Source organism: Pseudophryne corroboree, chromosome 6, assembly GCF_028390025.1.
Source record: "Pseudophryne corroboree isolate aPseCor3 chromosome 6, aPseCor3.hap2, whole genome shotgun sequence".
Classification (NCBI taxonomy): domain Eukaryota; kingdom Metazoa; phylum Chordata; class Amphibia; order Anura; family Myobatrachidae; genus Pseudophryne; species Pseudophryne corroboree.
Window position 1 is genome coordinate 248409099 of NC_086449.1, and position 288358 is coordinate 248697456.

Genomic DNA, 288358 nt, shown 5'->3' on the forward strand with positions numbered 1-288358 from the left:
GCTGCTTTTCGCCGCCCCCAAATGCCAGCAGCCTGTCAATCATGCTGTGGCTTTTGGGGCACAGCCAGTGACACTGCATCCCCAGATCTGCACAAATATAGTACGGCTCTTTCACATGTGCAGATCCACAACCATTGGTCAGCTACGAAAATAATCCAAATAGCGTCCATCTCTGAATCCGCCCCTGTATGTACAACTAATATGCAGTGATGGATCATGCTAACAGTTGTCTGTTCATAGAACAAATAATAATCTGATCGTTTCAGTTTAAGAAACTCACTATTAAAAAGCATTTGGCTATTATTTATTTTATTATTATTGCTTTATATGATATTGTACTTAGATGTGATTGACCTGCACTAACTCTAAATATTAAATAAACAGTTGGGTCATAGACTGAGATCCGGCAAGCACATAGGCAGCTTCTGCTGTTAGGCAAAAACATCAACATCCCAAAAAATAACAAGTGATATTTATTGAAACTTAATCAACAACATATATTTATTTTAACTTATCTAATCATATGACAGTTCTTGAAAAATTAGACTGAAGACTAGAAGTATCTTAATTTTCAATGAACATACAGAATACAGATAATCATGACAGGCTTGATTCATAGCTGTGTATATCTATCTATCTATCTATCTATCTATCTATCTATCTATCTATATATATATATATATTACCATCGTATGTAATTACCCTTTGTATTTCTCAAAAATAATCCTGATACAGGATGCGTAAAATAAACCTGTTAATATCCTGACATGATGGCGTGGGTAATCTCTGTAATGTGTAATGATGAACTGGGCCATGTATGATGACCATATCAATTATTATTATGAAGAAAAAGAAAGGTCCAACAAAATATTTTACTTTCAGTGTGGAGTGAGATGAACACTTTATGTTTCACTGTATCCTGTAGGTCCATACAGTAAGTCCCAATAAGTAACTGCTAATAAGATGATACGCATGATTCAGTAATGTGTCCTGTTAGCCCTCGGTGCACTAGGTGGGGTGTGCGCACAAGTTGTCGATTCATGTAGCCAGTTTGTGTAGTGACGGTGGTTTACTGCGGCTTGCATTATTTTTCCACTTGGTTCACGGAAGGTTAATGTTGCCAGGAATTAACGGTATCTCTTGCGGATACTGACGAGTGCCTGATGTACGGCGATGAAGTTAGGACGCTTTTTTGCCTCGAATTCCCAACACTGCAGCATCAGGGAGTAAATATCATCTGGGCACATATCTGGGGTAGGCAGGCGGATACCTGAAATTAATTGAAATTAGATATTATCCATCTTTTCTATAATATAGTAATGTAAATTACATTTGAAATGCTTATATGTGACAGAACTATTGATGATGGTCACAGGGGTAAATAATTGATATAGTTATTAACATAGTGAGTGAATGTTTCTAATCCCTTTGTATTCCTGCATTAATTAGACATAATATGCAACCCGACATTCATTTGTTTATACTAATAAAGACAACATTTTTTAATACAAAAACAATTCTTTTGGGGGAATTCAAATGTTTGAAAAGTCGGTTGGGTGTCTGTTTTTTTTCCTGTCTATTAGACAGGAAATAACAGACCCCCAACTGACTTTTCAAACATTTGAATCCCCCCCCTTTGTGTCTTTTATTGGACACTTTCAACACAACCAAAGCATATATTAGACGTAAGTGAACAGATCACAGTGGCAATTAGTGGCAGATCCTTTAGCAACAATGACCAAGGATATGGCTTTGTTTTCTTAACGGCTTCATTTCATTGATACTTGCATAAATGCTTGCTTCAGGCCATGCAGTACAACAACATTTCATTTGGGAAATAGTCCTTCTACTTCAGACATTTTATTTATATTATTATTATTATTATTATTATAATTATTATTATCTTTTCTTATATAGCAGGGTCATAATAATAATCATTAGATGCAGCATAGTGCAAAACTGAATTGCAACCTAAGAGATCCTCTTAGGGGGCAATTGTTATGTGATGTCTTTCTCCTCAATGGTGGAAGGGGGGAGAAGATGATGGGGCATGGGTAACATAGGGGAGTAGTTGTGGGAATCATTAACGGCTAGTGCATAATGACTAACAAAAGTACGAGGGCGCTGAAGAGAGGTGATAAATAACGGGTGCAGGGTGTAAGGCGTAATAAAAGGGAAGGGAGTAATCAATAACACAGGTGGCGGGTGATAATAATTGGAATGGTAGTGAAGGAGGGTGATGATCGAAAAGATTGGAGATGCTGAAGGAACTAATAAATAATTAGTATGGGGTAATGAAGGGACACATTTAAGGGGTACACGCACTGGGAGAAGGTGGGTAATAAAGAGGGATGTTGTGGGTATGATGGTGTGTAGATGCTAAATTAGAAGGAATATGGGGGGATGGAATTACAGGGTAAGGTGGCGGAACTGTTCAGCAAAATCAGCTACAGTGATATATATTTCAAATTCACATTGGTCTCAAAACATCACTACTGACAAATACACACACACACACACACACACACACACACACACACACACACACACACACACACAATTACATTCTGTTTTCCCATGACAATTGCTCATCCACTACAGTCTTTGTATTTTGTACTGTATACTTTGGGATGCTCATTTAGAGTGAACTTTAATTGCAGCGCGGCCCATCTTTTTTTTTTTTGTAATTTATATTCTGATTACTTAGGGATGGGCAGTACCATTTAGAACAGCTGCTGCTCACTCTGTCTGAGACACAAAGCACCATACAAGGGTTTATAGTCTCTACATATCAGACATTGTTCTACATTATGACCTATTTTACTATCTTTAGTTCTGATAATCTCCTGAAAATGTCACAATTGTAAAACCTATTATTAGCTTTTGTATAGAAAAGGGATCTAGCACTTTAGGAGTAGAGGACCTATAATCAATCACTTCATTCCATTAAATAATAAACTGCCATTGCATTTCACATTTTTTAAGTATTCTTTGAGATGACTATTATATACTAGTGGTTAATGACCTAGCATCTGTAGATCCAGCTCAGACAGCTGCCGCCCCCGTTTCCTCCACCCCTTCCCTCACGCTCTCCGCTCTTCTCCCATCCTGTTATAATTACCCGCCTTTGCTCCTGATCCTCTTCTCTCTTGGAGTTAGGTGTGATGTGGACACGCCACAGCCGCAATCAGGTCATCATGAAAATGTGTGTGATGACCTAATATAAATCAGGGTTGACTTATAATAATAGATGAAACAATATAAACCTCTGTTCTATGTTATTTCCTGATGACTTAAGTTTCACTTGCCATATAAGCACACACTTACCCTGTTCTATAGCTTCTCTGGTTTGCTGGTTGTTCATACTGGAATATGGAACTGCCCCAAGCGAGAATGCTTCCCACAGTAAAACTCCAAAGCTCCAGACGTCACTTTCTGAGCTGTACCGACCTAGAATAAAAGCAGAGTACATGTAAGGATTGCAGGATTATACACCAGTACAAAATATGTGAGTAACATAATCCCAAGGCAGGTACTGGTCTGAGGCCTAACTTCTGTGTTTAAGCCTGTTCCCAAATCTTAGATGAATCCCTCTGGGTCATGATCCCAGTGGGAGCACTGCTCTGCTATAGTGGTGAAAATAATATAAGTTGACCAGAACTACAGTATACTACAGATATGGAAGTGTTGTTGGGATGGTGAAATGAAAAAGACCTTTTCACTACTTTATCTATGTCCAGAATAAAATGGGATCCTTCTAGATAACAAGTGACCACTAGATATACATACAAATTTAAGATTGTTTAAATCTCAGGTCCAAGGGAATATTATACATGGACTAAGTTTGAAGGCTGTATAAACATCTCTAGCCAACTTAAATTGCATTAAATGTTTTCTGGATCAACTTCTACACCTAGGTGTTTATGTGAAAAAGTCCCATCTGGTCTCCATATAAAACACACCTTGTAGAGAGACACAGGGGCAGATGTATTAAGCCTGGAGAAGTGATAAAGCAGTGATAGGTGCAATGTGATAACGCACCAGCTAATCAGCTCCAATATGTAAATCGACAGTTAGGAGCTGATTGGCTGGTGCGTTATTACTTGCACTTATCACTGCTTTATCACTTCTCCAGGCTTAATACATCTGCCCCTCAGTCCCAAATGTAAGAGTTTATGACTTGGTGGCACTGAAGCAGTTTTGACAATTTAGTTTTTACTGTAAAGTAGCAAAAATGTAAAAGGCCAAAAAAACCTGGTTGAAGAGATACCGCTAGATCTTTTATATTTCTATTTTAGAGATAATTATTTATTACCAGTTATTTATATAGCGCACACATATTCCGCAGCACTTTGCAGAGAATATTTGGTTACTCATGGCAGTCCTTGTCCCAGTGGAGCTTACAATCTATATTCCCTACAACATGTACAGATGAAGCCGCGCTTATCTAATGTGGCTCCATCGCAAATGTGCACTCCCGGCTAGGCAATCCGGCGCCTAGCTACGCTACGGGAGTGCACAGAGACGCTCCCATTGCAGTAAAAGGGGCTCGTGCGCGTCTCACATGCACGCGCGTCCCAGACGCTGCGATAGGTGGGACTTAGCGGGCGCGCTGCGGTGGAGATGGAGTAACGATTAGTGTGGCTCCATCTGTGCATGCACACACACACTACGGTTAATTTTGTTAGAAACCAATTAACCTACCAGTATATTTTGGATTGTGGGAGGAAACCGGAGTACCCGGAGGAAACACATGCACCTATGTGAAGAATATACAAACTCCACACAGTTAGGGCTGTGGTGGGAATTGAACCCATGACCTCTGTGCTGTGAGGCAGTAATGCTAACCATTATTTATTATCATTAAACTTGCACACTTTGGGGGAGATGTATTAACCAGGCACATATCTTGCTGGTATGGCTCTTCCCGCTTCACCTCTTTACCCAGTCGAAGCGGGAAGCACTAGCGTCTAGATGTATTATCATCTTGGTTGCCGAAGCAAACTCCCCCCTCTGGCGATCTCCGCCAAAGCACACAGCGCATCAGCCTAGTGCTGATTATTATTATTATCTTTTATATAGCGCCACAAGGGATCCGCAGCGGCCAGTTAAAAAGAACATAAACAATTAAGCAAAACAAGAAAACAGTGACTTACAGTTCCAGACAATATAGGACAAGTACAGGGTAAATAATATATCAGCATCAGCAGACGACACTGAAATATTAGTATTAGGGTGGCAGGGATGGAGTATGGAGTAGGATGTGGTTTAATTAAGACAAGGAAAGGCACATGAGGGAAGAGGGCTTACATTCTAAAGGGAATACGCTGTGTGTCTCCCCAAGTCGGCTCCAGTGCACATGTACGAGATCTCGCATGCAGCCCTGAGCCGCAGCCAGGAACAGCGCTGTCCCTTCTGTGGTGTATGAGCAACGCCACCTGCAGCTGTCAAAATCGATAGCTGCAGGTGTTGGGACGGTCAATGCAACTGACCATTCACACATTGCCTGCCACATCAGCGTGCTATCTTTTAGATAACAGTGCAATGATGACTGAACATGCACCACCGCAGTCTTACATGGGGGAGAAGCAGTATCAGTGCATATTATGTGCACAGATATCACTTCTCCTCCATAACGACAGATAATACATCTGCCCCTTGTGATAATGTACGCACCTGAGAAATGCACAATACAATTAGAAATGCCAATTTATGCTACTCGCAGCAAGGTTGCACAAATTGTATACAAAAAGAGAATTGGGAAAAGAGCATGAAAAATGGGGAAACAGTCCAATTGGATTGCAACTTGCTTTCGGGGAGGGGGCGACTTTGCTGTGAAAACGACTTGCACAAGCTAACTCGCACCTAATTGGACTGACCCCTACGTGAATGATTTATGAGGCAAGGTGTAATGTCACGCTAAAACATATATATTTGATTTTTCCGCTTTGACCACAGTCATGCACAGCAATGACACTGGCAACTCAGCTCTGGGATGGAGCTGGAGAAACTGCAGAACAGACATGTCACGTCAGGGGACTCAGCTGCTATTTTCCTTTGTGCCTTTATCCTGATTTGTCAGTTGCTCATGGGAAAGGGGAGGAAGGAATCAAGGACATAGAGAGATGGAGAGCAGACAGAGAGCAGGCTGAGGAAGAAAGAAAAAGGAGAGGAAGAGAGATTAATGAGATGTAAAAGTCTGGAGAGAGACATGGAAAGAAAAGGAAACTGATAGTAAAGAGAAGCAGGTTAGAGACAAAAAAATGATAAAGAAAGAAAGAATTTTAGGCCTGATGCACAGATGGCCACAATTCTACCCCAAATCTCTGACATAACATGTGTTCTCTAAATACAGTGCAACTGCGAACATACAAAATCACAGTGATCGCAGTGATGTCTGCATGTCTGCACCAGCAGCATATTAGAGATGAGCGGGTTCGGTTCCTCTGAATCCGAACCCGCCCGAACTTCAGGTTTTTTACACGGGTCCGAGCAGGCTCGGATCTTCCCGCCTTGCTCGGCTAACCCGAGCGCGCCCGAACGTCATCATCACGCTGTCGGATTCTCGCGAGGCTCGGATTCTATCGCGAGACTCGGATTCTATATAAGGAGCCGCGCGTCGCCGCCATTTTCACACGTGCATTGAGAGTCATAGGGAGAGGACGTGGCTGGCGTCCTCTCCGTTTAGAGAAGAGAGAGACACAGTATTTTGGGGAGCATTATTAGGAGGAGTACTACTATACTGTATACTACTATACTACTTGCTGCTGAAGTGATATTTTATACTAGATTAGATAATAGATAGTGTGACTGTAAGTGTATTATCTGACTTGTGGGGGAGACACTGACAGTGGGGAGCAGTTAGAGTCTGAGAGCAGGACTCAGGAGTACATATAACGTACAGTGCACACTTTTGCTGCCAGAGTCAGTGCCACACTGCCATTGTTGTGACCACACTGACCACCAGTATAATAATATATTTTGTGATTGTCTGCTTAGGCCTCGGAGTACTAGTTGCAAGTTGCAACGTGACCTGAAGTGACCACCAGTTTAATAATCAATCACCACCAGTTTAATATGTATATATATATATATATATATAATTGTATATAATATATATATATATATAATATTGTATACCACCTACCCGTGGTTTTTTTTTTTTTCATTCTTCTTTATACATACTACTATAGTAGCTTACTGTAGCAGTCTGCGGTGCTGTGCTGACCTGACAGTGTCCAGCAGGTCCGTCATCAGTCATTACATAATAAATATATATAGTACCTGTCCGGCTGCAGTACTAGTGATATTATATTGATTTCATCTCATTATCAATAATTTATCATCCAGTCTAGACTCTATATTAGCAGCAGACACAGTACGTTAGTCCACGGCTGTAGTTACCTCTGTGTCGGCACTCGGCAGTCCATCCATAATTGTATACCACCTACCCGTGTTTTTTTTTTTTTTCTTTCTTCTTTGTACATACTACTATAGAGTATAGTAGCTTACTGTAGCAGTCTGCGGTGCTGCTGAGCTGACAGTGTCCAGCAGGTCCGTCATCAGTCATCATTACCTAATAAATATATTATCTACCTGTCCGGCTGCAGTACTAGTGATATTATATATACATACATATATATATTGATTTCATCTCATTATCAATCATCCAGTCTATATTAGCAGCAGACACAGTACGTTAGTCCACGGCTGTAGCTACCTCTGTGTCGGCACTCGGCAGTCCATCCATAATTGTATACCACCTACCCGTGGTTTTTTTTCCTTCTTTCTTCTTTGTACATACTACTATAGTATAGTAGCTTACTGTAGCAGTCTGCGGTGCTGCTGAGCTGACAGTGTCCAGCAGGTCCGTCATCAGTCATCATTACCTAATAAATATATTATCTACCTGTCCGGCTGCAGTACTAGTGATATTATATATACATACATATATATATATATATATATTGATTTCATCTCATTATCAATCATCCAGTCTATATTAGCAGCAGACACAGTACGTTAGTCCACGGCTGTAGCTACCTCTGTGTCGGCACTCGGCAGTCCATCCATAATTGTATACCACCTACCTGTGGTTTTTTTCTTTTCTTTCTTCTTTGTACATACTACTATAGTATAGTAGCTTACTGTAGCAGTCTGCGGTGCTGCTGAGCTGACAGTGTCCAGCAGGTCCGTCATCAGTCATCATTACCTAATAAATATATTATCTACCTGTCCGGCTGCAGTACTAGTGATATTATATATACATACATATATATATATTGATTTCATCTCATTATCATCCAGTCTATATTAGCAGCAGACACAGTACGGTAGTCCACGGCTGTAGCTACCTCTGTGTCGGCACTCGGCAGTCCATCCATAATTGTATACCACCTACCCGTGGTTTTTTTCTTTTCTTTCTTCTTTGTACATACTACTATAGAGTATAGTAGCTTACTGTAGCAGTCTGCGGTGCTGCTGAGCTGACAGTGTCCAGCAGGTCCGTCATCAGTCATCATTACCTAATAAATATATTATCTACCTGTCCGGCTGCAGTACTAGTGATATTATATATACATACATATATATATTGATTTCATCTCATTATCAATCATCCAGTCTATATTAGCAGCAGACACAGTACGTTAGTCCACGGCTGTAGCTACCTCTGTGTCGGCACTCGGCAGTCCATCCATAATTGTATACCACCTACCCGTGTTTTTTTTTTTTTCTTTCTTCTTTGTACATACTACTATAGTATAGTAGCTTACTGTAGCAGTCTGCGGTGCTGCTGAGCTGACAGTGTCCAGCAGGTCCGTCATCAGTCATCATTACCTAATAAATATATTATCTACCTGTCCGGCTGCAGTACTAGTGATATTATATATACATACATATATATATATTGATTTCATCTCATTATCAATCATCCAGTCTATATTAGCAGCAGACACAGTACGGTAGTCCACGGCTGTAGCTACCTCTGTGTCGGCACTCGGCAGTCCATCCATAATTGTATACCACCTACCCGTGGTTTTTTTTTTTCTTTCTTCTTTGTACATACTACTATAGTATAGTAGCTTACTGTAGCAGTCTGCGGTGCTGCTGAGCTGACAGTGTCCAGCAGGTCCGTCATCAGTCATCATTACCTAATAAATATATTATCTACCTGTCCGGCTGCAGTACTAGTGATATTATATATACATACATATATATATATATTGATTTCATCTCATTATCAATCATCCAGTCTATATTAGCAGCAGACACAGTACGTTAGTCCACGGCTGTAGCTACCTCTGTGTCGGCACTCGGCAGTCCATCCATAATTGTATACCACCTACCCGTGGTTTTTTTTTTCTTTCTTCTTTGTACATACTACTATAGTATAGTAGCTTACTGTAGCAGTCTGCGGTGCTGCTGAGCTGACAGTGTCCAGCAGGTCCGTCATCAGTCATCATTACCTAATAAATATATTATCTACCTGTCCGGCTGCAGTACTAGTGATATTATATATACATACATATATATATATTGATTTCATCTCATTATCATCCAGTCTATATTAGCAGCAGACACAGTACGGTAGTCCACGGCTGTAGCTACCTCTGTGTCGGCACTCGGCAGTCCATCCATAATTGTATACCACCTACCCGTGGTTTTTTTTTTCTTTCTTCTTTGTACATACTACTATAGAGTATAGTAGCTTACTGTAGCAGTCTGCGGTGCTGCTGAGCTGACAGTGTCCAGCAGGTCCGTCATCAGTCATCATTACCTAATAAATATATTATCTACCTGTCCGGCTGCAGTACTAGTGATATTATATATACATACATATATATATTGATTTCATATCATTATCATCCAGTCTATATTAGCAGCAGACACAGTACGGTAGTCCACGGCTGTAGCTACCTCTGTGTCGGCACTCGGCAGTCCATCCATAATTGTATACCACCTACCCGTGGTTTTTTTTTTTCTTTCTTCTTTGTACATACTACTATAGTATAGTAGCTTACTGTAGCAGTCTGCGGTGCTGCTGAGCTGACAGTGTCCAGCAGGTCCGTCATCAGTCATCATTACCTAATAAATATATTATCTACCTGTCCGGCTGCAGTACTAGTGATATTATATATACATACATATATATATTGATTTCATATCATTATCATCCAGTCTATATTAGCAGCAGACACAGTACGTTAGTCCACGGCTGTAGCTTCCTCTGTGTCGGCACTCGGCAGTCCATCCATAAGTATACTAGTATCCATCCATCTCCATTGTTTACCTGAGGTGCCTTTTAGTTGTGCCTATTAAAATATGGAGAACAAAAATGTTGAGGTTCCAAAATTAGGGAAAGATCAAGATCCACTTCCACCTCGTGCTGAAGCTGCTGCCACTAGTCATGGCCGAGACGATGAAATGCCAGCAACGTCGTCTGCCAAGGCCGATGCCCAATGTCATAGTACAGAGCATGTCAAATCCAAAACACCAAATATCAGTAAAAAAAGGACTCCAAAACCTAAAATAAAATTGTCGGAGAAGCGTAAACTTGCCAATATGCCATTTACCACACGGAGTGGCAAGGAACGGCTGAGGCCCTGGCCTATGTTCATGGCTAGTGGTTCAGCTTCACATGAGGATGGAAGCACTCAGCCCCTCGCTAGAAAAATGAAAAGACTCAAGCTGGCAAAAGCAGTAGCACCGCAAAGAACTGTGCGTTCTTCGAAATCCCAAATCCACAAGGAGAGTCCGACTCCAATTGTGTCGGTTGCGATGCCTGACCTTCCCAACACTGGACGTGAAGAGCATGCGCCTTCCACCATTTGCACGCCCCCTGCAAGTGCTGGAAGGAGCACCCGCAGTCCAGTTCCTGATAGTCAGATTGAAGATGTCAGTGTTGAAGTACACCAGGATGAGGAGGATATGGGTGTTGCTGGCGCTGGGGAGGAAATTGACCAGGAGGATTCTGATGGTGAGGTGGTTTGTTTAAGTCAGGCACCCGGGGAGACACCTGTTGTCCGTGGGAGGAATATGGCCACTGACATGCCTGGTGAAAATACCAAAAAAAATCAGCTCTTCGGTGTGGAAGTATTTCAACAGAAATGCGGACAACAGATGTCAAGCCGTGTGTTGCCTTTGTCAAGCTGTAATAAGTAGGGGTAAGGACGTTAACCACCTCGGAACATCCTCCCTTATACGTCACCTGCAGCGCATTCATAATAAGTCAGTGACAAGTTCAAAAACTTTGGGTGACAGCGGAAGCAGTCCACTGACCAGTAAATCCCTTCCTCTTGTAACCAAGCTCACGCAAACCACCCCACCAACTCCCTCAGTGTCAATTTCCTCCTTCCCCAGGAATGCCAATAGTCCTGCAGGCCATGTCACTGGCAATTCTGACGATTCCTCTCCTGCCTGGGATTCCTCCGATGCATCCTTGCGTGTAACGCCTACTGCTGCTGGCGCTGCTGTTGTTGCTGCTGGGAGTCGATGGTCATCCCAGAGGGGAAGTCGTAAGACCACTTTTACTACTTCCACCAAGCAATTGACTGTCCAACAGTCCTTTGCGAGGAAGATGAAATATCACAGCAGTCATCCTACTGCAAAGCGGATAACTGAGGCCTTGGCATCCTGGGTGGTGAGAAACGTGGTTCCGGTATCCATCATTACTGCAAAGCCAACTAGAGACTTGTTGGAGGTACTGTGTCCCCGGTACCAAATACCATCTAGGTTCCATTTCTCTAGGCAGGCGATACCGAAAATGTACACAGACCTCAGAAAAAGAGTCACCAGTGTCCTAAAAAATGCAGCTGTACCCAATGTCCACTTAACCACGGACATGTGGACAAGTGGAGCAGGGCAGGGTCAGGACTATATGACTGTGACAGCCCACTGGGTAGATGTATGGACTCCCGCCGCAAGAACAGCAGCGGCGGCACCAGTAGTAGCATCTCGCAAACGCCAACTCTTTCCTAGGCAGGCTACGCTTTGTATCACCGGTTTCCAGAATACGCACACAGCTGAAAACCTCTTACGGCAACTGAGGAAGATCATCGCGGAATGGCTTACCCCAATTGGACTCTCCTGTGGATTTGTGGCATCGGACAACGCCAGCAATATTGTGTGTGCATTAAATATGGGCAAATTCCAGCACGTCCCATGTTTTGCACATACCTTGAATTTGGTGGTGCAGAATTATTTAAAAAACGACAGGGGCGTGCAAGAGATGCTGTCGGTGGCCAGAAGAATTGCGGGACACTTTCGGCGTACAGGCACCACGTACAGAAGACTGGAGCACCACCAAAAACTACTGAACCTGCCCTGCCATCATCTGAAGCAAGAAGTGGTAACGAGGTGGAATTCAACCCTCTATATGCTTCAGAGGTTGGAGGAGCAGCAAAAGGCCATTCAAGCCTATACAATTGAGCACGATATAGGAGGTGGAATGCACCTGTCTCAAGCGCAGTGGAGAATGATTTCAACGTTGTGCAAGGTTCTGATGCCCTTTGAACTTGCCACACGTGAAGTCAGTTCAGACACTGCCAGCCTGAGTCAGGTCATTCCCCTCATCAGGCTTTTGCAGAAGAAGCTGGAGACATTGAAGGAGGAGCTAACACGGAGCGATTCCGCTAGGCATGTGGGACTTGTGGATGGAGCCCTTAATTCGCTTAACAAGGATTCACGGGTGGTCAATCTGTTGAAATCAGAGCACTACATTTTGGCCACCGTGCTCGATCCTAGATTTAAAGCCTACCTTGGATCTCTCTTTCCGGCAGACACAAGTCTGCTGGGGTTGAAAGACCTGCTGGTGAGAAAATTGTCAAGTCAAGCGGAACGCGACCTGTCAACATCTCCTCCTTCACATTCTCCCGCAACTGGGGGTGCGAGGAAAAGGCTCAGAATTCCGAGCCCACCCGCTGGCGGTGATGCAGGGCAGTCTGGAGCGACTGCTGATGCTGACATCTGGTCCGGACTGAAGGACCTGACAACGATTACGGACATGTCGTCTACTGTCACTGCATATGATTCTCTCAACATTGAAAGAATGGTGGAGGATTATATGAGTGACCGCATCCAAGTAGGCACGTCACACAGTCCGTACTTATACTGGCAGGAAAAAGAGGCAATTTGGAGGCCCTTGCACAAACTGGCTTTATTCTACCTAAGTTGTCCTCCCACAAGTGTGTACTCCGAAAGAGTGTTTAGTGCCGCCGCTCACCTTGTCAGCAATCGGCGTACGAGGTTACATCCAGAAAATGTGGAGAAGATGATGTTCATTAAAATGAATTATAATCAATTCCTCCGTGGAGACATTGACCAGCAGCAATTGCCTCCACAAAGTACACAGGGAGCTGAGATGGTGGATTCCAGTGGGGACGAATTGATAATCTGTGAGGAGGGGGATGTACACGGTGATATATCGGAGGATGATGATGAGGTGGACATCTTGCCTCTGTAGAGCCAGTTTGTGCAAGGAGAGATTAATTGCTTCTTTTTTGGTGGGGGTCCAAACCAACCCGTCATTTCAGTCACAGTCGTGTGGCAGACCCTGTCACTGAAATGATGGGTTGGTTAAAGTGTGCATGTCCTGTTTATACAACATAAGGGTGGGTGGGAGGGCCCAAGGACAATTCCATCTTGCACCTCTTTTTTCTTTAATTTTTCTTTGCGTCATGTGCTGTTTGTGGAATGTTTTTTGGAAGGGCCATCCTGCGTGACACTGCAGTGACACTCCTAGATGGGCCCGGTGTTTGTGTCGGCCACTAGGGTCGCTTATCTTACTCACACAGCTACCTCATTGCGCCTCTTTTTTTCTTTGCGTCATGTGCTGTTTGGGGAGGGTTTTTTGGAAGGGACATCCTGCGTGACACTGCAGTGCCACTCCTAGATGGGCCCGGTGTTTGTGTCGGCCACTAGGGTCGCTTATCTTACTCACACAGCTACCTCATTGCGCCTCTTTTTTTCTTTGCGTCATGTGCTGTTTGGGGAGGGTTTTTTGGAAGGGACATCCTGCGTGACACTGCAGTGCCACTCCTAGATGGGCCCGGTGTTTGTGTCGGCCACTAGGGTCGCTTAGCTTAGTCATCCAGCGACCTAGGTGCAAATTTTAGGACTAAAAATAATATTGTGAGGTGTGAGGTATTCAGAATAGACTGAAAATGAGTGTAAATTATGGTTTTTGAGGTTAATAATACTTTGGGATCAAAATGACCCCCAAAATTCTATGATTTAAGCTGTTTTTTAGTGTTTTTTAAAAAAAACACCCGAATCCAAAACACACCCGAATCCGACAAAAAAAATTCGGTGAGGTTTTGCCAAAACGCGGTCGAACCCAAAACACGGCCGCGGAACCGAACCCAAAACCAAAACACAAAACCCGAAAAATTTCCGGCGCTCATCTCTACAGCATATGCGTCTTATTTACCAGTTATACGTTACATATACTGCACATTATAATTTTTTTTTGTTTTTACGCAAAACGTGTTCGCCTTTAGGAATCATTAAAACTTTTTTTTTTAAGTCCTCTTTAAGACAGCAGGTGCAAAAGAAAAAACATGGGGCCTAATTCTGAGTTGATCGCAGCAGCAAATTTGTTAGCAGTTGGGCAAAACCATGTGCACTGCAGGAGGGGCAGATATAACATGTGCAGAGAGAGTTAGATTTGGGTATGGTGTATTCAAACTGAAATCTAAATTGCAGTGTAAAAATAAAGCAGCCAGTATTTACCCTGCACAGAAACAATATAACCCACCCAAATCTAACTCTCTCTGCAAATGTTATATCTGCCCCCCCTGCAGTGCACATGGGGGGGTAATTCCAAGTTGATCGCAGCAGGAAATTTTTTAGCAGTTGGGCAAAACCATGTGCACTGCAGGGGAGACAGATATAACATGTGCAGAGAGAGTTAGATTTGGGTGTGGTGTGTTCAATCTGCAATCTAAATTGCAGTGTAAAAATAAAGCAGACAGTATTTACCCTGCACAGAAACAAAATAACCCACCCAAATCTAACTCTCTCTGCACATGTTATATCTGCCTCCCCTGCAGTGCACATGGTTTTGCCCAATTGCTAACAAACTTGCTGCTGCGATCAACTCAGAATTACCCCCTTGGACAGAAAAAAATAATGATTATGCAATGAAAAAAGTAACTATCCGCGTCAGCAGGGTATTCATATTCAGAAGCTAATTGCAGTCTTGGCGACCATCATCATCTTCTGGTATTTGCACCTGCGCCTAATCACCTGCAAATAATGCAGCTTTCTTGGTAGTAAATGCATCTGTATGGCGGACTGCATCTCTGCCATCTCCCATCCAGAAGCAGACGTGTAACAGAACTACACTGGCCTGAATATGTGTTTGCTGCTGTAGTGGGATTAGTACAGAACCACAGTTTTTTTACTCAAGATGGGCTGTGTGGAGTATAGCTTGGTACAAATTAGGACGCATCAAATAAATCTATTCAAATAAATTCATTACTGGGAGCATCTGTTAGCTGCTAACTGTCAGAGTGTTCCTAGAAGTGTGAGTTCAAAATCAGAGGTGGTTTTCAGGATTTGTGTAAATGTTATACAGTTACAGCCTTTGGGGGTTATTTAGGTTTGTTAGCAAACCAAAAAAGCAAACAACTGGGCAAAACCATGTTGCACTGCAGATGGGGCAGATGCAGAGAGAGTTAGATTTGAGTGGGTGATTTTGTTTCTGTGCATGGTAAATAGCCCTGCCAAATTTTTACACTGCAATTGAGATTTCAGTTTGAATACACCCCACCCAAATCCAACTCTCTCTACACATGTTATATCTGCCCCCCCTCCTGCTGTGCACATGGGTTTGCCCAGCTGCTTGCTTTTTAGGTGCCACAGTTATTGGGGGTGATTCCGAGTTGATCGTAGACCTGCAAAATTTTGCAGGGCTACTATCATGACCATAGACATGCGGGGGGACGCCCAGCACAGGGCTATCCTGCACCGCATGTCAGTGCCCCCCCCGCGCAGAAGTGCAAAAGCATCACACAGCGGCGATGCATTTGTACTTTAGGAGTAGCTCCTGGCCAGCGCAGCTTTAGCGTGCTGGCCGGGAGCTACTCGTCGCTCCCCATCCGCAGTGGCTGCGTGTGACTCCACACAGCTGCTGCGACCCGCCCCCCTGCACGGTCCGGCCACGCCTGCGTTGGCCGGACCACGCCCACGAAACGGTGGCCAAGCGCTGCCATTCCGCCCCCTCCCACTGCAGCACCAGCGCATGTGCAGTTCTGATCCGATTGCACCGCTGCGATAAACTGCAGCGTGCAATCGGGTCAGAATGACCCCCCTTGTTACTCAAATGCTTTCTCTGCAAAGACTTCTCTCTTTACAGTCTCTCTGAATGCAATGTGACTGCAAATGAGCGCCAGGTGCGGTCAGATCCTGTACCTGGAGTAACACACACCACAAGTGGAAACAGTAGCAGAAATTTATACCATAGTTGAGAGCTTCTGGCGCTGTCCACTTGACAGGAATCTGTTTCATTCCTCCAGTGGATGAATACACTCCATCGGCCTCTTCTCTTGACATACCAAAGTCACTAATCTTTAGGGAATTTTTTTCAGTCACAAGACAGTTACGTGCAGCAAGATCCCTGATAATAAAGTAAAAGCATTGTGTTACATTTTATTCCGTCACAGAATGAACATTGGCACATATTTCATTTACCAATGGTTCTACACAAATCTCATCATATGACTAGGGTAGCTTGTACATATGTAATACACTGGGTGCCAGTGACGTGTGGTGAGGTGAGGCAGAGCCTTTCCTGTCATACTAACGTTTGTTCCAGAGTTTTTACTGTATAACGTATATGAAAAATACAAACAATATGTTTAAAATATCTTCTTTGCATTATTCTAATCATTTTTATAGCCAAAACTCTGGAGTAAAAAGTCTATGACAGGTGAGGCAGTGCCTCACCTGCCTAACCTTTCCGCACATCTCTGATCAAAACTCACCAGATTTCCAGGAGTTTATACTGCTGCACCTGTGTATAATGCCCAGATGTACGTTTTGGCTCATATATTGCGTGTAAATCTGGCTTTGGTGCTAGCCAGTGCCTCCTTAGCCATTTAGCTCACCGCACATCCCTGTTGTGCGACAGAACCTCAAGGAAAGGAAAGGGTAGCTAAAATAACTAGACCTGAATATTGTCTTCTTTTATTATTATTATTCCTTATTTATATGACACCATAACGTGTCTGCAGCGCCTTATAATGTACAGTACATAAGCAGAAATAATATATATACAAAATGAAAAAAAAGTGACTTACATTAGAAAACATTGCAGAACAAGGACAAAGTTTAAAAACATTGCTGCAGCAGCACTCGTCATACCCAAATACCCAAATGAGCATCGGGGCGGCCAAACCAAAGGGCTGGTGCTGTTGTTGGGAGTGGGAAGGAGATGATGGTATAAGTAAGGGAAGAAACAGCACAGAAAGAAAGAGGGCCCTTTTCACGAGAGTTTACATTCTAAAGGATTGTCTTCTAACATGAGCAATGATGGACCTGCCTCCCAAGAGGTTCTGTGGTAGGCTGAAGTGTTGAAAAATGGTATAAAGTCAAATAACCATTATTAAAATAATAAATGTTCAATTGTAAACCACACATTGAACATGTACATAAAACCAACAGAAATGCGGAGATAATAAAGAACCAGTGTGCTACTTAATTTTATTTGTTATGAAATACATATACATTGGAGAACTGAGGACTGGCTACATACATAAGTGCTCTGGAAAGGTTAATTCAGGTAAAATTCTTGTAAGGAATTTATGATACACCAACCCGCCTATTCAGAGTGGGCAGATCCTCCAATGAAGTCATATTGCTGTAGGCTCACATATTGTTATTGGTTTAGGCATGCCAAATAATACAGAGCATTTGTGGAAGTTGTTGGGCAATCCTAATTTTACTTATATATCTGTTCACTTAATGTGTACCACCTAGATTTTTATGGAGGCGGTTCCAGATAGTGCTCAGAGACAACTACTATGATCACCTTAGATCAGAGGTTCTCAAACTCGGTCCTCGTGGGCCCACACAGTGCATATTTTGCAGGTAACCCAGCAGGTGCACAGGTGTATTAATTTCTCACTGACACATTTTAAAAGGTCCACAGGTGGAGCTAATTATTTCACTTGCGATTTTGTGAGGAGACCTGCAAAACATGCACTGTGTGTGCCCCCGAGGACCGAGTTTGAGAACCTCTGCCTTAGATGATGCATCATAAACAGAAGTGACAGCTCTGTGATATTTAATTTTCACAACAACTGCTATCTCTTACTTTCTTTGGGGTGCCAAATGCAATAAAACAGATTGAGGTCAACCCCCTCCCCCCCCCCCCCCCCCCCCAACCCTTATAACTCACAAAGAATATAGCTGTGCTCATTAAGATCAACTAGTACAAATAGCAAAGACCAGCAGGTCAGTTATGATTTCTGTGACATCGCTGCCCTTGCTCCTGTGTCTAAATTCACCAGACTTTACAGACATTTCTACTGCCTAGAAAATACTAAACCAATTGGACAATTACACTTTAATTATGTGTTCAGAAAGGATGCGTTCCTAAGCAACTTTTTGAGAGTGGCAAAGGTCCTGAGATATTGGGCAGATTTAAAACATAAACAAACACATGATAAGTTTAAAGAGAAAAGTTAAATGATCACCCCCCCCCCCCCACACACACACACACCCCCATCCCACACGCACGCTTTATAATGATGGCAGAGGCTGAAGGTGGGGGCACGAGGACTACTCACAATTCACAATACTTTGGTGTTGTTCATCCTGCTTATACCCCTCTCCATAGGAAGATAGAAGAACTAGAGGAGTCATGGGAAATGTCAGTATAGAGCCCCTTTCCTAATTAGTAAATTAACTCCAGAGGGGGTATTATTGCACCTGTCCTACTGCTGTCCTTTTTCACTTGCAAGTTGATGCTCAGTAAAATCCATTTGGGACTCTAGGGTATAGGTGTTGATGAGTGGGGCCTAGCACTTTAAAATTTCAATTATTTTGACTAGACTCCTACCCCTCTATGCCACACAATACTCACTTAAATTTAACCAACACCAAGTGGAGACAGAGAACATAAAAAGAACCCCAAACCAGCAAGTCAACAACACAGATGTCACAACAGATGTAACAGAAGGTGTCACAACAGGCAGCACACAACAACAAAAGTAGCAGTACTGGGAGGACATCCAGTGTCCCCCATGGAATCAGATAAAGGGATTTTACTGGTAAGTACAAAAATCCTGTTTTCTCCTACCTCCATTGGAAGTCACAGATTCTGGAGATGTCCCAAAGCAAACAGAACTCACAGGGAGAAGTGAACAATAGCAACACGGATAACCTTTCATCCAAAACTTGATTCCCTAGACAGAAAGGCGTCAAACCGACAAGTGGTTGTTCTGCACAGTTGGTCCACAGAGTAACAGCACAAGGTCACAGAGAAACTGTAGATTTCAAAGCCAGCCAATCCCTCTAGCATGAATCATAGAAGATAAACAAGTCATCTGAATGTCAGATGTGCAGCGAACATACAGTAGATCTGAAGGGCACAGCCCACACCCCCAAGAAGAACAAGCTTCACCCTCAAAAGTAGAGCTATCACTTGACAATACCAGAACCACAATTGGTTAGTTTATGTGGAATTGAAAAACCACCTTCAACAAGATAGACGTCCGCATACAAACCACAGCTCTATCATCGTAACACACTATAAAAGGGGTACGGCAAGACAGAGCATAGATCTCTGAAACCCTTCTAACTGAGACAATGGCAAGAAGAAAGACAGTCTTCCACTTGAAATTGACTGAAGACAGAGGCTCAAAAATTCTGACTAGAAGAAACGGACAACACGAATGAGGCCCCATGGAGCCGTGGAAGGTATAAATGGCTGTTGTATATGAAGGACGCCCTGCATGAATGACTGAAGTTCACGGAGCATGGCAAGGCAAAGTTGAAAACAGAACAGACTAAGCCAACGCCTGTCACTTCAGGGAAACGAAACGCAACCCTGCGTCCAAGCCCTCCTGAAGCAACAACAGGAGATGGGAAAGCCAAAAGGATGAAGATAAATGCTTCTCATAACACCAAACAACATAAGCCAAATCCGGTGATAATGCCGGCTTAAAGGCCTTCAGCATTGTCAGGATAACCACCTCAATATGGTAATGTCAACACTCACTATAAAATGTATCCAATATATGCGAAGTATTTGAAGTGGCATTGTTAAAGAATGTACAGACTATCTGGAAGAAGCCAAGGGTTGTGCACCAGAAGACCTTGGAAGTCTGATTACCCCAACCTTTGAGGCCAACCTGGGGCCATCAGGATGACTGCTTTTTGTTCTCGCTTGATGCATTTTAGAACCAGCGGCAACAGCGCACACAAAGTGAAGAGATACACTAGCATGCAACAGTCTTTGGCCAAAGCTTACATGTTTACTTATACTGCTCTATTTCAATGAATGTCAACTTTAATTGCACCTTAAAATCAGGATTACAAATGAGACTTTAATACTTTAAGTCAAATGTACTATACTTAATTCACCATATTATTTGTAAACTACTGTACTAATACTGCCACACCCAGGACTCAACCCACAACCTACTGCATACCAGCCAAACACCCCACCCACCGACTGAGATTTCTAACTATATGAAGCTACCTGTACCCTGTAAAAAAATAACCAGCACCATAATCGAGCAGATTCACGCAGTGTGTAGCCACACATCCAATCCCTTACAGCCATACACTACATAGATCTGCCCAGCCGTAACGCTGATCACTCCTTCACAAAGTACAAGGTAAGCTTCAAATAGTTAAAACTCTCCAGCTTGGAATTTTCTAGCTTTCTATGCAAGGGACATAAATAAAGGATAGTGTGACTAAATAACAAAGAGCTCACAAATCAAGTCCATGAATGCTGTATAGGTATTAGCAACAAAAGGGGTAGGAGAGTAGGGCGGTCAGGAGATGCTGGGTTTCACAAAGTGGGGCAGCTGCAAGTGTAAATAATTAGAAAAAAATTATAATTGACAAGTGCTGCCAACAGTGCCCCCTACTCTGCAGCGCTATGTGCGTAGAACACTCCGCACACACCTAGTTATGGCCCTGCCCTTGAGTCCCTATATGCCCCAGTGGAAGTAGAAGAAAATTGGATTTTAATTACCTACCGGTAAATCCTTTTCTCGTAGTCCGTAGAGGATGCTGGGGTTCATTTTAGTACCATGGGGTATAGACGGTTCCGCAGGAGCCTTCGGCACTTTAAGACTTTTCAACAGTGTGAACTGGCTCCTCCCTCTATGCCCCTCCTCCAGACCTCAGTATAGGAACTGTGCCCGAGGAGACGGACAACTTCGAGAGAAGAATTTACATTAAACTAGTGGCGAGATTCACACCAGCTCACATACAAAACATGCCGTCTAACATGGCTTTCAACATAACCCATGCTAACGTGCATGCATAACGCCACAGCAACAGCTGTGAACATCTTAACACATGAGAACCTGTGTAAAAAGATAAAATGTAATTCTGCAGGAAAAATTCGCACTGGGCGGGCGCCCAGCATCCTCTACGGACTACGAGAAGAGGATTTACCGGTAGGTAATTAAAATCCTATTTTCTCTTACGTCCTAGAGGATGCTGGGGTCCATTTTAGTACCATGGGGATGTACCAAAGCTCCCAGTACGGGCGGGAAAGTGCTAATGTTCCTGCAGAACTGACTGACCAAACCGAAGGTCGTCAGCAGCCAAGGTGTCAAACCTGTAAAACTTAGCAAACGTGTTTGCCCCTGACCAAGTAGCTGCTCGGCAAATTTGCAACGCCGAGACACCCCGGGCAGCCGCCCAGGAAGAACCCACTTTCCTTGTAGAGTGAGCTTTTACCAAACTCGGTAACGGCAAACCTGCCGTGGAATAAGCGTGCTGAATGTTACCTCTGATCCAGCGCGCAATAGTTTGCTTAGAAGCAGAACCCCCAATCTTGTTGGGGGTCATAGAGGACAAACAAAGATTCTGTTTTCCTTATCCGAGACGTTCTTGCAACATAAGTCCTCAACGCTCTGACGACATCTAAGGGCTTTGAAACGGCTGAGGTGTCAGAAGCCACTGGCACCACCTCAGGTTGGTTGATATGGAAATAAGACACAACCTTTGGAAGAAAATGCTGACGCGTCCGCAGTTCAGCTCTATCTTCATGAAAAATCAAATAAGGACTCTTGTGTGACAGAGCCCCTAATTCAAGGCCAACAGCATGACCAGTTTCCAAGTGAGAAACTTCAACTCTACCTCTTGTAGAGGCTCAAACCAGTCCGATTTAAGGAACTGCAACACCACATTAAGATCCCATGGCGCCGCAGGAGGCACAAAGGGAGGTTGGATGCACAGAACCCCCTTCACGAACGTCTGGACCTCAGGAAGGGAAGCCAACTGTTTATGAAAGAAAATAGACAAGGCCGAAATTTGGACCTTGATAGACCCTAATCTCAAGCCAGCATCCACACCTGCCTGTAGAAATAGGAGAAGACGTCCTAATTTAAACTCCACCGCAGGAGACTTCTTGGATTCACACCAAGATACATATTTTCTCCAAATACGATGGTAATGTTTGGACGTTACCCCTTTCCTGGCCAGAATAAGTGTGGGAATGACCTAATTGGGAATACCCTTACGGGCTAGGATCTGGCGTTCAACAGCCATGCCGTTAAACGCAGCCGCGGCAAGTCCCGATAAACAAACGACCCCTGCTGAAGCAGGTCCTCGCGAAGAGGAAGAGGCTGAGGATCTTCCAGTAATAACTCCTGAAGATCTGGATACCAAGCCCTCCTTGGCCAGTCTGGAGCAATGAGAATTGCTCGAACCCTTGTTCTTCTGATGATCTTGAGAACTTTTGGTATTAGTGGAAGTGGAGGGAAGAGAAACACTCACTGGGTCACCAGTGCATCCACTGCTATTGCTTGTGGGTCTCTTGACCTGGAACAATATTTCTGAAGCTTCTTGTTGAGACGCGATGCCATCATATCTATTTGAGGAACGCCACAACGATCTGCTACATCTGCAAAGACTTCTGGGTGGAGGCCCCATTCTCCTGCATGGAGATCGTGTCTGCTGAGGAAGTCTGCTTCCCAGTTGTCCACTCCTGGAATGAAAATTGCGACAGAGCTTTTGCATGTCTTTCTGCTCAGAGGCGTATCTTTGTCACCTCTGCAATTGCCGCTCTGCTTTTTGTTCCGCCCTGGCGGTTTATGTAAGCTACTGCCATTACATTGTCTGACTGGATCTGTATGGGACGACCCTGAAGAAGGTGTGCCGCTTAATGAAGGCTGTTGTACACAGCTCTCAATTCCAGAATGCTTATGTGAAGGAGTACTTCTTGACTTGACCATCGTCCTTGGAAGCTTTCCCCTTGCGTGACTGCTCCCCAACCACGGAGGCTTGCATCTGTGGTCACCAGGATCCAAGTCTGAATCCCGAACCTGCGTCCTTCTAGGAGGTAAAAACTTTGAAGCCACCACAAGAGTGAAATTCTGGCTTTTGTTGACAGGATTATCCTCCGGTGCATGTATAGGTGCGATCCGGACCACTTGTCCAGTAGGTCCCATTGGAACACCCTGGCGTGGAATCGGCCAAATTGTAGAGCCTCGTAGGCCGCTACCATCTTCCTCAGCAGGCGGATGCACTGATGAATCGATACGAGTTCTGGTTTTAAAACTTGTTTGACCATCCTCTGGATCTCCAGAGCCTTTTCCACCGGTAGGAATACTTTCTGTGCTTCCGTGTCCAATATCATTCCCAGAAATGATAATCTCCTTGTGGGTTCCAATTGTGATTTTGGAAGGTTTATGATCCAACCGTGCTGTTGAAGCATCGTCAGGGAAAGTGCCATGTTCTGCACTAGTTTCTCCCTGGATCTCGCTTTTATGAGGAGATTGTCCAAGTATGGGATGACTTTGACTCCTTTCTTGCGAAGAAGAACCATCATCTCCGCCATCACTTTGGTGAATATTCTCGGAGCCGTCGAGAGCCCGAAAAGCAATGTTTGGAACTGGTAGTGGCAGTTCTGCACCGCAAACCTCAGGTATGCCTGATGCGGCGGGTAGATGGGAACATGTAAATAAGCATCTTCGATTGTCCATCGATACCAGAAATTCCTTTTCCTCCAAGCTGGAGATCACCGCTCTCAGGGATTCCATCTTGAATTTGAACCTTTTCAAATAAAGGTTCAGAGTCTTTAGGTTTAACATCAGTCTGACCGAGGCATCCGGTTTCGGCACTACAAACAGGCTTGAATAAAACCCTTTTTCCTGTTGTGACACAAGAACTAAGGAAATTACGTTGTCTTGACATAATTTCTGTATTGCGTTCAGCACTATTGCTCTGTCCTGAACAGAAGCTGGTCCTGAAATTCCAATTTGTACCCTTGGGATACTATCTGCAATACCCAAGGATCCAGATCTGAGTGAACTCAGACCTGGCTGAAAGACAGTAGACGTGCCCCCACCCGATCGTACTCCTGCAGGGGAGCCCCAACGTCATGCTGAGGTTTTAGCAGAAGTAGCTGTTAACTCCTGCGAGCCTGATGGTGTTGTAGATTTTTTAACCTCTTCCTCGACCTCTTCCTGCGAAGAATGGGGTACCCTTTGCCTTTTTAGGACTTGTTGGGCCGAAAGGATTGCATCGTATGAGAATGAAATCCCTTCCTAAGTGAAGCAGCTGCGGAAGGCAGAAATGCTGATTTGCCTGATATAGTAGTTGAAATCATGGCATACAGCTTATCTCCAAAGAGGGCTTCTCCATTGTAAGGAAGCGCCTCAATATTATTATTTTTTTCTTCTGATTCCGCATCAGCATTCCATTGGCGGATCCACAGCGCCCTGCGGGCTGAAATCGCCATAGCGGAGGATCTTGAACTCAGCAACCCAATATCCTTCATAGCTTCAACTAAGTAACCTGCAGCATTTTTGATATGGCCGAGAGTTAGGACTATTTCATCCCTGTCAACTGTGTCTATGTTAACAAGCAAGTTGTCATACCATTTTTCCACAGCGTTACCTACCCACGCACAAGCAATGGTGGGCCTGAGCACCGTTGTGTTAGCTGTATATATGGATTTTAGAGTTGTTTCTAAATTACGGTCAGCTGGATCTTTTAAAGAGGATGAACCAGGGGCAGGCAAAACTATTTTCTTAGACAGCCGAGAAACTGAGGTGTCTATCATTGGTGGTGTTTCCCATTTGTGCCTGTCTTCCTAAGGGAAAGGGTACGCTACACGTATCCTTCTGGGAAGGGTACATTTCTTCTCTGGGTTAGCCCAGGATTCTTCAAAGAACACATTCAAATCCTTTGAAGGAGGAAAAGTCACAACCTTTATTTAATTTAAAATAATCCTTTTCCTCAGGGACCAGTGTTGTTTCAGGAACTCCAACACTTCCTTTATAGCAACTATCATACATTGTATGCTTTTGGCTAATTTGGGGTCTACCCCTCTCAAATCCCGAGTGTCTACGTCAGAGTCGGAATCTGTGTCTGTGTCCCCTTGCATTATCTGGGCCAGAGACCTTTTCTGGGAACTTGAGGGGTCCTGTGTGGATGACGTGGAGGGATCAGCAAATAGTACATCCTCCACTGACTTTCTCCAGTATTTTGTCTGTTGTTCAGACTCAGAGAATTTTCTAGAAAGCTTTGAAATATTACTTTGTAATTTTCTCACCCACTCTGGCTCCTTTTGTGAGGGAAGGGCCACCACATTACACTCCTGCGTATCTAAAATGGCTTCCTCAGGGGAAGAGCTCTCTCCATTGCCTTCTGACTTCTGGCTCTGTTAGGGGGTGGCGGCAGTGCTGTGGGAGTGAATGCTGGCCAGGCTTGGGCTGTGTTCAGTACCCATCAGGAGCTAATGGTGTCCTGTCAGCGGAAGCAGAGCCATTGAACTAATTGAGAAGTTGGTTCCTACTTCCCCCTCTAAGTCCCACGAAGCAGGAAAGCTGTTGCCAGCAGCTTCCCTGTAAAATAAAAACCTAACAAAGTCTTTTTCTAGCAGAACTCTGTAGAGCTCCACTTGTGTGCATCCAGTCTCCTGGGCACATTTTCTAAACTGAGGTCTGGAGGAGGGGCATAGAGGGAGGAGCCAGTTCACACTGTTGAAATTTCTTAAAGTGCCGAAGGCTCCTGTGGAACCGTTTATACCCCATGGTACTAAAATGGACCCCAGCATCCTCTAGGACGTAAGAGAAAATAGGAAAACAGTGCACTGGTAGTGCAGATTTAAGTTTGGTGCACTGTCCAGTATTACAATACTGACTGCATTCCACAACATTATATTTGAAGACACAAACCCATTTTTATTTTATCTCTTTAAGGGTTGTATAGCTTATACAGTAACTAGTTTCAACTTTTGTTTCTAACCAGGTCCAGAGTAAGGCTAGTGGGGGCCCAGGGGCAACTAAGTTGTGGGGGCCCCCACAAACAAAAAATTACTCTGTCACCCACCGCTGTCACTACTATGCCCCTTAGGGAAGCAGGAAAGAGAGTGAGAGGAGTGAGAGATGGAGAGGGTGTCAGCGAGAGAGGGAGAAAGAGAGATATGGTATCAGGGAGAAAATGAGAGAAAGAAAGAGGATGTCAGAGAGAGAAAGACAGAGAGGGTGTCAAGGAGAGAGAGAGGGTGACAGAGAGTGAGGGAAGGATGGAAATAGAGAGGGTGTCTGAGAGAGAGAGAGAGAGAGAGAGAGAGAGAGGGGGAAAGAGAGGGCAGAGAGAGAGGGTGTCAGGGAGAGAGAGGGGAGCAAGAGAGAGAACGTGCCAGGGAGAGAGCGAGGAGGAGCAAGTAGGAGAGAGTGTCAGAGAGACAGATAGAGGGAGGGGCAGTGAGTGGGAGAGAGAGAAGGTGTCAGGGAGAGAAAGAGAGAGCTTGTCAGGGAGAGAAAGCGGGAGAGACAAAGAGGAATGAGAGAGAGAAAAGCTGTCAGGGAGTGAGAGATGGAGAGAGAGAGAGGGGATCAAGAGAGAGTGTGTCAGAGATAGAGAGAGAGGGAGGAGGAGCGAGTGGGAGAGAATGTCAGTGAAAGAGTGAGCGGGAGAGAGAGAGAAAGGGGATATCTTGGAGAAAGTGAGAAAGAAAGAGGGTGTCAGGGAGAGAGAGAGACAAAGAGAGAGAGGGTGTCACGGAGAGAAAGAGGGAGAAGGAGCAAGTGGGAGAGAGTATCAGTGAGAGAGAAACAGAGAGGATGGGGGAGTTAGTGGGAGAGAGAGAGAGAAAGAGAGAGAGAAGGTGTCAGGGAGGGAAAGAGGGAGAGACAAAGAAGAGAGGGAGACAGAGACAGGGGAGCAAGAGAGAAAGGGTGTCAGGGACGGAGAGAAAGATAGAGGGGAGCAAGAGGGAGAGAGTGTCAGGGAGAGAGAGAAAGAGAGAGACAAAGAGAGGGCAGAGAGTTTCAGTGAGAGTGAGAAATTGAGGGGGAGCGAGTGGGAGAAACACTACCTATCACAGTTTCAGCACCAGGTCTCTGATGGGGACGGGCACTTCCCGGCATTAGGCCCTGCCCCCTTCCCCCATACACTCATGAATCACAGCAATTGGTCCACAAGGGGCGGGGCTTTGACAGTCAGCAACATCTACTCATTGTAGAGACAGAAATGCTGTCTCCGTCTCAATACTATCGATAAAATTCATCCTTAACTAATTGCAGTCAGGAGCCGGCCAGTTAGTGTGCAGAGTGGGCTGGCCAGGAGCAATGTTTGCCTCAGTGTGGGTGCCCCCAATGTGTATAGGCCCCTTGAGGACTGGCCCCATCCACCCCCACCTATAATACAGACTTGTTTCTAACTGTTAAATTAAATATTTGTTTGATTTTATCCAGACACAAAGTCGTTTTATATGGGGGATATAAATCCACTTTCATTTATTTTAAGTAATACCATTTTTGTTTTATAAGAAAAATGTTGTGTACCAATTTCTGAAGGATACAAAGTCTGGATTTAAGAGATAACATTATAATATCTCCCTGTCCAGTACCTGTGAATACAACGTTTACTTTCCAAGTACTCCATTCCTGCAGCTGCATTCTCCGACATCCTGATAAGCTCCTTTGTCTTAATTCTCGGGCCGTCATTACGCAAGAATGTCAAAAAGTCTCCACCTACAGCAGAGCAAAATAATAAATACCTTCGCTTAGTTTGATTTAAGTATGTGCTCAAGAAGTATATAGTATTGTAGTGACATAAGACAACCACCGGGGGGAAGTACAGTGCAGAATATGGGCAGACACAGTGATCCCCAATATTTGCACACATGGATATAAAACTTAGAAAAGCTGTGATTTCTTGTACACTTACCTAATGCACCATAATATTACCTACAATGTGACAAATTCTCTTTAACTACTTGAATGATAATCCATGCTTGTTCATTTAACATACTGTCTTTATTGGAATATTTATTTTGCTGTGGAACTACAAGGGCCCTTTAATGCCCCGCATGCTGGTACTTGTGATTCTCCAAGTACCAGCATGCGGGGGAGGCTTGCTGGGACCTGTAGTTCCACATCAAAAGACAATATTTTTTCTACTTTATACTTAATGGCTATCACCCCACCTTCCACAGCCATGGGACAATTCCTTTCTTACCAGGGACTTTAGTTCCTGGGCTAATTGCGCAGGAGCTATTCAATTAAATTCTGCACTAATTCTCACTAGAATTTACGGGATTAGCCGCGCTGGGAATCTTATCCTGTGCAAAGTGCCGGATGAAATGCAGTTATGACACTAGCAACCAGCCCCGAAACCTACTAAAAGAGGAGTTCTGATCAGGAGGACGCAGAGAGAAATCTGCGATAAGTGCAGCCTCGAGGCTAGTATCAGAAATTACATGAACAGCTCTCGGCAGGGACGTAGCTAGAACTTTGTGGGCCCCATAGTAACTTTTTTAAGGAGCCCTTGTCCCAATATTTTTAGAGCGACACCTCTCCGCAGCAGTTGTTAATTATATACCACATAGTAGTGCCCTAGTTCATTTTCTGAACCATAGTAGCGCCTGAGTTAATGTTATGACCCCCAGTAGTTCCCTAGTTTATTTTATGAACCACAGTAATGCTCTAGCTCACGTTATGTCACATTACAGGACTGTGAGCACACAATATGCAACACAGCACTCCCAATTCACATTATGACACAGTGTCCCCACTTCATATTATGCCATACTACAGTAACCCCAGTTCATATTATGCCACACTATGGTGCACTCCAGTTAATTTTATACCACATTACAATGAGTGGGTCCAGGGGCATAACTAGCTATATTGTAGGCCCCAAGGCAAAAGTTTGTAAGGGCCCCTATGTACCACCCAAAGGTGTAAATTGTATATAACACATGTAACTTTGACAAGGATGGTGCCCTCCTCTCTGCTTTGGCTACCATAGCAGCTGCACTGCCTGCACCTATAGTAACTATGCTCTTGGCTCTAGGGCACTTATCCCATGAGCTAAATTCTGGCATAAAAATTGAATCTTACGCATAAATCTACTTATCCTTAGTTTCTACGGCACAAAACCTAATTTTGGGGGCTATCACTGTCTGTGTAGATGGCAATATGACAATACCTAATTTACTTATTATAGGCAGAGTTCCTATGAGCTCAGCTGTATTTATGTAAATATTTAGTCATCACAGGCTTGTATGAGAGCCGATACTGACAGCTACAGTCACATGATGCACTGCACGTGACAAAACCAGGACAGCATAATACTCACCCTGTACCAGCTCCATGACAATGTAAATTGGATGTTTCTGTGTGCAGACTCCAATTAGTTTGACAATGTTAGGATGACTATATTGCTTCAGAATCCTATATAAAGAGAAAGCAGATTAGATTACAGTTTAAGTTACAGGATACTACCACTATGACATCTACATACAAATTAATATGTTGCAATTAATGGCATTTAAATAGTAAAATATTCTGCTGTCAGCATTCTTTGTAAAAATAGACAATTGCAATTAGCGTCTAAACTCTAAAATAAGGATGTGGAAACTTTGATCCAACACATAGTATTTTATTGCGGCTAAGTTCTGCTGTTTTGTGGTTTTCTTGAACATTAATCACAGGAGTTGAGCACTTTTCCTAACATTTAAAGAAGTCGGGATGTTTTTGTACAGTTAGAGAAATGGATGTAATAAAAGCAGTGGTGTAGCTAGGGAGGAGTAAGAGAAGTGAATGTTTCCCCTAACACAGTCTGTCCTAAATTGCACAGCTGTGTCCTGAGATTGTGTGGGTGGGGTGGCTACAGTATTTAGCGTACATTCTGCCCCGCCCCTAATCCGTCTTCCCTCCATTCTCCTCTTCCTCTGCAGTTTCCCCCCACAGTGCCCATTGCACAACTTCAGTGTACACAGACTCCGTACTCCTTCACTATCCAACCCTGACTCTATTCCCGCCCCATGTTTGTCCCATCCTCTGTCTATGTCTCTGCTTCCTCTCTGTGTCTAACAACATCTTTGTGTCTTTCTGTCACAACCTGTATAAATCTGTCTTCCCATGTGTACCTCCCGTCCCTGGCTCCCCCTTTGTATGCATGTGTCCCACTGTCCCCATCCCATCTGCTCTCCCAGCCCACTGTCCATTGCTCCACACATCCACCCCCTCATCTTCCTCCTCTCTCTTTTCTTTTTTCCTCTTCTGCTCTATGTGACAGGCATAACCAGTGCTTTTGGCTGCCGATTCAAAGTGACTAAGTCAAACATTAGCACAACTGTGTCCACCACGTAACTGACCTGAAGGATTATTATTAATCTTTATTCATAGGGTGCCACAAATAATCTGCATCACCTTACAGAGTAAATATGAGTAGTTATCCTTGCACAAGATGGCTGGTTAGCACAATTTTCTTATTTTAAGAATTTTTACTAAGTATTGCAAAATCATCTTGAGGAGTATCTTCTGCTAAGGAGATGAGCTGATGTTTGTCCGATTTACGGCCTGGTTGGGAAGTACCGTATTTTGCTATAGACAGGCGAGGAAGGTGCCTTCACTGCAAGCAGCACTATGATGCGGTCCCATCCCTGGATGATTTAGCCACACTCCCCACTACTGCGCCTACTTGTATCCTTTGCTCCCCATCACTTTACTGAATGAAAGTCTGAGCTATTACATAAGTATATTTTTAAGATACATTAACTACTGTCAGATCACAGTGAATGACAGTAAAACTGAGGGTTACACAGTTGACGGGTTGGGTATGAGTTACCTGCGGTCGGGATGAGTGCGCTCAGTATACCGACGCCGGCATCCCGATGGGGTGAGCTACCTATGTTCTCCCCTCCCTTTTTGCAGCCTAAACCTAACCCTCCCCCTTAGTGCCTAAACCTAACCTCCCCCTCAGTGGTGCCTAACCCTAACTCCCCCTGCCCGCAGCCTAACCCTAACCTCCCGGGCTGGCGCCTAAACCCCATTACCCCAGCCCTAAATCTAACCCTCCAGCTATACTACCAGTCGGGATGCCGGCTGTTGGGATTCCAGCGTCGGTGTCCTGACCTTTTTTGGATTCCAGTGTCGGTATTCTGACGGGTGTCTTTCAGACTGGTGAGGGATCAATATGGGTCCAACCCAGGTTTTTGAAAATGCGTCCGACCCGTTCACACTGCAGGCTCTCTGTATACTTTTATTGTGACCCGCGTTGGATGTCCTGGGTTGTGCCGTTTACAACGCGGACTACCCAGGCCCGTCCCTGGTAGCTACTTGTGTCATTTTTCAAGGATTTTTTTCCACCAAGACACGACCCAGGTAGACCTGGTAATAACCCTGGTTATTGCGGCAGTGGAAAAGGGGTATTATACAGCTAGACAGGGGTATTATTCCCTGTGGGTGTCATTAGCTGCTGCTGTCTCAGTACTGCCCTCTCCCGCTAGAACAGGGCTTCTTAAACTATATTGCAATGGAACCCCATCTGACAAAAATTATTACAGGATCATAGCAATTTACCGCAGAACAGTGCTCCTATATATTTAATATGTTAAGATAAATAACCCTTTTTTAAGCTAACAACATCAAATACACATGGGACTTTCCATTCTGTTTTATCATGAATAGTAATAAATCTGGACTTACGTGCCTATTTATCAAATAATAACTGTGGGAAACCCGTTTTCCGGGGGTAACCATAAATATTAACTATTTCCTGGATGTACCATGGAGAAGATACGCAGAAGATATTGGAGTTATCTCATACAGTCCCTCCATTTCCGACAGAAGAATCTTTCTATGGGGGATTCTGTCTCTGTGAGAATTAGCAAGCTCCGGAATGGGAAGAGAGTGCACTCTCTACACTCTGGGCCTGATTCGGATTTGTACTTAAACCCAATGGTTTCCGCACAAATCTGATGGTTTGTGATCTGTGCATGTGCAGAACGGGTCTTGCGATATCGCTCACGGTCGCCCCTTAGTCGCAGCACGATTAACATGCTGTGGTGTTTTAGGGGCAGCAACCGGCACAGTTTTTCAAAGCAAGGGTGTGTCACCCCTGTTTTGTAGGCATGCCAAGCCCAGGGTCTGCATCTTCGCACGCAGAATTCCTGGACCCAGCTGTTCGGATCCCATGGCCAGTCTGAGTATGATTCAGCTTACACAGTCTGACCGCGGTCTGCTAAGGTTGCTAGCGGGGAGCCGATGCTGCGTCATGCGGGAGGCGTCCTGCTGTATTTCTATTTTATGTGTATGGAATTGCACAGATGCTTCCCTGCGGCTGTGCAATTCCTTACAAATCAGAATCAGCCCTCTGTCCCATGTCTGCATCTTCTTCATCAATCTCATATGTATTTATTCTATTTTCATGTACACTTCGTATTTTGTATAATTTGTATTGCTGACTTTCATGGTAGCGGAGTGGCGCCTTACAAATCAATGATGATGCAGCGTGCCTACTTTTATAGGTCTGTGTAATTCGAGCGTGACACTGACTATGGTCCATCTGCAGATCTGACAATTGCAAACGTCACATTTACCCACAACCAGCCATAACATTTTGCCTCCTCCTCTCATAAAGTTTAACATGGTAATTTCTCTTCCCAAATATTGATCTGTACCTCATTTATGTGACACATAACCTCTGAAAGAAAGTGAACATTGGGACTGACTTTATTTCCAGATACAAATAATTTTATTTCCTTTTGTTTAATACTTACGGGGTGATTGAAATCTTGGCGGCGTGCGCAAGTTATGGAAGAGTAACATCACAAATTTTACTGCGCAACTCTATGGACTACAAAGGAAATTCGGTGATATTTGCGGCTGCATATTGCTAGGGACATGATCTGAGCACACTGGAAACTTGCTACCATTGTGCACAATTGAATTTCCCTGTTACATGTATGTGTGCAATTCTATGTGCTCTGTGCATTTACTCAGAATTAATTTGGATCTATGTGGAGTTTCATTACCTGAGAGATGATGTATGTAATGTTCATTTTGCATGGTTAAACTACTAAGCAGCACTTTTTTGCAATCAGGTATTACATGAGTAAATAAATATGAATATATCTGCTTGAGTAATGACGCCCTTCCCTGGTTAGAAAAAGAACACCTCCTGCTAGATGGAATCTTGTCTATGTGGACTGAGTACGCCAGAAGGTAATTATTGTGCCTACCCTACTGTGGTTAGTCAGTTCGTTTTTCAGTCAGCGAACTGATGCGCAGATCCATAAAAAGAAGCATACAGCACACATATACTTTTTGTGAGGACACAACAACATATACAGGTCTCCTGGTAAATGTCCATAAACTATAAGTGCAACTCTATGGAAGTAGTGATGGTATAAGCCAAACTTGACCTACGTAGACAAGTAATACTGTACATGACTAGTTACAGTATTTCTGATTCTGCAAGTAGACTAAGGGCAGTATTCAAGTACATGTGGTAAATTACCACAGGTGAAAATGGGAGGTAGTGGCTATTCAATTGCACTCCTGATTTCCACCAATAGCCTTGTTAACGCCCGTTAAAGTAGCTTGTACTCAGTCATTAACACACAGAAGCCATGAAAAGTTCAGATTCGTGCATTAACAACGTTGCAGCACCCGTTAACTCTCGAGATATCAGGGGGGTTATTTCGACCTGCTGAGACAGGTGAAAAAAATCCACAATAACTCCCAGCTTCAGAGCTAATTGAATAAGCTATGGGATCAATAAGCCTGCAGTACTCTATCACAGATAATTAAATTCTGCCCTTGGGAATAATGGACCTCAGTGCTGAATGAAGCCTCCACCACTGTCCAGCCATAATTCCAAAATATGGATCTGTACATTATTGGTATGGAATGCTAAATGAAGAACATGTTCTAGGTGGAATAAAATGTACGTTTTAGGAAACCTAAATTACTAAACCTGAAAACGTCCTAGATTTCTATTCCACATTTCTTCTGGGACAGTTGAGAAGCTCATAATACTGATTAAGTTAGACAGTACATGCACCTGGGGACAGTGACAGATTATTTCCTCATTAAAGATGGTGGAAGATGAGACCGATTTGTCCCTTACACTACAAATGATCAGATCCTTATGAATAAAGAGTCCAATCATCTAATAAGAAAATAATCAGTCACGCTCATTGAAGGAACACTGCTAGAAAAGGTATTGCTGGGCTATTGTCCAAGAAGTAATATTACTGAAAACAACATGTTGCATTACAAATTAAGCAAAGCTACAGTATGGACCTAAAGACATGTTTGTCACTTTACATATTTAGGAGATCGTTTTGTTACAATCCAGGACTTGAACTGATGGCTTCACACACATCGGTCCATCTTCGACATCCTAAACATGGCCATCGGAGGTAAGACGCCAAAGCCATTTTTACTGCGCAAGTTGTAACACGCCACTGAAAAGGTGGCATCATACCTGCGTATGAGAGGCCACCCCCCACCCCGTTACCTCCCGCAAACAGTTATTAGACAGAAGCAGGAGGTCACATACAGCAACACTGGTAATTCTGAGCTAAATGTTTTGTTGTGTAGCTGGGAGAGTGCCTGGTTAGCACAATTACATTGTTTCCCACAGGGCACAATTACTTCCTATGGTTATTACTTGCATAATCTCATAACTAGAAGATGGCAGCAGTTGTGTAATGGCATACACTTTCTTAACATTAAGGGGTCTATTTGCTAAGCCTTGGATGGAGATAAAGTCACTGGAGATAAAGTACCAGCCAATCAGCTCCTAACTGTCATTTTTCAAACGCAGCCTGTGTCATGTCAGTTAGGAGCCGATTGGCTGGTACTTTATCTCCAGTGACTTTATCTCTATCCAAGGCTTAGTAAATAGACCCTTAAGTCTTCTGTTAAATGGCCATGCAGAGAGGAAACACATTGCACTGGAAGAAGAGTGATATTTACTAAATCACACATTTATATTCACACATTCTATTCATCAAAAAAGAATAACAAGTCCACAGTAGCAACGAAGAGAGGAAATCCTTTGTAAAAAATAAATATAAAAATGCCAAAACAAGGTTTGGGGTTGTGTGTGTATATATATATATATATATATATACATACATGATAACAGATATGGGGTATCCAATTACCTGCGATAGTGCCACAGCCTTTTTTTATTACCCCTATCCAATTGAAAATACATGGGTCCGGCGAAAAGCCACGGACCTATGTATTTTCGGGGCACTTATCACGGGTCTAAGGGACACTTATCGCAGATTAAGCTTTGCTTGCCTCCATTGGGGTATATTCAATTGAAGTCGGATCCATTCCGACATGCATTTGTCTGAATGGATCCGACAAGGGCTATTCAATGGGCATCTCAATCCGACTTTAAAAAAAGTCGAATTGAGATGAAGAAGCTGAGACAGGGGAGAGCCGCTGGGAGACGGAGTAGAGCAGCGCTACAGCAGCGGCTCCAGCAAGCGTAGCAAGATGATGTGTTACAGCCACCGCTCACAGCAGCGGCCACCCGGCTCCAGCAAGCGTAGAAGGAGGATGTGTCACAGCCGCCGCTCACAGCAGCGTCCACCCGGCTCCAGCAAGCGTAGCAGGATGATGTGTCACAGCCACAGCTCACAGCAGCGTCCACCCGGCTCCAGCAAGCGTAGCAGGATGATGTGTCACAGCCGCCGCTCACAGCAGCGTCCACCCGGCTCCAGCAAGCGTAGCAGGATGATGTGTCACAGCCGCCGCTCACAGCAGCGTCCACCAGGCTCCAGCAAGCGTAGCAGGATGATGTGTCACAGCCGCCGCTCACAGCAGCGTCCACCAGGCTCCAGCAAGCGTAGCAGGAGGATGTGTGGACGCTGCTGTGAGCGGCGGCTGTGACACATCCTCCTGCTACGCTGCTGTAGCGCTGCTCCCCGCTACTCTCCCCCGTCTCCCTCATCTCAATCCGACTTTTTTTAAAGTCGGATTGAGATGGTTGGAAATGGGGCCAAAACCTGAAGCTATTCCGCCATCCATGTGCTTTCCGACTAGTCGAATTCCCCAACTTGTCGGATAAAAAAGCCGGGGATTGAATAGGTCGGACCCTCTTCCGACCTGAAAAAGTTGAAAAACTGCCGTCTTTCTGACAAGATGGCAGTTTCGACTTCAACTGAATATATCCCATAATCCACGATAAGTGCTGGCATCGGTGATAAACGCCGACTTATCGGGGCTAATTGGATAGCCCCCAGCGATACTATTACCTGCAGAAATTGAGCACGGGTAAATGGATACAGCCCGAAGACTCTTATATACCTTAAACAAAATGGCTAGCATTCATAGCATATGATAAACTAAATGCAGAAAATCTATTTTTTCTTTGTGATACAGAGAAAACTAATGAACACCTTACAGTATTCCAGAAGACTGTATACAAGCGTAGCAGAGGCCAAAAGGTAAGCAGTAATCTGTAGTACAAAAACTTAGATGCTCCTGACTTCTATACCATGCGAGGATCATAGAAGAGGTTGATATAAATGTAGAAGGCGCACAGGATCTCGACGGTTAGAATGCCGACAGCGGCATCCCAATGTTCAAAATCATAACAGATATTCAAAGCAAGTTTAAACCACCATGTCTAGATTTGTTGATGGATGCAACATTTTTGGACATTCATTTTTGCCTTTATCAACAAAAGAATTTTACTGTCATTGTATAGTATTCTAAATGGGAGGTTATAGGGGGATGATTATTATTATCCTTTATTTATATAGCTCCACCATTTACTTAGAATATTTATCATTGAAATAAGTCCCTGCGAGAAGAACTTGCAGTACCTGGGAGAAGCGTAGAAACACACATGGAAAACTCCAACACAAAGGGTTCTGATCAGGAATTGAACTCATTACCCCAATATTTGGCAAATATTGTAAAGCTCCACATATAACACTCAAATACCAAATTAGTTGTGTAACAAACTACTCAACCAAGCTGAAAATCGATTCTGTTGAATAAATGGAGGCCATATCATCAGTGACAGGTAACAATTTTAGCATTCTTGGAGGATCTTAAATGGTCTGACCAACTTCCCCCCTTTACACTTTATAATAGAGAAAAGAGTTGGAAAACAAATATAAGAGAGATAATGGCATACAATTAGTGCATCAATTTGTTTGGCAGGCAGAAATGTTTTAGATGGGTGACTCAAGTGTTCTGTGTCTGGAATGAAATTCTATGCTTCATGTTTCCCATTTCAAAGGAGACAAGTAGACTCAGACTATTTTCCCTATTAAATATGAACGATTGTTTTAACATGTGTCCCATGGTCGATTTGCTATGTGAATTTTCAGATAAATGTACTTATTCCGACTTTGCTACTAGACCACAACTGGTTGAGCTGCCTCATCTTCACTCTAAAAAAGGTGTCTGTCATTCAAATAATTACAAATAATAAGATTTAATTGTTGTGTATCTTCAAATTGTAAATGTGATGGTACATTGTTCATTGTAATATATTTCCCAGGACATATGCTTTAGTAATATGCTAATATAATGTATGTATACTGTATTAATGGAAACAGTAAATACAAAAGAGAAAAACTACTAAAATTCCATGTTGGAGGTATTTTTAATGGCTAAATTGGATTGTTTTTACTAACTGGGAGATACCACGATGTCCCTGGACAGTATTGTACTTCATAGGCTAACAGCCGGTTTTCTCTGTTTCACTTTGCAGAGCTGTATTATAGTATACTGTCAGCTGCAAAGTGGTAACAACCACGTGATGATGTGAGTGACTTAATAAAATGGGCTTTTTAAATATGGTATATTATTACATTATCATTCTACACAGGTAAATCCAATAAGTAACTTCTTGAACAAAGAGAAAATAATATCTACCTATAAAACATTTTACCATTTTATTTCTAAATATTTATAATTAGATCTATGTGATGTATCTAGGCCAGTGTTTCTTCACACTTTCTTGAATTACGGCGCCTTAGACTATCAGCATTTCTTTCATTGCACCCCTAGGATAAAAGTTTTTTATTGATATTTTTATTTTTAAAAATATTAAATTAAGTAAATTGTGCCTATCTGTCAACCTTAGTTTTAGATTTGGTCCTGGACCACCAACCCGAGGCATGCCTGCAAGAGCCTTGTTGCACCCCAGGGGCCTAGGCATGCAATTTGGGAACCACTGGCCTAGGCTCTTCCTGTTTCTTTTGTTCATATTACTGATGCAGAGTAATATTTACACCAGGTGGTGCAGCATTTATTACATCGCTCAGAACATAACCAAAATAACGAAAGCATACAATTGCGCACATGCAGACATACGTGATGCTTGCATGTATGATGCCCACCTGCACTTAGAGTGGTGGGAAGGGGACGGGAAGGAGCGATCTAAGTTAGGCCAATTACAGTTAGGCCATGTTTGTGCAATTGCAATGACGTTCTGTATGGGATACAGATGTTTGAGAGAGCCATGTGAGCTGTCAAGGACAGGTAGAAAAACACTGGTGATGATGATAGTCATCAGGACTAACGATTTGCTGACTGTGAATGCACCACTGATGCTGTTAGCTGCTTTGTTCATTGTTCAGGCATATATTGTGCATATAGGGTTTTGTAGGTTTTTTATGGAGAGGTGTTCCTGTTGTATTAGAGAAGTTTTTAAACTTTTGGAGGCCTAATAGCTAATGCACATCCTGCTAGCAAAAGACATTATTAAAAACATGGGTGTAAATGTATGTGACGTATGCCCGACCTCCCTGTATTGCGTGATAGTAGTAGCTTTGCATATGCATTGCACTGTGCGTTGTTTTAGCTAATGTCATTTACACCTGCGATTTGTGGCACAATTGCCGCCAGCCCTGCATCTGCAACAATAAAGCCAGCTGACTGAAGTGATACATGTAATGCTGATAAGTGAGGAAAACCTTCTCTGGTGTGATTGCTACATTCTATGTTGATCTCTAGTTAATTAATCTTTTTTGGGTGGTAAAAGAACACCTGCTCAGCAAGGCTTTGCTATGTCAAAGATCAGCAATATCCTGCTTTCCAGACTCAGAGCTGACAGCTTGTTCCACTTTACATGACACAGTTGAGAAAGTAATCAATAGTAAAGTGTCCACTGATTGTAATTTGATATACAATCTCAGCGCCTAACGATCCAGCAGGCTGCACTTACAGATGACTCTACATGCTGTTACTGTGTCAGATCAATGAGCGCTGCCTGGATCTGTCAGTTAAGCTATAGCTATTGGATACAATTAATAGAAGGTAAGCAAGGAGAGAGTACATCTTGGCTGGAACACTGCTTTGTATCTATAACGGAAAGGCTAATTAAATTCCATAAGGTTAAACAGACGCATATCAGTGTCCCCACCTGGCCTCTGACAGAAACTTGTCCTTCAAGTCTGGTGGTAAAGTTTCCCGACACGTTTTAACGGCAACAGGAGTGTTATCGGCACGAAGACGTCCACTGAATACTTCACCAAAATTCCCCTGGATGAGGTACAAAAATAAATACTCAATAATGAAAGTACCTGGGGCTCTGCTGTATATGAGATTATGCTGATTATGACAGGAAGGCTAACATCATTTTTCTCAATACACGGTAACAATGCAGTCTTAGAACTCACAGCATTGATTCTTTGCATTCCAGCAGATCCTCGTGGTTCACTAAATTGTCCCCATGAGGTTAGTATGCTCATAGATGTTGCATATATGGTAAAGTTATCTCGAAAACCCAGTGCTGTTCCCTACAACACTACAGACAGCTCATACTCAGATTTGTCCTTGGAAATGCAACTGTTTTTCAGTGTTGTCTTACTGCACAACAGCCTCTTTTTCCGCTATGCAGTTCTTACCATCTATTAGTCTTCTCTAAACATCATAAGTAAACAGTTCGTGAAATACTGTGGTTAAAAAGTACACTACTGTCCCATTCCCCCATCTGGGGGTTGTAGTGCTCCATGGTCCGCTAAGAGAGACCTCCTTTCAATGTGGCTGCCTGCAGCAGAGGAGTGCTCAAGAGCGTGATGGACATATTTAGTGAAATATAAACAAGTAGTATACATGTGACCGGCGGTCGGGAGACCGACGGTCACATGACCTCCACCGACATCCCGCCCCCTCACTATCCCGATGGTCGGCATGCCGACCAACAGGAACTATTTCCACTCGTGGGTGTCCACGACACCCATAGAGTGGGAATAGAACCTGTGTCGACCGCAGGTCGCCACCGAGCCCGCAGCATGGCGAGCGCAGCGAGCACACAAGAGGCTTGCTGCACTCGCCCCTCCCCGCCGGGATCCCGGCGTCGGTATGCTGACCGGCGGTCTCCTGACCGCCGCTCAGACATACTACACCCATATACTACACATAATATTCAGCTAAACAATACGCACAATTTGATTTATATTAACGCCAAACATTGGCTTCACTTGTTCTTTAAGCACAGCATATGGTAAATATCTTGCAACTTGCTCTTGCTTAATAAAGAAATATTATCTTCATGGTAAGTAGATAGATTATTTATCTGAAACATTAAAATACAGCTTGGCGACGCTTCTGAAAATTGCTTTTCAAATAATTACTTTACAATGGTTTAAATATTACTTACACTTGATTTTTTATTTTGATACAGCACTTTTAATTGAATTCCATCTGTTTAATTAGGCATTATTTACTCTTTTCATTCTGGTTTGTTTTATTATGTTATTATCAGTTGCCGTCGATATAATGTATTTCAGTTTACATAAAATACAGCTCACGTACCCGTCCAATCCGTTCTCCAAGGATGACTTCTTCGTGCTCCAATACCCATTTGTCCTATTACAGTGAGAGTAAAGACAATTTTTTCATTATAGCTGACAGCAAAATGACAGAAATACATCTTGGCGTGGTATTAGCATATTTAAATTTGGTTTGGATGATAATTTCCACAAATACAGTATATTTCCCCAAGCTTTACCTCTGTAAGTATGAGCAGGTATGACATACTTACAAGTTCTCAGGGCTTTGCATTGGCCTTCTAATATGTGAACTTATTATACACCAAACTACAGTTATTCACACTCTCTCTAATATCTTTATATATAAATGTGAAAGCCCTCACTCACTCACACTCACTCACTCACTCCCTGACTCACTCTCACTCATTACTAATTCTCTTACTTCAAAAAAATGTTAGGAAGCTGAAATTTAACATAGGTATTCTTCAGGTGGGAAATAGGAAAACTACATAATTAGAATTTTAATAAACCTCCCCTAAAGGGATGAAAAGGGGGCTGACATAATGGCGTCATTGCGTGGCATGAGTTGTGTGAATGTTAACGCCCAAATGGACAATCGGATCAAAATTTGGATTGCACCTCCAGTGTGTAGAACAAAATTGCCCTGTCACTTTTTACTGTATCTGCTAAGAGTGTTCCTTGGGTAACACCAAGAACCATGGATTAATATTTACTTACATTAAGACGTCTTAAATTTACATCTCTAAAGATTTACCAAATTTTGAACACTCATTTATATTTACAAGCGTGAAAATCAGAAACTCCCGTGCGAAGAACGGATAGAATAGCTAGTATACTTATTTACAATAATATTGCTCCAGCACCCTTTTATTATGTCCCTACTTAAATTGGGCCATGGCACCTTTGTGAGGGTGAGTGTGTGCATTTGCACAGTGGTGCATGTGGATCAGTGAGAGTGACAAACATTTATACCCTCTGCAATCCTGGCTTGCAAATTCTTGTGCTTAACCTTAAAAATCATTACACCATCAAACCACCCTTGCACGGTGGTTTCACACTGTTTTGGTTTTCTATGCAAATACTACTGTCTCTGTTAATGATAATGATCTACATTTTTACCTTTACAATGGCTTTGTTCAGGACAACACCACTCTTCTTGGTGACCACTTGCTTGGTCTTCATGAAATGATCAATTAGCATTGGAATAGTTGGATAAGCTTCTCCTTCCAATCTATACAGATTCTTTGAAACAAAAATAATAACTGTAATGAGAGCTCTTTGGAAAGTCCTGGTGCACTAACATACGCTCAGTGTATTAATATGTTTCTATTACTACAATATCATCCCCAGTTCTGTAGTTTAATATTGTGTAAGCGACAAGTGAAACATTGAGTGGAAGACTCTGCATTATTCTACTGATTTTCTTAGTATCTCAGATATACTTTTTATTCTCAAGACTAATATATGTAGAGACACTGGAGCAAGACTTTTTATCCGATTTCCTGCAGCTATAAAGTCCACGTGGCATTGCTATCATCTCCTAAACAACTTCCTTCCTTACGTGCTTGCTTCCATCCTTTATATATATCACAAGGAGTGCCCTCAGTCACTGGGTCTAGAAGTGTTGTGATCCTAAATGATATGCCGGCATGTATCTACCCCTTGGCCAGGATGGCACTCGCCAGGGGAGCCAGCCGAGGGGAAGCACTGCCTAGTCATCCATGACCAGGGGATACAATCACATAGTAATTCTGTCCTGGGCTGTAACTAGCTCCTGCTGCATGCATATGGTGTGTCCAGGTCCTTCTCTGCTGGGTGCACTCCTACTAAAATACATTGCCCTGTGCTCCGCCTCCCCCAGCTCCCACAGTGCCTCCAGGGAGAGACATCATGATGCCATGCTGTCTCCCCAGAGTCCAGACTCCCGCCCACAGTGCCTTGTTGAGGAACCTTTCCGTTGGTCAGACAGGTATTGCATACTGTGTGAAAGTGGTTACTTACATCTATACACTGAATGATGAAGTGCCTCGGCTGTCCATCCCACAGCACAGACAACACATATTCTTGTTTCCCTTGGCTTTCGCGAACAAGGAAATCTCCATTGTTGATTAACAAACCTAGGACCTCAGTCCGCGGAATGGCGCCATGATACCAGTTCTGTTGACCGAGAGGCTTCTGGACATCTAAAATTAGTGGTAAAAGGGGAGGAAGCTGTACAAAATAAAATAAATGATAAGATTATAGTGATTGTAATGTCACCTTCGATAATAAAATCACTAATATATGGGGTTTTTTTTAGTAAAAAAACCCCTTAACATTTCATGCCTGGGAATTCTTATTTTGAAATTGTACAAAAGAAAAAAAATGTTTTAAATGCGCCATCTTTACTAAGATGAATTAGCACTTACAGCTGTAATGCATAACGTAAAGTATTTGTTTAATCATTTACAAACTAATACATTATCTCAATTGTTAATTCAGTCTAACCAGCAAATAGAATGTTAGAAACACCTACAATGACATCCTCTGTTTGGCAATGACTTTGAGAAGTTTCTTGTAATTTGTATAGAGATTACATAATCTGCTACTTCTGTACTGATAGAACTGTGAGAAAAGGAACACGAACTGTGAAGAGATGTCTGTCTGTACATGACAAGGGGGTAAATTTACTAAGATGGGAGTTCTACTTAAGATAGGATGTTGCCCATAGCAACCAATCAGATTCTACTTCTTATTTATCTAACACCTTTTAGAAGATAGTACCTTGGGGTAAATTTACTAAGATGGGAGTTCTATTTAAGATGGGATGTTGCCTATAGCAACCAATCAGATTCTAGGTATTATCTTCTAAAAGGTGCTAGATAAATGAGAAGAAGAAATTGATTGGTTGCTATAGGCAACATCCCATCTTAAATAGATCTCCCATCTTAGTAAATTTACCCCCTGGAGTCTGATTGGTTGCTATGGGCAACATCCCATATTAAATAGAACTCCCATCTTAGTAAATTTACCCCAAGATGTCTGTCTGTGCATGAGAAAAAGTATGCACACAAAGAATTCCCTCAATGACCTTCCACCAGCAAGCCTGCCAGTGTGAAACAGCTGTAGATCCGTTAAGAGGAAAAAAAGATCACTTTCAAAGAAATCAATAGATGTCGCTACCGGTTGTATAGCATGGAGTCAGGGCACTCAGAGCATGCCTACTCTATGGCGCCCCCCTCCGACTGTACTGAGTTTTGCTAAAGTGGGCATGGTCAGCATTCTTACATATATTATAAAGTAGTAATTTAAATTAGTGATGAGCGGGTTCGGTTTCTCGGAAACCGAACCCCCCCGAACTTCACCCTTTTTACACGGGTCCGAGGCATACTCGGATTCTCCCGTATGGCTCGGTTAACCCGAGCGCGCCCGAACGTCATCATCCCGCTGTCGGATTCTCGCGAGATTTGGATTCTATATAAGCAGCCGCGCGTCGCCGCCATTTTCACTCGTGCATTGGAAATGTTAGGGAGAGGACGTGGCTGGCGTCCTCTCCGTGTATTGTTGATGATCTTTGTGCTTGCTTTACTTATTGCTTAATTGTGGGGACTGGGGAGCAGCTGTATATTAATATAGGAGGAGTATAGTGCAGAGTTTTGCTGATCAGTGACCACCAGTTTTATCCGTTCTCTGCATGAAAAAACGCTCCTTATCTGTGCTCAGTGTGCTGCATATATCTGTGCTCACACTGCTTAATTGTGGGGACTGGGGAGCAGCTGTATTATATAGCAGGAGTACAGTGCAGAGTTTTGCTGACAGTGACCACCAGTATACGTTGTCTGCCTGAAAAACACTCCATATCTGTGCTCAGTGTGCTGCTTTATTGTGGGGACTGGGGACCACCAGTATAATATTATATAGTAGGAGTACAGTGCAGAGTTTTGCTGACCAGTGACCACCAGTATACGTTGTCTGCCTGAAAAACACTCCATATCTGTGCTGCATTGTAGACAGTATATAGTAGGAGTACAGTGCATAATTTTCCTGACCACCAGTATATAATATATAGGAGTACGGTACAGAAGGCCACTGCTGTACCTACCTCTGTGTCGTCAAGTATACTATCCATCCATACCTGTGGTGCATTTCAGTTTTGCACAGTTTGCTGACCACCAGTATATAATATATAGCATTACGGTACAGTAGGCCACTGCTGTACCTACCTCTGTGTCGTCAAGTATACTATCCATCTACATTCTATACCAGTGGTGCATTTTAGTTTTGCAGTTTGCTGACACAGTGACCACCAGTATATATAGCAGTACGGTACGGAAGGCCACTGCTGTACCTACCTCTGTGTCGTCAAGTATACTATCCATCTACATTCTATACCTGTGGTGCATTTTAGTTTTGCAGTTTGCTGACACAGTGACCACCAGTATATATAGCAGTACGGTACGGAAGGCCACTGCTGTACCTACCTCTGTGTCATCAAGTATACTATCCATCTACATTCTATACCTGTGGTGCATTTTAGTTTTGCAGTTTGCTGACACAGTGACCACCAGCATATATAGCAGTACGGTACGGAAGGCCACTGCTGTACCTACCTCTGTGTCGTCAAGTATACTATACATCTACATTCTATACCTGTGGTGCATTTTAGTTTTGCAGTTTGCTGACACAGTGACCACCAGTATATATAGCAGTACGGTACGGAAGGCCACTGCTGTACCTACCTCTGTGTCGTCAAGTATACTATCCATCTACATTCTATACCTGTGGTGCATTTTAGTTTTGCAGTTTGCTGACACAGTGACCACCAGCATATATAGCAATACGGTACGGAAGGCCACTGCTGTACCTACCTCTGTGTCGTCAAGTATACTATCCATCTACATTCTATACCTGTGGTGCATTTTAGTTGTGCGCAGTATATATAGTAGTAGGCCATTGCTATTGATACTGGCATATAATTCCACACATTAAAAAATGGAGAACAAAAATGTGGAGGTAAAAATAGGGAAAGATCAAGATCCACTTCCACCTCGTGCTGAAGCTGCTGCCACTAGTCATGGCCGAGACGATGAAATGCCATCAACGTCGTCTGCCAAGGCCGATGCCCAATGTGATTGTAGAGAGCATGTAAAATCCAAAAAACAAAAGTTCAGTAAAATGACCCAAAAATCTAAATTGAAAGCGTCTGATGAGAAACGTAAACTTGTCAATATGCCATTTACGACACGGAGTGGCAAGGAACGGCTGAGGCCCTGGCCTATGTTCATGGCTAGTGGTTCAGATTCACATGAGGATGGAAGCACTCATCCTCTCGCTAGAAAAATGAAAAGACTTAAGCTGGCAAAAGCACAGCAAAGAATTGTGCGTTCTTCTAAATCACAAATCCCCAAGGAGAGTCCAATTGTGTCGGTTGCGATGCCTGACCTTCCCAACACTGGACGGGAAGAGCTTGCGCCTTCCACCATTTGCACGCCCCCTGCAAGTGCTGGAAGGAGCACCCGCAGTCCAGTTCCTGATAGTCAAATTGAAGATGTCACTGTTGAAGTACACCAGGATGAGTTGCTGGCGCTGGGGAGGAAATTGACAAGGAGGATTCTGATGGTGAGGTGGTTTGTTTAAGTCAGGCACCCGGGGAGACACCTGTTGTCCGTGGGACGAATATGGCCATTGACATGCCTGGTCAAAATACAAAAAAAAATCAGCTCTTCGGTGTGGAATTATTTCAACACAAATGCGGACAACAGGTGTCAAGCCGTGTGTTGCCTTTGTCAAGCTGTAATAAGTAGGGGTAAGGACGTAAACCACCTAGGAACATCCTCCCTTATACGTCACCTGGACCGCATTCATCAGAAGTCAGTGACAAGTTCAAAAACTTTGGGTGACAGCGGAAGCAGTCCACTGACCACTAAATCCCTTCCTCTTGTAACCAAGCTCCTGGAAACCACACCACCAACTCCCTCAGTGTCAATTTCCTCCTTACCCAGGAAAGCCAATAGTCCTGCAGGCCATGTCACTGTCAAGTCTGACGAGTCCTCTCCTGCCTGGGATTCCTCCGATGCATCCTTGAGTGTAACGCCTACTGCTGCTGGCGCTGCTGTTGTTGCTGCTGCTGGGAGTCGATCGTCATCCCAGAGGGGAAGTCGGAAGACCACTTGTACTACTTCCAGTAAGCAATTGACTGTCCAACAGTCCTTTGCGAGGAAGATGAAATATCACAGCAGTCATCCTGCTGCAAAGCAGATAACTCAGGCCTTGGCAGCCTGGGCGGTGAGAAACGTGGTTCCGGTATCCACCGTTAATTCAGAGGCAACTAGAGACTTGATTGAGGTACTGTGTCCCCGGTACCAAATACCATCTAGGTTCCATTTCTCTAGGCAGGCGAAACCGAAAATGTACACGGACCTCAGAAAAAGAGTCACCAGTGTCCTAAAAAATGCAGTTGTACCCAATGTCCACTTAACCACGGACATGTGGACAAGTGGAGCAGGGCAGACTCAGGACTATATGACTGTGACAGCCCACTGGGTAGATGTATTGCCTCCCGCAGCAAGAACAGCAGCGGCGGCACCAGTAGCAGCATCTCGCAAACGCCAACTCGTTCCTAGGCAGGCTACGCTTTGTATCACCGCTTTCCAGAAGAGGCACACAGCTGACAACCTCTTACGGAAACTGAGGAAGATCATCGCAGAATGGCTTACCCCAATTGGACTCTCCTGGGGATTTGTGACATCGGACAACGCCACCAATATTGTGCGTGCATTACATCTGGGCAAATTCCAGCACGTCCCATGTTTTGCACATACATTGAATTTGGTGGTGCAGAATTATTTAAAAAATGACAGGGGCGTGCAAGAGATGCTGTCGGTGGCCCGAAGAATTGCGGGCCACTTTCGGCATTCAGCCACCGCGTGCCGAAGACTGGAGCACCACCAAACATTCCTGAACCTGCCCTGCCATCATCTGAAGCAAGAGGTGGTAACGAGGTGGAATTCAACCCTCTATATGCTTCAGAGGATGGAGGAGCAGCAAAAGGCCATTCAAGCCTATACATCTGCCCACGATATAGGCAAAGGAGGGGGAATGCACCTGACTCAAGCGCAGTGGAGAATGATTTCAACGTTGTGCAAGGTTCTGCAACCCTTTGAACTTGCCACACGTGAAGTCAGTTCAGACACTGCCAGCCTGAGTCAGGTCATTCCCCTTATCAGGCTTTTGCAGAAGAAGCTGGAGACATTGAAGGAGGAGCTAAAACAGAGCGATTCCGCTAGGCATGTGGGACTTGTGGATGGAGCCCTTAATTTGCTTAACCAGGATTCACGGGTGGTCAATCTGTTGAAATCAGAGCACTACATTTTGGCCACCGTGCTCGATCCTAGATTTAAAACTTACGTTGTATCTCTCTTTCCAGCAGACACAAGTCTGCAGAGGTTCAAAGACCTGCTGGTGAGAAAACTGTCAAGTCAAGCGGAACGTGATCCGTCAACATCTCCTCCTTCACATTCTCCCGCAACTGGGGGTGCGAGGAAAAGGCTAAGAATTCCGAGCCCACCCGCTGGCGGTGATGCAGGGCAGTCTGGAGCGAGTGCTGACATCTGGTCCGGACTGAAGGACCTGCCAATGATTACCGACATGTCGTCTACTGTCACTGCATATGATTCTCTCACCATTGAAAGAATGGTGGAGGATTATATGAGTGACCGCATCCAAGTAGGCACGTCAGACAGTCCGTACGTATACTGGCAGGAAAAAGAGGCAATTTGGAGGCCCTTGCACAAACTGGCTTTATTCTACCTAAGTTGCCCTCCCTCCAGTGTGTACTCCGAAAGAGTGTTTAGTGCAGCCGCTCACCTTGTCAGCAATCGGCGTACGAGGTTACTTCCAGAAAATGTGGAGAAGATGATGTTCATCAAAATGAATTATAATCAATTCCTCCGTGGAGACATTCACCAGCAGCAATTGCCTCCAGAAAGTACACAGGGACCTGAGATGGTGGATTCCAGTGGGGACGAATTAATAATCTGTGTGGAGGGGGATGTACACAGTGAAAGGGGTGAGGAATCGGAGGATGATGATGAGGTGGACATCTTGCCTCTGTAGAGCCAGTTTGTGCAAGGAGAGATTGATTGCTTCTTTTTTTGGTGGGGGCCCAAACCAACCAGTCATTTCAGTCACAGTCGTGTGGCAGACCCTGTCGCTGAAATGATGGGTTCGTTAAAGTGTGCATGTCCTGTTTATACAACTTAAGGGTGGGTGGGAGGGCCCAAGGACAATTCCATCTTGCACCTCTTTTTTCTTTCATTTTTCTTTGCATCATGTGCTGTTTGGGGACTATTTTTTTGAAGTGCCATCCTGCCTGACACTGCAGTGCCACTCCTAGATGGGCCAGGTGTTTGTGTCGGCCACTTGTGTCGCTTAGCTTAGTCACACAGCGACCTTGGTGCGCCTCTTTTTTTCTTTGCATCATGTGCTGTTTGGGGACAATTTTTTTGAAGTGCCATCCTGCCTGACACTGCAGTGCCACTCCTAGATGGGCCAGGTGTTTGTGTCGGCCACTTGTGTCGCTTAGCTTAGTCACACAGCGACCTTGGTGCGCCTCTTTTTTTCTTTGCATCATGTGCTGTTTGGGGACTATTTTTTTGAAGTGCCATCCTGTCTGACACTGCAATGCCACTCCTAGATGGGCCAGGTGTTTGTGTCGGCCACTTGGGTCGCTTAGCTTAGTCACACAGCTACCTCATTGTGCCTCTTTTTTTCTTTGCATCATGTGCTGTTTGGGGACAATTTTTTTAATCTGCCATCATGTCTGACACTGCAGTGCTACTCCTAGATGGGCCAGGTGTTTGTGTCGGCCACTTGGGTCGCTTAGCTTAGTCACACAGCTACCTCATTGCGCCTCTTTTTTTCTTTGCATCATGTGCTGTTTGGGGACAATTTTTTTGAAGTGCCATCCTGCCTGACACTGCAGTGCCACTCCTAGATGGGCCAGGTGTTTGTGTCGGCCACTTTTGTCGCTTAGCTTAGCCATCCAGCGACCTCGGTGCAAATTTTAGGACTAAAAACAATATTGTGAGGTGTGAGGTGTTCAGAATAGACTGAAAATGAGTGGAAATTATGGTTATTGAGGTTAATAATACTATGGGATCAAAATGACCCCCAAATTCTATGATTTAAGCTGTTTTTTAGGGTTTTTTGTAAAAAAAAAAACTGAATCCAAAACACACCCGAATCTGACAAAAAATTTTCAGGGAGGTTTTGCCAAAACGCGCCCGAATCCAAAACACGGCCGCGGAACCGAATCCAAAACCAAAACACAAAACCCGAAAAATGTCCGGTGCACATCACTAATTTAAATTCAATATATGTTATATGCATATATATATAATGTATTGTACGAGTGTACGAGTGGGAATAGTCCTTTTGCGTTGGGCATCAGTATCCTGAACGCCGGGATCCCCACAGCCGGCATTTTAACTACAGCCCGCTTTTAATAACCTTAGTACAGGGACCCAACAATATATGATGAAGATTCTGAAGTGATGAGGGGCAGGCAGTACCGGTAAGAAATTCCCAGCCGGTATGCCGTACCGCCGGGCCGTCCACCATACCTGCTGTGTGAGGGGAGGAGAGCGCAGCGCCTCTCCTGCCCCTCAATTCTCTGTGATGTCTGGTCTCCGGCGGTGGCGGGGTGAATCTCAATAAATCAGAGATCGTGGACCGGCAGCCGCAGCTCCTGATTGGCTGCCAGTCCGCAAGCTCTGATTGGCTAACGAACCGGTGCCTCATTTGAGATACTCGTCACCGGAGACCGGATTTCACAAGCATTGAGGGGCAGGAGAGGCGCTGCACTCTCCTACCCTCACATAGCAGCAACAGAGGCAGCGGTGAGCAGGGTGGGGGTACTCTGGAGCAATGTATATCTGGCACTGTGGGGCAGTGTATATCTGACACTGGGGCAATGTGTATCTGGCACTCTGGGGCAATGTATATCTGGCACTGGGGCAATGTGTATCTGGCACGCTGGGGCAATGTATATCTGGCACTGTGGGGGCATTTGTGTATCTTGCACTGTGGGGGCATTTGTGTATCTTGCACTGTGGGGGCATTTGTGTATCTGGCACTGTGGGGCAATGTATATCTGACACTGGGGCAATGTATATCTGACACTGGGGCATTTGTGTATCTGGCACTGTGGGGCAATGTGTATCTGGCACTGTGGGGCAATGTGTATCTGGCACTGTGGGGGCATTTGTGTATCTAGCACTGTGGGGCATTTGTGTATCTGGCACTGTGGGGCATTTGTGTATCTGGCACTCTGGGGCAATGTAGATCTGGCACTGTGGAGGCATTTGTGTACCTGGCACTGTGGGGCAATGTATATCTGACACTGGGACAGTGTGTTTCTGACACGGGGGGGGGGGGGGGGCAATGTGTATCTGACACTGGGGCAATGTGTATCTAGCACTGTGGGGGCATTTGTGTATCTGGCACTGTTGGGGCATTTGTGAATCTGGCACTCTGGGGCAATGTATATCTGGCACTGTAGGGCAACGTGTATCTGGCACTATTGGGGTCATATGTGTATCTGCCCCCCATATGTGTCTCACACCCCCATATTCATTGACCACACCCCATGTGGTATTTGGCCACACCCATTGGCACACACAGTACCTATAAGACATTTTTTTTACTTGCACAACTGATCACCTCGGAAGTTATCTCACTAGCTTTTAGTGGGGCTTAAATTGTACCACTGAGACTACAGCCAGAGCCGGTCCTAGGCATAGGCAAACTAGGCAATTGCCTATGGCATCTGGTATGCCTAGGGGCACAAGCAGCTTTTGCTGATTAAAATGATATGCTGCATGCCTATATTCTGTTTGTAGCATTTCGTATGCAGATACAGCCACAGTTGCACACAGTATATAGGCATGCTGCATATCATTTTAATCAGAAGAAGCTGCTTGTGCATCCTAGCCACATAGCAATACAAATAAGAGGCATTTTCATAAAAAATAAGCACCCGATGTTAGCAGAGATGCCAGTTGACTCACGCCAGGAACTATATGTGTCATTACGTGTATAAGGGCATTAATAATGTGTAACATATGTGTAAGGGGCACTATGTGTGTCATTACGTGTATAAGGGCACTAATAATGTGCGGCATATGTGTAAGGGACATTATGTGTGTCATTATGTGTATAAGGGCATTAACAATGTGCGGCATATGTGTACGGGAAATTATGTGTATAAGGGCATTAATAAGGTTGGCATAATGTGTAAGGCGCATTATGTTTATAAGGACATCAATAATGTGTGTCATATGTGTAAGGGGCATTACTGTGTGGTATTATGTGTATAAATACATTACCAATGCGTGGCATTATGTGTATAAGGTGCTCTACTGTGTGCGTAACGTATAGAAAGGGCACTACTGTGTGGTCTAATGTGAATAAAGAGCAATATGGTGTGTTGTAATGTGAATAAGGAGCAATTCAGTGTGATGTTATGTGAATGAGGGGCACTACTGTGAGGAGTAATGTATATAAGGTAAAGTGGTACTACTGTGTGATGTAATGTGAATAAGGGACACTATCGCATGATAAATTGTGAATAAAGTTGCACTACTGTGAGGCATAATTTGAATTGGGGGTACTATTGTGTGGCCACGCCCCTTGCCAGCAAAAACACATACCTTTTTGGGCTGTGCGCCGAATGTGCACACTGTTATTTAAATTACAGGGGGTAGGAAAACAAAAAAAAGGACTGCTATGGGTGGGGGGTGATGGTACTGGGAAAGGAGTGCAGGGTCAAAGGTGGAACTAGCGGTGGTGCTAGGGGGCACCAGCCAAAATCTTGCCTAGGGCATCATATCGGTTAGGGCTGGCTCTGACTACAGCTGCAGATTCACAACCTTATCCAGCCCCCTCCACCCTGTGTAGTCAGCATCCCGCCCCTCTCCACCTTGTGCCGCCTTTACCCCAGCCCTCTCCACTCTCAGTCATTACCCTGCCTGCTCTGCGCAGAACATTACTTATAGTCTAGGTTGCCTGGATCACCGCTGTGCAAGTCACAAGGAGTGAGTGAGCCCACCCGAGAGAATTTAGTGTGCCGCCCGGCCAGGGACTCAGGTAGTGGGCACTGTGTGTATGTGTATAACTCTGTGTGTGTGTGTGTGTGTGTGTGTGTGTGTGTGTGTGTGTGTGTGTGTGTGTAAGCTTGCACACAAGAACCCGATCCATTGATCCCAAATTTTGGGCCTAATTCAGATCTGATTGCTGTGCTGCAAATTTGCAGAGGTCTGCGATCAGATAGTCACCGCCCAGGAAGAGTGAAAACCCGCCCCATGCAAGTGTGCGAATGCATGCGGACGCCGTGCGAAAACTTCAGCAGGCAGCGGACAGCTGCAAATCCGTTCGCAATTCACGCATCTTCTATGGTTTTTTCCAGTATATGCAACCTATGCGTAGCCCAGGACTTACTCCTCCAGTGCGATAGAATCAGGCTGATCGGGTCCGGAGCTGACGTCACTCACCTTCCCTGAAAACGCTTGGGAATGCCTGTTTTTTTCCTGACACTCCCAGAAAACGGGCAGTTACCACCCCCAAACGTCCGCTTCCTGTCAATCACCTTGCGTATGCTGTGCGATGGAAATTTTCGCATCATTCTTTAGCTGTGTGGCATCGCACCTGCACATTGTGGTGCATACACCATTTCGCACAACAGCGATCAGGTCTGAATTAGGCCCTTTACTCTCTAGCTCCCACCAGACTTAAATGCCTTGACTCGGCTCTGGGATAACTGGCAAGAAGTCAATGAAGGCGATAAATATACGAGTAAAACTGTTATACAAAGAATAAGCCAACCTATCTAGCTCAGTTACAATGTGTATCTCTAGAAAATGATAATCCATGCGTTCCACACACACAGATCTTGGTTTATCACAGGTTTCCATTGCTTTCATCTGCTAGTTTGTAGTGGTTTTAGTAGCCCTGATTCTGGTCTTCTGGACATTCAGATTATACCAATAAAGAAAGAGTAACAATAATCGTATGACTTGCCAAACACCACTACAAATTCATTCTTCCACTTCTGCTTTAGAGTCTGTATTTGGTAATAAAAAGCCCATCAGGAAGGATATAGATGTGCATGAGATAAAAAAAAAAAAAAGGGGAAATTGCAATGTGGAGCTTCCTGATTCAGTCACGTGGTTGCCTGGAGATACAAGTATTTAAACTACACACAGAGGTGGATTTCCCGCTAGGCATGTGTGGCACATGCCTAGGAGAGACACTTGCTGAGAGAGGGGGGGGGGGGGGGGGGCACACACCATATCTTGCTTGAGAGTTCTATTAGGCTGATGGCCAGATGAGACCAGGTGATTATTTTGTTTTTGTCATTATGACCTATTTTATTATTTTGTAACTGGTGAGGGAGGAGGCTAAACTGTGGTGGTGGATGGGTGTTGAGGTTGGTGCTGCTTTGGCAGTTGGAATTGAGGGGAGCAGTGACATGATGGAGGGTGGGCCGATAATGTTGTGCCTAGGGGCAGGCTGTCCCCTAAATACGCCCCTGACATTACAATGACTGTTGCATGACGAGCCAGGTGGTGGTGCGAATTCCCAGTGATATAGATGGCATTTTGGTGGTATAGCAACTACGATACTCAACCTTTTATAGTACAGAACTGACCCCAATAAAATGCATGTACAGAACAACGGATCATTACTGTTTGAATTTAAGCCAAATTCAACAGAGATGTCCTTTGGGTGGCAAGACATTTAAATCTGGCATTAATGCTGAGACAGCATACATGCAGGGGTGTTCAGTATGAGCTCTGCTCCCAAACCTTCTATGGGGAGATTTACTAAACTGTGATTTGATAAAGCTGGATGTTTTCCTGCACTTTGATGTGTGTTTTGTATGCTGAGCAACATACTAAAGCCTGATCCACTCTTCACAGAGCATGATTGTATACCTCTTACACCAGGAGGAAGGGGTCATTATGAAGAGTCTCCTCTCCTTGATTAGCAAAGTGTGGAAGAGGGTGCAGTGTCTTTTCCACTGAAACAAGCACTTACTGTATTGTTGACATGTCCTTGGCCTACACTTTCACTGGAAGGCTTTCTACACACATCAGGTGCCCTTCATTACCACACATCTAATTCAGTTTGTGCATTCAGCTTCAAAACCGCATGTGTTGTAAACCACATTCTATATGAGGTGGCTTTAAAAACAAACTTTGATGAATTTACCCTATGGAGTTCAACATTTGCTTCGTGGAATACCATTCAGCACTATTTTTTACATCTGTATTCTGTAGAATGTATAGTCTATATATAGAGCTGGGACAACAATATTGCTAATTGATTCTGTTCTGTAAAGTGAGAAATTCTAAACACAGAACACAAGGTGAAATGTCTGAAATTCTATGTAAAAATGCAGCATGAGGCTTTCATTAACTTTACATTAGTGTTTAGAAATCTTGAAGTGTGAACAAAAATAATCACTACAGTACTTACAGAAAATTTGGGTCGAAAAATCCCAGAAATGTGATTTTTTATATTTTCCAGAGTCTGGTTTATACCACTTTCTCGATCCTACAAGAAATAAATGCTTTTTAATCATAAGCCAGAATGCGTTTCTCCCTTATTCATGTAAGGAATATATAAATATATAGTTCTGATATCTGAAAACCGTTATACCAACTAAAACTGAGGTAAAGGAAGATCCTTGCTTTATATATGTGCCGCCCACACCTCCTATCACACATATATGGCTAATGGGACTCATTTACAAAGTACACTGTAGTGTGCCATGATCAGTGAGGCATGAATGTTCTGAAAACGTGCAAAAGTGTAAAGGTCCTATCAAAGTCTAACCTCCCACTTATGGGACCACCACTTCTATTACAGCTGCATTACCAACAAAAGTGTTAAACATTATTTGTTTACCACTTTAGAACGGAGGTGAGAGTGGACCAATGAAAAGCTGCAAGGTCCGTAATTGTGGTTTATTCATTGTCATTCCAGTTACACCCATATGTCATACAGTCCTGTTGATCAGCTATGGCTGTAGGACTAACCACAGAACATGTGGACAGAACATGTGCAAAGAGCAGCCTCTTGCGTTCAGGGGAAAGGCAGGAGCTATTATGGTCATGCAGCTTTAAATAACCTATTATTTTTTCCTGCTAAAATACTACCCAGTTTGGTCTCATTTTTGGATGGAATGAACTACTGTATGAGAGAGAGTAAAGATACCGGGACTATTTTCAAAACATGCGGTACTTCTGTATGAGCTCTGAAGACACAATGTCTGAGCAGGTGAAAAAAATAAGAATTTACTCACCGGTAATTCTATTTCTCGTAGTCTGTAGTGGATGCTGGGAACTCCGTAAGGACCATGGGGAATAGACGGGCTCCACAGGAGACTGGGCACTCTAAAAGAAAGATTAGGTACTATCTGGTGTGCACTGGCTCCTCCCTCTATGCCCCTCCTCCAGACCTTAGTTAAGGAAACTGTGCCCGGAAGAGCTGACACAACAAGGAAAGGATTTGGAATCCAGGGTAAGACTCATACCAGCCACACCAATCACACTGTACAACTTGTGATAACCATACCCAGTTAACAGTATGAACAACAACTGAGCCTCAGTAACAGATGGCTCATAACAATAACCCTTCAGTTAAGCAATAACTATATACATGTATTGCAGAGAGTCCGCACTTGGGACGGGCGCCCAGCATCCACTACGGACTACGAGAAATAGAATTACCGGTGAGTAAATTCTTATTTTCTCTGACGTCCTAGAGGATGCTGGGAACTCCGTAAGGACCATGGGGATTATACCAAAGCTCCCAAACGGGCGGGAGAGTGCGGATGACTCTGCAGCACCGAATGAGCAAAGGCAAGGTCCTCCTCAGCCAGGGTATCAAACTTGTAGAACTTAGCAAATGTGTTTGAACCCGACCAAGTAGCAGCTCGGCAAAGCTGTAAAGCCGAGACCCCTCGGGCAGCCGCCCAAGAAGAGCCCACCTTCCTTGTGGAATGGGCTTTTACTGATTTAGGATGCGGTAACCCTGCCGCAGAATGAGCTTGCTGAATCGTGTTACAGATCCAGCGCGCAATAGTTTGCTTTGCAGCCGAAGCACCCAGTTTGTTGGGTGCATGCAGGATAAACAGCGAGTCAGTTTTCCTGACTCCAGCCGTCCTGGCTACATAGATTTTCAAAGCCCTGACTACATCAAGTAACCTGGAGTCCTCCAAGTCCCGAGTAGCCGCAGGGACCTAAATAGGCTGGTTCAAATGAAACGCTGATACCACCTTAGGGAGAAATTGGGGACGAGTCCTTAACTCTGCCCTGTCCATATGAAAGATCAGATATGGGCTTTTACATGACAAAGCCACCAATTCTGACACACGCCTAGCTGAAGCTAAGGCCAACAGCATGACCACCTTCCATGTGAGATACTTTAGCTCCACGGTCTTAAGTGGCTCAAACCAGTGTGATTTCAGGAAATCCAACACAACGTTAAGATCCCAAGGTGCCACTGGAGGCACAAAAGGGGGCTGAATATGCAGGACTCCCTTAACAAACGTATGAACTTCAGGCAGTGAAGCCAGTTCTTTTTGAAAGAAAATAGATAAGGCCGAAATCTGGACCTTTATGGATCCCAATTTTAGGCCCATAGTCACTCCTGACTGTAGGAAGTGCAGGAATCGACCCAGCTGGAATTCCTCTGTAGGGGCCTTCCTGGCCTCACACCAAGCAACATATTTTCGCCATATACGGTGATAATGTTTTGCTGTCACGTCTTTCCTAGCCTTTATCAGCGTAGGAATAACTTCATCCGGAATGCCCTTTTCCGCTAGGATCCGGCGTTCAACCGCCATGCCGTCAAACGCAGCCGCGGTAAGTCTTGGAACAGACAGGGCCCCTGCTGTAACAGGTCCTGTCTGAGAGGCAGAGGCCATGGGTCCTCTGAGATAATTTCTTGTAGTTCTGGGTACCAAGTTCTTCTTGGCCAATCCGGAACGATGAGTATAGTTCTTACTCCTCTCTTTCTTACTATCCTCAGTACCTTGGGTATGAGAGGAAGAGGAGGGAACACATAAACCGACTGGTACACCCACGGTGTCACTAGTGCGTCCACAGCTATCGCCTGAGGGTCCCGTGACCTGGCGCAATATTTTTTTAGCTTTATGTTGAGGCGGGACGCCATCATGTCCACCTGTGGCAGTTCCCAACGATTTACAATCTGTGTGAAGACTTCTTGATGAAGTCCCCACTCTCCCGGGTGGAGGTCGTGCCTGCTGAGGAAGTCTGCTTCCCAGTTGTCCACTCCCGGAATGAACAGTGCTGACAGTGCTAGCACGTGATTCTCTGCCCATCGAAGAATCCTTGTGGCTTCTGCCATTGCCATCCTGCTTCTTATGCCGCCCTGGCGGTTTACATGGGCGACCGCCATGACGTTGTCTGACTGAATCAGTACTGATTGGTTTTGAAGCAGGGGCTCTGCTTGAATCAGGGCGTTGTAGATGGCCCTTAGTGCCAGTATATTTATGTGTAGAGAAGTCTCCAGACTTGACCACTGTCCTTGGAAGTTTCTTCCCTGAGTGACTGCCCCCCATCCTCGGAGGCTTGCATCCGTGGTCACCAGAACCCAGTCCTGTATGCCGAACCTGCGTCCTTCGAGAAGATGAGCACTCTGCAGCCACCACAGCAGAGACACCCTGGCCCTTGGGGACAGGGTGATCAACCGATGCATCTGAAGATGCGATCCGGACCATTTGTCCAACAGATCCCACTGAAAGATCCTTGCATGGAACCTGCCGAAGGGAATTGCTTCGTAAGAAGCCACCATCTTTCCCAGGACTCGCGTGCAGTGATGCACCGACACCTGTTTTGGTTTCAGGAGGTCCCTGACCAGAGATGACAATTCCTGGGCCTTCTCCTCCGGGAGAAACACCTTCTTCTGTTCTGTGTCCAGAATCATTCCCAGGAAAAGCAGACGCGTCGTAGGAATCAGCTGCGACTTTGGGATATTCAGAATCCAGCCGTGCTGTTGCAACACTTCCTGAGAGAGTGCTACGCTGACCAACAACTGCTCTTTGGACCTCGCCTTTATGAGGAGATCGTCCAAGTACGGGATAATTATAACTCCCTTTTTTCGAAGGAGTATCATCATTTCGGCCATTACCTTGGTAAATATTCTCGGAGCCGTGGAGAGACCAAACGGCAACGTCTGGAATTGGTAATGACAGTTCTGTACCACAAACCTGAGGTACTCCTGGTGAGGTGGGTAAATGGGGACATGCAAGTAAGCATCCTTGATGTCCAGCGACACCATAAAATCCCCCTCTTCCAGGCTTGCAATAACCGCCCTGAGCGATTCCATTTTGAACTTGAACTTCTTTATATAAGTGTTCAAGGATTTTAAATTTAGAATGGGTCTCACCGAACCGTCCGGTTTCGGTACCACAAACATTGTGGAATAGTAACCCCTTCCCTGTTGAAGGAGGGGGACCTTGATTATCACCTGCTGGAGGTACAGCTTGTGAATTGCCGCCAGTACTATCTCCCTTTCCCTGGGAGGAGCTGGCAAGGCTGATTTGAGGTAACGGCGAGGGGGAGTCGCCTCGAACTCCAGCTTGTATCCCTGAGATACAATTTGTACAGCCCAGAGATCCACTTGTGAGCGAATCCACTGGTTGCTGAAGTTTCGGAGACGTGCCCCCACCGCACCTGGCTCCGCCAGTGGAGCCCCAACGTCATGCGGTGGACTTAGTGGAAGCAGGGGAGGATTTTTGTTCCTGGGAACTGGCTGCCTGGTGCAGCTTCTTTCCTCTACCCCTGCCTCTGGCCAGAAAGGATGCGCCTCTGACCTGCTTGCCTTTCTGAGGCCGAAAGGACTGCATTTGATAATACGGTGCTTTCTTAGGCTGTGAGGGAACCTGAGGTAAAAAAGTCGACTTCCCAGCTGTTGCTGTGGATATGAGGTCCGAGAGACCGTCCCCAAATAATTCCTCACCCTTATAAGGCAAAACCTCCATGTGTTTTTTAGAATCAGCATCACCTGTCCACTGCCGAGTCCATAATACTCTCCTGGCAGAAATGGACATTGCATTAATTCTAGATGCCAGCAGGCAAATGTCCCTCTGTGCATCCCGCATATATAAGACGACGTCTTTTATATGTTCGATGGTTAGCAAAATAGTATTCCTGTCGAGGGAATCAATGTTGTCTGACAGGGTATCAGTCCATGCTGCTGCAGCACTACACATCCAGGCTGAAGCAATAGCAGGTCTCAGTAGAGTACCAGAGTGTGTATACACAGACTTCAGGATAGCTTCCTGCTTTCTATCCGCAGGCTCCTTTAGGGCGGCCGTATCCTAAGACGGCAGTGCCACCCTTTTAGATAAGCGTGTGAGCGCCTTGTCCACCCTAGGGGATGTTTCCCAACGTAACCTATCCGTTGGCGGGAAAGGGTACGCCATCAGTAACCTCTTAGAAATCACTAGTTTCTTATCAGGGGAACTCCACGCTTCTTCACACAAATCATTTAATTCATCAGATGGGGGAAAAGTCACTGGCTGCTTTTTCTCCCCAAACATAATACCCCTTTTGGTGGTAACCGGGTTAACATCAGAAATGTGCAATACATCTTTCATTGCAGTAATCATGCATCGGATGGCTTTTGTAGACTGTACATTTGTCTCATCCTCATCTACACTGGAGTCAGACTCCGTGTCGACATCTGTGTCTACCATCAGAGCTAGCGGGCGTTTATGAGCCCCTGACGGCTTCTGAGTCGCCTGGGCAGGCGCGGGCTGAAACCCCGGCTGTCCCAAGGCTGCTGCGTCATCAAACCTTTTATGTAAGGAGTTGACACTGTCGGTTAAGACCTTCCACATATCTATCCAATCAGGTGTCGGCCCCGTCGGGGGCGACACCACATGTATCTGCCCCTGCTCCGCCTTCACGTAACCCTCCTCATCAAACTTGTCGACACAGCCGTACCGACACACCGCACACACACAGGGAATGCTCAGACTGAGGACAGGACCCCACAAAGTCCTTTGGGGAGACAGAGAGAGAGTATGCCAGCACACACCACAGCGCTATATAACACAGGGATTTACACTGCTAATAAGTGATTTTCCCAATAGCTGCTTGTTTGTATCGATTTGCGCCTAAATTTATGTGCCCCCCCCTCTCTTTTTAACCTGTCTTGTACCTGGATACTGCAGGGGAGAGCCTGGGGAGCGTGCTTCCAGCGGAGCTGTGAAGGGAAAATGGCGCTGGTGTGCTGAGGAAGAAGGCCCCGCCCCCTCAGCGGCGGGCTTCTGTCCCGCGTTTTCAGTAACTTAATGGCGGGGGTTTTTACACATATACAGTTGACTGACTGTATTATGTGTATTTTATGCCAAAAGGTAATATAATTGCTGCCCAGGGCGCCCCCCCCCCCCCCCCCCCAGCGCCCTGCACCCTACAGTGACCGGAGTGTGTGGTGTGCTGTGGGAGCAATGGCGCACAGCTGCAGTGCTGTGCGCTACCTTAATGAAGACAGGAGTCTTCTGCCGCCGATTTCATCGTTCTTCTTCTGTCTTCTGGCTCTGCAAGGGGGACGGCGGCGCGGCTCCGGGAACGGATGATCGAGGTCAGGCCCTGTGTTCGAACCCTCTGGAGCTAATGGTGTCCAGTAGCCTAAGAAGCACAAGCTAGCTGCAAGCAGGTAGGTTTGCTTCTCTCCCCTCAGTCCCACGTAGCAGTGAGTCTGTTGCCAGCAGATCTCACTGAAAATAAAAAACCTAACAAATACTTTCTTTTCTAGCAAGCTCAGGAGAGCCCACTAGGAGCACTCAGCTCTGGCCGGGCACAGATTCTAACTGAGGTCTGGAGGAGGGGCATAGAGGGAGGAGCCAGTGCACACCAGATAGTACCTAATCTTTCTTTTAGAGTGCCCAGTCTCCTGCGGAGCCCGTCTATTCCCCATGGTCCTTACGGAGTTCCCAGCATCCACTAGGACGTCAGAGAAAGATAAAAAATTGTGATAGTTTACTGTACTTAAGTCACAAAAGCGCTATTGTTATTTTGACACTTAACAATCAGTAAACTTACAATCGAGGTGATAGACTGTTTGTCGTCCTGCAGCTGAAGAGCTGGAGGAGGATCTCCTGAGCCAATCTCATTCATCTTCTTGTTTAATATATCTCTCTGACCCTGCAGTTTTGTCTTCTTACACAGAGACATGTTATATTGCAAAATGGCGTCCTGAAGAGACTGATATTTGGCCAAGAGATTAATCCTGTGTGGATAAATAATACACCAACTTAGCTAATGGAACAGTCTCGTTTCACAAAGCATTGATTGTTATCAGTAACTGTTATTAAAACAAATGTGTTTGCTGTTTTGCATAGATTCAAAACAGAAACCAAACCATGGGACAAGGAAAATATGGGAGATACACAGCAGGCTGGACGTATAACCGGGTGACTGTACAAGGTGGATGACATAATAAAACGTGATATTCACAACACAGCAGATATTTCCCATTTTATCTGGATAATGTATCAGTAAGTACTTTTAGGTTATAAATAAGGAAGTCCTGTTGATCCAAACATTCCACATACCTAAATTGTCACAGTTCAACACATTCTGGTAGCTGGCATACCAACCTAGTTACAAATGGAATAATATTGGCTGATGACTACTTGCACTCAGGTCATCCGCTGGCAAGATGTTCAGTCTGATTCATTTAGAAACTTCTTATGATCTAACTGGGTTTGAGTCAGACAGCTGTTCCACACATGTGGTCATTTGTGCCAATGTGGTTTTAACCAATGCTAATGGCGGCATGTTGCAATAAGTAAAACAGTAGTTTATGCAAAGGGCTTTCTCAAATAAAATGGTAATTAATATAATGTATTATATGTATGATATCCACTAAGTGGATCCTAAATGAAATGATACTTCCTGTCTAAGAAAAATTTTTTGAAACCATGTTGCATCTTAAAGTCAATTTTGTTTCTTTGACAGTACAATACTAATAAACATTGCTGTATCTTACTGGTCTTGTTTCTTTTCCTCAATCGCAATCTCAGTTTGGAGCTGTGTCACTGCCTCTTGGTTAACATTAACCGAATCTGTGAATGTGGCAAGTTCTTCTTCCACCGATGTCAATCTATGCATACATCATTAAATGACAGATCAGTAAGGCTAAAAAATCATAATGATACTTATAGTGATTTTCTGTGTTTTTATATGTTTGCAAAAAGTTGGAATAAACACTTTTACCACTCATCTGCAAGTTCAAAAACCCTGTCTCCCATAAATATACATCCTCCACGTACCTGTCCCACATCATTTAACCCATTATTAAGCCTTTTATAAAAGTTCTCCTGAAAACTGTCTGGGCTTTATTGGCCAAATTAAGCTATTTAAACCCCTCTAAGGGGCGTATTCAATTAAGTGCAGTTTCTTCGACTGGTCGAAAAAACAGCACTAATTCGACACAGGGTATTCAATTGCGGGCACTTTTGCCAGTTTTTGAATCCATTTTCGCCTGTGTAGTTTCACTTTTTTTTTTTGGTCGAATCGGCATGGGCGAAAATTGTGCCAAAAACAGACGAAAATGCCCGCAAATTCGCCAAAACACGTATATCAGCGGCAAATTCGCCAATACATGTGGTTTTTGCCAGTGCCGGATTTTTCAACCAGTCAGAAAAAACGACACGGGGAATGAATAGGACTAAAAACTGGTGAAAATTTTAATTAATTGAATACCCCCCTAAGTGTGTAAATATTAATTAGGAGGGGTGTACCAGAGATTCTGCACTGTATCCTGACATCTCTAACTTTACATAAAGATTTCCGTACCTATTCACCTGCTCAGGAGAGTGCACACAAAAAAAAGTGAATTTCATCTAGAAAATCAAAGTGAAAGTGGAATTGGATTGCAAATGCAAATTGCAGTGCGAGTTCGCCATGAAAACGTCTCACAGGACCCAAATCACACCTAACTGGATATACCTTTTAGTTTCTGCCTGTGCTTGTGTTCATCCCAATGATTGGGATATAGTAATTTCGGCAGGTCTTCAGTTTGCCGGCTGTCGGGATCCCGGCGCACAGTATACTGGCGCCAGAATCCCGACAGCCGGCATACCGACACCTTTTCTCCCTCTTGGGGGTCCACGACCCCCCTGGAGGGAGAATAGATAGCGTGGCGAGCACAGCGAGCCTGCAAGGGGCTCATTTGCGCTCGCCCAGCTGTCGGTATGCCACCGCTTGGGATTCCGGCGCCAGTATACTGGTCGCCGGGAACCCGGCCGCCGGCATACCCTACTACAACCGTAATTTCATGCCTTGCAAAACTGGTTACAAGAGTGGAATTTACAAATAAACTTAACTAGTGCCACTTAGCAATTACATGTTGCTTTATGCTTTCACCATTAATATAGTAACAGTTCATCTGAAAACTAAAAGGTACATTTAAATATAAGCATGTGTCTCTTATGACAGATGGTGGGAAAAACAAATAAAATAATTATCTTGTCACACACATTTGTAAAACATGCCATCTGCTATATGTACCAAGTGATACGTGGTATCTCAGAATCTTATGTCATCTTCACAATCTATTCAACTTTTTGAAGATACTCATCATCAACGAAACCTAGATATGATCATCCATACAATACCAACCCAAACATGGTGGTCATTCCGAGTTGTTCGCTCGCTAGCTACTTTTAGCAGCAATGCAAACGCAAAGCCGCCGCCCTCTAAGAGTGTATCTTAGCATAGCAGAATTGCTAACGAAAGATTAGCAATTCTGCTATTAAGTATTTCCTTGCAGTTTCTGAATAGCTCCAGACCTACTCCTAGATTGCGATCACCTCAGTCCGTTTAGTTCCTGGTTTGACGTCACAAACACGCCCAGCATCTGGCCAGCCACTCCTCCATTTCTCCAGCCACTCCTGCGTTTTCTGCTGGCACGCCTGCGTTTTTTAGCACACTCCCGGAAAACGCTCAGTTACCACCCAGAAACACCCACTTCCTGTCAATCATTCTCCGATCAACAGAGCGACTGAAAAGCTTTGTTCGCCCGTGAGTAAAATAGCATAGTTTTGTGTAAAATTGCTTAGCGCGTGCGCCCTGCAGAGCATACGCATGAGCAGAACTGCCGGATTTTAGCCATTAGCAATTCTGCTAAAAATAGCAGCGAACTAACAACTCGGAATGACCACCTATATGTATGCTTTCTCTACTGTCATGTCACCCATACATACGTATGTTGTACATTCTCTATTGTCAAGTCGTTCAGCTGAAGTTCATCTTCCTCCAAATTGTCTGCCTCCTCCAGCAAACTTGTATCAAAGGTTGCCATGTCTGGAATGCTCGCTGTTGACCTATTTAGCAGACAAGCAATTTATAGGCACTTCTTCAAAAAACATTTAAAGCTTAATATAGATACCTAAGTATATTAAACTGTAAGCGTAGTGATAAACAGTCCAGAATATTTCATGCCTAAACTAGAGGGACATTTATAAAATCTTGGAGAGAGATACATTGGAGCAGTTACTCATAGCAACACTAGCAGACTGTAAAATGATAGAAGCTGATTGTCTGGTTCTTTACCTCTCCCCACTTTATCTCTCTCCATGATTTCATAAATCCCCCCCCCCCCCTCAGTGTGGCCTTTATAATCTCAGCGTTCTCATTACTATATATATATATATATATAAAAAGTTGAACTAGATGGACATTTATTCTTTTTTCAACCTCAATAACTATGTTACTATGTTACTATATGCATCTGCATATACATTGCCAAAATATTGATGGGTTCAATATTTGCAGTCTAATGAGAAGCAACCCCAACGTAAAACGTAACCAAATCTTAAACTTGCCCCTACTGTACCTTGGCACTAACCCAGGACCGGCTGCTTGTTCTCTCGGCTAGTGAAAGTTTCAGCCTACCATAAAAATGGAAAGGCCAAAACAGAGCTTTTTGGTCTCACCATTTTTCTGTTTGGTATTGTAAAAGTATAACTTCGTCATACTCTCAATATCCACACAGACCTATATATTTTTTTATAAAGCATGGCGAACGCTAGAAAGCTCCTTGCGGGCTCACTGCGCATGCCATGCTTCTATTCCCGTGAGTGGGAATAGCCGTGGCGCAGCTGTCGGGATCCCGGTGTCAGTATTCTGACCACCGGGATTTTAATTACATCCCGTTTATACAAATATATGCTTTTATATTTTGTCAACTCAAATATATAAACATGTACATATGTACTTATAATGCTATTATCTTTCACAAAAAACTAAACAACTAAGACTTTTTTTTACACTTCCTAAAGAAAACATTTACATAATTTTACTTTTGCTGTGGAACAATTAATCAGATCACGAAGCCCTGCTAAAAACAAATGTTATAGTAAAACTATGCACACCATCCATACAATACAATACTACTGCTGCTTATGTTTTAAATGTTGTCCAAATGCAGGGAAATAGAACACAGTCTAATGCTATTCAAAATGCAGTAACATAAGGAAGGAGAGCAATAAAATGCTGATTAGGTGAACTATTAATGTGTGCCGTGAAAAGACTGGAGTCAGTGTTCCATTTTACTACATTTGGCCATGCTGATTGAAGGGGGTATATCTACTACAGTGCAGGTTTATAGAAAAGGAGAAGTTACCCATAGCAACCAATCAGATTCTTATTTATCTAGCATATACTAGAAAAGAATAACTAGAATCTCCCCTTCTATATACAATGTACTTTAGTAATATACCCCAATACTGCCATGGACCAACACTGCCATAGACGAACACTGAAAGATTTAACTCACCAAGTTCTGTGATATTATGATTATATGTGATGTTATGAAAGAAAGTGGAAAATATGTACCAGCTCCGATCAATAACAGTCCAATCAATAACAGTTTATTGAGAGAAAGTCTAAGGAAATTAGAGGGGCTGGTGCAGAGTTGAAAGTTAATTGGGTGTACTTTGCCCAAAAGTCGAACATCCTTACTTAACTTCGCATTCGCACAACAACTCAGAGTACCATTTCGGTGTAAGTGCAGATGTGACTGAAACGCGTACATCTTTTGTGAACCCATTTCTAGAGAACAAGCAGTGTGAATAGAATCAAGATATGTAAACAGCCATACGTTCCCATCTGCATCAGCCATAAAGGTATCAATCATCTAACACACGGCTGATACTGTCATTCGCAAGGGAGATTTGCGGTTTAGGGCTTGGGACAAATAGACTATGATGGTGTTAATGTGGGCATTTGACAGAAATCACAAACCAAGCTATATTCTGAGGGGATACATACGCTATCCCAGTAGATGGGATGCCGTCTGTCAGTATACCAACAATGGCATCCCGTCTGTCGTAATCCCATCAGCGAGGCAGCTTGCCACGCATTGGACCCAATGGCACGCTGCGCTCACTGTGGATCCACCGACCAAGTGGGAATACTGGGCTGTTGTCGGGATTCCGGCTGTCGGATTAGCGGCAGGTGTCGGGATTCCAGAGTCGGTCTCCAGAACGGCGGGATCCCGACAGCCGGTGAACTGACTGTATCCCATTCTGAGAAGCTTTATACCTGTTCATGTGGATGAAGTAGTCATACTCTCTGGCAGGATGGATGCTTGAAATGGCATTATTTATGTCCTGGTGAACAGCTGCCACTTCTTCTTGCACTAGACTTGTGATTTTGTAGTATTCTTGCATAATGTCTTTGCTGAAGAGGAATAGAGGAAAGCAGAGTGACACATACATATCTACTGTTCTTACATATGTAGCTATGGTAACTTGTTTATAATCTAATTAGCATTTTGTACCTCCAAACTATATATATGTATAGATGACTTTTCTGTTATTACTGAGAAAACACAGATCATTCCGCATACACAAACAAGACTTTCTTATCAGCTGAGGAAAAGTGCTTTGCTAGCCCCCATACCAAAATTTGGGTAAGGGCACAGTGATGACACTGTAGACTCCTATGCTCCCCAATTAAAAATGCAGAACACAGGGGCTCTGTGTGGTCTGGCATTAGTAAAAATAGGTCTTCTGCTCTTTTGAGAGCAGAACAGTGACCTACGATGGAATGCAAGGACCTCAGGCAGTGTGTGGTGGCATCAGACTGGGGGAAGGGGTCTGTAACTGGAGGGCAAACCAACATTGCTGGGAATCGTTCATGGTCCCCATGATAGTGGGTGGGCTCAAAGGTGCCCATGAACGTACAGATCAGACCACTTACCACAGACCTACATCCAAATTGACCCACAAAAGTGAGTCCATAGACAGTGCAATTTACAGCCACTCTGGTCTGAGACAATTGGCTGTAAGACCCACAGTGTGTATAGACATCTTTAGCTTATGCCCATGCAAAAATGTCCTTGTTAAATTATTTCACTAACAAAACACATGTAGTTAATCTGTGGAAGAGATCATATCAGTCAGTGACTGTACATTCCTCAAACATAAGACATAAGCCACAAAAGATACAATCAACATGAAAGAAATGATCTGAATAAGTTAGTTTTGTCTTGGTTTATGCATACAGGATAAGCACCATCTTCTCATGGAGGTTCTGCATGGAGTCATGTAAGCTGGGCAGGCTCAGACTGTAGTGGTGCCCGTGGTGCAGTTTGGCAGCTTTGACGGCCAAGATATACTGGTTGTGGAGTGTGTGTAGCTTCCAGGTGTTCTTAACATATCTCTCCTTAGCTTTGTCACGATCCTTGTCTGTGAAAGACAAATATATATATATATATTTCATGTCCCACAGCAATATAATGAATACAGTATTTTTAAGAATAAAGGGGGTCATTCCGAGTTGATCGTAGCTGTGCTAAATTTAGCACAGCTACGACATGCGGGGGGACGCCCAGCACAGGCTAGTCCGCTCCGCATGTCAGTGCCGCCCCCCGCCCCCCCCCCCCCCCTGCAGAAATGCAAAAGCATCGCAGAGCCAAAATAGAGGTTATAGGCTAATAATGAAAATAATAAAATTCGCGGTGGCCATTAATGTTCTGCTTAAGGCATGACCCCTAAATAATCCACTTATCTGCAGTGCCCTTCAGTAGGTTTAGGGATAAATCAGCTTCAATAGTTCACCTCTTAACAACATCCTAACATCAAATAGGCTCCTGAAACGTATACATCTACATTTATGATTTATAAGTAGCTCTTTGATATAAGCTAAGTGTTTTAGTCTTGGTGGTTTAATAAATAAGAACCCCACTGGCAGCAGAGTTCCCCTGAAAGGAACAGGGCCGGATTAAGGACCACATGTTGGCTGGGGCTGAAAATGATCAAGGTCCTATTGTGAGAAGAGGAGAAGCTGTGCCCTGTACCTTGTGGGTGTGGCCTGTGGCATACAGGTGTGTACATCCCAACACTAATGTCTCTACAGAGGAATAAAAGTAGAAACATTGCATCATTTGTACGGAAAAGAGAAATACCACTTTAATATCATGCTTTATGTCCGACCATGTGGCCAGCTGGTTGCCGGTCATCATCATGCTGTCATGGTGATTGCCCTCTTTTTAAGTGGAGTCCCGAGAGTTGTAGGCCCATCCGTGTTATTGTTAATGTGGCCCTAATAAGGATGCATCCCCTTTAGGACTCATTTCCTTGCCACACAATCACAGCTGTTGTTTAGCAGTTGTGGGTCTCACAAGACGGCAGATCCTGCTGCTGAAGTGGTGATTGTAAAGAAAGAGACCTCATGCAGAGGTCACTAGACTTATAAGTGAGGAACTTTCTTAATGGGGAAATTGGATTTTGACTTCTTTATTAAATAGTATTCCATCAGGCTTCTTGTTACCTGTCACAAAAAAAGGATAATTTCTACATAATTGGTCTGCATATTCTATTGCTCAGGCTGGGCATCTAGAGTGCATCCAGCTCTGCAGCAGCAGCATATGTCCCAGGTTTACGTCAGGTGTTCTTATATCCTGATATACTGATAAACTTACACACAGCCAGGTCATATGCACAGATACAGCTTTTGTGACAGTGAAAAACTAAAATGCCTCTATAATAGAGCAGATATCATCTTCCTTCTAGTGTACAAATGACAGTGACAAAAATGAATTCTAAAATGTGCCCATAAAATTCTATAATATAAGGACAATCAATGAAGAAAGCACCTATCAGCTGCAGCAGCCAATGAAGATTACTGTGTATTTGTATCAGCCACCAGACCCCCACAAGTCATACTGTTACTCATAGGTGTATGTGGGGATCTGCCTCAGTTTGCAATTACACAAACAGGCGCTTAGAGGGCTCACACCCCTTACCTCCCCCATTCTATCTCTCCAACCATAAGGGGGCGTAAGTGTCAGATCTGCATACACCTTTCTTTTGTGTGCATGCACGGCATACATTATTGGATTTTATGCTAAGCAAATAGACATTCACCCAACTCAGAATGAGCCCTTAGGTCCCTGCAATATACTATATTCTATACTGTCCGAAGTGTCATAGAGAGTATCAGTGCTGGTACCCGGTCAGATGGTTGACAGAAGCCATGTCGACGTTTATTATGTCAACACCACAATGTCAAAACGGTTCATCATGTAAACAGTCACCACATCAACATCCTCAGAATATCGATTTGTTCACAAGGTCGATACCTAAAATGTCATCATGCAAAATATCGCCATTCTCGGAATGTCGATGTCGACATGATGTGTGTTGGCATGGTCACTGTCGATATGTTAAGCATTCCTGTGTCGACCTGATGCATGTCAACCTAACATAATAAACCCGTCAGTGCTAGTGTGCCAAGAAGTGCTGCCTGCTATATGAGTTTAATATGAGTCCCGCTTCTGCTAAAAAACGCATGTGAAGAACTGTCCAGAAAGGAAAAAGATGTCCACCCATGTGTGTATGCAGTCTGATAATTACAATGCATACAGAGAAATCGAACACCATCGACAGTTGCGGTTGACCCAGGGCTACTCAGAATAATGGGAATGCAGTCGCATCACCACTGTGTTTTCAGTCGCAATACATTGCAACTAATGTGAAATACACGCCCTGAAAACGGCCTTGATCCGCCTGCGTTTTTGACCTCCCACAAATGGACACTTCCTGGTAATCGCACCTTGCTGGGCCTGCGATCGCAATCGTCCGATTGCGATCGCAGGCCCAGCAAGGTGCGATCACATTGCGATTCTGCAAAACTGAAACTGAAGCTGATAAGGCCCAATATACTTGTACATACATGCATCCATACATATAGACACATTCATACATACATATGTGTTTATTGTAACTGTCAAGATGAAGTGAAAAAATCAACTGAGATTGATAGCAGGAGTCTGCAGTGAAAAGGAGAAAGATAATAAGGGTTGGAATTTGCAGCTTTAGTCACAACACCAATGGTGGGCTAATACAGATGAAAGAGATGGAATTTTACATTATAACTCCAGATGTGTGGAGACAGTGGAGTATTTTAGAAGTATAAGGACCCTTACCCACTATTAAGTTAAATGCCATTGCAACCGCAAATCATAAACATGGGCTTAGGCTAAAGGATCTGTATGAAAAAGTGGTCTGTTCATGAGAGCAGGATACCCCCAAACAAGAACTTTCAGGCCCAGATCTAGAACAAGTAGAATTCTGAGAGAGACCTAAGTGTGCTATAGCGATCAGTTGGAGACAAGAAGGCTATCGAGCAGGATGCAATTGTTTCCCAAATTAATCAGCCTAAACCTTTTCAATCCAGCTACAATGAGATTAGTTTGTCCTTCCTAACTGGAGGAGGTAACCACAAGGTTTGGCCTCTGTAGGCTAAAGTTCCAGAGTGAGAGGCACTTCGTTAGCACCATGCCCTTTTATCTACAACATGCAGCTTTGGCATCTGTATAGAAGGCTAGTCTGATAGCATACCTCCCAACATGACCCTCTCCAGGAGGGACACAATGCTCTGCTCCTGGACTTCCCTCTTAATGTATGATTGCATCACCTGTGGTGAAACACCTTTCTTATCCATTAACCTGTTCAACACAGGTGATGGCAATCATAAATGAAGAGAAAAGTCCAGAAGCAGAGCATTGTGTCCCTCCTGGAGAGGGTCATGTTGGGAGGTATGTGATAGGGATAATTAATGTAATGTGGGTAGGAAAGATAGGCTAATAATTCAGTGGTGGAATGAGGGTGATGGTTAATTATTTAAATGTGGGTGAGAGCTATTAACGTTATCTATGGAATTCTTGAATTCCCTCCTGCATACAAGACCTTCCCCTTGCCCCCAAGCCTTCATTTATACCCTGAAAATGTATCTCTTTAGGCAAGCCTGACAAATTCCTCAGCTATCTTCTTAACTTCTCTAGTCTTTTTTAGCTGATTACCACTATGCTACACAAAATACACAAACTTTAATTTATTCTCCTTCTATAATGAAAAAAGCCCTCCCTGAAAAGATCACATAGCCACTTTATCACTGTTTTCCCATTAGTGGTAACAACATGTAACAAGTGGCTCTTAACCGTATATTTCAAAATGCTAATTCCTAATAGTCCTTAGGACACATTGTCTTTCTGTTAACACTCTGTCTTGTTCTCTTACTATGGTTTATCCTATAACTATATGGTGGGGCTATTTTATGTCATGTTAAGGGCTATTTAATTTAATGTAGAGGCTATTTAATAGCATGGTTATGGTGGAGCCTATTATTTCAAGATGGGGTGTTTGGACTTTTCACTTAATGCTAGAGTGGTTGGGGGCTAGTATTTAAATGTGAGGCTGAGTTGGGTTAGATGAAGGATATTGTTGTGTTGTCAACAGAATGTCAGGTATACAACTTCTGTTGAGGGATTTTTATTAGTTCAAGCTGTGAAAGACTTTGAGGTTGCAAGATGACATGTGAAAAGGCAGACATTCAGTAAACTGGCCAACACAGATGAGATCCAGAGACGATAGGTACATTTGGCTATCATCTAGATGGAGATAATACAGAAATCCAAAGATGTGGATTGGTCTTCTAAAGCAGTGGTTCTCAACACGGTCCTCAAGTATCCCCAACAGTTCATGTTTTCCAGGTCTCCTCACAGGATTGCAAGTGAAATAATTTGCTCCACCTGTGGGTCTTTTACAATGTGTCAGTGAGTAATGAATACACCTGTGCACCTGCTAGGTGACCTGGAAAACGAACTATTGGGGGTACTTGAGGACCGAGGTTGAGAACCACTGTTCTTAAGGAAATGGTGTGGCTAGAGAAAAGCAAAGGGCTTAGGACTGAGCCTTTTTGTTGTACTCCAACTGACAAAGAAAACAACAAGGAGGTGGATCCAGAGAAATGGATTCTGGAAAACAATTTGATTAGTAGGATGAGGACCAGGCTAAGGCAGTATCCCACAATCATTAAGAACGTAGCGGTTGTATGATGAGAATGTAATCAACAGTGTAAATGCAACTAGAGATCAAGGAGAACTAGAAGTCAATAACGGCCTTCAGATTTAACATTGCTCAAATCATTGACCATCTTTATCAGTACAGTCTCTGTGGAATGTTGGGAGAAAAAGGAATTCCAATAGGTTGTGAGAGAAAAGAAAGTGTGTGAGGTAAGTGTATGTAAACCTCTCCACAATCTTGGAGGAACATGGGAGCTAAACTATGGCATAATGTATACTTTGTGTCAGAATGAATAAATAGATGTTTGAATGATGCTGGAAATAATAAGAATTTACTTACCGATAATTCTATTTCTCGTAGTCCGTAGTGGATGCTGGGGACTCCGTAAGGACCATGGGGAATAGCGGCTCCGCAGGAGACTGGGCACATCTAAAGAAAGCTTTAGGACTATCTGGTGTGCACTGGCTCCTCCCCCTATGACCCTCCTCCAAGCCTCAGTTAGGATACTGTGCCCGGACGAGCTTACACAATAAGGAAGGATTTTGAATCCCGGGTAAGACTCATACCAGCCACACCAATCACACTGTACAACTTGTGATCTGAACCCAGTTAACAGCATGATAACAAAGGAGCCTCTAGAAAAGATGGCTCACTACAGCAATAACCCGATTTTTTGGTAACAATAACTATGTACCAGTATTGCAGACAATCCGCACTTGGGATGGGCGCCCAGCATCCACTACGGACTACGAGAAATAGAATTATCGGTAAGTAAATTCTTATTTTCTCTAACGTCCTAAGTGGATGCTGGGGACTCCGTAAGGACCATGGGGATTATACCAAAGCTCCCAAATGGGCGGGAGAGTGCGGATGACTCTGCAGCACCAATTGAGAGAACTCCAGGTCCTCCTCAGCCAGGGTATCAATTTTGTAGAATTTTACAAACGTATTTACTCCTGACCAAGTAGCTGCTCGGCAAAGTTGTAAAGCCGAGACCCCTTGGGCAGCCGCCCAAGATGAGCCCACCTTCCTTGTGGAGTGGGCATTTACAGATTTTTGGCTGTGGCAGGCCTGCCACAGAATGTGCAAGCTGAATTGTACTACAAATCCAACGAGCAATAGTCTGCTTAGAAGCAGGAGCACCCAGCTTGTTGGGTGCATACAGGATAAACAGCGAGTCAGATTTTCTGACTCCAGCCGTCCTGGAAACATATATTTTCAGGGCCCTGACAACGTCTAGCAACTTGGAGTCCTCCAAGTCCCTAGTAGCCGCAGGCACCACAATAGGTTGGTTCAGGTGAAACGCTGAAACCACCTTAGGGAGAAACTGAGGACGAGTCCTCAATTCCGCCCTGTCCGAATGGAAAATCAGATAAGGGCTTTTACAGGATAAAGCCGCCAATTCTGACACGCGCCTGGCCCAGGCCAGGGCCAACAGCATGACCACTTTCCATGTGAGATATTTTAACTCCACAGATTTAAGTGGTTCAAACCAATGTGACTTTTGGAACCCAAAAAACTACATTGAGATCCCAAAGAGCCACTGGAGGCACAAAAGGAGGCTGTATATGCAGTACCCCTTTTACAAACGTCTGAACTTCAGGGACTGAAGCTAGTTCTTTTTGGAAGAAAATTGACAGGGCCGAAATTTGAACCTTAATGGACCCCAATTTCAGGCCCATAGACACTCCTGTTTGCAGGAAATGTAGGAATCGACCCAGTTGAATTTCCTCCGTCGGGCCTTACTGGCCTCGCACCACGCAACATATTTTCGCCAAATGCGGTGATAATGTTTTGCGGTTACATCCTTCCTGGCTTTGATCAGGATAGGGATGACTTCATCCGGAATGCCTTTTTTCCTTCAGGATCCGGCGTTCAACCGCCATGCCATCAAACGCAGCCGCGGTAAGTCTTGGAACAGACAGGGTCCTTGTTGGAGCAGGTCCCTTCTTAGAGGTAGAGGCCACGGATCCTCCGTGAGCATCTCTTGAAGTTCCGGTTACCAAGTCCTTCTTGGCCAATCCGGAGCCACGAATATAGTGCTTACTCCTCTCCATCTTATCAATCTCAGTACCTTGGGTATGAGAGGCAGAGGAGGGAACACATACACTGACTGGTACACCCACGGTGTTACCAGAGCGTCTACAGCTATTGCCTGAGGGTCCCTTGACCTGGCGCAATACCTGTCGAGTTTTTCCCAACGGTTTATAATCATGTGGAAGACTTCTGGGTGAAGTCCCCACTCTCCCGGGTGGAGGTCGTGCTGAGGAAGTCTGCTTCCCAGTTGTCCACTCCCGGAATGAATACTGCTGACAGTGCTATCACATGATTTTCCGCCCAGCGAAGAATCCTTGCAGCTTCTGCCATTGCCCTCCTGCTTCTTGTGCCACCCTGTCTGTTTACGTGGGTGACTGCCGTGATGTTGTCCGACTGGATCAACACCGGCTGACCTTGAAGCAGAGGTCTTGCTAAGCTTAGAGCATTGTAAATGGCCCTTAGCTTCAGGATATTTATGTGAAGTGATGTCTCCAGGCTTGACCATAAGCCCTGGATATTCCTTCCCTGTGTGACTGCTCCCCAGCCTCGCAGGCTGGCATCAGTGGTCACCAGGACCCAGTCCTGAATGCCAAATCTGCGGCCCTCTAGAAGATGAGCACTCTGCAACCACCACAGGAGGGACACCCTTGTCCTTGGTGACAGGGTTATCCGCTGATGCATCTGAAGATGCGACCCGGACCATTTGTCCAGCAGGTCCCACTGGAAAGTTCTTGCGTGGAATCTGCCGAATGGGATTGCTTCGTAGGAAGCCACCATTTTACCCAGAACCCTTGTGCATTGATGCACTGAGACTTGGCTCGGTTTTAGGAGGTTCCTGACTAGCTCGGATAACTCCCTGTCTTTCCCCTCCGGGAGAAACACCTTTTTCTGGACTGTGTCCAGGATCATCCCTAGGAACCGAAGACAAGTCGTCGGAACCAGCTGCGATTTTGGAATATTGAGAATCCAATCGTGCTGCCGCAACACTACCTGAGATAGTGCTACACCGACCTCCAACTGTTCCCTGGATCTTACCCTTATCAGGGAATCGTCCAAGTAAGGGATAACTAAAATTCCCTTCCTTCGAAGGAATATCATCATTTCGACCATTACCTTGGTAAAGACCCGGGGTGCCGTGGACCATCCATACGGCAGCGTCTGAACTGATAGCGACAGTTTTGTACCATAAACCTGAGGTACCCTTGGTGAGAAGGGTAAATTTTGACATGAAGGTAAGCATCCTTGATGTCCCGAGACATCATGTAGTCCCCTTCTTCCAGGTTCGCAATCACTGCTCTGAGTGACTCAATCTTGAATTTGAACCTCTGTATGTAAGTGTTCAAAGATTTTAGATTTAGAATCGGTCTCACCGAGCCGTCCGGCTTCGGTACCACAACAGTGTGGAATAATACCCTGTTCCCTGTTGCAGGAGGGGTACCTTGATTATCACCTGCTGGGAATACAGCTTGTGAATGGCTTCCAAAACTGTCTCCCTGTCAGAAGGAGACATCGGTAAAGCCGACTTTAGGAAAACGGCGAGGGGGAGACGTCTCGAATTCTAATTTGTACCCCTGAGATATCACCTGAAGGATCCAGGGGTCTACTTGCGAGTGAGCCCACTGCGCGCTGAAATTCATTGAGACGGGCCCCCCACCGTGCCTGATTCTGCTTGTAAAGCCCCAGCGTCATACTGAGGGCTTGGCAGAGGCGGGAGAGGGTTTCTGTTCCTGGGAACTGGCTGATTTCTGCAGCCTTTTTCCTCTCCCTCTGTCACGGGGCAGAAATGAGGAACATTTTGCCCGCTTGTCCACGAAAAGACTGCGCCTGATAATACGGCGTCTTCTCATGTTGAGAGGCGACCTGGGGTACAAACGTGGATTTCCCAGCTGTTGCCGTGGCCACCAGGTCTGAAAGACCGACCCCAAATAACTCCTCCCCTTATTAAGGCAATACTTCCAAATGCCGTTTGGAATACGCATCACCTGACCACTGACGTGTCCATAACCCTCTACTGGTAGAAATGGACAACGCACTTAGACTTGATGCCAGTCTGCAAATATTCCGCTGTGCATCACGCATATATAGAAATGCATCTTTTAAATGCTCTATAGGCAAAAATATACTGTCCCTATCTAGGGTATCAATATTTTCAGTCAGGGAATCCGACCACGCCAACCCAGCACTGCACATCCAGGCTGAGGCGATTGCTGGTCGCAGTATAACACCAGTATGTGTGTAAATACATTTTAGGATACCCTCCTGCTTTCTATCAGCAGGATCCTTAAGGGCGGCCATCTCAGGAGAGGGTAGAGCCCTTACAAGCGTGTGAGCGCTTTATCCACCCTAGGGGGTGTTTCCCAACGCACCCTAACCTCTGGCGGGAAAGGATATAATGCCAATAACATTTTAGAAATTATCAGTTGTTATCGGGGGAAAACCACGCATCATCACACACCTCATTTAATTTCTCAGATTCAGGAAAACTACAGGTAGTTTTTCCTCACCGAACATAATACCCCTTTTTGGTGGTACTCGTATTATCAGAAATGTGTAAAACATTTTTCATTGCCTCAATCATGTAACGTGTGGCCCTACTGGAAGTCACATTTGTCTCTTCACCGTCGACACTGGAGTCAGTATCCGTGTCGGCGTCTATATCTGCCATCTGAGGTAACGGGCGCTTTAGAGCCCCTGACGGCCTATGAGACGTCTGGACAGGCACAAGCTGAGTAGCCGGCTGTCTCATGTCAACCACTGTCTTTTATACAGAGCTGACACTGTCACGTAATTCCTTCCAACAGTTCATCCACTCAGGTGTCGACCCCCTAGGGGGTGACATCACTATTACAGGCAATCTGCTCCGTCTCCACATCATTTTTCTCCTCATACATGTCGACACAAACGTACCGACATACAGCACACACACAGGGAATGCTCTGATAGAGGACAGGACCCCACTAGCCCTTTGGGGAGACAGAGGGAGAGTTTGCCAGCACACACCAAAGCGCTATATATATACAGGGATAACCTTATATAAGTGTTTTTCCCCTTATAGCTGCTGTATTGTTAATACTGCGCCTAATTAGTGCCCCCCTCTCTTTTTTAACCCTTTCAGTAGTGTAGTGACTGCAGGGGAGAGCCAGGGGAGCTTCCCTCCAACTGAGCTGTGAGGAAAAATGGCGCCAGTGTGCTGAGGAGATAGGCTCCGCCCCTTTTTCGCGGACTTTTCTCCTGCTTTTTTATGGATTCTGACAGGGGTTAAAATTCATCCATATAGCCCTGGGGGCAATATGTGATGTATTTTCGCCAGCCAAGGTGTTTTTTATTGCTGCTCAGGGCGCCCCCCCCTAGCGCCCTGCACCCTCAGTGACCGAAGTGTGAAGTGTGCTGAGGAGCAATGGCGCACAGCTGCAGTGCTGTGCGCTACCTTATTGAAGACAGGATGTCTTCTGCCGCCGATTTTCCGGACCTCTTCTGTCTTCTGGCTCTGTAAGGGGGCCGGCGGCGCGGCTCTGGGACCCATCCATGGCTGGGCCTGTGATCGTCCCTCTGGAGCTAATGTCCAGTAGCCTAAGAAGCCCAATCCACTCTGCACGCAGGTGAGTTCGCTTCTTCTCCCCTTAGTCCCTCGATGCAGTGAGCCTGTTGCCAGCAGGTCTCACTGAAAATAAAAAACCTAAACTAAAACTTTCACTAAGAAGCTCAGGAGAGACCCTAGTGTGCACCCTTCTCGTTCGGGCACAGAGATCTAACTGAGGCTTGGAGGAGGGTCATAGGGGGAGGAGCCAGTGCACACCAGATAGTCCTAAAGCTTTCTTTAGATGTGCCCAGTCTCCTGCGGAGCCGCTATTCCCCATGGTCCTTACGGAGTCCCCAGCATCCACTTAGGACGTTAGAGAAATACAGTACTAGTAGAAAAACAGAGATTATATATTTTAGTTAAAACCGGAGACAAGGTTTGCCTGATTTGTAAGAGTATAGTGTCAAGTGGACAGGTAGTAGGGCAGAAAGATAATACAAGAGATATTGGGGGTCATTCCGAGTTGATCGTAGCTGTGCTAAATTTAGCACAGATACGATCATCTTCCCTGACATGCGGGGGGGGGGGGCGCCCAGCACAGGGCTATCCCGCCCTGCATGTCAGTCCGTCCCACCCCGCAGAAGTGCAAAGGCATCGCACAGCGGCGATGCCTTAGCACTTCAAGAGTAGCTCCCGGCCAGCGCAGCTTTAGCGTGCTGGCTGGGAGCTACTCATCACTCCCCGACCCGCAGCGGGATCGTGTGACGTCACGCAGCCGCTGCGGCCTGCCCCCCGTTTGGTTCGGCCATGCCTGCGTTGGCCGGACCGCACCCACGAAACGGCGGCCAAACACAGCCGTTCCGCCCCGTCCCACCCAGCAATCACCTCTGCCTGTCAATCAGGCAGAGGCGATCGCATCCCTGCTATGGCCTTCGGCCGTCTGGCATGCGCCGGCACACTACGGCGCCGCCGCATTCGCAGTAGGGACCCATTTGCTCTGCTGCGTTAAAACTCAGCGAGCGAACGGGTCAGATTGACCCCCATTGACTCAAATAAAGAGAATGTGCTAGTGGGTGCAGGAAAGGAATTGTGCAGGATGCTGGACAAGGAAGAGGGTAGTTTTCAGGGGCGGATTGGCCATAGGTTTTATCAGGAAGATTCCTGGTAGGCTGACGTGTCTGAACAGTCTGTTTGTGTGTTGTCATGTGGCCCCAGGCAGCCCACTGCACTCAGTACACTGCATTGTCCCTATTCATTCTGTTAATCCATCTCTGCAGTACAGCACCTCTGCCATCCAGTGATGTTGCTGTGGCTACACGGTATGTTATATCTCTTGTGCTGCCCATGTCAGGCCACTTTTATACAATTTTACAGGGCCACTTTCATTTGCCAATCCACCCCCAGTCTCAGACACAACTGCAGCAAAAGACACAAGGAAGGCCGCAATCAGGCCCTATGAGGAGCATTCCCGCCCCCCTCAACAGACCCCACCTCCTCATCAGACCGTACCCCCATTAGGGCTGCTTACATAAATTTCCCGGGCTGGTTTTCCATCCCAATCCGCCCCTGGTAGTTTTCATATCTGATCTTATCAAATCATGTCCTTGAATTAGGAGACAACACCTTGGGCATTGATATTGAAAGGGATGGTTTGTGAGGACTGAGAAGAGTTTTAAATGTATTAGATGTCTGTGTAGAGTTCAGAGATTGGTAGTATGTTTGTTTTCCAGTCTCCAGAACAATTCAGTGTTTCCACCAATGTGCTTCTTTTAAGCTGGCCATATTTTAGAACGACTTGCAAACGAGCAATGTCACTAACGATTTCCCTTGAACTCCCCGACAGTCCCGGACTCACGACATAGTGAATACACATAAGAGAGATCTTTAAGTTCTTGCTAAAGATCTGGAGAGTGGCAACATACAGGATCATGCTGTTGTTAATGATAGCTTCATATCTTACATGCAGCAGGTAATGCTGGCCATACACTAGGTCGATATCGAGTAAGAATGTACGATTTTGACGCCTCATTCGATGCATCTTGTGCACGTTGTGCATGTTTTGGGTATGATTACAATGCGATGCGTATCCCCGTGGGTCAAATGTCACATCCTCAGGCAGGCAGTGATGAGTAACTCCCGGCCAGCATGCAAAAGCTGCGCTGGTCGGGAGCTACTCCTGAAGTGCAAAAGCATCGCCGCTGTGCAATGCTTTTGTACTTCTGCGGGGTGGGGGCGGGCCTGACATTCGGGGCGGACTAGCCTTGTGCTGGGCGTACCCCCGCATATCAGTGTGCCTGATCGAAGCCCTGCAGAATATTGCAGGGCTACGATCAGGTCTGAATTAGATTTCTGATGAAGCCGCTGAATCCGGAGGGCGGCGGAGAAACGCGTTAACGGACTCATTAAACCATATTTCAATCACTGCTACCATCGTTACTGCTCACCGCTAGCCGCAGCTCCAGCTATTATTCTGTGATCGATATGAATCCTATCCTCCAGAGATGACTGCGTTGAAAGGTTGAAAGCACCAGCAGCCGGAGGATCTTTCTGTCATTCTAATGCTTCAAGGTTGGGAGGAAAAGAAAAAAGAAGAATCTGTATGGTTGACGCACTCAGAAAAAAAATCAATCATAAAACATAACCTTTATTGATTATATTAAAATATAATGTTTATACGACCCAGACTACAGTGAAACATAAGAGTTAAAATCAGACAAACTAACATATATGTGAATCCTATTGCAGCCACCTGGTTTCCTGATCATGTTTCAATGTAACCACATTTTATGGAGACCTTTATGATACATTAAAAAAACAAATAACAAATAACACAAATGTATCAATGCTGCAGTGAGTGAACTGGCAACATATTAAATCAGACAGCAGCTGAATGAACTGATTATTGTAACAGTAACCACTGGGAAAGTATGTGTAGGAGTAAAGGCTGAGAAGTTTACTACTACTGGACAGACAACTGATAGATATATAGCTATAGTGAAAACATATAGCACAACACGATAAAAGATATTACTGGGACATTCTCACTATGAATACCTAGCATCTCCTTACATTAATAGCTGTACTATACAGTGGTAATCAATTATACGTTAAATGACCGGAATGCATGGGAGTCACTTTATATTTATTTTAGGGCTGTCATATCCTTGAATTTTCTGACATCTCCTAATGAGACTAGTGAAAGATATTAAGCCTAAAGTTGTCCTGATATAGGGAAGTGTGCACTCTAGCAGAACACATCCCTGGTCTATACAGACAAGTATTATATTATAAGTGGGGCTGCCGTACCCCGGAGGGAAACAGTATCCTCTATATATATTTTTAGTCCGTTATAATAGGACCAGGAAAAATCTGCAACATACGTGGGTGGATAGCTAAAATTGGGATTGCTATATCCCTTAAAGTCCCACACTATTATCACTGGGACTGATTTGTCCCCTTAGCAACCTTCCCCTATATGCAACAGGACTAAGTAATTCCCCCCTATATGCATGGTTGAACTATCCACTGTGATCTATGTTAGAATGTAGGTGATATCTGTGTTACGTAAAAGTACACCTCTCAACCCATTCCTATTTGGGATTATATACATTAGGAATTTACAGTGATAACAGTCGGTGACATAAAAAATCAAAGTAACTCCCACATCTGAGTAAATTCATGTACTTATACCTACTTGTACTCACAGTCTATATAAGTGGAGTGAGTTTCCGGGAGATATTTCTGTTGAGTAGAAGGTATAAGGGTGAACTACCATTATTAATTGCGACAGTCGATATATAATTGATTTAAAATAATATAAGTGATCGATCTGTGGTAATATTGGAAAAGGTATAACAATTCTACCATTATTAGACACAGGTAATACACGCGGACATGTTTTTTAACCCTTTATTTACACCTTTCAATCTAATAGGATTCATATATATATATATATATATATATGTTAGTTTGTCTGATTTTAACTCTTATGTTTCACTGTAGTCTGGGTCGTAAAAACATTATATTTTAATATAATCAATAAAGGTTATGTTTTATGATTGATTTTTTTTCTGAGTGCGTCAACCATACAGATTCTTCTTTTTTCTTTTCCTCCCAACATTGATGTACGTATACTGTAGTTGACAGCACCCCCATATACATAGCATTGTCTGAAATACAAGAAAGGGGTCTCTTTGAGTGGTTGTAGGGTGGCGATTCCCTTACACCCACAGCATAAGAACAGGATATAGTGAGTGTGCAGATACCCAACTTCTGTGTCATTCTAATGCTGGAAGGAGCGGTGAGATAAATTGTTTTGTCTGGCCAGACGGTTTCTTAAAGTCACTCAGCTATATTGGACTTTATCTGCTGAAAGGACATTTCAACCTTTTGTGGCTACGTTAGTACCGCTAACTGTGGATATTAGTAACTACTGCTCTGCTGGACTAATTTATGTCAGCACTTCACACTGCTACATAGACTCACAGTGATACAGTGTTGCCTATTGCTAAATGAACTACTACATTGATATACTGTTTGTTAAACGGTGTGATTTTTAAACCTAGTGCTAACAATCAACTATAAGATCGGCACATAAGGGTGCTACATGGATATATGAAATTTAGTGACCTAATAAGATTAATTGTGGAATGGACTTTTAAATATTCCCTATCTACATTTGATGAGAGGGATTTTTTTAGAGCTGCATAGAGCAGTGTTTATATAGCAAGCAGAACATATTGCATGTTTATAGACAAAACATTTAGGGGTTAATACTACCGGCCGGTGGTTATGGAAGTTTGAATGTTGTATTTTTATTGGTACTTTTATTGAAAGGAATTAATGACAATAATAAATATTTTTTCCAATCTATATGCGCTGCAATAGTTCTGTTTAGGTCTGAATTAGGCCCGCTGTACCATGTTTTATGCGCAAACGATGCACTGTACGATTTTGAGCGGCATGTTCCTGGGCTGTTTTTTTTTTGTGAGTCACAAAATCGATCGTGTGTCACTCGTGTGTCCAGGACTGCCAGGAGCTGCCAGGAGGTTGAAGGGAAGTCGTGATATGACTCGCATCAGATGCGAGTAGTCCTGATGTATGGCCAGCATAAGAGCTGAAGAAATGACAAATGAACGACGGGACCGCCCATCGGATCGTTATCATTCATTAAAACAGCATGATTTGCACAATTTCAAATGATTTATCGTTCCGATGCGTTGAAATCGTGCAATCATCCCAAAATCGTTCTAATGTATGGCCGGCTAAGTGTGTCTTTTGCTGACATCATCTTTTACACAGAGTGTAGAAATTAGCTGGAACCACTTGATCTAGACCTTTGCTAAGATTTGGTTAAGATGTGGCACTCACTGATCAGTAGAAAAGACTATAGAGCTTGGGAATAGAAGTTTTTCCTGAGAAGTGGAAAGCTATTCATAATTATCAGTACTGAAAATGATGTGGGTATGAGGAGGATTGGCACAGTTTGACTGCAGACAGATTAAAGTAATAGGAGCCAGTTTGCAAGTAACAAGGTAATGATCTGAGAGGTAGAAAGGAATAATAAAATTAGAAAGCAAATGTCGCCTGAAGAAAACAAGATCAAGGTAAATGCCAGCATATCCAAGCTGTTTAGGGTTCACATGGCTTGCTGAAGCCAGTAGTGCACCATTCCAAAGTGCTGAAGTCTGTCTTTAAACATTTTATCACTAGTGTTTTCAGCATGGGCTGTTTTTTTTCCAGTTGGGGTTAGAGAGAGGAGCTCATTTTGTTTCCAAGCTCAATTATCTTATTTCAACATTTTGTTTTGGCAACATGGTAAAAATGTTAGGGTCTCATGACACTATTAAATGGAGTACCCACATTGTGAGCTTCTCTATCAAGTCTGTCACAGTATAGTGTTGGTTGTGGCTTCCATGGAGAGACCCCACACTGCCCCACCCAAATAATACCATCCCATCAACAGCACGGATTACGTACATTTTACTGGTGGACTTGGCAGCGGGGTGAGCGCTAAGAGTACCCTTGTGGGCTCGCTGCGCTCGCCACGCTGCGGACTCGGTGGCTCACTGCCCTCGCCACAGGACCTTTTCCCACTCTATGGGTTATGTTTACACCCACTAGTGGGAATAGCCCTGGTGAGTGGGGATTCCGGCTGTCAGCATTGTTGGCTATCAGGGTTACGGTGTCAGTATCCTAAACGCCGGGATCCCAACAGCCGGCATTTTAACTGCATCCCCTCAGCACAATTTGTTGCACTATGAAAAACAGCCCTCTGATGATCAGTGGCTTTGACCAGTACTTTGGGATTAAAAGTCGAACCGGGTGCAGACTTGGGTCACTTTGGCGTTCCGAGTTGAACCTGACTCAAGTCATCCCACCAAGTTCTGATCTTGGATCTAAAAAACTAATCTTATATGTTGATTTCAGGTGTCATTTCACATTGGAAATGACTGGAAATGTATGTTATTGAGGTTAATAATACTGTAGGAACAAAAACATGTCCAAATTATATGATTTTAGATGTTTTTATAAATTTTAAAGAAATCCATATCTAAAACCGAAATCAAAACACTTAAGGACGGTTTTGCCAAAACCAAATCCTAACAATAATTTAGAACCAAAACTCTAAATAAAATATGGGGGTCTGCACACATTTGTAATTTAAAGCTGCAAAACATATAAATGCAGACTGATGGCCTAGACAAATTGTGGTTTAGTAAATATGCCCCATAATCTGTAATGTAACATGGGTCACTTGCTAGACATTAAAGTTACAATAACAATTAAATAATCTATAAGGGAAGAAAAAATAAGAATTTACTTACCGATAATTCTATTTCTCATAGTCCGTAGTGGATGCTGGGACTTCCGTAAGGACCATGGGGAATAGCGGCTCCGCAGGAGACTGGGCACAAAAAGTAAAAGCTTTAGACTAGCTGGTGTGCACTGGCTCCTCCCCCTATGACCCTCCTCCAAGCCTCAGTTAGGATACTGTGCCCGGACGAGCGTACATAATAAGGAAGGATTTTGAATCCCGGGTAAGACTCATACCAGCCACACCAATCACACTGTACAACCTGTGATCTGAACCCAGTTAACAGTATGATAAACGTAGGAGCCTCTGAAAAGATGGCTCACAACAATAAACAACCCGATTTTTTTTTTTAACAATAACTATATACAAGTATTGCAGACAATCCGCACTTGGGATGGGCGCCCAGCATCCACTACGGACTATGAGAAATAGAATTATCGGTAAGTAAATTCTTATTTTCTCTGACGTCCTAGTGGATGCTGGGACTTCCGTAAGGACCATGGGGATTATACCAAAGCTCCCAAACGGGCGGGAGAGTGCGGATGACTCTGCAGCACCGAATGAGAGAACTCCAGGTCCTCCTCAGCCAGGGTATCGAATTTGTAAAATTTTGCAAACGTGTTTGCCCCTGACCAAGTAGCTGCTCGGCAAAGTTGTAAAGCCGAGACCCCTCGGGCAGCCGCCCAAGATGAGCCCACTTTTCTTGTGGAATGGGCTTTAACAGATTTTGGCTGTGGTAGTCCTGCCACAGAATGTGCAAGCTGAATTGTACTACAAATCCAATGAGCAATCGTCTGCTTAGAAGCAGGAGCACCCAGCTTGTTGGGTGCATACAGGATAAACAGCGAGTCAGATTTTCTGACTCCAGCCGTCCTGGAAACATATATTTTCAGGGCCCTGACTACGTCCAACAACTTGGAGTCCTCCAAGTCCCTAGTAGCCGCAGGCACCACAATAGGTTGGTTCATGTGAAACGCTGAAACCACCTTAGGGAGAAATTGAGGACGAGTCCTCAATTCTGCCCTGTCTGAATGAAAAATTAGGTAAGGGCTTTTATATGACAAAGCCGCCATTTCTGAGACACGCCTGGCTGACGCCAGAGCTAACAGCATGACCACCTTCCATGTGAGATATTTTAATTCCACAGTGGTGAGTGGTTCAAACCAATGTGATTTTAGGAACCCTAAAACTACATTGAGATCCCAAGGTGCCACTGGTGGCACAAAAGGAGGTTGTATATGCAGTACCCCCTTGACAAACGTCTGAACTTCAGGCAATGAAGCCAGTTCTTTCTGGAAGAAGATCGACAGGGCCGAAATTTGAACCTTAATGGATCCTAATTTTAGGCCCATAGACAGTCCTGCTTGCAGGAAATGCAGGAAACGACCCAGTTGAAATTCCTCTGTGGGGGCCTTCTTAGCCTCACACCAGGAAACATATTTTCGCCAAATGCGGTGATAATGTTTCGCAGTTACATCCTTCCTGGCTTTGATCAGGGTAGGGATGACTTCATCTGGAATGCCTTTTTCCATCAGGATCCGGCGTTCAACCGCCATGCCGTCAAACGCAGCCGCGGTAAGTCTTGGAACAGACAAGGTCCCTGCTGGAGCAGGTCCTTTCTTAGAGGTAGAGGCCACGGGTCCTCCGTGAGCATCTCTTGCAGTTCCGGGTACCAAGTTCTTTTTGGCCAATCCGGAGCCACGAGTATAGTCTTCACTCCTCTCCTTCTTATGATTCTCAGTACTTTTGGAATGAGAGGCAGAGGAGGGAACACATACACCGACTGGTACACCCACGGTGTTACCAGAGCGTCCACCGCTATTGCCTGAGGGTCCCTTGACCTGGCGCAATATCTGTCCAGTTTTTTGTTGAGACGGGACGCCATCATGTCCACCTTTGGTTTTTCCCAACGGTTTACAATCACTTGAAAGACTTCTGGGTGAAGTCCCCACTCCCCCGGGTGGAGGTCGTGTCTGCTGAGGAAGTCTGCTTCCCAGTTGTCCACTCCCGGAATGAACACTGCTGACAGTGCCACCACATGATTTTCCGCCCAGCGAAGAATCCTTGCAGCTTCTGCCATTGCCCTCCTGCTTCTTGTGCCGCCCTGTCTGTTGACATGGGCGACTGCCGTGATGTTGTCCGATTGGATCAATACCGACTGACCCTGAAGCAGAGGCCTTGCTTGACTTAGGGCATTGTAAATGGCCCTTAGTTCCAGGATATTTATGTGAAGAGACGTTTCCATGCTTGACCACAAGCCCTGGAAATTTCTTCCCTGTGTGACTGCTCCCCAGCCTCTCAGGCTGGCATCCGTGGTCACCAGCATCCAATCCTGAATGCCGAATCTGCGGCCCTCTAGAAGATGAGCACTCTGTAACCACCACAGGAGAGACACCCTTGTCCTTGGAGATAGGGTTATCCGCTGATGCATCTGAAGATGCGATCCGGACCATTTGTCCAGCAGATCCCACTGAAAAGTTCTTGCATGGAATCTTCCGAATGGAATCGCTTCGTAAGAAGCCACCATTTTTCCCAGGACTCTCGTGCATTGATGCACTGACACTTGGCCTGGTTTTAGGAGTTTCCTGACTAGCTCAGATAACTCCCTGGCCTTCTCCTCCGGGAGAAAAACCTTTTTCTGGACTGTGTCCAGCATCATCCCCAGGAACAGTAGACGTGTTGTTGGAATCAGCTGTGATTTTGGGATATTTAGGATCCACCCGTGCTGACGTAGCACTACCTGAGATAGTGCTACTCCGACCTCTAACTGTTCCCTGGACCTTGCCCTTATCAGGAGATCATCCAAGTAAGGGATAATTAAGACGCCTTTTCTTCGAAGAAGAATCATCATTTCGGCCATTACCTTGGTAAAGACCCGTGGTGCCGTGGACAATCCAAACGGCAGCGTCTGAAACTGATAATGACAGTTTTGTACCACAAACCTGAGGTACCCTTGGTGAGAAGGGTAGATTGGGACATGGAGATAAGCATCTTTGATGTCCAGAGACACCATATAGTCCCCTTCTTCCAGGTTCGCTATCACTGCTCTGAGTGACTCCATCTTAAATTTGAACCTTTTTATGTAAGTGTTCAAGGATTTTAGATTTAAAATTGGTCTCACCGAGCCGTCCGGCTTCGGTACCACAAACAGCGTGGAATAATACCCCTTTCCCTGTTGTAGGAGGGGTACCTTGATTACCACCTGCTGGGAATACAGCTTGTGAATAGCTTCCACTACCGCCTCCCTGTCGGAGGGAGACGTTGGTAGAGCAGACTTCAGGAACCGGCGAGGGGGAGACGTCTCGAATTCCAATTTGTACCCCTGTGATACTACCTGCAGGATCCAGGGGTCCACTTGCGAGTGAGCCCACTGCGCGCTGAAATTCTTGAGACGGCCCCCCACCGTGCCTGAGTCCGCTTGTAAGGCCCCAGCGTCATGCTGAAGACTTGGCAGAAGTGGGGGAGGGCTTCTGCTCCTGGGAAGAGGCTGCCTGGTGTAGTCTTTTTCCCCTTCCTCTGCCCCGGGGCAGAAATGAGTGGCCTTTTGCCCGCTTGCCCTTATGGGAACGAAAGGACTGAGGCCCTCATTCCGAGTTGTTCGCTCGTTCTTTTTCATCGCATCGCAGTGAAAATCCGCTTAGTACGCATGCGCAAAGTTCGCACTGCGACTGCGCCAAGTAACTTTACTATGAAGAAAGTATTTTTACTCACGGCTTTTTCTTCGCTCCGGCGATCGTAATGTGATTGACAGGAAATGGGTGTTACTGGGCGGAAACACGGCGTTTCAGGGGCGTGTGGCTGAAAACGCTACCGTTTCCGTAAAAAACGCAGGAGTGGCCGGAGAAACGGTGGGAGTGCCTGGGCGAACGCTGGGTGTGTTTGTGACGTCAACCAGGAACGACAAGCACTGAACTGATCGCACAGGCAGAGTAAGTCTGAAGCTACTCTGAAACTGCTAAGTAGTTAGTAATCGCAATATTGCGAATACATCGGTCGCAATTTTAAGAAGCTAAGATTCACTCCCAGTAGGCGGCGGCTTAGCGTGTGTAACTCTGCTAAATTCGCCTTGCGACCGATCAACTCGGAATGAGGGCCTGAGTTTGAAAAGACGGTGTCTTTTTCTGCTGAGAGGTGACCTGGGGTAAAAAGGTGGATTTTCCAGCCATTGCTGTGGCCACCAGGTCCGATAGACCGACCCCAAATAACTCCTCCCCTTTATACGGCAATACTTCCATATGTCGTTTGGAATCCGCATCACCTGACCACTGTCGCGTCCATAACGCTCTTCTGGCAGAAATGGACATCGCACTCACTCTAGATGCCAGGGTGCAAATATCCCTCTGTGCATCTCGCATATATAGTAATGCATCCTTTAAATGCTCTATAGTTAATAATATACTGTCCCTATCCAGGGTATCAATATTTTCAGTCAGGGAATCCGACCAAGCCACTCCAGCACTGCACATCCAGGCTGAGGCGATTGCTGGTCGCAGTATAACACCAGTATGTGTGTATATACCTTTTAGGATATTTTCCAGCCTTCTATCAGCTGGTTCCTTAAGGGCGGCCGTATCGGGAGACGGTAACGCCACTTGTTTTGATAAGCGTGTGAGCGCCTTATCTACCCTAGGGGGTGTTTCCCAACGCGCCCTAACCTCTGGCGGGAAAGGGTATAATGCCAATAATTTATTAGAAATCAGCAGTTTTTTATCGGGGGAAAACCACGCTTTATCACACACCTCATTTAATTCATCTGATTCAGGAAAAACTACTGGTAGTTTTTTCACACCCCACATAATACCCTTTTTTGTGGTACTTGTAGTGTCAGAAATATTCAATGCCTCCTTCATTGCCGTGATCATGTAACGTGTGGCCCTACTGGACATTACGTTTGTCTCCTCACCGTCGACACTGGATTCAGTATCCGTGTCTGGGTCTGTGTCGACCATCTGAGGTAACGGGCGTTTTAGCGCCCCGACGGTGTCTGAGACGCCTGAACAGGCACTAATTGATTTGCCGGCTGTCTCATGTCGTCAACAGTTTTTTGCAAAGTGCTGACACTGTCACGTAATTCTTTAAATACGACCATCCAGTCAGGTGTCGACTCCCTAGGGGGTGACATCACTAACACAGGCAATTGCTCTGCTTCCACATCATTTTCCTCCTCATACATGTCGACACAATCGTACCGACACCCAGCACACACACAGGGAATGCTCTGAAAGAGGACAGGACCCCACGAGCCCTTTGGGGAGACAGAGGGAGAGTTTGCCAGCACACACCAGAGCGCTATATATATACAGGGATAACCTTATGTAAGTGTTACTCCCTTTATAGCTGCTGTTTTATATTAGCTGCCAATAGTGCCCCCCCTCTCTTGTTTTACCCTGATTCTGTAGCAGGACTGCAGGGGAGAGTCTGGGAGCCTTCCTTCCAGCGGAACTGTGAGGGAAAATGGCGCTTGTGTGCTGAGGAGATAGGCTCCGCCCCCTTCACGGCGGCCTTTTCTCCCGCTTTTTTTAGGAAAACTGGCAGGGGTGAAATGCATCCATATAGCCCAGGAGCTATATGTGATGTATTTCTTTAGCCATATAAGGTTTAAACATGTTTTATTGCGTCTCAGGGCGCTCCCCCCCAGCGCCCTGCACCCTCAGTGACCGGAGTGTGAAGTGTGCTGAGAGCAATGGCGCACAGCTGCAGTGCTGTGCGCTACCTTATCTGAAGACAGGAACGTCTTCTGCCGCCGATTTCTCCGGACCTCTTCGCTCTTCTGGCTCTGTAAGGGGGCCGGCGGCGCGGCTCCGGGACCCATCCAGGCTGAACCTGTGATCGTCCCTCTGGAGCTAATGTCCAGTAGCCAAGAAGCCCAATCCACTCTGCACGCAGGTGAGTTCGCTTCTTCTCCCCTTAGTCCCACGATGCAGTGAGCCTGTTGCCAGCAGGACTCACTGAAAATAAAAAACCTATTTAAACTTTTACTTCTAAGCAGCTCAGGAGAGCCACCTAGCATGCACCCTTCTCGTTCGGGCACAAAAATCTAACTGAGGCTTGGAGGAGGGTCATAGGGGGAGGAGCCAGTGCACACCAGCTAGTCTAAAGCTTTTACTTTTTGTGCCCAGTCTCCTGCGGAGCCGCTATTCCCCATGGTCCTTACGGAAGTCCCAGCATCCACTAGGACGTCAGAGAAAACTTTTTTATTCAGAATGAAGTTGTCAAGAAAATACATTGGTCATTTTTCAGTATATTGGGAGTGATTCCGAGTTGTTCGCTCGCTAGCTGCTTTTAGCAGCATTGCACACGCTAAGCCGCCGCCCTCTGGGAGTGTATCTTAGCTTAGCAGAATTGCAAACGAAAGATTCGCAGAATAGCGAAAAGAAATTTCTTAGCAGTTTCTGAGTAGATCCAGACCTACTCACAGATTGCGATCAGCTCAGGCCGTTTCGTTCCTGGTTTGACGTCACACACACGCCCAGCGTCCGGCCAGCCACTCCCCCGTTTCTCCAGACACTCCCGCGTTTTTCCCTGGCACGCCTGCGTTTTTCCGCACACTCCCAGAAAACGGCCAGTTTCCGCCCAGAAACACCCACTTCCTGTCAATCACACTACGATCACTTCAACGAGGAAAAATCTTCGTAAATCTACTAAGTTTTGTGGTAAAATATAAACCGCATGCGCACTGCGAAACATGCGCATTTTTGCCTTGATCGCTCCGTTTCGAAAATCGGCAACGAGCGAACAACTCGGAATGACCCCCATTGTCTGCTAATGGAAAGTTATCAGAGGCAATCAATCAGCATTATGTAGATCAGAGGTAAAGGAGATGCAACAGGAATAGGAATATATACTGCTAGGTTACTTGGCTCCCAGCAAAAATTAACCCTAGCGTGAATGTGTCTGTGTGTACGTGTGGTATGGAATATAGGCCCTCATTCCGAGTTGATCGGTCGCAAGGCGAATTTAGCAGAGTTACACACGCTAAGCCTACGCCTACTGGGAGTGTATCTTAGCTTCTTAAAATTGCGACCGATGTATTCGCAATATTGCGATTACAAACTACTTAGCAGTTTCAGAGTAGCTTCAGACTTACTCTGCCTGTGCGATCAGTTCAGTGCTTGTCGTTCCTGGTTTGACGTCACAAACACACCCAGCGTTCGCCCAGACACTCCTCCGTTTCTCCAGCCACTCCTGCGTTTTTTCCGGAAACGGTAGCGTTTTCATCCACACGCCCATAAAACGCCGTGTTTCCGCCCAGTAACACCCATTTCCTGTCAATCACATTACGATCGCCGGAGCGATGAAAAAGCCGTGAGTAAAAATACTATCTTCATTGTTAAATTACTTGGCGCAGTCGCAGTGCGAATATTGCGCATGCGTACTAAGCGGATTTTCATTGCGATGCGATGAAAAATACCGACCGATCAACTCGGAATGAGGGCCATAGATTGTAAGCTCCACTGGGGCAGGGACTGATGTGAATGGGCAAATATTCTCTATAAAGCGCTGCGGAATAAGTGTGCTCTATATAAATTACTGATAATAAATAATAATATGAAATATAAGGTTACTGTAGTTCAGATGGCAAATTCTGAGGGTGTAAGAGGCGATATGAAAGAAAAAGATAGCCTTTGTTCTATTGATGCAATCCAAAAGGAGGAAGTGTATAAGATATAAGAAGTATATTAGTTCCACAAACAGATAGCTAAATTAGGCACTAGGACAGGTGTTGGAAAATTACCAACTATATCTGCAACAGTTTTAAGGTCAATTTACCTACAATCAAAATCCCAACAGTCAAAATACCGACATCCATTGACTGATGGTCAAAATCCCGACATGGTCAAAATCCCGACATTTCAGATACCGGCAAGGTCATAATACCGACATTTAAAATGTCAACAGGTCAAAAAGTTTTTCATGATTTTTTCATTGAAACCGCCTTGTACATGCTTTACCATCCCAGTGCACCTGGCGGGGGAACATAATAGTGTGCCCGAAGCATGGCGAGCGCAGCGAGTCATGCGAGGAGACGCGGTACACTCATACGGTGTCCATGTCGACCTATGTCGACATACACACACAAAAAACAATGGAAAACTCTTGTCGACTTTTTGACATGCTGACATTTTAAATGTCGATATTTTGACCTTGTCTGTATTTTGACCTTCTTGTCAGGATTTTCACCATCGGTCAATTGTTATCAGGATTTTGAACGTCGGGATTTTGATTGAAGGTATTTCATACTGGTAGAACTGATCTATTCACAAATGTTATCCAAGGTACAGTCAATGCTTTGTCAACAACAAAAAAAACAGGTAAAAGGTTGAGAATACTAGAAGCAGTTCATACATTTGAAACAAACCATGGAACAATATCATTTATAATTTAAGAAGTCTTTATGTATATATAAAATCTTGCATACTGATTAAATCTGAGGTTCCTTTTGCTATCGGAGGCTTTTCTCCTCCTCACAAGCAGCTGAATGCAGCTAACAACAGTTTCTATCTAGAGGATGCGCATGTACAACTGCTGGCAGTGCATGCTCACTTAGCTGTGATCAGAAGAGCTCCTGCAAAGCTTCTTAGGCTTCTTCATAAAATACAAATCTCTGTTGTTTCCGGTGTTTATTGAGAAAAGCCCTTTCTCTGGTAAAAACACCAAAGACATCTTTCTCAACCTTAGAAATAGACTACCTTAGCCATTTGTAACTGTAGCAGCCATTGCCTCAGTTTACTGGGTGTGGTATAGAAGATATACAGTAACTGGAAAGGCAGCCATTAGGTTGACATGCATTAAGTCGACATGGTCAAAAGATCAACAGTTAAAAGGTAGACAGTGGGTAAGGTCGACAAGTACAAAAGGTCGATAGGGTCAAAAGATTGACATGACAGTTGTCAACACAAAAATTGTCAACACAGGTTTTTCTTATTTTTTGGGGCATAATTTTGTATGTTTCATAATATGTTGCCACAATCAGTGAAAACATGTACCATCGCTGGCTCACTTCACTTGCCATGCTTCATGTAATGTTACTATTCCCAATCGTACACCACGTGGATAGTAAATCAATCAAGTTAAAAAACCCTAACAAAAACTTGTGTTGACCATATATGTGTGACCACTGCCATGTCGATCTTTTGAACCTGCCGGCCTTTTGTACCTGTTGACCATAAGCACTGTCTACCTTTTACCTGCAAACTTTTTGACCCTGGTGATCTAATGCATGTCGACCATATGATGTCGAACTTTTGAATGCGACTATCTATTGGATACCCAGTTTACTGTGATTATAAAAAAAAAATTGTATTGTCTGAAAGACTGTGAGTATTTTATATGTAAAAGGTACTTACCTTTACTCGCCTCTTGGTACTTTCTCTTGGCTTGTAATGTATCTTTTACTTTACTCCGATACTGAGTCTTTATGTTTTCTATCTCCTGTTGTGTGGTCTATGGAATGACAATGAATACATGCATTTTAGGTAAAGTTGGGACTCAGGAGTCTAACTCTGTGAACTGTAAATTAATTGGCTACTCAAATTTGTTAAAAGGAAAAATAAAAATCAGGATTAGATTTTCATCTCACTTCATGAGACTCTGAGGGGTAAATTTACTAAAGCTTCTAAAAGTGAAAAGAGGTGATGTTGCCCATAGCAACCAATCAGATTCTATCTATCATTTCTCTATTGCATCCTAGGAAATGATAGAGAGAATTAGTTGCTATGGGCGACAGGATCCCACTGCATATGCATGCATCTGTGGTACATATGTTCTGAGATTCATTCAGCAGTGTTTTGGACACAGCAAACACATTGGGTGATATCCTATTGGCTGCGGTAAATTACCGCGGCTAAAGGTCTCACCTGGGGCTATCCTATTAGCCCCAACAAGCCGATGCTAAAAAACAGGGATGTTTCTCACGAAAATATAAGTTTCACTGTGTTTTCGGGAGAGCATTATTTTTTTTACTGGTGATCTAATTGGATAATCTGTAAAAAAAATATTTGTGAAATACTGGGGAAAATCGTGAAAACCGTTCAAGTTTCACGATCAATGTTTTACTGCTGCTAATAGGATACCGCCCATTCTATAAAATAAAGATCACAATTCCTGTGGAGAAATATATAGGATTATCAGTTTGAAAGCTGACTGGACATCTCAATTCTTTGGGTGTGGATCATTTGATCTACACTAAAAAGGTCTACAGTCAATAGGTCGACCACAAATGGTTGACATGCATTAGGTCGACTGGGTCAAAAGGTCAACCGGGTCAAAAGGTCAATATGGAATAGGTAGACAGTAGAAAATGTCGACAGGGTGAAAAGTCGACATGGTCAAAAGGTCGACATGGTCAAAAGGTCAACATGGAAATGGTTGACACAAAAAGGTAGACTTTTTTTTGGGGGGGGTTGTTACTTTTCTGCCACAAAAAATATCCCCATTAGTGTACTGCGTCCCCTCACGTGGCTCGCTTGGCTTGCTATGCTTCGGGCAAGGTGCACTGCTCCACTACCACAGGTTACTATTCCCAGTCGTAATCCACGTGGATAGTAAAGTATGAAAAAAAAAAAAAAATGGAATAAAAAATATGTGTGTCGACTATTGTCATGTTGACCTTTAGAACATGTCGACCTTTCAAACTGTCTACCTTTTACATGTCAACATTTTGACCATGACGACCTTTTGACCCCATGCATGTCGACCATTAGTGGTCGACTGATTGACTGTACACTTTTTCAGTGTAGATCTATACATCGGATGGGTGGTCTTCAGTATGCCGAATGTCGGGATCCCGGCGCACAGTATACCGGCGCCGGGATCCTGACACCCAAAATACTAACAGCTATTCTCCCTCGTGGGGGTCCATGACCCCCCTGGAGGGAGAATAAATAGCGTGGCGCGCGTAGCGCGCCACCGTGCCCGCAAGGGGCTCCTTTGCGCTCGCCACACAGTCGGTATGCCGGCGGTCGGGCTCCCGGCGCTGGTATGCTGGTCGCCGGGAGCCCGGCCGCCGGCATACCATACTACACCCCATCGGATACCCAATTTTTTAGGTACAATTTTAATGTTATCCACATTTTCTCATTAAGATCCACATTCCACATATTGGGGTTGATTCTAAGTTGCACGCAAAGTGGCTGTAGTTGCGGCCAGCCTCCGAAACAAGATTTACTACCTTATGCTAGTGCGGAATTCTATTCAGCTAATGCGAGGATCTGTGTGTCTACCAGCAGATTGCCGCACCACCAGCTGATTTTATGCCACAACTGTCATCATTAGCATTGGCAGTTGCACCAGCCCCATGCTGGGTGCAAGAGATCCGACAGAAGCAGGCTTCTCGACCCCGTACACACCACTCCGAATCGCAACTTTAGCTTTAGCATTGTTGACGCACAGTTCTCGACCTAACCAGTTTCACGGAAAGGCAGATTCTGGCAAGCTCCTGGGAGGCATAGAACCTTTACTAGTTTTGGTATTACCAGTCTCAAACATAGAAACATAGAATTTAATGGCAGATAAGAACCACTTGGCCCATCTAGTCTGCCCATATACACGCACTCACTTATACAGTAGAGTTAATTTTTGTCAGGAGCCATATAACCTACCAGTATATTTTGGGATTTTAGGAGGAAATTAGAATACCCGGAGGAAACCCACAAAAGCACAGAGAGAATATACAAACTTCACACTGGTAAGGCCATGGTGGGTATTATACCCATGACCTTAGTGCTATGAGGCAGCAATGCATGTGTATGCCTTGGTATAAAATATCTGCCCGATTCAGACCTGATGTTGTGCGTTTTCGCACAGCGGACGATTATCAAACTACTGCGCATGCGTATGCACTGCAATGCACAGGCGCGTTGTCAAACAGCGACAGGATGGTGCGAAAATTTCAATCTCATGGGCGTTCGCAAGGTGATAGACAGGAAGAGGACGTTTGTGGGTTCTAATTTTCAGGGAGTGTCTGGAAAAACGCAGGTGTTCCCAAGCGTTTTCAGGGAGGGTGTGTGACGTCAGCTCCGGCTCCGATCAGCCTGATTTCTTCGCACTGGATGAGTAAGTATTGAGCCACGCACAGACTACACAGAATGGGAAAAACATTCGATGGTGAGTGTGATGCGAACGGTTTTGCAGACGTCCGCTGACTGAGGGGAATTTTCGCACAGCGTACACATGCAATCGCACACTTGCACGGGGTGAATTTTCACTCCCTCTGGATGGCGACTATCTGATCGCAGGACAGTGTAATTTGTAGCACAGCGATCTGGTTTGAATTAGGCCCAATGTTTTTCCCAGCCTCTTCCCTACCACCCTTTTTCCTTTGTTTGCATTGAAAAATAACAAAACATAATTTAAAGAAATATATATCACAGTGATGCCATCAGCGAAGAAACTGATTGTAATGTAGCGTATTCTTATGTCAATATGTCTCTCTTTATGAAAACATCAATTATCAAAACATCAAAACAATGTAATGCAATGTAATGTAATAACATTGTAATGCCATCAATGATATCCAACATGCCATGCCAAGTACTATTCTGTCTCGCCATGTAATGTCACTATCACTGGGTGTTATCGGTACATTTACATATTATGAATTCAGGGGAACCAACATTTAAGAAATAAAATACCCACTGGGTTTATAGAACATGACTTGGCAATTGCTAGTCAGACTTCCCATAGTCCAAATACAGATGCCATTGTTAGGTCTCATCAGTGCAGTGTATAGCGTTATCTGCTAAGCATGCATGCAAACAAATAAAGAAATTAGCTTGTTAAAACAATGAAAGGATCATGGAGATGATTAATAGAGGCTCTGCAGCCGCCCTTGTTCCTCACAAACGTGAGCTCATCATGCAATTATGCTTATTTCCCTGTCTTACCCTGCCACGTGAAATTTCATGTTGGCGTTTAGGCATCACCTAGGTGCAAAGCTGAGGCTAGCACACATTCAACAAGCATTCGCCACCATCCTAATATGCTAAGCCATGTGCATACTATACAAATACGCAATGCACAATGGCAAATAAAGACACCTACCTGCTTTGTCCTTAGTTAAATGCTTTGTAATTACACTCTACCTTTCTCTTGTTAAAACAAAATTTCTCTACTCTCTTCTGTGACAAGAAAGTTTTTTTACTACCACTACTTGTGTCATATTCCTTCTCTTACTAAAACAGCATAATAGTATATATAAATCTATACTTGGCGGCATTTGTCAGTTAAAGACTGGGAGAAGTCCACTTGTAATAATGCCCTCTCCAAACACCACCACCCATACCAGAGAGGCTATAGTATGTAGAAACAAAAAGTAAGGTTTGTTGGCGCTGGGCAAAACTGTGTGAGTATAAATTGGAATCAGCAGCCACCTGGTAAGGAGGTAGCCAGCCTCCTTAGCAATTAGCAATTAAAAACAAACAAACACCAGGTCGGCGCTTAAAAGTCCAATAGTGCTGCCAAATATAATAAAACAATTTATTTAGCTAGCAAAGAAAAATAAAAATAAAAAACACAAAGAAACATATATAATAAATAAAAATAAAAACTAATATTGGACCACAATATTATATATCACATAAAACTAAGGTGTATTGCACCTCAGATAATAGCATATATATGCTTATAATAAAAACCTATAGGAGTGGGTCACCGGTTTTCACTTAAGCAGCTTTCAATACATTGAGATTAAATTCTAAATTGTTCAGTCTCTCACAGTTCAGAAAAAGTATGTCCTCCGGCTAATGAATTCAGCCTCTGTAACCATATATTTAAGGTATAATTTTCCACGTATTGGATATGATTTGAAAGAACCGTACGGTTTCAATTACTCACTGAATCGCTGTCCTTGCTTTCCTATGCACGGTGGGTAATGCAAAGCCGCTTTCTATCACCCTTTGCACGGGTGAGACATCCGTCGGCGGCACCCACAGGGATTGGATGTTTTCTTTAGCGCAGCACGATGTTAATGAGCTGAACTGCCGTGTGTCATCCCTGGTTTAAAGGTAGCTGTGCTCAGCAAGACAGACTGATGATGTTAGAGATGTGGAGAAATAGGAAGTCCGATCTCATCACAAGCAGGCTGATTGCCGGCAACAGGTTGCAGACTGCTTGATGTTGTAGAAAAGCCGGTATATTTCTCCTGTGAGCACTTTGGTAGTCTCAGTGATAATCTCAGTGACCCGTCCTCTCTGTCTCCTCAACGCGTTTCTCCGCACCCCAGGCGGCTTCTTCAAGAGCCTTCTTCAAGAGCCTCGCTGCGCTCGCCACGCTACGGGCACGGTGGGCTATTTTATTTTCCCTCCAGGGGGGCGTGGACCCCCACGAGAGAGAATAAGTGTCGGTATGCCGGCTGTCGGGATCCCGGCGCCGGTATACTGTGCGCCGGGATCCCGACAGTCGGCATACTGAAGACCACAGTGCATCCGGAAAGTATTCACAGCACTTCACTTTTTCCACATATTGTTATGTTACAGCCTTATTTCTTATTTTTTTATTTTTAATAAATTTGCAAAATATCTCAAAAAAACTTTTTTCACGTATTCATTATGGGGTATTGTGTGTAGAATTTTGAGGGGAAAAATAAATTCCACAAAACGTGGAAAAAGTGAAGCGCTGTGAATACTTTCCAGATGCACTGTATTTTGTATTTGCATGTTTTAGTACTGCATGTTAGTTTCCCTTCTGTTTAGTATTGCATGGTGGCACAGGTTGGGTTCGGGAGACCAGCGGTCGGGATCCCGGCGGTGATCATGCCGACATCGGGATCCCACCCGCCAGAATGACAGCAGAGGGGAAGAGCAATGAAGCCCCTTGCAGGCTCGCCATAGGTTTTACTCCCACTCTAGGGTTCTCATGTACACCCACGAGTGGGAATAGCCCTCAGCCCCAAGCCTGTATTCTGGCGGTTGGGATCCCGGCGTCGGTATGCTGACCGCCGGGATCGTGACTACACTCCCGGTGACACAGATCTGAGTCTAACAGTACTTAGCTCACAAGGCCAATCCCTCTCAGGGCCCTATCTGTAAGAAATGTATGTTCTCCCCTTGGTTTTCCTCTCACAATCTAAAATTATATTGGTAGGGTAATTGGGTTCTGGCAAAAAATAAAATAAAAACAAATTGAGTTTATGTATGTCCATGTGGTAGGGAATATAGACTGTAAGCTCTGCCGGGGCAGGGACTGATGTGAATGACTAAATATTCTCTGTAAGGCACTGTGTATTATATGTGCACTATATAAATAACAGATAATACATATGCATAACAGGAAAGCTAGGCCATGAATGTCCAATTTGATCTGCTAATCATATATGATTCTGGGGTAATATTAAAGTATATTATTGGGATATCTGCAAATATTAACCACTTAACTGATGATTTTTCCCTTCAAAACAGTTCATAACATTGTTTTTTTTAATGTTTTATTTAATATAGTTTAAAAAGTATTTTTTTTAAATATTTAAATATTATATTATGCCCATCTGCAGAACAGATCCACTCGTCAAAAACTGAGGGACACAGTGCAGAGGCGTGGCCGCATGTGATCTGACCAGTGCTGTAACTAGGCATTTTAGCGCTGTGTGCAAGAAACTACATTGGCGCCCCCCCCCCATGTAAGATAGGGGCAGTGCGCGTCGCAGGCGCACGAAAAATATATAGGGGCGTGGCTTCATGGGGAAGGGGCGTGGCCACAAAATAATAGCAATTCATAATACGGTGCACAGTAGTCTCCATTATTCAAATTACGCTGCACAGTAGCGCCACTACACCAGGTAGAGCCCCTTTTATACATTACAGCAGACATTGTCCCCCTTTTTACACATTACAGCAGACAGTCCCCCGTTTTTACCCATTACGGCAGACAGCGTCCCCTTTTTACACATTACGGCAGACAGCGTCCCCTTTTTACACATTACGGCAGACAGCGTCCCCTTTTTTACACATTGCGGCAGCCAGTCCCCCTTTTTACACATTACGGCAGCCAGTACCCCTTTTTACACATTGCGGCAGCCAGTCCCCCTTTTTACACATTACGGCAGACGGTGTCCCCCTTTTTACACATTGCGGCAGGCAGTCCCCCTTTTTACACATTACGGCAGAGGGTGTCCCACTTTTTACACATTGCGGCAGCCAGGCCCCCTTTTTACACATTACGGCAGCCAGTCCCCCTTTTTACACATTACGGCAGCCAGTCCCCCTCTCTACACATTACGGCAGACGGTGTCCCCCTTTTTACACATTGCGGCAGGCAGTCCCCCTTTTTACACATTACGGCAGCCAGTCCCCCTTTTTACACATTGCGGCAGCCAGGCCCCCTTTTTACACATTATGGCAGACGGTGTCCCCCTGAGAGAGAGAGAGAGAGAGAGAGAGAGAGAGACATACTTACCATCTCCCCGCTGGCAGTCAGGCTCCTCGTGCAGCTCCCTCGGTGCAGGCATCGGAGAAGGAGAAGGAGGGAGGGGGACTGGAGCCGCAGCAGTGCTATTTCATTGGTAGTAAGCGCCGCTGCAGCAGCCCCCTCTCCTTGCGTATTGGCTGCCCGGCGCTGCTGTGGATGCTGGGATGCGGTTCCTCCATCCCAGCATCCACAGCAGCGCCGGGCATCCAATACGGAAGGAGAGGGGGCTGCTGCAGCGGCGCTTACTACCAATGAAATAGCGCTGCTGCGGCTCCAGTCCCCCTCCCTCCTCCTTCTCCGCTGCCCGGCGCTGTAGCTCTACTCCCGAGTGCGGCGGCGGCGCACGGCGCAGACTTCAGAGGCGGCGTGTAATGAGTCAATTTGACTCATTACATGCCGCTGCCGTGCGCCCTCAGGGCAACTGCGCTGTGTGCCAAGCCCACTTGGCACACACGTAGTAGTTACGGCCCTGGATCTGACAAGCCAGTTAAGTGATATAAGGATCCCCAGGATATAAGGAAGAGGATCAGGAGCAGAGATTTCCAATATCTGCCGCGGTCCCTCCATTTCTGACGGCAGCTCTCTGTTGGGGCTGCCATTCTGTCAGATTTACAAAGTTCAGTAATGCAAAGCATCCTGGTGCTTGGCATTGCCGCTAACGATATCCTCTGATGGCGTTAGCCTATATTAACCTATGAGCTACAGTTCACCATTTTTTCATTAGCTTCCTGCTTGCACATACGCAGCTGATGTGGCAAAACTGGAAGTAAAGTGATCTGCAATGCGATCATATTATTTCTCACTGATTACCAGGGACAAGAAGGGCTCCAATTGCCGGCAACACAGTAATCATACATCTGGATAAATAAAGATTCCTTATTGCCACCAGGGAATGTCCGCAACTAATAATAAATATGCCCCTATGCCATGTATCCAATGTATAGTTTGGAGGAGAGAAGGGAAAGGGGGGACATGATAGAAACTTTCAAATATATCAAGGGTCTTAACAAAGTTCAGGAGGGAAACATTCTTTAAAGGAAGAGAAGTATTGGAACTCGAGGACATACACTGAAACTGGAGGGGGGGAGGTTCAGGGGAAATTTAAGGAAAAATTACTTCACAGAAACGGTAGTGGATAAGTGGAATAGTCTCCCATCAGAGGTGGTAGAGGCTAAGACTGTAGAGCAATTTAAACATGCTTGGGATAGGCATATGAATATCCTTACAAAGAATTAAGGTTCAAAAAGGGTTGAGATTACCTAAAGGATAAAAAAAAAAGGGGAAGACTAGATGGGCCAAGTGGTTCTTATCTGCCGTCAAATTCTATGTTTCTATGTAATAGCAACTGTAGGCCAGTAATAGGATTGTATAGTTGTTTTTTTAAACCCTTGATTAACTCAGGTTCAACTTCCTAATGTTCTTGAGACACAAGAGAAAGCAGGAGTTAATATTACAAATCATCTGCGGCTACAAGACTCAAACATACTTAGAATGCACTGCAAACCAGTGGTGCTACATAAACCAACATAAATAATCTTATATGAGCACTGTTAATGATTATAAATGGAAAAAAACAAACAACATTGACATCTACTGGATATAAGAAGTATCCCTTTCTCAAGTATCAAGGCTATTCATTATTCAGGCACAGATTTAGATCTGTTCTCCCGAAGCCACCTTTCTTATCCCATATCCCTCGTCACATAGCACCATGACCCCAAAACTCAACACCATACCACCTGTTTAACATTAATATATTTGGCTTATGTTTATGTGACCGCCGGTCACACATACCCAACGCATATATTCTACCAGCAATTAAATATTTATTTTAATATTTACTGGTAAGTGTTTGTGCCCCGATACTCCACTCCCCAAGTCCAAGCTGTCTTGCAGAAACATAAAATACGTAAAGAAGTAAAAAAAATACAGAAAAACAGGGAAAGTTTGTACAGAAATTAAATGTTGACCACTGGTGGGAAGAAATAAACAATTTGATAAGATGATGAAACAAGGGGGGTGATTCAGATCTGATCGCTGGGCTGCTAACTTTGCTGTCCTGCGATCAGATAGTTGCTGCCTAAAGGGGGAGTGTAAATTCCCGTGCAAGTGTGCGATCACATGTGTAGCTGAGCTGCGAAAATCTAGTGTGTGCAGTCTGTGCGCAGCCCAGGACTTACTCCTACAGTGTGATGAGAACAGGCTGATTGGGGCCGGAGCTGACGTCAGACACCCTCCCTGAAAACGCTTGGTAACGCCTGTGTTTTTCCGAACACTCCCTGTAAACGCTCAGTTAGCAACTACAAACGGCCTCTTCCTGTCAATCACCTTGCGAACATCCGTGCGATCAGATTTTTCGCACCACCCCGGCGCTGACCGGTGATGCCCATTGTTGTCCGACGTGTGTGCGCATTGCAGCGATCAGATCTGAATTACCCCCAAGGTGCAGTCTGCTGTGACTTATTCTGAGGTCTACTACTTACCAGCCAATCAAAATGACGGAACAACATAACAGTAATGTCAGCACTGGCAGCTGTGCACCCCAGAACAGAGCAATACTTGAACTGCTCCGTCGGGGGCTATCTAGTGGCCGTCAGCGCACAAAACACTGAATTCCCCCCATCGAGGTGAGGAACAGTGTTAGCCTTTTATTATATAGGATGACCCATGCCAAACTCTGTATACCTTACTGTGCAGAAAAAAAAACACAGACAATGGAATTGTTTCTCTAAAGATAAGTTTCTGGAAAGTTGATCATGACAGTGCCGCTGCCAACATACTATACACCATGTGCCAGACTTCTGATCACCTAATGGAAATGACATTTCTCTAACGTCCTAGTGGATGCTGGGGACTCCGTAAGGACCATGGGGAATAGACGGGCTCCGCAGGAGACATGGGCACTTTAAGAAAGAATTTAGATTCTGGTGTGCTCTGGCTCCTCCCTCTATGCCCCTCCTCCAGACCTCAGTTTGAATCTGTGCCCGGACGAGCTGGGTGCTTTTCAGTGAGCTCTCCTGAGCTTGCTGTAAGAAAGTATTTTGTTAGGTTTTTTATTTTCAGGGAGCTCTGCTGGCAACAGACTCCCTGCATCGTGGGATAGAGGGGAGAGAAGCAGCCCTACTCTCTGAAGCTAGGTCCTGCTTCTTAGGCTACTGGACACCATTAGCTCCAGAGGGATCGTACACAGGATCTCACCCTTGTCGTCCGATCCCAGAGCCGCGCCGCCGTCCCCCTCGCAAAGCCGGAAGACAGAAGCCGGGTGAGTATGAGAAGCAAGAAGACTTCGAAATCGGCGGCAGAAGACTCAGTTTTTAACATGAGGTAACGCACAGCACTGCAGCTGTGCGCCATTGCTCCAAACACACCTCACATACTCCGGTCACTGTAAGGGTGCAGGGAGCAGGGGGGGCGCCCTGGGCAGCATATGGACCTCTGTTGGCAAAAGTACTCATATATACAGTTGGGCACTGTATATATGTATGAGCCCCCGCCAAAAAGATATGTATTTTAGCGGGACAGAAGCCCGCCGTCGAGGGGGCGGGGCTTCTCCCTCAGCACTCACCAGCGCCATTTTTTCTCCACAGCTCCGCTGAGAAGAAGCTCCCCAGGCTCTCCCCTGCAGATCACGGTAGAAAAGGGTAAAAAGAGAGGGGGGGCACATAATTAGGCACTAAAAACACAATATACAGCAGCTACTGGGTTAACATTAAGTTACTGTGTTATTCCTGGGTTATATAGCGCTGGGGTGTGTGCTGGCATACTCTCTCTCTGTCTTACCAAAGGGCCTTGTGGGGGAACTGTCTTCAAAAAGGGCATTCCCTTTGTGTGTGGTGTGTCGGTACGTTTGTGTCGACATGTCTGATGAGGAAGGCTATGTGGAAGCAGAGCGGGAGCAAATGAATGTGGTGTCTCTGCCGACGGCACCGACACCTGATTGGATAGATATGTGGAAGGTTTTAAATGATAATGTTAATTCATTACATAAAAGGTTGGAAAAAGCTGAAGCCTCAGGACAGTCAGGGTCCCAACCCGTGCCTGATCCTATGTCGTAGAGGCCGACAGGGTCTCAGAAGCGCCCACTATCCCAAATTATTGACACGGATACCGACATGGATTCTGACTCCAGTGTCGATTACGATGATGCAAAGTTACAGCCAAAATTGGCTAAATCCATCCGTTATATGATTATAGCTATTAAGGATGTGTTGCACATCACAGAGGAAACCCCAGTCCCTGACAGGAGGGTTCATATGTATGGGGAAAAGAAGCCGCAGGTAACTTTTCGCCCCTCACACTAGCTCAATGAGTTATGTGAAAAGGCTTGGGAATCTCCAGATAAAAAACTGCAGATTTCCAAAAGGATTCTTATGGCGTATCCTTTCCCGCCAACGGACAGGTTACGCTGGGAATCCTCCCCTAGGGTGGACAAAGCTTTGACACGCTTATCCAAGAAGGTAGCCCTGCCGTCACAGGAGACGGCTACCCTCAAAGATGCTGCGGATAGAAAACAGGAGGGTACCCTGAAGTCCATTTATACACATTCAGGTACCTTACTGAGGCCGGCAATCGCGTCGGCTTGAGTGTGTAGTGCTGTAGCAGCATGGACGGATACCTTATCTGAGGAACTTGATACCTTAGACAAGGATACTATATTAATGACCCTGGGGCATATTAAAGACGCTGTCCTTTATATGAGAGAGGCTCAGAGAGACATTAGCCTACTAGGTTCTAGAATAAATGCTATGTCGATTTCTGCCAGAAGGGTCCTGTGGTCTCGGCAATGGACAGGTGATGCCGACTCAAAAAGGCACATGGAGGTTTAACCTTACAAGGGTGAGGAATTGTTTGGGGAGGGTCTCTCGGACCTGGTCTCCACAGCTACGGCTGGAAAGTCAAATTTTTTGCCATATGTTTCCTCACAGCCTAAGAAAGCACCGTATTACCAAATGCAGTCCTTTCGATCACAGAAAAACAAGAAAGTCCGAGGTGCGTCCTTTCTTGCTAGGGGCAGAGGAAAGAAGCTGCACAACACAGCTAGTTCCCAGGAACAGAAGTCCTCCCCGGCTTCCACTAAATCCACCACATGATGCTGGGGGTCCACAGGCGGAGCTAGGCTTGGTGAAGGCGCGTCTCCGAAATTTCAGCCACAAGTGGGTTCACTCCCAGTTGGATCCCTGGGCAATAAGATATTGTGTCTCAGGGATACAAGCTGGAATTCGAAGAGATGCCCCCTCACCGATACCTCAAATCGGCCCTGCCAGCTTCCCCCTTAGAGAGGGAAATAGTGTTAACTGCAATTCACAAATTGTATCTTCAACAGGTGGTGGTCAAGGTTCCCCTCCTTCAACAAGGAAAGGTTTATTATTCGACCATGTTTGTGGTATCGAAACCGGACGGTTCGGTCAGACCCATATTGAATTTAAAATCCCTGAACATGTACCTAAAAAGGTTCCGGTTCAAGATGGAATCGCTGAGAGCGGTCATTGCAAGCCTGGAAGGGGGGGATTTTATGGTGTCTCTGGACATAAAGGATGCATACTTTCATGTCCCCATTTATCCACCTCATCAGGCGTACCTCAGATTTGTGGTACAGGATTGTCATTACCAATTTCAGACGTTGCCGTTTGGTCTCTCCACGGCTCCGAGAATATTTACCAAGGTAATGGCGGAAATGATGGTACTCCTGCGGAAGCAAGGGGTCACAATTATCCCATACTTGGACGATCTCCTCATAAAAGCGAGGTCAAGAGAGCAGTTGCTGATCAGCATAGCACGTTCTCTGGAAGTGTTACGGCAACACGGCTGGATTCTAAATATTCCAAAGTCGCAGTTGGTTCCTACGACTCGTCTGCCTTTCCTGGGCATGATTCTGAACACAGACCAGAAAAGAGTTTATCTCCCGATAGAGAAACTTCAGGAACTCATGACACTGGTCAGGGACCTATTAAAACCAAAACAGGTGTCAGTGCATCACTGCACTCGAGTCCTGGGAAAGATGGTGGCATCATACGAGGCCATTCCCTTCAGCAGGTTCCATGCGAGGACCTTTTAATGGGACTTACTGGACAAATGGTCCGGATCACATCTTCAGATGCATCGGTTAATCACCCTATCCCCCAGAGCCAGGGTGTCTCTCCTGTGGTGGCTGCAGAGTGCTCACCTTCTCGAGGGCCGCAGATTCGGCATTCAGGACTGGGTTCTGGTGACCACGGATGCAAGCCTCCGAGGGTGGGGAGCAGTCACAAAGGGAAGAAATTTCCAAGGTCTGTGGTCAAGTCAGGAGACTTGCCTTCACATCAACATCCTGGAACTAAGGGCCGTTTACAACGCCCTACGTCAAGCAGAGACCCTGCTTCGCGGTCAACCAGTTCTGATTCAGTCAGACAACATCACCGCTGTGGCTCATGTAAACCGACTAAGGCGGCACAAGGAGCAGGGTGGCGATGGCTGAAGCCACCAGAATTCTTCGCTGAGCGGAGAATCACGTAAGCGCACTGGCAGCAGTGTTCATCCCGGGGGTAAACAACTGGGAAGCAGACTTCCTCAGCAGGCACGACCTCCACCCGGGGGAGTGGGGACTTCATCAAGAAGTCTTCGCACAGATTGCAAGTCGGTGGGAACTGCCACAGGTGGACATGATGGCATCCCGCCTCAACAAGAAACTACAGAGGTATTGCACCAGGTCAAGAGACCCTCAGGCGATAGCTGTAGACGCACTGGTGACACCGTGGGTGTTCCAATCGGTCTATGTATTTCCTCCTCTTCCTCTCATACCCAAGGTGTTGAGAATCATAAGAAAAAGAGGAGTGAGAACAATACTCATTGTTCCGGATTGGCCAAGAAGGACTTGGTATCCGGATCTGCAAGAAATGCTCACAGAGGACCCGTGGCCTCTTCCTCTAAGACAGGACTTGTTGCAACAAGGGTCCTGTCTGTTCCAAGACTTACCGCGGCTGCGTTTGACGGCATGGCGGTTGAACGCCGAATCCTAGCGGAAAAAGGCATTCCGGATGAGGTCATTCCTACGCTGATAAAGGCTAGGAAGGACGTGACAGCTCAACATTATCACCGTATATGGCGAAAATATGTTGCTTGGTGTGAGGCCAGGAATGCCCCTACGGAGGAATTCCAGCTGGGCCGTTTCCTTCACTTCCTACAGTCAGGAGTGACTTTGGGCCTAAAATTGGGTTCCATTAAGGTCCAGATTTCGGCCCTATCCATTTTCTTTCAAAAAGAGCTGGCTTCTCTACCTGAAGTTCAGACGTTTGTGAAGGGAGTGCTGCATATTCAGCCCCCTTTTGTGCCCCCGGTGGCACCTTGGGATCTTAACGTGGTGTTGAGTTTCCTAAACTCCCACTGATTTGAACCACTCAAAACGGTGGAATTGAAATATCTCACGTGGAAGGTGGTCATGCTACTAGCATTGGCTTCAGCTAGGCGTCTGTCAGAATTAGCGGCTTTGTCACATAAAAGCCCTTATCTGGTTTTCCATGCGGATAGAGCAGAGTTGCGGACCCGTCCACAATTCCTGCCAAAAGTGGTTTCATCTTTTCATATAAACCAACCTATTGTGGTGCCTGTGGCTACTACTGACTTGGAGGATTCCGAGTTCCTTGATGTGGTCAGGGCTTTGAAGGTTTATGTAGCCAGAACGGCTAGCGTCAGGAAAACAGACTCTTTGTTTATCCTGTATGCTTCCAACAAGCTTGGTGCGCCTGCTTCAAAGCAAACTATTGCTCGCTGGATCTGTAACACGATTCAGCAGGCTCATTCTGCGGCTGGATTGCCGCTGCCAAAATCAGTTAAGGCCCATTCCACTAGGAAGGTGGGCACTACTTGGGCGGCTGCCCGAGGGGTCTCGGCATTACAGCTGTGCCGAGCGGCTACTTGGTCAGGTTCAAACACTTTTGCAAAGTTCTATAAGTTTGATACCCTGGCTGAGGAGGACCTTGTGTTTGCTCATTCGATGCTGCAGAGTCATCCGCACTCTCCCGCCCGTTTGGGAGCTTTGGTATAATCCCCATGGTCCTTACGGAGTCCCCAGCATCCACTAGGACGTTAGAGAAAATAAGATTTTACTTACCGGTAAATCTATTTCTCGTAGTCCGTAGTGGATGCTGGGCGCCCGTCCCAAGTGCGGACTTCTTCTGCAATACTTGTATATAGTTATTGCAGCAATAAGGGCTATGTTATTGTTGCATCAGGGTTGAACTGATGCTCTGTTGTTGTTCATACTGTTGACTGGGTAAGTTTATCACAAGTTATACGGTGTGATTGGTGTGGCTGGTATGAATCTTGCCCTGGATTTCCAAAATCCTTTCCTTGTACTGTCAGCTCTTCCGGGCACAGTTTCTCTAACTGAGGTCTGGAGGAGGGACATAGAGGAAGGAGCCAGAGCACACCAAAATCTAAATTCTTTCTTAAAGTGCCCATGTCTCCTGCGGAGCCCGTCTATTCCCCATGGTCCTTACGGAGTCCCCAGCATCCACTACGGACTACGAGAAATAGATTTACCGGTAAGTAAAATCTTATTTTCTACCATAATACAAAATAATAATACAATACATATTGAATCACATTTCCAAGAACATGTAATAAATCACCTTCACATAATCCTGGTTGAGAATTTGCCACTGTTCAGCATACGACTTTTTCAGCTTCTGTTTTTCCAGAATGAGATCACTTAGCTTCCGCAGGGGCCCAGAATGTAAATTGTCTGAGTGATTCCGTAAGATGTGACTCAGGTTCTCTGTCTGAGTGACCATTGCGGACCAGGTCTGTGAAAGCAGGACAGTTTGGAAAAGATGAGAAATAGGAGAAAGGTGACTAAAAACGTTAAACTTTTTTCCTGCTGTTGAGATTGCTAGAGCCTCATAATAGTTACTTCCAAATCCTTTTCATGCAACATTTACTCAGAAAAGTAGAATCTCATTAATCACACTAGGGGCCTCAGTTTAGTACACAGAGCCTATGGTTTACTTACTAACCCGATGGTGGGGAACTGCACATGCCCAGGACCCGTTCTGCGGATGTGCAGAACGAGTCCTGGTGAAGAAGTTTTGCTATTGTTGTTTTCTATAACATTATGGGCAGGATTCAAATGTTATCGCCCCCTATCTCCCGACGGGAGATCGCAGGGGGCGATATACAAATATCCCCAGTTTTTGTGCTGATCGCACCCCTAGCAGTCAGGTTTAGTCATGTAAAGCAGCTAAACCCAACTAAACTATTGGGCGCGATGCGAAAAGCCCCAATCGGGTCACCTTTCGTGTATTTCAGCTCGCCATACGCAGTGGTAGCGAGCTGAAATGCTGATATTGCACCCATCAGCAGCAACATTTAAATAGCTGCCAGTGGGCGCGATCGTGGGCGGCAAGATTTGAATATCATGCTCTGTCTCCTTGTCATAGTTCAGGTCTTACAGAATGATTGAATATATGGTCCCCGCCATTAGGTCAGTCCCTCAAGCAACTTGGATAAGACTGACAGGAGGGCTTTTGGGAACTGGAACTCTACTGAATGTATAATGTAAACTTTTCATTAATCAGCCACCGGTGTGTGCTTGGAAATGTGCCATCCCTGTCAGAAGTTCAGCATGTATGCTATTAGCTTCCATGGTGTACTTCTAGACCAGTAATCATATTTTATTTTAACTGCAGTATATACTGGAGCTATGCGACACCCACCAAGGTAAGTTTCACGGAAGCTTTACAGGAGTATAAATATAAGAATCAATATCAGTTCACAACACAATGCAACTCAAGGTCAATTACTCGCAGGCATTACCTTTACAATATCATTGTAGGAATTTATTTAAACTGGATCGCTTTGATAAAGCTCAAATTATTGTGAACTCAAGAAAAAGTTTCACATTTGATAATAACTATAAACAGAGCATGCACGTCTACCAAACAGAAAAGTACATTGCAATATTTAAAAACATACAGTATCACACTAAATTGCAAAGCGGAAACAATTACATCAAGTAATTCAACAATACGGGCGCCTTGTATTACCATTGTCATTATATATTGAGTTTTGTGCAATTAAAGGTCTCTTCCTGAGAACAAGGTGATTTGTGAGTTAAATAAAACAAAGAGAAAAGAGATTAAGGGGTCTATTCATGAAGCAGTGGAGTGGAGAAGTGAGCCTGTGGAGAAGTTGCCCATGGCAACCAATCAGCTGTTCCGTACAATTGTATAGTATGCAAATTATAAATGTTACTTCAATGCTGATTGGTTGCCATGGGCAACTTCTCCACTGGCTCACTTCTCCACTCTTTTCACTGCTTCATGAATAAACTGATTCACCGGAACAGGATGCCGGGACAACAGAAAGCACCCGGTAAGCTGCAAGACACCTCTCTCCTCTTTCTCTCCGTCCCCAAGATGGCTGCTTCAACCGCCGCCAACTGTCACACTAGCCAGCACAAGCCTTATTAGATCCACCCAAGGTGGCATATTATTGTAGCATGGGGGTCCATGTGGGCACAATGGCACTGTACATCGTTGGGGTATCACAGTTATGGTCTCTCTATTTTTGATTGCAAATGCAGTACCCATAGAAGACCTAGGGAGAAAGCAATCTGGGCAGGAGTTTCAAGCTCCAAAAAAGTTAAACTTTTCAGAAAATTCCTCCCAATAGTTGATGTCATGTTCAGAGAGGTGACGTAGATGTGGCCAAAGTACAAGGGCCTGTTGTGAGTGTATGCATTGTGTGCAGTGATTAGCATAATTTGTTGTCAAAGTCGAAAAATATTACAGAACACACAGCACGTATAAAATACACACACATGCCCACTGCGCGTGCACTTGTTCCGCCGTGCGTGCACATATCCGCAATTTGCGTATGGTTGCTCCCGCGGTCCTGCGCGTGGTATGGGTATTTACGGCGGAGTTTGTGAACGCATGGAGGGCTATCAAAACATTACATATTTAATCCAAATAGTGCACATTGTACACATAGTCCCCTGCACCACATCAGCAAGTATCAACAGTTTAAATGATTCCAGAACAAGGGGATTCACCTTTGCATGATAGGAGGGGACAGACTAAAGTTATAAGGTGGTGTCTGGTATCCAGCTGTAGGGTATTTTAAGGGTAACATTCCGGTGTTGGTTTGAGGAAGATAGCATGTTCCTTCGGATAGTTATGTGCAGAAGCAGAATATAGATATAAACTGTATTTACTGTATATTATGTATGCGGCGGGAATCCAGAGGAGACCACCCACAAGAACAGTTGAGAAAGACATCGCCCACCTTTTCAAATCAACCTATGACCTCTCCTGTACTGTAAAGATGCATCCCTGTGTCCAATGGACAAAGGGATTACAGTATCCATTGTATTGCTTTTGGAAGTATTGTATAAAAAGCCTGTTGCTGCCTGGCCGGGCACACAAGACTCTCAATGCTATCTACCTGATAGCGGAGGACCGGACCGGGAAGCGCATGCAAATATTCTCACGTATGTACATTGACTGTAGCCATTTACTCTGTTGTATTGTAGTGCATAATTTGTATTGTTAACCCCTTTCAGAAATATTACTCTGTGGTGTCAGAACCCAGTGATTAACTACAAATCGGTGTTGTGTCCTCTTTTCCCTGCTAGGGTTTAAAGTGTATTACATTGCCAAACTGTATAAGGTTTAAAAGTGTATTAATTGAGTGTGTACTCGCTGCGTGTACTTTGTACCCCCAGCGCGGCGTTTGTACGCAGAGTCCGTACATGGTACGGGACTCATTACGCAAATAGCGTAAAAGGTACGTAGAGTGCATATTAAGTTTAGCGGCCGTAGCGGCTCCATGGTAAAAGTGTGTTTAAAGGTATAGCTTTATGTTTTAAGATAATAGCGACATTATCATTGTACACAGGAAAAGCTTTCAAACGCCACAAAGATAGGGCGCCCAGGTGGAATCAAACCCATGACCTCAGTGCTGTCAGGCAGCGATGCCAACTACGGCACCACATTGCTGCCCTACTGGATATGCTAAGATGATTTTTCTAATTTATAGCTCTTTCAACAGAGATGGACTGGAATAAATACAAAGCACATGTACACTTTTGAGGAACTGAGCGGGATTCCATACATTAACCTGGATTAAAACTTACTCAACATAGGAACAATGCATGTTCCTCACATCCATGTATCAATAATGGGTGCACGCTGACAGCAATGACCCGCAGAAAGTCTTAATATAATGTGAATGAAAATATAAAAACACTTTTACTCACTCACTTTAGTGTTAAAATGATTGACTCATCAGGATCATTCTATCCCACATGTAAGCAATGTAACTTTTTTTTTTCTATAGTAAAAAGAAGATGTGCTGATAGGGTCAGAGATGACTCTACATTTACTCACTCTGAATATACCGTGCCAAGAGCTTGTAAGTCAGGATCACTGGCTGTGTCCTGATTGTATTCCCCTACACAGTATTCTTTAATAGTCATGAAGAGTTGGAGTTGCTAATGGCACAGGATAGGGAGGCCATGAAAGGGGGATATGCATTATATCCAACGCCATGTGATCTCACAATTGTCAACTTAGTACATTATGTGCAATGTGTAATATCTACAGCTCAGACTTAAAGGCCAGACTGGAGAACAAAGACAGTGGGATGAGGGCGTGCAGGGATCACAGAAAGGGAAATTCAAGAATCAGGCATCTCACTATAAAACTGTAACAGTAATGCTAGAAAGGATTGTTTTAGTGTATGAGTAATAGATGCTTACAAATAACCTCTGACAGATTTGAAACAAAAAAGTGCCCTCACGGAATTTGAACATGTTGGTATAAAGCCAGGTCTGACCTGCAGTTAGTTAATAATTGGTCCTTATCAGATATAGGGGTATATGCAATTGCAGTCGAATTGCGGTCGAATTTCAGAAATAGTCGAATTCCGGAACTTTTTCGCCCCAAAAATAAATTTGCCTATGCAGTACAGTACTTTTTCGCAAAAAAACGGACATTCAAAATTCGACTTTAGGAAATTCGACTTTTTCCGCATTCGACTTTTCTGCATAAAAAAAAATTTTTAGTACATGATTTTTTTTAATATTTGAGGATTGCTAGTAGCATATCTATTTATATTTGAAAGGATTATCTACTTTGTTTGTCTTTTTTTGCTTCACAAGTATTATTTAATTGATTTTTAAAGGATTTTTTTTTTCTTCAATCTCCTGAGGGAAATTTACCCATGATTCCACAGTTTTACCCAGGATACACTTCTGCAAAGCCCCTCCTATCTCCTCACTCCCAGGTTTGAGACTACAGGGAGAAGGAGCCATTTTACAGTCAGCTCTGTGGAATCGTTTTTTTAGGAAAATTCCAGCGTTTTAAAACACATTCCTATTTTTGTACTGACTACAATGGGGTAAATTTACTAAGATTCGTATTTTCCCGTTTCAGGTCAAAGTTCAATCACGAATGACATCGAAAGTGTAAAACTGCAACTTTTTGAATTGATTACGACTAATTTACTAAGCTGTCGTATTCGGGTTTTTCTTTTGTTCCGATGTCGATGTCATTCGTGGTTTTTTTTCTATTTTTACGGCAGTGATTAGCAAAACACTGCCGACTTTTTTTACAATCAATCTCGGCCGGATCTGTGTGATCCGTGCTGGGGTTTATTTTTTTTTTTTTTTTAAATTAAACACTGTAAAATAATAAAAAAAAATGCGTGGGGTCCCCCCTCCTAAGCATAACCAGCCTCGGGCTCTTTGAGCCGATCCTGGTTGCAAAAATATGGGGGAAAAAATGACAGGGGTTCCCCCATATTTAAGCAACCAGCATCGGGCTCTGCGCCTGGTCCTGGTCCCAAAAATACGGGGGACAAAAAGAGTAGGGGTCCCCCGTATTTTTAAAACCAGCACCGGGCTCCACTAGCTGGACAGATAATGCCACAGCCAGGGGTCACTTTTATATAGTGCCCTGCGGCCGTGGCATCAAAAATCCAACTAGTCACCCCTGGCCGGGGTACCCTGGGGGAGTGGGGACCCCTTCAATCAAGGGGTCCCCCCCCCCAGCCACCCAAGGGCCAGGGGTGAAGCCCGAGGCTGTCCCCCCCCATCCAATGGGCTGCGGATGGGGAGGCTGATAGCCTTTGTTGTAAAAGAAAAGATATTGTTTTTAGTAGCAGTACTACAAGGCCCAGCAAGCCTCCCCCGCATGCTGGTACTTGGAGAACCACAAGTACCAGCATGCGACGGAAAAACGGGCCCGCTGGTACCTGTAGTACTACTACTAAAAAAATACCCAAAAAAAGACAAGACACACACACCGTGAAAGTATAATTTTATTACATACATACACACATACATACATACTTACCTTAAGTTCCCACGCAGGTCGGTCCTCTTCTCCAGTAGAATCCAAGGGGTACCTGTTGAAGAAATTATACTCACGAGATCCAGGGGTCCAGGCTCCTCGGGAAATCCAGGGGTAATCCACGTACTTGAAAAAAAAAAAAAAAACGGTGTCCCGACCACGAACTGAAAGGGGACCCATGTTTGCACATGGGTCACCTTTCCACGAATGCCAGAAACCCACTTTGACTTCTGTCTAAGTGGGTTTCTTCAGCCAATCAGGGAGCGCCACGTTGTAGCACTCTCCTGATCAGCTGTGTGGTCCTGTCCTCACTGACAGGCAGCACACGGCAGTGTTACAATGTAGCGCCTATGCGCTACATTGTAACCAATGATGGGAACTTTCTGCTCAGCGGTGACGTCACTTTAGGTCAACCGCAGGGCAGAAAGTTCCCATCATTGGTTACAATGTAGCGCATAGGCGCTACATTGTAACACTGCCGTGTGCTGCCTGTCAGCGAGGACAGGACCACACAGCTGATTAGGAGAGTGCTACAACGTGGCGCTCCCTGATTGGCTGAAGAAACCCACTTAGACAGAAGTCAAAGTGGGTTTCTGGCATTCGTGGAAAGGTGACCCATGTGCAAACATGGGTCCCCTTTCAGTTCGTGGTCGGGACACCGTTTTTTTTTTTTTTTCAAGTACGTGGATTACCCCTGGATTTCCCGAGGAGCCTGGACCCCTGGATCTCGTGAGTATAATTTCTTCAACAGGTACCCCTTGGATTCTACTGGAGAAGAGGACCGACCTGCGTGGGAACTTAAGGTAAGTATGTATGTATGTGTGTATGTATGTAATAAAATTATACTTTCACGGTGTGTGTGTCTTGTCTTTTTTTGGGTATTTTTTTAGTAGTAGTACTACAGGTACCAGCGGGCCCGTTTTTCCGTCGCATGCTGGTACTTGTGGTTCTCCAAGTACCAGCATGCGGGGGAGGCTTGCTGGGCCTTGTAGTACTGCTACTAAAAACAATATCTTTTCTTTTACAACAAAGGCTATCAGCCTCCCCATCCGCAGCCCATTGGATGGGGGGGGACAGCCTCGGGCTTCACCCCTGGCCCTTGGGTGGCTGGGGGGGGGGACCCCTTGATTGAAGGGGTCCCCACTCCCCCAGGGTACCCCGGCCAGGGGTGACTAGTTGGATTTTTGATGCCACGGCCGCAGGGCACTATATAAAAGTGACCCCCGGCTGTGGCATTATCTGTCCAGCTAGTGGAGCCCGGTGCTGGTTTTAAAAATACGGGGGACCCCTACTCTTTTTTTTCCCCCGTATTTTTGGGACCAGGACCAGGCGCAGAGCCCGATGCTGGTTGCTTAAATATGGGGGAACCCCTGTCATTTTTCCCCCCATATTTTTGCAACCAGGATCGGCTCAAAGAGCCCGAGGCTGGTTATGCTTAGGAGGGGGGACCCCACGCAATTTTTTTTGAAAAAATAAGCACTTTCCCACCCCTTCCCACTGATATACATGCACGGATCTCATGGATCCGTGCATGCCTATCTAATCACGGGAAAAAAAATAAGGTCTGTTTTTTTTTAGCACTTTTTTACAAGTTGTAATTTTTCACGGCAGTGTTTGTTTTTTTTTTGCTTTGCACTTCTTAGTAAATGACCGAGATTCATACTTAAACAGCCGCGTTTTGACCGATGGTGTATTCATTCGTAATTTTTTACTTGGACTTGCAAAAAATTACGAATGCCCTCATCTCTGCCGTGATTAGTGTTTAGTAAATTACCGAGATGACACTTTGATGAAAAAACGGCATCTCGGTCAAAATCGGGAGCTTAGTAAATTTCCCCCAATGATGGAGCCTTTTTCTGACCAGATTGTGATGTTCATGCTGGCTGCAAGCATGATGGAGGAAGAAAGTGCTGATGAACATCAGGATCCAGGTCAGCAAATATCTGCATTGGGTGAGCCAGTATTGCGGGTTTCATTTCCACGTCCACGCCAGTATCGCACTAGGCGTGAACTGGAGGATCTCAGCGAGTTCGAGGTGATACAAAATTATCGCTTATCGACTCGCGACATATATTCGCTGTACGCTCTGTTGGAGGCCGACTTGGAACCTCGGGCACGGACAAATCGTGCAATCAGCGGTTTTCAGAAACTGCTGGGGACGTTACATTTTTTGGCGTCAGGCACATTCCAGCCTACACTGTCTCAAACATGCGGTTTTTCACAGTCGACACTGTCGCGCTGTATAACCCAGGTCATTAGGGCTTTCCGCAAATTGACGATCCAGTACATCACATTTCCAGAGACGGACAGCGAATGTCGTGAGATAAAATTAGGCTTTTTCAACAAATACAAATTTCCCAATGTGCTGGGCGCGATTGACTGTACCCACGTGCAGATCAGACCGCCACGGAATTCGGAGGAATGTTTTCGGAACCGAAAACAGTTCCATTCCCTGAACGTGCAGGCGGTCTGTGATGTAAACATGAGATTTTTGAACATTTTTGTGGGATTTCCTGGATCATCTCACGACTCCTTCATCCTAAGCCAGTCATCGCTGTTTGACAAGTTTGAAACAGGAAACATGCCTGGTGGCTGGCTGCTAGGTATGTATTTAAATTTTTTTGATTTTTATTATTATTATTATTTTTTTTTTTTTTACAAGTACCTAACATTTTTTTTAATATTTTCTATAGGCGATGCGGGTTATCCAAACAAACCGTGGCTCTTGACCCCATTGTCTAATCCTGTCGGTAGAGCAGAAAAACGTTACCAAGAGACACACATTGCATCGAGGCAAATAATTGAACGTGCCTTCGGTGTACTTAAAAGCCGGTTTCGATGTTTAGACACTTCCGGCGGTGCTCTTTTGTACTCACCGGCGAAGGTTTGCGGCATGGTAAATGCATGTTGTATTTTACACAACATATGTGTCGCAAACCGTTTGCCGGTGACTCTTCGTCGCAGTGCTTTCCGACGCGGGAACCGGTCTTCTGCTCTACCGGTGGGTATGGACGAAGGAGAGGATTCCCGACGGACATTGATCCAAAATTATTTTGCAGTTGCCTGTGAGTATACTGACAACATTTGTATTATCGTGTAAACTGACATTGGAATATTTTTTAAAAAAAACTCTTCATTTATGTATTTCAGAGTTTTACATCCTGTTGATGTATATCCCCAGGCCATGTTTGTACAGTTCGTTACCCCCTGTTTTATCCTGTTGTTGGGTTACCGCAAATATTTGATCCTTTTATCCAACTCTACCATGGGCGACCTACTGGTGATGTGGACCTGACCCTCCGCCATGTAGCAGACAACCCCCCCTCAGGTGAGATGTATTGCCCAAAACTCCCTTGTCCAAAATCACCCCGACATGTCCAAAGTACAGCCCTCCGGCATTTGCAAGACTGCACATCCAAACATTCCCTGAAACAGCAATGCTAGTCAGGGAATGTTTGGATGTGTAGTGATGCAAGTGCAGGAGGGTTGCATTTGGGCCGCTGCAACCCGCTTGTGTTGTGTGGACTGTTGTATGTACCTCTTTTTTCCAGTCCCAGGGTGACACTATCACCCATATCTGGAAGCTCAAACTGTTCTCTTCCACAGGTCCTGCGATGTATCTTCCCAAGTGGCGTGGATGTGAAGAGACACGACATTTCAACTGATGTTCCATGGGCGACCTACTGGTGATGTGGACCTGACCCTCCGCCATGTAGCAGACAACCCCCCCTCAGGTGAGATGTATTGCCCAAAACTCCCTTGTCCAAAATCACCCCGACATGTCCAAAGTGCAGCCCTCCGGCATTTGCAAGACTGCACATCCAAACATTCCCTGAAACAGCAATGCTAGTCAGGGAATGTTTGGATGTGTAGTGATGCAAGTGCCGGAGGGTTGCATTTGGGCCGCTGCAACCCGCTTGTGTTGTGTGGACTGTTGTATGTACCTCTTTTTTCCAGTCCCAGGGTGACACTATCACCCATATCTGGAAGCTCATACTGTTCTCTTCCACAGGTCTTCCGGTGTATCCTTCCTAAGTGGCGTGGATGTGAAGAGACACAGTTCCCCTGATGTTCCCTGGGCAATCTACTTACGTACAATTCAACTGCATTACAAATTTTAATAAAAACCACCGGAAACTTCTATTTTTAAAAGTTTATTGAAGAAAAATGTTATTTTTTAAATAAAGTTTGAAAGTTAATTAAAACAAAAAAGTAGTTTGTTCTTCTTTACATTCTTTTCTTGTGTATATAGATATCTGTGGGGAAAAGAAAAAAAGTATATTAAAGTAAAGACACACTAAATTCATGTTCATTTCTTTTCAATGAAAATTTGTGGAACAACACAGCCCAGCATGACCCATTGCTGGACTGTGTGGTTCTACAAAGGCATGCGGTTCAAAGTGAAATAGTGGCGTCAGTGGTCAGCACTTTGAAACGCTAACATTTGTGGAACAACACAGCCCAGCATGACCCATTGCTGGACTGTGTGGTTCTACAAAGGCATGCGGTTCAAAGTGAAATAGTGGCGTCAGTGGTCAGCACTTTGAAACGCTAACATTTGTGGAACAACACAGCCCAGCATGACCCATTGCTGGACTGTGTGGTTCTACAAAGGCATGCGGTTCAAAGTGAAATAGTGGCGTCAGTGGTCAGCACTTTGAAACGCTAACATTTGTGGAACAACACAGCCCAGCATGACCCATTGCTGGACTGTGTGGTTCTACAAAGGCATGCGGTTCAAAGTGAAATAGTGGCGTCAGTGGTCAGCACTTTGAAACGCTAACATTTGTGGAACAACACAGCCCAGCATGACCCATTGCTGGACTGTGTGGTTCTACAAAGGCATGCGGTTCAAAGTGAAATAGTGGCGTCAGTGGTCAGCACTTTGAAACGCTAACATTTGTGGAACAACACAGCCCAGCATGACCCATTGCTGGACTGTGTGGTTCTACAAAGGCATGCGGTTCAAAGTGAAATAGTGGCGTCAGTGGTCAGCACTTTGAAACGCTAACATTTGTGGAACAACACAGCCCAGCATGACCCATTGCTGGACTGTGTGGTTCTACAAAGGCATGCGGTTCAAAGTGAAATAGTGGCGTCAGTGGTCAGCACTTTGAAACGCTAACATTTGTGGAACAACACAGCCCAGCATGACCCATTGCTGGACTGTGTGGTTCTACAAAGGCATGCGGTTCAAAGTTTCTTGAATAGATACATTGAAACATGGTTCTACTCACCTTGGTACGCACAACACGAACTTATGCCGTCCACTTCATTTTTCCCCACCAATCCTATGAATAAGTCAAAAACACAGACTAGTGAATAGTAAATTCACACAATTAAAGCCTACTGTACACCATTACAAAAAGGATTTTTGGAAGAAAAAAGTGGTATCAGAATAGCTCTTTGGCCCATCATACATGTAGCCACAAGGAGCTTTCATCCGTTACCACACGCGCCCGCATACATGCCCGCGCATGTATGCCTACACAAAGCTCCTTGGTAGTACCCGGTCACGGGTGGGGAAGCCCAACACAGAAAACAATAGTAAGAAAAAAAAAAACTAATGGGAGGGGAAGAAAGGGATACATGAAAAAATAAGAATTTACTTACCGATAATTCTATTTCTCGTAGTCCGTAGTGGATGCTGGGAACTCCGTAAGGACCATGGGGAATAGCGGCTCCGCAGGAGACTGGGCACATCTAAAGAAAGCTTTAGGATCACCTGGTGTGCACTGGCTCCTCCCCCTATGACCCTCCTCCAAGCCTCAGTTAGGATACTGTGCCCGGACGAGCGTACACAATAAGGAAGGATTTTGAATCCCGGGTAAGACTCATACCAGCCACACCAATCACACTGTACAACTTGTGATCTGAACCCAGTTAACAGCATGATAATAGAGGAGCCTCTAGAAAAGATGGCTCACTACAACAATAACCCGAATTTTTTGGTAACAATAATTATGTACCAGTATTGCAGACAATCCGCACTTGGGATGGGCGCCCAGCATCCACTACGGACTACGAGAAATAGAATTATCGGTAAGTAAATTCTTATTTTCTCTGACGTCCTAGTGGATGCTGGGAACTCCGTAAGGACCATGGGGATTATACCAAAGCTCCCAAACGGGCGGGAGAGTGCGGATGACTCTGCAGCACCGAATGAGAGAACTCCAGGTCCTCCTCAGCCAAGATATCAACTTTGTAGAATTTTACAAACGTATTTGCTCTTGACCAAGTAACTGCTCGGCAAAGTTGTAAAGCCGAGACCCCTCGGGCAGCTGCCCAAGATGAGCCCACCTTCCTTGTGGAGTGGGCATTTTAAGATTTTTGGCTGTGGCAGGCCTGCCACAGAATGTGCAAGCTGAATTGTACTACAAATCCAACGAGCAATCGTCTGCTTAGAAGCAGGAGCACCCAGTTTGTTGGGTGCATACAGGATAAACAGCGAGTCAGATTTTCTGACTCCAGCCGTCCTGGAAACATGTATTTTCAGGGTCCTGACCACGTCAAGCAACTTGGAATCCTCCAAGTCCTTAGTAGCCGCAGGTACCACAATAGGTTGGTTCATGTGAAATGCAGAAACCACCTTAGGTAGAAAATTTGAGGACGAGTCCTCAATTCTGCCCTTTCAGAATGAAATATTAAGTAAGGGCTTTTATATGATAAAGCCGCCAATTCTGACACCCGCCTGGCTGAAAACAGGGCTAACTCGTCACTTCCATGTGAGATATTTTAAGTCCACAGTGGTGAGTGGTTCAAACCAATGTGACTTTAGGAAACTCAACACAACATTGAGATCCCCAAGGTGCCACTGGAGGCACAAAAGGAGACTGTATATGCAGTACCCCTTTTACAAATGTCTGAACTTCAGGCACTGAAGCCAGTTCTTTTTGGAAGAAAATCGACAGGGCCGAAATTTGAACCTTAATGGACCCTAATTTTAGGCCCATAGACAGTCCTGTTTGCAGGAAATGGAGGAAACGACCCAGTTGAAATTCCTCTGTAGGGGCCTTCTTGGCCTCACTCCACGCAACATATTTTCGCCAAATGCGGTGATAATGTTTTGCGGTTACGTCTTTCCTGGCCTTGACCAGGGTAGGGATCTTCAGGATCCGGCGTTCAACCGCCATGCCGTCAAACGCAGCCACGGTAAGTCTTGGAACAGACAAGGCCCCTGCTGGAGCAGGTCCTTTCTTAGAGGTAGAGGCCACGGTTCGTCCGTGAGCATCTCTTGAAGTTCCGGATACCAAGTCCTTCTTGGCCAATCCGGAACCACGAGTATAGTTCTTACTCCTCTCCTTCTTATGATTCTCAGTACTTTTGGTACGAGGGGCAGAGGAGGGAACACATACACTGACTGGTACACCCACGGTGTTACCAGAGCGTCCACCGCTATTGCCTGAGGGTCCCTTGACCTGGCGCAATATCTGTCTAGTTTTTTGTTTAGACGGGACGCCATTATGTCCACCTTTTGTTTTTCCCAACGGTTTACAATCAGGTGGAAGACTTCTGGGTGAAGTCCCCACTCTCCCGGGTGAAGGTCGTGTCTGCTGAGGAAGTCTGCTTCCCAGTTGTCCACTCCCGGAATGAACACTGCTGACAGTGCTATCACATGATTTTCCGCCCAGCGAAAATCCTTGCAGCTTCTGCCATTGCCCTCCTGCTTCTCGTGCCGCCTTGTCTGTTTACGCGGGCGACTGACGTGATGTTGTCCGATTGGATCAATACCGCCTGACCCTGAAGCAGGGGTTTCGCTTGACTTAGGGCATTGTAAATGGCCCTTAGTTCCAGAATGTTTATATGAAGAGATGTCTCCAGGCTTGACCATAAGCCCTGGAAATTCCTTCCCTGTGTGACTGCTCCCCAGCCTCGCAGGCTGGCATCCGTGGCCACCAGGACCCAGTCCCGAATGCCGAATCTGCGGCCCTCTAGAAGATGAGCACTCAGCAACCACCACAGGAGGGATACCCTTGTCCCTGGTGACAGGGTTATCCGCTGAAGCATCTGAAGATGCGACCCGGACCATTTGTCCAGAAGGTTCCACTGTGCGTGGAATCTGCCGAATGGGATTGCTTCGTAGGAAGCCACCATTTTTACCCAGAACCCTTGTGCATTGATGCACTGAGACTTGGTTCGGTTTTAGGAGGTTCCTGACTAGCTCGGATAACTCCCTGGCTTTCTCCTCCGGGAGAAGCACCTTCTTTCTGGACTATGTCCAGAATCATCCCTAGGAACAGAAGACAAGTCGTCGGAACCAGCTGTTATTTTGGAATATTGAAAATCCAATCGTGCTGCCGCAACACTACCTGATATAGTGCTACACCGATCTCCAACTGTTCCCTGGATCTTACCCTTATCAGGGAATCGTCCAAGTAAAGGATAACTAAAATTCCCTTCCTTCGAAGGAATATCATCATTTCGGTCATTACTTCAGTAAAGACCCGGGGTGCCGTGGACCATCCCTACGGCAGCGTCCGAACTGATACAGTTCTGTACCATAACCTGAAATACCCTTGGTGAGAAGGGTAAATTTTGACATGAAGGTAAGCCTCCTTGATGTCCCGAGACATCATGTAGTCCCCTTCTTCCAGGTTTGCAATCACTGCTCTGAGTGACTCAATTTTGAATTTGAACCTCTGTATGCAAGTGTTCAAAGATTTTAGATTTTAGATTTTAAAATCGGTCTCACCGAGCCGTCTGGCTTCGTTACCACAATAGTGTGGAATAATACCCCGTTCCCTGTTGCAGGAGGGGTACCTTGATTCTCACCTGCTGGGAATACAGCTTGTGAATGGCTTCCAAAACTGCCTCCCTGTCAGCGGGAGACGTCGGTAAAACAGACTTTTGGAAACGGCGAGGGGAATACGTCTCGAATTCCAATTTGTACCCCTGAAATATTATCTGAAGGATCCAGGGGTCTACTTGCGAGTGAGCCCACTGCGCACTGAAATTCATTGAGAACGGGACCCCACCGTGCCTGAACTTGTAAAGCCCTAGCGTCATACTGAGGGCTTGGCAGCGGCGGAAAAGGGTTTCTGTTCCTTGGAACTGGCTGATCTCTGCAGCCATTTTCCTCTCCCTCTGTCACGAGCAGAAAAGAGGAACCCTTTTGTCCGCCTGCCAACCAGGACTGCGCCTGATAATACGGCGTCTTATTTTGAGAGGCGACCTGGGGTACATCCCCTCTTTTAAGGCAATACTTCCAAATGCCGTTTGGAATCCGCATCACCTGACCACTTTACTGGAATAATTGGACAACGCACTTATACTTGATGCCAGTCGGCAAATATTCCGCTGTGCATCCTGCATATATAGAAATGCATCTTTTAATTGCTCTATAGGCAATAATATACTGTCCTTATCTAGGATATCATATTTCCAGTCAGGGAATCCGACCACGCCACCCCAGCACTGCACATCCAGGCTGAGGCGATTGCTGGTCGCAGTATAACACCAGTATGTGTGTAATTACATTTTAGGATACGCTCCTGCTTTCTATCAGCAGGATCCTTAAGGGCGGCCATCTCAGGAGAGGGTAGAGCCCTTGTTTTTACAAGCGTGTGAGCGCTTTATCCACCCTAGGGGGTGTTTCCCAACGCACCCTAACCTCTGGCGGGAAAAGGTATACTGCCAATAACTTTTTAGAAAATATCAATTGTTATCGGGGGGAAACCCACGCATCATCACACACCTCATTTTATTTCTCAGATTCAGGAAAACTACAGGAAGTTTTTCCTCACCAAACATAATACCCCTTTTTTTTTTTTTTTGGTGGTATTCATATTATCAGAAAAGTGTAAACTTTTTCCATTGCCTCAATCATGCAATGTGTGGCCCTATTGGAAATCACGGTTGTCTCTTCACCGTCGACACAGGAGTCAGTACCCCTGTCGGCGTCTGTATCTGAGGTAACGGGCGCTTTAGGGCCCCTGTATGAGACGTCTGGACATGCACAAGCTGAGTAGCCGGCTGTCTCATGTCAACCACTGTCTTTTATACAAAGCTGACACTGTCACGCAATTTCAACAGTACATCCACTCAGGTGTCGACCCCCTAGGGGGTGACAACACTATTTCAGACACTCTACTCCGTCTCCTCATCATTTTTCTCCTCATACATGTCGACACCAACGTACCGACACACAGCACACACACAGGGAATGCTCTGATAGAGGACAGGACCCCACTAGCCCTTTGGGGAGACAGAGGGAGAGTTTGCCAGCACACACCAGAGCGCTATATATATATACAGGGATAACCTTATATAAGTGTTTTTCCCTTTATAGCTGCTGTATTGTTATATACTGCGCCTAATTTGTGCCCCCCTCTCTTTTTTAACCCCTTTCTGTAGTGTAGTGACTGCAGGGGAGAGCCAGGGAGCTTCCCTCCAACTGAGCTGTGAGGGAAAATGGCGCCAGTGTGCTGAGGAGATAGGCTCCGCCCCTTTCTCGGCGTCCTTATCATCCTTTTTCTGTATGTTTTGGCAGGGGTTAAATGCATCCATATAGCCCAGGAGTTATATGTGATGCATTTATTTTAGCCATATAAGGTTTTTTTATCGATTTATTGCGTCTCAGGGCGCTGCCCCCCCCAGCGCCCTGCACCCTCAGTGACCGGAGTGTGAAGTGTGCTGAGAGCAATGGCGCACAGCTGCGGTGCTGTGCGCTACCTTATCTGAAGACAGGATCGTCTTCTGCCGCCGATTTTTCCGGACCTCTTCGCTCTTCTGGCTCTGTAAGGGGGACGGCGGCGCGGCTCCGGTGACCCATCCAGGCTGAACCTGTGATCGTCCCTCTGGAGCTAATGTCCAGTAGCCTAAGAAGCCCAATCCACTCTGCACGCAGGTGAGTTCGCTTCTTCTCCCCTTAGTCCCTCGATGCAGTGAGCCTGTTGCCAGCAGGTCTCACTGAAAATAATAAACCTAAACTAAAACTTTCACAAAGAGCTCAGGAGAGCCCCTAGTGTGCACCCTTCTCGTCGGGCACAGAAATCTAACTGAGGCTTGGAGGAGGGTCATAGGGGGAGGAGCCAGTGCACACCAGGTGATCCTAAAGCTTTCTTTAGATGTGCCCAGTCTCCTGCGGAGCCGCTATTCCCCATGGTCCTTACGGAGTTCCCAGCATCCACTAGGACGTCAGAGAAACATTTATAAGTAAATAAAACAATACGACCGGGTTTATGGTGGAAGTCTGTCCGGATTATCTTCTTCCCCCTGATAGGGCGTGGATGTCCTGGGAGGCTGGGTAGTATGTTGACTGGGCCTCTGTGCCCATGCGGCTGAAGATTGTGTGGCCGGTGGTGGAGGCATCTGGGGGGTGGGGTACATCCCTGTATATCCCTGGTACATCTGTGACTGTCTGTACTGGGATGGGACTTGAGGAAGGGTACGAGGCGTCCTTGTGGCTTGCGACGGCGGATATGGTGGATCACCAGCGTGTTGATGAGCTGGTCCTGGGAGCTTATCATAGATCATCTGCAGTGTGGTTGCGATGACCTGTTGGCTGGATGAGGAGTGTCGATGACTCTCCGACATGTTTTTATTGCTTTCTGCCAGACATGAGCTGTTGTCCACGAGCCGGGTCATGGATTCGGCCAGAATGTGAAGTACGTTCATATTCTCCCTATGATCTTGCATTCTGACCTGTAGTATTGTGGCCGTGCTGTCGGAAAGAGTCTTCTGCAGTTCAAGCAGACTGTTTGACATCTTCTCCATTGTCCTCTCAATGTTGTCCAGTCTGCTTCCCACGACATTTGTGTACGTATCCTGGCGGGTCCCAATCTCCGATGCCAGGGTGTGAACCCTCTGAACAGTTGAGGGATTCTGCCCTTCCTGGATGTCTGCCACCACTTGGATTTGGGCAGCTGAAAAGAAAATTAGACAATATTATACACATTCATCATACATTTTTTTAAAGGCTCACAATTCAATTTACTCACACAGGGATGTAGCAACTGGAGCCTCCTGCACTTCCACCTCGTCATCCTCTGACGACTCCTGTAGGAGGAGATCCGGCCTGAAGTAGGAACCAATCCCCAAAGCTAGTCCGCTGCTGGTCCGTGGCACCACTGTTTGCAAAATAATTTTTTTGGGAAAGTTAATAAACTTTACACAACTGCTGACCCCCCCCCCCTCCCACACACACACAAAATAAATACAAACCTTCTCCATCCTGTGATGCCGCTGCTCCAGGAGCTCCACTTGTCCTCGTTTCGGAAGACTTTTCAAGGGTCTGGCTGGATACGTCTGCACGGCTGTCCTCAAACCCAAGAAAAGTTTCGACTGTTAACCCTGTAGACTCAAACAGATCGGGTGATGGGTCCACAAGGGTTGTGTCTTGAGGCTCTTCAGTCACAGTCCCAGAGCTCCTGGAGAGACGACGATCTGGTGATGGCCTGCGCGCAGGAGCTGTAGTTTGGCGCCCATCTTGTGGTGTGGTCGCCGACGGTGTCTGGCGCACAGGTGATAGTCTGTGCGCTGACGTCGTCTGGTGCACAGGTGACAAACTGCGCGATGACGAACTGTGGCGCACAGGTGACGATCTGTGTGCTCGCGATGCTTGCGGCGCAGTTGATGGTCCGCGCGCTGCTGCTGATGCCTGCTGCACAGGTGACGGTCCGTGCGCTGGCGATGTCCTGTGCGCAGGTGATGTCCTCTGGGCAGGCCGGTCTGAAAAAAAAAAAAAAAAAAAAGCACATTAGCACATACAAAAATTTTAAAGGGAAGTACAGCTCATGTGAATGTATTCTTACCATCAGACCTCCTTTTGGACGGCTTATCTCCCGCCTTCTTCCGTCTTCTGGGCGGTTCTTCCTCCTCGGGAAAGCCAGCAGGACGGCTAGAGTCCACACCTCCGCGAACTCCTTCGACCATGGCAGGGTTCATGCGCCTTCTAATAACATCCTCCCAGGGTAGCCACTTCAGGTTGAGAGCCGGGCCACCTCCCGTAGCTGTCTCATGTCGGCGCTGAATCCCCATCTTCTTCTTGGTCTGTCTGCGGCAATCACTGTACCGCTTCAAGCAATTTCTGGTGCTCCGGTGGTTTCCAGATATTGCAGTGACTTGACTCGCAATGGATTCCCAGATGCTTCGCTTTGTCCTAGCTGCTGTTGTCTGTGCCCTTGGTCCATACAAAACGTCGTAGGACCTGTCGACGCAATCCACTAGGGTACAGTTTTCCGCCTCAGTGTATCTGGGTCCACGCGGCTTTTTCGGTCCTGCATCTTCACCAGAGGCTTCCTCCTCCGACTGCTCCTCTGGCTGGCTTCTTGCCTTTAGGGATTAAAAAAAAATAATTTTTTTTTAATAAGATCGGTATGTACCTGTGAGTGTCAGTATCCCTGGCATTGCGCACATATTCCAGTAGGTGTGCATGGCATTGCACAAACTACAGTGGGTAAAGTTTGATGCTATTTGTGTCTGCAGGTGTGGTTAGTACCTTTCTAGTAGGCTTTTTCTTGGACTTCTCATGGGCCCTTGACGACCGTGGCTGGTCACTACATGCCTGGTCGGTCGTATCCGCCTCCTGGGTTGGCTCCCACTCCTCGTTGCTATGCAGGGATAGATCCGAGGGGGTGGGGGAAGGGGCGGATCGGGTCTGCTTGTCCTTTGACATCTCTGTTATAAAATAAAATAAAAATAAAATAAACATACATACATACATACATGTATAAATGGCTGACCCACACAAAATGGCTGACCCACACAAAATGGCTGACCCACACAAAATGGCGACCAGACTGTCGACCAAACTTGCTCCAAATCACCCCAAACTGGCCAGAAAGCATCCCAGCACACTCAGGAGGTACACCACAGCTAAATTAGGAGGGAAAACACATGTTTGCCAAACAGCCGACAGCACATGTCGACCAGACTGTCGACCAAACTTGCTCCAAATCACTCCAAAATGGCCAGAAAGCATCCCAGCACACTCAGGAGGTACACCACAGCTAAATTAGGAGGGAAAACACATGTTTGCCAAACAGCTGACAGCACATGTCGACCAGACTGTCGACCAAACTTGCTCCAAATCACTCCAAAATGGCCAGAAAGCATCCCAGCACACTCAGGAGGTACACCACAGCTAAATTAGGAGGGAAAACACATGTTTGCCAAACAGTCCACAGCACATGTCGACCAGGCTGTCGACCAAACTTGCTCCAAATCACCCCAAAATGGCCAGAAAGCATCCCAGCACACTCAGGAGGTACACCAATGCTAAATGAGGAGGGAAAACACATGTTTGCCAAACAGTCCACAGCACATGTCGACCAGGCTGTCGACCAAACTTGCTCCAAATCACCCCAAAATGGCCAGAAAGCATCCCAGCACACTCAGGAGGTACACCAATGCTAAATGAGGAGGGAAAACACATGTTTGCCAAACAGTCCACAGCACATGTCGACCAGGCTGTCGACCAAACTTGCTCCAAATCACCCCAAAATGGCCAGAAAGCATCCCAGCACACTTAGGAGGTACACCAATGCTAAATGAGGAGGGAAAACACATGTTTGCCAAACAGTCCACAGCACATGTCGACCAGGCTGTCGACCAAACTTGCTCCAAATCACCCCAAAATGGCCAGAAAGCATCCCAGCACACTCAGGAGGTACACCAATGCTAAATGAGGAGGGAAAACACATGTTTGCCAAACAGTCCACAGCACATGTCGACCAGGCTGTCGACCAAACTTGCTCCAAATCACCCCAAAATGGCCAGAAAGCATCCCAGCACACTCAGGAGGTACACCAATGCTAAATGAGGAGGCAAAACACATGTTTGCCAAACAGTCCACAGCACATGTCGACCAGGCTGTCGACCAAACTTGCTCCAAATCACCCCAAAATGTCCAGAAAGCACCCCAGCACACTCAGGAGGTACACCAATGCTAAATGAGGAGGGAAAACACATGTTTGCCAAACAGTCCACAGCACATGTCGACCAGGCTGTCGACCAAACTTGCTCCAAATCACCCCAAAATGGCCAGAAAGCATCCCAGCACACTCAGGAGGTACACCAATGCTAAATGAGGAGGGAAAACACATGTTTGCCAAACAGTCCACAGCACATGTCGACCAGGCTGTCGACCAAACTTGCTCCAAATCACCCCAAAATGGCCAGAAAGCATCCCAGCACACTCAGGAGGTACACCAATGCTAAATGAGGAGGGAAAACACATGTTTGCCAAACAGTCCACAGCACATGTCGACCAGGCTGTCGACCAAACTTGCTCTAAATCACCCCAAAATGGCCAGAAAGCATCCCAGCACACTTAGGAGGTACACCAATGCTAAATGAGGAGGGAAAACACATGTTTGCCAAACAGTCCACAGCACATGTCGACCAGGCTGTCGACCAAACTTGCTCCAAATCACCCCAAAATGGCCAGAAAGCATCCCAGCACACTCAGGAGGTACACCAATGCTAAATGAGGAGGGAAAACACATGTTTGCCAAACAGTCCACAGCACATGTCGACCAGGCTGTCGACCAAACTTGCTCCAAATCACCCCAAAATGGCCAGAAAGCATCCCAGCACACTCAGGAGGTACACCAATGCTAAATGAGGAGGCAAAACACATGTTTGCCAAACAGTCCACAGCACATGTCGACCAGGCTGTCGACCAAACTTGCTCCAAATCACCCCAAAATGGCCAGAAAGCACCCCAGCACACTCAGGAGGTACACCAATGCTAAATGAGGAGGGAAAACACATGTTTGCCAAACAGTCCACAGCACATGTCGACCAGGCTGTCGACCAAACGTGCTCCAAATCACCCCAAAATGGCCAGAAAGCATCCCAGCACACTCAGGAGGTACACCAATGCTAAATGAGGAGGGAAAACACATGTTTGCCAAACAGTCCACAGCACATGTCGACCAGGCTGTCGACCAAACTTGCTCCAAATCACCCCAGAATGGCCAGAAAGCATCGCAGCACACTCAGGAGGTACACCAATGCTAAATGAGGAGGGAAAACACATGTTTGCCAAACAGTCCACAGCACATGTCGACCAGGCTGTCGACCAAACTTGCTCCAAATCACCCCAAAATGGCCAAAAAACATCCCAGCACACTCAGGAGGTACACCAATGCCAATAGAAGACCCAAAAAGTCATTTAAAGAATAAAAAAAAACGTGAAAAACTACCCCAAAACACAAGTCTCCCCCAAAAAATGCAGCAACACAAGCAAGGGGCTATACACATACCTGCACACATGCACACATACACAAACACCCCATGTACACCTCATGGCAACCCCCACTACACAAACACATACATGCAACACCAGACACACATGTGGTACTTACCTACAAATGTTGTAAAAGCTCCTAAAATGGCTCTCCTCCGGGGTAACAGGAATCCTCCTGACTGTCCTGGAATAAAGCCTGCTGGGGTGTCCAAACGATATCCACAGCAAACAACCAAATTGCTAGCTCTGCACCTCCTCACACCTCTCTGCAGGTTCACAAAATGGCTGCAGAGCACGCAGCAAACAAGCCCTAATAAAGGACTGCTTTCGGCGGGAAGGCGAATTCGGGACGCCCACTACTCGCCGATTGGCCGTTATCCGCCTGGGGGTGGGTCGAATCCGTTTTACATTGCATATGGTGAATTCAGGGTCCCGGCGACAGGGCTGCGGCTGGCGAGTGCGGGCGAATTTTACAGGGGCGGATTAAATGACGCGATTCGCCCGCTATTGCATATACCCCATAGTAGACATACACACAAAGGACATACACATAAAGGTCAATGTCCCACTTGTGGCTAGCTCAAGCTGCTAAGTATAAGTAGCTGTATAACATACATTTTGGCAGGTACAGTGCCTTTTTTTAATGGTCTGTACCGATTTTTGGCTCTCCAAACTTCCATTGAAAGTATAGGAAAAGGGGGCGTGGCCATGTCCCAGTTACCCGTGACCACGTCCCCTTTTCTAATTTGTACCGTATATGTACAATGTTTGAGGGTATGGTATACATTTCAGTGTAAATGTGGTCTGTAAGTGCGTTGGAAAGATAACCTCACAAATAGGCCAATAGAGACACGGCTGGATCACCTGTTCTAGAGGCAAATCACGATCCAGATTATGTGCCCTTTTATCACTACATTCAGACCAGTAGCTAAGCCTCAGCATGTGTGTATTCCAAAATACCAAGAGTTTGGAAGAGCCCCCAGAGTGCTAAAGAGATGCTCTACATCGGTGGTTCCAAGTGCGTAGCTACCATATGTGCAGCTGCTATGGGGCCCAGAGCTGAGAGGGGCCATTTTCCCTATCAAGGTTACCTGTATTATATACAGTTTTTACCACTGGGTGGCAATTAGGGGCCTTACAAACTTTTACCTTGGGGCTTACAATATATCACGTTATGTCCCTGGACCTGCTCACTCTAATGTGATATAAAATGAACTGGAGGGTATAATGTTAAATAATATGAACTGGGGAATTGTAATGAGGCACAAAATGAAGTGAAGGCATTATAGTGTGGCATAATATGAACTGGGACAGTGTCATAATGTGAATTGGAGGTACTGTATTACATAATGTGTACTGGCAGCACTACTATGGTTTTGCAAATTAACTAGGACACTATTATTTATTTATTTATTTATTCATTACCAGTTATTTATATAGCGCACACATATTCCGCAGCGCTTTTCAGAGAATATTTTGCCCATTCACATCAGTCCCTGCCCCAGTGGAGCTTACAATCTATATTCCCTACCCCATGGCCCTCATTCCGAGTTGATCGCTCGTTATTTTTCATCGCATCGCAGTGAAATTTCGCTTAGTGCGCATGCGCAATAGTCGCACTGCGACTGCGCCAAGTAACTTTGCTATGAAGATAGGATTTTTACTCACGGCTTTTTCTTCGCTCCGGCGATCGTAGTGTGATTGACAGGAAATGGGTGTTACTGGGCGGAAACACGGCGTTTTAGGGGCGTGTGGATGAAAACGCTACCGTTTCCGGAAAAAACGCAGGAGTGGCCGGAGAAACGGGGGAGTGTCTGAGCGAACGCTGGGTGTGTTTCTGACGTCAATCCAGGAACGACAAGCACTGAACTGATCGCACAGGCAGAGTAAGTGTGGAGCTACTCTAAAACTGCTAAGTAGTTTGTGATCGCAATAATGCGAATACATCGGTCGCAATTTTAGGATGCTAAGATACACTCCCAGTAGGCGTAGGCTTAGCGTGTGTAACTCTGCTAAATTCGCCTTGCGACCGATCAACTCGGAATGAGGGCCCATGTACACACAGACACATTCATTAGGGTTACTTTTGTTTGGAGCCAATTAACCTAACAGTATATTTTTGGATTGTGGGAGGAAACCGGAGAACCCGGAGGAAACCCACGCAAGTACGGGGAGAATATACAAACTCCGCACAGTTAGGGCCATGGTAGGAATCAAACCCATGACCTCAGTGCTGAGAGGTAGTAATGCTAGCCATTACACCATCCGTACTGCCCATGATGCCTATTATGGGGCATAAAATTAACAATTGCTGCAGAGAGGTCTCTCTAGAAGCATTGGGACAGGGGCCCCTTCAGAATGTTGCTATGGGGCATAGAAAGTTCTGGCTACGCCTCTGAGTGGTTCCAAAACTTAGTCCTCAAGGACCCCTAACAGGTCACATTTTCCAGGTCACTGTGTATGACCAACTGTCACTATTTAAAAATCCGCAGGTGACCTGGAAAACATAAACCGCTAGGGGTCCTTGGGGACCGAGTTTGGAAACCACTGATTACATGCTGGATCGAACAAATGTTTCCTGACTACGTGGAAGCCCAGTGATATCAAACTAGTGGGAAAATCTAAACTGTGGCCTTGCTTGCCCATAAGGATTATAAATACCAAGCCAGCGGTGCACTGGATTTTTCCTGTTTGACATAACTGGGCCTCCATAGGTAGGAAGAACCAATGCATTCAAAACTGGAGGTCATTTCTTTAGCACAGGACAGCTGTGCAGCACTTCTGTAGACCGAAAGGACATCCAGACAGAGCAGAAGAAGGTTGTGCTATTTTTTTTTCTAGAACATTTATGTCTGTTAAAAGGAAAATGTATTTACAGGTAATAGTTCTAATTAGTGTTGAGCGGGTTCGGTTCCCCGGAATCCGAACCACCCCGAACTTCACCCATTTTACAGGGTCCGAGGCATACTCGGATACTCCAGTATTGCTCGGTTAACCTGAGCGCGCCCGAACGTCATCATCCCGCTGTCGGATTCTCGCGAGATTCGGATTCTATATAAGGAGCCGCGCGTCGCCGCCATTTTTCACTCGTGCATTGGAAATTATAGTGAGAGGACGTGGCTGGCGTCCTCTCACTTTGTTTCAGAACTTTCAGGGGGCTGCAAATATCTTTATTCTGGGGACCAGCAGTATTATAGGAGGAGTACAGTGCAGAGTTTTGCTGACCAGTGACCACCAGTATTATACGTTCTCTGCCTGAAAAACGCTCCATATCTGTGCTCAGTGTGCTGCATATATCTGTGCTCACACTGCTTTATTGTGGGGACTGGGGACCAGCAGTATTATATAGCAGGAGTACAGTGCAGAGTTTTGCTGACCAGTGACCACCAGTATTATACGTTCTCTGCCTGAAAAACGCTCCATATCTGTGCTCAGTGTGCTGCATATATCTGTGCTCACACTGCTTTATTGTGGGGACTGGGGACCAGCAGTATTATATAGAAGGAGTACAGTGCAGAGATTTGCTGACCAGTGACCACCAGTATTATACGTTCTCTGCCTGAAAAACGCTCCATATCTGTGCTCAGTGTGCTGCATATATCTGTGCTCACACTGCTTTATTGTGGGGACTGGGGACCAGCAGTATTATATAGGAGTATAGTGCAGAGTTTTGCTGACCAGTGACCACCAGTATTATACGTTCTCTGCCTGAAAAACGCTCCATATCGGTGCTGCATTGTAGTATATAGTAGGAGTACAGTGCATAATTTTGCTGACCACCAGTATATAATATATAGGAGTACGGTACAGAAGGCCACTGCTCTACCTACCTCTGTGTCGTCAAGTATACTATCCATCCATACCTGTGGTGCATTTCAGTTTTGCACAGTTTGCTGACCACCAGTATACAATATATAGCAGTATGGTACAGTAGGCCACTGCTCTACCTACCTCTGTGTCGTCAAGTATACTATCCATCCATACCTGTGGTGCATTTCAGTTTTGCACAGTTTGCTGACCACGAGTATACAATATATAGCAGTACTGTACAGTAGGCCACTGCTCTACCTACCTCTGTGTCGTCAAGTATACTATCCATCCATACCTGTGGTGCATTTCAGTTTTGCACAGTTTGCTGACCACCAGTATATAATATATAGCAGTACGGTACAGTAGGCCACTGCTCTACCTACCTCTGTTTCGTCAAGTATACTATCCATCCATACCTGTGGTGCATTTCAGTTTTGCACAGTTTGCTGACCACCAGTATATAATAAGAATTTACTTACCGATAATTCTATTTCTCGGAGTCCGTAGTGGATGCTGGGGTTCCTGAAAGGACCATGGGGAATAGCGGCTCCGCAGGAGACAGGGCACAAAAGTAAAGCTTTCCGATCAGGTGGTGTGCACTGGCTCCTCCCCCTATGACCCTCCTCCAAGCCAGTTAGGTACTGTGCCCGGACGAGCGTACACAATAAGGGAGGAATTTTGAATCCCGGGTAAGACTCATACCAGCCACACCAATCACACCGTACAACTTGTGAGCAAAACCAGTTAACAGTATGATAACAGAGGAGCCTCTGAAAGATGGCTTCCTAACAATAACCCGAATTAGTTAACAATAACTATGTACAATTATTGCAGATAATCCGCACTTGGGATGGGCGCCCAGCATCCACTACGGACTCCGAGAAATAGAATTATCGGTAAGTAAATTCTTATTTTCTCTATCGTCCTAGTGGATGCTGGGGTTCCTGAAAGGACCATGGGGATTATACCAAAGCTCCCAAACGGGCGGGAGAGTGCGGATGACTCTGCAGCACCGAATGAGAGAACTCCAGGTCCTCCTTAGCCAGAGTATCAAATTTGTAAAATTTTACAAACGTGTTCTCCCCTGACCACGTAGCTGCTCGGCAAAGTTGTAATGCCGAGACCCCTCGGGCAGCCGCCCAAGATGAGCCCACCTTCCTTGTGGAGTGGGCCTTTACAGATTTAGGCTGTGGCAGGCCTGCCACAGAATGTGCAAGTTGGATTGTGCTACAGATCCAACGAGCAATCGTCTGCTTAGACGCAGGAGCACCCATCTTGTTGGGTGCATACAATATAAACAACGAGTCAGATTTTCTGACTCCAGCTGTCCTTGCAATATATATTTTTAATGCTCTGACAACGTCCAGTAACTTGGAGTCCTCCAAGTCACTTGTAGCCGCAGGCACTACAATAGGCTGGTTCAGATGAAATGCTGACACCACCTTAGGGAGAAAATGCGGACGAGTCCGCAGTTCTGCCCTGTCCGAATGGAAAATCAGATATGGGCTTTTGTAAGATAAAGCTGCCAGTTCTGACACTCTCCTGGCCGAAGCCAGGGCTAGTAACATGGTCACTTTCCATGTGAGATATTTTAAATCCACCTTTTTTAGTGGTTCAAACCAATGAGATTTTAGAAATTCCAAAACCACATTGAGATCCCACGGTGCCACTGGAGGCACCACAGGAGGCTGTATATGCAGCACTCCCTTAACAAAAGTCTGGACTTCAGGAACTGAAGCCAATTCTTTTTGAAAGAAAATCGACAGGGCCGAAATTTGAACCTTAATAGATCCCAATTTGAGACCCATAGACAATCCTGATTGCAGGAAATGTAGGAATCGACCCAGTTGAAATTCCTCCGTCGGAGCACTCCGATCCTCGCACCACGCAACATATCTTCGCCAAATGCGGTGATAGTGTTGCACGGTTACTTCCTTCCTTGCTTTAATCAAAGTAGGAATGACTTCTTCCGGCATGCCTTTTTCCTTTAGGATCCGGCGTTCAACCGCCATGCCGTCAAACGCAGCCGCGGTAAGTCTTGAAACAGACAGGGACCCTGCTGAAGCAAGTCCCTCCTTAGAGGTAGAGGCCACGGATCTTCCGTGATCATCTCTTGAAGTTCCGGGTACCAAGTCCTTCTTGGCCAATCCGGAACCACTAGTATCGTTCTTACGCCTCTTTGCCGTATAATTCTCAATACTTTTGGTATGAGAGGCAGAGGAGGAAACACATACACCGACTGGTACACCCAAGGCGTTACCAGCGCGTCCACAGCTATTGCCTGCGGATCTCTTGACCTGGCGCAATACCTGTCCAGTTTTTTGTTGAGGCGAGACGCCATCATGTCCACCATTGGTCTTTCCCAACGGGTTACCAGCATGTGGAAGACTTCCGGATGAAGTCCCCACTCTCCCGGGTGAAGGTCGTGTCTGCTGAGGAAGTCTGCTTCCCAGTTGTCCACTCCCGGGATGAACACTGCTGACAGTGCTATCACATGATTCTCTGCCCAGCGAAGAATCCTTGCAGCTTCTGCCATTGCACTCCTGCTTCTTGTGCCGCCCTGTCTGTTCACATGGGCGACTGCCGTGATGTTGTCCGACTGGATCAACACCGGTTTTCCTTGAAGCAGAGGTTCTGCCTGGCTTAGAGCATTGTAGATTGCTCTTAGTTCCAGAATGTTTATGTGAAGAGACGTTTCCAGGCTCGTCCACACTCCCTGGAAGTTTTTTCCTTGTGTGACTGCTCCCCAGCCTCTCAGGCTGGCGTCCGTGGTCACCAGGATCCAATCCTGTATGCCGAATCTGCGGCCCTCCAATAGATGAGCACTTTTCAACCACCACAGAAGAGATACCCTTGTCCTTGGAGACAGGGTTATCCGCTGGTGCATCTGAAGATGCGACCCTGACCATTTGTCTAACAGATCCCTCTGGAAAATTCGTGCATGGAATCTGCCGAATGGAATTGCTTCGTAAGAAGCCACCATTTTTCCCAGGACTCTTGTGCATTGATGTACAGACACCTTTCCTGGTTTTAGGAGGTTCCTGACAAGCTCGGACAACTCCTTGGCTTTTTCCTCCGGGAGAAAAACCTTTTTCTGAACCGTGTCCAGAATCATCCCTAGGAACAGCAGACGAGTTGTCGGCATTAACTGGGATTTTGGAATATTCAGAATCCAGCCGTGCTGTTTTAGCACTTCTTGAGACAGTGCTAATCCCCTCTCTAGCTGTTCTCTGGACCTTGCCCTTATTAGGAGATCGTCCAAGTATGGGATAATTAATACGCCTTTTCTTCGAAGAAGAATCATCATCTCGGCCATTACCTTTGTAAAGACCCGAGGTGCCGTGGACAATCCGAACGGCAGCGTCTGAAACTGATAGTGACAGTTTTGTACAACGAACCTGAGGTACCCCTGGTGTGAGGGGTAAATTGGAACGTGGAGGTACGCATCCTTGATGTCCAAGGACACCATAAAGTCCCCTTCTTCCAGGTTCGCTATCACTGCTCTGAGTGACTCCATTTTGAACTTGAACTTCTTTATGTACAGGTTCAAGGACTTCAGATTTAGAATAGGTCTTACCGAGCCGTCCGGCTTCGGTACCACAAATAGAGTGGAATAATACCCCTTTCCCTGTTGTAGAAGAGGTACCTTGACTATCACCTGCTGAGAGTACAGCTTGTGAATGGCTTCCAAAACCGTCTCCCTTTCGGAGGGGGACGTTGGTAAAGCAGACTTCAGGAAACGGCGAGGCGGATCTGTCTCTAGTTCCAACCTGTACCCCTGAGATATTATCTGCAGGATCCAGGGATCTACCTGCGAGTGAGCCCACTGCGCGCTGAAATGCTTGAGACGACCGCCCACCGCCCCCGAGTCCGCTTGAGAAGCCCCAGCGTCATGCTGAGGCTTTTGTAGAAGCGGGGGAGGGCTTCTGTTCCTGGGAAGGAGCTGCCTGTTGGTGTCTCTTCCCCCTTCCTCTGCCTCGTGGCAGATATGAATATCCCTTTGCTCTCTTGTTTTTAAAGGAACGAAAGGACTGCGGTTGAAAAGTCGGTGTCTTTTTCTGTTGGGGAGTAGCTTGAGGTAAAAAGGTGGATTTCCCGGCTGTAGCCGTGGCCACCAAATCTGATAGACCGACTCCAAATAACTCCTCCCCTTTATACGGCAAAACTTCCATATGCCGTTTTGAGTCCGCATCGCCTGACCACTGTCGCGTCCATAAACTTCTTCTGGCCGAAATGGACATAGCACTTACCCGTGATGCCAGTGTGCAGATATCCCTCTGTGCATCACGCATATAAAGAAATGCATCCTTTATTTGCTCTAAAGACAGTAAAACATTGTCCCTATCCAGGGTATCAATATTTTCAATCAGGGACTCTGACCAAACTACTCCAGCACTGCACATCCAGGCTGACGCTATAGCTGGTCGTAGTATAACACCTGTATGTGTGTATATACTTTTTTGGATATTTTCCATCCTCCTATCTGTTGGATCTTTAAGTGCGGCCGTCTCAGGAGAGGGTAACGCCACTTGTTTAGATAAGCGTGTGAGCGCCTTATCCACCCTAGGAGGTGTTTCCCAGCGCGCCCTAACCTCTGACGGGAAAGGGTATAAAGCTAATAACTTCTTTGAAATTAGCATCTTTTTATCGGGGGCAACCCACGCTTCATCACATACATCATTTAGTTCTTCTGATTCAGGAAAAACTATAGGTAGTTTTTTCACACCCCACATAATACCCTGTTTAGTGGTACCAGTAGTATCAGCTAAATGTAACGCCTCCTTCATTGCCAAAATCATATAACGTGTGGCCCTACTGGAAAATACGGTTGATTCGTCACCGTCGCCACTGGAATCAGTGCCTGTGTCTGGGTCTGTGTCGACCGACTGAGGCAAAGGGCGTTTTACAGCCCCTGACGGTGTTTGAGGCGCCTGGACAGGCACTAACTGATTGTCCGGCCGTCTCATGTCGACAAACGACTGCTTTAGCGTGTTGACACTATCCCGTAATTCCATAAATAAAGGCATCCATTCTGGTGTCGACCCCCTAGGAGGTGACATCCCCATATTTGGCAATTGCTCCGCCTCCACACCAATATCGTCCTCATACATGTCGACACACACGTACCGACACACAGCAGACACACAGGGAATGCTCTTAACGAAGACAGGACCCCACTAGCCCTTTGGGGAGACAGAGGGAGAGTTTGCCAGCACACACCAAAAGCGCTATATATGACAGGGATAGCCTTATAATAAGTGCTCCCTGTATAGCTGCTTTTATAATACAATTTTTGCCACTGTTTTGCCCCCCCTCTCTTGTTTTACCCTGTTTCTGTAGTGCAGTGCAGGGGAGAGACCTGGGAGCCGTCCTGACCAGCGGAGCTGTGTAAGGAAAATGGCGCTGTGTGCTGAGGAGATAGGCCCCGCCCCTTTTCCGGCGGGCTCGTCTCCCGCTCTTTAGTGTATTCTGGCAGGGGTTAAATATCTCCATATAGCCCCGGAGGCTATATGTGAGGTATTTTTTAGCCAAATAGGTTTTCATTTGCCTCCCAGGGCGCTCCCCTCCCAGCGCCCTGCACCCTCAGTGACTGCCGTGTGAAGTGTGCTGAGAGGAAAATGGCGCACAGCTGCAGTGCTGTGCGCTACCTTTAGAAGACTGAGGAGTCTTCTGCCGCCGATTCTGGACCTCTTCATGTTTCAGCATCTGCAAGGGGGCCGGCGGCGAGGCTCCGGTGACCATCCAGGCTGTACCTGTGATCGTCCCTCTGGAGCTGATGTCCAGTAGCCAAGAAGCCAATCCATCCTGCACGCAGGTGAGTTCACTTCTTCTCCCCTAAGTCCCTCGTTGCAGTGATCCTGTTGCCAGCAGGACTCACTGTAAAATAAAAAACCTAAGCTAAACTTTCTCTAAGCAGCTCTTTAGGAGAGCCACCTAGATTGCACCCTTCTCGGCCGGGCACAAAAATCTAACTGGCTTGGAGGAGGGTCATAGGGGGAGGAGCCAGTGCACACCACCTGATCGGAAAGCTTTACTTTTGTGCCCTGTCTCCTGCGGAGCCGCTATTCCCCATGGTCCTTTCAGGAACCCCAGCATCCACTAGGACGATAGAGAAAATATATAGCAGTACGGTACAGTAGGCCACTGCTCTACCTACCTCTGTGTCGTCAAGTATACTATCCATCCATACCTGTGGTGCATTTCAGTTTTGCACAGTTTGCTGACCACCAGTATATAATATATAGCAGTACGGTACAGTAGGCCACTGCTCTACCTACCTCTGTGTCGTCAAGTATACTATCCATCCATACCTGTGGTGCATTTCAGTTTTGCAGTTTGCTGACCACCAGTATATAATATTATAGCAGTACGGTACAGTAGGCCACTGCTCTACCTACCTCTGTGTCGTCAAGTATACTATCCATCCATACCTGTGGTGCATTTCAGTTTTGCACAGTTTGCTGACCACCAGTATATAATATATAGCAGTACGGTACAGTAGGCCACTGCTCTACCTACCTCTGTGTCGTCAAGTATACTATCCATCCATACCTGTGGTGCATTTCAGTTTTGCACAGTTTGCTGACCACCAGTATATAATATATAGCAGTACGGTACAGTAGGCCACTGCTCTACCTACCTCTGTGTCGTCAAGTATACTATCCATCCATACCTGTGGTGCATTTCAGTTTTGCAGTTTGCTGACCACCAGTATATAATATTATAGCAGTACGGTACAGTAGGCCACTGCTCTACCTACCTCTGTGTCGTCAAGTATACTATCCATCCATACCTGTGGTGCATTTCAGTTTTGCACAGTTTGCTGACCACCAGTATATAATATATAGCAGTACGGTACAGTAGGCCACTGCTCTACCTACCTCTGTGTCGTCAAGTATACTATCCATCCATACCTGTGGTGCATTTCAGTTTTGCACAGTTTGCTGACCACCAGTATATAATATATAGCAGTACGGTACAGTAGGCCACTGCTCTACCTACCTCTGTGTCGTCAAGTATACTATCCATCCATACCTGTGGTGCATTTCAGTTTTGCACAGTTTGCTGACCACCAGTATATAATATATAGCAGTACGGTACAGTAGGCTACTGCTCTACCTACCTCTGTGTCGTCAAGTATACTATCCATCCATACCTGTGGTGCATTTCAGTTGTGCGCAGTATATATAGTAGTAGGCCATTGCTATTGATACTGGCATATAATTCCACACATTAAAAAATGGAGAACAAAAATGTGGAGAGTAAAATAGGGAAAGATCAAGAACCACTTCCACCTCGTGCTGAAGCTGCTGCCACTAGTCATGGCCGAGACGATGAAATGCCATCAACGTCGAATGCCTAGGCCGATGCCCAATGTCATAGTAGAGAACATGTAAAATCCAAAAGACAAAAGTTCAGTAAAATGACCCAATAAATCAAAATTAAAAGCGTCTGAGGAGAAGCGTAAACTTGCCAATATGCCATTTACGACACGGAGTGGCAAGGAACGGCTGAGGCCCTGGCCTATGTTCATGGCTAGTGGTTCAGCTTCACATGAGGATGGAAGCACTCATCCTCTCGCTAGAAAAATGAAAAGACTTAAGCTGGCAAAAGCATAGCAAAGAACTGTGCGTTCTTCTAAATCACAAATCCCCAAGGAGAGTCCAATTGTGTCGGCTGCGATGCCTGACCTTCCCAAAACTGGACGGGAAGAGGTGGCGCCTTTCACCATTTGCATGCCCCTTGCAAGTGCTGGAAGGAGCACCCGCAGTCCAGTTCCTGATAGTCAAATTGAAGATGTCACTGTTGAAGTACACCAGGATGATGATATGGGTGTTGCTGGCGCTGAGGAGGAAATTGACAAGGAGGATTCTGATGGTGAGGTGGTTTGTTTAAGTCAGGCACCCGGGGAGACACCTGTTGTCCGTGGGACGAATATGGCCATTGACATGCCTGATCAAATTACAAAAAAAAATCACCTCTTCGGTGTGGAATTATTTTAACACAAATGCGGACAACAGGTGTCAAGCCGGGTGTTGCCTTTGTCAAGCTGTAATAAGTAGGGGTAAGGACGTTAACCACCTCGGAACATCCTCCCTTGTACGTCACCTGCAGCGCATTCATCATAAGTCAGTGACAAGTTCAAAAACTTTGGATGACAGCGGAAGCAGTCCACTGACCACTAAATCCCTTCCTCTTGTAACCAAGGTCCTGCAAACCACACCACCAACTCCCTCAGTGTCAATTTCCTCCTTACACAGGAAAGCCAATAGTCCTGCAGGCCATGTCACTGTCAAGTCTGACGAGTCCTCTCCTGCCTGGGATTCCTCCGATGCATCCTTGAGTGTAACGCCTACTGCTGCTGGCGCTGCTGTTGTTGCTGCTGGGAGTTGATCGTCATCCCTGAGGGGAAGTCGGAAGACCACTTGTACTACTTCCAGTAAGCAATTGACTGTCCAACAGTCCTTTGCGAGGAAGATGAAATATCACAGCAGTCATCCTGCTGCAAAGCGGATAACTCAGGCCTTGGCAGCCTGGGCGATGAGAAACGTGTTTCCGTTATCCACCGTTAATTCACAGGCAACTACAGACTTGATTGAGGTACTGTGTCCCCGGTACCAAATACCATCTAGGTTCCATTTCTCTAGGCAGGCGATACCGAAAATGTACACAGACCTCAGAAAAAGAGTCACCAGTGTCCTAAAAAATGCAGTTGTACCCAATGTCCACTTAACCACGGACATGTGGACAAGTGGAGCAGGGCAGACTCAGGACTATATGACTGTGACAGCCCACTGGGTAGATGTATTGCCTCCCGCAGCAAGAACAGCAGCGGCGGCACCTCGCAAACGCCAACTCGTTCCTAGGCAGGCTACACTTTGTATCACCGCTTTCCAGAAGAGGCACACAGCTGACAACCTCTTACGGAAACTGAGGAACATCATCGCAGAATGGCTTACCCCAAATTGACTCTCCTGGGGATTTGTGACATCGGACAACGCCAGCAATATTGTGCGTGCATTACATCTGGGCAAATTCCAGCACGTCCCATGTTTTGCACATACACTGAATTTGGTGGTGCAGAATTATTTAAAAAACGACAGGGGCGTGCAAGAGATGCTGTCGGTGGCCCGAAGAATTGCGGGCCACTTTCGGCATTCAGCCACCGCGTGCCGAAGACTAGAGCACCAGCAAACAGTCCTGAACCTACCCTGCCATCATCTGAAGCAAGAGGTGGTAACGAGGTGGAAATCAACCCTCTATATGCTTCAGAGGATGGAGGAGCAGCAAAAGGCCATTCAAGCCTATACATCTGCCTACGATATAGGCAAAGGAGGGGGAATGCACCTGACTCAAGCGCAGTGGAGAATGATTTCAACGTTGTGCAAGGTTCTGCAACCCTTTGAACTTGCCACACGTGAAGTCAGTTCAGACACTGCCAGCCTGAGTCAGGTCATTCCCCTCATCAGGCTTTTGCAGAAGAAGCTGGAGACATTGAAGGAGGAGCTAAAACAGAGCGATTCCGCTAGGCATGTGGGACTTGTGGATGGAGCCCTTAATTCGCTTAACCAGGATTCACGGGTGGTCAATCTGTTGAAATCAGAGCACTACATTTTGGCCACCGTGCTCGATCCTAGATTTAAAACTTACGTTGGATCTCTCTTTCCGGCAGACACAAGTCTGCAGAGGTTCAAAGACCTGCTGGTGAGAAAATTGTCAAGTGAAGCGGAACGTGACCCGTCAACAGCTCCTCCTTCACATTCTCCCGCAACTGGGGGTGCGAGGAAAAGGCTAAGAATTCCAAGCCCACCCGCTGGCGGTGATGCAGGGCAGTCTGGAGCGAGTGCTGACATCTGGTCCGGACTGAAGGACCTGCCAACGATTACTGACATGTCGTCTACTGTCACTGCATATGATTCTCTCACCATTGAAAGAATGGTGGAGGATTATATGAGTGACCGCATCCAAGTAGGCACGTCAGACAGTCCGTACGTATACTGACAGGAAAAAGAGGCAATTTGGAGGCCCTTGCAGAAACTGGCTTTATTTCACCTAAGTTGCCAACCCTCCAGTGTGTACTTCGAAAGAGTGTTTAGTGCAGCCGCTCACCTTGTCAGCAATCGGCGTACGAGGTTACTTCCAGAAAATGTGGAGAAGATGATGTTCATCAAAATGAATTATAATCAATTCCTCCGTGGAGACATTCACCAGCAATTGCCTCCAGAAAGTACACAGGGACCTGAGATGGTGGATTCCAGTGGGGACGAATTAATAATCTGTGAGGAGGGGGATGTACACAGTGAAAGGGGTGAGGAATCGGACGATGAGGAAGAGGTGGACATCTTGCCTCTGTAGAGCCAGTTTGTGCAAGGAGATTGATTGCTTCTTTTTTGGTGGGGGCCCAAACCAACCAGTCATTTCAGTCACAGTTGTGTGGCAGACCCTGTCGCTGAAATGATGGGTTTGTTAAAGTGTGGCATGTACTGTTTATACAACATAAGGGTGGGTGGGAGGGCCCAAGGACAACTCCATCTTGCACCTCTTTTTTCTTTCATTTTTCTTTGCATCATGTGCTGTTTGGGGACTATTTTTTTGAAGTGCCATCATGTCTGACACTGCAGTGCCACTCCTAGATGGGCCAGGTGTTTGTGTCGGCCACTTGGGTCGCTTAGCTTAGTCACACAGCTACCTCATTGCGCCTCTTTTTTTCTTTGCATCATGTGCTGTTTGGGCACTATTTTTTTGAAGTGCCATCCTGTCTGACACTGCAGTGCCACACTTAGATGGGCCAGGTGTTTGTGTCGGCCACTTGGGTCGCTTAGCTTAGTCATCCAGCGACCTCGGTGCAAATTTTAGGACTAAAAATAATATTGTGAGGTGTGAGGTGTTCAGAATAGACTGAAAATGAGTGGAAATTATGGTTATTGAGGTTAATAATACTATGGGATCAAAATGACCCCCAAATTCTATGAATTAAGCTGTTTTTGAGGGGTTTTTGTAAAAAAACACCCGAATCCAAAACACACCCGAATCCGACAAAAAATTTTCAGGGAGGTTTTGCCAAACCGTCCGAATCCAAAACACGGCCGCGGAACCGAATCCAAAACTAAAACACAAAACCCGAAAAATGTCCGGTGCACATCACTAGTTCTAATGTATGCCTATAAAAAAAATCTCGTTGCTGAGTGGCAAAAACATAAACTCCATATTCACTAGGAAAATGTTCTGCATCCCTCCAGTTGACCTTGATTTGTAGTGTGTACATACCATAAATGTGCAGGGAAACAACATTTTGGCAGGAGCAGTGGGGCCACACTAGGCTCGTCCCTAGGGAGTCTTAACACGGCTCTGAAAATCATCTTCTCACCAGATTTACCAACCACACCAGTCAGTAAAGGTCATGTCTAGTTCAACTGGATTATGGGCTATGTGGGTCATTTGGAGCGACACATGCTGCAATATCTGGCTAACTTTCTGATGTCAATGGGACAATATTCATGTTATTATCATTTTGGACCACACTGCCAAGCCAGCAGACCACCACGTACATAAATAATAATAATAATAATAATAATAATAATAAAACAACAACAATCTACTCCTTTCCAACTATTAAGCCATCTCATCATTCCATACACACTTGACTATCTATATGGCCATTTAAGTGAACCTGGAAAAATATCATTTTGTATGAGAAGCACTGGCGTGCGCAGCACATTTTGTTAGTGGGTGCACCGTCGGAGGGGTGTGTCTAGCACCGCCTTTTGGGCGTGTCTAGCACCATCTATTGATGGTCAACGCATATAAAATATCCACCTTTGTACCAATCCTAATAAAGCAGATACATTAAAACGTATGTTTATTAATCAACTTTAAAATTGAGAGATAGTCCCTCTATGATCCAAAAAGGGGTGTACACATAAGAAAAATGTGAGAGAAAAAATATATATAAATAGTATATATAATAATAATAATAATAATAAAATGTTCTGGTCTGTTGAATCACAAAAGAAGGATTTAGAAAGGCTGCAGACACAAGATAGTCTAGCACCCGTTTCTCCTGACCAGTACAGATAATCTGTATTAATGAGACCAACCAAGGAGATCAGTACTGTATATTGGAGGACCGCTTAGATTGGATTAATACCAAGTAGTTAGATATTAACCCGTTAATAAATTTTGTTCAAGTAAATTTGAGAATGTCTAGATTAGCATGACCTGAACACTAGTAGGAGTAAGAAAGGAATGTTAGAAATAGTACGTAGTGTTGATACTGCTGTTGGTGTCCACCCTTCCAAAGAAGGGGAATAGTCCGTACTCTACAAAACCGGGTATTCCCAGGGAGTCTCCTCTCAAGGTACTGACCTGGCCCAACGCTGTTTCGCTTCCAAGATCGGACGAGATCGGGCATTAGCAGCGTGGTATGATAGTAGAGAGGCTATCTACCAATGAGAGTGCACCTATATAGGAATAGTGAGAGGAAGGGATTATAGAAAAGATAAGGTCATACAGTGTGTGGGTCTGCTTTCCACGTTAGGCAGGGTAAAAGGAATTACCACTCAGTGGCATCATAGACCCTGGATCGAGGATGAGAGTCCACAGAATGATAGTGAGTGAGAGAGAAAGAAGATGAGAGAAGGATTGAGAGCTAAATCAAAAATCAGCTGTTGAACAGTGTCTCAGAAAGGAGACCAGGACGCAAAATATGAGGCGTCAGGTAGGTTTGTAAATCTAACCACAAGTAATGTATCAATTCCTATTTATGCAAAAAAACAATCATGAATACACTGTCAAAGGAATCATTAATTAGGGTAAGGGATAGCATCAGCCTATTGAGTGTACCCTGCTGAAAAAGGAGATGATGATATCGACATGATGAGCAGAATAAAACAAATAGATCTAATCTACAATCTGTAGGATTAATGGACTGTAATAAACACAGAAAATCCTAGCTGTATAAATCACGTATGCATTCCTGTTTTACCAAATCCATTCATGGGTACAGTGTCAAAAGAAAAATCATTACTGAAGTTAGAGGATGACATCAGCCCATTAAATGCACCACACTGTTCCTCATGATGAAAGATGAGTACAGTACAGTAAATAGGTCTGGTCTGCAATCTGCAGGATTAATGGGCTATAATAGGCACAAAAATTCCAGCTGCGTGATATGCAGTATTAATCAGAGTGCCTGAGTGAGATAGGCACTAATGGCAGAGGTAATAAAGAATCCAAAATCATATATATGTGTGAAAAAAATAATGATACTCAATGTGTCAGGTAAGGAGACAGGTGGCAGTAAGTACTGCTCCAAGGAAGGTCTCGTCGTGAAGTCCGTGGAAAACGCGTTTCGCCCGTCGGGGCTTGTTCACTTCCGGGATCTCACATTAGATACAGCAGATGGGGTTTAAAAAAAAAATATGTTGGTATGACCACACGGAAATTAAAAGAACGAGTCTTAGAACACCTGGGGAATATTCGGAATGCACCTAAAGATCTTGCACGCATGAAACAACTCACCACGGTTGCAAAACACTTTCATTTACAACACAAAGGATCCACTAAGGAATTAAAAGCATTTGGTTTAGATCGTATCCATCTGGGCATACGAGGAGGCAACATGACCAAAGAACTATATAAAAAAGAGAGCGAATGGATCTTTCGCCTCGGGAGTCTTAGACCGCTCGGGTTGAATGAAAATATAAATTATGGTGTGTTCTTATAACATTGCTCAAACTCCTTCTAAGTGTATCCCTGATACACTCCATTAAAATCCTCCTTTTTATTCATTTTTCCTTCTTTTCCTTCACATATCTACAATAATCTGTGTGGTAACTAGCCCCACAGATCAGATCACTAATCTTTCGAACAATCAACCACCCACGTACAGTTCCTACACTTTCACTTTGATTCACCTAATTCTACCTCACTACTATCATTTTTTCTCTTCCACCCCAATCATGTCCCACTTATTTTCACCAATGTGGTTTCATCTATCTCATCACTTCAAAGTTCTTATCCTTTTGCCTTACGATATCCATCGATCACAATTCTACCTATGGCCCTTTTTTTACCATGTCCCTACAGTCACCCCACTGGCCTTATTTTTACGTCTCACTTCACTTTTCACCCATTAGCCAGGTATATCACAGTCAATCCATGTAGTACCCCTTTTCCACCTGCTTAGCACTTAATATTTACTTCGATATATAATTATCTTATATAATTATTTATTTCTCCCTATATTCATTTATTTAATATTTGTTTATTTTTAATTTTATTAATAATCTTATTTTTATTTCTATCTTCACATTTATATATATATATTTTTTTTCTTTTAATTCACCCTATATATATTTTTATTTTTATTTATTATTTTTATTCTTATCCTTATATCTATATTAATTTCCATTATATATATATATTTTTTTATTCTTTTATATATTTTTTTAATCATTTTTTATCTATTTACTAATTCTTTTTCGTTTTTCACATCCAGCCCTTATATCACCTACTACCAACAGTGTTCAATCTAATACACACTTTTTTAACACTCCCTCTATATTTATCCTTGTCCTCACAATCTGGGCTGTCATTCCCTTCTCCAATATGGCGCCCACGGTATCCTACCCCGTGACCCTGTTCCCTCTATCCAATTGGGCATTATCCAGGTACTATTCCAACACACCTACCTCCCATACAGCGCCCACGGACAATTGGTCCATAGCATCCTCTTGTTGATTGGCCGAGGCGCACAGCACTCGCCCCAATCGCCAGTTAATAACTTTTCCGCCCTTAATTCATGTTTTCAGCCGACAACCCCCTTTGTCTGCTATGTAGCATTCTCAGTCCCTATTCAGTAACATTCGGACGTTCTATATCAACATCTTTTATATTCATTTTTATTTAAATTATTACATGTAACTTTCACAATTAACAGAGGCTTTTCTGGTAATCCATCTTCCAAGATGGCGCCTCCTTGATTCATTCCCCATAACCTACCTCTCCTCATTACCTATGCCTGACGGATAACTTGATCACGTGTATTACAGCACGCCCTTCTCCGCCCACACACAGACGCACCGTTTGCTCTGATTGGCCAGGACGTGCTGCACACTCGCTCTGATTTGACCTCATGTATCCTAACTCTAATTTATTATACTCCCGCCCCCACACTCACACTCTATTGGCTGCTACCTTTATCAGCAGGGTTTTTAAACCCCATCTGCTGTATCTAATGTGAGATCCCGGAAGTGAACAAGCCCCGACGGGCGAAACGCGTTTTCCACGGACTTCACGACGAGACCTTCCTTGGAGCAGTACTTACTGCCACCTGTCTCCTTACCTGACACATTGAGTATCATAATTTTTTTCACACATATATATGATTTTGGAGTCTTTATTACCTCTGCCATTAGTGCCTATCTCACTCAGGCACTCTGATTAATACTGCATATCACGCAGCTGGAATTTTTGTGCCTATTATAGCCCATTAATCCTGCAGATTGCAGACCAGACCTATTTACTGTACTGTACTCATCTTTCATCATGAGGAACAGTGTGGTGCATTTAATGGGCTGATGTCATCCTCTTACTTCAGTAATGATTTTTCTTTTGACACTGTACCCATGAATGGATTTGGTAAAACAGGAATGCATACGTGATTTATACAGCTAGGATTTTCTGTGTTTATTACAGTCCATTAATCCTACAGATTGTAGATAAAATCTATTTGTTTTATTCTGCTCATCATGTCGATATCATCATCTCCTTTTTCAGCAGGGTACACTCAATAGGCTGATGCTATCCCTTATCCTAATTAATGATTCCTTTGACAGTGTATTCATGATTGTTTTTTTGCATAAATAGGAATTGATACATTACTTGTGGTTAGATTTATAAACCTACCTGACGCCTCATATTTTGCGTCCTGGTCTCCTTTCTGAGACACTGTTCAACAGCTGATTTTTGATTTAGCTCTCAATCCTTCTCTCATCTTCTTTCTCTCTCACTATCATTCTGTGGACTCGCATCCTCGATCCAGGGTCTATGATGCCACTGAGTGGTAATTCCTTTTACCCTGCCTAACGTGGAAAGCAGATCCACACACTGTATGACCTTATCTTTTCTATAATCCCTTCCTCTCACTATTCCTATATAGGTGCACTCTCATTGGTAGATAGCCTCTCTACTATCATACCACGCTGCTAATGCCCAATCTCGTCCGATCTTGGAAGCGAAACAGCGTTGGGCCAGGTCAGTACCTTGAGAGGAGACTCCCTGGGAATACCCGGTTTTGTAGAGTACGGACTATTCCCCTTCTTTGGAAGGGTGGACACCAACAGCAGTATCACCACTACGTACTATTTCTAACATTCCTTTCTTACTCCTACTAGTGTTCAGGTCATGCTAATCTAGACATTCTCAAATTTACTTGAACAAAATTTATTAACGGGTTAATATCTAACTACTTGGTATTAATCCAATCTAAGCCGTACTCCAATATAGAGTACTGATCTCCTTGGTTGGTCTCATTAATACAGATTATCTGTACTGGTCAGGAGAAACGGGTGCTAGACTATTTTGTGTCTGCAGCCTTTCTAAATCCTTCTTTTGTGATTCAACAGACCAGAACATTTTATTATTATTATTATTATTATTATTATATATACTATTTATATATATTTTTTCTCTCACATTTTTCTTATGTGTACACCCCTTTTTGGATCATAGAGGGACTATCTCTCAATTTTAAAGTTGATTAATAAACATACGTTTTAATGTTCTGTCATGATTGAACGTTAATTTTCTTTTTTTCATAAGAGTGCGCCCACACAAGAGCTTTCTCTCTCTCTCCTTGTCAGTACTTGTACTTTCTGGCTCTGGGCGCACAACCAAATGGGACCATAATTGAAAGGTTTTAATTTCCCTTTCCAACAAAATTGTCCAATTTTGGTTTCTCATAATTCTTTTGGAATTTATTATATACCAGTGCCTGGTCGCTCTTTCGTTTGAAAGCAGATACATTGTCAGATGTTGCGGTGTGCACCAAACAAACACCCCTGATGGCACTCACTGCAATTACAGTGCTCCTACTCAGCCTGGTCTGGCTCTCCCTCTCTTTCCCCTGCAAGCTGCAACAGCTTACTTACAAGTCAGTCACTCACTGACAATGACAGTCGCAGACTAGTATTGCCGCTGCTGGAAAAACGAGTGAAGTGTCAATGTTGCTGCCGACTGCCTGCCAGTATTGAATTTGTCTTCCTAAGAGGAACGCTGGCTGCATGCTGCTCCTCATCAGTGGCTGGCGTTGGCACAGCATAGAAAGAGAGAGGTGTGTATGTGGTGGGTGTGACGGGTGGGCATGCGAGCAGCATGACATAATAACATTACATCACACTGTTTTTGTACATGGAGGTGGAGCTGGAAAATTTGAAAGCCGGTGTCAGTGGCACCCTTGATTAACCCAGGCGTCCGGTCGGTAATGAGGTCCTGACAGGGTGCAGCGCAGAGGGGACAGTAATCAGCCTGCTCTGCGATCGCTGCATCAGGCATGTGAAATCGGAGTGCCAGACATTAGGGGGTGCCTGCGCACACCTATGATGGCAAGTGCTTGAATAATAACAGTAATTGTTGCTGTAACTTGCTCTATAACAAAGTATAGAAAGCAATAGATCTACTGATTCTTCTATGAAGACTTGCGCTAATGTTAGTAGTGGGCAAATGAAGCTTCCTACCTTTCGTATAGATCAATAACTAAATAGGCATCATTTCTAAAATAAAGTGGAATGTAAAATCCACATCAGTGTCTTCTTCCAGTCTCTTGTCTACAACTTTATGCAAATGCAGCTACTAGCCCTTCCCTGGTGCAGTTATGTGTCTGAATGTGTCCAACTCAGAATCAGGCCCTAAGTTTGAATCTATTTTTGAGACGACAGAGAATTCACAGGACATGAGTAAAATATGGCTGAGGAATAAGATGGGCTGTGAAAGTGATGAGCACAAATAAATGGCCAAAAGGGGAAACATAGAAATGAAAAAGAGAGAGGAGAAGGAAGGATCTGTTTCTGGTGCACACAAGTTTAAAAAGTAACTTTTATTATAACCTTAAAAATGTGAAAAAATTATACTATTTCATCCGGGTCTATTCGGATGAACTGATGCGAAATATTAAAACCATATATAAAGTAGTATGTGAATTGACAAGACTATGTGTGATAGAGAAAATAAAGAAATGAATGTTAAAAACTCCAAAGCTGGGCGTCTTTTTGTGTCTATACCAATGTGTACTGTCTCATATAAATGATTTATAATATATTCTTATTCAACAGTACTGCAATAGAGTCTTTAGTATGATACAAATGTTTCCTTGAGATATTGATAATTTAACTCAAATGTTGCTCCTTTAACCTCCCAGACTAGTACATAAAATGTTACAATGTTATTCTATCAGCTCATCTAAGAAAATGTGGCTCACTGCCCAGATTTTAATATGATAAATACTCAAAAATGACTGATGGTTTCCTTCCAGAGAGTTATAGGGAAATAATATCCCATACAGTGTATTCCCGTATTAACAATGGTGTATCAATATAAATATACTCAAATAATTTAATCAGGAAATAACCACCGAGTTGCTGGCACATACTTATATGTATTAGTGGTTTAATGGGTTTTTCTTAGATATTCCCATGTAAACATCTCTCACATAAGGTGTCAGATGTCCTCTTTGGATAGATGGTCAGATCCCCAAGACAGACAGGATTAATCCACCCCACAGTATGGTAGACTATTCAGAGCATGTATTCCTTGAGTGCTATATATATCTCTCACATATAGTGTCAGACGTATTAATACCACATAGCAGTCAGTATGCTCTTTGTTTAAAAATGAGAATTTGTTATATAGACAAAATTTCTAAGAGCTTTTATCCTGTTGGTGTTTCATCCGTCTTTGGAAGATTTCCGGTATACAAATAATTTTACCTCACTCTCGGTGTCAGGTATGTTCCATTTACATATAAATATGTCCTCCAGAACTCTCACAAAGTTGTAGGTCTAATATTCCACAGACATTAATATAATAGGAATATCATATCATTTTTATTATTATTCATCCTATTTAAATTGTGATCAGGCATATATTTGCACTTCCTGCGATTGGGAACAATATGATTTTCAATATTAAACCCCAATGGTGCTCATCTAATGTGAATTTCAATATCCATAAACAAACAAACAAAACAAAACAAACAGGGGTATGTAAGGAATCCTATTTCGATTGTGATCAAGCATATATTTGCATATCCTACAATTAGGAACAGTGTGATTTTCAAAAATAAATTCCTTTTGTTTGAACTCAGATGGTTATAATTATAAAGACGAGCTGCCCTATGAATTTCTAATGTTGCTCATCTAGTGTGAATTTAAATATCCACAAACAAACAACAGGGGTATGCAGGGATAGATCACAGATGTAATAATGTATGTATGTTTTAGTTGGTGTCCTATCATTTCCATATATTAGTTGATATCCCAATATTTGGGTTGTTCAGCTTGTTCTATATCTATAAGAAAATATATCTATACAGGGAAAATGATATCCACATATATAGCACCCACTGAGAGGGGAAAAGAAGTACACTTGTGATCAGTATTAGATATTTATTTAGTTTGTGCAAATATATATAGACCTGTTCACATAGATAACTGGGCAGGGAGCATCGTTCAAGCAAGGGCTCTATATCCAAAAAGCTTTTTGCGAAACGTACGTAGGACGGACCGGCTGGGCGTCCTACGTGTCTATTCAATGTCTAACTAATATACAGTTAAATTATTTATGCTCACCTTTGAAACTAAAGCCGCGCACGGCACGGCACATATGCTGGAATTATCAGCGGTATGCATCTTCATATAGCGTGCATATAACTATTATCTAAAATCATTACACACCAAATATGTTTATTTGAATGCATGAGAACTGGCAATTAGTGAGATATTTCTCTGACAAATTTATGGCACCTATATATCGGACGCCGTGTGTACTCGTATGAGTGAATGAATCATTCATAAAATATCCACTAACAAAGTGAGCCAATTATATTTGCATATGCTCATAGCTCACTTATACTGATTGGTGACATTCTGGAGTGTGATGTACATATGTGCCAAAACTATTTGGGACGTGTCTCTTTGGATATAGAGCCCTTGCTAGTTACCCATATCAACTAATATATATGTATTATAGATACGGAATAGTGATTAAAGGGTATACACATGCACCTTGGGCATATATCAAAGCGCTTCTTATACAATACTATTTTTAAGAAATAGAAGTGACAATTAGCAGCTATACATAAATTAAAAAATGCTCAAGGTACTAATATGATACATGTACCTTGAACGATGCTCCCTGCCCAGTTATCTATGTGAACAGGTCTATATATATATATTTGCACAAACTAAATAAATATCTAATACTGATCACAAGTGTACTTCTTTTCCCCTCTCAGTGGGTGCTATATATGTGGATATCATTTTCCCTGTATAGATATATTTTCTTATAGATATAGTACAAGCTGAACAACCCAAATATTGGGATATCAACTAATATATGGAAATGATAGGACACCAACTAAAACATACATACATTATTACATCTGTGATCTATCCCTGCATACACCTGTTGTTTGTTTGTGGATATTTAAATTCACACTAGATGAGCAACATTAGAAATTCATAGGGCAGCTCGTCTTTATAATTATAACCATCTGAGTTCAAACAAAAGGAATTTATTTTTGAAAATCACACTGTTCCTAATTGTAGGATATGCAAATATATGCTTGATCACAATCGAAATAGGATTCCTTACATACCCCTGTTTGTTTTGTTTTGTTTGTTTGTTTATGGATATTGAAATTCACATTAGATGAGCACCATTGGGGTTTAATATTGAAAATCATATTGTTCCCAATCGCAGGAAGTGCAAATATATGCCTGATCACAATTTAAATAGGATGAATAATAATAAAAATGATATGATATTCCTATTATATTAATGTCTGTGGAATATTAGACCTACAACTTTGTGAGAGTTCTGGAGGACATATTTATATGTAAATGGAACATACCTGACACCGAGAGTGAGAGGTAAAATTATTTGTATACCGGAAATCTTCCAAAGACGGATGAAACACCAACAGGATAAAAGCTCTTAGAAATTTTGTCTATATAACAAATTCTCATTTTTAAACAAAGAGCATACTGACTGCTATGTGGTATTAATACGTCTGACACTATATGTGAGAGATATATATAGCACTCAAGGAATACATGCTCTGAATAGTCTACCATACTGTGGGGTGGATTAATCCTGTCTGTCTTGGGGATCTGACCATCTATCCAAAGAGGACATCTGACACTTTATGTGAGAGATGTTTACATGGGAATATCTAAGAAAAACCCATTAAACCACTAATACATATAAGTATGTGCCAGCAACTCGGTGGTTATTTCCTGATTAAATTATTTGAGTATATTTATATTGATACACCATTGTTAATACGGGAATACACTGTATGGGATATTATTTCCCTATAACTCTCTGGAAGGAAACCATCAGTCATTTTTGAGTATTTATCATATTAAAATCTGGGCAGTGAGCCACATTTTCTTAGATGAGCTGATAGAATAACATTGTAACATTTTATGTACTAGTCTGGGAGGTTAAAGGAGCAACATTTGAGTTAAATTATCAATATCTCAAGGAAACATTTGTATCATACTAAAGACTCTATTGCAGTACTGTTGAATAAGAATATATTATAAATCATTTATATGAGACAGTACACATTGGTATAGACACAAAAAGACGCCCAGCTTTGGAGTTTTTAACATTCATTTCTTTATTTTCTCTATCACACATAGTCTTGTCAATTCACATACTACTTTATATATGGTTTTAATATTTCGCATCAGTTCATCCGAATAGACCCGGATGAAATAGTATAATTTTTTCACATTTTTAAGGTTATAATAAAAGTTACTTTTTAAATTTGTGTGCACCAGAAACAGATCCTTCCTTCTCCTCTCTCTTTTTCATTTCTAGTAGTCACATGATCTGTGGTAGCACCCCCTGTCTATAATATTTATATGGTATACAAACTGACATTAGGGGCTTTTTCTTGATAAATAATCTAATATCTGCAATACAAGTAGAATCTTCTAAATTTAGTTTCCTGTGCAACAATATCCCCTTTCCCTTCCCTTCTAGATGCAAAAGGGGAAACAAGCAGACATACAGTATCTGAAAGGTACATGAGGTTGAAGAGCTTTCCAACATTACAAACAGGTTGGTCCAAAGGTGCTGTTAATTCAGAGCTTCAATGGTAAGCCATGCACCAGTGTCTTTTCTCTTACGTTCTAGAGGATGCTGGGGACTCCGTAAGGACCATGGGGTATAGACGGGCTCCGCAGGAGACATGGACACTATAAAGAACTTTAGAATTGGTGTGCACTGGCTCCTCCCTCTATGCCCCTCCTCCAGACCTCAGTTAGATCCTGTGCCCAGAGGAGACTGGGTGCATTACAGAGGAGCTCTCCTGAGTTTCTCTGAAAAAAGAATTTTGTTAGGTTTTTTATTTTCAGGGAGCACTGCTGGCAACAGGCTCCCTGCATCGTGGGACTGAGGAGAGAGAAGCAGACCTACTTAAATGATAAGCTCTGCTTCTTAGGCTACTGGACACCATTAGCTCCAGAGGGAGTCGGAACGCAGGTCTCCCCTCACCGTTCGTCCCGGAGCCACGCCGCCGTCCTCCTCACAGAGCCGGAAGATAGAAGCCGGGTGAGTATAAGAAGAAAGAAGACTTCAAAGGCGGCAGAAGACTTCAGATCTTCTCTGAGGTAACGCGCAGCGGTAACGCGCAGCGGTAACGCGCAGCGCCATTGCTCCCACACACAACACACACGGCAGGCACTGATGGGTGCAGGGCGCAGGGGGGGCGCCCTGGGCAGCAATTTTAAACCTCTAGGACTGGCTAAAATGAATATATAGGCTCCGAGGGCTGTATATAGTAAATCCCCCGCCAGTATTTAAAAAATCGAGCGGAACCGAAGCCCGCCGCTGAGGGGGCGGAGCTTGATCCCTCAGCAGTAACCAGCGCCATTTTCTCCACAGACACTGCAGAGAAGCTGGCTCCCCAGACTCTCCCCTGCTGAACACGGTGACACAGGGCAGAAAAGAGGGGGGGGGGCACTTGTAAGGCGCAGTGGGTGTATTATATGCACATAATTATATAAAAGCTCTATTTATCTGGGAATTGGTTTTTCCAGTGTCAGTTGGCGCTGGGTGTGTGCTGGCATACTCTCTCTCTGTCTCTCCAAAGGGCCTTATTGGGGATCTGTCTCCATATAAATATTCCTGTGTGTGTGGGGGTGTCGGTACGAGTGTGTCGGCATGTCTAAAGCGGAAGGCTCTTCTAAGGAGGAGGTCGAGCAGATGATGGTGGTGTCTCCGTCAGCAACGCCGACACCTGATTGGTTGGACATGTGGAATGTTTTAAATGCAAATGTGACATTATTACATAAAAGGATGGACAAAGCAGAGTCCAGGGAAAAAGCAGGGAGTCAATCCATGGCTTTGACTGTGTCACAGGGCCCTTCAGGGTCTCAAAAATGTCCCCTATCCCAAATGGCAGCCAATGATACCGACACGGATTCTGACTCCAGTGTCGACTACGATGATGCAAGGTTACACCCAAGGGTGGCAAAAAGTATTCATTATATGATTATTGCAATAAAAGAGGTTTTGCATATCACAGATGACCCCTCTGTCCCTGATACGAGGGTACACATGTTTAAGGAAAAGAAACCTGAGGTGACATTTCCCCCATCTCATGAGCTGAACGCATTATTTGAAAAAGCTTGGGAAACTCCAGACAAAAAACTGCAGATTCCCAAAAGAATTCTTATGGCGTATCCTTTCCCGGCACAGGACAGGGTACGTTGGGAATCCTCGGCCAGAGTAGACAAGGCTTTGACGCGCCAAGAAGGTGGCGCTACCGTCTCCAGACACAGTGGCGCTACCATCTCCAGACAAGGTGGCGCTACCGTCTCCAGACACCGTCTCCAGACACGGCAGCCCTCAAGGATCCTGCTGACCGCAGACAGGAAACGACTTTAAAATCAATTTATACACATACGGGTGCTTTGCTCAGACCGGCAATAGCATCGGCTTGGGTTTGTTGCGCGGTAGCAGCTTGGACAGATACCTTGTCAGCTGATATGGATACCCTAGATAGGGATACCATTTTATTGACCTTAGGTCACATCAAAGACGCAGTCTTATATATGAGGGACGCTCAGAGAGACGTCGGCCTACTAGGTTCAAGGACCAACGCCATGGCGATTTCTGCTAGGCGAGCACTGTGGACCCGCCAGTGGACGGGTGATGCCGACTCAAAAAGGCATATGGAAGTTTTACCTTACAAGGGTGAGGTTTTATTTGGGGAAGGTCTCGGGGACCTGGTTTCCACAGCTACCGCGGGTAAATCTACTTTTCTTTTGCTGTGGGGGAACATAAGGCAAAAAACGCCACAGTATCAGATGCAGTCCTTTCGGTCGCATAAGTCCAGAAGAGGTCGGGGCTCTTCCTTCCTCGCCAGAGGTAAGGGTAAAGGGAAAAAAATGCCTGCTACGGCCAGTTCCCAGGAACAGAAGTCCTCCCCGGCTTCTACTAAATCCACCGCATGGCGATGGGGCTCCATTGAGAGAGTCCGCTCCGGTGGGGGCACGTCTTCGACTCTTCAGCCACGTCTGGGTTCAGTCAGACGTGGATCCTTGGGTGATGGAAATTGTATCCCAAGGCTACAAGCTGGAATTCGAAGACGTGCCTCCCCGCCGATTCTTCAAATCGGCTTTACCAACGTCTTCCCCAGAGAGGGAGATAGTTTTAGCTGCAATTCAAAAGCTGTGTCTACAGCAAGTGATTATCAAGGTTCCCTTAATACAACAGGGAAAAGGGTACTATTCAACCCTATTTGCGGTCCCGAAACCGGATGGCTCGGTCAGACCCATTCTAAACTTAAAATCACTGAACCTGTACTTAAAAAGGTTCAAGTTCAAGATGGAATCGCTAAGGGCAGTGATCTCCAGCCTGGAAGGGGGGGATTTTATGGTGTCACTAGACATAAAGGATGCATACCTTCATGTCCCCATTTATCCTCCTCATCAGGCGTACCTGAGATTCACTGTACAGGACTGTCATTACCAATTTCAGACGTTGCCGTTTGGGCTTTCCACGGCCCCGAGGGTTTTCACCAAGGTAATGGCGGAAATGATGGTACTCCTGCGCAGGCAAGGAGTCACAATTATCCTGTACTTGGACGATCTCCTGATAAAAGCGAGATCAAAGGAACAGTTGCAGAAAAGCGTGTCACTCTCCCTGAGAGTGCTGCAGCAACATGGCTGGATCCTAAATCTACCAAAGTCACATTTGGTTCCAACAACTCGGCTGTCTTTCTTAGGCATGATTCTGGACACAGAACAAAAGAGGGTTTTTCTCCCGATGGAAAAAGCCCAGGAACTCCAGAACATGGTCAGAGACCTGTTAAAACCAAAAAGAGTGTCAGTACATCAATGCACTCGAGTACTGGGGAAAATGGTGACGACCTACGAGGCCATCCCCTTCGGCAGGTTTCATGCGAGGACTTTTCAGTGGGACCTTCTGGACAAGTGGTCCGGGTCCCACCTTCAAATACATCAGAAAATAACCCTGTCCCCCAGGGCCAGGGTGTCTCTCCTGTGGTGGCTGCAGAGTGCTCACCTTCTAGAAGGTCGCAGGTTCGGCATTCAGGACTGGGTTCTGGTGACCACGGACGCGACCCTCCGAGGATGGGGAGCAGTCACACAAGGAAGAAATTTTCAGGGACTGTGGTCAAGCCAGGAGGCTTGTCTACACATCAACATACTGGAATTAAGGGCCATATACAACGGCCTACGACAAGCGGAGAATCTTCTTCGCGACCTACCGGTTGTGATTCAATCAGACAATGTCACAGCCGTGGCTCATGTAAACCGCCAAGGCGGGACAAGGAGCAGAGTGGCAATGGCGGAAGCCACCAGGATTCTGCGCTGGGCAGAAAATCACGTAAGCGCTCTGTCTGATAATATCAGGAAATGGATCAAATAGATACTGTAGTGTATATTGCAGAGCCCGAGAGTGGCCAGACTAAGAGTTGCGGGATGAGAAAGGTTTGGCGCTGACCACACAGGGAGCATCCTTAGGGTAAGGTCATATGCTCTGTGTTACATGCTGAGGGTAAGGTCATATGCTCTGTGTTACATGCTGAGGGTAAGGTCATATGCTCTGTGTTACATGCTGAGGGTAAGGTCATATGCTCTGTGTTACATGCTGAGGGTAAGGTCATATGCTCTGTGTTACATGCTGAGGGTAAGGTCATACGCTCTGTGTTTCATGCTGAGGGTAAAGTCATATGCTCTGTGTTACATGCTGAGGGTAAGGTCATATGCTCTGTGTTACATGCTGAGGGTAAGGTCATATGCTCTATGTTACATGCTGAGGGTAAGGTTATATGCTCTGTGTTACATGCTGAGGGTAAGGTCATATGCTCTGTGTTACATGCTGAGGGTAAGGTCATATGCTCTGTGTTACATGCGGTATTCATTCCGGGAGTGGACAACTGGGAAGCAGACTTCCTCAGCAGACACGATCTCCATCCGGGAGAGTGGGGTCTTCATCAAGAAGTCTTTGCAGAAATAACAAGTCTTTGGGGACTTCCTCAAATAGACATGATGGCATCACGCCTCAACAAGAAGCTTCGGAGGTATTGTGCCAGGTCAAGGGACCCTCAGGCAGTAGCAGTGGACGCCCTGGTGACATCATGGGTGTTTCAGTCGGTCTGTGTTCCCTCCTCTTCATCTCATCTCAAAAATATTGAGAATCATAAGACGAAAAAGAGTACGGACAATACTCATTGTTCCAGATTGGCCTCAAAGGGCCTGGTATTCAGATCTTCAGGAGATGCTCACAGAAGATCCGTGGCCTCTTCCTCTCAGGGAGGACCTGTTGCAGCAGGGACCCTGCATGTTCCAAGACTTACCGCGGTTACGTTTGACGGCATGGCGTTTGAACACCGAATCCTAGCGGGGAAGGGTATTCCGGAAGAAGTAATCCCTACTCTGATAAAGGCTAGGAAGGAAGTGACGGCAAAACATTATCACCGTATCTGGAGGAAGTACTGTATGTATCTTGGTGTGAAGCCAAGAATGCTCCTACGGAAGATTTCCACTTGGGCCGTTTTCTCCACTTTCTACAGACAGGAGTGGATATGGCCTAAAGCTAGGCTCCATTAAGGTACAGATTTTGGCCCTATCTATATTCTTCCAGAAGGAATTGGTTTCTCTCCCAGAAGTCCAAACTTTTGTAAAGGGAGTGCTACACATCCAGCCTCCTTTTGTGCCCCCAGTGGCACCATGGAACCTTAACGTGGTGTTACAGTTCCTAAAATCTTACTGGTTTGAACCTCTTCAAACAGCTGAATTAAAGTTTCTCACTTGGAAAGTGGTCATGTTGTTGGCCTTGGCATCTGCAAGGCGGGTGTCCGAATTGGCGGCCTTATCTCATAAGAGCCCCTATCTCATTTTCCATGAGGATAGAGCAGAGTTGAGGACTCGTCCTCAATTTTTGCCTAAGGTGGTGTCATCGTTTCATATGAACCAACCTATTGTGGTGCCCATGGCTACGGGAGACTTGGAGGATTCCAAATCCCTTGATGTAGTCAGGGCCTTAAAAATTTACGTAGCCAGGACGGCTCGGGTTTGGAAAACAGAGGCACTGTTTGTCTTGTATGCAGCCAACAAGGTTGGCACTCCTGCTTCTAAGCAGACTATTGCTCGCTGGATCTGTAACACGATTCAGCAGGCTCATTCTACGGCTGGATTGCCGTTACCAAATTCAGTAAAGGCCCATTCCACAAGGAAGGTGGGCTCTTCTTGGGCGGCTGCCCGAGGCATCTCGGCCTTACAGCTTTGCCGAGCAGCTACTTGGTCGGGTTCAAACACTTTTGCAAAATTCTACAAGTTTGATACCCTGGCTAAGGAGGACCTCATGTTTGCTCAATCGCTGCTGCAGAGTCATCCGCACTCTCCCGCCCGGTTTGGAGCTTTGGTATAATCCCCATGGTCCTTACGGAGTCCCCAGCATCCTCTAGGACGTAAGAGAAAATAAGATTTTACTCACCGGTAAATCTATTTCTCGTAGTCCGTAGTGGATGCTGGGTACTCCGTAAGGACCATGGGGAATAGACGGGCTCCGCAGGAGACTGGGCACTTCTTTAAAGAAAAGATTAGGTACTACATCTGGTGTGCACTGGCTCCTCCCTCTATGCCCCTCCTCCAGACCTCAGTTAGGGAAACTGTGCCCGGAAGAGCTGACATTACAAGGAAAGGATTTGGAATCCAGGGTAAGACTCATACCAGCCACACCAATCACACCGTACAACTCATGATAACTATACCCAGTTAACAGTATGAATAACAACTGAGCCTCATTAAACTGATGGCTCAGAACAAAAAAAACCTATAGTTAAGCAATAACTATATACAAGTATTGCAGAATTCCGCACTTTTGCTGAATACCAGGCCCTTCGAGGCCAATCTGGAACAATGAGTATTGTCCGTACTCTTTTTCGTCTTATGATTCTTATGAAGTCCCAGCATCCACTACGGACTACGAGAAATAGATTTACCGGTGAGTAAAATCTTATTTTCTCTGACGTCCTAGTGGATGCTGGGTACTCCGTAAGGACCATGGGGATTATACCAAAGCTCCCAAACGGGCGGGAGAGTGCGGATGACTCTGCAGCACCGCATGAGCAAACTCAAGGTCCTCCTCAGCCAGGGTATCAAACTTGTAGAATTTTGCAAACGTGTTTGACCCCGACCAGGTAGCAGCTCGGCAAAGTTGTAATGCCGAGACCCCTTGGGCAGCCGTCCAAGAAGAGCCCCCTTCCTCGTGGAATGGGCTTTTACTGATTTAGGATGCGGCAGTCCAGCCGCAGAATGTGCAAGTTGAATCGTGCTACAGATCCAGCGAGCATTAGTCTGCTTAGAAGCAGGAGCACCCAGCTTGTTGGGTGCATGCAGGATAAACAGCGAGTCAGTATTTCTGACTCTAGCCATCCTGGAACATAGATTTTCAGGGCCCGGACTACATCCAGCAACTTGGAGGCCTCCAAGTCCAGAGTAGCCGCAGGCACCACAATAGGTTGGTTCAAATGAAACGCTGATACCACCTTAGGGAGAAATTGGGGACGAATCCTCAATTCTGCCCTGTCCATATGGAAGATCAGATAAGGGCTTTTACATGACAAAGCCGCCAATTCTGACACACGCCTAGCCGAAGCCAAGGCCAAAAATATGACCACTTTCCACGTGAAATACTTCTACTCCACGGTCTGAAGTGGCTCAAAACAATGTGATTTTAGGAAATCCAACACTACGTTGAGATCCCAAGGTGCCACTGGAGGCACAAAAGGGGCTGAACATACAGCACTCCCTTAACAACGTCTGAACTTCAGGCAGCGTCTTTCCTAGCCTTTAACAGCGTAGGAATCACTTCATCTGGAACGCCCTTTTCCGTTAGGATCTGGCGTTCAACCGCCAAGCCTTCAAACGCAGCCGCGGTAAGTCTTGGAACAGACAGGCCCCTGCAGTAACAGGTCCTGTCTGAGAGACAGAGGCCATGGGTCCTCCGAGCTCATTTCTTGTAGTTCTGGGTACCAAGTTCTTCTTGGCCAATCCGGAACTACGAGTATAGTTCTTACTCCTCTCTTACTTACTATCCTCAGTACCTTGGGTATGAGAGGAAGAGGAGGGAACACATAAACCGACTGGTACACCCACGGTGTCACGAGTGCGTCTACAGCTATCGCCTGAGGGTCTCTTGACCTGGCGCAATACTTTTTTAGCTTTTTGTTGAGGCGGGACGCCATCATGTCCACCTGTGGCCGTTCCCAACGGTTCACAATCTGCGTGAAGACTTCTGGTTGAAGTAGCCACTCTCCCGGGTGGAGGTCGTGCCTGCTGAGGAAGTCTGCTTCCTAGTTTTCCACACCCGGAATGAACACTGCTGACAGTGTTAGCACGTGATACTCCGCCCATCGGAGAATCCTTGTGGCTACTGCCAACGCCATCCTGCTTCTTGTGCCGCCTTGTCAGTTTACATGGGCGACAGCCGTGATGTTGTCTGACTGAATCAGCACGGGCTGGTTTTGAAGCAGGGGTTCTGCTTGACTTAGGGCATTGTAAATGGCCCTTAGGTCCAGAATATTTATGTGTAGGGAAGTCTCCTGACTCGACCATTGTCCTTGGAAGTTTCTTCCCTGAGTGACTGCTCCCCAACCTCGGAGGCTTGCATCCGTGGTCACCAGGACCCAGTCCTGAGTGCCGAATCTGCGGCCCTCGAGAAGATGAGCACTCTGCAGCCACCACAGCAGAGACACCCTGGCCCTCGGGGACAGGGTGATCAGCTGATGCATCTGAAGATGCGATCCACACTTGTCTAACAGGTCCCACTGAAAATTCCTTGCATGGAACCTGCCGAAGGAAATTGCTTCGTAAGAAGCTACCATCTTTTCCAGGACTCGCGTGCAATGATGCACCGACACCTGTTTTGGTTTTTGGAGGTCTCTGACCAGAGATGACAACTCCTTGGCCTTCTCCTCCGGGAGAAACACCTTCGTCTGTTCTGTGTCCAGAAACATGCCCAATATCAGCAGACTCGTCGTAGGAACCTGCTGCGACTTTGGGATATTTAGAATCCAGCCGTGCTGTTGTAGCACTTCCTGAGATAGTGCTACTCCGATCAACGACTGTTCCTTGGACCTCGCCTTTATAAGGAGATCGTCCAAGTACGGGATAATTATAACTCCCTTCTTTCGAAGGAATATCATCATTTTGGCCATTACCTTGGAACACACCCTCGGTGCCGTGGACAGACCAAACGGCAACGTCTGGAATTGGTAATGGCAGTTCTGTACCACAACCCTGAGGTACTCCTGGTGAGGTGGGTAAATGGGGACATGTAGGTAAGCATTCATGATGTCCAGTGACACCATAATATCCCCCTCTTCCAGGCTTGCAATAACCGCCCTGAGCGATTCTATTTTGAACTTGAACTTCCTTATATAAGTGTTCAAGGATTTCAATTTTAGGATGGGTCTCACCGAACCGTCTGGTTTCGGTATCACAAACATTGTGGAATAGTAACCTCGTCCCTGTTGAAGGAGAGGAACTTTGATTATCCCCTGCTGGAGGTACAGCTTGTGAATTGCCGCCAGTGCTACCTCCCTTTCCTTGGGAGTAGCAGGCAAGGCTGATTTGAGGTAACGGCGAGGGGGAGACGTCTCGAACTCCAGCTTGTATCCCTGAGATACCTGTAGAGCCCAGAGATCCACCTGTGAGCGAACCCACTGGTCGCTGAAGTTCCGGAGACGGGCTCCCACCGCACCTGGCTCCACCTGTGGAGCCCCAGCATCATGCGGTGGACTTAGTGGAAGCAGGGGAGGATATTTGTTCCTCGGAACTGGCTGTCTGGTGCAGCTTTTTCCCTCTACCCCTGCCTCTGGGCAGAAAGGACGCGCCTCTGACCCGCTTGCCTTTCTGAGGCCGAAAGGACTGTACTTGATAATACGGTGTTTTCTTAGGCTGTGAGGGGACCTGAGGTAAAAAAGTCGACTTCCCAGCAGGTGCTGTGGACACGAGGTCCGAGAGACCGTCCCCAAACAATTCCTCACCCTTATAAGGAAAAACTTCCATGTGCCTTTTAGAATCAGCATCACCTGTCCACTGCCGAGTCCATAATACTCTCCTGGCAGAAATGGACATTGCATTCATTCTAGATGCCAGCCGGCAAATGTCCCTCTGTGCATCTCTCATATATAAGACTACGTCTTTAATATGCTCTATAGTTAGCAAAATAGTATCTCTGTCAAGGGAATCAATGTTATTTGACAGGGAATCAGACCATGCTGCTGCAGCACTACACATCCATGCTGAAGCAATAGCAGGTCTCAGTATAGTACCTGAGTGTGTATACACAGACTTCAGGATAGCCTCCTGCTTTCTATCTGCAGGCTCCTTTAAGGCGGCCGTATCCTGAGACGGCAGTGCCACCTTTTTTGATAAGCGTGTGAGCGCCTTGTCCACCTTAGGGGATGTCTCCCAGCGTAACCTATCCGTTGGCGGGAAAGGGTACGCCATCAGTAACCGCTTAGAAATCACTAGTTTCTTATCTGGGGAACACCACGCTTCTTCACACAATTCATTTAACTCATCAGATGGGGGAAAAGTCACTGGCTGCTTTTTCTCCCCAAACATAATACCCTTTTTTGTGGTAACCGGGTTAATGTCAGAAATGTGCAACACATTTTTCATTGCCGTAATCATACATCGGATGGCCCTTGTGGATTGTACATTTGTCTCATCCTCGTCGACACTGGAGTCAGACTCCGTGTCGACATCTGTGTCCGCCATCTGAGGTAGCGGGCGTTTTTGAGCCCCTGATGGCCTCTGAGATGCCTGGGCAGGCGCGGGCTGAGATGCCGGCTGTCCCAAAGCTGCGTCATCGAACCTTTTATGCAAGGAGTTGACACTATCGGTTAATACCTCCCACATATACATCAACTCAGGTGTCAGCCCCGCAGGGGGCGACATCACACTTATCGGCACCTGCTCCGCCTCCACGTAAGCGTCCTCATCAAACATGTCGACACAGCCGTACCGACACACCACACACACACACAGGGAATGCTCTGAATGAGGACAGGACCCCACAAAGTCCTTTGGGGAGACAGAGAGAGAGTATGCCAGCACACACCAGAGCGCTATATAACAGAGGGATATACACTATACACAAAGTGAATTTTCCCCCTATAGCTGCTTATATCACAATTTGCGCCTAAATTTATGTGCCCCCCCCTCTCTTTTTTACCCTTTCTGTAGTGTATACTGCAGGGGAGAGCCTGGGGAGCGTCCTTCCAGCTGAGCTGTGAAGAGAAAATGGCGCTGGCTGTGCAGAGGGAGATAGCCCCGCCCCTTCAACGGCGGGCTTCTCCCGCTTTTTATAACGTTAATGGCGGGGGTTTCTGCACATATACAGTGTTAAACACTGTATTATGTGCTTTTTATTGCCAAAAGGTATATTAATTGCAGCCCAGGGCGCCCCCCCCAGCGCCCTGCACCCACCAGTGACCGGAGCGTGTGGTGTGCTGTGGGAGCAATGGCGCACAGCTGCAGTGCTGTGTGCTACCTTATTGAAGACCGAAGTCTTCAGCCGCCGATTTCCTCCGGTTTCTTCCGTCTTCTGGCTCTGCAAGGGGGGCGGCGGCGCGGCTCCGGGAACGGACGAACGAGGTCGGGCCCTGTGTTCGATCCCTCTGGAGCTAATGGTGTCCAGTAGCCTAGAAGCACAAGCTAGCTGCAAGCAGGTAGGTTTGCTTCTCTCCCCTAAGTCCCACGTAGCAGTGAGTCTGTTGCCAGCAGATCTCACTGAAAATAAAAAACCTAACAAATACTTTTCTTTTTAGTGAACTCAGGAGAGCCCACTAAGTGCATCCAGCTCAGGCCGGGCACAGATTCTAACTGAGGTCTGGAGGAGGGGCATAGAGGGAGGAGCCAGTGCACACCAGATGTAGTACCTAATCTTTTCTTTAAAGAAGTGCACAGTCTCCTGCGGAGCCCGTCTATTCCCCATGGTCCTTACGGAGTACCCAGCATCCACTAGGACGTCAGAGAAAATAAGATTTTAAACCTACCGGTAAATCTTTTTCTCCTAGTCCGTAGAGGATGCTGGGCGCCCGTCCCAGTGCGGAAATATTTCTGCATGACTTGTATATGGTTATTGCTTACATAAGGGTTATGTTACAGTTAAGATCAGTCGTTGGCTGATACTGTTTTGTTCATACTGTTAACTGGTTGCGTATATTCCAGGTTATACGGTGTGGATGGTGTGGGCTGGTATGAATCTTGCCCTTAGATTAACAAAATCCTTTCCTCATATTGTCCGTCTCCTCTGGGCACAGTTTCTCTAACTGAGGTCTGGATGAGGGGCATAGAGGGAGGAGCCAGTGCACACCCATTCTAAAGTTCTTTATAGTGCCCATGTCTCCTGCGGAGCCCGTCTATACCCCATGGTCCTTACGGAGTCCCCAGCATCCTCTACAGACTAGGAGAAAAAGATTTACCGGTAGGTTTAAAATCTTATTTTTTCTTATTGATGAATTGTGAATAGTGCTTTAGGGGCCTATTTCTTTAACTCTTATTGCAGTAGATCCACAGAAAACAGCACTATCTAAGCTTGGGGCCAAACTGGGTGCTGTGGGGCACTTGCAGGGGTGCCACGGGTTGGTGATCCAGGACCGAATCAAATTATTTATGGTCAATGGGCTTAATTCAGACCTGTCAGTGGGAAAGCTTTCTCCAGCTTTCCTACTGACTTATTAAATGGGCATGTTGTGTTGAGCCATTGGTGTTTCTATAATGGGTGCAGTGTGTGCGGTGCACACGGGCCCCTGAGTCCAGGGGGGCCCACACCACACACACTGCACCCATTTCTCCTATACTTACCTTTTCGGAGTCCATCGCTGACCGTGTGTGGGCCCCCTCCTCTCCCGTAGCCGTTGCGCTGCTGCTAGCGCACTGACCACTAGAGACTCTGGCACAGTGCCAGAGTCTACAGCGCATGGGCAGGACTCCAAAAAAATGGCACGGCGGCCATTTTTCGGAGTCCTGCGCATGCACTGTAGACTCACTGTGCCAGAGTCTACAGCTTTCAGAGCGCTAGCAGTGGCGCAATGGCTACAGGAGAGGAGGGGGCCCACAAACGAAGTCTGCACATGGGTTCCCCTCCTGTCTAGAGACGCCCCTGTGTTGAGCACATGTAGGATTAGCTGGGAGGCATTCAGTTTGCTGGCTGTCGGGATCCTGGCTGTCAGGACACCGACGCCGGAATACCGACACTCAGCGGAATATCCAACCGCTGCCCCTGAAACCCCACTCGGGTGGAGGTCCACGCCACCACCCGAGGGGGAATATAACCCTGTGGCGAATTGGGCAGAAAGCGTGGCGAGCGCAGCGAGCCCGCAAGGTATTCCAGCTGACGGGATCCCGGGGTCGGTCTCCTGCCTGCTGGGATCCTGCCAGCCGGCATATCATACTGAATTCGACTAGCCATCACATATATGCGTGGATATGTATATGCACAGTACACATCTAGCTGCAAAAAGACACACATATTTTTGCACTGTGCGAATACATCATAAACTGTCAACAATATGACATGCAGTAACTTTTTAAGAAAAACCTGATTAGTTCCAGTATTTGTGCATGTGTGAGGCATCATGTATGGATGTGCGTTTGCATGTGCGAACGCATGATGAGCAGCTCCTGCATCGGTTTCTGTGCTCTTGGTTAGCACAGGGGGACTCTGTTTCATTTATTTGAAATGTATTTTTGCAATTCTGATTGCAGACTGCTCATCTTCCCTAGGAAACGCGTCAGATTCTTACAGAATCAAATAAAAGAAAAATCATAATCGTTTTACATAAATTTAAAGAAAAGATGGACGCTGCCCTTCGGCTGTTAGACTGACATAATAGATCATTACCATCTGTGGGTTAGATCTTTCCCATGCAGTGGGTATATTCACAGTCACATTGTTCATAAATAGCTTTAAAATAAGTAAACACAATGTTATGCCCTGAATACCAAAATGACAAACACAACTCTTGGTCAGCCTGCCTGCATGACATTTTACAACATGTTTACTCACTGATAGGCCACAGTCAGCCAGCATAAGATTGATTAGCAGACATACTGCATATAGTTTTTTTTTATATAAAGGATTACTGAATGCCTTAAGATTTTTCAACAGCTTTATGACTATCTACAACAATTGGGAATTCACTTTTAACCACTTACCTGGAATCGCTACATGTGATGCAACAGCAACAGGTTGGTGGGGTTTTACCTTTAACAGTCACATCCCATGCGACCACAGGCTCTGCTGTTCTCCAGCACTCTGTAACAGGAAATACTTTCCTCTTCCTGCAGGGATCAGGTTGTAATGTCAGCTGGACAGTGACTGCCAACATCACATGATAGTTGTTTGCCCCAGAATGCCTTGCAATCTGCGTTCTAGGGATGGCTGTCGGTGGGTTAGCCATCAATGGTCATCATCAATGGTACCATTGATGCTTAAGCTCAATTATATGAAACCAACAGCTTGGAACCATCAATGGTTTTGCCCAGCGATGGTCATCCCTGCTCTATTACTCACCGAGCCAGGGTGTCTGCCTGGAGTGTCTAAAGGCAGCGTTACAGCAATGATCCAGCACTCCAGCATCCGTCGCATACCCCTAGTTACGCTCCTGGTTTTAAATATGTTTTTAAATACATGTTTTTGACCTAATTATGTAATAAAAAACAACAACTTCTAAAGAATGTTTGAAAAAAATTGTCAGTTAAGTGGTGATGTAATATTGGTGGATTAATCGGCATTTGTACTGGGTATCACTTATTGTAGAGATCTATTCTAGTCTAATAAGCACCAGAACTGGAATACTGTTGGCTCCTGATTTGTAATCGAGTGCTTCCGTTAGCTTTGCCCAGCTCATTCTTTATCATAATCCACCTCGGGTTTATGCATCTACCGTATATTCTCTTGCACTTCATTAATAGTATTGGGATTCGTCTTATTATGATTTTAGTAGATGTTCCTGTGTGAACTTATCGTATTTCCCAATAGATTGTAAGCTTGCAATCAGGTAGGTCTATGACTGTTTGTTAATACCCAATTTTGTTTTATCATTGTTGTTTCCAATTGTTTATCACAACGGAATATGCTGCGCTATATAAGAAACTGTTAATAAATATGATGAGATATAGAATCAAATTATTGTCAAAACTGTTTTTGTATATTTATTTTGAGATTTATATACTAATAAAATAATAGATTATTATTTTTTACTGTACTGCGCTATGGATTTTAGAAAGTGTATTTCTATTTCATGAATTTACATGTGTGTCTGGGACTCATATGCGGGATTATACAGTAGCTACTACTAAATTCCCCTCTTACGTCATAAACATAGTTCACAAAACATCCATGGGTTGCTGAACTGAAAACAGATGTAACAGGAAGCGGGTTGCAGGCTAGTTTGGACAACATTAAAAGTGCTGCATGTCCACAAATACTGCAGATTCTTTCCAACAATTAGTAAAACCTATGTTTAGCCTCACAGCAGTTGGTATCTCCCAGGGTTATATGCAGAATATAAACTATTACATTTACACCTTTCATCCCCTCCCCCTGGGTGTTTGATACAATCTTCAATCTGACGGAATACAGGGGCAGATGTATTAACCTGGAGAATGTATAAGGAAGTGATAAACCCATGATATGTGCAAGGTGATAACGCACCAGCCAATCAGATCCTAACTGTTAATTTACATATTGGTGCTGATTGGCTGTTGCCTTTATCACCTTGCACATATCACTGGTTTATCGCTTCCTTATGCCTTCTCCAGGTCAATACATCTGCCCCACTGTTACAATTGGCAGCTATACACAGTTACAAAGCAGTTACCTGACTCAGCTGGCTGGAGTATTCTGCCAGACCAGGCACTGGAGACTGATCCAGTTTCTCAGTTAGGGTGAACATCTGGTGAAGTTGTGATGCATACTCTTTGTCACTCTTTGCTCGCTGCATTATCCACTTTTTCATAGATTCCATGAGTTTCAGCTCAGAGTCTTGCAGACGCAGCAGTGCATCGTGTCCATCTGGACAATTGAATTCAGTTGCAAAGCCCATAATTCTACAATGTACAGATTGCTTCTTTACGTGTTGTAATGTACTGTGACTTTCTGCAATGGAAAAGAAGACACCGTCTCAGGAATACATCAGCTTCAAAGTTCATGAAGTTGACTGTAGACACTAATTAATAGTTAGAAATGCGCTTGTATGTATCCTGTAATATTGTGTGCTATTAATAAATAATCACGTGTATATACAATATGCCAAGCACTATCAGGCAAGAGATGGAATGTTGTGTAACCTGTTGGGGTAGATAAGCTTCATCTTACCTATGCAAACTTTGAAAGGTTGAATGTAATCTCTGCCTCACATTTAACGCTACAAAAGCCATAGAAAATATGGCTCATTTTGCAATGTGTTAGCGTTCAGAATCTGCATGGTGCAAATAAGCCTTTACTACTCAGAACATGACATAATCCTGTACTGGCACAGATTATGTACCTACACAGACTTATTTCAAGCACTCTAGCACTATAAAGGGACAGCTTCACTGAACCAGTGGCAGATGCAGGGGGCATGAGGGGGTAGGGGTATTTAGCATAGCCCCGCCCCTTCATGCTCTTTAATGAATGGATGACCATTGCAATCCACCAATCGGTATGCTACTGCACGCTGCATGGCTGTAGTTGAGAAGCAGGAAGAGAGTGGTGCCAGGACACTATAATATATTTAATAGCAGTATAGCATGAGCGAAGCAGGTGCAGCATGTTCTAATTATTATTATTATTATTTTTTGTATTAAGTATATTTATTAAGGGTTAGAACAGTATACAACAACAGATTGACAGCACGCAAATATACATCATACTCTAAAGCAAACAACTGAAGAACAGGTTTAGGTGAACAGTGAATTACTGTAGGTAATCCTGTAAGACCTATTTTGGAAGTTTGTAGGGAAAAAATAGGAAAGGGAAGTGAAAAGAAACTGTGTGACTAGAACCGTCTAAGGGGGAAAGGAAGGAAGAGAGAATTAAGTGAAGGGGCAACTAGCATGTAAAAATCACAGCCGAGGGCCCCAGACCTTGTCAAAAGACTTGGCGTTCTAATTTAATAATGCTGGTCATACCTCCCATTCACTGTACTTGTCAGACCCTACTGATAATAAAATGAAGAGTGGGGTAGACTACTGTTTTCAATCAGTCGCAAACTGCCAGAGAGAATGTGCCGGATACGTTTATTTTATGGTGGTGCACCGTGCATGGCTGCAGGGATGGCCAAGGGTAAAAGAAAAAAATGTAGGTTCTAATGGGATCATGTGTTGCAGAATAAAAAAAAATCAGGTTCTTAATATTCGTCCAGAAACCAATAAGGTTAGGACAGCTCCACCAAATATGGAGAAACATTCCTTGTAACAAGCAGCCACACCAACATCTATCAGAGGCATCAGGGAGCCTCTTTTTAAGCTGTGTGGGGACATAGTACCGCCTATACAGGATTTTGTACACATTCTCTAATTCTCACACAAATTGAGCTGGAAGCAGCAGCCTCTCAAATCTCGGGTCCAAGTATCATAACCAAGAGACTCGCCTAAAATCCACTCCTAGGCCAATCTGTGCAGGTCTCATGTGGTTGTTGCGACAAGGGTAATCTTGGTGTATAATGTAGAAATCAGTCCAGCAGTCACAAACATAGCATTTAGACAAGTAAGGGGGCAGAGAGTAAGGGTGCACCTTTCAGCCAAGGGGAGAATGCTTATTGGACCAGGCCAGGGGGGATTCCAGTCAGTTGAACAGTGCCATGATAGAGGTGGGAGTGGAGAAAGGCTGATGAAACGGCCAGTGCTACAGGCTGAGAAACGCGTTAAGGCACCCCAGTGAAGGACCCAATTTGACTGTGGCACTTCTCCCTGACACTCCTGAGTTGTGTGGACCAAGCAGAGCTCAGCCGCAATATACGGACATTCTTCCAGCGGCGTGACACTCTGTACACATACTGCATCGAGCCGCTGCACACCCGGCTCAGTACAGCGCTCAGAACGAAGAAGCTATCTTCTGTCGGATGACACACCATAGGAGCAATTGGGTTTTCTACACCTTTTCCATTCAAAATTAAGGTATCAGCAAATTACCGGTGTTTGCATCTCCATCTTTGGGACACTGTTCGCCTGGCCATACAGAGCCGTTTTCAATACTTCATGCGGCTCATATGTGCTTAAAGAAGAGTGAGACTTCATTTGCAACGTGATTTACACTAGAGGTACCTCATACAGGTTGAGTATCCCATATCCAAATATTCCGAAATACGGAATATTCCGAAATACGGACTTTTTTGAGTGAGAGTGAGATAGTGAAACCTTTGTTTTTTGATGGCTCAATGTACACAAACTTTGTTTAATACACAAAATTATTAAAAATACTGTATTAAATGACCTTCAGGCTGTGTGTATAAGGTGTATATGAAACATAAATGAATTGTGTGAATGTAGACACACTTTGATTAATACACAAAATTATTAAAAATATTGGCTAAAATTACATTCAGGCTGTGTGTATAAGGTGTATATGAAATATAAATGCATTCTGTGCTTAGACTTGGGTCCTATCACCATGATATCTCATTATGGTATGCAATTATTCCAAAATACGGAAAAATCCCATATCCAAAATACCTCTGGTCCCAAGCATTTTGGATAAGGGATACTCAACCTGTATAAGTCTCCCACTCATATTTCATGTTTTTCCGTGGACGCACGGTTGAAAAATCAGTAAGCATTTTTGCACCTTTTAAACAGGTTTACTAAGACTTAATATATGTATGTTTTTTTCAGGGGTTGTATTGCAGTCAGATTCACCATCATATATTTATATGATTTTTTTATCTATTGATTAAAGGGTCATTTTATGTATGAACAATTTTATTTTTGTTTATGTGTTTATTGAAACACTGTTTTATTCATTATAACAATAAATTTACTATATAGACTCATTCAGCGCTCCCATTCTTTCCAAATATATGGTCAGCAGAGTCCCATATCGACAGAGAATGGGAGACTATGAGTTGGTTGTGAGCCTTTTTCATATGGCGAGCCTGTGGGAGATGATTGGCTATGAGTGCCCTGTCAATCAAAAGCCTGTTCCCATGGTTGTAACTGCTGATTGGCAGGCAGCTCTGCAAGTGACAGAACTCAAGTGATGCGAGAGCGACGCTGTATGTACAGCATGTACAGCATGGCTTATGTCCGGATGGATCGTGTCACTAGTTTTTTTGTTTTTTTAGCCCCCTGGATGCCTACTGGAGAAGAGGACCGACCAGCACAAGGGTAATGAGTATGTATCCCCCTCATGTAGCTGGATTCTACTGGAGAAGTGGACCAACCATGCCAGGGACGAGGTAAGTATACAAATGAAGCCACGCTCATCCAGCTTGGCTACACCGCAAAAGTGCACTGCTGGCGTGGCTAAGCGATCTTGTGCCTAGCCACGGCGAGGCAGCGCACGAAGACGCTCCCATTCATGTGAATGGGGCGCAGGCGCGTGTACGACACGCGCATGGCGGAGATGTGCCGGCGTGCAGATGTAGCCACGATGAGCGTGGCTACATCTGTATGTTAGTGTGAGTGATTAAAGGCCTGATTCATTACCAATTGCAAATGTGAGATTGCATGCTGTGAGTGATTATAAGCAAACTGTGCATGCGCTGAGGACACATTGCGTGTGCGAGGAGGGCAAAATGCGATCGCCCTATGTATGCAGCCGCATTTTGATTGACAGGAAGTGATCGTTTGTGGGTGGTAACATGGCGTTTGTGGGGAGTGGCTGGGAAACTGCAGGTGTGTCATGGCCATTTTCGGGGCGTGTATCTGACGTCATCTGCGAATGCTGTGTTCAAAAACATGGTGCCCGGTGCTACTGCATTCTCATTGATTTAAGTATTCCGGTGTCAGCAGCAAATATCGATGGTGTCCTTTTTTTCGTATGCATTGAGAATCTGCTAATGCCTACACAGATTTGCGAATGCATCGGTGGGTGTCTTTTATCCTTTCTGGGTGGCTCTTCACATGCAAATTTTAGCAATAGCAGATATGTGAACAGCGCTATATCAGCCTCAATAGTGATCCATAAAGAATCAGGCCCTGAGTATATTGCAGTTCTACTATCTAAGGTGTGTGTGTACTGTTGTTATTTTAATATTTATTTTACAGGGGGACTATAGACACCAGCGGGCCCTTAATGCCCTGCACACTGATACTTCAAGTACTGGCATGTGGGGGAGGCTTGCTGGGACCTGAGTCCTCCTGTAAAAGACAATATTACTCTTACTTTCACTTTAATTGCTTTCAACTCTGCACCCACTGCCCTGGGTGTGCCAGGGATAGCCCCAGGCTTTACTCTACTTACTAAGGAATCCCATGGCTGGGGTGACTAGTTGGGGGCCATAAATGCTCTGGTTGGGGCACCTCATCATATGTGTTCCCTGGCTGTTACATTACCCCCCCCCCCCCCCCATATTTCCAGAACCAGTACTGCCTCGCACAGCCCGGTTCTTATTAAGCTTTTGGGAGGGACCCCGTGACATTTTTTTTCTAAAATGAACCCTTTAATTCACTTAAAACACAATAGCAGGCTTCGCAACAAACATGTTTAGTGAATTGTGTCGAAATTTTGGTGTGAGTTTGCAAACACAAATCTTTGTAAATCTGTGATTTGCATTGGTACCAATGTTATTTTGCCGATGTTTGGTTGGATGGTGATTTGTTGATAATTGGTCTGCAAAGTCGAATCTGACATGCTATTTACATGCGAATTGGCCATTAGTAGATTCCCGATTTCCAAAATTGAGGCATTATCTTAGGAAAAACACCAAACCTGACCAAACATAATTCTTACTAAATTTCCCACGTATGTGTGTGTCGAGTGGTCACACAACCATGTGGGATGGATACACTTCCTCAGCTGCCAAGGGCTTTCTTGAATGTGAAATACATGGTTATTACAAAAGACATAGACAATTTTAACAACGTATTAAATAATATTTAAACTATGGAGGGCCATGGTGACATAAGCAACCAGAAATGCGCAATGTGACCAGTCAGGCAAGATGGCTACAAGTTCTGTGTAACAGGCGTTTTGTGTGCTTGAATTAAGTAAAACAGGTTCCGTTACAGATGTGAAACGACATTTTAGAACGCAATTTGGGAAATCACCACCGACTAGACAATCCATTTATGACTGGCACAAAACATTTGAAATAACTGGATGTTTATGAAAAGGTAAAAGCCCTGACATGTTAACACATGTTTGCCAAGTATTTGACTACTGAGATGATATCTACAATATGTGTGTCTCAAAGTTCACACATCAAACACCTGTAAGTTGCTGTGGTAACTTCCACTTTTGCAATAACCTTGTATAAATTGTATTTGATCCAGGTGGGAAATATGAAAAGGGTAAATGAAGTAGTGGTGACAAAGAATCCGATGTGTGAAATTCCTAAAAAGAAGAATTATGGATAATTCCATGCTGCTGAGACTGGTTGACTTCCTGGAAAACAGAAGAGGCCAATGGAGTTAATGTTAGCAAATTTGCCTTTAACATTTAAAATGATTGGCAAAATTAATGGCAAACTGCGCTTTTTACCACATATGTTTTAAACATTCCAGTTTTGAGAAGGAGCTTTATAAAGTGTATTATGCTTATGTTTAAATTGTTAATAAAAATGGCTTTTCTTATTGAATATGTAAATTAAGCTACACGTCATACGCAAATTGCCAAGCATGATGTTGGTGACTGGAAATTTAGGTAAGAGAATGAGAATTAAATCAGGGTAGTGTCAGAGTAATCCTTTATCACCTATTGTGCATGGGAGTGGAGGAAGAAGTGGGAAAGTGTAGGAATTTAGGGCCTTTCAGACCTGATCGCTCCTCTGCAAATTTGCAAAGGTTTGCAAACAGATAGTCGCCGCCCAAACAGAGAGAATACCTGCCCTGTGCAAGTCTGCGTACACCTTGCGAAAATCTCTGCGTACGCCGGTTAGCTGCAAATCAGTTCACACCTCACTCACCATCTAATGTGTTTTCCAATCTGTGCAGTCTGTGCACAGCCCAGGACCTACTCCTACAGTGCAAAAGCAACAGGCTGTTCGGGGCCAGAGCTGACGTAACACACCCTCCCTGAAAACGTTTGGGAACGCCTGCGTTTTTCATGACATTCCAAGAAAACAGCCAGTTACCACCCACAAACAGCCGCTTCTTACAAACAACTTGCGTATGCCTAGCGATAAAAAAATTTGCATTACTATCCACGCACATGCGCAGACGATCGATAATCAGCAGCCTTGCAAAATCACACACCAGTGATCAGGTCTGAATCGGGCCTTTAGGGTTATTGTTGGAGCAGTGTATGAGACAAAAGAAGACAGTTAAGCCAGTTGTTCCCAAACTTTTTGAATCCTGGAGCATCAAATTATTTTTCACGACACCCCTAGGCCAAAGGTTTCTTAATGAGAAATTTAGAAAATTAAAATATTAAATTAATAGAATTAAGAAAATTGTGTTTATATGTCATCCTTAGGTTCAGTTATGTGGATTTGCTTCTGTTTGTCCACATATTTAATGACTGACAGCCACAAGCACTGGTTTTTCCTATTACACTGACCAAAAATAATTTTAATAGGTCCTGGATCACAAATACAAGGCGACTATCTGATCGCAAACCTTTGCAAATTCGCAGAGGAGCAATCAGGTCTGAATTAGGCCCCGCAAGTGTCCGAAGGCACCCCAGGGTGTCATAGCACACAGTTTGGGAACCACTGAGTTAAGCTATTTAATAAAATATTTAGTGGATGGTTGATCACGTGGTGGGTTTTGTGAGAGGAAGGATTCAGCGTTAGACGCAATGTAAATGTTTTCACAAATGGCCGATGTTTTTACTACTGCACATGTGTCTGGGTCACATTGCGCATGTGCCGATGACTTAGTTCCACTGGAAATTTTGAGTGATCATATGGTTTCTCAGATGTCCGATGATGCGTCCAATTTGTATACAATGGAAGGAGCGTTCTCTCTGCTATTGCAGTCCAACATCTCCCCCTGGGTCTGCCTGTCTGGCTGTGATTGGCAGGGATTGCTTCCTATGGGAAGTCATTGTCACTGCTCGTCAGTCCCTGCAGGTGGCAGATTTTATAGGGCGGGGGGGGGGGGGGGCTGCAGTCCTGCAACCCCTAGGTAGAATCCGTCACTGGTTGTAAGTGATTTTAGTGTTAATAATGAAGGTGGTGAGTCTACCCATATTGATCTACAAAACACTTGTCTTTCCCCCGTGTGTTGTGTGCGTGAAGAAAATAAACTGAGTGTAGTTTAAATGGTGGTGTAAAATGGAGCATGTAAAGAGGAAGATGTTGGTTATGAGGAAGTGGAAGGTGGATCAAGTTTCTAGACGTTGGTGTATACGTGATTATGAACTATATTACACAAGTGTTACGTCTGACTGAGTAATGCAACTTGTATGGTAGAAAGTATGGCTAGGTCAATGCTGTGCAAACAGCGGAAGGGAAAGTAGTCACTTTGCCGACGGTAATGCTATCGACAGTCTTAATGACAACAGTATTATGTTGATGGGATAATGCCAACATGGTTGTATTGTTATTTAAAGCATTTTACCCAGTCGGCATTATAACTTTAAACCTGCATCATCTTTAAAGTTATAATGCAAGCACAGCTAAAACGCTTCATATTAATTTGCAACCCCGACGTAGTCTGCCATCCACATAATGCTATAGACATTTTGACTGTTCACATGGATTACTACCGAAAAAAATCATATGTACAGTATCTCCTAGACACGACCAATATGTTTCAGCATTAGCAAATGGTATTGTGTTACAGGGGAATATTTTACAAAGAATGACTTGAATGATATACAGTTGCTGGATTTCAGAGGGAAGAAAAGCAGCTAAATGTAATAGCCTCCGAGTTCTGGAGGTGTGGGAATTTTGTTTGAGTCTGCCTATATTTGCTTACTAAATGATTGCTGCTTTACGATCAGGTCTGAATCATCCCCTAGATTTGAAATGAGGAGTCACTCTAACAGTACTGAGCAGCAGGATGTAGGACTGCAGACAAATGATTTACACAATAGGCATAAGAAATCAAGGATGAAGATGATCTACGTAATGAAGTATGCCTGCACAACTCAACAGTGCAGTAACTAGGCATTTTAGCGCTGTGTGCAAGAAACGGCATTGGCGCCCCCCCATGCAAGATAGGGGCAGTGTGCGCCGTAAATATATAGGGGCGTGGTTTCATGGGGAAGGGGCATGGCCACAAAATAATACCAATTCATACTACGGTGCACAGTAGTCTCCATTATTCAAATTACGCTGCACAGTAGCACCATTACACCAGGTAGAGCACCTTTTACACATCCCGGCAGACAGTCCCCTTTTTTACACATTATGGCAGACAGCATCCCCCTTTTACACATTACGGCAGACAGCGTCCCCCTTTTAACACATTATGGCAGACAGCGTCCCTTTTTACATATTACGGCAGACAGTGTCCCCTTTTTTACACATTACGGCAGACAGCGTCCCCCATTTTACACATTACGGCAGACAGCGTCCCCCTTTTTACACATTACGGCAGACAGAGTTCCCTTTTTACACATTACAGCAGACATCGTCCCCCCTTTTTTTTACACATTACGGCAGACAGCGTCCCCTTTTTTACACGTTACGGCAGACAGAGTCCCCTTTTTACACATTACGGCAGACAGCGTCCCCTTTTTACACATTACGGCAGACAGAGTCCCCTTTTTACACATTACGGAAGACATCGTCCCCCTTTTTACACATTACGGCAGACAGCGTCCCCCTTTTTACACATTACGGCAGACAGAGTCCCCTTTTTACACATTACGGCAGACATCGTCCCCCTTTTTACACATTACAGCAGACAGCGTCTCCTTTTTTACACTTTACGGCAGACAGAGTCCCCTTATTACACATTACAGCAGACATCGTCCCCCTTTTTACACATAGAGAGAGAGAGAGATACTTACTATCTCTCCCCGCTGGCAGTCAGGCTCCTCGTGCTGGCAGATCCCTCGATGCAGGCAGGGGAGGAGGAGGAGGAGGGAGTGGGACTGGAGCCGCAGCAGTGCTATGTAATTGGTAGAGGCGCCGGGCAGCCAATACGGAAGGAGAGGCGACTGCTGCAGCGGCGCTGCTGCTCTCCCCCCAGCCTCCGGCTTCTCCAGCGCGACGCACACAGCAGAGGCGGTTTGTAATGAGTCAATTTGACTCATTACAAGCCGCTGGGCGTTGTGCCCTCAGGGCAACTGCGCTGTGTGCCAGTCACTCCTGGCACACATGTAGTTACGGCGCTGCAACTCAATAACGAGTTTTATGGTAAGAACTTACCTTTGTTAAAACTCTTTCTGCGAGGTACACTGGGCTCCACAAGGAATGGACAATGGGGTGTAGAGTAGGATCTTGATCCGAGGCACCAACAGGCTCAAAGCTTTGACTGTTCCCAGAATGCACAGCGCCGCCTCCTATATCACCCCGCCTCCCAGCACAGGAGCTCAGTTTTTAGTTAACCAGCCCAATGCAGTAGCAGGAAAAGAGACGACAACGGTTAGTAGCCACATACACCACACTCTCACGACAGGAGAAGTGTCAGCGGCTAATGCCATACCAACCCAAAAGAAGCTAAGTGCATCAGGGTGAGCGCATTGTGGAGCCCAGTGTACCTCGCAGAAAGAGTTTTAACAAAGGTAAGTTCTTACCATAAACTCGTTTTCTGCTGCGGGGTACACTGGGCTCCACAAGGAATGGACAATGGGGATGTCCTAAAGCAGTTCCTTATGGGAGGAGACGCACTGTAGCGGGCACAAGAACCCGGCGTCCAAAGGAAGCATCCTGGGAAGCGGCAGTATCGAAGGCACAGAACCTTATGAACGTGTTCCTTGAGGACCACGTAGCCGACTTGCACAATTGATCAAGGGTCGCACCACGTTGGGCCGCCCAAGAATGTCCAACAGACCGAGTAGAATGGGCCTTAATGTGATCAGGAGCAGAGAGACCAGCCTTCACATTAGCATGTGCAATCACCATTCTAATCCATCTGGCCAGAGTTTGCTTGTGAGCAGGCCAGCCCCGTTTGTGAAATCCAAACAAAACAAAGAGAGAATCAGATTTTCGAATAGAAGCAGTTCTCTTCACATAGATACGGAGAGCCCGTACCACATCCAAAGACCGCTCTTTGGGAGACAAATCAGGAGAGACAAAGGCCGGAACCACAATCTCCTGATTAAGGTGGAACGAAGAAACCACCTTAGGTAAATATCCGGGACGAGTCCTAAGAACCGCCCGGTCACGGTGAAAAATCAGATATGGGGAACTACAAGACAAGGCACCCAGATCCGACACTCTTCTAGCAGAGGCAATAGCCAGCAAGAACACCACCTTAAGAGAAAGCCACTTAAGGTCAGCTGAACCAAGAGGTTCAAATGGAGGCTCCTGCAACGCCTCCAAAACCACCAACAAGTCTCAAGGAGCCACAGGCGGGACATAGGGAGGTTGGATACGCAACACACCCTGAGTGAAAGTATGAACATCAGGTAAAGTCGCAATTTTTCTCTGAGACCACATCAAGGCAGAAATATGAACCTTGAGAGAGACCAGACGCAGGCCTAAATCTAGGCCTTGCTGCAGAAAAGCCAAAAGTTTGGCTGTACTAAACTTGGAAGCGTCATAATTATTAGATGCGCACCAAAGTAGGAATGCCAGACCCTATGATAAATCCGAGCAGAAGCCGGTTTCCGGGCCCGCAACATAGTTTTAATGACCTCTTCAGAAAAACCCTTAGCCCTCAAGACGGAAGCTTCAAGAGCCACGCCGTCAAAGACAGCCGGGCTAGGTCCTGGTAGACACAGGGGCCCTAAACGAGGAGGTCTGGGCGTTGTGGAAGTAGAATTGGACGCTCCGACGATAGGCCTTGCAGGTCTGAGAACCAGTGCCGTCTGGGCCACGCTGGAGCTATGAGAAGCAGAGTTCCTTTTTCTTGCTTGAACTTCCGAATTACCCTGGGCAGGAGTGACACTGGAGGGAACACGTACGGCAGCCGAAACCTCCACGGTACCGCCAGCGCATCCACGAATGCTGTTTGAGGATCCCTTGTCCTTGCTCCGAAGACCGGAACCTTGTGATTGTGTCGAGACGCCATCAGATCTACGTCTGGAAGGCCCCACCTTTCCACTAGGGGTTGAAACACTTCTGGATGGAGGCCCCACTCGCCGGCATGCACGTCCTGATGACTGAGAAAGTCCGCTTCCCAATTCAGGACTCCCGGAATGAATATTGCCGATATGGCCGGTAGATGGCGTTCTGCCCACTGTAGAATCCGTGAGACTTCCTTCATTGCTAGGCGGCTTCGAGTGCCGCCTTGATGATTTATGTAAGCCACTGTGGTGGCGTTGTCTGACTGTACTTGAACAGGATGGTTCTGAATTAAATTCTGGGCTAGGTTCAAGGCATTAAAGACCGCCCGCAACTCCAGAATATTGATCGAGAGGAGGGACTCCTCCTTGGTCCACCGCCCCTGAAGGGAGTGTTGCTCCAGCACCGCGCTCCAACCTCTTAGACTGGCATCTGTCGTCAACAGGACCCAGTCGGATATCCAGAACGGACGGCCCCTGCACAGTTGTTGGTCCCGGAGCCACCAGAGCAACGACAGACGGACCTCTGGAGTCAATGAGATCATTTGAGACCTGATCCGGTGAGGCAGGCCGTCCCATTTGGCTAGAATCAGCCTCTGGAGAGGGCGAGAGTGAAATTGAGCGTACTCCACCATGTCGAATGTTGACACCTGAGGCCCAGCACCTGCATCGCCGAATGTTTCGACACTTGCGGACGAGATAGGAAGCAACGAATCCTGTCCTGAAGTTTCAGGACTTTCTCCTGAGACAGGAACAACCGCTGGTTGTGAGTGTCCAATAGTGCCCCCAGATGCACCATGCTCTGAGCAGGGATCAGGGATGACTTCTTCCAGTTGATAAGCCACCCGTGGGCTTGTAGAAACCGGACCGTCATATCCAGATGACGCAGGAGAAGATCTGGGGAATTTGCCAGGATTAACAAGTCGTCCAGATACAGCAGTATCCTGACCCCTTGATGGCGGAGTACCACCGTCATCACCGCCATAACTTTGGTGAAGACTCGCGGAGCTGTTGTTAAACCAAAAGGTAACGCCCGAAACTGGTAATGGATGTTGCCAATAGCAAACCTCAGGTATTGTTGATGTGACACTGCTATAGGAATATGCAGGTAAGCATCCTGTATGTCCAGGGAGACCATGTAGTCCCCAGGTTCCAAGGCCAGAACTATAGAGCGATGGGTTTCCATACGGAACTTGGAAATCTTCACAAACCTGTTCAATGCCTTGAGGTTGAGAATGGGCCGGGAGGACCCATTCGGTTTCGGGACTAGAAACAGCGGAGAATAGTACCCCCTGCCCCTCTGAACAAGAGGCACCTGTACTACAACTCCTGTATCCAGGAGGGTCTGTACCACCGAATGCAGAGTGTTTGCCTTTATCTGGGATGTCTGTCTGGCAAAATTGATGAGGGGGTCGGTTTCTGAAGGCTATGGCGTAACCTCGAGTGACGACTTCCCGTACCCAGGCATCTGAAGTGGTCTTCAACCATTCCTGGGTATACCCTAGAAGCCAGCCCCCCACCCTGGGATTCCCCAGGGGGAGGCCCGCCCCGTAATGTGGCAGGCTTATCGGTCTTGGCAGTTGGCTGACGGGCAACCCAGACTCTTTTGGGCTTCGGCTTACCAGGTTTGGAAGTGCGGGCCTGCTTATGGTACGCCTGACCTTTTGCTTTACCTGAAGGACGATAGGGGCGAAAGGACGTACCTTTAGCCTTCGACACGGAAGGAGTGGTATTAGGCAGACAGGCAGTTTTGTCAGTAGCCAAGTCAGCCACTATCTTATTTAAGTCCTCCCCAAACAGAATATCTCCCTTGAAAGGGAGTACCTCCAGGGTTTTTCTAGAGTCCAGATCCACAGACCAGGATCTCAGCCACAATATCCTTCGAGCCAGGACTGACGTAGTAGAGGCCTTGGCTGCTAGGATACCGGCATCAGAAGCTGCCTCTTTAATAATTCGAGAAGCTGTGACAATATATGACAAGCATTGTCTAGCATGGTCAGAAGAGATTTCAGCTTCTAACTCCAAGGCCCATGCTTCAATAGCCTCTTCAGCCCATGTAGCTGCAATAGTGGGCCTTTGTGCAGCACCCGTGAGGGTGTAAATCGCTTTCAGACAACCCTCCACACGTTTATCCGTAGGCTCTTTTAGAGACGTGACGGTAGTGACAGGTAGAGCTGAGGAAACCACCATCCTAGCCACATGTGAGTCAACTGGAGGAGGCGTTTCTCAATTTTTAGACAGCTCTGGCGCGAGGGGATAGCGAGCCAGCATCTTGTTTTGAGGCACAAACTTCGTACCCGGATTTTCCCAGGGTTCCTGACGTATATGCACTAGGTGGTCTGAGTGAGGTAAAACTTGTTTAACCACCTTCTGACGCTTGAACCTATCTGGTTTCTTAGGAGGGACGGATGGCTCGGGATCATCCGTAAACTGCAGAATTAACTTAATAGCCTCCAAAAGATCAGGAACATCCACATGTGAACTACCCTCCCCATCAGCCGTATCTGAGTCAGAACCTGAGGGGTCAGTATATGTGCCGTCTTCATCAGACGAGGTGTCAGTGACAGCAGTGGATTGTGAGGAGATAAGCGCGCGCTTAGAGGACCTCTTGGACTTAGGCGAGCGTTGGTCAGACTTTTTAGTAGTCAAGGACTGGTTCAACTTCTTTAATTGAGCAGATAAATCGTCCACCCATGGCGGGTTAGCTGCAGGGACCACAAACGATTGTACCGGCATTGGGGGTCCCATAGGGGGTGTCAGTTTATGAACTAGCGTATGCAGAAGCGTGGAAAAAGCGGCCCACAGCGGGTCATTATTTGCCCCCGTTGCCACCATCCCACTGGGGGGCAAGGAGCCCCCAGAACCAGAGCCCAAAGCTGCTATATTCTCCTCATAGATATCTGCGGCTTCAGCAACACCGGCAGTGTGTTCAGCCCCAGAACCGTTACCCTCAGAAGCAGACATGAAATAACTTGCAGTATCAGGTAACACAGTACAATTATCAGCACTATACCTCTAAACCCAAACCCCTGCGCAGTGTAGTCAGCACTAGCAGAGATAAAGGAGAGATATGGCGACTAAATCACAGAGAAAAATACGTAATACAGTATATCTTTGTAAAAATCCTATATTAGATAACACCTGACGCACCAAGCCCCCTCAGGTTATGGAATATAGGGATAGCAGGTTGAGTGAAAGACACGAAATGGACACCACTCAGCTATCAAATGCACACACAGAAAGTCACAGTTTGTACAATGCAGAGGTTATTACTGACAATAATACTGCACTGGACTAGCTTACACAGCTATACAACAATAGATATAACAGTACACAGTAAGAACTGGATGTATATCACAGGGTAATTGTACTATAAAACCCTGACTAAATGCACTCTTTCTTAACTATCACTGTCTAAAAAGGCAGGTAGAATACTTAAGTGTCATGTAAAGGCACAGCGCTGACAACCAGGCGGCTTTACATAGGAGGATTTGCCCAAGCAGTCCCAGGAACAGTGAGTTGAGGGATAATGGCGCCGCAGACACTGACAGGGAGTGAGGAAAAGACAGATATGCAGCTCCAGGGCGGGAACACTTGCTAGAAATGGCGCCCTGGGGCTGGGGGAGGGGCTTCAGGTCTAAGCCTTATCCCTTCTGCTGGCAAAACCACCGGGTACTGTGGGCGATATAAGAATTGGTTTAGAGAGAAAACCTGACCTGCGCCCATGCCCTGGTGATCTAGTGGGATCGCCTGTACTGCCACAGTGTCCACCGCCAGCGCGCGCGGCCCGCCTCCCACTGACCGCACCGGATCGCGATAAAGACTGGGTCGCGCAAGCGGGACCCACTTACCACCTCCCGAAGCGCGGCCACGCGATCCTGGAGAGCCCCAGCCGTGTGTGTCTAACGTGAAGAAAACCGGAGCCTCCGCTGTAGGTACCCGGCAACCAGGGCTCGGGAGTGTACAGCGCCGCTGGGGAGAGCTGGAGCTGCAGCAGTGAATGTCACAAGACATTTACCACCGCTGCTGCCCTTGACGTCTTCACTTTTTACTTCATAAAAAGCTTTTCTTAGGGCTGTATGGAGCAGACCCTCTGTTCAGTGCCTGCTTACTGCAGCACCAACTTACAAAACTGAGCTCCTGTGCTGGGAGGCGGGGTGATATAGGAGGCGGCACTGTGCATTCTGGGAACAGTAAAAGCTTTGAGCCCGTTGGTGCCTCGGATCAAGATCCTACTCTACACCCCATTGTCCATTCCTTGTGGAGCCCAGTGTACCCCGCAGCAGAAATATATTTCTTAGTTTTCAAAAAGCACATTCTTATATATGAAGAGTCTTATACATGTGTAGCATTATACATGAGTTGTCTAGCTCATGTATAATAGATTGAAGAATCTGAAATGTCATAGGATCCCAGTTCCTACTTGCCGGGACTGGTCTCCAGGGGCTGTGGCACTGATCTCCTGGAGCTGCGGGGGCCACATTGCAGGCAGGTGCCTGCTGGCACCCACCGTAGTAAAGTCTTCAAGGCCGGCAGACCTCCCCTCAGCTGCTGGCTTCTCCCCTCTCCTGGCTGCTGCTGTGCGGATCTGGCTGCTGGCGGCATATTTGGCGCCAAAATTTGAAATCACCTCCCTATAAAAGGGAGTCTGACCATCGTTCAAGTGCCAGAGCAACAGGCTCCATACTTTTGCTCCAGCATTTGTTCCCAGTGAACTCCCAGTGCAAGTTATCTGATTCTGATTCTGCTCGCTCCCTGGTACCACACTGCCCGCCTGGTCCTAACCCATTCCTGATTATTACAATTCAGGATATTCTTCAGCGAACAATCTCACTGTCTGCCCTCAGTTCCATCATACCCACCAGCGTGTATATTGAAATCCAGTCAGGGGCCACAATCTGCGAAGCACAAACCCCCTTGCAGGTATCCATGGTGAAAGCCACCAATATGTTGGACTCCCCACCTCTATTCTAGGTCAACACCAACTCCAAGTGTATGATCAGCATCCACACCATCGATCCGAATATTGTAATATGAACAAAAAAAGTTTCAAATGTCTCTCTGTGAATTTGTACCCAATTGCAGGTTGAGTCCCCTTTGCCCCATGGGTGTGTGTAATATATATGATGCTACCTACTTGTATAGTGGGAGGTGATATGTTTGTTCCCCTTGTTTGTATGTAATTTGTAAAAATGGGGGTCAGGGATCAGGTGTTCAAATGCTTTAAGTTTGCTGCTACTAGGAAAAACAATTAACATTAAACAACTGAGAAACAACATGGGGCGTGGCCTCATAATGGGTGAGCGGTATGGGGGCATGGATGTATAATTGCATCATCGTGGCTCTGTCCCCCGCTAGTCAATGCATAGATTACTGGCAGGGCTATAATGACGTGATCCAGCGTGAAATGCGTCATCGGCCTTCCCGGACCACCCACTTTCAAAAACAGCTGAGGAGGGTGCGGGAGGCCGATTCCAGGGGACTTGCCTGTGGGCAGGGAGGGCCACATGATTTTTGAGAGTCTCCCAGCCAATTCAAGAGAATATGCAAGTATGATGTATTTTATTGTATTATTTTGTACTTGTCCCCATTTTTTCCCTCAGTTTTCATTTTATTTTTCTGCTTTTCTTTTTTTAAGTTAGTTTTAACAGCATCTTAACAGCAATGTAGGCACTGGGCAAAGCAATGCACTGTGGCCCCTCTTACCCATTCACATGAGTAAATAAAATAAAAATCTAACTTAGCACTCCAGCTGTCTCTCCACATGCTTCTATACAGTGATTGGCTTATGGCACTCTGATTAGTGCATAGCTCCAGTGAACCACCAATCAGTATGCTGACAGCCATCCACTATCTGGCTGCAGTCTGGGAGGATGGTAGAAAAAACTGCCTGGCCGCTCTGATTGGTTATAATTCACAATCAGAGCGGCCAGGCAGTACTCTGTACCTGCTTCCCAGGAAGCAACAGCCTCCCCCTGCTTGAAGGCTCCTAGAATCGTGGGTACCTGGGCAGCTGCTCAGAGCACCCATACATTAAGATGGCCCTGCATGTGTAGAGTTTGTATGTTCTCCCATGCTTGCAAGGGTTTCATTTGGTTACTCAGGTTTCTTCCCACATTGCATAAATATACTGGTTGGTTAATTGGCCTCTGATGAAAATTAAATGTAGAGTGCTTGTGTGGTAGGGAATAGAGATTGTAAGGGGACTGGTGTGTTACCCCGGGAAACCACCACAACCCCTTCCCCCCCTTCCCAAAAGTGTCATTGTGCATGTGTGGTCAGCGGAACCACTTATACGCAGAAGCCCCAGCAGCCGTCACAGCATATTGCGTGTTTTCAGTGATACACGTCGCCTATGTGATCGCATTCTACAATTTATTTATTATTTATTACAAGTTACTTATATAGCGCACACACATTCCGCAGCGCTTTACAGAGAATATTTGGCCATTCACATCAGTCCCTGCCCCAGTGGAGCTTACATTATGCCCTTTATGATGTGAACGCCTCTGGCTGATTGAAAGACAGAGGCGTTTGCGGAGCAGTCGGGGAAGGTGACACAGTGTTGTGGGGGCGTGATGTCTGAAAAAATGGTGGTCCCGTGACATCACATGCGGAGGCTACAACGGGAAACATGGCGGCGGCTCAACTGCCTTCGCTGCCAAGCTGTGGAGGCAGGGGGGCTTCTCTTATTTAGCGATGCGATTGCAATTGAGTTGCGATCGAGTCGCTGGCCGCCATTAGCATGCTGGGTGGCCCCCAGCATGCGATCGCAAGCAGTTGCAGTTTAGCTATTTTAGAAAAACTGCAACTGAAGCTGAAACGGGTCCAATATTCCCTACCACATGTACACGCACACACAATCACATCAGAACTGTTCAGTTATAAACTTTGAGATGTTTCACACCTTCGAGAGCAAGTGAAGTTGCCCATAGCAGCCAATCAATTTTATTTATTATTACCATTACCAGTAGTTATATAGTGCACACATACTGTATTCTGCAGCACTTTACAGAGAACCTTAGGCTAGTTACAATAGTTGCTGCCCCAGTGGAGGTTACAATCTATGTTCACACACAAATATACACACACACACACATACATACACACACTAAGGATACATTTTTGATGGGAGCCAATTAACCTACCGGTATATTTTTGGAATGCGGAGGAAACCAGAGTAACTGGTAAAAACCCATGCAAGTACAGTTAAGCCCGTGGTTGGAATCAATCCCAAGACCTTGATTCTGTGAGGTAATAATGCTAATCATTAAACCATCCGTGCTGCCCGCTAGCTATCATTTTTTAGAAAGTACTTAATAAATGGCGTTGAGTATGAAATGCCAGCATTTGGGATGCCAGCAGCCAGAATATTGACTGCAACATCCCAATGGTGGTAAACCCAACAGGGAAAAGGTAAGTATACATACCTTTCACCAATGGCCTCCTAACCGTAACCTTCCCTACCCGCAGCCTAACCCTAACTCCCTACCCACCCCACGCAGCCTAACCCTCCCCCCTCCCCCACACTGCTTACCTCTCCGTCGTCCCGGCAGACACTCATTCAGGATCCCAGCTTTCGGGATCACAGTGGTGGGTGGCACTGGCATTCCAAGCAGTGTCATGATTCCCAGCGCCAGCATTTCGACTGCCAGGATCCTGACAGCTGGGATCCTCACCGGATCCCGATAAATTATAGAGAAAAGCTGGTTGTTTGCTTTGGGCAGTTCTCCACTTGTCCTCTTTAGATGGCTTGATACCTCTCTCCCTATAATAAAATAAAATGGTACCTCTACTTGCAGTAAAGCTGGTTGTGACGTTAACCACATGACAGAGGACGGCTGTGAGCTTTTCTTTACTACCTGAACTTTGCCAAGCACACTTGATTGATTGCAGCTATTCTTAGATAGACACCAACACAAGGAAATGAATATTGGCTGCATATGAAGGTCAGAACAATTTTATTGTTCTTCGAGTTATGGCTATGTTTCCTGACAACCACACTACTTGATTTTAAAGCATAAACACAACTGCCATGAGTAAAACTGGGACGGTTCAAAAGAGGAGAGGGCCCATGTGCAGGCTCCGGGCCTAATTCAGATGTGGACGGAACTGCTATCACTGTAAATACATAGAAGCAGCAGCGATAGCTCTCATATGGTAATGCAGCAGGAGGTGTCACGTCTTCTGCAGACCTTACTGATCCAAGTTGCGTAACAGGACACAGAATCAGACCAACTGCGACATCACTAGCCGACTGCACAACCCCATGGCTGCCACTGGTCCGAGCAAGAGCCCAGGAAATCTCTGGTCCTCTGACGGATATCCTGGCCTCTCCTCTCCCCAACAATCAGCAATCTGGAGGACCAAATTCAACCTGAGAACTCAGCTGCCATACTATTAGCATGAGCAAAATGGACACTAGCTAGTATATGGTTTGATGTCTACTGCAGGCCAGATAGCTTTATTTTAGGCAACCTCAAAAATAATTGCATGATGGAAAAATTCATGAAATTAACTATGTAACACAAATGCGAAATATTTTCTCAAATATAAACTGATCTTGAGTACCTATACATGCTAGTTGCCATGATTCCCAACATATGGTTTCATGATTTCAAGTACTGTAGATATTTCTCAGTTGTACTTTAGGAAATGATGTATTATGAGTAAAGATACTTGAAGCCTCCTCATAGTTTTGCAACTCGTGTAACAGCATTCAACATAGTAACTTAGGGCTTTATACGGTCCTAAAGTCATCAATGGCTTTCAATAGCCTTCTAATTTAAATCAGAGGATACAACATACACAGTATGTATGTCTTGTTATATTGTCATTATCATTCATTTAGTACTTGCGCTGCTGTAAAGGTGGCCATCCACTACTCAGACTTGTCTGAACTGCAGATAGCATCAGATTTCTCTTGAACTCTCCCGGGAGCGTCCCAGGAATCGGATCAGACCCTGGCTTTAATTTTCATTACATTCACTTCAGATATATCTGATGCGATATATCATGTGCCAGATCGCATCAGATATATCTGATGCACACATGCTACATGCGATTGATCTGATGCTGCTGCTGCCGCTGTTCCCCCTCTTGGTGGGTGGGAGTGGCTAGGGAGATGCCAGTCAAGTGACGCTTCAGATGAATCTGATCAGATACATCTGAAGTAAAAAAAACAATCCAATGTGCACCTGTTTTCTTCAGATTCAGATAAATAGTTGGGGCAGCCTCAGAGATCTGTAGTTCAGACATATCTGACACGGGAGTGAGCATTGGATCTGAAGAGCCATCCAATGTGACACTTTTCTTCAGATATGACGGTCAGATGCATCGAAATCTGAAGAAAACTGCCCAAATCTGACTAGTGGATGGGGGCCTAAGACTTCAACTTGGCTTTCATGTAGACCACTCAGTAAAAATGTGAAATGAAACAAATGTGAACAAAACTAGATTACAGCAAATTGTGAAGCCACCTACACAGCACACTAACTCCATACCCCTACCGGAATGCAGCGTAACAACTGCACAATGCCCTAGTGTTGCATGGGAAATGTTCCAACATTTTCAAGTATCTTTGTACACTGAAACGTACATGTACAGTGAGTGAAAGCGGCTGGGTAAGGAGTGGGCTTATGGAATCCCAGGCTCTCATCTGAAACACTTATCAAAGCTACAATGAGAAAAATAATAATAATAATAATAATAATTATTATTATTATTATTATTATTATTATAATGAACTTCTTTAAAAGGCAGAAGCAAACTATAACTGCCAACTATGACTAGTTTACATTGCCCTCACAATTTCCCAGTCTTATAATGATCAATAAATACATACTAAAATAAATACTGGATTACATAAAGTTTAGTGAATTAGGCATCCCAACTCACCGGGTTTTTCAGAGAATGCCCCCCTTTTGGATCCAAATCCCTATGCCCCTCTTTTATTTATAATTGTCCTTATTTTGGGTGTGATGTATATAGTTCTGTATTATTTAATTAATTCACTGGCTCCATAATGGTCTGTTTCCTAAACGTACAATAGCATTCAGTTGGATGGTCATGATCATTTGTATTGTGCATGTGTCTGTGAGAACATGGAAATGGAGATCTGGCATATTTAGCTCCTTCGGCCATCTGATCTGTTCTGAAAGATGTTCAAAACATAACACATGAGAGTTATGGTAATGTTGGGTGGTGGGTATAAGCATATTACCGTGTGTGTGATATGCCTACCGTGCGTAACGTGTAACTTGAAGATACGTGACCCTTGAAGTTAATTTAAAGATTGGAAAACAAATGCAAAATGTGTTAAAGAACTATTAACTCTGCAAATAAGTCTTGTAGTAAATTTAGAAACAAAAATAAGGAAATGTAGATTAAATGATTGTTCTTCCTCTAGAACAGTGCAGTGGTGTATCTGTAATGGGTGCAGGGTGTGCAGTGCACACGGGTCTCTGGGGCCAGGAGGGCCACACTGCACCCATTATAGATAAACCATGTTCTTCAATACTGGCCTCCCAGAGTCCCACAGTAGCAGCAATGAACAAATCACCAGGGAAGATGGCACAGCTGCCATTTTCCCGGTGATATGTGCATGCACAGTAGAAAAATCACCAGGAAAATGGCTGCTGCACCATTTTACTGGAGGCCTGCGCATGCACAGTAGTCTCTGGTAGAGAGGCAGAGTCTCCTCATTTGCGCCACAAGATAGCGAGAATGGGGCCTAGACGGAGACAGCACATGGTCCTTCTCCTCTCTTAATACGCCCCTGGAACAGTGAATGGTTCCATATTTCTATACGGAAGCACAGGTGGACTCATTACAGAGACATGTTTAAGTGATCCACAGATGGTACTAATTATCTCACTTGCAACTCTGTGAGGGAGGAAGAGAAAAAGAAGACTCTTTTTGCTGGGGCACTCTTTATAAATCATGATTTTATTAAAATACTGTTTTAATGATATACATCATTCCATCCACCAAAACAAAACAACAGTACTTCTGAAAAGGCATCACAAATATCAAAAATACAGAAAGGTATATAGTTAAAAATGAGCAAAAGGTATACACACGCACATCCAAGTAGGAGGTCCAGGTCCTATGCACAGGACCTAGGACACACAGCAAACTCTCTGATAAGTATACCATTTATTTGCTTACTGCATGTACTTATATAAACATTATGATCTAACTATACCTTCTTCTGGGAAGTTAACTTTAAATCTCCTAGTTAGTGTACTATACCTAAGTTATATCTCAGGGGCAGATTTATTAAGCTCGGTGCAGTGATAAAGTGGAAGGTGATAAAAGACCAGCCAATCGGCTCCTAACTGCCATGTTACAGGCTGGGTTTGAAAAATGACAGGAGCTGATTGGCTGGTCCTTTATCACCTTCCACTTTATCACTTCACCGAGCTTAATAAATCTGCCCCTCAGTTCCTATATTGACCCCCTGCAGAACTATTCTGCTCTCTGACAGTTATGGAAAATGACATTGTTTGCCTAGCACATTCTCAGTCAAGATTCAATTTTGGAGGTCTATGTTTTCTACTCATATTGATAACTCTTGTAGACAGACACTCTTTGCATAGCAACTCGCTATCATAAAGGGTACTCTCATTACGCGGGGGCCTATAGTCTGGACACACTCCCTGCACTGGACTCCCATCACAGGGTGCAGCTTGGTCGCACGTGCTTAAGCAGAACCCCTATACTGGATCTTATTTCACTCATTTTAGATTCCTCTCTCTGCAATCTCACCCACTCATTCACTGTTCTTAGCAACACACGAGTGGACAGTAGAAGCAGAGTAGGGACGGACTGAGTCTGTCTTTCACTGAATCTCCTAGGGCAGGGGTGGGGAACCTTTGGCCCTCCAGCTGATGTTGAACTACACATATCAGCATGCCTCGCTACAGTTTTGCTATTTGGTCATGCTAAAACTGTTGCAGGGCATGCTGGGATGTGTAGTTTAACAACAGCTGGAGGGCCGAAGGTTCCCCATCCCTGTCCTAGGGAATCGGGATACCCTTCCCAATTCAGGCAGGTTTACCTAACTACAATAGATACTACAAGTGGTATATACATACCTCTCTAAAATTATCAATCGTATCATATCAGAGTAGATTTGTGCCTACTTTGGGTACCTTAATTGTTGAACCTATTTATTGCAATAATATTGAGCACATATGACAAGGTATCTCATTTAGTTTAATATTTAGCCTTTTCTTAATTTTGACAAATTGTTTGTTTCACTATGTTTACTGTATTTTGTGCATAACCAACAAACACAGCCATATACAAAGTGATTAACATCAACCACTGAAAATCAACCACAACACTGACTGTTACACATTTTGTATTTTTTCACATTAACCGTATTGTCACCCTTTTAAACTGTACACACTGCCATCACTGTGATATAACAATATTCCATGTATTGTTTGACTTACTGTATGATTTAATGTGTGTACACCTTTTGCCCATCATTCGCTATATACTAGGGAGGCCAATCCCGGGTCATTTGTTTAATCCTGGTACTCAGGTTTAAAAAACGGTCAATCCTGGGATTCCCGAGATACCCGGGATTGGCTAGGGTCTGGGCAGCAGGCATCGAGTCCGTCAGGCTGTGAGTATGGGCGGCAGGAGGCGGGTGTGGTTTTAGCGTGTGAGCCGTATGCTGAACCGGCTCAGGCGCTGCCCAGCATTAAAAAAAGCATTGGCCCGTATCCCTGGAGTTGAAGTTTCAATCCCGGCCAATTTTAGGCCAAAATCCCGGGATCCCACTGATCCCAATCCCCGGATTGGCAACAATACTATATACCTTTCTCTACTTGTGATATAGAGTCTTCTATTTCTCTTCCTTCCTACACATGTTATTATGGGTTCAGTATGATTTACCGACGGTTGGGATGCCGGCTGTCAGGATACCGACAATGGCATCCCGGTCATCAGTATGCCGGCAGCATGGCGAGCGCAAAGAGTCCCCTTGCAGGCTCGCTGTGCTCGCCACGTTGTGTGACCGCTAGGATCCTGACTGCCGGCAAATTAACTGCATCCTGTTATTACACATGACTCTTGGGTGTACCACCAACCAAAGGCTACCTTACTAATACTATATCCTAGAATTGTTGGTTTAAGCTAATTACTAAATACAGAGATCCAAGTGGATCAGGTCTGTGAGGAATCCTCCGTCTTTCGCTAGGAACTCTGTGAGGGACCCTAGAAAACATGCTCTGTTAGGGTTACCTGAGTATTTGGGATACACTGCTTTAGACACACAAGGAAAATCTGAAAAGTATTCAATTCTTACAGGGTTGATTCAATTAGCCGTAAGGTGGCTCAGCCCATAAGCATGACCATATGCCAAACTTACCGAAGATCCGAACTTGCTGATTTCTGTCCCCTGACACCAAATTGTATTTTCTAATGCCACCTATCAACAAGGTAATTTGTGTCTTCAACCAAACCAAAGCTTCACAAACTTTCTTAAATCAGAGCACCCTAGAGCAGCCATATCAAACTCGCGGGCCGCATGTGTCCCCTACCACCTACTTTTGCATCCCTCATGCTGCACGCAGGTCTGGCCCCCAGTCTGTATAAGCCAGTAACATACATGTAAGCAGCGGCAGTTACAGGGTACCGCTGCAGTGTGTCCGGCCCATGCTGTCCCCGGATCTCCCTTTGTCCCACCCTCCTTTGCACCGCCCAGAGTCTTGCCTAGTAACCAAAGGGAATCCAGCGCCCACACGTGATGTGAAAAAGTGACGCCGTGCGCTGATGCTGGCTCCTCCTGTACCGTGCCGTGCGCTGCTGCTCTCTCCTGCTGTAGCTACTCTCTCCTCCTGTAGCGCGCCGTGTACTGCTGCTCTCTCCTGCTGTACCCGCTCCCTCCTCCTGTACCCTCTCCTCCTGTACTAGCCGTGCGCTCCCTCCTCCTGTATCCACCATTTATAAGGAGCATTAGGAGGCACAAATTCTCCTTCCGGTCCTAAGACAAGCCAGTGGGGCAACACAGTACCACTAAGAAATTTTTCCTACTTGCACCACTGCATTAAAGTAAATGTTTTCTTCACGATACTTGACATATCTCTTTGATTATACTTTATTGTTTTTTCTAAAAAAAAACTTTGAAAATTGCATATATGACTCTTTTTCTTGCAGCCAACCCAAGACTGAGACCTTGATTATTCGTCCCAGTCGGGATTTTGACTTTGAAATGCCTGCTCTAGGGAATCCTTTTTTTTTTCATGGCACCCCTAGGCCAAAAGTTTCTTATTAGGGAAATCAGGAAAAAATATGAAATTATGTTACTTGTGTTTCCATGTCTCCTTAGTTTCCGTTACGTGACGGTAGACAGGGCTATGCTAATGTTTAACCATATTTTTATGATTAGCAGCCGCCAGCACTCATTTGACCTATCACATGGATTAAAAATAATTTACTTTGGTCCTGGAGAACCACCCTGTGCATGTCTGCCTGCCAGTGCCCCACGGCACCCACTGGGAACCACAAAACTGGACTGATATTTATGTACTTCCTGTCCAATGTAGCATACATAGCAACCACCATTCCACAACCTAAAACTATTTCCCTCTACTCTTCTTATTTTCCCATAAAAACAAAACACACATATAGGGGTATATTTACTAAGGTCCCGATTTTGACCGAGATGCCGTTTTTTCTTCAAGGTGTCATCTCGGTAATTTACTAAGCAAAAATCACAGCAGTGATGAGGGCATTCGTAATATTTTGGAAGTCCTAGGAAAAAATCCCGAATCAATACACCATCGGTCAAATACGCCTGCAATTTGCTAGAAATCGGTCATTTACTAAAAAGTGCAAAACACAAACACTGCCGACAATAGCCAAACACTGCCGTGATGAAATGCAAATCGTGAAAAAGTGCTAAAAAAAACAGACCTGCTTTTTTATCCCGTGTTTGTATAGGCATGCACGGATCCATGAGATCCGTACATGTTTTTCAGTGGGAAGGGGTGGGAAATGTTATAATTTTTCAAAAAAAAAATGCGTGGGGTCCCTCCTCCTAAACCAAACCAGCCTCGGGCTCTTTGAGCCGGCCCTGGTTGCAAAAATATGGGAAAAAAATTGACAGGGGTTCCCCCATATTTAAGCAACCAGCACCGGGCTCTGCGCCTGGTCCTGGTTCCAAAAATACGGGGGACAAAAAGCGTAGGGGTCCCCCGTATTTTGAAACCAGCACCGGGCTCCACTAGCTGGACAGATAATGCCACAGCCAGGGGTCACTTTTATACAGTGCCTTGCGGCCGTGGCATCAAATATCCAACTAGTCACCCCTGGCCGGGGTACCCTGGGGGAGTGGGGACCCCTTCAATCAAGGGGTCCCCCCCCAGCCACCCAAGGGCCAGGGGTGAAGCCCGAGACTGTCCCCCCCATCCAATGGGCTGCGGATGGGGGGCTGATAGCCTTTGTTGAAAGTAATGAAAATTGTTTTTAGTAGCAGTACTACAAGTCCCAGCAAGCCTCCCCCGCAAGCTGGTACTTGGAGAACCACAAGTACAGCATGCGGCGGAAAACCGGGCCCGCTGGTACCTGTAGTACTACTACTAAAAAAATACCCCAATAAAGACATTACACACACACCTTGAAAGTATAACTTTAATGCATACATACACACCACCATATACACATACTTACCTTATGTTCACACGAGGGTCGGTCCTCTTCTCCAGTAGAATCCATGGTGTACCTGTTGAAAAAATCCTACTCACCAAATCCAGTGTAGAGGGCTCCTCGGATAATCCATTTGTAATCCACGTACTTGTAAAAATAAAAAAACGGGACACTCAACCACGAACTGTAAGGGGACCCATGTTTTCACATGGGACCCCTTTCCCCGAATGCCAGAAACCCCCTCTGACTGATGTCTAAGTGGGTTTCTTCAGCCAATCAGGGAGCGCCACGTTGTGGCACCCTCCTGATCGGCTGTGTGCTCCTGTACTGTCTGACAGGCGGCACACGGCAGTGTTACAATGTAGCACCTATGCGCTCCATTGCAACCAATGGTGGGAACTTTGAGGTCAGCGGTTGACCGAAAGTGACCTCACCGCTGACCAGGCGCAGAGCCCGGTGCTGGTTGCTTAAATATGGGGGAACCCCTGTCAATTTTTTCCCCATATTTTTGCAACCAGGGCCGGCTCAAAGAGCCCGAGGCTGGTTTGGCTTAGGAGGGGGGACCCCACGCAATTTTTTTTTTAAGTTTAAACATTTTTTATTTTTTTTACAAGGTGCACAATGAAGCCCTGCACGGATCTCTCAGATCCGGCCGAGATTCATTGTATTAAAGTCGGCAGTGTTTTACAAGTCACTCACGTAAAACACTGCCTAAAAAAACGAATGACATCGACATCGGAAAAACCAAAAATGCAGAATACGGCAGCTTAGTAAATTAGTCGTAATCAATTCAAAAAGTTGCATATTTACACTTTCGATGTCATTCGTGATTGAACTTTGACCTCAAACGGGAAAATACGATTCTTAGTAAAATTTACCCCATAGAGTGTTTCTTCACTTACTTTCAGATTGACCAGAAATGTTACAAATGACAAATGCCTTACAAAACAATGCATTTACAACATTATGACAACAGGACATGTTACGAAAAATACTGGGTGCTATACATTCATTTTAAAAGAAGTGACGTTTCCTATTTGTGAAAGTATAAAACAGCACTGCCAATTAAGTTTTACATGTATTGGTCTGCTACTTCCTCTTAGTGGAGCCCTGGTGATTGCAAACTGTATTTTCCAGACTTCCTCTATTTCTCTGGACAGCACCCACAAAGCTCTTTGTTAACTACTGTACCTTCAAATCGCTAGAGTGATGTGAGAGGGAGAATTCCTAGAAAGATGCCTTCTGATTATAGTCTCTTATTTTGCCTGTACAGCAAAACCTCCCTCTTTAATGTCACAGAGCCCTAGTACTAGGGGCCTAATTCAGATCTGATCTGATCTGTGTGTTTTCGCACAGCGGGCGATCAGATACGAAAAGGCGCATGCGTATGCATCGCAATGCGCCAGGCTCGTCGGACGGCTACGGAATGGTGCAAAGAATCCATTCGCACAGGTGTTCGCAAGGTGATTGACAGGAAGAGGCCGTTTGTGGTTGGCAACTGACCGTTTTCAGGGAGTGTCCGGAAAAACGCAGGCGGGTTCAAGCGTTTTCAGGGAGGGTGCTCCGGCCCCGATCAGCAGGATTCAATTGCATTGGATAAGTAAGTCCTGGGCTGCGCTGAGACTGCACACACTGATTTTTGTGCAGCTCTGCAACACAAAGGAACGCACACTTGCACAGCGAATAAACACTCCCCCTGTAGGCGGCGACTATCGGATCACAGGGCAGAAAAAAAACGCAGCCCAGCGATCAGATCTGAATTAGACCCCAGGTCGGGGCTGGTAAAAAATTATAGCTGCATTGGGCAACTTCTGAAGCTCAGGTAAAGGGAATGGCAGGATTTTTTTACTTTTCTACGTAAATAAATAAATAAATAAATAAATAAATAAAGGGAAGCTCAACTTTTAAAGTATTTTGGTAAAAAAAGAGGCTACTGCAACACTCATCTGTTATATAAATAAGTTTTCTCTAATCATCTATGGCATCTATCAAACGGAGGAAAACTGGTGTTTTTGCCTAAGAAAGGGCTTCATTCAGCTTTACCATACCTATCAAGGAGTTAACACAGGCGAGAGCAGCAGTAACATCTGCTGATGATATGATGAAAGGGTTTTTCCAGCAATAGTTACCCAATGTAAAGCGTTTGGAAAACTGTTTAACAAGGATCACTGGGAAAAAGTTTTAAAATATTAATTTTGATATTAGTGGAACCAAAGCTCATTTCAACATATGAAAAGTAAGTTGAAATGTAAAAACCATGCAGAATTTTAATAAAATTGCCTGACCTTCTTTTAAATAATGTTCTTATCTTAGAAAGTGTACATACCTTAAATTATAAGTCTAGGATAAATAACTTTTATTTGAAATTATTTTATTTATTTATTTATTTATTTATTTTTGGAATATAACTTGATTTGTTGGTTTTCATCTTTTCAACTATCTTTTCTAAAACTTTTCCGCGTTTGCAACTTTCAATGAAAAATGGGCACAGTCCAAGCAGTCCTCAAATAATTAGATATCACTAAATACACATTCTCCTTCTGTATAATGCAATCAAGGCAAAACCTATAGGGCAGGACAAGAGGGGCGATAACCCCATATATCAATTTCCAGGGGGAAACTGTCCGGAATGGAGGACTAATAGGGCTGCCTGGAGGTTACTGACTCTGTTACCTGGTGGCACCTTCTTATTTGAGCACATCACCATCCAAGTCTGGGAGGAACCTAGCTTGTAATACGAATGTCATTCTGTTTTCTGTATATAGGGCCCCCCACAATTTAGTTGCCCTGGAGCCCCCACAAACCTTAATCCAGCCCACCTGTCTGCCTTCCCCTGCCTGTATATGTTCTACAGGATTCAGGGGCAGATGTATTAACCTGGAGAAGGCATAAGGAAGTGATAAACTAGTGATAAGTACAAGGTGATAAACGCACCAGCCAATCAGCTCCAATATGTAAATTAACAGTTAGGAACTGATTGGCTGGTACCTTTATCACCCTGCACTAATCACTGCTTTATCACTTCCTTATGCCTTCTCAGTGGTGTAAGTTTGTCACAGTTGCCCGGAGGCAAGATAAATATTGGTGCCCCCCTATTTCCCATATTAAGATAAAATAAGATTTTACTCACCGGTAAATCTATTTCTCGTAGTCCGTAGTGGATGCTGGGAACTCCGAAAGGACCATGGGGAATAGCGGCTCCGCAGGAGACTGGGCACAACTAAAGAAAGCTTTTAGGTCACCTGGTGTGCACTGGCTCCTCCCACTATGACCCTCCTCCAAGCCTCAGTTAGGACACTGTGCCCGGACGAGCTGACATAATAAGGAAGGATTTTGAATCCCGGGTAAGACTCCTATCAGCCACACCAATCACACCATATAACTCGTGATATTATACCCAGTTAACAGTATGAAAACAACTGAGCCTCTCAACAGATGGCTCAACAATAACCCTTTAGTTAACAATAACTATGTACAAGTATTGCAGACAATCCGCACTTGGGACGGGCGCCCAGCATCCACTACGGACTACGAGAAATAGATTTACCGGTGAGTAAAATCTTATTTTCTCTGACGTCCTAGTGGATGCTGGGAACTCCGAAAAGACCATGGGGATTATACCAAAGCTCCCAAACGGGCGGGAGAGTGCGGATGACTCTGCAGCACCGAATGAGAGAACTCCAGGTCCTCCTCAGCGAGGGTATCAAATTTGTAGAATTTTGCAAACGTGTTTGCCCCTGACCAAGTAGCAGCTCGGCAAAGTTGTAAAGCCGAGACCCCTCGGGCAGCCGCCCAAGATGAGCCCATCTTCCTTGTGGAATGGGCTTTTACTGATTTAGGATGCGGCAGTCCAGCCGCAGAATGCGCCAGCTGAATTGTGCTACAAATCCAGCGAGCAATAGTCTGCTTAGAAGCAGGAGCACCCAGTTTGTTGGGTGCATAAAGGATAAATAGCGAGTCAGTTTTCCTGACTCTAGCCGTCCTGGAAACATACATTTTCAAGGCCCTGACTACGTCCAGTAACTTGGAATCCTCCAAGTCCCCAGTAGCCGCAGGCACCACAATAGGTTGGTTCAAGTGAAAAGCTGATACCACCTTAGGGAGAAACTGGGGACGAGTCCTCAATTCCGCCCTATCCATATGGAAAATCAGATAAGGGCTTTTACATGACAAAGCTGCCAATTCTGACACACGCCTGGCTGAAGCCAAGACCAATAACATGACCACTTTCCACGTGAGATATTTTAGATCCACGGTTTTAAGCGGCTCAAACCAATGTGATTTTAAGAAACTCAACACCACGTTGAGATCCCAAGGTGCCACTGGAGGCACAAACGGGGGCTGAATATGCAGCACTCCTTTCACAAACGTCTGAACTTCAGGTAGTGAAGCTAGTTCTTTCTGGAAGAAAATCGACAGAGCCGAGATCTGTACCTTAATGGAGCCTAATTTCAGGCCCCTAGTCACTCCTGCTTGTAGGAAGTGCAGAAATCGACCTAGTTGAAATTCCTCTATTGGGGCCTTTTTGGCCTCACACCAAGCAACATATTTCCGCCATATGCGGTGATAATGCTTTGCAGTTACATCTTTCCTGGCTTTAATCAGCGTAGGAATGACTTCCTCCGGAATGCCCTTTTCCTCCAGGATCCGGCGTTCAACCGCCATGCCGTCAAACGCAGCCGCGGTAAGTCTTGGAACAGACAGGGCCCCTGCTGTAGCAGGTCCTGTCTGAGCGGCAGAGGCCATGGGTCCTCTGAGATCATCTCTTGAAGTTCCGGGTACCACGCTCGTCTTGGCCAATCCGGAACCACGAGTATTGTTCTTACTCCTCGTTTTCTTATTATTCTCAGTACCCTTGGTATGAGAGGCAGAGGAGGGAACACATAAACTGACTGGTACACCCACGGTGTCACTAGAGCGTCCACAGCTATCGCCTGAGGGTCCCTTGACCTGGCGCAATATCTCTCTAGTTTTTTGTTTAGGCGGGACGCCATCATGTCCACCTGTGGCCGTTCCCATCGATTTACAATCAGTGTGAAGACTTCTGGATGAAGTCCCCACTCTCCCGGGTGAAGGTCGTGCCTGCTGAGAAAGTCTGCTTCCCAGTTGTCCACTCCCGGAATGAACACTGCTGACAGTGCTAGTACGTGATTTTCCGCCCATCGGAGAATCCTTGTGGCTTCTGCCATTGCCATCCTGCTTCTTGTGCCGCCCTGTCGATTTACATGGGCGACTGCCGTGATGTTGTCTGACTGGATCAGTACCGGCTGGTGTAGAAGCAGGGATTTTGCCTGACAGAATATTTATGTGTAGGGAAGTCTCCTGACTCGACCATAGTCCTTGGAAGTTTCTTCCCTGTGTGACTGCCCCCCAGCCTCGAAGGCTGGCATCCGTGGTCACCAGGACCCAGTCCTGTATGCCGAATCTGCGGCCCTCTAGAAGATGAGCACTCTGCTGTGGTGGCTGCAGAGACACCCTGGTTCTTGGAGACAGGGTTATTAGGCGATGCATCTGAAGATGCGATCCGGACCATTGGTCCAACAGGTCCCACTGAAAGATTCTGGCATGGAACCTGCCGAAAGGAATTGCTTCGTAAGAAGCCACCATCTTTCCCAGGACCCGCGTGCAGTGGTGCACCGATACCTGTTTTGGTTTCAGGAGGTCTCTGACTAGAGATGACAGCTCCTTGGCTTTCTCCTCCGGGAGAAACACTTTTTTCTGGACTGTATCCAGAATCATACCCAGGAACAGTAGACGTGTCGTCGGAACCAGCTGTGATTTTGGAATATTCAGAATCCAACCGTGCTGGTGTAGCACCTCCTGAGATAGTGCTACTCCCACCAACAACTGCTCCTTGGACCTCGCCTTTATTAGGAGATCGTCCAAGTACGGGATAATTAAAACTCCCTTTTTTCGAAGGAGTATCATCATTTCCGCCATTACCTTGGTAAACACCCTCGGTGCCATGGACAGTCCAAACGGCAGCGTCTGGAATTGGTAATGGCAATCCTGTACCACAAATCTGAGGTACTCCTGGTGAGGATAGTAAATGGGGACATGCAGGTAAGCATCCTTGATGTCCAGGGATACCATATAATCCCCCTCGTCCAGGCTTGCAATAACCGCCCTGAGCGATTCCATCTTGAACTTGAATTTTTTTATGTATGTGTTCAAGGATTTCAAATTTAAAACGGGTCTCACCGAACCGTCCGGTTTCGGTACCACAAACAGTGTGGAATAGTAACCCCGTCCTTGTTGAAGTAGGGGCACCTTGATTATCACCTGCTGGGAATACAGCTTGTGAATTGCCGCTAGCACAGCCTCCCTGTCTGAAGGAGTAATCGGCAAGGCAGATTTTAGGAACCGGTGGGGTGGAGACGCCTCGAATTCCAGTTTGTACCCTTGAGATACTATTTGCAGGATCCAGGGATCCACCTGTGAGCGAGCCCACTGATCGCTGAAATTTTTGAGGCGGCCCCCCACCGTACCTGGCTCCGCCTGTGGAGCCCCACCGTCATGCGGCGGACTTGGAAGAAGCGGGGGAGGACTTTTGCTCCTGGGAACCTGCTGTTTGTTGCAGCCTTTTTCCCCTACCTCTGCCTCTGGACAGAAAGGACCCGCCTTTTCCACGCCTGTTTTTCTGAGTCCGAAAGGACTGTACCTGATAAAACAGCGCCTTTTTAGGCTGTGAGGGAACATGGGGTAAATATGCTGACTTTCCAGCAGTTGCTGTGGAAACTAGGTCCGAGAGACCATCCCCAAATAACTCCTCACCCTTATAAGGCAAAACTTCCATGTGCCTTTTTGAATCTGCATCCCCTGTCCACTGGCGAGTCCATAAGCCTCTCCTAGCAGAAATGGATAATGCACTTATTTTAGATGCCAGCCGGCAGATCTCCCTCTGTGCATCTCTCATGTATAAGACTGAGTCTTTTATATGCTCTATGGTTAGCAGAATAGTGTCCCTATCTAGGGTGTCAATATTTTCTGACAGGGAATCTGACCACGCAGCGGCAGCACTGCACATCCATGCTGACGCAATAGCTGGTCTAAGTATAATGCCTGAGTGTGTATATACAGACTTCAGGATCGCCTCCTGCCTTCTATCAGCAGGTTCCTTGAGGGCGGCCGTATCCGGAGACGGTAGTGCCACCTTTTTAGACAAACGTGTGAGCGCTTTATCCACCCTAGGGGGTGTTTCCCAACGTGACCTATCCTCTGGCGGGAAAGGGAACGCCATTAGTAACTTCTTAGAGATTACCAATCTTTTATCAGGGAAAGCCCACGCTTCTTCACACACTTCATTTAATTTTTCTGATGGGGGAAAAACCACGGGTAGTTTTTTCTCGCCAAACATAATACCCTTTTTAGTGGTACCTGGGTTTATATCAGAAATTTGTAACACCTCTTTCATTGCTTCAATCATGCAACGAATGGCCTTAGTGGACATTAGACTAGACTCATCGTCGTCGACACTGGTGTCAGTATCCGTGTCGACATCCGCATCTGCCATCTGAGGTAGCGGGCGTTTTAGAGCCCCCGATGGCCTTTGAGACGCCTGGACAGGCTCAAGCTGAGAAGCCGGCTGTCCCGCATTTGGCATGTCATCAAATTTTTTGTGTAAGGAGTCGACACGTGCACGCAATTCCTTCCATAAGTCCATCCACTCAGGTGTCTGCCCCGCAGGGGGTGACATCCCTTCTATAGGCATCTGCTCCGCCTCCACATCATTATCCTCATCAAACATGTCGACACAGCCGTACCGACACACCGCACACACACAGGGAATGCTCTAACAGAGGACAGGACCCACAAAAGCCCTTTGGGGAGACAGAGTGAGAGTATGCCAGCACACACCTGAGCGCTATATAATGCAGGGACTAACTGAATTATGTCCCCTATAGCTGCTGTTATATATACTGCGCCTAAATTTAGTGCCCCCCCTCTCTTTTTTACCCTTTTTCTGTAGTGTAGACTGCAGGGGAGAGCCAGGGAGCTTCCTTCCAGCGGAGCTGTGAGGGAGAAATGGCGCCAGTGTGCTGAGGGAGATAGCTCCGCCCCTTTTTCGCGGACTTTTCTCCCGCTATTTTATGGATTCTGGCAGGGGTAATTATCACATATATAGCCTCTGGGGCTATATATTGTGATATTTTTGCCAGCCAAGGTGTTTTTATTGCTGCTCAGGGCGCCCCCCCCCTAGCGCCCTGCACCCTCAGTGACCGGAGTGTGAAGTGTGTATGAGGAGCAATGGCGCACAGCTGCAGTGCTGTGCGCTACCTTGGTGAAGACTGATGTCTTCTGCCGCCGCTTTTCCGGACCTCTTCTTGCTTCTGGCTCTGTATGGGGGACGGCGGCGCGGCTCCGGGACCGAACACCAAGGCCAGTTCCGTGCGGTCGATCCCTCTGGAGCTAATGGTGTCCAGTAGCCTAAGAAGCCCAAGCTAGCTGCAAGCAGGTAGGTTCGCTTCTTCTCCCCTTAGTCCCTCGCTGCAGTTAGCCTGTTGCCAGCAGGTCTCGCTGTAAAATAAAAAACCTAATTCTATACTTTCTTTTAGAAGCTCAGGAGAGCCCCTAGTGTGCATCCAACCTCGGCCGGGCACAAAATCTAACTGAGGCTTGGAGGAGGGTCATAGTGGGAGGAGCCAGTGCACACCAGGTGACCTAAAAGCTTTCTTTAGTTGTGCCCAGTCTCCTGCAGAGCCGCTATTCCCCATGGTCCTTTCGGAGTTCCCAGCATCCACTAGGACGTCAGAGAAATATGTGTATGTATGTGTGCGTATACGTATATGTGTGTGTGTGTGTGTGTGTGTGTGTGTGTGTGTATGGAGTGTTCTGAAAATTTTTTACATACTGTATTTATACATTTAATTGTCTTTCATTTTAAATCACACATTTCTTAGCAGTCATACCCAGGATTAGAACCAATGACCTGTTACACTAACAGCAGACACTTTACTGATGGGAGATATTTGCTCCTGCATAGGAAGAATGAGAATTCTAACTATATGAAGTTACGTGTAATTGTCAAAGAAGTATCTTCATATAACAAAGAAAAAGGTACGATCTCACTCTTTGCGCTCCAAAATGTCCCTTCACTTGAGTTGTCCTCACACCGATATCGGGGTTTACATGAAACAAAAAATTAAACATAACATAGTGTAATACTGCATATGCAAGAAAGTTCTTTCCACTGTGTAGGGGAAGAAATAGAGTGATGGAAATGTCCCAGAAGAGTTCAAACGTCCACCTTCTTATGGGGTCACCAAAGTGATGTAACGAAGACTTGGCAACGGATTCTTACATGTATGCTTACTTTTATAAATGTGGTAGAAAACACATCAAGGTTTCTTTAGTGAAGATATAGAGATTTTTCTTCTTAGACCATATGGTACAGATGAATATTGCTCATGTGAACATATGTGGAATTAAAAAGGGAAGCCAATTAGGGCAAAACAAACCCCTTTTATTTAAAATAATACGAACAGACGACCAGTCATACCAAATTTGGGAAACAGAGATGGACTTCAGCTGACAAAGTAAATTCCGGATATAACAATGTCACATGCTCCCCTCAATTGATATGCTGGTTAAAACATCAATGTTACACTGTATCAACGCGTTTCGACGCTCGGCTGCGTTTTTATCAAGATTAGACAGTGTGTTTAACACTGGCGTGCAGCCTCTCACATAAGGTCAGCTTATGTATATTGGATTATCAGATGGGGGTGCATTTCCGGGGGGTGTGGGTCCCCCTGGACTGTTGTGGCTGTTTTGCCTCAGGAGCAACACATATTAACACTTATTTTCATATTTACTTTCATCCCTATCGTGTGTTTTGTTTCAATGTAATTCATTTCCTACCTTCACTTTTCACTACTTTACCTCTCACTACTTTACCTCTCACTAATTTACCCCTGCTGTTTTCAGCAGCCTCTCTCACTAACCTATTTTCACTTTTTCACTATATATTTTCTCACTTTTGTGTTGCCCTGGGGTCACTCAGCTGCTTCATTTTGGGGGGTCCCGCACCCTAGATTTGTACCCCCCAAAATGTTAGGGACTTGCCCGAATAATGAGGTCACCTGGACACGGTGGGCAAGCCGTTACTTATGGCCATAACTATGCGAAGAACCTCGCTTAAAATGCAAAATGTTATTGCAATTATTATTATTAATAAATTGGTAATGTTTGAATTGTGCACCTGCAACCTTTTTCTTTGTATGCAGTTCTACTGAAAGGTCTCCGCAGGGTCGCACCTCTCATTACCGGTGTGCATCCCAGGACCCCTCCCCTGTACTTCAACACTGACATCTTCAATTTGACTATCAGGAACTGGACTGCGGGTGCTCCTTCCAGCACTTGCAGGGGGCGTGCAAATGGTGGAAGGCGCAAGCTCTTCCCGTCCAGTGTTGGGAAGGTCAGGCATCGCAGCCGACACATTTGGACTCTCCTTGGGGATTTGTGATTTCGAAGAACGCACAGTTCTTTGCTGTGCTTTTGCCAGCTTAAGTCTTTTCTTTTTTCTAGCGAGAGGATGAGTGCTTCCATCCTCATGTGAAGCTGAACCACTAGCCATGAACATAGGCCAGAGCCTCAGCCGTTCCTTGCCACTCCGTGTCGTAAATGGCATATTGGCAAGTTTACGCTTCTCCTCAGACGCTTTTAATTTAGATTTTTGGGTCATTTTACTGATCTTTTGTGTTTTGGATTTTACATGCTCTGTACTATGACATTGGGCATCGGCCTTGGCAGACGACGTTGATGGCATTTCATCGTCTCGGCCATGACTAGTGGCAGCAGCTTCAGCACGAGGTGGAAGTGGATCTTGATCTTTCCCTATTTTTTTAACCTCCACATTTTTGTTCTCCATATTTTAATGCGCACAACTAAAAGCCACCACAGGTATACAATGTAGATGGATGGATACTATAGTATTATATTACTTATGGACGACGAGTGCACTGACGACACAGAGGTAGGTACAGCCGTGGCCTACCGTACTGCTATATATATATATATATATATATATAAAATATACTGTATAATAATAATAACGGACCTGGTGGACACTGTCAGCAGACTGCTAAACTAGTATGAAGAAAAAAAAACCCACAGGTATACAATGTAGATGGATGGATAGTATAGTATTATATTACTTATGGACGACGAGTGCACTGACGACACAGAGGTAGGTACAGCCGTGGCCTACCGTACTGCTATATATATATATATATATATATAATATACTGTATAATAATAATAATGGACCTGGTGGACACTGTCAGCAGACTGCTAAACTAGTATGAAGAAGAAAAAAAACCACCACAGGTATACAATGTAGATGGATGGATAGTATAGTATTATATTACTTATGGACGACGAGTGCACTGACGACACAGAGGTAGGTACAGCCGTGGCCTACCGTACTGCTATATATATATATATATATATATATATATATATATAATATACTGTATAATAATAATAACGGACCTGGTGGACACTGTCAGCAGACTGCTAAACTAGTATGAAGAAAAAAAAAGCCACCACAGGTATACAATGTAGATGGATGGATAGTATAGTATTATATTACTTATGGACGACGAGTGCACTGACGACACGGAGGTAGGTACAGCCGTGGCCTACCGTACTGCTATATATATATATATATATATATATATATATATATATATAATATACTGTATAATAATAATAATAACGGACCTGGTGGACACTGTCAGCAGACTGCTAAACTAGTATGAAGAAAAAAAAAGCCACCACAGGTATACAATGTAGATGGATGGATACTATAGTATAGTATTATATTACTTATGGACGACGAGTGCACTGACGACACAGAGGTAGGTACAGCCGTGGCCTACCGTACTGCTATATATATATATATATATATATATATATATATATAATATACTGTATAATAATAACGGACCTGGTGGACACTGTCAGCAGACTGCTAAACTAGTATGAAGAAAAAAAAAGCCACCACAGGAGTGTTTTTCAGGCAGACAAACGTATACTGGACTGGTGGTCACTGTCAGCAAAACTGTGCACTGTACTCCTGCTATAACTGCTCCCCAGTCCCCACAATTAGGCAGTGTGAGCAGTGCACTCAGCACAGATATATGCAGCAGTGCAGCACACTGAGTGAGCACAGATATGGTGGAGCGTTTTTTTTCAGGCAGAGAAACAACGGATTAAACTCACTGGTGGTATAATCAAAACCCTGCACTGTACTCCCTAACAGCTGCTCCCCGTCCCCAATCCTCCCCACAATTATAACTAAGTCACTCAGTCTTTTCTACTATAACGGAGAGGACGCCAGCCACGTCCTCTCCCTATCAATCTCAATGCACGTGTGAAAATGGCGGCGACGCGCGGCTCCTTATATAGAATCCGAATCTCGCGAGAATCCGACAGCAGGATGATGACGTTCGGGCGCTCTCGGGTTAACCGAGCAAGGCGGGAGGATCCGAGTCGCTCGGACCCGTGAAAAAAAAGGTGAGTTCGGGCGGGTTCGGATCCCGAGGATCCGAACCCGCTCATCACTAGTAGAAAGTGGAGAAACCGGCCCAGATGGAAATCTTCCGTAGGAGCATTCTTGGCCCCACACCAAGATACATACTTCCTCCAGATATGGTGATAATGCTTTGCCGTCTCCTCCTTCCTAGCCTTTATCAGAGTAGGGATGACTTCCTCCGGAATACCTTTCCCAGCTAGGATTCGGTGTTCAACCGCCATGCCGTCAAACGTAACCGCGGTAAGTCTTGGAACACACATGGCCCCTGCTGTAACAGGTCCTCCCTGAGAGGAAGAGGACACGGATCTTCTGTGAGCATTTCCTGAAGATCTGAGTACCAGGCCCTTCGAGGCCAATCTGGGACAATGAGTATTGTCTGCACTCTTCTTTGTCTTATGATTCTCAATATTTTTGAGATGAGAGGAAGAGGAGGAAATACATAGACCGACTGAAACACCCATGGTGTCACTAGGGCGTCTACTGCTACTGCCTGAGGGTCCCCTGACCTGGCACAATACCTCCGAAGCTTCTTGTTGAGGCGTGATGCCATCATGTCTATTTGAGGAATTCCCCAAAGACTTGTTATCTCTGCAAAAACTTCTTGATGAAGTCCCCACTCTCCCGGATGGAGATCGTGTCTGCTGAGGAAGTCTGCTTCCCAGTTGTCCACTCCCGGAATGAAGACAGCTGACAGAGCGCTTACGTGATTTTCCGCCCAGCGAAGAATCCTGGTGGCTTCCGCCATCGCTACTCTGCTCCTTGTCCCGCCTTGGCGGTTTACATGAGCCACGGCTGTGACGTTGTCCGATTGAATCAGAACCGGTAGGTCGCGAAGAAGATTCTCTGCTTGTCGTAGGCCGTTGTATATGGCCCTCAATTCCAGTATGTTGATCTGTAGACAAGCCTCCTGGCTTGACCATAGTCCCTGAAAATTTCTTCCTTGTGTGACTGCTCCCCATCCCCGGAGGCTCGCGTCCGTGGTCACCAGAACCCAGTCTTGAATGCCGAACCTGCGACCCTCTAAAAGGTGAGCACTCTGCAGCCACCACAGGAGAGACACCCTGGCCCTGGGGGACAGGATTATTTTCTGATGTATTTGTAGATGGGACCCGGACCACTTGTCCAGAAGGTCCCACTGAAAAATCCTCGCATGAAACCTGCCGAAGGGGATGGTCTTGTAGGCTGCCACCATTTTTCCCAGAACTCGAGTGCATTGATGAACAGACTCTCTTTTTGGTTTTAGCAGGTCTCTGACCATGTTCTGGAGATCTTGGGCTTTTTCCAATGGGAGAAAAACACTCCTTTATTCCGTGTCCAGAATCATGCCTAGGAATGATAGCCGAGTCGTTGGAACCAATTGTGACTTTGGCAGATTGAGAATCCAACCGTGCTGTTGCAGCACTTTCAGGGAGAGCGACACGCTCTTCAGCAATTGGTCTCTCGATCTCGCCTTTATCAGGAGATCGTCCAAGTATGGGATAATTGTGACTCCCTGCCTGCGCAGGAGCACCATCATCTCCGCCAATACCTTGGTGAAAATCCTCGGGCCGTGGAAAGCCCAAACGGCAACGTCTGAAACTGGTAATGACAGTCCTGTACAGCGAATCTCAGGTACTCCTGATGAGGGGGGTATATGGGGACATTAAGGTATGCATCCTTTATGTCTAGTGACACTATAAAATCCCCCCTTCCAGGCTGGATATTACAGCTCGGAGCGATTCCATCTTGAATTTGAACCTTTTCAAGTACAGGTTTAGGGATTTTAGATTTAAAATGGGTCTGACCGAACCATCCAGCTTCGGGACCACAAACAGGGTTAAATAGTACGCTTTTCCCTGTTGGACCAGGGGAACCTTGAACACCACTTGCTGTTGACACAGCTTTTGAATTGCAGCTAACATTACTTCCCTCTCCGGGGGTGAAGCTGGCAAGGCCGACTTGAAAAATCGGCGAGGGGGCACCTCTTCGAATTCCAGCTTGTAGCCTTGGGAAACAATTTCCATTGCCCAAGGATCCACGTCTGAAAGAATCCAGATCTGGCTGAAAAGTCGAGGCGTGCCCCCACTGATGCGGACTCCCTTAGGGGAGCCCCAGCGTCATGCGGTGGATTTTGTAGAAGCCGGGGAGGACTTCTGCTCCTGGGAACTAGCCGAAGCAGGTGTTCTCTTTCCTCTACCCTTACCTCTGGCAAGGAAGGAGGAGCCCTGACCTCTTCTGGACTTATGCGACCGAAAAGACTGCATCTGATACTGTGGAGTTTTCTTTTGCTGTTGGGGAACAAAAGGTAAAAAGGTAGATTTACCCGCGGTAGCTGTGGCAACCAGGTCCGCGAGCCCCTCCCCAAACAACACTTCACCCTTGTAAGGTAAAACCTCCATATGCTTCTTAGAGTCTGCATCACCCGTCCATTGGCGGGTCCATAGAGCACATCTCACAGAAATAGCCATGTCTGAGCAAAGCACCCGTATGCGCATAAATAGACTTTAAAGTAGTCTCCTGTCTGCGATCAGCAGGATCCTTGAGGGCTGCCGTGTCCGGAGACGGTAGCGCCACCTTCTTGGACAGGCGAGTTAAAGCCTTGTCCACCCTGGGAGCGGATTCCCAACGTACCCTGTCCTGTGCAGGGAAAGGATACGCCATAAGAACCCTTTTGGGAATCTGCAGTTTTTTATCTGGAGTTTCCCAAGCTTTTTCAAATAACTCGTTAAGCTCATGAGATGGGGGAAAGGTTACCTCAGGTTTCTTTTCCTTATACATGCGCATCCTCGTGTCAGGGACAGAGGGGTCATCTGTGATATGCAAAACATCTTTTATTGCAATAATCATACGCTGAATACTTTTTGCAACCCTTGGGTGCAATTTTGCATCATCATAGTCGACACTGGAATCAGAATCCGTGTCGGTATCAGTGTCTATTATTTGGGATAGGGGACGTTTTTGAGACCCAGAAGGGCCCTGTGACCCAGTCCAATCCGTGGATTGACTCCCTGCTTTCTCCCTGGACTCTGCTTTGTCCAGTCTCGTATGTAATGAGGCCACACTTGCATTTAACATATGCCACATGTCCATCCAATAATGAGTCGGCGTTGCCGACGGAGACACACCACTCATCCGCTTCAGACATGCTGACACGCACGTACCGACACCCCCACACACACAGGGATATATCTATAAGGGGACAATTCCCCAACAAGGCCCTTTGGAGAGACAGAGAGAGAGTATGCCAGCACACACCCAGCACCAACTAACACTGGAATAAAACCCAGATAGCGCTTTTTATATATATAATCAATGTGTATACACTCACTGCACCTTAAAATGACCCCCCCCCCCCCTCTTTTCAGCCCTCTGTCACCGAGTTCAGCAGGGGAGAGTCCGGGGAGCCAGCTTCTCTGCAGCGTTCTGTGGAGAAAAATAAGAATTTACTTACCGATAATTCTATTTCTCATAGTCCGTAGTGGATGCTGGGAACTCCGTAAGGACCATGGGGAATAGCGGCTCCGCAGGAGACTGGGCACAAAAAGTAAAAGCTTTAGACTAGCTGGTGTGCACTGGCTCCTCCCCCTATGACCCTCCTCCAAGCCTCAGTTAAGATACTGTGCCCGGACGAGCGTACATAATAAGGAAGGATCTTGAATCCGGGGTAAGACTCATACCAGCCACACCAATCACACCGTACAACTCGTGATCTGAACCCAGTTAACAGTATGATAACCGTAGGAGCCTCTGAAAAGATGGCTTCCAACAATAAACAACCCGATTTGTTTGTAACAATAACTATATACAAGTATTGCAGACAATCCGCACTTGGGATGGGCGCCCAGCATCCACTACGGACTATGAGAAATAGAATTGTCGGTAAGTAAATTCTTATTTTCTCTGAAGTCCTAGTGGATGCTGGGAACTCCGTAAGGACCATGGGGATTATACCAAAGCTCCCAAACGGGCGGGAGAGTGCGGATGACTCTGCGGCACCGAATGAGAGAACTCCAGGTCCTCCTCAGCCAGGGTATCAAATTTGTAGAATTTAGCAAACGTGTTTGCCCCTGACCAAGTAGCTGCTCGGCAAAGTTGTAAAGCCGAGACCCCTCGGGCAGCCGCCCAAGATGAGCCCACCTTCCTTGTGGAACGGGCTTTTACAGATTTTGGCTGTGGCAGGCCTGCCACAGAATGTGCAAGTTGAATTGTACTACAAATCCAACGAGCAATCGTCTGCTTAGAAGCAGGAGCACCCAGCTTGTTGGGTGCATACAGTATAAACAGCGAGTCAGATTTTCTGACTCCAGCCGTCCTGGAAACATATATTTTCAGGGCCCTGACTACGTCCAGCAACTTGGAGTCCTCCAAGTCCCTAGTAGCCACAGGTACCACAATAGGTTGATTCATGTGAAACGCTGAAACCACCTTAGGGAGAAATTGAGGACGAGTCCTCAATTCCGCCCTATCCGAATGAAATATCAGGTAAGGGCTTTTATAGGATAAAGCCGCCAATTCTGATACGCGCCTGGCTGAAGCCAGGGCCAACAGCATTACCACTTTCCATGTGAGATATTTCAAATCCACTGTGGCAAGTGGTTCAAACCAATGTGATTTTAGGAACCCTAAAACTACATTGAGATCCCAAGGTGCCACTGGAGGCACAAAAGGAGGCTGTATATGCAGTACCCCTTTGACAAACGTCTGAACTTCAGGCACTGAAGCCAGTTCTTTCTGGAAGAAGATCGACAGGGCCGAAATTTGAACCTTAATGGATCCTAATTTTAGGCCCATAGACAATCCTGCTTGCAGGAAATGTAGGAAACGACCCAGTTGAAATTCCTCCGTAGGGGCCTTCTTGGCCTCACACCACGCAACATATTTTCGCCAAATGCGATGATAATGTTTTGCAGTTACATCCTTCCTGGCCTTGATCAGGGTAGGGATGACTTCATCTGGAATGCCTTTTTCCTTCAGGATCCGGCGTTCAACCGCCATGCCGTCAAACGCAGCCGCGGTAAGTCTTGGAACAGACAAGGTCCCTGCTGGAGCAGGTCCTTCCTTAGAGGTAGAGGCCACGGGTCCTCCGTGAGCATCTCTTGCAGCTCCGGGTACCAAGTTCTTCTTGGCCAATCCGGAGCCACGAGTATCGTTCTTACTCCTCTCCTTCTTATGATTCTCAGTACTTTTGGTATGAGAGGAAGAGGAGGGAACACATATACCGACTGGAACACCCACGGAGTTACCAGAGCGTCCACCGCTATTGCCTGAGGGTCCCTTGACCTGGCGCAATATCTGTCCAGTTTCTTGTTGAGACGGGACGCCATCATGTCCACCTTTGGTTTTTCCCAACGGTTTACAATCACTTGGAAGACTTCTGGATGAAGTCCCCACTCCCCCGGGTGGAGGTCGTGTCTGCTGAGGAAGTCTGCTTCCCAGTTGTCCACTCCCGGAATGAACACTGCTGACAGTGCTATCACATGATTTTCCGCCCAGCGGAGAATCCTTGCAGCTTCTGCCATTGCCCTCCTGCTTCTTGTGCCGCCCTGTCTGTTTACGTGGGCGACAGCCGTGATGTTGTCCGACTGGATCAATACCGGTTGACCCTGAAGCAGAGGCCTTGCTTGACTTAGGGCATTGTAAATGGCCCTTAGCTCTAGGATATTTATGTGAAGAGACGTTTCCATGCTTGACCACAAGCCCTGGAAATTTCTTCCCTGTGTGACTGCTCCCCAGCCTCTCAGGCTGGCATCCGTGGTTACCAGCATCCAATCCTGAATGCCGAATCTGCGGCCCTCTAGAAGATGAGCCTTCTGTAACCACCACAGGAGAGATACCCTTGTCCTTGGAGATAGGGTTATCCGCTGATGCATCTGAAGATGCGATCCGGACCATTTGTCCAGCAGATCCCACTGAAAAGTTCTTGCATGGAATCTTCCGAATGGAATCGCTTCGTAAGAAGCCACCATTTTTCCCAGGACTCTCGTGCACTGATGCACTGACACTTGTCCTGGTTTTAGGAGGTTCCTGACTAGCTCGGATAACTCCCTGGCCTTCTCCTCCGGGAGAAACACCTTTTTCTGGACTGTGTCCAGAATCATCCCTAGGAACAGTAGACGTGTTGTCGGAATCAGCTGTGATTTTGGGATATTTAGAATCCACCCGTGCTGACGTAGCACTACCTGAGATAGTGCTACTCCGACCTCTAACTGTTCCCTGGATCTTGCCCTTATCAGGAGATCGTCCAAGTAAGGGATAATTAATACGCCTTTTCTTCGAAGAAGAATCATCATTTCGGCCATTACCTTGGTAAAGACCCGTGGTGCCGTGGACAATCCAAACGGCAGCGTCTGAAACTGATAATGACAGTTTTGTATCACAAACCTGAGGTACCCTTGGTGAGAAGGGTAGATTGGGACATGGAGATAAGCATCCTTGATGTCTAGAGATACCATATAGTCCCCTTCTTCCAGGTTCGCTATCACTGCTCTGAGTGACTCCATCTTGAATTTGAACCTTTTTATGTAAGTGTTCAAAGATTTTAGATTTAAAATTGGTCTCACCGAGCCGTCCGGCTTCGGTACCACAAACAGCGTGGAATAATACCCCTTTCCCTGTTGTAGGAGGGGTACCTTGATTATCACCTGCTGGGAATACAGCTTGTGAATAGCTTCCAATACTGCCTCCCTGTCGGAGGGAGACGTTGGTAGAGCAGACTTCAGGAACCGGCGAGGGGGAGACGTCTCGAATTCCAATTTGTACCCCTGTGATACTACCTGCAGGATCCAGGGGTCCACTTGCGAGTGAGCCCACTGCGCGCTGAAATTCTTGAGACGGCCCCCCACCGTGCCCGAGTCTGCTTGCAGAGCCCCAGCGTCATGCTGAGGACTTGGCAGAAGCGGGGGAGGGCTTCTGCTCCTGGGAAGAGGCTGCATGGTGCAGTCTTTTTCCCCTTCCTCTGCCCCGGGGCAGGAACGAGCGGCCTTTTTCCCTCTTGCCCTTATAGGGACGAAAGGACTGGGTTTGAAAAGACGGTGTCTTTTTCTGCTGAGAGGTGACCTGGGGTAAAAAGGTGGATTTTCCAGCCGTTGCTGTGGCCACCAGGTCCGATAGACCGACCCCAAATAACTCCTCCCCTTTATACGGCAATACTTCCATATGTCGTTTGGAATCCGCATCACCTGACCACTGTCGCGTCTATAACGTTCTTCTGGCAGAAATGGACATCGCACTTACTCTAGATGCCAGGGTGCAAATATCCCTCTGTGCATCTCGCATATATAGTAATGCATCCTTTAAATGCTCTATAGTTAATAATATACTGTCCCTATCCAGGGTATCAATATTTTCAGTCAGGGAATCCGACCAAGCCACTCCAGCGCTGCACATCCAGGCTGAGGCGATCGCTGGTCGCAGTATAACACCGGTATGTGTGTATATACCTTTTAAGATATTTTCCAGCCTTCTATCAGCTGGTTCCTTGAGAGCGGCCGTATCAGGAGACGGTAACGCCACTTGTTTTGATAAGCGCGTGAGCGCCTTATCTACCCTAGGGGGTGTTTCCCAACGTGCCCTAACCTCTGGCGGGAAAGGGTATAGTGCCAATAATTTATTAGAAATCAGCAGTTTTTTATCGGGGGAAACCCACGCTTTATCACACACCTCATTTAATTCATCTGACTCAGGAAAAACCACTGGTAGTTTTTTCACACCCCACATAATACCCTTTTTTGTGGTACTTGTAGTGTCAGAAATGTTCAATGCCTCCTTCATTGCCGTGATCATGTAACGTGTGGCCCTACTGGACATTACGTTTGTCTCGTCACCGTCGACACTGGATTCAGTATCCGTGTCAGGGTCTGTGTCGACCATCTGAGGTAACGGGCGTTTTAGCGCCCCTGACGGTGTCTGAGACGCCTGAACAGGCACTAATTGATTTGTCGGCTGTCTCATGTCGTCAACAGTTTTTTGCAAAGTGCTGACATTGTCACGTAATTCTTTAATTACTACCATCCAGTCAGGTGTCGACTCCCTAGGGGGTGACATCACTAACACAGGCAATTGCTCTGCTTCCACATCGTTTTCCTCCTCATACATGTCGACACAATCGTACCGACACCCAGCACACACACAGAGAATGCTCTGATAGAGGACAGGACCCCACTAGCCCTTTGGGGAGACAGAGGGAGAGTTTGCCAGCACACACCAGAGCGCTATATATATACAGGGATAACCTTATATAAGTGTTACTCCCTGTTATAGCTGCTGTATTTATATATTAGCTGCCAATAGTGCCCCCCTCTCTGTTTTACCCTGTTTCTGTAGTGCAGGACTGCAGGGGAGAGTCAGGGAGCCGTCCTTCCAGCGGAGCTGTGAAAGAAAATGGCGCTTGTGTGCTGAGGAGAAAGGCTCTGCCCCCTTCACGGCGGCCTTTTCTCCCGCTTTTTTCAGGAAACTGGCAGGGGATAAATGCATCCATATAGCCCAGGAGCTATATGTGATGCATTTTTTTTAGCCATATAAGGTTTTTATATCGTTTTTATTGCGTCTCAGGGCGCTCCCCCCCAGCGCCCTGCACCCTCAGTGACCGGAGTGTGAAGTGTGCTGAAAGCAATGGCGCACAGCTGCAGTGCTGTGCGCTACCTTATTTGAAGACAGGAACGTCTTCTGCCGCCGCTTTCTCCGGACCTCTTCGCTCTTCTGGCTCTGTAAGGGGGCCGGCGGCGCGGCTCCGGGACCCATCCAGGCTGAACCTGTGATCGTCCCTCTGGAGCTAATGTCCAGTAGCCAAGAAGCCCAATCCACTCTGCAGTCAGGTGAGTTCGCTTCTTCTCCCCTTAGTCCCACGATGCAGTGAGCCTGTTGCCAGCAGGACTCACTGAAAATAAAAAACCTATTTAAACTTTTACTTCTAAGCAGCTCAGGAGAGCCACCTAGCTTGCACCCTTCTCGTTCGGGCACAAAAATCTAACTGAGGCTTGGAGGAGGGTCATAGGGGGAGGAGCCAGTGCACACCAGCTAGTCTAAAGCTTTTACTTTTTGTGCCCAGTCTCCTGCGGAGCCGCTATTCCCCATGGTCCTTACGGAGTTCCCAGCATCCACTAGGACGTCAGAGAAATGGTGCTGTTAGTGCTGAGGGATCAAGCTCCGCCCCCTCCAGCGGTGGGCTTCGGTCCCGCTTGAACATACAAAAAATGGCGGGGGATCTCTGCATTTACTGCCTCCGCAGCCTAATGTACCCTTATATGCCAGTCCAGAGGTTTATTGCTGCCCAGGGCGCCCCCCCTGCGCCCTGCACCCATCAGTGCCTGTTCCGTGTGTGTAGTGTGTGGGAGCAATGGCGCGCAGCGGCTTACCTCAGTGAAGATCTGAAGTCTTCTGCCGCCTTGAAGTCTTCTTTTCTTCTTATACTCACCCGGCTTCTATCTTCCGGCTCTGCGAGGAGGACGGCGGCGCGGCTCTGGGACGAACTGCGGGGTGAAACCAGCGTTCCGACTCCCTCTGGAGCTATTGGTGTCCAGTAGCCTAAGAAGCAGAGCCTATCATTTAAGTAGGGCTGCTTCTCTCTCCTCAGTCCCACGATGCAGGGAGCCTGTTGCCAGCAGTGCTCCCTGAAAATAAAAAACCTAACAAAATTCTTTTTCAGAGAAACTCTGGAGAGCTCCTCTGTAATGCACCCAGTCTCCTCTGGGCACAGGATCTAACTGAGGTCTGGAGGAGGGGCATAGAGGGAGGAGCCAGTGCACACCCATACTAAAAGTTCTTTATAGTGCCCATGTCTCCTGCGGAGCCCGTCTATAACCCATGGTCCTTACGGAGTCCCCAGCATCCTCTAAGACGTAAGAGAAATAATATGGTTTTCAGAATGACTATACTCTTCATCCTGGACTGTCAGTCCTCCATTTCCTGAAATTGATGTTGTGTCTAAGAATATTACTACCCGGTTCTGTGTGCTCGGCACTGGGGTACCAACGGTGGACTGCATTGGTGGTTTCATCAATTTATAAAACAATTGCAAGTCACTGGACTGACATGTCGGTGGACCCGGATTCTGGTAAGCATACTGGATACACGTACTGATCGTCCGCTCGATATTTCGGTCCTGACAGCCAGCTGGACGAGCATTTACATTTGCATATCCAATTGTGACGTTAGTCCCTGCAGCAACTGTATGGGCAATCGGCGGACCGTCCCTACACACAGCCATATATGCCAATATATCTGCTGAAATATCAGCCATCGGCTGTGCTGCATATCAGATGCAATATGCCTGTGAACGACGTTGTTCGCAGACATATGGGGTGCATACACCTGCACTGACCCGGGCGGCTAGCGATATATATCGGCTGTTTGCTCGAACGCCAGATATATCGCCCAGTGTGTACCCAGCTTAAGCAACATTGCTGTGAATCTGTTTTTGTTTCCTGTTTTGTAGCACTTAATTGTAAATACTTTTTAAAATACTTATCAGCTATAAACCTACAGATGAATATACAGTAACAACAACTGCATTCAACTCCCATAAACAGGTACATATTACAGTACTGTAACACATAAATAAATAATAAAACAAAAACACTTACTGGGACTAATCATGAACACCTGGGAAAGTCCCCGGAAACAAAAGACAGTTGATATAACTATGGGAACTGTGCATTGTCTGGGCAATATTATTACTTAAGTGTGTGACCCCCATTGGCTAGTACAGTGCAGTATCCACCTGATAACTCACTCGGGAGAAGTCCTGTAACAGCATCTGCGCTAGCCTAAGCTGTCATTAGAGTTAGAGCTCAGACAGGCGCTCCTTGCACCAGGGATAGCACTACAGTAACTTATACTTGGTGGAGACACGTTCCAGGTTCCTGCTCTGTCCTGCGGATGAATTCCCGGAAGGGCAGCTCTGGGAATAGAGGAGAGTAGGAAGCCCAGCAGCTCACTCTTGCTGCCTATCACAGTTACACAGTGTTACCTGGTGCTGCCTCAGGTACAGTAGTAATGCCCCTCACGCTACATATACAGCAGCATATGGAAGTAGAACTTACCAAACTCTAGTTCCTTAAATCAGTGACAGCCATTCCTCTCCATTCTCGGTATATCTCTGTGGATAGTGCACAGACCTGGCTCTTGAGTCAGCAGTTTAATGATAAATTCCGTGAGCTGAAATCCTCGCTGGTTTCTGTTCCTCCAGTGGTTTCTCCCCAGCAGCCTCTGTCATCAAGCTCTGGTACTGGGGTGTCTCTGGCTCAGAAGTCTCTTGTTGCAGTCTCTGCCTTTCCCTCACTCTCTGGCTGTACCGTGTACACGGTGCCTTCTCCCCTCAGCGCCTCGGCCAGTGACTTACAGTAACTCCCTCTTTCTGGTTAGTGGCAATGTTACACCAGCACTTCCCACACTGATATTTTACTCTCTTTGCGCCTCCCTCTCATCTTTTACAGGAGCAATACTCACATTGGCATTATGATTAACCCTTCCAGCACAGCTGTAAAGCGAGTGTGGCTGCAGTGTTATAGATGGAACACTCTGACACTGACCCTGTCTGTTATACAGCTGGATGTCACTGATATTATCATCCTAATAAATAGTCTAGAGATGAGCGCCGGAAATTTTTCGGGTTTTGTGTTTTGGTTTTGGGTTCGGTTCCGCGGCCGTGTTTTGGGTTCGACCGCGTTTTGGCAAAACCTCACCGAATTTTTTTTGTCGGATTCGGGTGTGTTTTGGATTCGGGTGTTTTTTTCAAAAAACCCTAAAAAACAGCTTAAATCATAGAATTTGGGGGTCATTTTGATCCCAAAGTATTATTAACCTCAAAAACTATAATTTCCACTCATTTTCAGTCTATTCTGAATACCTCACACCTCACAATATTATTTTTAGTCCTAAAATTTGCACCGAGGTCGCTGTGTGAGTAAGATAAGCGACCCTAGTGGCCGACACAAACACCGGGCCCATCTAGGAGTGGCACTGCAGTGTCACGCAGGATGTCCCTTCCAAAAAACCCTCCCCAAACAGCACATGACGCAAAAAAAAAAAAGAGGCGCAATGAGGTAGCTGTGTGAGTAAGATAAGCGACCCTAGTGGCCGACACAAACACCGGGCCCATCTAGGAGTGGCACTGCAGTGTCACGCAGGATGTCCCTTCCAAAAAACCCTCCCCAAACAGCACATGACGCAAAGAAAAAAAGAGGCGCAATGAGGTAGCTGACTGTGTGAGTAAGATAAGCGACCCTAGTGGCCGACACAAACACCGGGCCCATCTAGGAGTGGCACTGCAGTGTCACGCAGGATGTCCCTTCCAAAAAACCCTCCCCAAACAGCACATGACGCAAAGAAAAAGAAAAGAAAAAAGAGGTGCAAGATGGAATTGTCCTTGGGCCCTCCCACCCACCCTTATGTTGTATAAACAAAACAGGACATGCACACTTTAACCAACCCATTATTTCAGTGACAGGGTCTGCCACACGACTGTGACTGATATGACGGGTTGGTTTGGACCCCCCCCAAAAAAGAAGCAATTAATCTCTCCTTGCACAAACTGGCTCTACAGAGGCAAGATGTCCACCTCATCATCATCCTCCGATATATCACCGTGTACATCCCCCTCCTCACAGATTATCAATTCGTCCCCACTGGAATCCACCATCTCAGCTCCCTGTGTACTTTGTGGAGGCAATTGCTGCTGGTCAATGTCTCCGCGGAGGAATTGATTATAATTCATTTTAATGAACATCATCTTCTCCACATTTTCTGGATGTAACCTCGTACGCCGATTGCTGACAAGGTGAGCGGCGGCACTAAACACTCTTTCGGAGTACACACTTGTGGGAGGGCAACTTAGGTAGAATAAAGCCAGTTTGTGCAAGGGCCTCCAAATTGCCTCTTTTTCCTGCCAGTATAAGTACGGACTGTGTGACGTGCCTACTTGGATGCGGTCACTCATATAATCCTCCACCATTCTTTCAATGTTGAGAGAATCATATGCAGTGACAGTAGACGACATGTCCGTAATCGTTGTCAGGTCCTTCAGTCCGGACCAGATGTCAGCATCAGCAGTCGCTCCAGACTGCCCTGCATCACCGCCAGCGGGTGGGCTCGGAATTCTGAGCCTTTTCCTCGCACCCCCAGTTGCGGGAGAATGTGAAGGAGGAGATGTTGACAGGTCGCGTTCCGCTTGACTTGACAATTTTCTCACCAGCAGGTCTTTCAACCCCAGCAGACTTGTGTCTGCCGGAAAGAGAGATCCAAGGTAGGTTTTAAATCTAGGATCGAGCACGGTGGCCAAAATGTAGTGCTCTGATTTCAACAGATTGACCACCCGTGAATCCTTGTTAAGCGAATTAAGGGCTCCATCCACAAGTCCCACATGCCTAGCGGAATCGCTCCGTGTTAGCTCCTCCTTCAATGTCTCCAGCTTCTTCTGCAAAAGCCTGATGAGGGGAATGACCTGACTCAGGCTGGCAGTGTCTGAACTGACTTCACGTGTGGCAAGTTCAAAGGGCATCAGAACCTTGCACAACGTTGAAATCATTCTCCACTGCACTTGAGACAGGTGCATTCCACCTCCTATATCGTGCTCAATTGTATAGGCTTGAATGGCCTTTTGCTGCTCCTCCAACCTCTGAAGCATATAGAGGGTTGAATTCCACCTCGTTACCACTTCTTGCTTCAGATGATGGCAGGGCAGGTTCAGTAGTTTTTGGTGGTGCTCCAGTCTTCTGTACGTGGTGCCTGTACGCCGAAAGTGTCCCGCAATTCTTCTGGCCACCGACAGCATCTCTTGCACGCCCCTGTCGTTTTTTAAAAAATTCTGCACCACCAAATTCAAGGTATGTGCAAAACATGGGACGTGCTGGAATTTGCCCATATTTAATGCACACACAATATTGCTGGCGTTGTCCGATGCCACAAATCCACAGGAGAGTCCAATTGGGGTAAGCCATTCCGCGATGATCTTCCTCAGTTGCCATAAGAGGTTTTCAGCTGTGTGCGTATTCTGGAAAGCGGTGATACAAAGCGTAGCCTGCCTAGGAAAGAGTTGGCGTTTGCGAGATGCTGCTACTGGTGCCGCCGCTGCTGTTCTTGCGGCGGGAGTCCATACATCTACCCAGTGGGCTGTCACAGTCATATAGTCCTGACCCTGCCCTGCTCCACTTGTCCACATGTCCGTGGTTAAGTGGACATTGGGTACAACTGCATTTTTTAGGACACTGGTGAGTCTTTTTCTGACGTCCGTGTACATTCTCGGTATCGCCTGCCTAGAGAAGTGGAACCTAGATGGTATTTGGTAACGGGGGCACACTGCCTCAATAAATTGTCTAGTTCCCTGTGAACTAACGGCGGATACCGGACGCACGTCTAACACCAACATAGTTGTCAAGGCCTCAGTTATCCGCTTTGCAGCAGGATGACTGCTGTGATATTTCATCTTCCTCGCAAAGGACTGTTGGACAGTCAATTGCTTACTGGAAGTAGTACAAGTGGGCTTACGACTTCCCCTCTGGGATGACCATCGACTCCCAGCAGCAACAACAGCAGCGCCAGCAGCAGTAGGCGTTACACGCAAGGATGCATCGGAGGAATCCCAGGCAGGAGAGGACTCGTCAGAATTGCCAGTGACATGGCCTGCAGGACTATTGGCATTCCTGGGGAAGGAGGAAATTGACACTGAGGGAGTTGGTGGGGTGGTTTGCGTGAGCTTGGTTACAAGAGGAAGGGATTTACTGGTCAGTGGACTGCTTCCGCTGTCGGCCAAAGTTTTTGAACTTGTCACTGACTTATTATGAATGCGCTGCAGGTGACGTATAAGGGAGGATGTTCCGAGGTGGTTAACGTCCTTACCCCTACTTATTACAGCTTGACAAAGGGAACACACGGCTTGACAAATGTTGTCCGCATTTCTGGTGAAATACTTCCACACCGAAGAGCTGATTTTTTTGGTATTTTCACCAGGCATGTCAACGGCCATATTCCTCCCACGGACAACAGGTGTCTCCCCGGGTGCCTGACTTAAACAAACCACCTCACCATCAGAATCCTCCTTGTCAATTTCCTCCCCAGCGCCAGCAACACCCATATCCTCCTCATCCTGGTGTACTTCAACACTGACATCTTCAATCTGACTATCAGGAACTGGACTGCGGGTGCTCCTTCCAGCACTTGCAGTGGGCGTGCAAATGGTGGAAGGCGCATGCTCTTCACGTCCAGTGTTGGGAAGGTCAGGCATCGCAACCGACACAATTGGACTCTCCTTGTGGATTTGGGATTTTGAAGAACGCACAGTTCTTTGCGGTGCTTTTGCCAGCTTGAGTCTTTTCAGATTTCTAGCGAGAGGCTGAGTGCTTCCATCCTCATGTGAAGCTGAACCACTAGCCATGAACATAGGCCAGGGCCTCAGCCGTTCCTTGCCACTCCGTGTGGTAAATGGCATATTGGCAAGTTTACGCTTCTCCTCCGACAATTTTATTTTAGGTTTTGGAGTCCTTTTTTTACTGATATTTGGTGTTTTGGATTTGACATGCTCTGTACTATGACATTGGGCATCGGCCTTGGCAGACGACGTTGCTGGCATTTCATCGTCTCGGCCATGACTAGTGGCAGCAGCTTCAGCACGAGGTGGAAGTGGATCTTGATCTTTCCCTAATTTTGGAACCTCAACATTTTTGTTCTCCATATTTTAATAGGCACAACTAAAAGGCACCTCAGGTAAACAATGGAGATGGATGGATACTAGTATACAATTATGGATGGACTGCCGAGTGCCGACACAGAGGTAGCTACAGCCGTGGACTACCGTACTGTACTGTGTCTGCTGCTAATATAGACTGGTTGATAATGAGATGTAGTATGTATAAAGAAGAAAGAAAAAAAAACCACGGGTAGGTGGTATACAATTATGGATGGACTGCCAAGTGCCGACACAGAGGTAGCTACAGCCGTGGACTACCGTACTGTACTGTGTCTGCTGCTAATATAGACTGGATGATAATGAGATGTAGTATGTATAAAGAAGAAAAAAAAAAACCACGGGTAGGTGGTATACAATTATGGATGGACTGCCGAGTGCCGACACAGAGGTAGCTACAGCCGTGGACTACCGTACTGTACTGTGTCTGCTGCTAATATAGACTGGATGATAATGAGATGTAGTATGTATAAAGAAGAAAGAAAAAAAAACCACGGGTAGGTGGTATACAATTATGGACGGACTGCCGAGTGCCGACACAGAGGTAGCTACAGCCGTGGACTACCGTACTGTACTGTGTCTGCTGCTAATATAGACTGGTTGATAATGAGATGTAGTATGTATAAAGAAGAAAGAAAAAAAAACCACGGGTAGGTGGTATACAATTATGGACGGACTGCCGAGTGCCGACACAGAGGTAGCTACAGCCGTGGACTACCGTACTGTACTGTGTCTGCTGCTAATATAGACTGGATGATAATGAGATGTAGTATGTATAAAGAAGAAAAAAAAAACCACGGGTAGGTGGTATACAATTATGGATGGACTGCCGAGTGCCGACACAGAGGTAGCTACAGCCGTGGACTACCGTACTGTACTGTGTCTGCTGCTAATATAGACTGGATGATAATGAGATGTAGTATGTATAAAGAAGAAAGAAAAAAAACCACGGGTAGGTGGTATACAATTATGGACGGACTGCCGAGTGCCGACACAGAGGTAGCTACAGCCGTGGACTACCGTACTGTACTGTGTCTGCTGCTAATATAGACTGGTTGATAATGAGATGTAGTATGTATAAAGAAGAAAGAAAAAAAAACCACGGGTAGGTGGTATACAATTATGGATGGACTGCCGAGTGCCGACACAGAGGTAGCTACAGCCGTGGACTACCGTACTGTACTGTGTCTGCTGCTAATATAGACTGGATGATAATGAGATGTAGTATGTATAAAGAAGAAAAAAAAAACCACGGGTAGGTGGTATACAATTATGGATGGACTGCCGAGTGCCGACACAGAGGTAGCTACAGCCGTGGACTACCGTACTGTACTGTGTCTGCTGCTAATATAGACTGGATGATAATGAGATGTAGTATGTATAAAGAAGAAAGAAAAAAAAAACCACGGGTAGGTGGTATACAATTATGGATGGACTGCCGAGTGCCGACACAGAGGTAGCTACAGCCGTGAACTACCGTACTGTGTCTGCTGCGACTGGATGATAAATAATGATATAAAAAATATATATATATCACTACTGCAGCCGGACAGGTATATATTATATAATGACGGACCTGCTGGACACTGTCTGTCAGCAGAATGAGTTTTTTATAGAATAAAAAAACACCACACAAGTCACACGACGAGTGTTTAACTTTTTCAGGCAATCACAATATAGTATACTATACTGGTGGTCAGTGTGGTCAGGTCACTGGTCAGTCACACTGGCAGTGGCACTCCTGCAGCAAAAGTGTGCACTGTTTAATTTTAATAATATGTATGTACTCCTGGCTCCTGCTATAACCTATAACTGCTCCCCAGTCTCCCCCACAATTAAGCTGTGTGAGCACAGTCAGATATTATACATAGATGATGCAGCACACTGGGCTGAGCACAGATATGGTATGTGACTGAGTCACTGTGTATCGTTTTTTTCAGGCAGAGAACGGATTATATTAAATAAAACTGCACTGGTGGTCACTGGTCAGTGGTCAGTCACTAGTAAACTCTGCACTCTCTAGTACTCCTAAGCTCCAGTAAATCAAGTGTCTCTGTCTCAATCTCACTCTCTCTCTTATAATCTAAATGGAGAGGACGCCAGCCACGTCCTCTCCCTATCAATCTCAATGCACGTGTGAAAATGGCGGCGACGCGCGGCTCCTTATATAGAATCCGAGTCTCGCGATAGAATCCGAGCCTCGCGAGAATCCGACAGCGTCATGATGACGTTCGGGCGCGCTCGGGTTAACCGAGCAAGGCGGGAAGATCCGAGTCGCTCGGATCCGTGTAAAAAAAGCTGAAGTTCGGGCGGGTTCGGATTCCGAGGAACCGAACCCGCTCATCTCTAATAAATACCACCTACTTCTGAGCAGGGTATCCGGTCTCTAAGTCCACAGTAACTAGGTCAACAGTGTCTAGGTCGACCACTAGGGTGACAGGGGTTCTAGGTCAACAGGTCTCTATGTCAGAGTTGTCTACCCTCCCTCATTCTGCAGGAGACTCCCTGAAATAGCAGCAATCTCCCTGACTCCCTGAATAGACCAGCAATCTCCCTGATTTTACCTTACCCCCATTATATAGCTGTTACATTCTTGGGGAAAAGATAAATTAGAGATATATACATTAAAATGGGATCATCAGCGCCATTTCCCTGTATTGGTTATAAGGCACAATGATCCCTATGGCTACATTTATTTTAAATAAGGTTTCTCATGGCCACTTACAGTATATGTGTATACAGTATACTAGCTTTGAGGCTCATTTACGTTTTGATGTAAGTCATTTTCATGACACGCCTCTCAGATGCTGCAGTACACGTACGCGCTTATAGGTGTTAATTTCACAATCTCTATGTCGACATGTTCTAGTTCGACAGGTCAAAAGGTCGACGTGAGTTTTTCACAATTTTTTTCCTTTTTTTTTTTTTACTTTTTCATACTTAACGATCCACGTGGATTACGATTGGGAACGGTAACCTGTGCCGAGTGCAGCGGTAGCCAATGAGGCACCTTGCCCGAAGCATAGCGAGCCATGCAAGGGGACACGGTGCACTAATTGGGGTTCCCGGTCACTGTACGGCGAAAACAACACCAAAAAACATTTTAAAAACTCATTTCGTCCTTTTCAACCTAGACCATGTCAACCTAGAGACCCTGTTGACTTAGAATCTCTGTCGACCTAGTTACTGTCGACCAATAGTGGTCGACCTAGACACTGTCGACATAAGTGTGGGCGACCTTCCATACCACACCTGGCAGGGCAGGCAGAAGTGTTATCCACATTTAACCCTCACGGTCTCTGTTTCCGGGTAGTGTCTTTTTCAGAACTTCTGATGCTAAGGAGCAGTGACCAGGGTTCTAGGAAATAGTCAATATGTGCATTAATATGCTCATAAATTCAAGAATCCTTCTCAATCCACATACCAAGAGTGCCAGTCTTCCTTGGTGTGTGAGGTACTAAAAGCTATTTTAAATATATCTGAGGTGTAATAGAGTAATCATCATCAATGAGAAGAAATATACATTACTAGGTGATTCATCGCGCCCTACGGGCGCTCTTCACACCGTCGTAAGGGGCTACGCCCCTGTCGGCTGAGGGATGGTGGAGGGGGCAGGAGGTGTTGGTCTTGTTGGAGTTGTGGGTGTGTGTGGCAGGGGGATTGGGGAGGGTATGTCCGAGGCTGCCATAGGTGGTGGAGTTCCACATTGGGTGTGTGGGTGGATGGTGAAGGGTATGGGGGGCTTTGTAGTGTTAATGGGAGGGGTGGAGAGTAGGGTAGGGGGAGGTTGATGGTTTTGTTGAGGTTTCGTGTGAGCTGCAGGGGTGGTGTATTAGCATAAGCTGTGTGCCAAGGTGGGGAGGGGGGGGGGGGGATGTGCTGCTGCTGGGTCGTATATAAGCCACATATATTATTGTGTGGTTGATGGTGGTGAGGGCTGCGGGTGGTTGGGGACGGTGTTGGTTGAAGGTTGCGCTGGGTAATGCGGGAGTGGCGAGAGGCCTGTCGCCCGTAGCCAGACAGGTGCAAGTGACGGGGCTGGTGAAGTGCAGAGTGAGCTGGCGGGTCAGTGTGGGTCGGCTCCTGCAGTGTGTGCAGCTGCAGTGGGGAGGGGGGGAGTGGTGTGTGCGGTCTGGGTGTTAGCCGTGAGTGTGTGGCTGCTGCGCGGCTGCAATCTTACAGATGGTAGGGGGGGTTATCGGCGGCCTCGGTTGTGGCTGTGTGTCCCACCGTGGTGGGGAAGGTGGGTGTGTTAGGTGGTGGTGGGTGTTTGCAGGGGAGGTGTGGGGTGAGGCTGTATGGGTGTCCATGCTTACCTGGCAGTGTGGGCGGTCAGTGCACTGCTGGCTTGTGGCAGGGAATGGTGTGTGCAATCTCTGGCTGGTGGTCCCTTCTGCTAGTGGTGTGTGCTGTGCTTACACTGGGACAGGCCAGGAGCTACTAAGTCCGTCCAGGTCTGTGACTCCACCCAGCGTTAGAAATGCAGACACAGAGTCACAGGGCTAATATATAGGAGATATCTCCTATATATTAGCCCTGTGACTCTGTGTCTGCATTTCTAATGCTGGGTGGAGTCACAGAGCCTGCCCTGCAGGGCTGTTTCTAGCCAATTTGGCTCCCAGTGCGAGATTTAAAAATGCGCCCCCCCATGACATAAAAAAATGTGCCCCCCCCCCCCACACACACACCTAGATAAAAAAAAACACTTGCGCGCGCACCCGGCAAGGGGGAGTGGCCTCATCTAAACGGGTGTGGCCTCATTTAAATGGGCATGGCCTCGTCTGAAAAGACTACCTCACAATCCAGTTTTTGACCCTGCTCCAACAGATCACGACCACCACAGGAAAAAAAATTCTACCATATTAAGCCCCACACAGTAATGCCCCCTGCACCATATTATGCCACACACCGCAATGGCCTTAATACATTAAATCCTCACACTACGGCAGGCAAGAGTCCCCATTTCACACATTACGGCAGGTGTCCCCATTTTACACATTGAGAGAGAGAGAGAGAATACTTACAGAGGCGATTACCGCTCTTCGGCCCGCCTCACCAGTCGCTCCTCACGCCGGCCTTTCCCTCTTCCTAACTTGGATCCCCCTCTGTACTCCGCTCGGGGGGGGGGAGTTGCGCGTTGTGACGGGGTTGCGTCGTGACGTAACGACGCAACCGCGTCATTCCGTGAAACTCCGCCCCCCGAGCGGGTTACTCGGGGAGAAATAGGAGGGGGAAGCAGGGAGCCACAGTTGCACTGCACTGCTCGCCTGCCCCAAGAAACGGCACTGCTGCCCTGCCAGTGTCAGCACACCTGGGTGGAGTCACAGACCCTGCCCTGTCCCAGTCTCAGCACAGCAGAACGGACCACTACAGACACACCACACTGCCAGGTAAGCAAGGAGACCCACACACCCCTCCCCTGCAAACACCCACCACCACCTACTGCAACCACCTTACCCTCCGCCCCCCCCCTCCATCTCTTACAGTGCTGCCGCGCCGACGGCGCCACACACAGCCGCTAGCCAGTCCCCCGCTAGCCCGCCCACCCTCCCCCCTTCCATCTCTTACAGTACTGCCGCGCCGACGGCGCCACACACAGCCGCTAGCCCGCCCCCCCACCCCTTCCATCTCTTACAGTGCATACAATCCAAACGTGCTTATTTCCCATGCAACCCCATGCCACCCCAACCACCTTACCAACAACCAACGCACCTCATATGTCCATAGACCATTCACCCACAACACCATACCTTACAAACACCTCCCACACATACACCCCACAACACTACCCCCTACACATTAACACAACCTTCCACATTCACATACCTTTCCCCCATCCCTACACACAGCATGTGCACCTCCAACAGACATTACACCTCCAATACTCATCACCCCCCCTCAAACAAAATAATTCATACCATTCCATAGTATATACCTTACTACTCCCTCCACTCTGCAACCACACGCTTTCACACCCAAAACACACACAATGTACATATTACATTCTACAAAACAGCAACACACTCTATAATCCTAAACAACACTAATACTGTGTGTGGCGCCGTCGGCGCGGCAGCACTGTAAGAGATGGAAGGGGGTGGGGCGGACTGGCTAGCGGCTGTGTGTGGCGCCGTCGGCGCGGCAGCACTGTAAGAGATGGAAGGGGGGGGGGCGGACTGGCTAGCGGCTGTGTGTGGCGCCGTCGGCGCGGCAGCACTGTAAGAGATGGTAGGGGGGGACGGACTGGCTAGCGGCTGTGTGTGGCGCCGTCGGCGCGGCAGCACTGTAAGAGATGGAAGGGGGGGGCGGACTGGCTAGCGGCTGTGTGTGGCGCTGTCGGCGCGGCAGCACTGTAAGAGATGGAAGGGGGGGGCGGGGGGGCTAGCGGCGGACTGGCTAGCGGCTGTGTGTGGCGCCGTCGGCGCGGCAGCACTGTAAGAGATGGAAGGGGGGGGGCGGAGGGTAAGGTGGTTGCAGTAGGTGGTGGTGGGTGTTTGCAGGGGACGGGTGTGTGGGTCTCCTTGCTTACCTGGCAGTGTGGTGTGTCTGTAGTGGTCCGTTCTGCTGTGCTGAGACTGGGACAGGGCAGGGTTTGTGACTCCACCCAGGTGTGCTGACACTGGCAGGGCAGGCTCTGTGACTCCACCCAGCATTAGAAATACAGACACAGAGTCACAGGGCTAATATATAGGAGATAGGTGCAGAGCCCCTCCTGTCATACTCCAGTATACTCCAGAGTTTTGACTATAAAAAATATTAGAATAATATAAAGAAGATGTAGTCAAAACTCTGGAGTTTACTGGTCTATGTACTAAGATCTGGAGAGAGATAAAGCGGAGAGAGATAAAATACCAGCCAATCAGCTCCTAGCTGCCATGTTACAAGCTGTGTTTAAAAATGTCAGGAGCTGATTGGCTGGTACTTTATCTCTGCACACTTTATCTCTCTCCAAGGCTTAGTACATAGACCCCTCTGACAGTTGAGGTACTGTCTCTCCTGTCTACCTTGTCTGCATGTCTCTGATCAAAACTCACCAAATTTGCAGCAGTATATACTGCTGCATCTTTGTGTAATGCCGACATGAACCCTCGGGTTCATATATGTGGGTATACATCTGGCTCTGATACTAGCCAGTGACTCCCCAGCCATTTACCGCATCGCATGTCAATGAGGTGCAGTATCCCATAAAATTAAAAAGTTTAATATTTTAAATAATTTTTATTAGAAACCCTATTGACTGTTACGTTTTATCAGTGGTTCTCAAACTTGGTCCTCAGTTCCTCACACAGTTCATGTTTCTCAGGTCACCTGTGGATCTTTGAAAACGTGACAGCTGGTTATACACCTTCGCCCAGCTAGGTGACATGGAAAACATGAACTGGGTGGGGTCCTGAGGACCGAGTTTAAGAACCACTGGGTTATATAAATGACACATACAGTAAGACTAAAGGGTACAGCGGCAAAAGCTGGAGACACACTAAAATAAACAGAAAAGGTCAGATCCATCCTAAACAGACAGAAAATGTCAGATCCACAGTAAATTCACACGCGCGCACACACACGCACACACACACACACAATCTACTTACCCGAATCGACACTGAATTTACATAAACACACCCTGACACTATGGGGCTGTTTTTGAGTTTCTATCACTTTGGGGGGGTGCCCGTATATTCAGAGGAGTGGTGTGAGAGTGCTACCCCCTCCTTCCCACGCAGGACACTGCGGCTTGCAAATTGAATGGCAGGACAGCCCCTAAAATGCAGTACAGTTGAGGGGTATGCATTCACAGCAACACTAATACCGCTTTCAGATCGCAATGCCGGGTCGCACCCAGGATTGGAAACGGGTCCTTCCAGGGTGTGACCCGGCATTGGACCCTTTCAGACTGGCTTATGCCAGGTCGGTTTGCCATCGGGGGTGGGGATAGAGGCAGCATCGGGTGCCGCCTCTGCCTATACTGTGAATGGGTCCCGAGTCACATCAACCCGGTAACCCATTCACACTGCACCTGACCCGGTAATAAGCCGGGATAACCTTTCTTTATTCCTGGGTTGAAAACCGGGTCAGGTGACCTGGGAATTCGAGAGTGACCCCTTTCACACCGAACAGCGACCCACATCGACCCGGCAATATACCAGGTTGATACTGGATTATTTGTGCGGTGTGAAAGGGGTATTTGCGAGTCTAAAGGGCCCCGTACACTACAGAGACATGTTGGACCCTCATGTCGCATAAGATTTCCCTTGAACCGCCTGGCAGCCTCACGGGCGGCAGGATCGCATAGGATACATCGTATGCGGTCCTTTTGCATATAATGTATCTTATGCGATCCCAGCCATGCCTGTGGGATCCGAGATATCATGAGTGCAGCAGTAACGACCTAGGGGCTCTGATCCAATGATCACGGGGGCGCGCATCGGATGGGATCGGATGTAAAACACATCCGATTTGCCACTTTCCATCTGATTTATCGGCCTGAAATGTCGAAATCGGATGAAAACGGGCATTATCGTTGTAGTGTATGGGGCCCTTTATGCTCTTTAGTTGAGGGGTTTCAATTTTACTTAAACACTAAGGGGATAATCCAATTAGATGCAAGTTGGGTCCTGTGAGTCATTCGCTCACACTGAATCATTTGCAATCCAATTCCAAATTCATATTGGTTTTCTAGATGAAATTTGTGGGGAGTTGTGTGAGCAGTTCCCTGAGCAGGTGAAAAGGTGGGGAAATTCTTTATGTTAAGGTACAAATGTTGGTACTCAGTGCAGAAACTCTACTCCTAATTAATAACCCTGCACTTGGAAGGGTTTCAATAGCATAATGTAGCCATTAAAGACATGTCTGTTTTCAAGTGAATTTCTCTAAAAGGATAAAAACATGGGTCAAATGATATGGGACAGATACGTGGAGGTGTAAATGATATGGGACAGGGACGTAGAGGTGTAAATGATGTGACACAGGTATATGGAGGTGTAAATGATGTGGGACAGGGACGTGGAGGTGTAAATTAGGTGGGACAGGTATGTAGAGATGTAAATGATGTGGGACAGGGAAGTGGAGGTGTAAATTATGTGGGACAGGTATGCGGGCATGTAAATGAGGTGGGACATGTACGTGGTGGTGTAAATGATGTGGGACAGGTATGTGGAGAACAGGGATTTGGTGGCAACTTCCAGCCAGGGGGCAAATGCATGCAAATGGCCCTAGCCCCCAAAAATGGGGCATGGTGTAACAAAAAGGGGGCGTGACCTTTCCGTACAGCCGGAGTAGACTATATCAGTGGTCCTGCTGCAACAAGTAGGATCTGTGCAGAGGCGGAACTACCGGCGGAACTACCAGTGCAACTGGTTGAGGCGCTGCTGCTGCTGCCCCTCTGCTTCACTATAGGCTGTCTTCCGAGAACAGCCTATAGTGAAGCAGAGGGGCAGCAGCAGCAGCGCCTCCACCAATAACACAGCGCTGCTGCGGCTCCCTCCTCCACCTCCTTCCTCCTTCTCTCCTGCCCGGGAATTGTCTGACGCTGCACCGAGTAGTCTGAGCCAGCGGAGAGGGTAAGTATAATTCTTCTTTCTTTCTTTCTTTCTTTCTTTCTTTCTTTCTTTCTTTCTTTCTTTCTTTCTTTCTTTCTTTCTTTCTTTCTTTCTTTTCTTTCTTTTCTTTCTTTCTTTCTTTCTTTCTTTCTTTCTTTCTTTCTTTCTTTCTTTCTTTCTTTCTTTTCTTTCTACAAAAAAGGGGGACTGTCTGCCACAATGTGTAAAAAGGGGGAATCTGCCTGCCGCAATGTGTAAAAAGGGGGAATCTGCCTGCCGCAATGTGTAAAAAGGGGGAATCTGCTTGCCGCAATGTGTAAAAAGGGGGAATCTGCTTGCCGCAATGTGTAAAAATGGGGAATCTGCTTGCCGCAATGTGTAAAAAGGGGGAATCTGCCTGCCGCAATGTGTAAAAAGGGGGAATCTGCCTGCCGTAATGTGTAAAAAGGGGGATGCTGTCTGCCGTAATGTGTAACAAGGGCACGCTGTCTGCCGTAATGTGTAACAAGGGCACGCTGTCTGCCGTAATGTGTAACAAGGGCACGCTGTCTGCCGTAATGTGTAACAAGGGCACGCTGTCTGCCGTAATGTGTAACAAGGGCACGCTGTCTGCCGTAATGTGTAAAAAGGGGACGCTGTCTGCCATTATGTGTAACAAGGGCACGCTGTCTGCCGTAATGTGTAACAAGGGCACGCTGTCTGCCGTAATGTGTAACAAGGGCACGCTGTCTGCCGTAATGTGTAACAAGGGCACGCTGTCTGCCGTAATGTGTAACAAGGGCACGCTGTCTGCCGTAATGTGTAAAAAGGGGACGCTGTCTGCCATTATGTGTAAAAAGGGCACGCTGTCTGCCGTTATGTGTAAAAAGTGTACGCTCTCTGCCGCTATGTTTAACAAGGGCATGCTGTCTGCCGTTATGTGAAAAAAGTGTACGCTGTCTGCCGCTATGTGTAACAAGGGCACGCTGTCTGCCGTTATGTGTAAAAAGTGCACGCTGTCTGCCGTTATTTGTAAAAAGGGCACGCTGTCTGCTGCTATGTGTAAAAAGGGCACGCAGTCTGCCGTTATGTGTAAAAAAGGGGGACGCTGTCTGCCGTAATGTGTAAAAAGGGGACGCTGTCTGCTGTAATGTGTAAAAAGAGGAATCTGTCCGCCGTAAGGTGTAAAAGGGTCTCTACCTGGTGTAGTGGTGCTACTGTGCGGCGTAATTTGAATAATGGAGACTACTGTGCACCGTTTTATGAATTGGTATTATTTTGTGGCCACACCCCTTCCCCACGAAGCCACGCCACTATGTATTTCTCTAACGTCCTAGTGGATGCTGGGGACTCCGTAAGGACCATGGGGAATAGACGGGCTCCGCAGGAGACATGGGCACTTTAAGAAAGAATTTGGATTCTGGTGTGCTCTGGCTCCTCCCTCTATGTCCCTCCTCCAGACCTCAGTTTGAATCTGTGCCCGGACGAGCTGGATGCTGTTTAGTGAGCTCTCCTGAGCTTGCTATAAGAAAGTATTTTGTTAGGTTTTTTATTTTCAGGGAGATCTGCTGGCAACAGGCTCCCTGCATCGTGGGACTGAGGGGAGAGAAGCAGCCCTACTCTCTGAAGCTAGGTCCTGCTTCTTAGGCTACTGGACACCATTAGCTCCAGAGGGATCGTACACAGGATCTCACCCTTTGTCGTCCGATCCCGGAGCCGCGCCACCGTCCCCCTCGCAGAGCCGGAAGACAGAAGCCGGGAAGAAGCAAGAAGACTTCGAAATCGGCGGCAGAAGACTCCAGTCTTCACTGAGGTAGCGCACAGCACCACAACTGTGCGCCTTTGCTCCCACACTACACCCACATACTCCGGTCACTGTAGGGTGCAGGGCGCAGGGGGCGGCGCCCTGGGCAACAATTAGGACCTCTTGGCAAAAGTTAGACATATATACAGTTGGGCACTGTATATATGTATGAGCCCCCGCCATAATTTTGTACATAAACGCGGGACAGAAGCTCGCCGCTGAGGGGGGCGGAGCTTCTTCCTCAGCACTCACCAGCGCCATTTTCTCTTCACAGCTCCGCTGAGAGGAAGCTCCCCAGGCTCTCCCCTGCAGATTCACGGTAGAAGAGGGTAAAAAGAGAGGGGGGGCACATAAATTAGGCGCAAAAACATAATATACAGCAGCTACTGGGTTAACACTAAGTTACTGTGTGATTCCTGGGACATATAGCGCTGGGGTGTGTGCTGGCATACTCTCTCTCTGTCTCTCCAAAGGGCCTTGTGGGGGAACTGTCTTCAAAAAAGAGCATCCCCTGTGTGTGTGGTGTGTCGGTACGATTGTGTCGACATGTTTGACGAGGAAGGCTATGTGGAAGCAGAGCGGGAGCAAATGAATGTGGTGTCTCCGCCGACACCTGATTGGATGGATATGTGGAAGGTTTTAAATGATAATGTTAATTCCTTGCATAAAAGGTTGGATAAAGCTGAAACCTTAGGACAGTCAGGGTCTCAGCCCATGCCTGATCCGATGTCGCAGAGGCCGTCAGGGTCTCAGAAGCGCCCACTATCCCAAATTGTTGACACAGATACCGACATGGATTCTGACTCCAGTGTCGATTACGATGATGCAAAGTTACAGCCTAAATTGGCTAAAGCCATCCGTTATATGATTATAGCAATGAAGGATGTGTTGCACATCACAGCGGAAACCCCAGTCCCTGACAAGAGGGTTCATATGTATGGGGAAAGAAGGCAGGAGGTGACCTTTCCCCCTTCACATGAGCTAAATGAGTTATGTGAAACGGCTTGGGAATCTCCAGATAAAAAACTGCAGATTTCCAAGAGGATGCTTATGGCGTATCCCTTCCTGCCAACGGACAGGTTACGCTGGGAATCCTCCCCTAGGGTGGATAAAGCTCTAACACGCTTATCCAAGAGGGTAGCCCTGCCGTCACAGGATACGGCCACCCTAAAAGATGCTGTGGATAGAAAGCAAGAGGGTACCCTGAAGTCCATTTATACACATTCAGGTACTTTACTAAGGCCGGCAATTGCGTCGGCCTGGGTGTGTAGTGCTGTAGCAGCATGGACGGATACCTTATCTGAGGAACTGGATACCTTAGACAAGGATGCTATATTAATGACCCTGGGGCATATAAAAGACGCTGTCCTATATATGAGAGATGCTCAAAGAGACATTAGCCTACTGGGCTCTAGAATAAATGCAATGTCGATTTCTGCCAGAAGGGTCCTGTGGACTCGGCAATGGACAGGCGATGCCGACTCAAAAAGGCACATGGAGGTTTTACCTTACAAGGGTGAGGAATTGTTTGGGGAGGGTCTCTCGGACCTGGTCTCCACAGCTACTGCTGGAAAGTCAAATTTTTTGCCATATGTTCCCTCACAACCTAAGAAAGCACCGTATTACCAAATGCAGTCCTTTCGATCACAAAAAGGCAAGAAAGTCCGAGGTGCGTCCTTTCTTGCCAGAGGCAGGGGCAGAGGAAGGAAGCTGCACAACACAGCTAGTTCCCAGGAACAGAAGTCCTCCCCGGCTTCCACTAAATCCACCGCATGACGCTGGGGCTCCACAGGCGGAGCTAGGCCCGGTGGGGGCGCGTCTCCGAAATTTCAGCCACAAGTGGGTTCACTCCCAGTTGGATCCCTGGGCAATAGAGATTGTGTCTCAGGGATACAAGCTGGAATTCGAAGAGATGCCCCCTCACCGATACCTCAAATCGGCATATTCAAGATGGAATCGCTCAGAGCGGTCATTGCAAGTCTGGAAGAGGGGGATTTTATGGTGTCTCTGGACATAAAGGATGCATACCTTCATGTCCCTATTTATCCACCTCATCAGGCGTACCTCAGATTTGTGGTACAGGATTGTCATTACCAATTTCAGACGTTGCCGTTTGGTCTCTCCACGGCACCGAGAATATTTACCAAGGTGATGGCAGAAATTATGGTACTCCTGCAGAAGCAAGGGGTCACAATTATCCCATACTTGGACGATCTCCTCATAAAAGCGAGGTCAAGAGAGCAGTTACTGATCAGCATAGCACGCTCTCTGGAAGTATTATGACAGCATGGCTGGATTCTGTATATTCCAAAGTCGCAGTTGATTCCTACGACTCGTCTGCCCTTCCTGGGCATGATTCTGGACACAGACCAGAAGAGGGTTTATCTCCCGATGGAGAAGGCTCAGGAACTCATGACACTGGTCAGAGACCTATTAAAACCAAAAAAGGTGTCGGTGCATCACTGCACACGAGTCCTGGGAAAGATGGTGGCATCATACGAGGCCATTCCCTTCAGCAGGTTCCATGCGAGGACTTTTCAATGGGATCTCCTGGACAAATGGTCCGGATCACATCTTCAGATGCATCGGTTAATCACCCTATCCCCCAGGGCCAGGGTGTCTCTCCTGTGGTGGCTGCAGAGTGCTCACCTTATTGAGGGCCGCAGATTCGGCATTCAGGACTGGGTCCTGGTGACCACGGATGCAAGCCTCCGGGGGTGGGGGGCAGTCACACAGGGAAGAAATTTCCAAGGCCTGTGGTCAAGTCAGGAGACTTGCCTTCACATCAACATCCTGGAACTAAGGGCCATATACAACGCCCTACGTCGAGCGGAGTCCCTACTTCGCGACCAACCGGTTCTTATTCAGTCAGACAACATAACCGCAGTGGCTCATGTAAACCGTCAAGGCGGCACAAGGAGCAGAGTGGCGATGGCGGAAGCCACCAGGATTCTTCGCTGGGCGAAGTGTTCATCCCGGGAGTGGACAACTGGGAAGCAAACTTCCTCAGCAGGCACGACTTACACCCGGGAGAGTGGGGACTTCATCAAGAAGTCTTCACACAGATCACAAGTCGGTGGGAACTACCACAGATAGACATGATGGCGTCACGCCTCAACAAGAAGCTACAGAGCTATTGCGCCAGGTCAAGGGACCCTCAGGCGGTAGCTGTAGACGCCCTGGTGACACCGTGGGTGTTCCAGTCGGTCTATGTATTTCCTCCTCTTCCTCTCATACCCAAGGTACTGAGGATAATAAGAAAAAGAGGAGTAAGAACAATTCTCATTGTTCCAGATTGGCCACGAAGGACTTGGTATCCAGATCTGCAAGAATTGCTCACAGAGGATCCGTGGCCTCTTTCTCTAAGACAGTACCTGTTGCAACAGGGACCTTGTCTTTTCCAAGACTTACCGCAGAAGCGTTTGACGGCATGGCGGTTGAACGCCGGATCCTAGCAGAAAAGGTTATTCCGGAGGAGGTCATTCCTACGCTGATAAAGGCTAGGAAGGACGTAACAGCAAAACATTATCACCGGATATGGCGAAAATATGTTTCTTGGTGTGAGGCCAGCAATGCTCCTACAGAGGAGTTTCAGCTGGGCCGTTTCCTTCACTTCCTTCAGTCCGGAGTGGATTTGGGCCTGAAGTTAGGCTCAATTAAGGTCCAGATTTCGTCCCTTTCCATTTTCTTTCAAAAAGAGTTGGCTTCTCTGCCAGAAGTTCAGACGTTTGTGAAAGGAGTGCTGCATATTCAGCCTCCTTTTGTGCCTCCAGTGGCACCTTGGGATCTTAACGTGGTGTTGAGTTTCCTGAAATCACACTGGTTTGAACCACTTAAAACAGTGGAGTTGAAATATCTCACGTGGAAGGTGGTCATGCTATTAGCCTTGGCTTCGGCTAAGCGTGTGTCAGAATTAGCGGCTTTGTCTCATAAAAGCCCTTATCTGGTTTTCCATATGGATAGAGCGGAATTGAGGACACGTCCACAATTTCTGCCAAAAGTGGTCTCATCCTTTCATATGAACCAACCTATTGTGGTGCCTGTGGCTACTCGTGACTTGGAGGATTCCGAGTTACTAGATGTAGTCAGGGCTTTAAAAGTTTTTGTAGCCAGAACGGCTAGAGTCAGGAAAACGGAGTCACTGTTTATCCTGTCTGCATCCAACAAGCTTGGTGCTCCTGCTTCAAAGCAGACTATTGCTCGCTGGATCTGTAACACGATTCAGCAGGCTCATGCTGTGGCTGGATTGCCGCAGCCAAAATCAGTGAAAGCCCATTCCACTAGGAAGGTGGGCTCTTCTTGGGCGGCTGCCCGAGGGGTCTCGGCTTTACAGCTATGCCGAGCTGCTACTTGGTCAGGTTCAAATACGTTTGCAAAGTTCTACAAGTTTGATACCCTGGCTGAGGATGACCTATCGTTTGCTCAATCGGTGCTGCAGAGTCATCCGCACTCTCTCGCTCGTTTGGGAGCTTTGGTATAATCCCCATGGTCCTTACGGAGTCCCCAGCATCCACTAGGACGTTAGAGAAAATAAGATTTTACTTACCGGTAAATCTATTTCTCGTAGTCCGTAGTGGATGCTGGGCACTCGTCCCAAGTGCGGACTTCTTCTGCAATACTTGTATATAGTTATTGCTTAAATAAGGGTTATGTTATAGTTGCATCAGGGTTTATCTGATGCTCTGTTATTGTTCATACTGTTAACTGGGTAAAGTTATCACAAGTTATACGGTGTGATTGGTGTGGCTGGTATGAGTCTTACCCTGGATTCCCAAAATCCTTTCCTTGTACTGTAGGCTCTTCCGGGCACAGTTTCTTTAACTGAGGTCTGGAGGAGGGACATAGAGGGAGGAGCCAGAGCACACCAGAATCCAAATTCTTTCTTAAAGTGCCCATGTCTCCTGTGGAGCCCGTCTATTCCCCATGGTCCTTACGGAGTCCCCAGCATCCACTACGGACTACGAGAAATAGATTTACCAGTAAGTAAAATCTTATTTTTTGCGCGCGCCTACGGCGCGCACTACCCCTGTTTTACATGCAGGGGTGGGGCTCCTATGCCGTTTCTTGCACACAGTGCTAAAATGTCTAGTTACGGCACTGTTGCTAGGTATCCACTTCCCTGAGCAGGTCCACCTCACCAGATCCTCTTCAGGGGTGAGGGGGTGGACTTGGATGGGATGGGGGGGGGGGGGGGGCCCAAGCCATTTTGTCGCACATGGGCCCACTGCTCGCTAGTTCCGCCACTGGATCTGTGAATAGACTATTAGGGTATTTCTCCTGGCTTCTTTTTCCAGTAGAAAGAGGTTTTGATGAATGTTCGCTGCAATAAATTATGCTGTCAAAGTGACAGAACATTTTGTAGGTTTCAGATATCTGGTGGTACAGATCCCTCATTCTCCATTAACCATTTTGCTTCCGGACACACTACCTGGAGTATCCCAACAGAGGTTTGGTAAATGGATAATGGAATTAAGTGGGTGTAATCTCACTGTAAGGCATAAAGCCAAATTTGTTTTGTTTCAGCTGCAAAACACAGCAGGAACAGAACATGACTGTGGACAAACCTCATTTACTGAACCTACCCACCTTTTCAGACAGACTACACATTTAGATGATAGAGTCATCTTTGTTGGTGGTCCTGGTCATAGCTGTAAGTAAGTGTGGGCCAACGGTGCGTTGCCCACAGCGCATATGCACTGTAGGCACATCTGCTGGCCCATACACATGTCGCACAGGGCCGCGCCGCATAACAGAGACCAGAGTGCAGCCGACAAGCTGCAGCGCCCGGCAACCTTATCAGCATGTGATATAGATTGGCTGCCGGGCCTGTAGCTTGTAGTCTCCATGCTGTGGTCTCCCCCGCTGGCGCTTTTACAGGAGTAGCTGCTCACCTCCCCGCTGTTGTCTCGTGATGCCGGCATCTAGGAGCAGAGAGGTGACTCCCCCCGTGTTGTGGGCTCACAGGAAGAGTGGCGCTCCCCCATCGGCAGGCAAGTGTCTCCCTCCCTTTCTCTTTCTCTCTCTCTCCCCCCCTCTTTCTCTCCTTCTCTCCCTCTGCCTTATGTGTAAAAAAGGTGGACTGCCTGTCTAATGTGTAAAAATGGGGGACTCTGCCTGTCTAATATGGAAAAAGGGGGACTGTCTGCCTAATGTGTAAAAAGGGGGACTGCCTGCCTAAAGTGTAAAAAGGGGGATTCTGGCTCTCTAATGTGTCAAAAGGGGATTCTGCCTCTCTAATGTGTCAAAAGGGGATTCTGCCTGTCTAATGTGTAAAAAGGGGGACTACCTGTCTAATGTGTAAAAAGGGGGATTCTGCCTGTCTAATGTGTAAAAAAAAGGGGGGACTCTGCCTGCTTATGTGTAAAATAGGGGGACTCTGCCTGCGTAATGTGTAAAAAGAGGGACTCTGCCTGTCTAATGTGAAAAAAAGGGGGTCTCTGCCTGCCTAATGTGTAAAAAGAGGGAGTCTGCCTGCCTACGATGCGCACTAGCACCATTTTGTATAGGGGGGGGGGGGCTGATGCTGTGTCTTGCACACATCGCTAAAATTTCTAGTTACGGCACTGGTCCTGGTCACACACTGATGTGTCACATGTGACAGGTTATGCAGTCTTGGATGAGACTACAGGGCTGCAGTATTTGGGACCTTCTGAACCTAGATGCTAAGACTTTAGCTTCTTTCAATGTGGCAATCCATAACAAAATCCTTGAGGAAGGTTGTCCGCATTTGAAGAGGAACAAGCAAAGGATCCTCTTCTAAATCACAGGGCCCGTGATCAATTAAACAGGGCATTTTCTGTGATGCCAGTGATGGTGCTCAAAACGACTGCCAGCCATTCTTACACATCTCCAAGTAGAGCTGACAAAACTCAACCATCAGCTCCCAGGACACCCTGGTCGTGTTAAACTCCTGTCACTTTTAAAAGACAAATGATACTGGTCAGGAATGTCAAAAACTGTAGAAAGTGTAACATAACAAAGTCTTGTACGTGCTCTATAAATCCTAGAGCACCAGCCCTCAAACCAGTATTGCAGCATGTGCCTCCTGCAGAAGAGCCATGGACTGCTTTGCAAATGGATTTCAAAGGGCCACTACCAGCCAGCCGCCGCAATTGTCAGTATGCTTTGGTAGTTGTGGTTGTGTTCTCAAAGTAGATAGAAGCCATTCCTACAGTGAATGACACTGCTGTCACTACAGCATAAGTTCTATGGGAATAGATTTTATCATGCTGGGGTATTCCTAGGACCATAGAATCGGATCATGCAACCCACTGGCAAAGTCACGAAAGCCCTTTGTAAACTTCTGGACATAAAACAGCAATTTCATGTCCCATATCATCCCCAGTCAGCAGGATTAGTGGAGCATATGAATCGGACCATCAAGGCCTGGTTAGCCAAGGCATTGTTACAGAAGGGCTCTTCTTGGGTAACAGCCTTACTATGGGTATTAAGCAATACTTATGGGTATTAATGCTGCAGAAGCATCCACCACAGGCATCACTCCATTTGAACTCATGACTGGTTGCAAAATACCAGTGAGCTTCCCTCATGTACCTCAATTTTCAAATCCCATCAAAGATGCCATTGCCAGAGATGCGTTCCTACAACAGGTACATCCTGAAGGAACTACTAAAATTTGCAGCAATACGACTGCACAAGCCCTATCTACAGGGGGAGACATTGATGCCTTCTGTGGGTCAGAACCAGATTAAGGGGGGCTAAGGAGTCATGTTACCCTGTGTCCCCTCTGTGAATGCTGCCCCCAGCTTTGGTTACAGTTGCAGTGCAAAATGCACTGCGAGCTGTAGAAAATGAACGTGAACAAAAGACTGAAGAGGGCTGGTCCGTGTAAGGGGTGGGGCTTCATGGCACTGTGCATTCAGTGATAGGCTAGCTGCATGGGAGAGGAGGAGAACTTGGAGGCAGGACAGGATCAGATGCACACACACAGTGTGCCTGCCCACCCAGTGATTGTGGAGGGAGGTAAGAGGGAGGAGGGGGACACTATATGTGTAAGAGGGAGGGGGGACACTATATGCAGGGGTTAAAGTGGCCCGGAACGGGGCGGAACTGCTTTCCGGCACTTGTAATTGGAGGCGGAACTTAGTTCCGCCGCCGTCCGGCCCACCTTTTCCAAGTCGCTATCTACAGAACAGTATTAACAGCAGCACTAGTACTGTGTACTGTCTGTCACGGTGCTACTGCTCTGCCGCGTGCGCCCCTCCCTAAGTGAGCTGCACTGCAGTCACAGTCAATCAGGGGCAGGGCTGCTGCTTACGGTCACCACAGACGTGATTCAGTGACATGGCTGGCACCCATCCCCGTCACCGTCTTACTGGCTGACAAAGTTCCCGACTCCGCCCCCTTCTCTCTCTGCTTACGGCTGCTGCGGGCGCTGATAGTAGCCGTAAGCACATAGAATAGTCTCAGTAAGCAGAGAGAGAAGGGGGCGGAGTCAGGCACTTCGGCAGCCAGTAATGCGGGGGGGGGAGTAATATGGGGGGCGGAGTCGGGCACTTCGGCACTTCAGTAACATGGTAACACGAGAGGTGGGCGCCGGGTCGATGAGGTGAATCGCGTTCGTGCATGGTGAGCAGCCCTAAGTGACTGGGACTGCTCAGCTCACTGTCTCAGCCTGAGACAAAAGCTGAGCTGTATATAGTGTCTGTGTCTTTTTCACTTTGCGCAAGCTGAGGCTGGCTTCTTCTGGGCAGGCTACCGTTATGGTTGATGCTAGATTCAAGTGGCCTAATGGACCTGTTACACCAGGGGGAGGAGCCACGACACAAGGGGGAGGAGCTAGGCCAGCGGGATAGGTCCTCTACTATCCACACCACCAACTATTACCTTTAGTAATCAGGTGACGAGCGAATCGAGCCCGTGAGGGTACTTTTTGGGTACCCTGTCCGCCCGTAGCTCCTCCCCCTGGTGACGTGTCTCCTCCCCTAGTGATGTCAGAAGGTCCCTTCTCCCACTCCGATTTAGAACCAACCCTACCATTATGGCTGTGCTGTGGGTCTGCCCGCCTATGTCACTAGACGTGGTGAGAGGGGGTGGGCGGTACTAAAGATTAACCCGCCCCACCTCTAGTCCCTTTCTGGCGGCGGGAAAGAGACGTGATGTCATCACGTCACCTCCTCCTCACGTATCCTTGTATACTGATGTGAGGAGAGGGAAAAGCCACACCGCCCTTACTGAGAGTGCCCATGCAGACGCTGAATGAAGGGCGAGAGACTGGTAAAAGTTAAAACCAGGGGTTAAAGTGAGCCGGAATGGGACGAAACTGCGTTCCATCAGTTCCACTTGGAGAACCACAAGGGGGCATAATTACAGGGGCTAAACTACAAAGGGGTAAACTACTGGGGGCTAAACTACTGGGGGCATTACTAATGGGGGCAAACTACAGTGGGCTAAACTACTGGTGGCATAACTGCAGGGGGCATTACCACTGGGAGGCTAAACTAAAGGGGGGGGTAAACTACTTGGGTCATAACTGCAGGGGCATTACCACTGGGGGATGGGTTCACTATGGCTGGCCGGCGGTCGGGCTCCCGGCGACCAGCATCCCGGCGCCGGCTTACCGACAGCTTGGCGAGCGCAAATGAGCCCCTTGCGGGCTCGCTGCGCTCGCCACGCTACGGGCACGGTGGCGCGCTACGCGCGCCACACTATTTTATTCTCCCTCTATGGGGGTCGTGGACCCCCACGAGGGAAAATAATTGTCGGTATTCCGGCTGTCGGGCTCCCGGCGCCGGTATACTGAGCGCCGGGAGCCCGACCGCCGGCAAACAGAAGACCACCCCTGGGGGATAATAAAGCCAGCCTGGTCCCAGATCCACTGCAGCCGAACTCAGCCTCCTTTGCTGCCCTCAGGCCTCTGCACGCCCACAGCCTCCTCCTCCACAGTTTCTCCGAGACCCACAGCCTCCTCCACCCCACACCTACCACAGCCTCCTCATCCACCGCAGACCACTGCCGCTGCTAAACAGGTAATCTTACCCTGCTGCCTTTCTCTCCCCCTAGTCCCTACTGTATGCCCTGTATGCCCTTGCCCTCTCTCTGTCACTCTCCCTGTCCCTGCTGTCACTTTCCATGTCCCTGCTGTCTCTCTCTGTCCCTCTGTCACTCTTTAATGTGAATTTCGGCTCATACTGTGTGCTATAATGTGAATTTTGGCTCATACCGTGTGCTACAATGTGAATTTCAACTCATACCGTGTGCTATAATGTGAATTTCGGCTCATACCGTGTGCTATACTGTGAATTTCGGCTCATTCTGTGTGCTATAATGTGAATTTCGGCTCATACCATTTGCTATAATGTGAATTTTGTCTCATACCGTGTGCTATAATGTGACTTTTTGCTCATACTGTGTGCTATAATGTGAATTTTTGCTCATACCGTGTGCTATAATGTGAATTTCAGCTCATTCCGTGTGCTATAATGTGAACTTCGGCTCATACCGTGTGGTATAATGTGAATTTCGGCTCATTCCGTGTGCTATAATGTAAATTTCGGCTCATACCGTGTGGTATAATGTGAATTTCGGCTCATACCGTGTGGTATAAATGTGAATTTCGGCTCATTCCATGTGCTATAATGTGATTTTCGGCTCATACCGTGTGGTATAATGTGAAGTAAGGGGTCCTACTATCGTGGTGCATAATGTGTATTATAAGGCGTATATGGTGTGGTAAACTACACTGAAGGACATGCCCCCTTCTGAGTGGCCACTCCCCCCCCTATTTCAGAGCGTGCGCGCCTTCGGCGCGCACATGATTGCAGCCTCCACTTGTCTATACTCCCACTTCGAAATTTCCACATCAACCACTGGGTGCTACTACTGTGGGCATTATTACTATTGTGTGAGTCATGTCACCCTGTGTCCCCTCTGTGAATGCTGCCCCCCAGCTTTGGTTACAGTTGCAGTGCAAAATGCACTGCGAGCTGTAGAAAATGAACGTGAACAGAAGACTGAAGAGGGCTGGTCCGTGTAAGGGGTGGGGCTTCATGGCACTGTGCATTCAGTGATAGGCTAGCTGCATGGGAGAGGAGGAGAACTTGGAGGCAGGACAGGATCAGATGCACACACACAGTGTGCCTGCCCACCCAGTGATTGTGGAGGGAGGTAAGAGGGAGGAGGGAGACACTATATGTGTAAGAGGGAGGGGGGACACTATATGCAGGGGTTAAAGTGGCCCGGAACGGGGCGGAACTGCTTTCCGGCACTTGTAATTGGAGGCGGAACTTAGTTCCGCCGCCGTCCGGCCCACCTTTTCCAAGTCGCTATCTACAGAACAGTATTAACAGCAGCACTAGTACTGTGTACTGTCTGTCACGGTGCTACTGCTCTGCCGCGTGCGCCCCTCCCTAAGTGAGCTGCACTGCAGTCACAGTCAATCAGGGGCAGGGCTGCTGCTTACGGTCACCACAGACGTGATTCAGTGACATGGCTGACACCCATCCCCCGTCACCGTCTTACTGGTTGACAAAGTTCCCGACTCCGCCCCCTTCTCTCTCTGCTTACGGCTGCTGCGGGCGCTGATAGTAGCCGTAAGCACATAGAATAGTCTCAGTAAGCAGAGAGAGAAGGGGGCGGAGTCAGGCACTTCGGCAGCCAGTAATGCGGGGGGGGGGGGGGAGTATTATGGGTGGCGGAGTCGGGCACTTCGGCACTTCAGTAACATGGTAACAGAGAGGTGGGCGCCGGGTCGATGAGGTGAATCGCGTTCGTGCATGGTGAGCAGCCCTGAGTGACTGGGACTGCTCAGCTCACTGTCTCAGCCTGAGACAGAAGCTGAGCTGTATATAGTGTCTGTGTCTTTTTCACTTTGCGCAAGCTGAGGCTGGCTTCTTCTGGGCAGGCTACCGTTATGGTTGATGCTAGATTCAAGTGGCCTAATGGACCTGTTACACCAGGGGGAGGAGCCACGACACAAGGGGGAGGAGCTAGGCCAGCGGGATAGGTCCTCTACTATCCACACCACCAACTATTACCTTTAGTAATCAGGTGACGAGCGAATCGAGCCCGTGAGGGTACTTTTTGGGTACCCTGTCCGCCCGTAGCTCCTCCCCCTGGTGACGTGTCTCCTCCCCTAGTGATGTCAGAAGGTCCCTTCTCCCACTCCGATTTAGAACCAACCCTACCATTATGGCTGTGCTGTGGGTCTGCCCGCCTATGTCACTAGACGTGGTGAGAGGGGGTGGGCGGTACTAAAGATTAACCCGCCCCACCTCTAGTCCCTTTCTGGCGGCGGGAAAGAGACGTGATGTCATCACGTCACCTCCTCCTCACGTATCCTTGCATACTGATGTGAGGAGAGGGAAAAGCCACACCGCCCTTACTGAGAGTGCCCATGCAGACGCTGAATGAAGGGCGAGAGACTGGTAAAAGTTAAAACCAGGGGTTAAAGTGAGCCGGAATGGGACGAAACTGCGTTCCATCAGTTCCACTTGGAGAACCACAAGGGGGCATAATTACAGGGGCTAAACTACAAAGGGGTAAACTACTGGGGGCATTACTAATGGGGGCAAACTACAGTGGGCTAAACTACTGGTGGCATAACTGCAGGGGGCATTACCACTGGGAGGCTAAACTAAAGGGGGGGGTAAACTACTTGGGTCATAACTGCAGGGGCATTACCACTGGGGGATAATAAAGCCAGCCTGGTCCCAGATCCACTGCAGTCGAACTCAGCCTCCTTTGCTGCCCTCAGGCCTCTGCACGCCCACAGCCTCCTCCTCCACAGTTTCTCCGAGACCCACAGCCTCCTCCACCCCACACCTACCACAGCCTCCTCATCCACCGCAGACCACTGCCGCTGCTAAACAGGTAATCTTACCCTGCTGCCTTTCTCTCCCCCTAGTCCCTACTGTATGCCCTGTATGCCCTTGCCCTCTCTCTGTCACTCTCCCTGTCCCTGCTGTCACTTTCCATGTCCCTGCTGTCTCTCTCTGTCCCTCTGTCACTCTTTAATGTGAATTTCGGCTCATACTGTGTGCTATAATGTGAATTTCGGCTCATACCGTGTGCTACAATGTGAATTTCAACTCATACCGTGTGCTATAATGTGAATTTCGGCTCATACTGTGTGCTATAATGTGAATTTCGGCTCATACCGTGTACTATACTGTGAATTTCGGCTCATTCTGTGTGCTATAATGTGAATTTCGGCTCATACTGTGTGCTATAATGTGAATTTCGGCTCATACCATTTGCTATAATGTGAATTTCGTCTCATACCGTGTGCTATAATGTGACTTTTTGCTCATACTGTGTGCTATAATGTGAATTTTTGCTCATACCGTGTGCTATAATGTGAATTTCAGCTCATTCCGTGTGCTATAATGTGAACTTCGGCTCATACAGTGTGGTATAATGTGAATTTCGGCTCATTCCGTGTGCTATAATGTAAATTTCGGCTCATACCGTGTGGTATAATGTGAATTTCGGCTCATACCGTGTGGTATAATGTGAAGTAAGGGGTCCTACTATCGTGGTGCATAATGTGTATTATAAGGCGTATATGGTGTGGTAAACTACACTGAAGGACATGCCCCCTTCTGAGTGGCCACTCCCCCCCCTATTTCAGAGCGTGCGCGCCTTCGGCGCGCACATGATTGCAGCCTCCACTTGTCTATACTCCCACTTCGAAATTTCCACATCAACCACTGGGTGCTACTACTGTGGGCATTATTACTATTGTGTGAGTCATGTCACCCTGTGTCCCCTCTGTGAATGCTGCCCCCCAGCTTTGGTTACAGTTGCAGTGCAAAATGCACTGTGAGCTGTAGAAAATGAACGTGAACAGAAGACTGAAGAGGGCTGGTCCGTGTAAGGGGTGGGGCTTCATGGCACTGTGCATTCAGTGATAGGCTAGCTGAATGAAGGGCGAGAGACTGGTAAAAGTTAAAACCAGGGGTTAAAGTGAGCCGGAATGGGACGAAACTGCGTTCCATCAGTTCCACTTGGAGAACCACAAGGGGGCATAATTACAGGGGCTAAACTACAAAGGGGTAAACTACTGGGGGCTAAACTACTGGGGGCATTACTAATGGGGGCAAACTACAGTGGGCTAAACTACTGGTGGCATAACTGCAGGGGGCATTACCACTGGGAGGCTAAACTAAAGGGGGGGTAAACTACTTGGGTCATAACTGCAGGGGCATTACCACTGGGGGATAATAAAGCCAGCCTGGTCCCAGATCCACTGCAGCCGAACTCAGCCTCCTTTGCTGCCCTCAGGCCTCTGCACGCCCACAGCCTCCTCCTCCACAGTTTCTCCGAGACCCACAGCCTCCTCCACCCCACACCTACCACAGCCTCCTCATCCACCGCAGACCACTGCCGCTGCTAAACAGGTAATCTTACCCTGCTGCCTTTCTCTCCCCCTAGTCCCTACTGTATGCCCTGTATGCCCTTGCCCTCTCTCTGTCACTCTCCCTGTCCCTGCTGTCACTTTCCATGTCCCTGCTGTCTCTCTCTGTCCCTCTGTCACTCTTTAATGTGAATTTCGGCTCATACTGTGTGCTATAATGTGAATTTCGGCTCATACCGTGTGCTACAATGTGAATTTCAACTCATACCGTGTGCTATAATGTGAATTTCGGCCCATACTGTGTGCTATAATGTGAATTTCGGCTCATACCGTGTGCTATACTGTGAATTTCGGCTCATTCTGTGTGCTATAATGTGAATTTCGGCTCATACTGTGTGCTATAATGTGAATTTCGGCTCATACCGTTTGCTATAATGTGAATTTCGTCTCATACCGTGTGCTATAATGTGACTTTTTGCTCATACTGTGTGCTATAATGTAAATTTTTGCTCATACCGTGTGCTATAATGTGAATTTCAGCTCATTCCGTGTGCTATAATGTGAACTTCGGCTCATACCGTTTGGTATAATATGAATTTCGGCTCATTCCGTGTGCTATAATGTAAATTTCGGCTCATACCGTGTGGTATAATGTGAATTTCGGCTCATACCGTGTGGTATAATGTGAATTTCGGCTCATTCCATGTGCTATAATGTGAATTTCGGCTCATACCGTGTGGTATAATGTGAAGTAAGGGGTCCTACTATCGTGGTGCATAATGTGTATTATAAGGCGTATATGGTGTGGTAAACTACACTGAAGGACAATGCCCCCTTCTGAGTGGCCACTCCCCCCCCCTATTTCAGAGCGTGCGCGCCTTTGGCGCGCACATGATTGCAGCCTCCACTTGTCTATACTCCCACTTCGAAATTTCCACATCAACCACTGGGTGCTACTACTGTGGGCATTATTACTATAGTGTGACCGCGCCCCTTTCTTTTCAAGACCACAACCCTTTTTTTGCCGTGCGCGCCTTTATTGCTTAGGCGCCGTGGGGAGGGGGGGGGGTGAGTTCCACCACCTCTCTAGGACCACTTTAAGCACTGACTATATGTATATGTGTAAGAAGGAGGATGGGGTACACTGTATATGAATACGTGTGAGAGGGAGGAGTGGGGACACTATGTATATGTGTAAGAGGGATATGTTTATGTGTGTGACTGTATGTATGCTTATGACAGTGTGGGACAGTATGTATATATGTGTATATGTGTGATTGTATGCATGTGTGTTTAACTGTACATTTGTATGCGTGTGACTATTTGTGTGACAGTATGCATGTGACTGTGTGTGTGTGTGTGTGTGCGACTGTACATATGTATATTTATGTGTGTGACAGTTTGTATGTATGTGTATAACTACTGTATGTGACTGTATTTATGTCTGTGACAGTATGTATGTATGTATATATTTATGTGTGTATGTATATCGCCCGAACTATCACAATGTGACGGGACAGTACAGTTTTTTGGGTTCTGTCCCATCAGTGGGCAGGAGCAAAGGTAGGGAGAGAAGGCTCCCACCTACTGTGCGCCTGAGGCTGGGGCTGCTGGGGAAGCAATGTCCATGCCTCCAGCGTGAAGTGAAATGGGCATGTGACTTGTGGCCACACCCAAGCTCATGTGCACACTGAAGGCTTGCGCACTAAGACCCAATCCCTTTATCCAAAAATGTTAGTCTCTAGGGTCCCTCCAGTATTAAATGCCCCTGGCCTCCCAAAGCCTTAATCCAGCTCTGCTGTGGGTAACTTTGTAATGGTCAAAATATTCTGTAAGGCAGGTCCTTGGAATGCAAATTGGGAAGGGCCATTTCAAGTTTTGAAAGTAATGGACATACTATGTTAAAAGTGCGAAGACCAGTGATAACTAAAAAATAATCTTGAAGGAGATGTCAAAGCCAGGTTAACTGGATGAAGGCATTTTTTTAATACAGGTCACAAATTGCTCAGTTTTAGTGTGTGATTTAGTCACATGCGAGTGTGACTTATTTGCATTTTTTATACAGGTCATGAAATAGACACCTTCTGCATTGCATTTGCAATTTGAGAGAAGCGTCTGTAGGCATTGCTTCGGATCACCGTTGTGACCATTGGTCATGATGGATGCAGGTTTGGCCAGGCTACTTAAGCTGAGGCTTACTCAGCCTGGCCAGTTTCTGGCAGCTTGTGTGGCCAGGTAGTAAAAGTACAGCCATACAGACCCTGGCCTCGTCAATCCCAGAAAATTAGGGCAACCCCCCCCCCCCTCCCATTTCTGGGAACGCTGGGAAGGAATGCCCCCTCTCTGCCTCCTAAATTCTGCAGCTCGTCAATCAAGCTGCGTCTTGGAGACATTGCGAGCGGACTTGCAGATGGAGGTCTGCAGATGCTACTCATGCTCAGTCCTCCCACCATCGGAGAGTACAGCTTTGAAACAGGCCCTCAGTATGCAAACTGCAGACTTTTTTGACTCGTTTTATTCCTTAGCTCAAAAGGAATCGTCCGGTGACCCTGTTGAAATGATCGTGACATACGGCTGTTAAATATAATACAAAGTTCTCACATTAACTGTATTTAAAGTATGCATTACTTAACTAGATTATGCAGGTTTACAAGAGGGACCCTAAGGCAGTGGTTCTCAAACTGTGTGCCGTGACACCCTGGGGTACCTCAGGACACTTGCAGGGGTGCCCTGGGTTGGTGGTGCAGGACCAATTAAAATTATTTATGGTCAATGTAATAAGCAAAACCAGTGCTGGTGGCTATCAATCATAAAATATGTGGACAAACAGAAGCAAATCTTGTCCCTCACTACACAATTAAACCTAAGGATGACATATACACACAATTTACTCAATTTAATATTTTACCAACTTTCAGACAGAAATGTCGGAAAGTCACGTCTTTTAGCCGACATGTCGTTTTGCCGGTCCCTGCCTGAACCCCCTTTCACACAGACAAGCAAATTACCAGTAATTTGCAGAATAACACGGGTATTTAGTCTGTGTGAAAGGGTCAACCCTGGTAAATTCCAGAGTCGAAGTCCCGGGAATTTCAACCCGGGTTGACCCTTTCACACAGAAAAAAGACCCTGTTAATCGACAAATTACCGGGTGGAACTTCTTCACCCGGTAATTTCACATTCTGTGTGAAAGGGTTAGTAGGAACTTTTGGCCTAGGGGTGCCATGCAAAAAAATTCTGATACTCTAGGACGCCGTAATTCCAAAAAGTTTGAGAACCACTGCCCTAAGGGCTTACACGTGGCAGGACAATACTCATTCCAGGGGACAAATGCCAAAGGATGTGACCTATGGGACGTCGAGTTCTTGGAATGTCCAGACATTTCTAGCTTGTTTACAATTGTAATGTCATAGCTTTGTCCATTGAGAAATGTATAAAACTGTATAGCTCTGGCTCTGAAGGTCAGAGAACGTTCTGTATAGAAGCTTGGGGAAGTGCTGTCTGTGCGCATGCAAATGTAATTTGTGGTACTTATACTTTATGGTTATAAATAAATCACTGTTTGTTCTTTGGGACCACACAATAAGATTGGACTATTATTTGCAACTAAGTAGTGTACATGATTTTAACAGAGACGCAAGATATTCTGAATCCATACTGATCAGGTGAAAAACCACACATGCTGGACAGACAAGAGAAGCTCAAGATAAGAGAACAACCTCCTAAAAAAGATCCTGTTAACAATTTTATTTATATGTATAGTCAACAGTTTTTGAATAGAATTGGAAAAATTATATGGATTGAGAAAATTGTGTTGTGTACTGTATGCTAACTTTTTTTTCTTTCTCTCTCGCACAGGTCAATGAAAGCAAGTTACATAGAAACATAGAATCTGACAACAGATATGAACCACTTGGCCCATTTAGTCTGGCCATGTACACATACACACACAGGTTCATTTTTGTTGGGAGCTAATTCATCTACCAGTACATTTTTTGATTGTGGGAGAAAACCGGAGTACCTGGAGGAAACCCACACAAGTACGGGGAGAATATAGAAACTCCACACAGTTAAGGCCATGCTCAGTGCTATGAGGCAGTAATGCTAATCATTACACCATCCATGTAGTGTTTGCAGGATATTTATACAGGCCCGGCGCTACCAGCTCAGCAAAGCAGGTAGGCGCCAGGCTGGAGAGGAGCACTCCTTGCTGTGCATCCCTGCTGCGGCGCCTGGGCCCCCTGCTGCTGCCGGCTGCTGTGCCTGTCACACTGACAGGCAGCGGCACCAGCAGCTTGAAGCTCCCCTCCAGCTCTGCTAACATTGGGTACCTTTTTTGCAGAAAATGCATCTTATTTTCATTGCTATGCACAAGCAGCTTCTGATGATTAAAATGATATGTGTGCTTCTGTGGCTGTATCTGCATACAAAATGCTATGTTACAGTGATGTCCAGGAATACACTAACATAGCATTTCATATGCAGATACAGCAGCAGTCACACACAGAATATAGGCATGCCACATATAATTTTAATCAGCAGAATCTGCTTGTGCCCCATGGCATTCCAAATGCCCTAGGTATTTGCCTAGTTTGCCTATACCTAGGGCCAGCTGTGACTAAGGGCACACTAATCAGATGCACAAACATTTTGTGATGTGTGTTTTATTGGAGTGTAGCAGGCGTGGTTTTGGACTCAGGCGACTGAACTGTGCACATGTACCACATTGGAGTCATACTCTGACAGATATTCTGCACCTAGCATAGGGCTGGTGCAAGCCCTGCTGTTCCGATGACTGCAACTGAAGACAGTAAAAGTGGACATCCCAGCCCTGGTGCATTCAGACTCACATTGTATATCAAGGGAAAGGGATTTTAATGGTATTGGTATAAAGTCACAGACAGTGCCGGATTAAGGCCCCGGGAGGCCTGGGCTACTAAAGATCAGGGGGGCCCCTATGGACTAAAAAACTAAAATAATAATATTTATATATATATATATATATATATATATATATATATATATCGCTAAGAATCCCTCCTCCTTCAGTTCAGCGTGCGGCGCGCCAATGACTGACCCGCAGGCTTGCTGAGCCGGACAGCAATTGGACAGCTGAGCCGTCGCTCAGCTGCCCTGACTACACCTGTTAGAGCACTCTTCTTAGAGCTGTAGTCAGCGCAGCTGAGCGACGGCTCAGTTGTCCAATTGCTGTCCGGCTCAGCAAGCATGCGGCTCCGTCATTGGTGCGCCGCACGCTGAACTGAAGGAGGAGGAGGGACAGGGCAGCGGGGAGCCGGGGCTCGTGAGCGCAGCACCGCAGATCGGATTGAAGAAAGATCCGATCTGTGGTGTGGCAGGGGGCCCTTTTGGAAAGGGGGGCCCGGGGTACGTATCCCCGGGACCCCCCCCTTAATCCGGCTCTGGTCACAGATGCAATCAGCAAAATATGCTAATAAGATCCCTGTGTGCCAAAAGACATGCCCATGGGTGAAGCTAGACATGCCCTTTAGACACCACCTCGACGGCGCATACTGCTACTGACTAGAATCTCCCTGAAATTAGTCTCCAAAAGTAGGCAAGTATGGTGTATCTATGTGTATGTATGTGTGTATCTATATGTATGCGTGTGTGTGTGTGTGTGTGTGTGTGTGTGTGTGTGTGTGTATCTATCTACAGTATGTACAGTGCATCCGGAAAGTATTCACATCGCTTCACTTTTTCCATATTTTTCTATGTTACAGCCTCATTTCAAAATGGAATAAATTATTTTTTTCCCTCAAAATTCTACACACAATACCCCATAATGACAGCGTGAAAAAAGTTTTTTTTGTGATTTTTGCAAATTTATAAAAAAAAAAAAAAACTAAGAAATCACATGTACACAAGTATTCACAGCCTTTGCTCAATAAAGAAAAAATAGGATCTATGGGGGTCATTCCGAGTTGTTCGCTCGGTAAATTTTTTCGCATCGCAGCGATTTTCCGCTTAGTGCGCATGCGCAATGTCCGCAGTGCGACTGCGCCAAGTAAATTTGCTATGCAGTTAGGTTTTTTACTCACGGTTTTTTCTTCGTTCTGGTGATCGTAATGTGATTGACAGGAAGTGGGTGTTTCTGGGCGGAAACTGGCAGTTTTATGGGTGTGTGCGAAAAAACGCTACCGTTTCTGGGAAAAACGCGGGAGTGGCTGGAGAAACGGAGGAGTGTCTGGGCGAACGCTGGGTGTGTTTATGACGTCAAACCAGGAACGACAAGCACTGAACTGATCGCAGATGCCGAGTAAGTCTGGAGCTACTCAGAAACTGCTAAGAAGTGTCTATTTGCAATTCTGCTAATCTTTCGTTCGCAATTTTAAGAAGCTAAGATTCACTCCCAGTAGGCGGCGGCTTAGCGTGTGTAAAGCTGCTAAAAGCAGCTTGCGAGCGAACAACTCGGAATGAGGGCCTATGCCAAGAGAAAGATGAGAAACATGATGAGAAACATGAGACCGAACAATGCAGAAGAGCTGAAGGCCGCTATTGAAGCATCCTGGTCTTCCATAACACCTCAGCAGTGCCACAGGCTGATAGAATCCAGGCCACGCCTCATTGAGGCAGTAATTCATGCAAAAGGGGCCCAAACCAAGTACTGAGTACATATGCATGATTATACTTTTCAGAGGGCTGACATTTCTGTATTTAAAATCCTTTTTTTATTAATTTTATGTAATCCAATTTTCTGAGATTTTGGATTTGGCTTTTTTTAAGCTGTAAGCCACAATCATCAAAATTATAACAAATAAAGGCTTGAAATATCTCACTTTGCATGTAATGAGTCAAATAATATATTAGTTTCACCTTTTACGTTAAATTACTGAAATAAATGAACTTTTGCACAATATTCTAATTTTCTGAGTTTCACCTGTATATACACAGATGTTCAACCACCTACATAGGAGGCCTTACTTGGATGGAGAAACTGCACCTGCTATAGGGCTGGTGAAAGTTTTGATGGTGCATCTAAAGACCAGGGACGTGTGGTGAGCTAAATGGCTCAGGAGGCACCAGACTAGCACCAGAGCCAGATTTACACACAATATATGAGCCAAAGGGTACATCTGGGCATTATACACAGGTGCAGCAGTATAAACTCCTGAAAATTTGGTGAGATTTGATCAGAGATGTGCGGAAAATATCGGCCTGCCATAGACATTTTACTCCAGAGTTTTTGTTATAAAAATTCTTAGAATAATACAAAGAAGATATTTCAAACACATTCTCTGCATTTTTTGTAGACGCAACTAACCGTATTTCAGAGTCTGACGGGCATCTCAGTGCTTGCACATTTGGACGTACACCAGGAAAGTACTTTGTAGCAGCAGTTGCATAAAGTTGGAGATGGGTAACTGCCAATTGGCGCAGCCACGACGCAGAATCAGCCCCTAGATGTACAGATAGATTTTAGAATTGAGAACAGGGTACATCCTAGCTCAGCTATAATGTTAGCTTAAAAATAAAGCTGCAACAAATTTATGTAATACATGCAAAAGCAGGCAGTATTCTCCATGCATGCCAGAAACACCCAAAACATTGCGTTTGCACTGCATGCATCCGAACATGGGTCCTAATTCAGATCTGATCGCTGGGCTGCGTTTTTTGCTGCCCTGCGATCAGATAGTCGCCACCTACATGGGGAGGGGAAAAGCCTGCACAAGTGTGCGTTCGCTTCTGTAACAGAGCTGCACAAAAATCAGTTTGTGCAGTCTCTGCGCAACCCAGGACTTACTCAGCCGCTGCAATGGAATCTTGCAATCGCATCACTGAATAAGGGAAGCCCACTGCCTCTGCAGTCTGGCTGAGAAGGCAGTCAGACTGCCACCATTTTTGACATCAGAGCGGCCGCATCAAACCCTTCCCTGTTTCACCGCCCCATAATGCCGCTTTGCTGTCCCCGACCGCCCTGCAAATGCCTCTGCCTGCCAATCAGGCAGAGGCATTCACATTAATGCAATCACATTGACCGGTTTGCGCTTGCACATCGCGCTGAGTACTGAGCGGGGGGAGAGATGTGTGCTGTGAGAGATGTGTCCCTCCACATCTCCACATCTGTACAGCCCTTACTGTGACAGGACATTGCACAGTTAGAATAAAATAGCCTGCCTTTAGATGGACTATCAACATGTACTACATCAAACAGGTGACAAGAACTATTCATGATAAGATACCTTTGCGTGTGACCTGTATAAATTAGTAGTGGCCTGGAATTTATGCATAAAACTGCATATGTAAGTACCTTTTCCTTGGATCTAACTTGCTTACCAGAAGTTTTTTCGGGGGGTCTCAGACCAGGACAGAATATTAAAATTACTTGGTCTTACAATGGGCCATGAAAGGCCAAATGGGCCCTATAGAATGTGTAAGAGAAAGTAAAAATGACTTGTTCTCTGATATATCCCAAATCATTAACTAAAGAAGTCTCAGTTTATTGTGTTTATGGTGTGAAATATTTGAATTAAAAAAATACATACTACTGAACAGTGAGTCACTCTACATGGATTAATTGGGGGTGGTCCTTAAAACCTCATTACATCCACCGTTTGTGGATGATGCAGTGGCAAGGAGAGGGGGCTGGCAAGAACAGAGTATCCAGTCTAACGGTCTGGGCCTGCCAGCCACTCCTCCAGGATTGCTTGGCCACGCCCCCCACATTTGCAGTGCAGTATGCCTGTAATCGCAACAGTGGACACACAGCCAATACAAGGGACTGAAAGAAATATCCAAACGACCCTGTGTGCTGTTATAGCAAATCCTAAAGCACTATGAATTACTGGCACTATTCTATTGTGCAAAGCTTTCCTAAATTCTTTTTCTTTAACTTTTTTAGCAGGAAGTTTTCAAAATGTAGTCTTTAAATCAGTGGTTCCTAACCAGGCGTACCTGTAGCTTAGGAACATTTAAGCTTTGCATACAAGGGAGGGACAACAGGGGCCCCAACACACTAGGGGCCCCCACACATTTCATATCTCCCAACTGTCCTGAATCCAGCGGGACAATCCCATTTTCTGGGACAGTCCCGCTGTCCCACCTGCGGGCTGCAGTGTCCCGCAGATGGGAAGAGGTTGAAGAAGATGCTCTGACACTGCTACTTTGCACTGAAAAGCAACCAAGAATGGATGATGGGCACATGTGCATGTCATCAACAGACTTTGTGCCGGCTACAGGAGAGGCTGGGGGAGCTCTTGGAGTTGGGCAAGCGTCCAGCATGACGAAAATGGGGGCTGTGCATTTCTGGCTCTTCATTGCACTGGAGGCCACACACCCTTGTCACCAAGCCACACCTCCATGCTTCGGCACGCTGTCCCTGCTGCTACTCCACTCTGGATGTTGATGATGATGGGGGGTTAGGAGTGGTGGTGTGTTGTGTCAGGAGGGGGGACTTTGCCAGAAATAGTGGGAGCCCCCACAATCTTGGTCATCCTGGGTCCCCACCTGCCTTAATCTGGCCCTGATCACATGGTTTCATACACTGCCATTTTATTACAGTGCATGTTCGGAATACATACAAAATCCTGGCGGATGAGATGCCAACAGTCATAAGACCAACACCGGCAATCCAATGCACTAAATTTCTATGGGGTTTGGGTAAGTATAGCCTCCCCCTTACTCCCCTAGCCCTAACCATCCCTTCCTGAAGCCTAACCCTAACCTTCCCCCCCCCCCCCCATGCAGCCTAACCCTAACCCTCTCCGGTGGTGCCTAAACCTAAACCACCCTCCCTGAAGCCTATCCCTAGCCCTCTCTCCCCTGCAGCCTAAACCTAATACTTCCTGGCGGTGCCTAACCCTAATCCCCTCTCCCCGCAGCCTAACCCTCCCTTCCCTGAAGCTTAACCCTCCTAACGCAGTCTAAACCTAACCCCCCTGCGACTAAAGTCTAGGAGACCCCGTAATACTTACATTCGAGATGCCGCCGGTTGGGATGCCGGTGTTAAGATTCCAATTGATGTTGGCATTCTGATGCTGGGATTTTGCTGTGTGTCAGGATTCCGATACCGGCATTTTGAGCACCAGCAGGCATTCTGACCACATTCCGCAAGTTCAAAACATGTTCTTTTCGAACAACAACAACAACAAAAGAGCCATTAACAACAATGTCTTGGTGTGTACTGATCTATTTTGGTTGAAGTCATTGGAAATTATATGTGTGCAGGTGTTAATATCGTAGTGATATAGGCACACACCAGTGGATGACTCAAACTATACACAGACCAGTTACTTAACCAGTAATGCTGATTTGTTGAAAGATAGCAGGTACTGTACCAGGGGTAATGAAAAGTGTAGCAGGCCCATGTGCAGTCTCCCTCCAGACCCTTTCCTCTTTAGTCGGCAGAGCAGTAGTCACTACAAGACCCTTGCGATGTCCTAGAGTCTAATGCACATGCGCAGGTCTCCAGGAAAATGGTGTAGTGGACATTTTTCTAGTGATATTCTTGCTGTGCATGCTTGAAACGCTGGGAAAATGACCACACCATTTTCCTAGTGGTTTATGCGGTGCTGCTGCTGACATGGAACTCTGGAGGGTAAATATTGAAAAAAATGGGTGCAGGGTGTGCAGTGTGGGCCCTCCTGAACCCCGGGGCCCTGTGTGCACTGCACACACTGCAGCCATTATAGATACGCCAATGCCATATTCAGTCATACTCACTGTTACACTGGTGATGGAGTGGAGCTTGAGTGGAGTTTCACATAGCTCACCTGCCAGTGAGTATATTCTGCAAATGGGTGGCGCCGGTGCAGGGATGCTGTAACATGTAGGCAATATCAGGTCTCTCTGGAAATAAGTAGGAGACTCCCACCATGTCACACTACACAGTCTCACACAATCTTAAGATGAAGATGGCTCCTGCACATGCTTTCTGCTTAGTAGAGATCTCGGCATCCATTCTGGGATAGGGCATGAAACCTCTTTGGAGAACAGGAATAATGGAGTTTGCACAGTAACCCTCTCATATTTGAACACCTCGCCTTGCTACAAGCTTTTCCATGTTACACAAACATCTAGTTGCAGAGACCTTTAAATAAATTGGGTTACACACATGAAAAGGCATCACCATATCACTTATTTAGTTTGATCTTCTTGGAAGTTACATTAGTAAAAGTTAATTGGACTGATGTCACTATCACAATTCTTGATGAGTCTCATGCTTGTTGTCATTAAATCTTGCAAAGTCCTTTTCCTGTCTTGGACTTCCATTCACACCAGTCGTATATTGACTTTGGCTCCTGGATGTCCTGAGGCTTGCGATATTTTCGAATTCTTCATCATATCTCTTAAGTAGTTTGTCAATATTTGATCTTGCAGAATATCTCCTCTGTGGTTGAAGTTCCACGCTGATAGTTTCTGACTCAGATATATCTTTAGCAGCTGGTATGACCAGTGACACATACTTGCGCTGCATATAAGCTTCCAACTTTTCTTCAACTTGTGCTGTTTGTTTGACGATAACATCTCTAGACTTGACTAGCTTTTTGGTATTTGGATTCCATAATCTGTAATTTTTGCTTTCATGGCAGTAGCCAAGCATGATGGACTTTACTGATTTTGAATCATTCTTTCTTTTGGTATATGGACATAGGCAATACTTCCAAAAATGTTGAGATTCTTTACACTGGGTTTTCCCTTTAACCATGTTTCAAAAGATGTTATGGGCCTAATTCAGACCTGATCACTCTTGTGCAAATTCGCAGTGGCCGATAATCGAATGACTGTGCATGCATATGCATTGCAGTGCACAGATGCAATGCCAAACAGTGACAGAATGGTGCAAAAATTTTGATTGCTAGGCATACGCAAGGTGATTGACAGGAAGCGGACGTTTGGGGGTGGTAACTGCCCATTTTCTGGGCGTGTCAGGAAAAACGCAGGCGTTCCCAAGCGTTTTCAGGGAGAATGTATGACTTCAGCTCTGGCCCCGAACAACCTGATTCTATTGCACTGTAGGAGTAAATCCTGGGCTACGCACAGACTGCAAAAATCATTCGATTGTGAGTGAGTTGTGAACAGATTTTCAGCTGTCTGCTGTCTGGCAAAGTTTTCGCACACCGCACGCATGCATTCACACACTTGCACGTTTTCACTCTGTCTGGGCGGCGACTATCTGATCGATAGGAGCGATGAGGTCTGAATTAGGCCCCATGTCTTTCAGGGCAACTGTAGGAGAATGTTTTTTAGGGTTTTTTTTTTAGAAAAACAGCTGTGGACATGGCTTCTGCCCTAAACTGCATTTTCTCTCTACTAGTGTATGGTCTGCCCGTTCACTGACACAGTTTTGAGCAGGAACATATACAATGGTCAATTGATGCCTTATGCTATATATTCTTAAGAATTGTCCCACTTGTCTGTTGAGATATTCTTAACCATTATCAGAGCTCAGGCTCTTGAGTCTGTGACTTGTTTGATTTCTGCAAGTCTTTTGTATTCTGCAATCTTTTTCACTATATTAGAAATCTCTCTGATGAAGTATGCATGTCATCATTGTGAAGTTATCTATAAATGTCAAAAAGTATCTGTATCCACTCACTGACTTTACTTCCATTGAATCACACACATTTGAATGTACTTTCTCGAGTGGTGCTGTAGCTCTGCTTGCTGACTTGGAAAATGGTTAACAACTTTGTTTCCCTAACATGCAGCTCTCATATATGGGTTTCTCTGTTCTAGTCACTAACATTACTGTGATTATACCATTCTGTAGCTTTTGAATACTGAGATATATATATATATATATATGAGGTGACCATATCTTCTATGCCAGAGTTCCGATGACTGTGACTCAGTTGTCATCATTGCATAACAATGCTTTGCATCAAGGACATACAATTGATGACATATTTTGCCTGTAGCTATGGCAGTTCCTTTCTGTTGCACATTATACACTTACCTTTAGTGAACTGAACTTTGGCTTCTCCGTTCTAAGGCACTGATGGCCAGGGGCGGATCCAGAAGAAAATGATAGGGGGGGCACCATAGAAGGGGCAAGTACATTTGCGTGCGGCTTCGGTGCATGTGAGGTGGCGCTTCTTATACAATGCCCACAGTTGTAGCGCTCATTAAGCAATGTCCACTGTACTGGTAGTGCCCGTTATATAGACCCCATAGTAGTGGTGCCCCTTATGCAATGCTCGTATTGCCCCCAGTAGTAATGTTGCCTGTAGTAATGCCCCCAGTCATTTAGCGCCCTAGTAGTTATGCCCCCAGTGGTAATGCCCCTGCAGTTATGACCCCAGTAGTTTACACCCACCCCTTTAATTTAGCCTCCCAGTGGTAATGCCCCCTGTAGTTTGCCCCATTGTAGTTTAGCCCATGTAGTTATGCCCCCCTTGTAGTTTAGCCCCCAGTAGTAATGCCCCCAGTAGTTTGGCCCCTGTAGTTATCCCCCAGTAGTTTGGCCCCTGTAGTAATGCCCCCAGTAGTTTGCCCCCCCTGTAGTTTAGCCCCAAGTAGTAATGCCCCTGTAGTTACGCCACCAGTAGTAATGCCCTCCTGTAGTATGCCCCCAGTAGTTAGCCCCTTTGTAGTTGACCCCCAGTAATAATGTCCCCCAGTAGTTTGCCCCCAGTAGATGCCCCCCAGTAATAATGTCCCCCAGTAATAATGTCCTCCCAGTAGTTTGCCCCCAGTAGTAATGCCCCCTAGCAGTTTGCCCCCAATAGATGACCCCCCAGTAGTAATGCCCCCAGTAGATGCCCCCCAGTAATAATTCCCCCAGTAGATGGCCCCCAGTAAAAATGTCTCCTAGTAGCTGCCCCCAGTAGTAATGCCCCCAATAGATGACCCCCCAGTAGTAATGCCCCCTGTAGATGCCCCCCAGTAATAATGCCCCCAAGTAGTAATGCCCCCCCAGTAGTAATGCCCCTTGTTGATGCCCCCCCAGTAGTAATGTCCCCCCGTAGTTTGCCCCCAGTAGATGGCCCCGCTGCATTAAGGAAGATAAAAAACTTCATACTTACCGAACCCCGTTCCCTCTTCCAGACTTCCTCCTGGCGTCCTCTCCTCAGCACTATGAGAGAGACGTCATGACTGACGTCTCTCCCATAGCACACGCCGCACAGTGATAGCGCCGGAAGCCGAAGCTCAGTACTGAGCTCCTGCCTCCAGCTGCCGCTGTGCAGGGAGACGGGCGCCCGCTGGTAACACAATCTCAGCGGGCTCCCGTCATCTCCCTGTACGGCGCTGGCGCCGGGGGAGAATGGGGGACGGAGGCCACAAATGACAGGGGGGGCACGGGCCAGAGTGCCCCCCCCTGGATCCACCACTGCTGATGGCAATAAGATGTGTTCCAATTTCTGGTACATAAAGCATATCTTGGATTTCTGTGACTTGTGTTGTTGTTCCAAATTTTAAGAAAGCTTGTAATTGTTCCAACTTTTGTAGCTGTAAGCACTTGGCTGCCAATCCCTTTTGAGGTGAAATGCCTTGTTGCAAATGAATCGATACTTTTGTGGCTATCTGTAACACTCAGGTCTAAATCATCTTTGTCATTACATTTTTCTTTTACTTTGCATAGGATCCACATTCTTTTGTTTCAGTCAAATGTTTTTTGACCTATTTTGTGACAATTATAGCACTTTCAGAATGTTTCACTTTTTTGTATACAATTCAGTAGTCGGATCACTTGAATTACAAGACACACTCTTGAGGGAACACATTCTTGAAACTGTAGTAAGTTTGCCCTGACTGGGTGTATTGTTAGTTTGCTGTGTTTGCTTCCAACAATACTATTAGAAAGTCAAACTCAGGCATCAAGTTCTGTAACATTGCTGTAGCAATCTCTTCATTATCTACTTGCATTCCAACAGCCATTAGTTGCTGAGAAACAGACATTGTTTTGTTTACGTAATCACTCATACTGCTACATCATTCACTCAATTTCTGTGTCATACAATACACATCTCAAATGTATTCTCCTCATTAGACCTCCATCTTGGTATGCTGCCTGTAGTGCTGCCCAGTGCCCACATGTCTTTAACTGGCATCTTCCCATGTATTATAGAGCAGACATGTTGCTCCACACTCAAACCAATAGTCCCCATGACCCTCTCTACATCATCTGGGCTTGGATCTGAACCGGGATCTATTGTAACCTTTGACAATCTTTCACTCTTAAATTGCAATTTCCTAGCAAACTTCCAGGTTGTAGAATTACCTGCACCTTTTAGCTTGATAAACAGTTTCTTAAAGAGTACAGCACATTCCGTTGTGGTTTATAAATGGAAACAACAGTGATAAAACAAAATTGGGCAATAACAGTCATAGAGATGTTATAATATTCTTGATATTGGGAATAATACAGCGATCCAGGATTTCAGTGCTCCATTGCAAATATGGACTGCATATGCACGAGTCTGCACACAATAGAGGAGGATAGTGAACGAATCGGGATGCTGAAGGGGTGCAATTATAAGGAAATAGAGAAGTATAAAACAGGAAGGGGTAGGAGGAAAGACAGGACCTGAAGTGAAAAGTCAGCAGACGGCATAGGGAAAAACAGGAAAATAGGGTAGGTGGAGACGAGTGGTGAGTTAGCAAAACATCAGAGAGGAGGAGTAGATCAGGGCCCTGCACTGACTGGCTTTGAGCCCTAAGCCTGAGAAAACACTCTCAGCTGATAGTAGCAGAACATTTAATATAAGGCTATGTTATTGGACATAGGACAGCCACCAAAAAAACCCCAAACAAAACAAAAGCAAAGGCTGGGGACAGACCAAATAAGCTGGTGCCTGACAGACAAGGCTCTTTTGGCTCCTGACAGACAAGGATCTTTTGGCTCCCACTTTCCCAGTTATGCATGATGTGTATAGTCAGGTCAGGATATTCCTGGGAGCCCAAGGTCCGCTCTGGGCATAGGTGATCTAGACATGTTGACTAGGGAGCCCATGGGGGGGTTGAAGGGGTGCAGCTAGAAGTGGGGAGGGGGGGGGACACATGTGCCGGGGGAACTAGGCAGGCTCATAGTGAATAAGGAAGGAATGTGGACTGGATATATGAAGGTGGAGCTGGTAGGTGAACTACGGTGGGTCTGAAAGAGAAGGGGTTGGGTCACGAAGAGGAGGTAGGCGGCATAGAAGAGTTGGGGCAGAGTCTGGAAGAGGAGTTGGGTGGGCTGGAGAAGGGGGAGGCAGATCTGGGAGGAGGACCCAGGCAGGCTGGGAAGAGGAGGGAGGTGGGTAGAGAAGAGAGGGTAGGTAGCTTGGAGGAGGGGGAGGTGGAGCAGGAGGAGGTTACAGATGAAAAGAGAAGGCAGGCTGACCGGAAGGAGGAAAAGGGAGCTTTGCACATTCTGAAACCTATTTATAGATAAAATTTAATGCAATGCTAGGATTTTGTAATGTATTGTAAGGAAAGTTAGACTAAATGGAATTGTTTCCTGCTGCGGGGTACACTGGGCTCCACAAGGAATAACATCGGGGTGTAAAGTAGGATCTTGATCCGAGGCACCAACAGGCTCAAAGCTTTGACTGTTCCCAAGATGCACAGCGCTGCCTCCTCTATAACCCCGCCCTCGTGCTCAGTTTGTAAGCTGGTGCCATGCAGTAAGCAGGCAATCAACAGGGGGGCTGCCGGGTAACTACAGCGGAGGCTCCAGTGTGCTTCTGGTTAGTCACACACACCCGCTGCTGCCCTCCAGGATCGCGTGGCCGCAGGTACACGGGGAAGGGGTCTCTTTGGCCGCTGTTTGCCGTGGGAGGCGGAACGCGCGCGCTGGCGTGGACACTGTTACTGGGCAGCCGCTCCACTAGCCACCTGGGGCACTGAGTACAGGTGGGGGATTTTCCCTCTATTAAAACTCCATTTTTCATAGCCTACAGCGCCCGGTGGGGAAGCCAGCATGGGGAGAAGGTCTAACCTGTAGCCCCTCCCCCAGCCCCAGGGCACCATTTCTGTGAATGCTTCCGCCCTGGAGCTGCATATCTCTCCCTCACTCCCTGTCAGCAGCCATCACAACGGAGCTGAGCTGTTCCTGGGACTGCTGGGGCAAATCCTCCTCTGTAAAGCCGCCTGATCGCCAGCGCTGTGCATTTTACAGGACACTTAAGTATTTTACCTGTCACTGGGACAATGTTAGTTAAGAAAGAGTGCATACATTCAGGGCTGTGTGGGTACAAACACCCTGTGATATACATACAGTCAGAGCCGGATTAACGGGGGTGCCCAGGGTGTCATTACCCCGGGCCCCCATCTTAAGGGGCCCCCCGGCCGGAGCTCTGCACCACTCTACAGGTTGCCGGAGCAGGAGGGATCCACGCTGTGCATGCGGCATCCTCCCCCCTCCTCTCAGGCAGCATGGTCAGGCACTGAGTCGAGCAATCTCCAGCCTTCGCTGCTGCCAGGAGAGATGCTGCTGGCGGCAGAGGCTAGAGATTGCTTGACTCAGTCCCCGACCGTGCTGCCCCAGAGAAGAGGGGAGGAAGCCGCATGCACAGCCGCACTCCTCCTCCGGCAGCGTGGATCCCTCCTGCCCCAGCAGCCTGGTGTATTCTCTTCTCCCCCCGCTGCAACGCGGCTTCCGTTGCCTGCGACCGGGGGAGGTGAGCAGCACATGCAGCCAAGGGGGGGGGGGGGAAGCTGGTGGTCGGCAGGGGGGGGGCCTGCTGTCTTGGGTGCCCTGGGCCCCCCGAGGGCTTAATCCGGCCCTGCATACAGTATCTACTGTGCTTTGCTATATCTATTGTTGACACATATAGCTATACTGAGTATTACTTTGTATTGCTAGTCCAGTGCAATTTTATGGTGCATAATTTCTGCATGATACGCTTGTGACTATATATGTGTGTGTGCATGTAGCTGCTGCGTGGCTGCCATATCGAGTATTTCACTCAGCGTGCTACTCCTATATTCCATAACCTGAGGGGGCTAAGTGTATCAGGTTTTCTGTATAATATAGGTTTTTTTTCACAAGATATACTTGCTGTGTATTTTTCCTTGTGATTTATAGTCACCATGTATGTCTTGGATTCCCGGTTTGTGCTGACACAGTCACACCTCACTGGGAGTTCTTGCTAGGTATATCGCTGCTAAGAATTGTACCAGGTTGCCCAATATTGTGCTTCTTGTTATGTCAGCTACACGAGGCAATGGTGCTGGGGCTTCTCCCACATTACGTGGTGGTGATGCCACAGACATTTTTCAGGAAAATTTGGCAGCAGAGAGTTCAGGTTCAGGGGGTTCATTACCCCCCAGTTGGTCTGTAGCACCGGGGGCAACAAATGACCCACCTTGGGCTACCTTTTCCACGCTATTAAACACGCTTGTAACTAAATTGGTGCCCCCTGTGGGACCACCTGTGCCAATGCAGCAGTTTATGGTCCCTGCTATTAATCCGCCATGGGCAGATCAAATCTCCACTCAGTTACAGCAGTTGAACCGGTCACTGACTAAATCTAAGTGTCACTCTTGCCCGCCAAAGACTAAGACATCTTCTAAACGGGCCATTACCTCCTCACAATCCACTGCTATCCCAGATACGTTCTCTGAGAAGGATGTTGCATATACTGATCCCACAGACACTGACTCAGACGCTTCTGATGGAGAAGGGACGTCAATGGAGGATGTCAGCGCCGTAACTAGGTGTGTGCAGAAGGGGCATTGCCCACAGCGCACACCTAGATAGAGCGCATATTCCTGCTGCGCCGGCCCGCCCCATACGCCGACTACGCGGCTGAGTGAGGCACTACAGTTAGGAAGGCGTCGGGTTGTCACGGAGACAACAGCGCCAGCGGACTTTCAAATGTGGTGCCTGCCGCAGCCAATCGGATGCAGGCATCCCATGGTCTTCGGCTCCCAACTGAGTCTCTCCCCGAGCCATGCCCAGTCTCCGCACCCCCCTGAGGCTGTCTCTAAAAAGCTGGACAGATTTAAATGTAAGAAGGTGGTTAAACAAGTTTTACCTCACTCTCAACGCCTTGCTGACATACGTCAGGAATCCTGGGAAAATCCGGGGACAAAATTCACACCAAATAAGAGGCTGTTGGCTCTCTATTCTCTCTCTGTGGAGCTATGTAAAAACTGAGAAACTCCTCCACCTGTAGATTCTCATGTGGCGCGCATGGTAGTTTCCTCTGCTCAGCCAGTAACTACCGTCATATCTCTGAAGGAACCGACGGAGAGACGTGTGGAGGGTTGTTTGAAAGCAATTTACACCCTAACGGGGGCTGTGCATAGGCCAACCATTGCAGCAACATGGGCTGCTGAAGCTGTTGAGGCGTGGGCTCAGGAGCTAGAGGGGGAGCTGCCTTCTAATGCTTCTGAGCATGCTCGACAATGTCTCTCATATATTACCATGGCTTCGCTATACCTTAAAGAGGTGGCCTCCGATGCCTGGGTGATGCCGGCCAAGGCTGCTACTACGTCCGTCTTGGCTCGACGTATCCTTTGGTTGAGATCGTGGTCGGTGGATATGGATTCCAAGAAAACCCTGGAGGTGCTTCCTTTCAAGGGAGACATTCTCTTTGGAGAAGACCTCAATAAGATTGTGGCTGATCTGGCTACTGCTAAAACAGCTTACCTACCTAGTACAGCTCCTTCCGCACAGAAGGCTAAAAGTACTTTCCCTCGCCCCTTTCATCCTCCAGGTAAAGCAAAAGGTCAGGCGTACCCAAAGCAAGCTTGTGCTTCCAGACCTGTAAAGCCCAGACCGAAGCGAGCCTGGGCTGCCCGTCAGCCTGCTTCCAAAACAGACAAGCCTGCTGCATGATGGGGCGGGCCTCCCTCTGGAGGATCCAAGGGTGGGGGCCGACTTCTAGGTTTTGCCCAGGAATGGTTGAAGACCACTTCAGATACCTAGGTAAGGGAAGTCGTCACTCGAGGTCACGCCATACCCTTCAAGAATCGTCCCTCTCATCGATTTTGCCTGACAGATGTTCCTCTGGACCCGGCAAAAGCAAACACTCTGCATTCGGTGGTACATTCCCTCCTGACCACAGGAGTGGTAGTACAGGTGCCTCTGGCTCACAGAGGCAAGGGGTACTATTCACCGCTGTTTCTAGTCCCGAAACCGAATGGGTCCTCACGGCCCATTCTCAATCTGAAGTCATTGAACAAGTATGTGCGGGTTTCCAAGTTTCGTATTGAAACTCTGCGCTCTATTGTTCTGGCCTTGGAGCCTGGGGACTATATGGTCTCCCTGGACATACAGGATGAATACCTGCATATTCCCATTGCAGTGTCTCATCAGCAGTACCTGAGGTTCACAGTGGGCAACCTTCATTACCAATTTCGAGCGTTACCCTTTGGTTTGACAACAGCTCCCCGAGTTTTCACCAAAGTAATGGCGGTCATGACGGCTTCACTACGCCGTCAAGGGGTCAGGATCTTACTGTACCCAGATGATTTGTTGATCCTGGCAAATTCCCTAGAAGTTCTCCTGTGTCATCTAGATCTGACTGTCCAGGTCATGACAGCCCACGGGTGGCCTGTCAACTGGAAGAAATCATCCCTGGTTCCTGCTCGGTGCATGGTACACCTGGGAGCGTTATTGGACACTCACAACCAGCAGTTGTTCTTGTGTCAGGAGAAAGTCCTGAAACTTCAGGACAGGATTTGATGCTTCCTATCTTGTCCACAAGTGTCGATTCATTCGGCAATGCAAGTGCTAGGTCTCATGGTGTCGGCTTTCGACATGGTGGTGTATGCTCAATTCCATTCTCGCCCTCTGCAGAAGTTGATTCTGTCCAAGTAGGATGGCCTGCCTCACCGGATCAGATCTAACATGGTCTCCTTGTCTCTGGAGGTCCGCCTATCACTGAGCTTGTGGCTGCAGGACCATTGGTTGAAGAACAACAAAAACAGAGAAAGATTGTCTCTTTGTTGGCGCACTTAAGAAACGATGAAAAAGAAATATATTTATGTATTCTGAATTTTTATAAAATATAACTTTTATTAATATTAAACTTAAAATATAGCAATTGAGAAAAATGTGATTATGTGAAAAAAGTGAAAATATTTAATAATATTCAATATTAAAAACTGATCCACTGTGCTCAAACTTTTTTTGCTCGTTTTTTATATCATATACGGTATTTCATGTAGGTATTCTGTGCTTCAAGACAATAAAACGATTTCTTATACTCCAACTGTTGTCATTCGCTTTAATTGTATTTTAAACATATACAGTTCTGAAATTATTAACATATGTAGTAATTATTAAATGGATATACGTATAGACTGATATGGACATAAACTGATGAGACTGGAAGGTGGTTAGTTACTACCACGTATATCTTAACACAGACTGGAACGATCATATAACTTCGTTAAGAGGAGATCCCCCAATAAGATCAGTCCAAAATCTTATAATTATTTGGACCAAAATTAACTGACAAGTGATCCCATTAACACATTGTTTTAATTATTCATAAGCAATGAGACCGTAGTTATCTTAAGGATCGAATTATAACATGATCCACTACTTGTCTCTGAATAATAAATTGCATCAAACTTTCGTGCATAAATGGGGTCACGTCTTTTATTATGTCCAATACGTGGTTAAAAGCCTTAATAGCTTTATTTATCACCACTGTCAATGGTTAACTGTCACACACCTCATCAGTTATTTATCAATGTCCCATGTTATAGGGATAGTTTCCCTGTGTATTTCCCTTATAATAATCTTAACTGTATAATTATAAATGAGCCCTATTCATTCGTCTATACGTACTTCAAATTGCTTTCTGTACATACATTAATTTGGAAGCCTACTGTATAGTTCCACTAAAGTTTGATATGTCACTACAATTCTGTGCTGAGCTACTGTATTACTGACACACCTCGCAGATACCCACACAGGGTCTTGAAGATGTTTATTCGGTGTACCTTACATAAGCCGCAGCTACAACCATACTGCCCGCCTGGACTCCACGATCTCCAAGTCCGCAGCAGCTTAGGGTATATTAACAATTAAACAAAAAGGGAGGTAATCTGCGCACTGGGGTGGTTTTACTGTATGGGATGTGCTGCTAGTCAAAAGGGTGTCCTTGCCCTTTAGTTCAATATGGATATCTGGTTTTCACCTGACTGCGCTCATCCCCTACAGTTTGAGTACTCGTGAAATGATGCAAATGGATACTTATATAAAGGTGTGTTTTACTTTCACATGTATCAAATATGACACTCAATATAATGAAACAGTGCAGATAATATTGTGGAACATGAAAAAGGTGGTAATCACAATGTGTGCTCCACGGGGAGCACCTTTTTAACTCAGTCCTTTAATCACTCAAATTGGTGATTAAATCCTTTAGGTTCTTGGCGTGTGTGTTCTGACACAAAGGCCAATGGGCTGGAAAAAATATATATATGTAATGATTAAATCTGGCTGTGTTGCTTTAAAAGTCAAATCTAGATTTTCCAGTGGAAATGTCTCTAGTTCTGACCGGACTGTGTGGGCTTTAAAAATCTGTCTTTAGTAATTAGATTCATATAGTTGCAGAGGATGGCGTCCCGTACCTCTGCGTTTGGAAGTCAGGTATTCGTGCACTATCGTTGCGGCCGAGATTCTGATTTTTGATTTTTGGTTTCATTTGAGCTGCATTAATTTAATTAATTAAAGAGAATTATACAGAGCACTTTACTAAGCAAGATGGTGTGGTAAATACAAACAGGGTTGTAGATGTGTTATTCCTCACCAATTCATTAGCATAAATATATGATGTGAGGTACTATAATTATTCACTATAAAGTAATGGTTATACACCCTAAGCCGTCTTTGATAAAGTCACTGCAGGCCTGGTGATCGCTGGAGTCCAGACGGGCAGCGTGGCGCTGCGGACTTGGTGATTGTAGGAATCCAGATGGGCAGCGCGGTTGTAGATACAACGTCTACATGTTAAATTAAATAAACACTCTCTTGAAACCTTATGTGAGCATTTGTGAAGTGTATTAACAATATAGGAGCTCAGCATAAAATTGCATTGGCACACTTAATTTGGGAAACAACTAGTGGAACCATATATTAGGTTTCCATAAATCAATATAGGTTAAAATGCATTTCATCAAGTATGATATAAATTAAAGATGATAGTCCTTACACTGAAGGTCTGACACTATAGGTATATACAGATACAGGTTTTGGGCGGCAGATGTGAACAGGGTTGCGGAGTGATTATTCTCTATCAATTCATTAGTGTTTGATTTTATGTAAATTTTGATGAGGAATATCATAATTATTTACTACAAACTAATTGTTAATATACCCAAAGCCACCTTTATAAAGCTGCTGCGGACTTGGAGATCGTGGAGTCCAGGCGGGCAGTATGGTTGTAGCTGCGGCTTATGTAAGATACACCGAATAAACATCTTCAAGACCCTGTGTGGGTATCTGCGAGGTGTGTCAGTAATACAGTAGCTCAGCACAGAATTGTAGTGACATATCAAACTTGAGTGGAACTATACAGTAGGCTTCCAAATTAATGTATGTACAGAAAGCAATTTGTAGTACGTATAGACGAATGAATAGGGCTCATTTATAATTATACAGTTAAGATTATTATAAGGGAAATACACAGGGAAACTATCCCTATAACATGGGACATTGATTAATAACTGATGAGGTGTGTGACAGTTAACCATTGACAGTGGTGATAAATAAAGCTATTAAGGCTTTTAACCACGTATTGGACATAATAAAAGACGTGACCCCATTTATGCACGAAAGTTTGATGCAATTTATTATTCAGAGACCAGTAGTGGATCATGTTATAATTCGATCCTTAAGATAACTACGGTCTCATTGCTTATGAATAATTAAAACAATGTGTTAATGGGATCACTTGTCAGTTAATTTTGGTCCAAATAATTATAAGATTTTGGACTGATCTTATTGGGGGATCTCCTCTTAACGAAGTTATATGATCGTTCCAGTCTGTGGTAAGATATACGTGGTAGTAACTAACCACCTTCCAGTCTCATCAGTTTATGTCCATATCAGTCTATACGTATATCCATTTAATAATTACTACATATGTTAATAATTTCAGAACTGTATATGTTTAAAATACAATTAAAGCGAATGACAACAGTTGGAGTATAAGAAATCGGTTTTATTGTCTTGAAGCACAGAATACCTACATGAAATACCGTATATGATATAAAAAACGAGCAAAAAAAGTTTGAGCACAGTGGATCAGTTTTAAATATTGAATATTATTAAATATTTTCACTTTTTTCACATAATCACATTTTTCTCAATTGCTATATTTTAAGTTTAATATTAATAAAAGTTATATTTTATAAAAATTCAGAATACATAAATATATTTCTTTTTCATCGTTTCTTAAGTGCGCCAACAAAGAGACAATCTTTCTCTGTTTTTGTTGTTCTTCAATTTTATTGTCTATGGCAGCACCCCCAGTTTATGAAGGATAGAAGGAAAAACTTCCTGTAATCATATGATTTTGGGGAATTTCTTGACAAAATATGTAAACATTAAAAACTGTCTGGTGCAGAAGATATCCCTATCCCCCCATCTCCCTTGTACTTATGGACCATTGATTGAGCAGGGGCCGTCCCTTCTGGATAGCCAACTGGGTCCTACTGATGACGGATGCCAGTCTGAGAGGTTGGGGCGCAGTGTTGGAACAACACTCTCTCCAGGGTCAGTGGACCAAGGAGGAGTCTCTACTCCTGATAAACATTCTGGAATTGCGGGCAGTGTTCAATGCGTTGACAATGGCCCAGCATCTGATACAGAACAGACCTGTTCAAGTACATTCTGACAACACCACCACGGTGGCATACATCATTCATCAAGGCGGCACTCGAAGCCGCATGGCAATGAGGGAAGTATCACAGATTCTTCAGTGGGCAGAACGCCATCTGCCGGCCATATCAGCAGTGTTCATTCCGGGCATTCTGAACTGGGAAGCGGACTATCTCAGTCGTCAGGACGTACACGCCGGTGAGTGGAGCCTCCATCCAGAGGTGTTTCAACTTCTCGTGGACACGTGGGGCCTTCCAGATGTGGATCTGATGGCGTCTCGACACAATCACAAGGTTCCGGTCTTCGGAGCAAGGACAAGGAATCCTCAAGCAGCGTTCGTGGATGCTCTGGCAATTCCATTGAACTTTCGGCTGCCGTATGTGTTCCCTCCGGTGTCACTCCTGCCCAGAGTAATATGGGAGTTCAAGCAAGAAGGAGGAAACCTACTTCTGATCGCTCCAGCGTGGGCCAGGCGGCACTGGTTCTCTGATCTACAGGGTCTCTCGCTGGATCGTCCCCTTCTACTTCCACAACGACCAGAACTCCTCGTTAAGGGCCCTTGTGTTTACCAGGATTTTGCCCGTCTGGCTTTGACGGCATGGCTCTTGAAGCTTCCGTCCTGATGGCCAAGGGTTTTTCTGAGGCCCGTAAGCCGGCTTCGGCTCGGATTTACCATAGGGTCTGGAATGCTTACTTTACTTGGTGTGCGTCTCACAATCATGACGTTTTCAAATTTAGTACGGCCAAACTTTTGGCCTTTCTACAACAGGGCCTGGACTTAGGCCTGCGCCTGGCCTCCCTCAAGGTTCACATCTCTGCCTTGTCGGTTTGGTTTCATAGAAAGATTGCTGCTCTACCTGATGTCCATACATTCACTCAGGGCGTGTTGCGGATTCAGCCTCCTTATGTGCCACCTGTGGCCCCTTGGGATCTGTCAGTGGTTTTGGAGGCCTTACAAGAGTCTCCGTTTGAGCCTCTTGCCTCTGCTGACCTTAAGTGGCTTTCCCTTAAGGTGCTATTCTTGCTGGCTATTGCTTCAGCTAGAACGGTCTCGGACTTGGATGCCTTATCCTGTAAGTCTACTGTTAGGGTCTCCTGCCCTGTGCTGCCACGTCGTCATGGCAACCGGGAGACAAGTGCTAGCGGAGTGACCTGAGCGCAGCTGATACTCCGGTTCGGGTCTTTTGCTGTGCAGTGGTTATAGGCTCTGTGCATGGCAGGGGATCCGGTGCTGGTTTTTGTGCTCACAGTCTGTGAGGTCTGAGTGGGGCGTGGACAGCACCTGCTTTATAAGGCCTCTTCTCAGGGTAAGCAGATGCTGCTGAATCTTTGTTGGTTAGTCAGTTTCTGAAAGTTAGCCAGTACTGTGTAGCTTTGTATTTGTTTGTTGCTTACTGCAAATAGGCCTGGGGATTTGGTATTACACTCTGCCAATCCAGACCTAGCAGTAAGACTGGAGTCAGTCGTTTAGCTTGCTGGGGTTCTGTTACTACTCTGTGAACTTAGCAAGTTTGCGGCTGTATTCTAAGACTTGCCTGTCTAATCCTGTCTCACTGTGCTAGGTGTCAGGGGTCAGTTTAGTGGCAGTAAGCTGAACCTGTGCACTGCAAGTGAGAATTAGGATTGTGGAGACTCTCCTTGTGTCTATCATTCCATCTCTGACCAAGGAGTTTACTGCCACACCCGTTGGTAACCCTTTAGGGTTTTGCTGTTGCCCTTAGCAACAGCATTTCGGGTTCTCTACGTATTAAAACACAACATCTTGCTTTTCCCATCTGAGCAGTTCTAATACAAGGGAGATACCCAGTTCCTTAGCCTCTGGGCTTCTCTGTTCACTTTGTGTGTATTTTGTTACCCTATCACCTTCTGTGTACGTTATGTCATATTCCCCAGTCTGTCTGTAAGTCCATTTGTTTTGCATAACAGTTCAAACACCAGTACATTCCTGCAGGCACTGGAGTGCATAACAGTCCTGACACCAGTACTTTCCTGCAGGCACTGGTGTGCATAACATATTCAGCAGCCTAATACTCCTGTTGAAATTTTGTGGGAATATGGAGCATACCCCTCAAAATACGTTGCAACAGGTGGTCGATCAGGTGCAGGTCCTGACTCGACAATTTAATGATTTGTCCATTAAAATGCACACCTCCCAGGCTGCTGGCGTAGCTCCCGCAGCAGCAGCACCTGCAGGGGTTAAGGAGCCGAAAGTAAATCTCCCGGATCGTTTTTCTGGAGATCGCTCGCAGTTCTTTTGTTTCAAGGAGAGCTGCAAGCTATACTTCCGGCTTAGGCCTCAGTCTTCTGGGTCGGAGATTCAGCGGGTGGGCATAGTGATTTCCTTGCTACAAGGAGACCCACAGGTATGGGCATATGGGTTGCAGCCTGACTGTCCGTCGCTTAAAAGTGTTGATGCTTTTTTTACGGCACTGGGCATGTTGTATGATGACCCTGACAAGACGGCCTCAGCCGAGGCTCAGATTTCGATCCTTAAGCAAGGGCGAAGGCCAGTTGAGGTTTACTGTACGGAGTTTCGGAGGTTGGCCCATGATACCCAGTGGAATGACCCAGCCCTGAGACACCAGTACCGAAGGGGTCTTTCTAACCAGATAAAGGACCAACTGGTACAATATCCCTTGCCTGATAGCTTGGATCAGCTCATGCAGTTATCCATCCGGGTGGATAGACGGCTGAGAGAGCGTAGGCTTGAAAGGGAGACTGAGATTTCCTTCCTTCCCAAGGGAACCTCAGACTCTGAGGAATTTGACGAGGAGCCTATGCAGATTGGGGCTACCCGCCTCTCCTCGCGTGAGAAGACGCGGAGGAGACAGCAGGGGTTGTGTTTGTACTGTGGGAATAAAGGTCATGTGGTAGTATCATGCCCAGAAAAGCCGGAAAACTTCAGGGCCTGAGGGTGATGGGAAATATCCTGTCAGGCCAGAAGTCAGAATTTCCCAAGAAGACTTTTATCATTCCGGTGACCTTGAAGATCCTCGGTCAAACTGTCAAGACTGAGGCCTTTGTGGACAGTGGGGCCGACGGGGTTTTTATGGACCGCCAATTCGCCCTGAAACACTCTGTTCCCTTAGTACCCTTGGCATCGGAAATTGAGATTTGTGGGTTAAACGGGGAACCATTATCCCAAGGTAAAATTACCTCTTGCACTAGCCAGATTTCTTTGTTTATTGGAGCCACACACTCTGAAAAATTGTCCTTTTATGTGACTGTCTGTACTTTTGCCCCATTGGTGTTGGGGTTACCCTGGTTAAGGGCCCACAATCCTCAATTTGACTGGGTCTCTGGGGAGATTCTTAGTTGGGGTACTGATTGTTTCAGGAGTTGCTTGAGCCTTCCAGTCAGGCTCTCGCAGCTAAGTTTGCCAGGATTGCCAGGGTGTTATGCAGATTTTGCGGACGTGTTCTCCAAAAAAGTTGCAGAGGTACTACCTCCTTATCGCCCCTATGACTGTGCCATTGATTTGTTGCCAAATGCTAAGCTTCCCAAGAGCAGGTTGTACTTCCTGTCACGTCCTGAGACTCAGGCTATGGCAGAGTACATTCAGGAGAACTTGGCTAAGGGATTTATCAGACCTTCACAGTCTCCAGTTGGGTCGGGGTTCTTCTTCGTGGGTAAAAAGGACGGTTCGTTGCGACCCTGCATCGACTTCAGGGAATTGAACCGTATCACGATTAAAAACTCATATTCACTGCCTCTCATTTCGGTCTTGTTTGACCAGCTTCGTACTGCCACCATTTTTTCTAAGATTGACCTACGCGGTGCGTACAATCTAATCCGAATAAGAGAGGGGGATGAATGGAAGACTGCCTTTAATACCCACTCAGGGCATTATGAATATTTGGTGATGCCTTTTGGGCTCTGTAATGCCCCGGCAGTCTTCCAGGATTTCATGGATGATGTGCTCAGGGAATATTTGGATAGATTCTTAGTTGTATACTTAGATGACATCCTAATCTTCTCCCATTCCCTGGAGGAACATCGGAAGCATGTACGCTTAGTCCTCCAGAAACTCAGAGACCACCGGCTTGGGGCGAAGCTGGAGAAGTGCGAATTTGAAGTTCAGCAAATCGCATTTCTAGGATATATTATCTCCCCAGAAGGTTTCCAAATGGAGGGTTCCAAGGTACAGGCAGTCCTGGATTGGGTGCAGCCCACTAGTTTGAAGGCGCTTCAGCGTTTCCTGGGCTTTGCGAATTTTTATAGACGATTTATCGCTGGATTTTCGTCTATAGTGGCGCCCTTGGTGGCACTCACTAAGAAAGGGGCGGATGTTGCTCACTGGTCTTGTGAGGCTAAAGCGGCTTTTGCCCGTCTCAAAAGGGCATTTGTTTCGGCCAAGGTGCTGCGACACCCAGATCCAGAGCGTCCTTTTGTGGTGGAGGTGGATGCCTCTGAGATGGGTATTGGGGCAGTGCTTTCTCAGATGGGAGTGTCTGATAATCGCCTTCATCCCTGTGCTTACTTTTCCCGTAAATTTTCGCCTGCCGAGATGAATTATGACGTGGGTAACCGGGAATTGTTGGCTATTAAGGATGCACTCGAGGAGTGGAGACACTGGCTTGAGGGGGCTAAGTTTGTGGTCTCAATTCTCACTGACCATAAGAATCTGGCATATTTAGAGTCAGCGAAGCGTCTCAATGCCAGGCAGGCACGATGGGCTTTGTTTTTTGCTCGCTTTAATTTTTTGATAACATATCGCCCTGGGTCAAAAAACATCAAGGCTGATGCGCTCTCGCGGAGTTTTGCTCCAATCCAGGAGACCACCGAGGAGCCGTTGCCCATTGTTTCCCCATCATGTATTAAAGTGGGCATTACCCAGGACCTCTTATCATTAGTCCTTAGAGCACAGGAGCAGGCTCCTCCAGACCTTCCGGTAGGTCTTTTGTTTGTGCCTCCTAGGTTAAGACAGCGAGTGTTCCTGGAATTCCATGCCAAGAAGTCTGCAGGTCACCCGGGTATTGCCAGAACTCGGGAGTTGCTATCTAGGGCGGTGTGGTGGCCCTCGGTGGCTAAGGATGTGGATCAGTGGGTTCGGGCATGTGACATCTGTGCCCGAAATAAGACTCCTAGAGGGGTTCCTGTTGGCCCATTACATCCACTCTCTATCCCATCTAAGCCATGGACCCACATTTCAATGGATTTTGTGGTGGACTTGCCCAAATCCTCGGGGATGACAGCCATCTGGGTTGTCGTTGACAGGTTTTCGAAGATGGCGCACTTCGTTCCACTGGTTGGGCTGCCATCGGCCAGACGCCTGTCTGAATTATTTATGCTGCATGTTGTGCGTCTCCACGGGTTGCCACTTGATGTGGTCTCTGACCGCGGATCCCAGTTTGTGGCCAAATTCTGGAGGGCATTTTGTTCCGATCTCCAGATTTCTGTCAGCTTGTCGTCGGGCTACCATCCGCAGTCTAAAGGGCAGACTGAAAGGGTGAACCAGTCCTTGGAGCAGTTCCTCAGGTGTTATGTCTCCAAGTGTCAGACTGACTGGGTTGCTCATCTGTCCATGGCGGAGTTTGCCTATAACAACGCGGCTTACTCTGCTACAGGGATCTCTCCCTTCCTTTGTGTGTATGGGCATCATCCTAAGGCCAATTCTTTTGACCCCCTGGACTCCACGCCTGGTGGTTCCTCTGTGGTTTCGGTCCTTAGAGGTATTTGGCGGAAAGTGAAGAAAGCCCTTGTGTCTGTGTCATTAGTGACCAAAAGGGTTTTTGATAAGCGGAAAAGACCCTGCAGCTTCAAATTAGGAGACTTCGTCTGGTTGTCTACCAAGAATTTGAAGTTGAGACAGCCATCTCATAAGTTAGGCCCCCGGTTCATCGGCCCTTATAAGATCACCAGGGTTATCAATCCGGTGGCATTTCAGTTAGATCTGCCCCGTTCTTTGGGTATCAATAAAACATTTCATTGTTCCCTTTTAAAACGGGCGATTAGTAATCCTTCTTCCAGTGGAAGACCTTCCCCTCTTCTGATACGTGGCCAGAGGGAGTTTGTTGTTGAAAGGATTCTTGACTCCAAGGTGGTTCGGGGTCGGCTGTCATTTTTGGTGCACTGGAAGGGGTATGGCCCGGAGGAGCGGTCGTGGGTGCGCAGTTGTGATCTTCATGCCCCCAGACTGATACGCTCTTTCTTCTCGCAGTTCCCCGATAAACCCGGTGGTAGGGGTTCTTTGACCCCTCGTCAGAGGGGGGGTACTGTTAGGGTCTCCTGCCCTGTGCTGCCATGTCGTCATGGCAACCGGGAGACAAGTGCTAGCGGAGTGACCTGAGCGCAGCTGATACTCCGGTTCGGGTCTTTTGCTGTGCAGTGGTTATAGGCTCTGTGCATGGCAGGGGATCCGGTGCTGGTTTTTGTGCTCACAGTCTGTGAGGTCTGAGTGGGGCGTGGACAGCACCTGCTTTATAAGGCCTCTTCTCAGGGTAAGCAGATGCTGCTGAATCTTTGTTGGTTAGTCAGTTTCTGAAAGTTAGCCAGTACTGTGTAGCTTTGTATTTGTTTGTTGCTTACTGCAAATAGGCCTGGGGATTTGGTATTACACTCTGCCAATCCAGACCTAGCAGTAAGACTGGAGTCAGTCGTTTAGCTTGCTGGGGTTCTGTTACTACTCTGTGAACTTAGCAAGTTTGCGGCTGTATTCTAAGACTTGCCTGTCTAATCCTGTCTCACTGTGCTAGGTGTCAGGGGTCAGTTTAGTGGCAGTAAGCTGAACCTGTGCACTGCAAGTGAGAATTAGGATTGTGGAGACTCTCCTTGTGTCTATCATTCCATCTCTGACCAAGGAGTTTACTGCCACACCCGTTGGTAACCCTTTAGGGTTTTGCTGTTGCCCTTAGCAACAGCATTTCGGGTTCTCTACGTATTAAAACACAACATCTTGCTTTTCCCATCTGAGCAGTTCTAATACAAGGGAGATACCCAGTTCCTTAGCCTCTGGGCTTCTCTGTTCACTTTGTGTGTATTTTGTTACCCTATCACCTTCTGTGTACGTTATGTCATATTCCCCAGTCTGTCTGTAAGTCCATTTGTTTTGCATAACAGTTCAAACACCAGTACATTCCTGCAGGCACTGGAGTGCATAACAGTCCTGACACCAGTACTTTCCTGCAGGCACTGGTGTGCATAACATCTACCCATATGATTTTTCACCGTGACTGGGCGGTTCTTAGAACGCGGCCAGGTTATTTACCCAGGGTGGTGTCTTCCTTCCACCTTAACCAGGAGATTGTGGTTCCAGCTTTTAAGTCTCCTGAGTTGTCTACCAAAAAGCGGTCTTTAGATGTGGTACGGGCTCTCCTTATCTATGTGAAGAGAACAGCCTCCATTAGGAAATCAGATTCTCTTTTCATGCTGTTTGGTTTTCACAAACGTGGCTGGCCTGCTTCCAAGCAGACTCTGGCCAGATGGATTAGAATGGTGATTGCACATGCTTATGTACAGGCTGGTCGTCCGGTTCCTGCTACCATCAAAGCCCATTCTACTCGGTCGGTTGGACCTTCTTGGGCGGCCCACCGTGGTGCGACCCTTGAACAATTGTGCAAGGCGGCTACGTGGTCCTCAGGGAACACGTTCATTAGGTTCTATGCCTTCGATACTTCCGCCTCCCAGGATGCTTCCTTTGGACGCCGGGTTCTTGTGCCCGCTACAGTGCGTCCCCTCCCATAAGGAACTGCTTTAGGACATCCCCGATGTTATTCCTTGTGGAGCCAGTGTACCCGCAGCAGAAAATTAGATTTATGGTAAGAACTTACCATTGTTAAATCACTTTCTGTGAGATATACACAGGGCTCCACAAGGCGCCCACCCTGACGTACTTAGCTTCTTTGGGTTGGTATGGCAAAGCCGCTGACACTCTCTCCTGTGGTGAGTGTGTGGTGTAATTGGCTACGAGCGATTGTCATCTCTGGTACTTGCTAATGCATTGGGCTGGTTAACGAAACTAAGCTCCTGTGCACGGAGGCGGGGTTATAGAGGAGGCGGCACTGTGCATCTTGGGAACAATCTAAGCTTTGAGCCTGTTGGTGCCTCGGATCAAGATCCTACTCTACACTCCGATGTTATTCCTTGTGTAGCCCAGTGTACCTCGCAGAAAGAGATTTAACAACGGTAAGTTCCTACCATAAATCTAATTTTTAGATATTTTTGCCTATCTTATCTACACACTCGCACACAAACATGCAAGCACATACTTCCACTTTCTTTAAAATCAAAAGAGGAAGCTGGTCGTTCCAACTAATTGCACCATTTATTTTGCAAGGGAAGGAAACATTGTAATATTATAATTAAATATCTGTGTTAACATTTATAAATAATTACCATACTATATGTCCTGTACTTTAATCACTGAGACATTC

General features: G+C 46.0%; 1 protein-coding gene, 1 long non-coding RNA gene and 2 pseudogenes across 3 annotated transcripts; 2 read left to right on the top strand and 2 right to left on the bottom strand.

Moving 5' to 3' along the window:
- Nucleotides 1–552: 552 nt before the first annotated feature.
- Nucleotides 553–225296, bottom strand: FES (FES proto-oncogene, tyrosine kinase). Of its 2 annotated transcripts, none has more exons than XM_063925860.1 (19): nt 224984–225296; nt 174381–174658; nt 110992–111165; nt 95332–95428; nt 68807–68990; nt 67843–67980; nt 65502–65621; nt 63284–63397; nt 62335–62521; nt 55733–55810; nt 43217–43426; nt 42335–42457; nt 41238–41291; nt 39844–39962; nt 29788–29882; nt 28055–28178; nt 16461–16618; nt 3328–3450; nt 553–1270 (listed from the first exon to the last, which is right to left on the bottom strand). In XM_063925860.1, the coding sequence occupies exons 2-19, from the start codon at nt 174603–174605 to the stop codon at nt 1128–1130; spliced, it is 2466 nt and encodes an 821-aa protein (XP_063781930.1). In that variant the 5' UTR covers nt 174606–174658; nt 224984–225296; the 3' UTR covers nt 553–1127. The 2 variants fall into 2 exon arrangements, with proteins under 2 accessions (XP_063781930.1, XP_063781931.1); XM_063925861.1 differs by lacking the exon at nt 553–1270 and adding an exon at nt 3069–3217.
- LOC134931953 (uncharacterized) lies at nt 34773–62696 on the top strand. The gene is made up of 3 exons (XR_010179210.1): nt 34773–34861; nt 36843–36907; nt 62634–62696. It is a non-coding gene; the product is annotated as an uncharacterized LOC134931953 (long non-coding RNA).
- On the bottom strand, nt 149035–149153 carry LOC134938226 (5S ribosomal RNA; annotated as a pseudogene).
- On the top strand, nt 152905–153023 carry LOC134937877 (5S ribosomal RNA; annotated as a pseudogene).
- Nucleotides 225297–288358: the final 63062 nt, after the last annotated feature.

Excerpts from the sequence above, each read along its gene's own strand:
- FES (XM_063925860.1), bottom strand. The coding sequence starts at position 174,605 with ATGGGCTTTGCAACTGAATTCAATTGTCCAGATGGACACGATGCACTG. Across the intron at positions 3,451-16,460 it reads GCCAGAAGCTCTCAACTATG|GTCGGTACAGCTCAGAAAGT; the intron begins GTATAAATTTCT and ends CTTTTATTCTAG. Across the intron at positions 1,271-3,327 it reads CAGAGAAGCTATAGAACAGG|GTATCCGCCTGCCTACCCCA; the intron begins GTAAGTGTGTGC and ends AATTAATTTCAG.